Source organism: Mesocricetus auratus, unplaced genomic scaffold (genome assembly GCF_017639785.1).
Source record: "Mesocricetus auratus isolate SY011 unplaced genomic scaffold, BCM_Maur_2.0 Super-Scaffold_100020, whole genome shotgun sequence".
NCBI classification, from domain to species: Eukaryota; Metazoa; Chordata; class Mammalia; order Rodentia; family Cricetidae; genus Mesocricetus; species Mesocricetus auratus.
In genome coordinates, this window is record NW_024429201.1 from 22,783,824 (window position 1) to 23,072,181 (window position 288,358).

General features: G+C 43.8%; 2 protein-coding genes and 1 non-coding gene across 4 annotated transcripts in view; all 3 read left to right on the plus strand.

Annotated features, from left to right (window-relative positions):
* Nucleotides 1–11,757: 11,757 nt before the first annotated feature.
* Sv2c (synaptic vesicle glycoprotein 2C) lies at nucleotides 11,758–190,177 on the plus strand. Of its 2 annotated transcripts, XM_040728894.1 has the most exons (13): nucleotides 11,758–12,187; nucleotides 53,673–54,329; nucleotides 92,764–92,944; nucleotides 108,878–109,029; nucleotides 153,627–153,760; nucleotides 154,216–154,305; nucleotides 157,711–157,821; nucleotides 158,551–158,639; nucleotides 161,818–161,982; nucleotides 165,361–165,494; nucleotides 167,378–167,581; nucleotides 168,037–168,196; nucleotides 182,740–190,177. In XM_040728894.1, exons 2-13 carry the CDS (start codon nucleotides 53,750–53,752, stop codon nucleotides 182,921–182,923), a joined length of 2,184 nt encoding a protein of 727 aa, XP_040584828.1. In that variant the 5' UTR covers nucleotides 11,758–12,187; nucleotides 53,673–53,749; the 3' UTR covers nucleotides 182,924–190,177. The 2 variants fall into 2 exon arrangements, with proteins under 2 accessions (XP_040584828.1, XP_040584829.1); XM_040728895.1 differs by lacking the exons at nucleotides 11,758–12,187; nucleotides 92,764–92,944 and having other exon boundaries at nucleotides 54,224–54,329.
* A 47,438-nt stretch (nucleotides 190,178–237,615) lies between these two features.
* On the plus strand, nucleotides 237,616–237,774 carry LOC121133216. The gene has a single exon (XR_005870011.1). It is a non-coding gene; the product is annotated as a U1 spliceosomal RNA (small nuclear RNA).
* Nucleotides 237,775–242,944: 5,170 nt separating this feature from the next.
* Nucleotides 242,945–288,358, plus strand: part of Iqgap2 (IQ motif containing GTPase activating protein 2) — a 272,297-nt gene continuing 226,883 nt past the window's right edge. The window contains exon 1 of the mRNA XM_040728871.1: nucleotides 242,945–243,266. Coding sequence (XP_040584805.1) covers nucleotides 243,221–243,266 — 46 coding nt within the window. The 5' untranslated portion in view covers nucleotides 242,945–243,220. The remainder of the gene's footprint in view (nucleotides 243,267–288,358) is intronic.

Consider the following 288,358-nt stretch of genomic DNA (forward strand, 5'->3'; position numbering starts at 1 on the left):
ACAAAAGCAAACAAACAACAACAAAAAAAAAAAACCAGATGCTGTCTCTAACAAAAGTAAATTGAAAGGAGTAAAAACAACAAAATAAAAGAATGGAGATTTGGAGACCTATCAACCAGTTGCAGTGTATGGGGTCTTGTTTGAGTCTTGGTTCTAACAAAATGAGTTTTGAAACATTATAATCCAGTAAGAGAAAAGTGGAACATTCCATTAGAAAGATGCAGAAGAGCAGATTGAATCAGTCATTTATATGTGAGAAGACACAACTAAAGAGCTTTAGGGGCTGGATAGGGAGGAAGGGAGTGGGGGTCAAAGTGTAGCTGTGAACCGCACTTGAGATTCTGGGGCTGCTGTGGTGATGGATCTGAATGGCCATTAAGGGTCTGAGGACACAGCAATTGGTAAGCAGCCTGGGGAAGAATGCCAAGCAGAAGATGATGTGTCTGTGTTAAGAGAAGCTTTCCTTGAGAGGAGCCTTCCCGCCCGCCTGGTTCCAGATCCGCATCAGTCCCAAATAAACACACAAGACGCTGTATTAATTATGAAGCTGTTGGCCTTGCTTGTTTCTTACTGGCTAGCTCTGACTTAAGTAATTACCCCGTAATTGTTAATCTAAGTATGTCTCTTACCGGAGAGGTTTCCGGGCTTCCTACCCCAATGGCGTTACATCTCGACTCTCTTGTGTTTCTCCTTCCCAGAATCCTCCTGGACTCCTAGTCCCTCCCATCTAGATTCCTATTGGCTCAACAGTACTTTATTGACAAATAGCAGGCAAATAACAGGACTTCCCCAACATGTCTGTAGGTAGATATAGACTCCTGATGGCAGAGAAAAGATCTGGGGCTGTGTAGGTTTCTGGTTCAAAACTAAGGGGCTCTCTCTAGAGCCCTGTCGTAGCAGCTGGGTGCTCTTCTGAGCTTTCAGGAAGCAGCTTGCCTTTGGGAAACTTTCCTCTGTTTAATGGATAATACTTGTTCTGTGGCCACTGTACCCTAGGTCCCCACCGTGGTTCTTGTACTTACTCAAAACAAAACCATAGCACCTGCACATCTGTAAAAAACAAAAAAGCGAAACCAGTTTGCAGATGCAGAGACAGATCCTCCACGATCCTCTGGAAGGGTTGCTTTTTAATATCACAAAGAGATGCCATGTTGAAGAATGGAATTCCTGTTTGGCAGGAAGGTAGTGACTTTAAGAGCACTGCGTTGGTTTTGTGGATACAGGGGGTATACATCTTTACCTGTACCAGCTCCTATGAAACAAATGTTTTTAGAAGAGAGAAAACATGGAAAATACTAGTGAGAGTGTTGGCTCCTGGGATTGACATGTGAAGCAAGCTTGTCTCTAATTTAAATTTAAAAAAATTTTTAAACAACAACAAAAAAAGAGTGTTGGCTCCAGGAGGTGTGCCAGGCAGGAATCAGAGCTGCTTTCCCAACAAGTTCATCAGGACATCCTTGTCACGACTGCTGCGCGGCCTGTGTCCGAGAACGTGCGGAGGGTGTCGGGTATTGATAACACAGAGACTCGTTCAATGATATAAAGAGAACTTTAAACAGGCTCCAAAAAGGTTCAAGAAAAACTTCCTAAGAAAGGCTCCCACCAGAGAAGCCTCTGCTCTCTCCTCTCCCCTGGCTGGTTCTGCTCTGACACCAGAGGTGGATGTGTGTGGGTTTTTGAAGGTGCGGTTAGTCTCTGGACAAGGTCGAGGTCAGGGCGGTTTCCGTGGGAAGGCCTTTCCCAGGAACTTATTGTATCATTTTTAGTAAACAGGTTTTTACTAAACATTGTCTTACAGCTGCCTACTCCCAGGCAGAAGGGGAAGTGGCCAGGAACTTATTGTATCGTTTTTAGTAAACATGTTTTTACTAAACATTGTCTTATAGCTGCCTACTCCCAGGCAGAAGGGGAAGTGGGTCTCTGCTCAAGGTCTGGTGTTCCCACAATTCACCCCTTTTTATTTTCAAATGAGGCACTCCTGGCTTAGGTCAAGTAGGGTCACCCTCCCTTTCCCGTCTTTGGGGGACCTTGAACCCCTGTTTTAGGTGGGAGGGGTCTTCCCCACAGGTTGCCCGTCATCGGAGATACCCCAACCTTAAATCATCTGTAACCAACCTTCATGGCTATCGGGATTGCCATGGGCTAAGCTAAGCAATACTTGGTTACGGATCTCTTGTCTCTGGAACAAGGCACGTTTGAGCTTGGCATAAAGCCAGAATGCCTACCGCCACTGCCACCATTTCCAGGACCCCCATTGACATAGCGCCTCTCCATCACCATACCCATCACCAGATCTGGGCCATAACATTCTACCAGCCTTCATCTGTTACAAGGGTAACCCGCATGTGATTTACATTTACAATTTGATAAAGTTTCCAATCGTTTTAAGATCTGCTCAGGAAAGCATTTAGAGAGTGCACTTGCACAGATACATTGGGCACAATCATTGATGTTACACATGTAGCATTATGAAAAATATGAACAATAGTTGTCACATTAGGACAAGTTGCATTTCTCCAGAAAAATACATTGGCCTAGTCGTGATTCCAGAAACAGGAACCATCAAGTCTGGTATTTCAAGTGACCATGTCCTGTTCAAATACTGAAAAGAGGCTTTTGCCACTCATAGTCCATATCAATGTCCAAATATTTTAAATGGGTCCTTTTTTCCCCTAAAGGGAAAACTGGCAAAATGAATTCTGTTGTTTCAAGGTGTGTCAAGGGCAGACAGTTAGTCTTTCCAGTTCTTTGTTGGCTTCGGGATGAAAACTCACGGGTCCGGAAGGTTAATGCAGCAGGTCTGTTGAGAAACTGGAAATCTCGAACTGACTGTTTTCTTTCTTTCTTGGGCTGTAGATTCGATGACATCAAGGGTCAGGAACACTGATTTAGGAGATCTCACTCAAACTGGCTTAGGTAGGCTCCCATGGTCTCAGGTCCAGTTTTTCTCTGCTCCATGCATCTCACTAATTGGTCTGACAGCTGCCGAAGCTTTATTCTTTTCCTACAAGAAAACACAAACATGCCCTCGACCCCAAATTAGGGTCTTCTCCACTGTCTAGTGCATGGATGTCTCCATTTGACCTGAGCAATGGTTGCTCAAGTTCCATCATGCCAGAATCTGTCTGAAGCTCACTGGCATTCACATTATAAAATTTTTAAATGAGGAGTGTATTATTTGATGAGTCATGTGGGGACTGGGGGCATTATTCCCCCTTTTTTATTTTCTAAAAAAGTTTTCTTTTTGAACTGTTGAAGCTGGACCATAACAGTAGAAGGATTTGTCTACCCTCCTTGGTTAACTATCTAGGTAAATTGGGCTTACTAAATAACTTTTGAAAATTATTTGAAGTCTGTGAGCAGTCTTTCCCAATCTAACCTGTAGAACTCTCACTAGCTGACAAGGCCTCATTTGTATCTTAAATTTTTCTGTTAAAACATTAACAGACTGGCTGGATGTTCCTTTTGGCTATATTTAACGCAATCTAGGTAGCTTCTTAACTATTTTTGAAGGGATTTAAGTATCCTTTTAATCATATAAGCAGTTCACACTCACACATTCGCAATCACATTTCATACATACCGGTGTGGCCATACCATACATTCAGAACATACATGCATCTTTCAGTCATCCTTTTTCCCTAGGTCATGATTAGTCTGTTGCAATGAAGCTTCCTTAATTGAAATCTATGTAAAAGAACAACTCCAGCCAATCCTTGAACTAAAAAGGTTAAAAAGTCCTATATGTTTTTATCATTCCTCCATTTGAGCTACAGTCATGGGGTACAGCCGTACCTACTCCTTGTAACTCTGTAGATGCAAGGTAGAGAGGCCAGGCTTTTGGCCAAAAGTTTTTAGAGATGACTCACAAAATAGAACTTAAATGTAAACAAAATTTTCCATTCCATATACCTTTGTCTTTTTCTTTTTCTTTACTTAATACCAGTACCTCTTTTACTGTTACCAAAAAAAAAATTTTTTTTGAGTCAGGGTTTCTCTGTATTGTTTGGAGGCTGTCCTGGAACTTGCATAAAGGTGTGTTGGGATTAAAGGCGTATGCCGCTGGGAATCTCTTGGATTCCCCTACTTCCTGACCCTGGTATCAGGCTTAGGAGGGGGAAACTCAGAATGTCTAGTTTCTGACTTTTTAATCTCATTGGCAGCAGCCACTTCCAATGTATTATTGGTGTTATAAAAATTGATGAACAGGGAGCTGGAATGACTAACTGGCATCAACATGGGGGGGAATCCTCACCAACGCCCATATTTCCCTTACCTGAGTGTTCAGCAATGGTTGGATCATCTTTAGCATGGTGAGCATTACTAGTATCCGGAGTAGTATTGGGGTCGACATGCCTGATGCACCGTTCGGGGACCCAAATGGGCTTCTCACTTCCTGGAGGGAAAACACAAACAGCCCCTCGGACCCTAGCTAGTAGGGGAGTGGGTGGCTGCCATTTTCCTGTAATCAAATCCTTCCATCTGACCCATCCCAAGGACTGGGAGGGTTTGTTCCAATGTCTCTCCATAGCAGACAAATTATTATGATCTATGGTCAAAAAATTTAAAATGTAAAGTATGGTGGATAACTGAATATTGGGGGAGGTAACATACTCCCCCTTTTTTATTTTCTTAAAATACTGTTTGAGAGTGGCATGGGTGCGCTCCACAATAGCCTGTCCCGTGGGGTTGTGAGGAATACCAAATGAATGGACAATGTGATGTTCCCTGCAAAAGGCAGCAAAGCGATTGCTGGCATAGGCAGGGCCATTGTCCGTTTTTAGGGCATCGGGTACGCCCATGTAGGCAAAGGCCTGTAGGCAATGAGAAATAACATCTTTAATCTTCTCTCCTGAGTGGAGAGAGGCAAAAATCAGTTTAGAATACGTATCCACAGAGACATGCATATATTTTAATTTCCCTGCCTGCGGCAGGTGAGTGACATCCATTTGCCAGAGATGGTTGGCCCTGAGGCCCCGGGGATTTACCCCTCATTGGGAGAATTATGATAAGGGGCACAATCAGGGCACTGAGAGGTAATCTGTGTAGCTATGGATAAGGGGCACCCAGTGTGAAATTTAATGGAGCGGGCATTTAGATGATACCTCTCATGGAGCTGGTGGGCCAGCTGCTCCTGAGTAAATAAGACCCTAGGGCGGGTCAAGGAGTCAGCAATTTCATTGCCCTGGGCAAGGGGTCCTGGAAGGTTAGTATGTGCACGAATAAATCCCACATAAGCAGGGTGGATGCGCTGCCAAATAAGATGTTGGAGCTGAACTAATAAGGAACGAACCTGGGAGGTTGGAAGAACATATGGAGAAGTTTCTAAAGGTCTAACAATGTTGGCAACATAAACACTATCCGTATATAAATTAAAGGGCTCTCCCTCAAACATTTGGAAAGCCATCAAGCATGCAAACAACTCGGCGGCTTGTGCTGACATCTGCCCTATGGGTACCCTCTTCTGCACCTGAGAAGAAACCACCACTGCGAAACCCTTGGAGGAGCCGTCTGTAAAGACTGAGCGAGCTCCAACTAGAGGGTTCTCCTTTAAAATCTTGGGAAAGATCACAGGGTGTTGTTTGAAAAAAGACATCAAGGGGCTGTTGGGATATTGGTTATCAAACTGTGCGCCTGTAGATGTAATAAACAGGGTCCACCCATCATGGAAGATCTGTAGATGTTCCACCTCCTCCTTACCATAAGGAAGGATAATTTTATCAGGACTCTTTCCAAAGGTTTGAATGCTAAACTTGTGTGCCTTCCACAACAATTGTAAAATGAGATCATAGTAAGGGGTCACTACCTTCTTAGGGGAGGCTGACAAATGTACCCAATAAATAGGACCAGTCTGCCAAAACACGGCAGTGGGCGAAAAGCTAGATGAAAGTACAACCAGAACAAGGGGCTGCCCATAATCTATACGCCGAAGGTGGGCTTGCTCTATACTTCTTAACAACAATTGTAGGGCTTCCCTGGCCTCTGGGGTAATCTGTCTAGGGAAGTTGGAGCAGGGTCCCCAGGAAGAATATCATAAAGCGCTTTAAGAGCCCCTGTTTTAATAGAAAGAGAAGGGCAAAACCATTGCACCTCTCCCAAGAATCTCTGCCAATCATGAAGTGTTTTTAAATTTGAACAATCGATTTGGAGTCTTTGTGGCCGGAGGCCAGTTTGTTGAATTTGATGACCCAAATAAGTATAAGGGGGTCTCTTTTGGATCTTTTCAGGAGCCAAAATAAATCCTCGGGCTTCCAGAAGCTCCTGTAGCTCTGCAAAGGCTATGTAACATTGTCTTTCTTCGGCGCGGCCAAAAGAATATCATCCATGTAGTGGATAATGTAAAGATCAGGGAACTTACGTCTGAGGGGATCTAAACAGGCAGCTACATAAATCTGGCATATAGTTGGACTATTAGCCATCCCTTGGGGAGCACCACCCATTGGAAGCGAAGGGCAGGCTCCCTAAAGTTAATCGCAGGAAGGCTAAACGCAAACCGAGGACTATCTTGAGAATGCAAGGGAATAGAAAAGAAGCAATCCTTCAAATCAATGACAATCAAATGCCAGTCTTTAGGAATGGCCACAGGCACGGGCAAGCCAGGCTGCAGAGCCCCCATAGGCTGCATGGTCGCATTCACGGCCCTCAAGTCTTGTAGTAACCTCCATTTCCCTGAAGATTTTTTTATTACAAATATAGGGGTATTCCAAGGGGACGTGGAAGGAACCAAATGACCTGCCTCCAATTGTTCTTGAACTAGCTGGTGAGCCGCCCTTAGTTTCTCCGCTGGTAAGGGCCACTGTTCCACCCATACCGGATCATCTGATAGCCATGTGATGGGTATGGGGGCTGGCGGCGCAACAGTGACCCTCATCAAAAATGGCCAAAACCCTTCCTATCCCCTGGGGCCCTGGTCTCCAAAGGGAGGGATGCCACAGGGCAAACCTCTCCCTGTTCTAGTTTACCTAGTTCCCTCCCCGGGCTCCAGCCCCTCCCTTGCATCATCTGGGGGCCCCTGCTTTTGGACTTGGGTGCCTGAGTGGTGAGGACCACTCCCATTTCTTGCATGAGGTCCCGTCCCCAGAGGTTAATAGGGAGGCCAGGCAAAACATATGGCTGGAAAAGCCCTGTGTGGCCTTCAGAGTCTTGCCACTTTAAGATTCTGAGGCTTTTTGGGGCACAGCCTGTCCTATTCCCTGGAGGGTCACTGTCCCTTCCTCTTTCGGCCAGGTGGGGGGCCAGAATTTATCTGAGAGGACAGAGAAATCTGCCCCAGAATCTAAGACGCCCCTAAAGGACTTGCCTTCTATCTTTAATGTAAGCTGGGGCGGTTCTCCATAGTGGCTACCCAAAATGCTGCCGGGCCGGTACTTCCAAAACCTTGGTTGCCCCTTTTCTCTTTAATTTTTCTAGCCTCACAAGGAGCTGTAGGGAGAAGGAGTATCTGAGCAATCCGTTCTCCTGCAGGGATGGCAACAACCCCACTGCCCACTGATGTCATTATTTTAATCTCCCCCTCACTATCCTGGTCTATAACACCGGGGTGTACCTGGATGCCTCGAAGAATAGTACTGGACCGTCCCAAAAGTAGTCCGACCGTGCCTGGGGGCAATGGCCCATGCACCCCAGTAGGGAGGGCCTGGATCCCCATTTCCGGTGTTAGGATTGCCCGGGCAGAGGGAGCGAGGTCCAATCCTGCACTCCCGAGGTGGCTCTAAGGAGGTCTGAGATATGAAGGGGTTGCTCTGGGGGAGAAAATGAGTCCTGCCACTGCCCAGAGCAGGGGTCATTGCCCCGTACACATTGGTTTTGGGGCCCTGGGGCGGGGCCCTCCTCCCGTTTCCCTGATTATTATTAGCAGAAAGGAAATTTCCCTCCCAGTCAGTTTTAGAGTAGCAGTCTTTGGCCCAATGATATCCCCTTCGGCAACGGGGGCATAAACCAGGTCTCTTGAGACCCGTAGTACTATTTTGAGGGCACTCTCTACGGAAGTGTCCCTCCCTACCGCAGCTAAAACATGTTTTTCTCCCTCCCAGAGTAGGTCTTTCTTTCCCCACTTGGGGCCGAATAGCAGCAGCTAACACTTGGCCCTGGATGAAGTTCCCATCAATGTCCCTACAGATCCGGATATAGTCATTTAGACTTTTATTGCGATAGGGGCGAAGGGCTTCCTTACAATATTTATTTGCATTTTCAAATGCCATCTGCTTTATGACTGGCATCGCAGGCCCAATGCCCCCAAATATTCTTTCTGCTACCTGACTGAGACGGTCTACGAAGTCTTGAAAAGGTTCGGAAGGTCCTTGAAGGACTTTGGACAGATGATCTCCTCCTTCCTTGGAAGGCAATGCTTTCCAAGCTCCTTGGGCCGCTGCTGCCACTTGGGCATAGACTGCGATGTCATATTGCATTTGCTGCTGAATGGTGGCGTATTGACCACTTCCGGTAAGCATCTCCACATTTCTCTGGGGCTGTCCGGCCTGTGCATTCCTTTGGGCTGTCTGGCTGCATCTTTCCTGAAACTCACCTCTCCAAATCAAATAATCTCCCCCCGACAGAGCTGCTCTGCAAAGCTGCTGCCAATCGCCAGGTGTCAAATTAAGAGACGCAAAAGATTCCATTAAGGAAAGTGTAAAGGGAGCCTGTGCGCCATAATTTAAAGTTGCCTCTTTAAGTTGTTTTATATCCTTAAAATTTAAAGGGTTATGACGCCTAATGACCTGTCCAGAATTGTTCGGATCTGGAACTTCCATTACTGGGGCCACCACCTGGCAGCATTGGACCCCTCCTCTGGGTCTTCCCTCCAGGTCCAAGAAGGACTGGGTTATCTCATAGGAGGAGTCCCTTTTTTCAGAGTATGGGGAAGGGTTTCTCTCCCTGTCCTGTCTTTCCTTAATTAGAATCTTTTTTAGTTCTTTTTTAAAGGCCGCGATCTCAGCAAGTAACCGTTCCTTTTCAGACTGTGACGAGTCTGAGTCTGAGCTACTTCCATTTTCTAGGTCTGATAGAGAAGGATATAACCGATTCTGACCGGAGTCCTTCTTTTGGGTCGCGCCCGGAGATGTCTACCCGTTTTTTTGTTGTTACTAAGAGACTCCTCCTCATCCTCACTAACAATGGAGCCTCTAGTTTCAATCACGGTCTCTTCATCATCACTCTCTGCCCCTGAACTCAAGGAGGCTTGAGTCTCAGTCTCTTGTAACTCTAAAAAGCCTCTTTTGTGTCCTGAACTACCTGGCGGTGACGAACCTTATCTGTCAAAAGTGCTCCCCTCACTAATCTCCATAAGGAGAATGTCGTAGGGGGCAAGGACTCAGATCCCTCTTTTCGTAAAAGTCTATGAAGATCACGGCGAACCTCCTCCCAATCTGGAATATTTAAGCTTCCCCCAGTAATGAACCATGGACTGGCTCGTTCGATCGATTTTAGAAAGCCTTCTAGGGTTTTAGACTTGACTGCAGTCCCATGTTCTTTAAGTAACTTTTTAGTTGATACTGCAATGATTCTAGCTTCCCGGAACTATTCCCCATAGTTTCTTAACCCCGTCCACTTACCTCGCTTTCACGATCTCAGTGGGACCTCCAATTGTCACGACTGCTGCGCGGCCTGTGTCCGAGAACGTGCGGAGGGTGTCGGGTATTGATAACACAGAGACTCGTTCAATGATATAAAGAGAACTTTAAACAGGCTCCAAAAAGGTTCAAGAAAAACTTCCTAAGAAAGGCTCCCACCAGAGAAGCCTCTGCTCTCTCCTCTCCCCTGGCTGGTTCTGCTCTGACACCAGAGGTGGATGTGTGTGGGTTTTTGAAGGTGCGGTTAGTCTCTGGACAAGGTCGAGGTCAGGGCGGTTTCCGTGGGAAGGCCTTTCCCAGGAACTTATTGTATCATTTTTAGTAAACAGGTTTTTACTAAACATTGTCTTACAGCTGCCTACTCCCAGGCAGAAGGGGAAGTGGCCAGGAACTTATTGTATCGTTTTTAGTAAACATGTTTTTACTAAACATTGTCTTATAGCTGCCTACTCCCAGGCAGAAGGGGAAGTGGGTCTCTGCTCAAGGTCTGGTGTTCCCACACATCCTCCCCTGCATTTCAGAGACAATAATCTTTAAATGCCGTTTCCAACTCCTATCTATGGTAGGGACTACAGGATCTGTTATCTTTATCTTCAAACATGAAAATCCAGGGCTAGATCCATAGACCTCACAGGGATTGACTTAAGTAAGAGATCGATAATAATGAAGCATGTTGACCTTCTTCTAAGATTTGTTTCATAGTTTTCTATACTTCTATCACCTGGAGAAATAATGAATTACTCTGCAACAACAACTAGGGGCAAGTTCTAAAAGTGGTATCCATCAGGGCACTTTGCCAGAACACATGTGGGATTCAGATAAGATTAACATTTTTAAAATTTCACAGTCCTCTCCACACTGGTGCTGGCGCACTCCTGCAGGGGGCATATATATCCTTACACGGCAGCATCACAAACATTTTAGCTCACGTAGTTATTTAATTTATTAAGTAAGAATGCACAGGAAGGGACGTCCAAGTGAGTGCGTTGTTTCTGCCCTCCAGTCTTCTCACAGCACCACGGGAAGTGGAGGCAAACCAAACAAGAGCTAGGCGGGTTTTCAAAGACCACCCAGAAAGTGTAGGCTCAACAGGGCCCGAGAATCCCAGTCTCAGAACACCAGAGCTGCAAGGAGGGACAGCCAGAGGCTGGGGGCTAGCTACATTTCTCTTCTCTTCATTGCATCCTGAACGGTGGCACACATGTAGCCCAGCAAGCTGGAGTTACCTCACTGTCACTGACGGCCACGTGGTGCCCACCAGCTTCACTGGCTCTCGGCAAAGCCTGACTGCTCTTCTCCAGCACATTTACACGCCATGTTTACATGTGTATCTGCACGGCCGGCCAAGCCTTTATCCACCCATTCAATCGTACAGGCTATTTACTCTCACGGAGCACATTGCAGGAGAGATTGAGCATGTGAGTTCCACCCACTGCAGCCTCCACTGGTGCCGCGCTTTGTCTCGCTCCGAGTCACCATTACAAGAGTAATGACTGTGTGCTGGGCACCTGCCTGTGGGGATCTTCTAAACCACATGAGTTCCATATGAGCGCCGGCCATGGCAGGCTCTACTATGTGGGGATGCTGGACTTTCCACTGTGTCCCTTCCTGGTGGGTGGCAGGAGGGCCACGCCCTGCCCTGCTAAGGCAGAGAAGGTGTTTGGGTGTGGCCTCGAGGGTGAATTTCAGTTGGTAATCCAGCCCCACAGCTTAGGTGAGCCTGAGGTTGGGGTTTCTCAGCCTCCACAGGAAAAAGGAGTTCCTGGGAACACAGCAATATTCTCACGGCTTTCTCTTTTCTTTATTTTTAAAATGTTAAGCAGTTCCCTCAGTCCAGCCTGCTGCCTGTCCCTCCCTGGTTTGGGGACACACAGGCACACATTCTGCGCGCGAAGTTGTTTCCACTGCGCCCCAAGTTTTCAGCACAGAGACTGAGGAAGGGAATGATCAGCTAGCTACTCCTGCTTGCTGACTTACAGAAAGCCACGTCAAAATTAACCAGTTCCAAGCCCAGAAACCGACCACAAATCTTCCCTCCCCGAACACTGGCCTCCAGCAATCAACAATTTCCTTGTGCTTTGCGGGAAGCGGCCCAAAGGGCGGCCAAGTGAGCAAGGCACAGTCACGCATGGTGACTAATTCAGCACTGGCGCCTTTCTCTTTTCCTTGGCTACAAACTGAGCCCTGACTTCTCCAAAAAGCACCTGCCACTTGGTGGTAGGAGCCAGCCCTACCACCGCACCCACTTCCCGGGACCCGCACCTCAGCAGCGCCTCCGCATCACACCCCCAGAGCTCGCCCAGCCTTGCACAGCGCCCTCCTCCCCCGCACGCCGTAACTCCCTCCCTGCGCATCGCTTGTACTCTCGCCACGCCGCCGCCCGCCACTGCAGCACCAAGGGGAGAAGGAGGCGGAGGAGGACCGCAGCGTGGCAGCCCGGAGCCACTTTCCTGCCCCTCCTCTCGCCGCCGACTCGCTCAAAGGAGTCACCACTGCGCGTGCTGCAAGAGAGAGTGGCAGAGCGAGGCGGCCCCGGGCAGCCAGCAGAGGGGTGCCCGCGCGCGGCGAAGGCTGCAGTGCAGACACCGCTCAGGGCAGGGGTCCCCGCGGCTGGAACGGTGAGTAAGGAGTGCCCCGCAATCTTGCCAAGAGATCTCTCTCTACTAGATTCCCCTTCTGAACCGGGAGACTGAGCGTTGCAGCCAGGGAACTTTTTGCAGCCTTGAAGAAGCGCACTAGCTCAACTTTGCCGGCTCTGGCCCCGGGAAAGCGGCTGCAGGTGTGGAAGGCTGTCCACTGGGCTACTGTTTTGGGGAGGGAAGGAGGAAATCCCACGGAGGCAGTGGGATGACTCCCGGTTCACTGGACTGAGCCAAGTCAAAGGCGCCCTATGTTAGGGATTCCGGGGCAGGTGGATGGGCGACAGCAAGCATTCAGGGCTGCTCCTGCAGGCATTTCCAGGCTTCTTTACTTGGGGTGGGGGGTGCTTCAGGAAGGCCGGGAGAGAATATTCAGAACAGGCTATCAGGAGCGCCTGCCGTCACCATGCCATCACTGCAGCCTCTGGCTCAACTTTTCTGCGGGGATCCCTCTGCAGATGTGCTGGTGGTGGAGAAGCATAGGGAACCGCAGGCAACTCTATGGGAGGCTAACAGAAACCCCGTGAATTTTCAAACTCTTCCATAATCCCCCACCCCGACCCCAAACCCCCGAGTAGCCTCTGTGTGTCCTCGCCAAAAGGTTGCGATCAGGGAAGCGGGCTGTGGCCCTTTGTAAGAATTCACGCTTCTCTTACACTGCACCTCCATTCAGCAAAACCCTATTGAGCGTCCACTATGCGCCTGGCGCAGCGAAGCGCATCTCAGAGTGCAGGGTTCTTGGGAGAGAGACCTTCCCCAGTAACAATGATGATGATTGATGGTGGTGATGATGATGATGATGATGATGATGATGATGATGGCATCTACTACTACTACCGAGATCTCTAATTTAAGGCCAAGAGAAGAAATGGGGCCACAGCCCACCATCTTCTCTTGGTGGACTTTTCTCCACCGAACCGGCTCTAGAATTGGAGTACTTTCTCCCGCGTGGCTGGGACTCCTCTGATCCACCCGGGAAGATTACAGAATACCGGGATGAACTTGACTGGGGCAGCCAGCCCCCCACCGCAGATGCAAGAAACGTCTCCGTGGGCGTGCGGGAACCTCAGGCGCCACGCGCGGGGGCGGAGAGGGGGGAGCTGAGTCACCAGCTCTGGAGGTGCCGCCTGGACCACGGGAGCGTAGGTGGGGGGCGCTCGCGTCACCCTCTACGTGTGGGCGTGATGTCAATGCTGCCCCGCGATGGGGCGGGCGCGGCGGGAGGGAGAACTAGGAGACCCAGCCTGTCTGGGAGCGCGCCTGTGTACGTCAAAGGCTCCCGAGTGATGGATGCCCCGCGGCGCGCCCATACAGACAGCAGCAGACTGGGGGCACTGGGGTGGGAGGATAGACTGCATCAGGGGCAGCAGGGAAAGCCAGGCAGGACAGAGGTTGCTGGAAGGCTAACGGCTCCGCAGTGAGCCGCAGTGGCAGCGCTGGGAAGGCGTGGCAGCCATCAAGGCTCTCCTGGGTACCCAGAGATGAGGTGTCTTTTAAGTCTCTGAGGGATGCCCTGACATTCCTTTCTCCCGCCAGACTCCCTTCCTTCCTGCTTAGTTGACTACGGAAATTTTTTGTTTTAACTCGTTCCAGTCTAGTTCTTGTCCTTAGCTTGAGTGAGAGAAAGTACTCTCAGAGCCTACTCATTTTACCTTAGTGAGTTTCAAAAGGCCTAGGGCTCACCACAAGTTTTCAAGCGGAAAGCTTTCGTGGGTGGTTGAGCTCATCAGGTTCTCTAAGGCCAATATGTTCCTTGGGGCTTTAGGCACCGGCCCGATGTCTAAGTGGGATTTGAAAATGACTTAGAAAACAACGTGGAGGTCTTGTGGGTTATTTTCCCATGAAAATGCGTGTTAAAATCACTGCCTATCTTCCTGGTGGAAAACTAAACATCCTGTCTATCTAATTTTTTTTCTTTTTTTAAAAAACACATTCTGGGAAGCCAATAGCAAAGCCTTGACTGAATGAACCCAAATCTGTAGTGTATGACAAAAGAAAAAAAAAAAAAAAGGACGGCAGACCACCAAGGAAGAAAGGGGAGAGGGGGAGGAAGAAGAAAAATTGTTATCAAGAAACCTAGACAAAAAAAAACCTAGGCAAAGATCTGACTTCCCATGTCTCCGGAGATGATGCGTGACCTCCTAGTACCCTTCTGCTGCCATCCATTGCACAGCTAAAGCAAAGAATGGTGAAAAGCAGCCTCCAGCAGACTTTCCCCCCACAGAGCTGTGTTCAGACAGCCTTGGAAGCACAAAGTATGTATGAACACAAAATAGGAAATATACCCCTTTCCGCATAAAAGGAAACGGTTTTCTTAAAAAGAAAAGACGCAGAACCTTTCCCAGCATTGTTTGGTGTTCAGTGCCAACATATGCAGACAATGGTCTTTTTCTTGACACTAAACTAAAAGCTAATGTCATTAGCTGCTGTCTGGAGAAGGTGGGAGGGGAAGGAAGGGTCGAAGGACATCTGGCTGCTTTGGGTGATGTCGTGAAGAAATAAATGTACTTGCCGTGCCTCCGTGGCAGGGAAAGTCTCTTATCTGGCCTGACCAATAGATTCACCTAAGAGCTTCTAGGTAAAAATTGTGCTTATTCTGTCATGTTCCTTAAATGTGGATGATGCTTTAAAGAGCAAGATGCAGTTCCTAGCCTCAGGGAGATTACCGGAAAGATGTCATAATGTGCTGCATGTCACATGGTCACCAAGAAAACCCATTTTCTTATGCTTAGGAATGTGAGCTCTTATTCTGAATAAATTGGTTGGTGAGATTTTTTTTTAGTAGAAACATCCGATTTGTCATTAAGTCATCTTGGCCAACTCACTCTTGCTGTTCATCCAATGGTAGATTTCCTGGGATGGTGAAAGTGCTCTTTAGACTCTATGCTGTTGCATTATGGGAGGAGCTGCAATCCACCCATGTGTTGTCCTGGTTCCTGATGGCTGGGGTTTCTGTCTGACACAGGCTCACTGAGCATGGTCTGTTTAATCTCATCCTTTAGTTCAAGTCTTTTTACTAGCATATGAAAAGCAGATCTTCCCCCCTCCCTCCTTCCCTCTTTCCCCAACTATATACAGTTTTCATACTTCACTACATTGTCTGCATATTTTCTTTGCTTTTTAAAAATCTCTTTACAATTGAGAATCCAATGTAAAATTTTGCAGCAGATTGAGGGACTTTCTTGAAGCAGTTAGAGATAACAGCAGGATGAGGTTAACATGTTAACTCTTGGTAGAAATATCTTAATGGTACAAGAAGATGCCTTTTTTTAAAATCACAAACACTCCCTCCACTGTGAAGGCCAGTTAGTGATCACTGAACATCACGGCAGCTTACCCTGTGGAGCAAGTGGAATGGCAGGAAGTGAATAAGCAGACTGGGTGAATTGGGTAGTTTGATCTTTTCTAGTCCTAAAAACGGTCATGCTAGGAAACAGAAGAACATTGAGTTATACCCTTGAATCTTGTTTATGTGTAGACTATGAGACTTTTTTATTTGCTTATTGAATTTTACATGGGGCTCTGTTCTTTTAGAGAAAGTGGTCCATTCAATTCTGTGTTGTGCCCTTTAGAAATGAGGGGATATTGGAGGGATTGGTGGGAGGACGTGGGAGGAGAGGAGGGAAAGGGAGAGGGACCTGGAATTGACATGCGAAGCAACCTTGTTTCTAATTTAAATTTAAAAATAAAAACAAAAAAAGAGAAAAAAGAAGCCCCTTTTCTCATGTAACGTTTGTAAGAAGGAAGAGCGTTCCTTTTTAATGAATGACCCTCCTCTCTGCATTAAAATTGCCCTCCCAGAAGCAACCAATATTACCTGAGATTCTAAAGGAGTCATTAGCTGGGTAGTTACAGTCACTCTGCTCTCAAGGAGAGACCATTCCTGGAATAGTCACACCCTGGGCCTGCGTCATGAACGCTCCACGGAGGCAGAGACACACAGCCCTCACATTAGAAGGGCTCTGTGCACTTCAGTTAGGACTTTGCTGCCCTCTCGCCTCTTGAAACTATGTGGGCAAGGGGCTCCGTGCTTTCTTTGGTTGTGGGCCTTCCTAACTATATGATGCCTGTGCATATGAAGAGTATGTCCACCCGCCTGACTGTGCGTGCATAGTTTTTATTATGATGCAGGCCTCTGGTTGCTGAGGGATATGGTGGTTTTCCTCAGACTGAAGCATGTCAGTTGACACCTAACTCCAGGGTTCACCCTAGGCACTGTGCCTGCTTTCACCTGGCCTGAGCAACCCGTGTGCCAGAGCCAGAGGAGCACTGGGAGCTTGTGAGGCGCTGGTCTCCTTGGGAAACTTCAGGTGATCTCCCTTCCCTGGCATTGCCCCTGTGACTGGGCAGGAAGAGGGGGGGGGTTCAGGCTCCAGTGATACTTCCATAGGGACATGGTAGCATGTTGCTAAGGTTCTGTCTTCTCCAATATTCAGGTTTGAACATCTACACTTGCAGGGTTGAAATGTTCCTAAGAAAAGTATCCTAGATACTTTGTTTTTCTGTTTTAAATGAATTGGTGGAGTCATGTAGCCTCTGCTGCAGGGAACAGCCAAATGCTTCTGCAGTTCATAGATACGGTCACCTCATTTGTCACTTTGAGCTCTGTCTAGCCTCTTTAAAAGAATTTTTTCTCTCCATACTGAGAATTGAACCTAGGGCCTCACACACACTAAGCAAGCACTCTGGCACTGCTATACTTCCAAATGCCAAGTTATTCCTTTTAATAGTTATGAGCAGGCCATTATGCCTGTTTTTTTCTTTACTTCTGAGTGTATGCACTTAGATGTTCTAGCGACTCTGGCATTCTTCTCCTGAGTTTTCAGCACATCACTCCATGCTCTAGTTAATGCACATTAAACACATCACTGGCTGCACTGAACACCAAAGTAATTTAAGCATAAAGATTACTAACTTTCAAATAGTCAGTTTTAATGTGCAACTTGGGTTTCCTGTTGGCCACAGCAGGGGGAAGGAAAAATGGAGACCTACAATAATACCCGGAGCCATTCTCTGCTTCTCTTCCAACTTCACTTGTAGAGCATCGGTCCTGTCAAAGACTCCTCACTACTCCTTGTAATCCTCCACCTCCCTCCCTGTAGCTCGTGTTCCCTGTAGTCACAATGATGTATTACCTCCCAGCCTGCCTTCACTGCCTACAATGTCTTGGCCTCTGTGTGGTATTAATAGAACCTGCTGATGTTACCGTGAGCTCTTACCGTCCTTGGGGAGTCTAGAGAATGAGTGAGAGCTTGGGGGCTGGTGAGAGGACACTTCAAGGGACACAGTGTTCTGAACTTGCAGTCAATTGTCCCTTCTGATGCAGCCCTATTGTCTTAGGGTCATAGAGAGTGTGGCACAAGTTTCCTTAGTGTTAGGAAGAGCTGGTTTCTGGGAGACCTCTCCATCTCCTCATTCTAGACACGCTCAGAGTTATCAGAAAATCGAGATGAATCATTAGCAGTCAATTATTTGTGGCAGTGAAAATTATAAATAGCATAAATGGCCATCAGAGGCTGACCAGGTCAATTGGATCATCCAAATCATGAAGTGATGTACAGCCACTGAATGAATGAGGGGCAGTAATTAACAGGAAACATTAAAACATTGCTAACATTAAAAATTTACCAAGTTTTGACCAGAAGATACGGTATGCTTTTATTTAAGAGAAACTGAGATACATTTAAAAGTATGGAAGAATAAAGTCCACCCTGGCATTTGGGAGGGGGATAAGTTGGAAAAGATCTTGGGCAGGAGTGGACTTATTTTTGCCCCACTTTGAGCTAAAAGTCAGGGGTTGTCCAAGAGACTCCCAAAGCATTATAGGCTATTGCCCTTTTTTCTCCATGGGGGAGGTGGGAGGTTAAGTCCCCATTGCTGAAGACACCACGCATATCAGACACAGGATTCAGAGGACCTGAGCTAGACCCAAATGACCCCTCCCTGAAGACTCATGGTGCCAGAAGGCTTGATGCAAGCTGCCAAAGGAGGGAAGCAACTGATAGTCCAGCCCAGCTATGATGTCTAAGAACCACGATGACCAGCATGTCACAATAACCCTAAGGGTGCGGTAGTGGCACTCATACCTTGGCAGTAACCAACAGCTCTCTAAATAGGCTTAAGACCCATTCAACAAGAGGGAAATCATGCTTAGTATCGGAAAGCTAGCCAACTACTCAGAATTAGCAAGGTCATGGATCTTAGAGGAGAGCCACTTTACTAAACCAGCCATAATCCCTAATAACTATGTTCTAAACATTTGTCCTTAGACCCACATAAAAGTGTACACTTCTCACCAAGGAAATGTCTTTTAGCAACAGATGGAGACCATTATAGAAAACCACAACTGATCAAGATGTAGAGTTGAGGACAGCACCAACTGCAGCCCAGAGCCTCAGCCTGCTAATTGAGAACATCTGAATGGAGGAAGCAGGGTTATTATTTACGGCTGAATAAGGAGGTGGGCTTATGGTATGCAGGGTCATCAAGGAGCAGCAGGTTCAACTCATCTCAGTAGGAAGTCTCTGTAGCAGAGCAGTCTCAGGTGCAGTGTGGTTGACAGTTTGTACAAACACTGTGGACTTTCATACTCTGGCCAGGAGGCTTCTCTGTGCCTCTGAGTTACCTGGGCAAGTTTTTGTTGTTTGTTTGTCACGCCCACGGGTCTGAGGCATTAGGGTTCTTGACACCACACATTTACTCGAGCTTCCTCAGCTCTCACACGGGTGTCTTAGTTCTCTGTTAATTTACAGGTTACCTATGGCATAGGACACTGAGCATATTTTCATACTCTTGTCTGTTATCTGTATACCTTCTGGTTTGGTGTCTGCTCAGAGCTTTTGACCATTTTTCAATTGAATTTTTTCTTGCTGTTGAGCTTTCAGAGTTCATGATTATCTTTGGGTACCAGTCCTTTTTGTTCTCTCAACTGTCTTTTGCAAAGCACAAGGCATGCTCTTTAGAATAGCAAACAAGCACTTGCTGAAACCTTGGGCTTTATAAAAGTTCCCAGATAAGTTGTGTGTGTGGAATGATCACAAGCTGTTTTGAAAGGGACGAGCCTACACCTGATGGCAAAGGCACAAATACAGTTTGTGAGGGCTGTGGTGTTTGTTTAATACTCCCATTTTCAAATAGTGCAGAGCTTGTCTGTCTAAGCGCATCCAAGCCTCTTTCTTAGTCAGAGTATATTCTAAAGAACAAGCCAACAGCTTTAATAAATGCAGTAAGAACACCAGAAAAATGGGAAAGGGGCCCTTAAAATGAAGATAAAACTACTTCTTCCCGCACTATAAAATGAAATTGACAACTGCCCTCCCTCACAGAGCCTTAAGTAGCCATGCTAAGGGAAATGAATAAAATCAAAGAAAATTTTCAATATTCTTAAAGAGCCCTTAAACCTTTCTTTCCAACTCAAATACTTCTAGCCTCCCCTTGCTCTTTGCCAATGCACGGGAAGAAGGCATACATTTCTCAGGTGCACTTAATCACCAAAGATCTGCCAATGCTGGTATTTTCTTCTGATATATGCATACACACACACACACACACACACACACACACACACACACACACACACACACACACAGAATCTGTTTTTCATGGTATCCAGCAAGCATAACTCACAACTTTCCTAGGGCTTGGACTCTGTTGGTCTCTGCTGTAACATCAGTTGCTAATGCATCATCTGGGTTAAGAGCCCTTAGAGGCCACACCAACACAACAGATCTGCAGTGCTGTGTGACCTCTGACCTTCAGACATTTCCCAGCATTGCCCTCCAAGACCAACTGCATTAGGATGACAAATCTTGGTAATGGAATGTTCCTTAGGTGATGCTACTGGGTTATCTTCCAGAAGAGATCTTTGAAGTATTAAAGCTCCTCCTTCAAAGGGAACCCTTTCCTGGGGCTAGTAACAGCCACACGAGGCCAGCAGGTGTTTCATATAGTTCTATTTCGATACCCAGGACTGTTTCGGCCAGGGAGTGCTGGGCTTCCTTGAGGATCCGTACGCAGCCTTATCAGACCCCATACCCAGCGTCCCTTCTCCACTATGTGACTCTAAGTCACAAACAGCATCTGCAATTATTTTTTTAGATTTAGTTATTTAATTGTATGTGTATGAGTGTTTTGTCTGCATGTATGTGCACCATGTGTGTACCTGGTGCCTGTTGAGGTCAGAAGAAGGTGTCAGGTCCCCTGAATCTACAGTTACAGATGATTGCTACCTCCCATCTGGCACTGGGAACCAAACTTAGTATGTCCTTAAGAGCAAGAGCTTTTTGACCCCAGCTAGTGAGAGATCACTGACTTCAGTCTAACAAATGGGGAACCTGCATAAGACCAATCTAGACTCCCTTAATATAGGTGACAATGATGTGACTGGGACAATATATGAGGCCACTGGCAGTGGATCCAAGATCTAACACTAATGTACAAACTGACTTAGTGGAGCCCGTTCTATATGGAGAGACACCTTGCCCAGCCTAGACACAGGGGTGTGATGGGTGGAGAGGTGCCTTGGTCCTGCCTCAATGAGATGATGGGACAGACTTAGTAGACTTCCTGAAGGAGGTGTTACCCTCTCTGAGGAGCAGATGGGAGGTGGGGGAGAAAGTGGAGGAATTGGGAGGAGAGGAAGGGGGGGAACTGAAATTGGAATGTAAACAATAAATTAATAAAAAAAGTAAAAAAAAAGGAGAAGGAGAAGGAGAAAACGAAGAAGTGCTCTTAACCATTGAGCCATCACTCCAGCTCCAAGCACAAGCACTTTCAATTTTAATGAAGTTCAACTTGTCAATTTGCTTTCATGGATCATGCTTCTACTGTTGTATCTAAAAAGTCATTGCCAAGATCAAGGTCAGTTAGATTTTATCCTGTGCTTCTTTGAGAAGTTTTGTAGCTTTGTGGTTTATATTTATGTCTATGGTGTATTTCAGTCGATTGTTTTTTGTTTTCGAGGCAGGTTTCTCTGTATTGTCCTGGAACTTACTCTGCAGTTGAGGCCGGCCTCAAACTCACAGAGGTCTGCCTGCTTCTGCCTCCCGAGTGCTGGGATTAAAGGCGTGTTGTGTTTTGTTTTGTTTTTGCTTCAGTCGATTTTTGTTAAGACATGTAATGCCTGTATCTAGTTTTTGTTGTCGTTACTGTTGTTTTATGGTTCTGCAAGATAATGTCTAACTGTTTAGTATCACTGACTAAAAAGACTATCTCTGGACTCTCTTGTTTATTCTCTCTATCTCGGTATCCAGATCCTTTTCTGACACTCTAATATCTTGATTATTATAGGTTTTTATAATAAGTCCTGAAGTCAAATAGAAGGTACTCTCTGATTTTGCTGTTTTAAAATTTTATTTTATTTTTTGACATAATATATTTGCATATTCTCCCTTCACTTTACTCCCTTCAAACTTTCCCATGTACCCATCCATGTTCCTTGTCAAACTCATGGCCTCTGGGCTCAGGGATCATGGCTGAAGACGGAGTAGAAAGACTCTAAGGCTCCAGGAGCTTGTTGTGAGAATGTGTCTCCTATCAATGGCAGAAGCTACACCTGCCAAGTCTCACCAACATGGCTGCCCAGACCTGAGCTGATCAAGAGCAGCAATTGACACAAGTTTGTTCTTTAATACTGACTGTTGATGTTGGCTTCCTGTGAGACTTCAGAAACAGTTTGTTGATGTCTGCAGAAGAGTTGCCTGTGTATTGACTAGGTCACACTGACTACATAAAGTTAGAAGGAATTGATACCTGAGACTCCTGAATCTTCTCGTTTATGAAAAGGATTAGTAATATTTTTAAACTCTATTTTTCTACTTTTTAGTTTTGGTGTAAAGAAACAAGTCTCCTATTGGCCTTGTGTCTTACAACCTTATAAATTCATTTATTAGTTCTGATAGGTCCTCCCTCATAGATTCTTCATTGTTACATGTATGGTAATAATTACTTGTATTTAGAGTTAATTGGCTTCATCTCTTTGTTTTTTGTTTTGTTTTGGTTTTTGGTTTTTGGGGGTTTTTTTTTTGGTTTTTCGAGACAGGGTTTCTCTGTATTGTTTTGGAGACTGTCCTGGAACTTGCTCTGTAGACCAAGCTGGCCTCAAACTCACAGAGATCACCTGACTCTGCCTCCTGAGTGCTGGGATTAAAGGCATGCGCCACCAACGCTCACGCTCGGCTTTGGCTTCATCTCTTTCCATCTGCTGGTTTTTATTTCCTTTTCTTATTTTATAATCTAGGGTGTTCAGTATAATGCTGACTAGGAATGAGAAGAGAAAATGTTGTTTTGTTGCTTTTGATCTTAGGGAAGGACATTCACTATTCACTTTGAGTATGATGTGAGACAGGGGGATGTATATGCTTTTAGTGTTATCAGAGCTGATAAACCCTTTTAGTTTTCTAAATTGCTGAAAGTTTTTAATGAATGTGTGTATAATTTATCCTTTTTAGCCTCTTTTATTGGTATACCAATATCGTTAGAGATATAGACTATTGCAGTTTTTAGTTTCTTCTCATTTAGCTTTGGTGTGTGGCACTTTAAAAAAGAAATCTCCCAGTGTTATCCAGGTGTTAGTGGACTTCCTGAATAGTTATTTGTCATTACAGGTTTTTTGCTTGTTTGTTTTAAGATTTCCTAGTTCTTATATTTAATTGCATTTCCTTCATTTCATTTATTTTTATAGAGATTCTGAAAACTTTGCCAAGTCAAGTGAAATTTTCCAGAGACCTTAAAAAATACAAAGATTGTCTAGCAACTATTCCTGTTGCTACAATATGAGGGCTAGGTGCCCATCGTCACACACAAGTCTTTCAAAGCTGATCCTTCCTTCTTATTGTCAACTGAGCAGAATCCTAATAATCAGAACATTTGTGACCAGACAGGATGATAGATATGTCTAATTAATTTTCAAACCTGCTGAGTTTATAGAAATCAATTCCATTGAAAGCAAAAATCCTGATGAAAATGAATTAGGATAGTTTTATCTTTCCAGATTATTAAATGCTGTATGTCATTATAATAAAAAATAAACACATTGTTATTTGCCATTTGAGGGCCACTGTCTTATTTTTTCAAACTCATGGGATTTATTCCATCTCCATTACATATTTGTTTGCCTTAATTTAATTTTTCAAGATATAGGAAACATAGCCTATTTGAGTCCTCAGAATGATTTTAGTTAGGGAAGCAGTTTCATGACACAGACACCAGCATGGTTTGCTGAAGGACTTCTCTAACACCCCAAGGTTAAGGCTGGAGCCTTACACCCTCCTAATGATAGACACCCAGGTAGTGGTTGAGTTCTCTCCCACGTGCACATAGGTCATAACTATGTGAAGTATGCAGGATCACATAATGCATTATGATGGTAACCTGTGTGAAAACTTGACAAGGCCTTGGGATGCTAAGATATTTGTTTAAACATTATTTGGGGGCATATCTTTAAGATATTTCTATATTCAGTCACCATTTGAATACAGCAGGTTGTAATCCCTAATGAGGACAGAGCTTACTAGAAAGATTGGGTAAAAGACTGAATAGAAAACGCTTTTTGGTGTGACTGTCCTATGGCGAGGCCACTGACCTTCTGCCTTTGGATTCAGACTTGGATAAGAATTACAACATTCTATACCATGGGTAGTCTAGAGTTCTCAGCCTCCATAATTGTGCAAACTAATTAATTACACTAAATCACCTTAATGTCCCTATCCATATCTGCATACTTCCTATTAGCTCTGTTTCTCTGGCCAGTACTTACTTCTTGAGCATAGGATCAGAACTGGGACCTGTAACTTGGCCCACAGTCCTGTAAGATCTATGGTACATGTGACAATTCTGCATAAAATATTGTGCAACTTTCTGGGATCCTGTCACACCTCTGTTCATTCAAAATTAGATTCTATCTTAGAACTGAAATATGTTTCATATGTGAACGTCTTTTTGATACATAATGTTTTCTAGGAGTGAAACTACTTTTAAAGAAAGAGAAGACTACATTAGCTTTGAAAGTCAACATTGCAAGTGGAGACAAACTTTACCTGTGACACTAAGTTGCTGAAAAGAAACCCACCCTTGTCTAGTTGGTGTTTGTGGAACTCATGATCTCCTGCAGTTACATACAGACATCTCAGAGCTTGATTTGCCTTAAAGAACTTTTACACCACAATGTGTATAGATTTGAAGTAGTTTGGAGCCAGGATTGGCAGCACATCCCTGCAACTCCAGTATTTGGGAGGCTGAGTCAGGATCATCTGTTTGAGGCCAGCCTGAGCTGCTGCGTGGATGGTAACACCCTGTCCTAGTATCTCAAGAGGTGGAGGAGAAGGAGAATGGAAAAGGAGAAAGGAGAGGAAGTCTGAGGATGTCGTTCAGTGGTGGAGTACATCCTCAGCCGTGTGCAAAGCTCTGGTCTCCATTCCCCTCTCAGCCAAAATGTTGTTTATCGATATTCAAGTAGTATCGTAATATTTAAACCTATATGTGTAGGAAGGTTACTTTATCCATAAACGTTTTATATTGCTATGGGATTTTGGATAGTTTTTAATTATTTGTGTTTTGCTGCTGGGTAGTAAGATGATGCACACAGTTGGGAATGGGGAAGGAATGACTTACTGCTCAGGGAGCTTTTCCAGGTCAGCACTGAGTCTGAAGGGAGCAGGCTCCCCCTTGATGAGTGTCACCTTATCCTCTCCCCACAGTGCTTGCAACACTGTGGTGTGGGAACTGGGCCTGCCTGAGGAAAGTGTTTGCAGAAAATGTGCAAGCCTTTGTCATGAGTCTAGTGTGAGCCCCACCTGAAACTGAAGGTGGACTTTAGCTGTAAAGGCCTTGAGCTTTTCAGAGTGTCTCTGATTGTTTCTAAGCATTTAAGTAAGAATTGGTAAGTTTCAAGGAGAGAAAAGCAAAATGATATGTTCCAGACAATCCATTGTGACCTCAAACCTCTTGTGTAACTGAAGGCTGGCTTTGAACTTTTGATCCTTCTGTCTCTACCTCCCAAGTACTTGGATTACAGGCATGTGCAATGACACCCAGCTTTTATCTTTATTCTTAATTTTAAATATAATTAAATTAGGGTCCTAGAGTATGATGACCTCCATGCTTATCCTAGATCTACCAGTAACTAAGAGCTGGAGCACATTTTCCTCTGTAAAATGGGGGTGGGTAGGGAGGTAGAAACTTACAAGCTTTTCTCGGGAGAAAGGCATTGATGACTGTACTGAAGGGTTCTCTAGCAGGCCCAAACATTGCCAACAAGTTTTGTCCTTTTTCCTTCTATCTCCCTTGCTAAAAACCGTTATATTACATTACAAGGTCCATTCCCTTATTTGGACACCGACTCGTTCCTGACAAGGTCCAACAACTGAAGTTCATTATTTGACTAACACGTTCAACCAGGATTTACCACCTCACCCTAGCACAGACTCCCCCTTTTCTCCTTAAAAACCCACTCGAGAAAACAAAACAAAATCCACACCTGCTTGCTTGCTGCTTGCTGTCTGCCTTTATCCAATCCAGGGAGCACCAGCCACCCCCACCACTTGTCTCCCCCCCAGGTAATAAATCTCCTGGATGAGTTCTATGCTGACTTGAGAGGCTGCCAACCCCTTACATGTACCTTATTGAAATGTGTAAAAAGTAAGATAGACTAATAAATGAATAAAGGGATGTATTATACATAATAAAGGTTGGTTGGGTTCTGCTGGCTTCTTCCTAACATGATCTTTTAAATCCTATTCTGCTGGGCAGTGGTGGCACACGCCTTTAATCCAAGCACTCAGTAGGCAGAGACAGGTGGATCTCTGTGAGTTCGAGGCTGGGCTGGACAACAGCCTCCAAAACAATACAAAGAAACCCTGTCTCGTAAAACAAACAAAAAAATCCTCCTATTCTTAGAGATTATTGTCAGGTAATGTTTCTCATGGGATTTCCTGCCTGGGTTTTCTGAGGATGGTGCTTGGTGGGGTGGCAATGATTCTGAATTGATTCCAGAAGAGACTCTAGTGCAGTGCTTCTCAAACTTCCTAACTCTGGGACTCTACAGTTCCTTATGTTGTAGTGACCCCCAAACATACATTTATTTTTGCTACTGTTATGAATCGTCACGTAAATATCTGGTATGCAGGATATCTGATAGGTGACTCCTGTGAAAGGGTCAGGAGACTCCTTGAGAACCCCTGCTCTAGGATGAAAGCTTAGTTACCTACCGTGATCCATGAGCTTGGGGAGATGATTACTTTCCTGTCAACTGAAACGGATTTATGGGTGATCCAGAAGGAAGAATCTAGAAGGCTTTGAGAGAATGGTGTGGGACTGAGGAGCTGATGCCTTGCTGGGAGTCTGTTTATCTACATGTGGAGTATCGGTAAGAACCGTCCCATCTTTATGAATGCAGGCGGTGTTACTGCTGGTGTAGAGTCCTCCTCTCTTATTGATAAATTCGTTACAGCTAATTGTGTTCCTAAATATTCATTCTTGTGAATCTGAAGGCATAATGATGGTGGAGCCGTTGGGGTATGGATGTGTGTGCAGAAGAAGCTTGTATTCAGTGACAGTGACTGAGAAAAAATGAAATCAAACAAAGTCATATAAAGGTTAATATCAGTGTCCCAGCAGGCCCGAGGAGGAAAGCTTATGATTAATGTAATTGTGAGCCTTGGATATCTAAGCGAAGACTAAAGGAATGTTTTGCAATATATAAATAATTTATTTGATCCTAATTTTTGATGGGGGAGACATTCTGCACCTTCTTGTTATTGCCATATTATATATAATTATCTTACTATTACTTCATTGATTGGTTGACTATTATGCCAGATGTTTGGTGTAACATAAAATCTGTTTAGTGAGACTCCCAAATAAAATGGAAAATTACTGTTCATATCATACCTCATCTGATGCCTTAGGAAAAATTAGTTTCTACATGATTTTGAAATTAGATATCATGAAGTTTAGAAATCTAAGCATAAAACTATCTTTGTCTAAAATTAAAGTTGTTAACATACCTGAATTATTGAAAATTTTGAAGATGCTTTAAAGTTATTTCTATTGTGTTTGTAGCTACTGTATAGGACGTGTGTGTGTGTTCTTTATTTATTCTTGCTATTTATTGATGAGTTATAACATCCTCACTTCTAAAAGCCATGGCATAGCTTACTGCCTTTCCCAGGGTCTCCTGGTCACACGACTTCTCTGCTTGGAAGGGTGGCTTCCTGCATTCATAAGAGAGCGAGCCACTGATTTTCAAATCTGGCTGACATATGACAACACAAAACTCTCTTTATAACATTTTTTCCTGTCTCTTTGACTGACAGTGTTGGGAATCGAGATGTCTGCCTTTCGAAGTGTCAGCTTCTCAGGGCAACCATTATGCTGATATTTGACCCAAAGTCTATTTGGGTTCATCATCCAGGCAGCTCAGCTTCCCATCCAGTGATGTGAGAGGGATTTGTATCAGCTTCTAGCTGTTTGTGTTTGTCCTCTATACCACAAACAAAACTTCTCATAGTCCCCCTGCCCCACGCCAACATGTGTGTATTCCTTAGGCAGACTGATTTCTTTCACCTCAGAAGCAATGAAATTGGGAGTTAGTGATCAATGTACATTTCACTTAAATTCCAGACTTGTCATTGTGGTCACAAGAAGCATATGGATTTCAGTGAGTGCTCAAATCCAGTGTTTGCCGGTACTATAATTCAGAGTGAGACTCAGTACAAACCATCCACAATCCCATGGTGATTTGAAGACTGCCATTGAACACTTTCTTGAGGCAACATTTTTCAGCCTCAGTTCTACTGACATTTGGGACCAGGTCATTCTTTGTGAGGACTGCTCTATGCATTGCTGGATGGGTAAGCACATCCCTTACTCTACCCACTAGATGAGTATCCCTCTTTTACTTGTTACCACCAAAAATGAGAACAAACACTGCCACCTTTGAATTTATGAACACTTCTTTTGCTTTTGTTAGTGCTGACTCTGTACTGGATAGATACCTGATGTCTGCCAAGCCATCTTCACTTTATTAGCATCTCTTCTTTGCTTACTAGGGACCACCACTGGACATACTTAGCATCACAGTCTGTAGGTGGGCAGGTTCCCTCACCCTTCAGAGATTCCTCAGATCATACATTGTGGGGTGGCTGGTGCTCAGGCTTGTTAGTGTCTCCCAAAAGTATGAAGCAGTCACAGCACTGAGATCTGAAGGGTGGAGAGCCCATCTACATCCTTTGATGCTCTTGGCATCCAAGCACAAGACTACTTACTCTCCACTGCCTGAGCCAAGCATGCTGCGGCCCGCACTTTCCAACTTGGTCCTGTCACTTTCTAAAAATGCCAGGGTCTTCTCTCCTCCTGGGACTTTTGGAAAGTGAAATTCAAGGTCCCTGAATTGTGGCTGTTCTCAATCTCCTAAGGTAGCTCAGTTTTAAACAGTTTGAAGGTCTTCTGTCAAGAGGGTGCCTGGCCACAGCCTAGAGTACCAAGAACTGGCATATTCCTCTCTACTGCTGAACTGACCTTCAGAGAAATCGCTATCTCCGGCAAACCTGTGACTGTATTCCAAGCCTGTGAGGGCTGTGGTCTTATCCCGAGGGCTGAACTGCTAGTGTCTTGTTCACCAGGGCCACGAGGCTCCTGCAGGAGCACAATTCCAGAAGCTGTATCCATTTTGGTTTTTCAGTTGATAGCTCACTTATCTTTTTTCTCTGCATTTTTTGTATTGAAGCAAAATCTTAATAATTTTTTAAAATTCTCCCCCAGTACATATGTGTTCATCTCATTATTTTGTTTCAGAGAGATTTTTTTCAATTTTTAGATCATAATATAATTTCACCCTTCTCTTTCCTCCCTCCAAACCCTTGCACAAACCCTTCCTTGCCCTCTTTCAAATTCATAGGCTCTTTTTTCATTAATTACGTTACATTCACACACACACAAACACACACACACACACACACACACACACACACACACACACACACACACACACCGCCTGTCTAGTGTTACTTGTATATATGTTTCCAGGGCTGGGAAAAGACGGCCATTCTAGCATGGCCTCCACAAAGTTCTGAAGCTTTTTCTCATTCTTGAGTAGACCCCATTTATGCTCGAACCCACTCTTCTCCTGGACCTAATCACAAGCCAGTAGACTCTACTCCACCATTTTACCTGGAGCCTCTTCTAAGATAAGTTATAAAACTCATTACTGTAAACTTGAACATATTAAATCAAAACAAAAATGCATTTGTATCAACATTTATTAGAAATAACATCCTTGGGTAACAACAAAAGGTGCATAATAGAATGACTATTTCCCCTGTGGACATAATGAAAGAATACTTCTTTGTAATTTGTCTATTGTAGAGAGAGGTTTTTTCCCAGTCAGTCACTGGGGCATGTGGAGTTTCTTTTTCAATGCTGTGGGGCTTAATAGAAAGAGAAGAAATGTAACATGCTAGACACTTGTTACTCCATTTTCTCAGAGCCTCAGCCTAGGCCTCCATCACTTCTCACTTGAATTAATACAACAGTTTCCAGGCTAACACATCTGGTTAGCTTTGTGATCCATTTCTCTCCTGCGTTATCTTGTAAAATATAAAATGCCTTATCTCTTTCGATAAAGATCACTAATGGCTCCATCCTCAATGAAGAACTACACCACCGAACTTCCTGGGGTTCTGCTGGTCCCATGCTCTTCTTTGGTCCTTCTTGCCTTCCTGAACAGGTCCTACTTGTCCTTACAGTAGCTCCCTTAGCTGATTCCCGTTATCTTTCCTGACCTACTAAAAGGACGTTTCCCTGTCTTTCCAGGTCCGACTCAAAATGCTCCCAATGCATAACTGAGGCACTGTGTCCTCAGCCTGTTCATGAATGTCCTTTTCTTTTGCTGGAGTTCTTGAAGGTCCCCTGTAGACACAGGAGGCTATGCTGAGTCTGGCACAAGTGGTGCATATTGCAAAATCGAAGAGACTGAATCCGGAGAGTAAATGCTCTGAGATAAGGCCACAGTGCTTCAACGAGTGGGTGTGTGTCTCTTTTAAATCAGGCTCTGTCTGTAAGCCAAAGGGCTCTCAGTGTTCTGTGCTGCTCTGTCAGCACTGTAGACATCAATTTGGCTTGGACAGTTTACTTGTAAGCTTATCAACAGACGTTCAATAAATATTCTTTATTAATCAAACAGGAAACATGACCTTGACTTTATTTGGTCCTCGTTGATGTGCAACTGTGATCCTCACTGACTTAGGATTGTGAAGGCTTGAGTTATCCTCTGCCCGTAGCCATCAGAAGCCTTAACATTTGGAAGAGCTAGAGTGTTTCCCATCAGTTTGGTTCATTAATTTTCTGTTAGACATTTACACAAATGCTTTTTGTTATAGCACCTGTTTTGCTTCACTGCTCCATTACCCATTCTGTTATAATGTCAAAATCTGCAAAACCATACAGGGATGTCTGAAAAGGTAATGGAGTGTGTAATGATGCATAATTAAAACTGCTAAAATATTCAGCCTGTTGTTTAACAGATTTCCAAAATGACAGTACTTTGATCCATTATTTAACATTCTTCATTTGGTCCTTGTGCCTTTTTGTAGCCGCTGAATTGAAAGATCGAAACAGGAAAAAGGAATCTTGTTATATTATTCATCTACATCTGAGCTTATTCCCATTGTAACAACTCTAGGAAATGTCATTTTTCCTGTGCATACAGAAATTTAAAGAATATTTATGAAACAATATTTCAAGTAGTAGAATAGCGTAATTTCCTTAAAATATTAGTGATTCTTAACTATGTATTAATTGGGTGAATAATTATTGTTACGAAAAAATCTAATTTCTTTTTGTTCTGGTCTTGTTTAATCTCTGGGAGCTGTCACTAGAATTACTTCAAGACAACGTAATGGGTTTGCATTTCAGCTTATGGCATATAAAGACAGTTTGTGACTACTATTAATATGCTAATTTCCTATACAAGATTAGATTAATAGGTCAACTGTAATAGCAAATATATATTGAATTCTCATTTAATCTATGATTCTTTGTGAAATGTGCAATTAAAAATTTAATGTATATTCTACTAAACACTTGGGAATAAAGTAATATCTATTTTATGGAAGTATTTTTTGAGTTTAGCAGAGGAGGACTGTTACCTACTCATTTTTGAGACCAATATTATTATGACTTAAAACAAGACAAAGATATTACAAGAGAGCAATGCTCCAGACCCAAATCCCTCTGTGCTTTGACACACATTTCCTCAAACTTGTTTGTCATTTGAGGCAGGATCTCACTATATGTCTCAAGCTCTCTTGAATTTGCTGTGTAAACTAAGCCTGGCCTTGAACTCTCAACGTTTCCTGCTTTCTGGGTACTGGGATTACAGGCATGGGGTACCACACCTATCCAGTACTAGTGAACTGCCTATTGAAATTTATGAGAAAGGTTGGGGATATGGATGAGTCAGTAAAGTTCTCACTACACAAGCATATGGAACTTGGTTTGGCTTCCTAGATCTCATATAAAAGCAGAATGTGGTGACATGAATTTGTAATCTCAATGCTGGCAAGGCAGATGCTGGTGGGTCACTGGGGTTAACTGGGTAGCTAGTCTAGTCAATCAGTGGTCTTCAGTTTCAGAGTGAGATCCTGTCTCAAAAAATAGAGCAAAGAGGTGTAGTGGGATATCCACCCTGCCCACACCTGTAGCAATGACGATGCCTGTTTGGGTGTAGTCACAGGTGTGGACGTGACAGAGGGTAGGACTAGATCTGGGGTCCCCGACCCCAGCTCTCTCTCTTGCTTCTGGTTGGGTCACAGGGAACAGCCTGGGTGGATCCTTGGAGCTAGAACCTGTGGCTGTCACCCACCTCTCGTGTAAGTGCATTCTCCCTGAATAAACTTCACTCAACCTGTACTGAGTCTAGTAAACCAGGAGCTAACATTGTACCAAAATAAGATGGCGCACGCCTTTAATCCCAGCACTCGGGAGGCAGAGGCAGGCGGATCTCTGTGAGTTCGAGACCAGCCTGGACTACCAAGTGAGTTCCAGGACAGCCTCCAAAGCCACAGAGAAACCCTGTCTCGAAAAACCAAAAAAAAAAAAGATAAATAATGCATAGTTAATGCTTCCCTCAGTTTTGCTTAAGCAGATATGTATCCTGTGGAATGCCAGTAAGATTAATTTTCCACAGCATGTGTGTTTAGCAAAATATAGAAGCTTCTCTAGTGGGTTTGAGGCTCTGGGGGCTGAAGCACAAATGTAAAATTGAAATTTTGAGTCTCACTCGGCACAAAGAAGTCAAGACTATAGCTCACAGCAGAGCTTGCTTAGTTAATCAACTCTTCTGCATCAATTCGTGAGTGTCATTCTTCATGTTGCTTCCTCTCTTGGGAGTTTTACAATCCTGTTTTACTATTTATTTTAGATGCACCAAACTAATTCTACGAAGTAAGAGAATGCCACAAATTTCAAATATTAACTAACAGTGAGGGACAGTTTAGGCATTTTTCTTTCCAATTTGATTTTCAGTATTTTAACTTCCCATTAGCTTAGGAATGTGTTGTTGCTTTTCTATGAAAAGTGAAATTGCTTTTATAGATCACAACATAGAAATTTAGGCATTATCCTCAACTAATTTACATAATTAAGATTCACAGAAGTACCTAATGACAAATGCAGTTTTTCAGTATTTCTGTTTTTATTCTGTATTCTGTGATTTTTAATATTCAAAGCATCAGCTTGCTTTATAAATTTCTATTTAAAAGCAAACAGAAAGCTCAGTGAGTTCTCACAGATGTGTCTAGGTCTCTAAAATCTGGATTGACTTTGTTCTAGATTTATTGAATTTCTCTCTACTGTTTTGATTTGTTCCTCTTTTACCTCCAGAGAAACAAGACTAAAATTAGCCACCTGGTTTTATTCATTCATGGGCATCTTACTGGAATACAGTTACATTCATTTCCAAGACTGCTTCAATTCACTTGCTGTTATCATATTAACAGTCTGCAAAGGGACGATGGGATAAATACTATCTGCAGGCAGCAGTGCTTGCATTGTACATGGTTGCAAGTTTGTGAAGTAAGAATTAATTATGAGCATTATTTAACTGCTCTGATAGCTGTCAGAAGTGACCAGGAGCTGACCAGAGTGCTGAAATGTTTGGCCAGTTTGGCAAACAGCAAGGCATTTCCTTAGCGTGTTTATTTGGTTGTGGAACTGAAGCTAAATCCAGAGAATGATTCCCAGTACTCATCTTTCTTCTCCAGCCAGCAACGGTACTAATTATTAAGACATTGTCTCTCTGCTCCAAACCTTACCTTTGCACATTCTGTTTGTCACAGCCTGGATTCCTGAGCTGGCTCTACAGCATGCTTGTCCAAGAGGAGACAGGAGTCAGAGAGTCTGGGTGAGGGAGAAGGGCTTCACTTTCTCATTTGCTTCCCATGGGCTTCTGCTCTGTGAGGCTCTTGGGAGTGGCATGCCTTAGACAAATCTCTACTTGCAATGTTGGTATCCTCTTGCTTTAGTACATCATTTCAGTTCCCACTTTTCAAGATGGTTGAGAAACTACCTTTGTGCATTTAATAGTGTCCCCTCTCATAAAATCCATGTCTTCCCATGACCCCAGAATATGCCTTGGTTTGGAAGTAGGGTTTTTGCAAACAGAATAGTTATGATGTGGCTGTACTGGGGGTAGGGTAGGCCCTAAATCCAGTGACTCGTGTCCTTGCAAGAAGGTTGTGGGAAGGAGAGACAGATATTGGGGAAACAGATCATTAGCCAAGAAATGCCAAAGATTACAAGCAACCACAAGGGAAGGCACGGGAGAAATTCCCCCTGAGGGCCTCCAGGAGGGCATACCTGCTAACACCTAACTTCTGATTTCTAGTTTTTGGACTATGCAAGGATAAAGTTCTGTTATTTTAAACCATGGCATTTGTGGTAATTTGTATGGTTTCCTTCAAAAATAAAAATATTGCCTTATATAGAAACACCACAGCCTCAAGCAGGGATGTAATACCCCTCTCAGGATCTTTTTGGTCCATCAGAAGAGTGAAAAGCAACTTCTTTTTGAAAGTCTGGTTTTCAGATCTATGGGTCCTTCCTCTAAACCCAAAATTCCTCACCTTTACTCACCCACCTCCCCATCCTGAAGCCAGGAGGTGGTATAGTTACTTTTCTGGCAGCTGCCACCTTCATGAGACCTTTCATTTTTGTTAGCTGCTAAGTTGACCACCATTTATGTTAAATTTTCTCCTTTTGGACTCCTGCCGAGAGCCTTCCTACTGTGTACCTCTTTGTTAGGTCTTCATGTCAATGTCCAGTGATGTCACACTCTTCGCCTCACCCCTTCTCATTTGACTTTGGTGGCATATCCTATTCCGCCTGATCTCTTAGCCTTCAGGAGCAGGCTGTAACCCTCTGCTCTCCTCTGCTCTCCTCTGCTCTCCTCTGCTCTCCTCTGCTCTCCTCTCCTTTCTCCCACAGTGCTCTCTTTTCTTCCCACCCCTTTTATTCTGGCGATTTCAACCACCGTTATGTCTTTAAACTCCAGTCGTATGCATTGTCTCCCAATTGCTTACCTGGTGCACAGAATCCTGTCTGCTGGCTTCCATCCTGGTACCCACTTCGCTCTTGGCTATCTGATAGATACAGAAGCCAAACCCCGTTCTCTACACTTCACAGCAATTCCTGATGTTTCTTTATCCTTCATCTACTCAGTGGGTGGAAAGTACGCACTCCGCTTTCTCACCTTCTTCTCAGCCTGCATCAGGAACTCCTTGTGCCTTTAGCTTCAAACTGTAGCCAGAATCTGACCACTTCTCACCGTGTCTACTGCTGTCCCCCAACAGTTGTCTGAAAGCTTGAGGTACCAAAATCACCTCTCTTTGGGGTCTCTATTCCTGTCCTTGTCCTTCTAGGATCCAGCAGTGTAGTCAGAGCAGTGCCTGGAGTGAAGTCACATCTGTGTTCAGGACTCTGTGAAAGCCCAAGCCCTTACCTGAATCGCTGCCTCTGTGGGCTCATCCTCTGCTATCCCTTTTGTTACTCCACTCCAGCCTCAGTGTTGAAACACTCCTATTCCTCTGATACACTCCTCACTTAGGGATTCTGCTCTCTCCTTTCTGCTTTAGAGGTTATTGCTCCATATATCCATTCAAGTGACTCTTACCTCCTATAATTCTCATCTCAATAACTGAATTATTAGATTACAGCTACAGCCAGACCACTCCCTCAGTCTCCTTGATTTATTCCATTTTTTCATTATAGATCATCTTCAGTAAGCTATCTGCTTTGTTTTCATGTACCTATTATCCTTTCTTTCTACTGCTATCTTGTAAGCTCCATGAAACACAGACCTTCCTTGTTGTACCTGGAAGCATATATGACAATAAGCATAAATCTATGAGTACACACCCAACACACAAATAATGAAGACATTTAGAGATTAACAAGAGCTCAAGAGATACACTGTACCCTTGAAGTAATGCAGGTTCCCCAAAATGAAGACACAGCGGGATTAAACGCTAACAGAAGAGACTAAACAGATTAATGGAAAAATAAACAGCCCTAAAACTTAACCTCTTAGGTAAATCAATGAACATTTTATAAATAAAATGACTAGAGTGTTTGAAATCTTCTTCAAGAATAATATGGGATACAAAATGCAAGAATTAAACTTTTGCTTAATTCTAACATTGGACAATGGTGCAATCTTGTTTCTCTTGTAAATCTAATGTTTAATATACAGTTACCTCTGTGTGTATAATGCTGACCTTTAGGCCACTAAACACAGTTTAGCAAACATCAGTGAGCTGACCCAGAGTCAGATTTTACAAAAGTCACAATCTAAATATAACAAGTAAATGATAGCTTCCAAACGACACATTCATTCAGCAATGTGTTGAGTGGGGAAGAGCTGATTTCATAAGTGCTGTCTTGAAGCACTTGTACTAACTCTGAATGGCACAGAGAAGATTGACATGGTCCCACACATGGGAGACATCCAAACCAGAGATGCATCCCATATTTTAAAATGATTGTAGTTAAATAAGAAAAAAGGAATTGAGAATTGCTTGCATAAAACATATGAAAAGTACTTAAGGAGTCCTTTAAGGGAATCCATTTTCTTAGCAGAATTAATTTTTATAGTGCTCTGCTAAGATTGGTCATCTTTAAAAAGTCTTTATTCTTTTTTTGTATAAAGTGTCACATTGTGAAATTCTAGCTGGCCTGGAACTCATCATGTAGAGCAGAGTGGTCTCAAACTTGCAGTAATCCTCCTGCCTCTGCCTCCTGAATGCTGGAATAATATGCATGTGACACCACCCATAGCTAAAATATGTTGATTTTGAAGTCAGTAAAACATCTACAAATCCTTTTAAACTTTACAGAATACCAAAGTATGCAAAAGTCACACCTTAGGAAAAGGTCATTCACACTTAGTTTATACAACAAAGTAGGGAAATGTTAAAGTTATTTGTTTTTCATATGTTTTTTTGCAAGTGTTTGGCTCTATGGAGCACAAGAAATCTTTCTGGGGTGGGCTTTGGCCCATTTGATTGACAGAATGGGGAGTCAGCAAATAATCATAAAATGAGAAAGCAACATTAGGATATTTCAAAACTGTTTTTAAAATTCTTGGTTTTTTGAAATAGTGACAAAGATATATGATGGAAGTAACTTACTTTACAGAGGTGAAATGGGAATGATGTCTTCCCTGTGAAGACAAAAGAGGAATGATGCCGTGATAAGAATATGGGAATGGAGAAATGGGGGGGGTGTGGAGACACGACCAGATTACACATGGTCAGCCAAGTTTTCTCTCAAGAAATGTACCTCAGTGTCTGTGTTTATGTGAAGTTCCTGAGAACAGTGGCTCCTCACATTCTGTTCTTCACCATATTTTGTGCTAGATGGTTTTATGTCACCTTGACGCAGGCTAGAGTCTTCTGAGAGGAGAGAACCTCAATTGAGAAAACGCCTCCATAAGATCAGTTCTAATCAAGTCTGTAGGGCACTTTCTTAATCAGTGATTAATGGGGAGGGCCTCCTGCCCATGGTGGGTGGTGCCATCCCTGGGCTGGTGGTCCTGTCTGCTATAAGAAAGCAGGCTGAGAAAGCTATGGAGAGCAAGCCAGTAAGCAGCGCCCTTCCACGACCTCGGTGTCAGCTCCTGCCTCCAGGTTCCTGCCCTGCTTGGGTTCCTGTTCAATTTGCTTTTGGTCATGGTGTTCCATCATCGCAATAGAATCCCTGACTAGGACACTAGTCTCTTCTGCAGAGTGAAATGTTCACGTTCTGTGGAGACTAGATCAGTTTTCCTTGGGTTGCCTTGTTAGCACTTAACCCTTCAGGGTGAGAAAGACTGTTTTTGGTTTCTAGCCGAAGCCTCACATTATGTTTTACTATTTGACCTAGGGGTCCTGTGGTTATAAAATCTGAGTCAAGCATTTCTCCCCTAGAGCAAATGCCAATAAATTGTTAGTTTGGTTAATTGTAGGGTTTTTTAGTATATTTAGTTGTTTAGTATAAAGAGGAATTGACTGACTATCTGCTGGTATTTTCCACTAGCTCAACATCATCCTGTTTGACTCAGTGGCATGATTAGCTGAGGGTTCCCTGCTAACTGCAAACAAGGGATGTGAGTGAAGGCAGTCATACCCTTTATCCTTTTCATGGTCTTTGTGAACTTATGATTATGGTATCAACTAGTTTTTGTTCTCATGAGTAGAATATCCAAAATGGCAATCTGTATTGGAGAATTAGTTTCCAAAGTGTAATTGTTTATGGTGTTACTGCATATGACTGATCCATGAGCTTTCAGTGTGGGAGACAAAGAAGGAAGTCAGACAAGGTGCTGGGATTCTTTTAATTTGTTTTCATAGTCTGTTCTCTCCTCTTTAAAAAAATAAATGTTTGTGTGAGAGAAAGAGAGATCTATGTCCGTGTATACATAAGTCATGCATGGGCAGGTGTCTCCAGATGCCAGAAGAGGGTATCAGGATAGTTGGAGCTGGAGCTGAAATTACAGGTAGTTGTAATTCAGGTCCTCTGAGATAGCAGCAATTGTCTCTGAGACCAGGGGGACCTGTAAGTCTCGTTTTGGAGATGTGTGGGGAGGTGAGCACAGGATAAACACCAATGATATATATTACAAATTTGATCAAATATGAGTTAATTTCATGAATAATTGGTTCTCTATAAGATGGCTATGGGTTGAATTGTGTCTCCTCAATATGTGTATTGAGACCTAGACCCCAATATCTATGTTATCTCGTTTAGAAATATGATCTTTGTATGTGTAGTCAGATGAAGATAAAGCCATTAAGATAAAGTACTAGCATGGCTGGTAGACTTATGGGAAGAGGGAAACTTGGGCACAGACACAAGTCAAATGACAACTGTGGTGTCACAGAGACAGAAAGACAAGAAGTACAGGGGACCCATGAACACTATAAAATTCTGGGAAATGGTAAGGCTAGAGGCTCTGTGGGTTTCAGAAGGATCTAGGCCACAACAAAACAGTGATTTTCAACATTCAGAACTGTGAGACCATTGGCTTGTGGCTTGAACACACCAGGTGTTCTGCCTGTACTAAGTATTTATGAGGGCCAAAGGTGATGGTGTTTGTGAAATATTTTATAAACGCTATATGTCATGCAGATGACACATCATACATGCCTGTTCCCACGCATCCAGTGGCTGACAGTTGAATCCTGGGCCAAACTGCAATATCAGTGTCATTCTACGTGAGGAAACATTTTAGGAAATGAGGTCTGCTAGGTTCTACTTACCTTTAGAGAGAGTTGGGTGGGAGGTGGTCTCTGAAAGAATTAGTACCAAAAGCATTTTAAGCAGATGTAGCCATTTCCACCCAGTGAGTGAATAGCCTACTCCTTGTGTCTTTGTTGCTTTGTTATGTTTTTCTGTGTTCTACTAGCTAATAAGCAGGGCAGCACTAAAAAAACTCCTATGTCTTGAATGTTCTGTTGAAGCTTAAGTCACTGATTATTTTTGTAACATTAGGTATTTTCATGTCTGGCGACAACTCTAATATAGTGTCCACTTCCAGCATACAGTCTCTTCTGCTGTCTAACCAAAGAGGACAATGGGCGTGTTCCCCTGCCTATGCCCCAGCTCCCTGTGTGCATAGTCCACCAAGTAATGTGATGTGGTTTCTGGTGAGGTGTGATGGCAGTGGTATCTTACTTGAGAGTGGTTGTTTAGAACATGGACTATACCTCCTCACTGGTCCCCTTGCCCACCCTCCCCTGCTGCCATTCAGCAGGAACTGCTGACCCCAGGGATCACAAAATTTGTAACAGAGTGAATGTCATTGTGACCTGGGCTTGGGGGTTGTACATTTTTCTGACAGATTTGGTGATAATTTCCTTCACCACTGTTGTTTTAAAATCTGCACGCGTCTTTCTCAGAGAATCACACAATTTCCGTACGACTGCAGCCAAGGAGGGCTGTTCACGATGAGTGTGTGAAGTCATTCCATGTGAACTGTGTGAGAGCCTGTTGGAAAGTAAAGCAAGGTTCCCCTGCAGGGAGATGCATTTTTGTCCCCTCCACTTTACTATTCACATGGTACATTTTCCCGTAGAGCTGACCTTGGGGTTGGGTGGCTAGTTTCTGCTGCTGGATCTAGAGACAAAAGCTGACAGCAACTCCCTTCCTCCAGCAGCGTGGCCATGAAGCTGCTTTTGCTCTCCCAAGATGGGATCAAGGAAAATCCAAATAAATGTTCCCTTCTGGTGTCTTACTGGCATGTGTGTTACTCTGTGGTGTGCAAATAACATTGATCACAAGAGGAAGCCTCAGTCGTTGTCCAGGGAGCTTTCTTCTCATTGGCAGGACCAGAATCATGTTTTAGTCCTAATGTGTCTCACCACAGAGTCCCCCAGCACTGATGCCAATAATTCCTCTGGAGGATGCCTTGTTGGCAATGAGCCCTGAGGTCTGAGTTTGGTGATGCCAAAAGACCCTTTCTTGGAGGCTCATGATCCGTGTTAGGATTTCAAAGTTTCTGAGAAGGCTAGAAAAGAGGACTTAGCTTTGTCTGAGCGTGTCAGTCAGTCATCTGTTTAACACATAGTTTTATAATGTGTTCATATTCTTTTAGATATTAGAATTTAGATGAAAATTACACAGGGAAAATCTTGCTTGTTATGGGGTTTATCTTGTGGAGTGTCAAACAGGAGTTAATTCCTATGTACTATGTTTTCAGATGGAGATATGATCAAAGGTGCTGCTCAGGGAGTAGTGATGTAGGGACACTATGGTCTAGGGCTCTATGTGGTGCCACTTTTTAGGTTATTTATTTATTTTTGGAAAGTGTACTTAATATGTAGCTGAGGGTGATCTTTTGATTCCTGACCCTCTTATGTCTGCCTCCCAGAAGAAAGTTGGGGGAGGCATCCAGCAATTACCTAGATGAAGAACCTTCCAGAAAGATAGAATAGCAAGCACAAAGACTCTGAAGGGGGTTCTTCTTGTTAGAGGTCAGTACGGCTGGGTGGAGAAAGCCAATGGTGGACAATGAATCTGAGGAACGGAATCAGGTCATGTGGGGCCAAGGGCATAGGAAGGAAGCCCCTGGGAGTAATGTCTTCTGTCCTATGTCTAGAATGGATTTCTGTGACTGTTGTGTGCAGAAGAGACGCCACAGAGACAAAGAGCCAGAGCCAGGAAAGCGGGGAGGAGGCTCTCAGAGTATCCAGGTGACACGTGATGTCACTTGAAACAAATAGTGTCAGATGGGGAGAAGATGACAGAAGTGATGTACTTGGCCACACCTCCTCACTGTTCTTTAAGGAAAACTTTTAAATTATTTCTTGTGATGGATTTTGGGGAGATTTTGTTGCATATGATCAGTTGCCAGCTGTGCCTTTATATTGGTCAGAAATGAACTTTCCTGTGGTGTCAATTTGTAGTGAGCTTGGAGCCCACAAACTAAACATTTGACTTTTGGTGCATGTGATCAAAGTTGAATGACCCTTGGCTCTAGAAATAGGGGCATTGGGTAGTCCCAGAGAGCACTGGAAGTCTTTTTGTTTTACCTGCATCTAGCACAGGTGTGCGTAAAAGACTCAGCCTGTGCTTGACTTGTGGGCCTTGTTGCTTATTTTATTGCGTGCTTTCACTAGCCACTGAACATCTCTACTTGTGTTCCTTTGGGCTAATTAGCTCAACTTAGGGCCTATCTTATCCCATTGTATCAGCATATAGATCATATCATGTTGTATGATACTTGTCTGTTGCATGTTCCCACAGGAATGAAAATCTCTAGATAGAGGGTGGGTGCCTAGAGGCCTTCATTTGACTTCTTCGTGCTTACATTTGGGTGTGGTCTATGCCACAGGTTACAGAGCTGCATGCAGTGAACACTAAGAATCCAAGATAAACCAAAACATGGTCCCTGCCCTTATAGAACTTGGAACCTGTCTGTTTGGATGGATAGCTTCTGACTTTTCTTGTGACTATTGCTTTGGGAGCAGATCTGTTTTTATACACTAATGTAATATTCAGTATCCCAGGTACAAGACCCTAAACTCAGAAGTCACTCCTGTCCTCCAAAATATACTTTCATAGCCAACCACTGAGCTTAAACATTCACAACTTAGACATTTGGTTGAATTGTACAATTAAACTCAGAGGAGGGAAAAGCACTCCATCATTTATATTCTGTGAGTGGATTAGTTTAGTAGCTCTTTTCTCCTATGACAGTAAAGACTTTAATGGAAAGATAGAAAGGAAAGCACTCTTTTCAGTGGTTTCCTTAACATCTTACATTGTTCTTCCTAGTATGCTGGTGCATGTGTTTATGTACACTCACACACACACACACACACACACACACACACACACACACACACACACAGAGAGAGAGAGAGAGAGAGAGAGAGAGAGAGAGAGAATTCCCTGAAGTAAAGATCTCCTTCAAGCCTGTTTCTTACCACACAGAGCTACTATGCACCAGCTGAACCCTTGCTGGGACACAGAGCATCAAGTACCACGATGCTCCAGTATTCTTGCCTTTTCCATGCTCTGTGGAGAACTTGTGCACCAATAAACTCCCTGGTATCAAAGCTGCTTATCCCCAGAGCCATAGAGTACCTGTGGGGGTGTTCAAGGAGGCCCTGACACCTCCTTTCCAGAAGCCACAAGCAAGGGAAACAATGACTTGGGTATTCCATAGGGACAGCACCCTGGGGATTTTGTCTCTGTGCTCAGGTGGTGCCAAAGTAAACACAGGCAGCTGCTTTCATTGCCACCTCCAGAAACCTGGCAAAATAAAATATTTACCAAGTAAAACTTAAACAAAGAGGAAAGAGAAACGTGCCATTTCCAGGCAGTAAGGGGGAAACACCCACAGCCCTAGGGAGCTCTGTTTCTACATCTTGTTGACATTCTCAGGTCCGGGACTTAACTGAGGTCTAGGGCAAAGTCTTTGCTCTCATCAGGGTAATAGGAAGGAAGCATATTTGATACACTGGTTGGGCTTTACATTGCACCAAAGCTCTACAAATATGCTCCTCACATTTCCCTCATTCCTGCAACAGGATGAACAGACAAACAGACATGCATATTAGAGTTTTACTTTATAGGCTTAGTCTTAGGGGACAAGGCAATAATAGTCCCTGGGGAGACTGAGTCTCAGCTCCTTGACCCCAAGGTATGCTCTCAGGGTGGAGCAGAACACAGTCAACCTAGCCAGTCATCATCTTTCCATTCTAGAAAGGAAATCCCAGCATCACTCCTGTGAACAATGAATTCTGACTATACAGTTACATTTGTCCACTCTTCAATTTCAAGTAAACTGGCACTCACTGGGCAGATACTGTTGACCAAGTGTGGCCTTTCATCTTTTAATCTTTACAAAAACTTGCACATTCTGAGCTGTAAGGGTGGTAAGAGCAGCAGCAGCACTGGAATCCATGTATGTGTGACTCATAAGCAAGGTCACCGTTTATGTCTAAAACTTAAGTCATTTCTGTATTGTGAGCCACCTGTTTCTCAAGGGATGCTGACTTCCTATAAGGATTTGGGAGCATCTGTGTGCCTGTTACACTGAGGTAAGAGTCGGGAGGCATGACTACTTTTTTTTCATTTTGGGGTTAAAGTAATTCTTCAATGAGTATTTGACTGACTCTATACCTGCCTTTAAACACACAAGAGACATGTCTAATTTATAGATGGTGCTCATTTCTTTTCTGCTATTTCCACTGATAGGCAAACAAGAGGGAATAAATGACTACAATTGTGTCACAGTATTCACAGGGTAGCTACCAGGCACAGGCGGGTTTCTCTTTGATTGCTTTGACTTTTCATCTGATTGTCATCCTCCCTCTAGCCCACCTCTAAGGACACTAAACACCTGGAAGTTATTGACTCATTATGAGATGGCTGTAGTCACAATAAACACGTCCACAAATGTCAAAGGGCAGAGCTAATGAAATCAGGGAACAGAGATTCTGTCACCAGTGATCGGTGAATCAGGTGCTAAGGGAAATCCTTGTTTTGCACCATGGAGCTGCATTCTTCTAGATCCTGGCACTTCCTGCTAAGGCTTAAATGTGGTTCATGGCTTAAGAGCTTGAACCAAGACCGCCTTTCTTTTTCTTGGGCCCATGGCACTGGAAAGATGGGTAAGTATGGTGGTCTTGTATGGCCAGGAAGCTCTGCAGTCACCAATGGGACCAGAGTGGCATGATAAACAATACAAAAAAGCCTACTTGGGTACAACCCTGGAGACCAGTCCTTTTGGTGGTGCGTCTCATGTGAAGGGAATTGTCCTGGAAAAAGTAGGGGTTGAAGCCAAACAGCCAAATTCTGCTATCTGGAAGTGTCTCAGGATGCAGCCCATCAAGAATGCAAGATCACAGTTTTCATGCCTACTGATGGCTGCTTGAACTTCATTGAGGAAGAAGATGAAGTTCTGATTGCTGGATTTGGCCGAAAAGGCCAAGCTGTAGGTGATATTCCTGGAGGATGCTTTAAGGTTGTTGAAGTAGCCAGTGTGTCCCTTTTGGCCCTGTACAAAGACAAGAAGGAAAGACCAAGATACTAAATTTTGACAATGGGAACACAGCAATAAGTTTTCATATTCTGATAAAAACAAAGAGCTTGACCCCAGAGTGCTGGCCAGGAAGTAGTGGAATATGGAAGGAATTACATCACTGTGGCACTACCTCAGTGGCTTGATGTTGGTCTCCTGGAGGGAGTTTGCACTCACAACAGTGAGTTATTATTTAAAAAGCAAGTCTGGCTCCTCCTTGGTCTTTGGCTTACTGTCTCTTCCTTGTACAGCAATTTTCCTCCCTGCTTCTCTGCCATGTTGTGATATGGCTAAGGGGGCCCTTGCCAGAGGTTGAACGAATGGAACCATATATTCTGGGGTTTTCAGCTTCTGTAACTCTAAGCTAAATACATTTCTTCACTCTATTAAGTATGTAGATTATGGTACTTTGTTATAGCAATGGCAAATGAACTAATGCATCTCCCTACTCTATGCTCAACTCACACTCAAACACAAGGCTCTTTCCATAACCTTCAGAGTCCCAATGATCTGTCCCTAGCCACTTTTCTTGATTCTCTCCCTCTGACTCTGTCTAGCTACCCATCTTCCCTGTCTTTCTCCACTAAGGGCCATGGCTCTTGCATGCTGTTCTCTGTGTCTGAGTCACTGGGTAACAGGATGACTTACATCCTGGTCATAGTCAGCTCTTATTCAAGCTTCATCTTCCACTCAACACTCTCTGGACCACTTGAATACTTCCTACACTGGGTCATGCTGCATCATCATGTTGATCAGTCATTAGCTAAGTGTAGTCATTGCAATACAAAGTGTTCCTTTCCTGTTTTGACAGCACCGATATAAGAAATCAGCATGAATTGCTCCACAGAACTGCTCTGCATCCCTACCCTGCCTTGTTTTTTATTTCTAGGACTCAATGCTGCATGGAAGTATGTTCCTTTTTTTCATTATGATGGCAGAGGAGGAAGTTTTATACAACCGGGGACTTAATATCTTATTTAGTCTCTGATTTAGAACTCCTAAAAATAATGTCTGATGTATCACAGGCTCTTAATAAATATTGAATGATTGATCTTTTAATCCCTGGGGAAATAAACAATAGTCCTGGGGCAGGGGAGCATGCTGGTGTTCCTACCCCCATCGACATGTCTTCCAGGCCAGGCTTGCTAGAAGAAACTGGGCTCCAGGCTTTGCCCATTGAGTTCCCCTCACATGATTCCCAAGTCCCAGTGGAAGGGGCACATTCACAGATGGCCCTTTTGCTCAGTGCTGGGGAAACATCTGCCAGAATGTCATTGGTCAATCATTTGAAATGAAGGAATGCCTCTCTGCATGTGTTAGGTTTATTTTTTCAGTGAGTGTTCTTCATAATGGGGATTTTTTTTATTGTTCTGGGGCAAAGGGTTATAGGATGACTTGGGGACAGAATCTAGGAGTACTAAATTCTTTTCAGGATCAACTGAAGCTGTCCCGTGTCTGCTTACCCCTTCTTCCTGCGGAGCAGTGTCTATGAACATGGTGGCAGAGAGGGGCCCAGGTAGCCAGGATGATCTAAGATGAGAAGCTCAGCTGAGACTATCTGTTCTCAATTTACCTTCCTGAATTGTCTTCTAGTAAGTCTGACACAGTCTTTGCATCCCAGGTCATCTGCTCCACAATGGATGCTCCCACAGGTGCCGATGAAATGCACGAGACAGCTTCCAGACCCACAGATGCTCTGGTGGGAACAAGAGCTTGTGGCCAGATTTATGGTTCTGAGAAACCAATAAACAAACATACAAAGCAATATAAGTATGTTTAAAATGCATGTATGTACCTTGTTATTAAATAATTGGCACAATGAGGAACTATGTAAACTTCACTGAGTAGCATTAAGGAAGGCTTGGGCAACATATTTATCTTGTATCGAGTGAGATGTCTATCATTAGCCTTTTTTAGTTCTGGAATTAATTTTTAAATTTAGTGCAATATTAATGGAAATTTCTTTGAAAAAAATGACCAAGCAACTCTAAAGTTTGTTTGGAAGAGAAACCTGATTAAAATAATAAAAATATACTTGAAAAGGATGAGACATGAAAGGAACATGCATTGGTGCAAGATATAGCAAGGCGGTAAAAAGTCAGCCTAGTGAAGCTAAGCGTGGATGCGCATTCCTGAATCAGAAGGGGAAGTGGAAGAGGCATTAGCACATGTAAGAACTTTGATTCTTGCCAAAGGGATATCTTAATACTGTTTCTGAAATATTTGGGGGCTAGCCCTATCTCATACAATGTACAAAATAAGTTACAGAACTAAACATTAAACAATTAAACTAAGACTAATGGCAGAATATATGAACATAAAGTAGGTTACATAAAAATGATTTAATAGCTAATTGTTGCAAAAAATTTCACTATAGATAAGACCATTTTAGAAAAGTATTTACAGTGCACACCAAAGATTCTGTTCCTCTTAAAATTCAATAAGCACAAGACTGTTAGTGTCTTGTGTCTGCCTTCCAAACCACTACAAATTGAGTGTTTTGAAATGTGTCTTCTCTCTGCTATAGAGGCCAGAATCCCAGCATGGAGGGATTAACAGAGCCACTGTTTCTCCAACAGCAACCTCTTCCTTGGCCTCTCAGGGTGGGTGGGTCTAGGACCCCTTGGCTTCTGCTGTTGCTGTAATCACTACTGCTTCCCTTCCATGTCTTTCTGTCCTCTTTCACAAGGACAGTTGTCCCTGTATCTACAGCATAACCATAGTCCAGGAAGGCTTCATCTCTATATTTTAACACAATTACCTATTTTTCCAGCTAAGGTACCATTTATAGATTCTGGTGGCTTAAAACACAGACGTGCCATTCTGGAGGGGATCACTAACCATACTGTCAATCCCAAATGAAAATGGCACAGGATGAATATTTTCATAAGAAAGTTCAATGAAAAAACATGGTTTTCATTTATCCCAACAGCCAATTTCTGGTATAGAAGAGAATACAGGAAAATAGAGCACCTTTTTAATCTTTCTGTATGACAGTATAGTGGTCTTAAAATTGCCAAAATTAGTTTTCCTTTTGACCTCAGGAATTCTCAGTACGCATTGCTAAGATTAAAATAAAAAACAGCCTAATTGTCCAATGGCAGGAGACAGGTCAGGTGAATAATAGCCCAGTGCAAATTAAAGATGTAGAATAATATTTAAAAGCAAGAGAAAATTTCAATATCAAAGCAGGTTATGAACACCTCCGTGGACCTAGATGGTGAACTGAGTGCATTTCTAGTTCCCTCTCAGCCCTATACCCTAGTCCTTGCCCTAGGTCATATTTCAAAATGCCACTTAAATAATAAATGGGTGATCCCAAAGGACAAAGAAATCCCTGGGAGCTAGAAATGAAAAAAGAAGACAAAGATAAGTGGGGACTGAGACCATGCTGCAAGTTATGATTCGTGTGCGGTTAGCAGGCGAGCTAGGAGCTACGAACACACTGCCCCCCCACCTGGTAGAAAGGACAGCCTGTGGTGGTCTGCCATAGGCAGAGGTTAGAAAATGCCACCCAGCCAAAATGCAAACCTCAGGCCTTGCAGTATCTGTGCACAGTTGGGGATCCAGAACTACAAGGCTAGGCAAGCTAGTTCAGCAGTTTGTCAGCCCTTCGGAACTGTAACAGAGGCAATCACAAAGTCCTATAAGAATAGCAGAAAACACACAGGAAGCTTCATAGGGCTCCACATCCTAGCTTGAAAGTAATGTGTAAGAGTACTCTGGTTTTATTTGGGGGGGGGCAGATTTTTAGACCTACGTTCACTTTTAAAACTTATTAATGATGCCAGGCAGTGGTGGTGCACGCCTTTAATCCCAGCACTCGGGATGCAGAGGCCGGGGTAGACCGATAGCCTCCAAAACAATACAGAGAAACCCTGTCTCGTAAAAACCAAAAAAACTTATCAATGACGAAGAAGATTTCATTTGTATCTTGACCAAATAGTAGAAACTAAACCGGAGAATATTACTCTTTAACACAAGAATATGCAAGGCCACATGCCATTAGCCATCTGAGTAGCAATGTCATACTTGCCATAAGGCCACTATCGAGTTATGAACTTGTGAGAATGAAGTCAACCAACAGCTTTCTGCTCTTGTACACTTCATGGCATCCTTGAATATCTTGGAGGGGTTTTTTTGGAGATCTCCGGGTGTCATTCTGAGAACTACTACTCTAGAAGGTGTGCTGACAGCCAAAACTTAGTGTACATTGGGATTGTATGGCTTGAGATAACCATTGACATTGTTTGAACAAGTTGAAAACTTCACAGTGGAAGAGTTGCAGATGAGTGATCTCTAGCTATAGTTACAGTGATGTGAGCAGGCCTTCAAATACTTGTGTTCATTGTGATCTGACTAGCTCAATGCTCAGACCTCCGCACAGTCTAAATGCTGGAAGTAGAACAGCTGATTGTTAAGAATGACTATCCCTGGGATTAATAAACATGTGTGGATGTGCACACATGTACACGCATGTGTGTTTGTGTGTGTTTCTGAATTTTCAAATTCTTTTCCTAGGATGTCTGCTATGAGGTAATAACTTCTTTTTCAAAAAAGGACTTTAGTGGACGATGGATTTAGAAAGAGTTGGGGGGTGGAATGGAGAGTGCATATGATCAAAATACAAAGTATAAGATTTTTGAGAATTTAAGAAAATATATTTAAAACTATTTTCTCCACTATTTTTATTGTTATAGAAAAGTTTTAACATAGCTGGACATTGGTGACACATGCCTTTAATCCCAGCACTCAGGAGGCAGAGGCAGGCAGATCTCTGTGAGTTCGAGGCTAGCCTGGTCTACAGAGCAAGTTCCAGGACAGCCTCCAAAACAATACAGAGAAACCCTGTCTCGAAAAACCAAAAAAAAGTTTTAACATCAAATTTCCATTTAATCATCCTTAACTGTATACCCATAATATTCTACAACCATCATCATGTCCTTCTTCATAACCCTTTGTTTTGGAAAAGCTGAAACTTTCTATGCTTCAGTAACAGCTTTCTGTTCCTTCATTTTTCCCTGCCTCAGGGAATTGAGTTCTTGTTGGAGCCTAGCCCCCACAGGGTCTCTGAGCTGTTTGATAGCGATAGGTGCATCCTGTTTTCTAGTCCTGGCTTACTGCCCCTACGTTGCCCCACTGACATCATCATCTAGCTCTCTTCCACCTGGGGTTTTTCTACTGTGTTGTAAGACTATATAGAAGACTGCTCCCTCCTACAAGAAAGAGACCTCTTAGCACTTGCAAGATAAAGATACTTCTTAGTACAAACAGCTGCACATCTGGTCTTTCTTTTCCTGATACCTCAGAGTTGCTTGTGGCATGGGTGCCCCAAGTTCTTTCATAATAAGTTATTCTGCACAATCCCTTTATACCAGGCGTCTCTGAAAAGTCTAGATGACTCCCAAGCTAGTATGGTGACACTATCATTTACCAAACATTCATTTCCACCACCGGCTCGCAGTTTCACTAAAAAGTAGTGGATATGGTGCTTTGCAGGGTGAGCTCTGGAGTGGGCCTGCCCAAACTGGTATTATTCTCTCTTGAGACAAAGGCTTGCTGTGTAACCCATTCTGGCCTGACAGTCACTGTGGAGAGAATACATTAGCTGCTGTTATGGGTACCAATATGCAGCGAGAGCACAGTGTTTTTAAACCTATGGAAAGATACATTTGAGAAAGATACCCTGTGGAGCATCTGAAAAACACGTACAAGTTTTAGGGAAGAGGGGCATCCCAAGAAGTGGATATGGTAGTGGTGACGAGGAAAAGAAGAAAGGAAGAGATTGAAGGTGGGGGCTCTGTGGAGAAACAGAAATGTGTGTGTGTGTGTGTGTGTGTGTGTGTGTTTACATGCATGTGGGCTGTAGTTTGTATGAAGCAACTTTAAAATAATATGTGGCATTACTAGATATATGCTATTTTGTGAGCCACCAAAAGAGAAACACACACACACACAATACTTCTTGTCAGAATAACTCTCATCAATATGTAGAGGTTACACTTTCTATATTTGTGTAAAATGTGCATGTCATTGAATATAGCATATGTCATCTGATATAAAGTTATTTGTTTTAAATATTGCCTTTCAAGATATAGTATCAATCAGACATGGGTTCTATGGCTCAGCACTATGATCCGGGCATTTACACAAGGATGTGATGACTGTTTGCCCAGCACATTCAGGGCCCTGAGTTTGTGGCCCTGTCCTGCCAATAGAAGACAGATGATGGCTTCCTGGGGGAGGTGCTTCCAGACGCTGCCTACACACCCTTGGAGCGCTCTCACTATGCTCTTTGGCTTTTCTTTGTGCCTTTGTTTCCCCCATCCGGCACCTGCTCCTCTTTTCTGAGCACTGAGCACAGAGCTGAGAGCACCTGTATTTCAGGGTCACCCTAGGTGCCCTTAGCTGATGCTTGGCAGGTATGGAGGCGTGATTGGGTAGAACCTTGTGCTTGAGTGAGAACAGCCCTGAGGCCTTGCTTCTGTCTGAAGTCCTCTGGAAGACCATGCTGAGGTCTTCCCTTACATTTTAGGTCTTCTACTCAGCAGGTCCCTGCCTGCCTTTTTCTACCCTCTACTCTTTCTGAAGAGGTGTGCATCTGATTCCCCATGCGAGGCTGTACTTCCTGATCTCATAGATGTCGAATTCCGTCCTAAGGTGGTGTGAGCTGGATGTCTTTTAAACCCTCACAGGAGCACAGGAAAATTACCACCTTTGTCTCACAGAGCAGGAGTCCTGTTTGAATAATAAAGGATGTCATTATGTGTCTTTTGGAGATTGTGGAAGTTTCCAGGCTTTGCTTAATTTCCTGCCCTCTTGATCACTGTATCTTATTTAGCATCATCATTTTATCTTTGGAAAGACAGCCACCATATTGTGATCATTTCCATGAATAAACAAGACTGAAATTGGGAAATGCTATATCAAAGCTATCACTGATAAAAAGATATCATTAACAACTCCAACTCCCTTTATTTTAGAGCCCATGATATGATTTAGAGAAGATATAGTGAAATAATTTTCATACAGGGAGGAAAAGAATGGAAATCAGACCGGAGCACTCACACCCCAATGGGAGCACTCAATGATGTGGATGAGGTGAAGGACCCATCTGATTAGTATTCTCATCTGAAAGATGGAGATCATAATTTTTATTTTATAGGATTGAAAGAATTTGGAAAACATATAAGGGTGAACATCAAATGCTTCATACATACCTGGTATGGTATTCACTAAAACCAAACTGAACTTGTTTTTGTTTTCTTTTCATTTGTATATTTGTGTGTGTGTGTGTGTGTGTGTGTGTGTGCTCACAAGCATGTGTGCATGTGCACCTATACATGTGGGAGCTTGAGGTTGATGCTGGGAATCTTCCTTGAGGAATCCTCCACATTCTTCTTTGAAACAGGGTCTCTTACTCAAACCCAGAGCTGACCAATATGGCTCATTGTCTAGCCAACACTGTCTAGGGACTCGCTGTCCTCCACCATTGAAGACCCAGCATTTCAATGGGTTCTGGGAATCTCACACCTGTCCTTTGCTCATGCAGAAAATGCATTAACTGCCGAGGCATCTCCCTAGCCCATTGGATTTCAACAAATTTGATTTTCAATTGAATCAGACAGGGTCCTGATGCACAGTATGTGTTATACTCTATAGATACAAAAGAGTGCTCCCTGCAGACGTTAATGATGTTTTAAGATGATTGTGAGCCTTGCTATTGGCCATACCTGTTGAGTAAACTTCACTCTGAGAACTACTGCTTTCAATCCACGCATGGGTTTTTTTTGTATTAGTTAGCATTGCATCACCACAACAAATATCTTAGAGAATTTTAAAGGAAGGATTTCTTTTAGCTGTGTTCCAGATGTTGTAATCTGTGGTCAACTGACTCTGTTGTTTGTAAGTCTGATCAAACAGAGAGAGCATCTTGGCAGAAGTGTGTGGTAGAGTAGAACTGCTCATCTCATGAGGACTGGAAAGCAGATAATGAGAAGGAAAGAGAGGAACCCGGTACAAGGTTGCCCCCAAGGAAGTAGTGACCTACTTCCTCCAGATAGGATGTGCATGTGAAAGAAACATCACTTCCAACATGCCGTCAAATTATGCATCCCCCAGTGTCTACATTCAAGGACAATAGAGATAAAGCTTGAAGGACTTGTAGGTGGAGGTGTGAAGGCACATCACACTGGGCTTTCCCCTTGCTGTTGGACTGGGGCAAGCTCTGAAAGGGAAGACCTCCACAAACAAGATATGTGTTCTAATTCTGTGAATGCCACATAAAGTCACTTGATTAATTGCCAATTCTCTACAGATACAGCTCTGTGGAAAAGGAAATACTTGTGCCTATCCAACAGCAGATGTAGGGTAGAGAACATGCAGTTTGACAAGTGGAATGGCAGTCTGAGAATTGAACAATGAGTTTTTCAATGCAAGGAAAGAGAGACCATGGGGCTCTTCTAGTCCTCATCCAGCCATGCTGTCACTGTGTATAGATGTATGACTGTGTGTCTTGTGAGTCAAGATATATATTCTTATAGCTTTAAAAAATATTCAATTCTTGAAGACTTTCTTACAGTGTGTTTTGACCACAATCATTTCCTTTCTTTTAAATCCTCCCAGATCCACTCCTTCCTCTCCCTACCCCTCCCTCCCTAATCCAATTTTGTGCCCTCCTCATAAAACAAAACAAAACAAAACAAGACAAAACTCACCCAGTCTGAGTCCAGTTCTTGCTGCCCAAATACCCAGGTGTAGGCCTATTCTAGAGCATGGTTGTCCCCGGTGGAGGTCATAATCTTAAAGGAAACTGACCCTGCTTCTCCCAGCAGCTATCAATCCCCAATAATAGTCCTCAGCTAGGAGTAGGACTCCCTGCCCACTCCCCCACACCCCCTCCTGTCTCCCTGCTGAGACTTTTTATAGCTGGAGCTTGGCCAGGTCTTATGTGTGTGGTCACCACCACAGTGACTTCACTTGTGTAGCTGTCCTGTTGTCGCCGGAAAACAGTTTTTTATAGTCACCCACCACTTCTGGCTCTTACATCTTTCTACTCTCTGTTCTTTGATGGTCTTTGAGTCTTGGGGGAGCCTTCTGAGACGCGACGTTTGTGTTTTAAAAGCTGGAAGGTAGTTAGCTTCATTCTCAGTAGAATTCCTGAGTACAAAATTCTTTAAAACAAAAAACTACAATAACAACCTTGCTAGCTACTCCAGGTGCTGCGCTTGAGCAAAGGAGCAACATAGTGTGCGCACGTGTGTGAGCAGTCAAAAGCAGGAAAAGTGCATTCTGTGTCTTTTTTGATGTCTTCTGCCATCTGGGGTAGTGAAAGGGCCCCGGAGCTGGGTGGTGAAAGATCTAGGGAAAGGAATAATATGCATCTCTCCTACTTCTTCTGTGCAGCTCTGTTCTGAGCCAAAGGTGAACTAGCGAACACCCCGTGGACACTTCCCTGTACCTCGGCCATCAGCTGAGACAAGATGGAAGACTCCTACAAGGACAGGACTTCACTGGTGAAGGGTGCCAAGGACATTGCCAAAGAGGTGAAGAAGCAAACAGTGAAGAAGGTGAACCAGGCAGTGGATCGGGCCCAGGATGGATACACCCAGCGGTCCTACAGTCGGTTCCAGGATGAAGATGACGATGAGGACTACTACCCGCCTGGAGAAACCTACAGTGGGGAGGCCAATGATGATGAAGGCTCAAGCGAAGCCACTGAGGGTCATGATGAAGAGGATGAGATCTATGAAGGGGAGTATCAGGGCATCCCCAGCATGAACCAAGGGAAGGACAGCATAGTGTCTGTGGGCCAGCCCAAACGAGATGAGTACAAGGACCGCAGAGAGCTGGAGTCAGAGAGGAGGGCTGATGAGGAAGAGCTGGCTCAGCAGTATGAGCTGATAATCCAGGAGTGTGGCCATGGGCGTTTCCAGTGGGCCCTTTTCTTCGTCCTGGGCATGGCTCTCATGGCGGATGGTGTGGAGGTGTTCGTGGTGGGCTTCGTGCTACCCAGTGCAGAGACAGACCTCTGCATACCAAATTCAGGATCCGGATGGCTAGGTGAGTGCTGTATGTCAGAGAGACCTCTCTGAAAATGCTTTAGAAGCATTTATAAATATATTTATGGAGTACAGAATGAATAACTCTCATCTAGAGCATAGCATTTCTCCAGCAATTTTTAATGAAAAATCTTATAAGTACAAAAAAAAACCAGAAAAAAATGTGTAGTGAGTACCTGTAGAGAATCTTACCTGGGTTCTGTAGCTACCTTTTCTGATGATTTCTTCATGATCTTATGTATCCATTAATACAACTTATCTGTGTGCATTTTAAAGCAAGTTAGAGAAATTGATTTCAGCCCACTCAAGGAAAAGTCATGTGCCATTTACTTGATATGCAAGTGTTACATAATCTATGCATAGCTATGACATCACTAGTAATACGATCTTGTAGGCCACCATTATGAATACAGCCTTTTGTTAACCAACATACTAATATATGTCAAATGGGTGCTGAGCAGTATAGACTTGCATTGGTGCCTCCTTTACTGATTCAAAGGTAGCTGGGGATGTAGCTCAGGGGTAGAGTACTTGCCAAGCACATGCAGAACCCTGGTTTAGATCCCCAGGATCTTTATAGGAAACTCAGTTGATACTTTTCTAATAGAAGTTAATTCTGTGAAAGTCATGAATGTTGATTCCAGATACTACATCTGATACTGTCACTTATTTCTAGAACACTGATACTTTTTCCCTATGATCTGTGAGAATGTTTGCTTATTTTTTCCAAGTAGCTTTATACATAGAATTTTCTGTAGGTGAATTTAATTTTGTTTTCAGGGTTTGTACCTCCATACCTAAAGGGCAAAACTGCATTCTCTAATATGATTTTAAAATCATCTCCAAATCTTATTAATAATTCAATTCTATGTGTTGAAATATGATTTCTGTAAGGTATCTAGACAACAGATTAGATTTTTATATTCAGTTCACCATACACTCAAGGTTCTTATTATTATGGGGCTGTAGTGAATACTCTTGAGGTAAGTTGGAGAGACAGACACACACAGTTTAAGGGTCCATTTCAACTACTTAATACACTAACTCAGAAGGATTTTAAGCTCCTTTTAGAAATTTTGCCTGGGGGTTGGAGAGATGACTCATTGGTTAAGAACATTGACTGCTCTTCCAGATGTCCTGAGTTCAATTCTCAGCAACCACATGGTGGTTGACAACCATCTCTAGTGGGATCTGATGCTATCTTCTGGCATAAACTCATACGCGCAGATAGAGCACCATATACATAAAATAAATAAATCTTTAGAATAAAAAATCTGCCTCAAAGAATATGTTTCTATGAATGAAAATCTTTACATAATTCAGAATCTATAAAAGAGATCAGAAGACTACTGTCTGTATTTCCAAGAGCCTTCTATAAACTAGAAACTGAGAACATATAATTTTTATTATGAAAAATGATTAGTTTATTAAATAATGTCATAATCATTCATGCAAAGAAATTATGTGTATCTAGATGTCACTTCTCAGCTTTCTCTCCAGCACCACAAGAGATAATCACAAAGGAGAGGACTGGCAGTGTTTAATTCCTTTAAAGTATTTCATTTTTTAAATTAGCTCCTGTGTGTATGTGTGTGTGTGTGTGTGTGTGTATTTCTTTCTATATAAATGAAAGAACTGAATCCATAAAACCAGATTGTGAGGGGCCACAGGTGGTGGGAGTTGTTGAATAACTTACATAGTTTTTGCTGATAGACTCATGTGTGTGTCCAACTATCAAAATGCAGACCTTACCATGCTTCACAGGAGAAAGCTTAGCTATTCATCAAATTGCTTTTTTTTTCAGCAGATCCATTGTATCTGACACTGTGTTTTGCTTTGCTGGTTTTCTTTTCCTTTGGTGGCAAGTGTATCAGTATAACCCTGGTTGTCCAGAAACTTTCAAGATTTTGCCAAAGGGATGTATCGGTAGAATGTTTCAAGTCAGAGCCTTAGAGCTGTACCCACATGGGTCCTTAATCATTGCAGGCTTAAAGAAACCCTCTTCAAGCTATGAGACTGGATTTTATATCGGAGACACTACAGGAAAGCCCAGACTGGACTTGCCTTTCTCCTTTGTCTTCATGGTGCTGAATGGAAGCACAGCTTTGCTTAGCTTCATGGTGCTGAATGGAAGCACAGCATTGCTTAGGGTTCCCGCATCAGTCTGTCACAGAAGCCAGCACCAAATGAGGAGACACATCTGCAGGTGGCGTTGACAAGTGTGGGTAACACTGCAGAAGAGGCACCTGGGTGGTTTCACCCGCCTATGAGTGGTGCCCACTCTAGTGCATTGGAGCTGTGTCCTCAGGAGGGCTTGTTTTCACTCAAGGGTGTGAGTCCCTAACAGAAGCATTTTTATGGTTCCATGACTCTGCCTTCCAGACTTGCATTTCAATTATTTTGTCATTGTAATTTCACTCATAATTGCATTCTAACAGAGTCTCTTTAGACAAGCATTTAAATTGTTTTGCCATTTTCATTTCATCAGATAATGGCTTTGTAATATAATTACCACACTGAGTCAGTGCAATGGGATCAAAATCAGAAAAGAAAGATGCATGACCCATGATTGGTGGCATTTTGTGTCTATGGATTTGCAAAATAAATTTTCATTTGCTACTAAGCATCATGTCAGTTTTCTCAAGGAAAACCAGAAACATAATATGACCCAGTTTATGTTTTAATTATTCGTGGGGTTGATCCTCTTTTTGTGTTTGCCCAAAGACTGACTTAGGGTAACTAGGGCATACTGTGTGTACATTTGTCTGTGTGCACAGATAACATTGTTAATTAGAGTGGAAGAAGTGAGAGTAAATATTTAATTATCTAATGAGCTATTTCTTGAGGAAATAAATGTCTTTTTAAGGTAATTCGCCCCCTGTTGCTATAGTCGATTTATTAAGCATTTATGGTATGCAAAGCATAGTGACACCTCTAGAAATATAGGAGAAAGTAGAAAGACAGAGAGATGGGGAGAGAGGGAGGAGGTTTACCTACCCTCAGACACTGGAGTCCATGAAGGAGAAATGGACATGTCTGCAGATTCCCAGGACAAGGGAGCAAGTGTCAGTGGCCAAATGGGAAACAAGGCAAGCTCATTAAGGGGCAGGATCCTGAGTAAGTAGAAAAGAGAAGATGGGCGGTAGTCCAGAGGGGTAGCAAGGATTAGATTGCTGATTCATTTGGAAGAGAGTGGTCTGTCAAACCAGGAAATGCAGAGAGCAGCTTTTAGCAGGAAGGAAATTCCCATTTTACTCAGTCTCACTCTGGGGACTTTAGGGAGGATTGAAATGTCCTTGGGTTATTGTTGCGAATGAAATGTCAAGGAGTTAGGAGCCATTGTGTTTAAGGCGACAGTTCCAGTGGCCTTCACCGGGGTGACGGTGGTTCTCTAAAATTAATGCTTAGTCTTACAGAGAAGACAGAGTCTGCAAATTTATTTGTTGGCTGCTGCAGATGACTTTGTGCACACACAGAGAACAGGGTTACAGATTTCTTAAGTTGACGTTTAGGGACATGACCACAGAGCTTAGATTTCCTGCCTTTGGTTACAGGGCAGTGTACTCTCAGACAGCAGTCATCCTTCTTGCCCTCTGAGTAGACGCTGCTGAGGTGTCCTGTGCGGCCACAAGTGGCTTAGTCCCTATCCCAAGGCTAGTGAATAAGCACACTGTGTTCCAAAGCTGTAACGAGATGCGGCCATTTTAGGTGCAGCCTTGCCCTGCACCAACCCAGGATGACAGGACAGCACCTGGCTGACTGCCCATCCTTCCCCTTAGCAACAGTGGGGCTGGCCTCTTGCTCATAGACTTACTTCTTCTTACACCCTCATAGTGGATCAGAGGACTTCACGTGATTAATTCTACTGCTCCCTTGTTTAGGGCTCCAAAAATAAGTACTAGGAATCAAACCATTATCTTGGCCAGCAGTGATTGATACAAACTTGTTGGAAAGCTCAAAAATACTCTTGATAACTGATATGGAATCATTTAATACATAAGCATTCTGTGTGTGCTCCTTTGTCCTTTTCAAGGCAAACTGTAACTACAACCTATAATTCTCACATGCAGTGATAATTTTAGGACGTGAGTTTTTAAAAGCGTAATTGGGAAAGAACCAGGCAACTGGATAAAAAGAGAGAGAAGTAAATGGTGTTAATGAAAATGGAAACACCCTCCCCCTCAAGGCTCAGGTGACATCAGAGCAGAGGGAAAGGGAGGAATTCAAGGACTGGAAGCTGAGACAGCGCCATGGGACGCCATCATTCAGATATGGCATTACAATCATGAACATGCAGCAGCTATGGATACCTACACAAGATAGGCCCTTCGTGCTTCCATCATGGATAACATGAGGCCACACCTCTTCTTGAGGCAGTGTTGACTACTAAGGGTTGATAGAGGAGGAGGAAACCAGAGGGAAGCTAACTGGGAAGGGGGGAGTTCACAGGGAAAGAAAGGGAGATAAAAGGAGCCAATGAGGGCTAATAGAACTGTTGTATCTTGTGCATATGTATGAGTCTATCAAAAACAAAGAAAAATTCAAGATTAAAAGCATATTATGTGTATATGGGAGGGGGTTGTGTGTATATGGGTGGGGGTACAGTGAGTGCATTGCCCAAAGAGTCCAGGAGAGGGCGTCAGGCTCCCTGGAGCTGAAGTTAGCAGATGGTTGTAAGGCACCCTATGTGGGGGCTTGGAACCGAACTTGGGTCCTTTAGAAGAGCAGCCAGTGTTTTCAACCACTGAGTCATCTCTCCAACCCAAAAAAGTAATTTTAAAAAATGGGAGTAGCAAGGACATTTAATTCACTAGGCATCAATGGAGACTACTGTGAGCAGGGAGCTTAGCAAGGTACATTGGGAAGTATGTTGGGGAGTGTTTTCTAATCTTTTCCAGATCAGAAATGTGACAAATTTGTAATGAGATGAATTTTGGTACAGTGCCTTTTCTCTGGTGAGCACAGCCATTGTCTCTCAGAGCACAGAATCACTAGGTTTGCCTTTGAGAAATTATGGAAACTCATCTAGGATGTGGCATTTAAGCAGGCATTTGGAGGATAATGAAGAGCTCAATGGTCAGATAAGACGGGTGGAACTCTTGGAAAATGTTGTAGCCATCGAAGGGTAGGGACTCTGTGAGGTGTTTGCCAGGAGCTTGTTTTGACTGTGGTGTGGTGGCAGTCTTTCACACAATTAACTCAGTTTTTCATACTGCCATGTGTTTTGCACAAGCTGTTGCATTATCCTCCCAAGTGACCTTCACACTTGTGGCAATGACTGCCATGGTGAACATTTATCAACATTTGTGATGTACCTGATGGTTTGTGAACAATTACGTATAGACTTATATCATTTAATACACCCAGTCAAATATAGTGTTCTTACTCCTGACATGAAGACATAGATACTGAGGAACAGAATTGTTTAACTTATTTGTGAATCATTATACAGCAATAAAATAGATTTTTCCATGTCCATCTGACTTTTTGTCTCCCATCTAACTCACTTCTCACACTGCTGTCAGAGTGGCTTCCCCAAACACTGATCTAATAGTGCTGTTCTTGCTTCTGGATAAAATCAATCCCACTCTCTTGACATTAAGTCTTTCACAATATACCTACAGCTTGACTTCAGTCAGCTCCAAGTCTGCCACCACACCCCAGGCCGTGTTGACTCCTAAGGGTTGCTAGAGGAGGAGGAAACCAGAGGGAAGCTAATTGAGAAGAAAAGTTGCAAATAAGAAAGATGGTTGCCTTGTAGAATCAACCTGTAAAATTAGCCCTTGTCCCAAAGCCATCTTCAGGAGGCAGAGTAACAAATATTGAAGAGAGGGAGAATGCAAGGCCCTGAAACAAGACTCGGTTCATGTGCAACTCAATACAGAAATCTCCTTGCCTTGATCGGTCTTTATTTATATGAGGATTTCAACAAATTTCCACTGAATGCATGAATGGCCATCTCTGAGAACTCTGTCACTTTGAGACTTCTTTGTAGGCTTGATGTATTTAAAGTAGGACTATATTTTCTTTAACTGGAACTCATCAATAGAGGCAACATCCTAAAGACATAGTCACAGTTGTAAATAATGGCTGTTCTCTTCCAAAGTCTGCTTCAGTAGAGGTGACCTGATGTAAAAATTCATCATATCTGATTTCAGGGCAATCTGTATCTCTACAGAGGGTTACACATAGAAGACATTCTTACCCAAGTCTCTGAGCACTGTGGCTAGCATTTCTCATGCTAAGACTGTGCTCCAAGCCAACATGAAAATGTTAAGAGCTCTAGAATCTGTTCATCAGCAATGTGGTTGCCATCATACCATCATCGATGCTAGTCTTCTCAGCCATTTTGTTTTTCATTTTAAGTGACCATTTAGCATTGTGGATTTCTTTTCCATCTGTCTTTGTGAGGTTGGACATTGGGACCGACCTCCTCAGAATGTTGATATGTGTGGTTTCTGAGCATTGTTGGATTGGGGGAAGACTCCATTCAGAAAGTAGGTCACATCCTGGGTCACAGTTTGCAGGGTCCCCTGCATTTCCTGGATAAGTATCCTATTTTAACTACATATTAATTTTTATTTACAACATCTACAATATTACCTAGAGTTCATTGATATATTTATTTTAAAAATGGAGATTGACCAAAAACATCAGATCAAGAAAGAGTTGATATTTATACCTATGAATGAAATTTTACCTAACATCTTATTTTTATCTTTAGTTGCTCTTAAAAATGTTTAATTCCTAAATGATTCTAGACTAAGTAAATGTTTTTTTTACAAATTTACTGTTTATTTTAAAATAGAAATGGGGCAGTGTTTTTCATTTTGCTTGACACTGTACTCTCAACTATATCAAATCAGATATGCATTCCTGTATCTTCTGCTAATGGCTAGAATATTCATTCAGTAAAACATGCTGAGCATCTAGCATTCACAAGAATGATCAGACTCAGGAGACACAGTGGGAAATAAGACAGAATTATGCCGAGGAGACTTTATGAATATCTTTCAACCACTCTGGTTTCTATAGTTTTCACTTGGATGATGGAATTTCTCTTTCTTGTTTGCTCCCTTGCTTGCCAAGTGCAGAAAAGATAGTTTCCCTACATGCAGGCTAAAGAGCTCTGACCTGAACCTCCTACCCTAATTTCTCTGCATCCCTCCATATATTCCCTTATTCCATTAGGTGTCAACAAATATCACATTGGAGATTGCTGCGTCTGATATTCTGGAAATAACCAGCTCTGAGTTTTTGAGATTTCCTTCCAGAAACTGTTTTCTGCTGTTAGACTGTGAGCAGAGTACAGTGACTGTGCACTGTGTTTTGAACCATTGTCAGAACATGTCAAATTCCACTATTGCTGTGGAGACTGGTGTGTGCAAGCCAATAATAAAATATGATGTATATTTTTCTCTTTTAAGTTTATTCCAATTTTTTGTTATTTAGCATCTCGGATGTGTTCTGAAATTTAAGACATTTAATTTGTCTCCTAAAACAGTTTACTGTATTTGGGGATCCACAGCTGTGTTCCCTAGGGGGTGGTCTCTTTGTCCTCCAGGTCTACCTCAGTGTCTTTGATGAAGCTTTGATAGGTGCAGTGGGTGTCCCCTCTGGCTATATTTGGCCTCCTGGCTGTCACTTTAAACTTATTTGAATTTTAAAATTATTAGCCATGAAGTATAACCTATACACCTATACTAACAAAATCTTATTTGGATTCATTATTGCCAAATAAGAAAATAAGATTAAACAATCCACTGCCATTATAGTCCTGGGTCTTACGTCCTCCAGTCCTTTGGATTCTTCCAAGGAAAAATGTTTCTGACATGAGAAAAGCTGGACCAACGGAGCATGCAAAGCACTCATCCATTCGGGAGGTCTCAGTAGCCTGCAAAGCATTTATCTGACCATCCAGAAGGCCTGATTCATTGTCATAGAACAGGAAGTAGACAGAAGTTTCATATCATGTTCCTGAGACATCTAGTGATGTACAGTTGATTTGATGCAAAGGTTCAAGAAAGGGGAGTGGCATTGGTCACACATAACTGGGGATGTCCTCCATCCCACAATAGGTCCACTAGGATGTCCTCCATTGCACAGTAGGTCCACTGGGATGACCTACATCCCACAGTAGGTCTACTTGGATGTCCTCCATTACAGAGTAGGTCCACTGGGATGTCCTCTATCCCACAGTAGGTCTACTGGGATGACCTCCATCCCATTGTGCAACACTGGGAATATACACCATTTCATGGTAGGCCTGCCTTTAGGTAAGTATGCTGGGCATAGTTTGCATTTGGGAGACTGAAACAGAAGAATCCAAGTTAAAGGCAGGCTGAGCTACATAGACTCTGTCTCAAAAACAAAAACCAAAGCAAGCAAACAAACAAACAACAAAACATAAACAGGAGAACAGGGTAGATGTATAGTTTGCTACTAAAGCCCATGGTTAGCATTCTTGAGCAATTGGCTTTGCGTCCCAGCAGCATTCCACAAAAATAAATAAAGTGAGACATTTTAGTTTTCTTAATTATAACACATCACAGACAGAAAACACATACAAACACAGGCATGCACACACACCACACACACACACACATACACACACCACACCACACACATACACAGAGGGAGGGAGAGAGAGAGAGACAGAGACAGAGACAGAGAGACAGAGAGAGAAAGAGAGAGAGAGAGAGACAGAGAGACAGAGAGACAGAAGTCTTGCCTAGAGTCATCCCTTTACTGATTCAACGGGTTGCTGGAATTGAGCAGCCCTGCACAGATAAGGAAGGAGAGTAGTTACTTTCTCTGCCTGTTGCCGGAAGCTTTCTGGAATTCAGTGTCCAGATGAGCTCAGCTCTTAGTCAATATTGGCTCCTTTTGCAGATCCCCCTATGCAGTTCCAGGATAATCCAGTGCCCCAGGCAACATTTGAATAGATGGGTACACTTGAGTGGGATGAAATATGCTTTTCAAGAACCAGAGGGGGCCAACATTTGACTTCAAATATCCTGGGGTAATTAGTTTACTCGGAATCAGATAAGTAACCATGAAGTGTCACTTGAGGATGGAAGTTTTTGCTGAGTGAGGAATTTATGTTTTTAATAAATTAAGCTCACCTCTGTCAGTGCCAATATTCTTTATGCTAGAACTAAGGTTTTTTATGGAAATTAGGGTGACTTATGTAATTTCTAAATGTCTCAGAAATGCAAAAGTAGAAACAAATGAACAGAACCATAAACAAAAACCTCTTAGGGTGCAGTATGGCTTAGTGGGAGAGATCGGAACCATTAGCATGGTAAGTCTTAGTTTCCAGCAACATTAACGCAATACAAAAAGACCCTAAGTAAAGACCACACATCATCAGTGCAGCCGCTGTGATGTGCTTTCCCTCTGTGTTCCTTTCTCTGCTGTCTCGACTGCCATTTGCCCTGACTCATCCCTTGATGCTCTGCGCTGGTGTAGAAGCTAAATGGCTAGGTTTGTTGATCAGTGCCAACAGATAGTGAAAGTGAGCGCAGCTCTCCAACCAGGGCCTCATGACACAAGTCTGAGATGAACAAAAATCAAGTCCAGACATGTGGCCCAGTGGGCTAAGGACGTTGGCTGTTTGGCTTTTGGTCCGTTACTGTAAATCTTTTTCTCTAATCTCTAATAAGACTGGTGGCTGTGTGCCAGCTAAAACCCTCAAGTCGTCAGCAGCTTCAATTTATTTTCTACGGTCAGAACAAATGACTTAAGAGTTTGGAATTGGTCCGAAGTCAATTCCTACTCATTCACTTTCCTACTCATTGGGGTGTGGTTCCTGCCTATGACTGTTCTTTATCCTCCGAGCTTCCCTTCCTGAAGGGCCCCTGGGATGGAGACTCTTGTCCCTACAGCCCACTTGCCATTTCTGTTCTGATATTCCTGGGAAGCACAGGGAAAATGGTCCATATTTTGTCGTACCCTATTGGTGACTTGTTAGTGTACAGGCTAGTGTGAACTCTTCGGAGTAGCCTCAAGCTATGTAACTCAGCCCACTATCTTCCCCTCTATTTGCCATTCACTGCCCCTCCAGATTTCCCAATAGGAGTTACTTAGAGTTCAGACACCCTGTTAAATCTGAAGGACAGAAATAATAGAATGATGTTTTCATAAGAATGTCATGTGTGATATTTGGGACATAGTTATACTAAAGAAAATTTATCACTTATTGACCATCTGAAATTCTAATTTAGCTGGGTGACTCTATGACTAGCTGTGTTGGCAGTGGGAGATTAGAGTTTGTTTTAGCCTTATTGATTTCCTTATTTCACTTTATTGAGTCATAACCAATGCTAGAGTGTGGGAGCTGGTTCTACGCTAGAGCTGGGAAGCTGAATGTGTGTCTTGCTGCATCTCATTGGGATGCCCTTATTCAAAGGTGAATTTTAAAATTCCATCTCCTGGACTAGTATATCTAAAATAAGAGCATACACAAGACCTGGGGGATAATGTGATCTAGAGTCAGCTTGTGACATTTAACACTAAGGCTGTGATTTCACTTTGAGTGGTACTTTGATACTCACATTAAACCCTGCTACTCCTGTCATGTTTAGGCTTCCCAACCAACATCCTCAACAGCTATGGTAAAGATATAAATGATATTTTGATTTTTAAACAGTTGCCAGGGTAAGGACTTGGGGTCCAGCAGTGCTGGGTAGATGAACAGAGGGTACTACAAGCCAATTCAGGTGTTTTTCTTTGTTTTTTTTTTTTCTAACAGCCAGTATCAACAGCTACAGGATGTACAGTGTCTCTGCACTAGTGGACAGTGGTTATGTAGTCTGTGCTTCTTCATTCACAGTGGGGGAAATCTCACGTCTCTAAGCATATTCGCAGCCACAGATCCCTGTGTGGACTCCATGTTGCAAGGCACAGTGTGATTTTGCTTTGCGGAAATAACTTCTAGGTATCAGTGTTGTGGTGATACAACTATAATATGATTCCTTCAGCTGTTGCCCTTCCTGTCCAGCCACATGAAATTAAATAAATTTTCTGTAAGTAACTTTGTTTGCTCAGAAGAGCATAGTTAGGCCAGAAACATGAAAGGTACAATTATGTTAGACTAGCTGTTTGAAAGCTAAATGAATCAAGATTCTACAGGAACAAAAATTAGTCCTGCTGTGGGTGTCAACTTTACATAAACACTCATGCCCACCTCTGTAGAGGGAGACCTTTCTGTCTATCTTGGTCTTACTGGACCAGTTTCTCTCTGCCCACCAGGTCCCTGCAGCTTCTATAAAACAGCCACTCAAAGACTCAATATATATTCAATATATAATTGTTTGGCCAATGACTTAAGCTTCTTACTGGCTAGCTCTCTCTTAATTATTAACCCATTTCTATTAATCTATGTATCACCATGTGGCCTTGGCTTACTGGCGATGCCCAGATCTCTTGATTCCCTGACAGCTACATGCCATCTCTCCCCTGTCTTCCTTCTCCCTTCCTCTTTGTTCGGAATTCCCACCTAGCTAAATTCTGCCTGTCCATTGGCCAAAACAGCTTTATGCATCAACCAATAAGAGAAGCACATGGTCACAGCATACAGAGGACATCCTCTATCACACCTGGAAGTAGATCACACAGGTGAGAAGTAGGTGACCCCACCCAGTGCTCTCTGTCTGTTTTTATTATGTTTATTTTCTACTTAATAGTTGAGAAAGAGGATGTGGACATGAAGTCCCACTCCCTAGCTGAGGCAATGTTGGTAACTGATAGTTTCAGGAAGATAGGGTGTCTTTTTGCCACTGGTAGGTCTACCACACTCCAGTTGAAGGCCACACATCCCTGAATACATGATAAACACAATTTGAACTTAATGGGTAAAATAAAAAGGAAATGAGCTGGGGTGAGGGGAAAGGTATGTGGATCTGGGAGGTGTTGCAGGAGGGAGTAATATGGTCAAAACTCAACTCACTGTGCAAAATTCCTCAAAGAACTAATATTAAAATTTTAAAAAAGATTTTAAAAAATAGAGCATTTCTCACACAGAAAGGACACCAGCAGGGGGCCAGTCCATCATATATCACCACATCCTTCATAAATCTGTGCAAGACATTATGGCCTATCGCGCGGCATACGAAGATCAACCAGATGCAAGTACCGGCACACAAGATGCTTTGTTTTCCAAACAGTGCAGGAACCAGGGTAGAGATTTATTCTATCTGAGACCAGGAATTGGTTAAAGAAGGGCCTCAGAGAAGCATAGTATCTGAACTTGGCTTGGAATTGTGGGTAGAATTTGGAGTATGGAAATGGGACTAGAGAGAGTAGACTAAGCAAGGGCACAAATGCTTGGTGATCCTGGGCCCAAGTTCAGCTTAGTTGAATGCTCAAAGGAGAGTAACTGGAAAGGCCCGCGGTACCTGGAGAGCCTGGAATGGATTTATTCTGATGCTAGTGGGGAGTGGCTGGAGTGTTGGTAGGGGACTGGTGGGCTGAGAATTCTTGATTGGGAGACCACTGTTCGTGGAACGGCTTGAGGAGGAGTGAACTCAAGACAGTGAATCAGCCACAACACCCAAGGCCAAAGCAGCCCTGACAAGCCGTGACAAGGGCCTGGCAGCTGCAAAAGAGAAGTGTTCATCCATGGCCTCCTCAACAGATGAGCTCCAAGGCCCAGGGGAGACCCCAATCCCCCGTGTGTGACCTTAGCAAAGGCTGATGTATTAGGACTGACAGGAGGAGGGGGACTCATGTGCATGGAAACATGCTCCGTACCCTGGGCTGGAAGAGCAGGAACTGAGATTTTCTCCCTGCAGGTGACCCTTAGCATGTAATCGAGCCTGACTGGTGTGTGGTGGCCAGTAAATTCCCATTGAATTTGAGATGCCAGCCTAGCTGCTCGAGACAAACAGTCCAGGAAGGCACTGGGAAGTCAGCACTGGGCCTGCCGAGGAAACTAACCCCTGGGCCTGCCGAGGAAACTAACCCCAGAGACGGGCATCAGGGAGACCTCAGAACAGAGGTAAAACTGAACCTGCAGTGGTGATTGGTGTACTGAAGGCAAGACAGCAGAGGATGTCGTGAGCTAGGCATGGGTTTTTAGTGGCGGTTTTTGGGGGAGGGGGAAAGTGGTTGAAGGTAGGGAAAGCCTCGGCTGCCTGGAGATAGAGAGAGGAAGAGTAATGGAAGAGGGATGTAGTTAGGACTGCTGTGGACTTCTGGAACAAAACTGAGAGCAGTGCTCTGGCAGTGTGGTGAGAGCCCTGTCCCCGAGTCAGGAAAGCACTGACGTCAGATTAAATGCTAAATTCCATTAGAATGTATATCTCTTGTTTTGACGTTATAATAGAATCACATCATTCTCCCTTCCTTTCCCCCCTCCAAGCCCTTCCATATAACTGTCCTTGCTCTTTCAAACTCATGGCCTTTTTTCATTAATTGCTAGTGTGTGTGTGTGTGTGTGTGTGTGTGTGTGTGTGTGTGTTCCTAAATATAGCCTGTATAAATATAGTGTTACTCATATGTATGTCTTCGGGGCAAGAGAAGGAAACATCTGTTTTTAAATTTCGTTATAAGGAACTTTGGTATATATTTGTTGTGGTTACAACCTCTAATATTGTAATTATACAATGGACAGGAATAGCTGAAAAAATAAATCAGTTATCTTCTGCAAAGGAAAACTTTTGTATTTGTATTCATTATCTAGTACTTCTATGCCATTATGTGGCAATAATCACATCTAGAATATAAAAAGGAGATAAAAATGGCCAAACACAAGTGGCCTTAGTCATATGTTACTCTTGCTTTATTGGTTTTTTTCCCAGATTGGAAGGCCATGTCTGTTAAAGGTACACGGTATTTCATAAAACTGACTTTGTTGAAACGTTACCATTTATGTAATCAAGTAGCATTGCAATGGGACAGGCTTGCCCAAGACAGGCGTGTGGAGGAGGAGGTGTGACATGATTTTGTTTATAGAAAATCTTCAGGATTCTACTATAAAACTATTAAAACCAATGAACAAGTTTAACAGCATCTTGGCTTCCTGAAGTTACTGTAACAAAGTCCCACCCCTTGGGTGGTTAAAGCAATAGGAAATGTTTTCTCCTAAGTGTGTCTGTGTGTGTGTTTGTGCGTGTGTGTGTGTGTGTGTGTGTGTATGTGTGGTGTGTGTGTGTGTGTGTGTGTGTGTGTGTAAGTCCAACATTAAGGGGCAGGTGTCTACTAGCTTCTAATGTCTATTGACATTTCTCAGTGTCTTGGTATGTCCAATCTCTACTCTCATGTGACCATCTTCCCACTTTGTGTCACCCTTCTTGTCATGACAGCAGTAATAATCTAATAGGACCTTCGTTCATTACATCTACAATGAGACCTTCAGTACATGTTTAAACTTATATAACCTAATCAAAATTAATTACTAAAATTAATTGTCTGGCCATTATTTTAACCACCTAAAAATGAAATTAAATTAAGAAAAATTAAGTCATTTTTTTCATAACAGTATCAAAAAGAATAAAATTCTTAGTAAAAATGACAAATGAAAAGCTTGCATTCTGAGAACTGAAAATGGCTATTGAAATTGAAGTCATAAATAAATAGAAAAAGCATTATGTTCATGAAAGATAATGTTGTAAAATTGGCAGTAGTTCAGAAATTCATCTACAGATTATAATTCATTTTAATAATTATGACAACTCCGACTGGATTCTTTATAGAAAGTAACATGCTAACTTTAAAATTCATACAGAATTACTACTCCAAAAGTAATATGGAATTCTAAAATTAATATTTTGTCCTTGTTCAAGATTTCAGCAAACTAATCCAACAGCATCAATCTAAAAACCATAAGAAACCCTAGTAAAGGGCTGGAGAGATGGTTTAGAGGTAAAGAATGCTGACTGCTCTTCCAGAGGTCCTGAGTTCAATTCCCAGCAACCCCATGGTGGCTCACAACCACCTGTAATGAGATATGGTGCCTTCTTCTGGCCTGCAGGCATGCATGCAGCCAGAACACTGTATACATAATAAGTAAGTAAGTAAATAAATAAATAAATAAATAAATAAATAAATTTTAAAAAAAAGAAAGAAAGAAACCCAAGTAAAATGATCAGTGGTTCATAGGGGAGGTCCTAGGCCCTGCCCCGGATGATATGAGTCTCACCATCCCTGGAGTGGGGATTGGATGCGGGGGTTGGAGGGAGAGCTGGGATTGACATGTGAAGCAAGCTTGTTTCTGATTTAAATAAATAATTCAAAATAGTGATTAGTGGTGTTTTAAGATTTATTTGTGTGTGTGTGTGTGCACGCGCACGCTTATGTTGCACCACATGTGTTTAGACACCCTCAGAGACCAGTAGAGAGCTTTGGCTCCCCTGAGTTGGACTTACAAGTGATTGTCAGTCACCCAGCATGGGTGCTGGGAACTGAAGAGTCCTCCAGAAGTGCATCAAGTGCTCTTAACTGCTGAGCCATCTCTTCTGTCTAGTGTAGTGACATTTTAATGACGACATAAAATCCAGAGTCGAAACAAGAAGTGTTGGGCTCTCATCACAAGTTCTCCAACTTGAAATTCAACATGTTTCTCAGTTCAGTTAGATGCAGCCTATGTTTCTTGTCTTCAGAGTCAAATGTTCTCTGAGAAAGTAGGTTAACAAGATTATTGTAATACCAGAGATACCAAAACAAAAACAAACAAAACAAACAAACAAAAAGAAAACCGTATTGCCATGGTGAAGGTGACAGGAGAGGACACTGTCAGATAAGGATGTTCTTGCAGTTGAGGCAATGCTCATGCTTTAGCCCTGGTGTAAATTTCTCTTCAATGCTGTGTTTTTAAATTATTATTCTAATTGTTATGTAGTGACGTCACAAGTAACTGACTTTCGTGACTGGTGGTTGTCATATAGCACCCTTACTATGCTAACTACTATATGGAGTGTAGAATGAACAGGCTCTCATTTCTCTAAGTGTTTGAGCCAGGAACTAGGGCCTCCTCAAGGAGCACAAGGCTGCTCCTTGACATAGAGAAAAGGGTGCTGGGATGCTGGTGTTCATCAGGTGTCTCTTTTTCCCCCTTTTATTCACTCTTGGTCATTGGCCCATGGGCTAGTGCTTGCCATACTGAGGGTGTGTCTTCCTTCTCCTACCTACCTACTCTGGAAACATGAGCCTAGAAGTGTCTCTTGTTACGCTGTGTGTCTCCCATGTGTGCCCTCCTTTTCTCAAAGACAGTGAGAGTCTGGGCCCATTTCAGTCACTAAGTCAAAGTGAAGACAGTTTCTTCCTTAAAACATTCAAGTCACAGGAAAATGACTTCTTAAAGTGCCACACTGTCTTTAAATAATGTCTAGAGGTATTAAGGGTCATTTTATTCTGAATCCTTAATTTTTTTTATAAACTCATTAGGGAATTGCCCTGCTCTTTTCAAATGATCTCCAGATCACGTTCCACCCAAGAGTAAGGATGATAGGGATGGCTGTTCAAGTGGGGAAGAATTACAATACACACAATAGAAAATGAATTATACGTCAAAGGAAAGGAGGAAAAGTGAGCCAGATTTGAGTGATATGACATATTGGGGTGTCATCTCTGTTTTATGTACCATAGTTTGTGTTCTTCCAGATAATGATATAACACTGTTTCTTTTTTTTAACCAGGTCTTTTCTTTTTGAACTCAAAATTAATTACATATAGCATTCTCATTAAAAAGAGCATGCAAATGAGTTATCATTTTGACACTTTGTCATTTATTGTCCTTTGTTGGGGTGTGCTAAGGAAAGGACTCAGGAACTTACTCTTGAGGTCACATATAGCTTAGGACTCAAAGTAGTTGACTATTAGCACAGAAAGTTTCTGTTTACCTGTCTTCCAGCCACCCCACAGCTAACACAGCACCTCATTTAATAGTGGTTCATTGTCAATGCCAGGAAATGGACATTGTTGAAATGCTGTCAATTCAAATATAGACCTAGTTTGGATTTGGCCATGATTGTTTTTATGCCCATTGTTTCTGGGGAAGCTAACAGTATGATATAGTTCTCATAGACTCGGATAACTCAGATCATCAGGGTACAAACCCTTCTAGCACACAGAGAAACAAGTTCATGTTGAAATCCTATCCTCACTCTTGGTGATCATTGAACTGTTTTCCCTCTGAGGATACATGAATTTTTAAGATTGACTCCCCATCCCTCAGTAGAATGTCCTTGAGACCCATAAGTTATGTGTATCAACTGTATGTTCCTGTTTATTTCTGAGTTATATGGGCACTTTCCACTGAATTGGACCCTTTTGTTCATTGCTGGGTTAATACTAAAGTAAAATTCAGGAACTGGGGAGATTTGGAAACTCAATGTAAATGAGACCATGTGGGGGGAGCAACAGGCAGAGGAGAACAGAGAAAGATTATGGGGAGGTGTGGTATGAAGGCCTTGCTTCCCCCTCCTGTCCCCGGCTTATTCCAGAGGAGATTTCTGTCTCCTATTGTTTCCGCTCTGTGGAATCTGGTGTTCATGCCATGCCTAGAACTGACACGAAGGGAGGGGTCTGGTGTGGAAATAAGAATTTTAGGTCGTTTTCAAAGTAGAGGCAATTCCTCCCCATTTCCTAACACTGTGTGGCACCCAGCCTTCCATTGCCCCGACCCCACCCACAACCCTAACCCCACAATATGGCAATGTGTCTCAAATTCCAAAACCTTTAAATGGGTAGAAAGTAAAAGAAGTAGCAACACACCTTCCTAAGTGTGGAGTTAGAAGCTCGCTAACCCCCATGTGAGCAGCTCAGTATTTTTGTTCAGCTCATGTGTGATTATAAAGTGACCAAAGGGAGAAGACTCTCAACAAATGACAATGAAAGCCATCTTCTGTGGAGGCTGCAGAACTTGCTTTTCTTGTTACTGTGACCCAACAAGCAGCTGCTGGCAGAAGCAGGGGTTTATCTTGGCACACAGTTGGAGGGTACAGTTCATCATGGTGGGGAAGGCAAAGTGGCATGTGGCTTTGTGACAGCAGGAGTGTATGATAACTGTGTGTTCATGTCTCCCCAGACCAGGAAACAGAAATAGGGCAGGAAGTAGGGCTAGACCTCAAGTCTCCCTCCCCTAGACACTCCCACTTTCTCTGGCTAAGCCCCACCTCCCAAAGGCTCCACAGCTTTCCAAAACAGTGCCACCAGCTAGGAACCAAGAATTCAAGTTAACGAACCTGTGCAGAACCACAGCATGCTGTCCCTGGCCTCCATTAAGTTTAGAGCCATTTCATAATGAAAAATACATTCCATCTAATTTCAAAAGTGCCCATGTTTACAGCTTCAACCCAGTTTAAAATCTAACTCCAAAGTCTGTGACTGCAAGCTCTTGTAAAATCAGAAAGCAGACTGTATACCCTTGATATAGAGTGGTACAGAGTGAGCATTCCCATCCCAAAAGGAAGGAGGAGGGCATGGACTCCGTGACCGCGCTGGAGGTCTCCTCTACACTTGGCGTGTGTAGAGCAGAATTAGAGTTCAGAAAAGATGGCAGATGAGGCCGGTTCCGTCTGGGTGACATTTATGTCATGGCTGTGTCCTGCATGTATCCAAGCCTAGCCTCGTGGTAGAGTGGCCATCTTGTGCATCCCCCAGGAGGCTTCACATCGGAGCCTGCTACTGAAAAGAACACACAAGCAAAAGTGATGCTGACATGACAGAGTCCTGATCTTAGTGTGTGACCCTATCTTCAGACACTGGGAAACTCACTGTAGTGAATTAAGTTCTTGGCTCCGTAATATTCTTCACGCCCTCTGTGGCCATAACAAGTGTTTCTATTGCTGCAATAAGACACCACAGCAAAAGGCAAACTGGAGAAGAAAGGGTTTATTTGACTTACACTTCAGCATTACTGTTCATCATCAAAGGAAGTCAGGGCAGGAATTCAAACAGAGCAGAAACCTGAAGGCAGGAGCTGAGGCAGAGGCCATGGACATGCTTATTGGCTTGATCTTCATGGCTTACTTAACCCATTTTTCCCTATAGAACCCTGGACCACCAGCCCAGGGATGGCACCACCACAGTGGATGGGGTCCTCCCACATCAATCACTACTTAAGAAAATGCCCTATGCACTTGTCTACAGCCTGATCTTATGGATGTATTTTCTTAATTGAGGTTCCCTCTTTTATGTCAAACTGACACGAAACTATCAGCACAGCAGGTTTTAGCTTTGATTTCCTCATCTACAAAATGAGTAGTTTCCCTGTTTCACATGTCCCTTCCATCTCCGTGTTTTCCTTGGCTCCGGGTCTTGATGGCCTTGGGGACACCTGGGTTAATAATAGCGACAAATGTTCGTCTAAGTTTTACTGTTTGCCAGATAAAGGTCTACACATAGTATAGCTCATTATTAAGGCACATATTATTCCCCAGAATATTCCTGTATTAGTTACTTTCTATTCCTGTGTTAAGACACCAGGACCACAGCAACTCATAGAAGGAAGAACTTATTTGAGGCTTATGGTTGCAGAGGGTTAGAATCCGTGATGGCAGTGGGCAGCAGGTGAATGGAGCAGCGGCTGAGAGCTCATATCTCAGATAGCAAGCAGGAAACAGTGAAATGGGCCCGGTGTGTACACTTTCAAGCCCTGTCCCCAGTACACACCTTCTCCAGTAAGGCCGTAATAGCTCCAGTCTTTCCCACACAGTCCTACCAACTGAGGACCAAGTGTTCAAATGCCTGAGGCTTATGGGAGACCACAAACACTAGGAGGAAGCCACTATTGTGATCCTTGTTTTAAGGATAATGAGGCCAGAGAAGACACTTTGCCTGAAGTCACATGCTACTAAGTCCAAAGCCTGATAAAGAGCTGAACCATGTGGGTGACGATGAAGGACTTTTAGACCCAGGAACTGACGTTTGCACTTGTTTTGTTTGCTTGTTCTTACGGCTCTGAGGGTTGAATCCAGAGCTTTGCATGGGCTAGCAAACATTCTACCACTAAACTACAGCCCAGGCCTCCTGATGCCCGTTGTTTGAATCAGACTTCTTTTTCTAAACTGCTCAACTGTTCTCAAACTTATTGTGCAGCCCAAGAGAGCCTTTAACTTGCAATCCCCTGCCTCAGCCTCCAGAGTAGCTGGGATTATAAACCTGTACTACTATTCCCAACTCCTAGGTCTGCATAGGCTTTTGCGCCTCAGATTTTTTTTGCAGGCACTGTGGTGGACACTGTGGACAGTAGGATGGACCCTGGGGGCTGTGAGTTGCTCACTGGGGACAATAGGTTGGACCCAGCAAACAGTGGCTGCACACTGGGGACACTGGGTTGAACACTGGGGACATTTTGGTGGACACTAGGGACAGTGGGGTGGACACTGTTGAGAGTGGGTTGTTATAGTGCCAACCTGGAGGAGACACTTAATCCCACAGAGAAAGCAAGAACTCAGTTTGTGAGGCATAGAAATGACTTCCACCTGAGGCTGTATTCATGGTGGGGTCACATTCAGGGCAGCAGGACTCTCACGGGCTGGGTGTATAGGTAGTCTCTCACTGCTTTCTCCTTACAAAGAATACCCATCATCTATAAAGCTTGGTTAGGATATGGTAGAAGTTCCCGAGATTCCTAAATACACAGCTGTGCTAATACTGTTGGGCTTTTTAACTGTGCATGTAAATCACTGACCTCTTCCAGATTAGAATCAAAATTCAAGAGCTACTGGCTCCTATCCCTGGATGGGAAGCCTTCGTTCATTGTCTTCTGCCTGATGGCTCCTCCTTCCACTGACCCTCCACCCCTATCTTATCTTCAGGATGCTACCTCTTGTGGCACTCTGAGCTTGAATTGACTCAGTCTCTGCCAGCACAACTCCAGTAACTGCCCAACCCCTCCTAGCCTATCACCCTCTTTCTGTCTTGGGTATAGGTTAGACAAGGATGGAGCTTCTCTGGCATCCTGGCTACAAACAAAAGCAGGCTGAGAAAGAGTATTTCTATGAAATTCTAGAAACATTCACATTAGATCCACTGAGGGGTAATCAAGTGGGTAATCTAATGGGAGCCTCTGTGATAAAGAGCAGTGTTTATCTTTGACGGATACTCAGGAACCTCATCCAGAGGGCTATGAAGGGGGCAGTAAATTCAGTGCCTGTGCTTTCCTCTGGCTTTCTCGCCCAAATTAGATCTTCCTTTCTTTGTGAGTTCTTACCCCTCTCACTCTTAAATTACATTCTGATGTGTGTGGACTAGAAGGTTCAGAGAACAAATGTTCTCACGTGCTATAAAAACAAACTCGCTTTTCTTTACTAATGAACTGCTTATAAAGTATCGCTGACCTAACTTGTTTCCTAGGTCAGGCATTTCCACTAAGAATGAAAGAAAATAGAACAAAACAAAGGCATAGGTACAATGGAAGAAAGCTCTGAATGTGTACTGGAAATTAATTAATTCGAGAGCATTAGATGGTTAGCAGTTGAGGGATGCTGGCTGGTGAACCATTTAGAAGCATCCCAATTCCCAGAATCACCCATGGCAAAATGGCGGTCTTCCAGTTTACTGATGGGACAAGACTGGCTCAGACCTGTGTGACTAGCGCCCTGAGTTAGCATCTGAGCATGACATCATAGTCACAAGAACTTGTAGGAAGATATGGTAGTGAAATCCCAGGAATCAAGGGTGTTAGAAAGGTTTATAAAGGCATATTCTTATCTTAGGCTTGTCAGTTAGGATTTTGTTTCTGAAACTGAGAGAATATCTGGATCAGAGAAGATAGAATAAAACTGAAATATTAGTACCACACGATTCCACTCACCGCACCAAGCCATTTTCAGATTAAACAAAGGCTTGGGTAAATCCCATGTCAACTGAACATTGACAGACATCAGGGAAGACATGAGCAAAACAGTGTCTTGTAGACATGGCAGGACCACTGTGTTCGTGAGTTTGTGGCACCTATGGCTGCCCGCATAAGACCTGCAAGATCAAGCCAGTCAACTCTTCAGTATGGAGTAGGAAGATTTTATGAACCCTCATTGCTAACTGAGAAGTTATGGACAGTTGATGGCTTGGGAAAAATTTCTTTAACAGTGTGATCTCTGGTGGGTTGACCATGCTCCAGTAGTTACCTTCACACAAATTAGACCTGATTGGTTATTGAAAAAAAGAGGATATGAATATGGGGGTTAAGGAGGTAGGGTGTCAATCTAGCAGAAGGTAATTGGAAGAGTTGGAATGAATATTATCAAAATAAATTGTATGTAATCCTCAAAGATAAAATTTCAATACAGTATAAAATATATCATATAAAATATTATATATAAAATATTAATGTTAAAAATGTAAAACATTGTTGTTAGCTCATGAGCTATACCTACACATAGTTTGAAGGCCCCTCTTACAGACCTGCTCACTCCTCTTTACTAACTAAAATAGTTCTTCCAATATTGACATGGTCTTCTGCCTAATAAGCTATAGTCCTCTTAATCATCTGATGTAACTTAAAGGCTAGAGGTAAACATAAGCTGCCTGCTTTATCCCTTCTTGGTCAGCCCACAAAATGATGATACCCTGGTTACTGCTATGTGCATGAAAGACTTTTGTCTCCGTGTCAACAGTTTTGCTATCATCCACAGAAGAAGCAGGCTGTCTCAGATCCCTTGAAGTTCTTAGGGTAGGGAGAGAAGGCCAGGAGGTGCAGTGGGAAATGGGAGGACAAAAAGCTTCCTTGGCAGGTGAATGATCTGAAAGAAGATCATTCTCCAGCATAGTGACACTGCCTCATTTTAAAGTCTCCAGGTTTCAAGTTTGCCCTTGTAGGTGCAAGGGGCAGGGCAGATCTTTGATGCCTTCTGAAGGTGAGAATTTGACAGCCACAGCAGGAAAGAACCCAAAACATAAGATACAAATTTCATATTGTCAAATGGCCCAGATTAAGCCTGATTCAACTAAAAAAGGAACTTAGAGTCCTTTGTGGCTGCTCACACCTCTAATCCAAGCACTAGGAGGCAGAGGCAGGAGGATGGAGAATGGGAGGCTGTCTCAGCCTGCCTAGCCAAACCCTGTGTTGAAAATTTAGTAAGTAAGTAGGGAATGTATCCTTTAGAGTTGGACTATAATACAGTTTTAACTAAAAGGTAAATTTGATGCTGCATGCAACAGTGAATGTTTAAACACTAGTGACCATCACCATTCTTTAATGGCTCGAATACAGTAGAGTGACAGCAAGCTCAAAAGTTTCCCACATCATAGACAACTTGTTTTCTAATGGGATGCTGTCAGCCCCCCACTGAGGGTGTAGAACTGTAGGAAAATTAATTAAAATGACTAAAGAATTAAAATGTAAAAGATAAAAAAATCTTAAAATTCACTGTTTCCAACAGCTGAAAGTAAGGTTTGAAATGAGGCAGCCCTGGCAGCTGAAGCTGCCAACTCCATGGCCTTCCATGAGGCATTGTTCCCTGTGGACACATCAGGTTGTGGTGGGGCTTCCCAAGAGAGAACTTATTGGTAAACATCTACATGGCAGACTTGAGCTATTCAGGCTCACAAACAGATGCAAACCTCCAAAAGCATGTTTCCAACTCACCAAGGTGGAGGTTACATGATGTTTTATGACCTTCTTCAGGAAGTTCCAGGGCACAACTTCTGCCAGGCTTCCTTGACTCAAGAACTTATCAGTCATGATCAAAGAGAGAAGTATCATAGACTGCACTTCTAGACACAGATGTCACAAAATTCCATGTTATGTAGTCACTGACATACATGAGGGAGGCATTTCTACTCTGTTCCATTATACAGCAATTTTTTTCTTTGACCCTTTTTCAGAGTACAGTGTTTTCAAAATATTATTCCTATCTGTTGATGAAAGTTTTTCTTGTCCCGCCAGGTCCTGCTGCCTTTCTCAACCCCAAATAAGCACACAGACATCATATTAGTTATTACACTGTGGGTTGATAGCTAGAGATTCTTATTGATTAGCTCTGTCATAATTATTAACCCATAACTATTAATCTATGTATTTCTACATGATCTTATCTTACTGGAGAGCACCCAGTGCATCCTAATCTCCCAACCTCCACATGGCCTCCCCTCGGCAGGCTCCCTCTGCCTATCTTTCCCAGAATTTTTCTCATCTCCTCGCCCTGCCTATCTTCTGCCTCTATTTGCCAAACACTGTTTTATTCATCAACCAATAAGAGAAACATATCTACAGAAGGACATCACCTACCATTGCAAATTTTATACTAGTGGTTCCAAGATTTTTGGATTTTATAGTCTATTTTTTTAAATGAGGATTTGATATATGGAAGACATCCAGTTGACTAAAGAAAGAATTGAAAATTAACAATAGTTACTTCAGCACAAACTACTCTTTCCATTTCTGTCAATGCTTAACATAAGACAGAAGCCAGGTTTATACAGAGCAAGAGAGAGAATAGGCCCATGGGATGAAAGACATCTTTCAAGCGGAGTGGCTTCCTCTCTGACAGAACCACAGCATTGTTTTTGTCTTTCTCATTTCCCTGTGGGCTGCTGGGAACTTTCTCACAATGTCTGTTGTATAAGTGTACATTTGGGAATCACACCTCCTGGCAAAAAGTCTTAATTATGTAATGCATAACAGTCTCTTGGGACACTCAGGATTTTATAGTCCAAATTTGATTTTTCACATTATCCCTGCCAATTGCTTAGTTACATATATGAAGGATTTAAGTTTGAGCCAAAACTCCGGTGATGCTCTTGTCCTTGGTTGCCTCCCACAGGTGGGAGCTAAGTTGCTATCGATAAAGACACCATGTAGCTCGGACACAGGCCCTGGAGGATCCAAGCTGCATCTGTTATGAAAGCTCCAGCCCCCCAGGACTCGCCTTCATGGTATCAGAAAGCATCGTCTGAGCTTCCAAAGGAGGGAAATAATCAATAGTCCTACCCAGCTATGACACCTATGAACCACAACAAAACCCTTGTGGTACCGTTACCCTATCAGTGTAATAGTGGTACACACACCTTGGCAGTAACCAACAGCCTGGATGGTTTGGGATGGAGGAGCCCTTGTTTGATGTTTCAGCACTAATGACAAAATAAATCGCGGGTGTCAGGAAATGCTGCCCTGAATTCACCTCATCTTCATCTGTCGGAAGTGGGGGATGTGCTGGGCATCCACAAATTCACTGCCCTGGACTGACAGCCTAGCAATCTGCCTATTAGAGGGGAGTTAGGGGAGGGTTGTTGGTGAACATGACCAAAGCACATTGTATAAAGAACTAATTTTTCAGAGCATCACAGTGGTGATGTATTTCTCCTAATGCATAAAATCTACTGTGAGCGCTTCTGGTTACTTTGATGCCTGCCACGTAAACTTCAAAACAATGGCAAAATGAACAAAAGGCCTTTGTAGATAATTCTCAGGAATGGGTCCCAAGATGACTCTTGGATGACTTGTGTAATTTATTTCCAAATAATTTTTTGATCTAGCACTGTGCTAACCTTTGAGTTCACTCTGGAACCTACTTCCCTGGCTAGCACAGCCATGTCCCCAGGATTTGAAATGCTCAGACTTAAGTGGCAAGTACCCTAGCTCACCCCTGCCCTCTGTTGCTGTAGAATACCAAGAGATTTGGCACACATACAGATGAAAACTTGTTTTCTTGTTCTGCTCCTCTAAGACACCAGATCCTTTTAAAATTTAAGTCTTTGTTTCCTCACTGTGAAGGCATAACAGCATAACAGAGACTTCTCTTGGAAAAGCCCTTTCACTGCTTCTCTTATTCTTAGGCTTGAGGGGATTAATACTTTCTCAGACTGTGTGTGTGTGTGTGTGTGTGTGTGTGTGTGTGTGTGTGTTAGAAACAAGGCCCACTCTCAGCTAAACACTGAGCCATACTCCTGGAATCCAGTTGCAGAGAGGGAGGAGGGATGAGCAAAGGAGCCAAGACGGTGCTGGAGAACCCGCAGAAACAGTTGATCTGACCTAATGAGAGCACCCAGACCTTAGTCATAAAACTGAGGAACCAGCATTGGACCAAACCAAGCCCTCTGAATGTGGGTGCCAGCTAGGAGGCCATGGCAGTCTATGGGACCTCTAACAGTGGAGCCAGTGTTTATCCCTAGAGAACAAATGCACTTTGGGAGCCCATTCCCTATGGAGGAATGCTATTGCAGCCCAGATATGGGAAGGAGGGCCTGGGCGGTCCCCCAAGTGATGTGACAAACTTGGATGGTGTCGTTCCCCCCACTCCCATCGGAGGACCTCACTATCCCTGGGGAGTGGGTGGGGTGGGTGGAGGGGTCAATGGGGAACATGGGAGGATGGGAACGCGAGGAAAATGGGGGTATTGATATGTAAATAAGAATGCTTCTAAGATAAGAATATATATATTAAAACAGAACAAAGGCTTGAGGCTCCCTTTTCAGAACTCACCAGGGACTTTGGGGACAAACTCAGCAGTCTTCTTGAGTTCTTAGTCTCTGAGCACCATCACGAGGCACTGCCTTTCCCCCACTCTCCTCCACCTATAGCCTCTTCTCTTCTTGACACCCATTTTTAATTCCTATTTTCCCTCTTGCCCTCTAAATATGGCCATTTTTCCTTGGGGTTTAGTTCTCTTTCATTTATTCTTGCAGGGAAATCACATGTTTTCCAGTGTACAAACTTCCCTGTTGTGCTGTGTCTCTCAAACAAATTCCACTCCCCCCCCCAACACACTCCTGATTTGGTAGTAAGATTTCCATGACCTCTCTGAAACTCAACTCTAACCCTCAGTCATTATATAGCGGTTACAGGTAAGTATTTGCTTGATCTGCAAACTATAGCCTGGAGATCAGACTCAGCACACACACACACACACACACACACACACACACACACACACACACACACATATCTTTACTGGAACACAATAATGACCTTTTGTTTATGTGTTATCTGTCACTGGTTCCATGATGCAACAGCGTATTTGAATAGTTTCCACAGAGTCTGTGTGATTCACAAAGGGTAAAATATTGACCCCTAACTCTTTTTTATTAAATTTTTTATTTTATATACCAACCACAGTTTCCCCTCATCCCTCTCCTCCCATTCCCTCCCCCCACCTCCTTTCTACCTCCCCCCACCCACAACTCAGAAAGGACAAGGGCTCCCATGGCAGTCAACAAAGCAAGGCACATCAAGTTGAGGTGGGACCAAGCCCCTGCCACCTGCATCAAGGTTGAGCAGGGCATCCCACCATAGGGAATAGGTTCTAAAAAGCCAGTTCATGCACCAGGGATCAATTCTGGTCCCACTGCTTGGGGCCCACAAACAGACCAACCTACACAACTGTCACCCACATGCAGAGGGCCTAGTTCAGTCCCATGCAGGCTCCCTAGCTGTTGATCTATAGTCTGTGAGCTCCTACAAGCTCAGGCCATCTGTCTCTGTGGGTTTCCCTGTCATGATCTTGGCCCCATGGTTCATATGATCCCTCCTCCCTCTCTTGAACTGAGCTTGGCCCAGTGCTTAGCTGTAGATCTCTGCATCTGTTTCCACTTGTTACTGGATGAAGATTCTATGATGACAATTAGGGTGGTCACCAATCTGACTACAGATAAAGGCCAGTTCAATCACCCTCTCCATTATGGCAAGGAGTCTTAGCTGAACCTCCAAGTCTTTATAGAAAGTTTGTGATTCTCACACAAGGGCTTTGATTTCATCAGTTTCCCACTGAGGAAACCATAAATGATTCCTAGTGTCTTTGTTAGTAATTGTGGTGGTTTAAATAGGCATGACCTCTATGGACTCATGTGTTTGAATATTTGGCCTATAGAGAGTAGCACTATAGGAGATGTGGCCTTGTTAGAGGAAGTGTGCCACTGTGGAGATCTTATATGTTCAAGCTAGGCCCAGTGTGGTACACAATTCACTGTTGCCTGGAGATCCATATGTAGAACACTCAGCTCCTTTACCTGCCCCATGTCTGCCTGAATGCTGTTTCCTGCAATGATAATAACAAACTATATCTCTGAAACTGTAAGCCAGCTTCAAATAAATGTTTTTCTTTGTAAGAGTTGCCAGGGCTATGGTGTCTCTTAACAGCAATAAAACCCTAAGACAATTAACTTTCTTGTTTGCTATTTAAAGATTTTTCTCCTATCATAATATTAGACTCATTCATGCTGTGGCAACGTATTTAAGTCTGAATAATATTACATTGTGTGTGAATTTTTCACACACACACACATGCACAGCAGCACACACCTAGAGCAACATGGAGTTCTTGTATACTCTGTTCTGTGCACCTTCAAGCTGTGCTCACTGTCTTCTTCTCTTAATTCAGAACTTCCCTGGGAGGGATCTTTTTAGTGTGAGACCTCTGATTCATGACTCAAACCCCAGCACCACCACCACCTTCCATGTGGAGTTTAGAAGTCCCTAGACCTAATTAAGCTGATCCTTCTTTTTCCCCTTAAGCACAATGTCCTCACTTTAATTACAACATGTGTTTGATTTTGTAATAATTACTTTGAACATGCTTTCAATCTCCCAAGAAAAGAAAGGTTCAAAGACTCATCTCCACGTTAGAATTGCATGGGAAAGTTTTTAAAGATGTAGTTTGTCTAGGCCTTGTATGGGCACAGAACCCCTAGGTGAAGCCTTGCTTGTTTCTGAAGTGAGTCTGTTCTGCAATTCAGGCCTTCTCTGATCAGGATCCTCCTGATTCTATCTCCAGAAGCTGGGAGTACACGTGTGGCACCATCTCTGTTCTCCTTAGAAGGTATTGTGTAACAGTTTCCTCAGAGACAGAAACCTACCATCTTATAGGAAAGCTCCTTAATTGTGAAGATAAACAACTCAAAAAAGCTTCAGGAAGTCCCTGAAACTGACAAGATTCACTAGGCCCCTCCCTACTGGGGTAAACAATAAGAGCTGAGAATCCCTCTCAGAAGAGCAAAGCTAAGCTGCAAAGAAGACTCTGAGACGCAAAACCAGCTGAGCTGCCTAGAAGAGGTGTAGACCAGAGTCACTTAGATAAGATTCCCTCCAGCCTGTCGCACAGTCTGCTGCTGTGCGGTGTGCTCTTTTTTGCGAGCTGTCACTCATGTTGGTGTGGACCTTGGTGACACAGCTGTCTTTGAGTCACTTCTGCTCCTGTGAATAACTCCAATAAAACTCATTGGTTCACCGAGTTATGCTTTGGTGATATCTGTACTTGGCATGTCATGGGATCCCTATCTGGGGTGAGTAGACTTGTGTGTTCCATCTCTCCAGGAAAAGTTTTGTCACATAATGGATAGTTATAGTGTACAGCTAGATACAAAGCTGTCTTGAATTTGGCTGTGAACTGCTGAGGAGAAAAACCCATATCCTGTTCACATTTGGCAGCTTCTCTTCCTTCTCTGTCCCTCACATTTAGCAGGCTCTCTAGCCTGCAGCAGAAATTCAAACAGACCTGGTAATTATCTATCACTGGCACCCTTTGTTGGATCAGGATTGGGAATAGTGCATTCAGTCACCACTTTCCTCTTGGAATAGGGTAAGCTTGAAAGCAAGGATCCCATTGGGGTAGTACAAATGTGTGATGTCCATCATATACCAAGAACTGACTTGCATTAATCTTCTTCTTCCTTAATACCTGTTACTGTTATTATAATTGTCACTGTTATTATTGTTGCTTCAAATACCAAGTGAATTCCAATTGCCTGCTTCAAGGGTGAGACTGAAGACTATGCCTTTACTGCCTTTCCTGTCCAACAGGTATGCTTTTCTTAGCCATTTGACCAGTGACATCAGAGAGTAAATTGGGCTTCCTTATTAGGACTCCCATCTAGTCTCCCTACTCACTAGATTTGGCAAAATGCCTCTGACCTTCATACGCTGCTTAGAGCCTAAGTGGACTTAGGTAAACTGGCAGTGTTGCCCGTATGAGCAGCCATCTTCTGCCTCTGCCTGGATGAGACACTGAAATGTCAGGCTTTCCGAATGTGAGTCAGATAACATGCAGTAGATGGCATCTGATATTTACCGTTCTTTCTAGCTAAGGTGAGCTGACTTTGGTTGTAAATATTCTCCAGTGCAAATTCAAAAGTTTTCCTCGCTTCATTCATATGTCTGTGGTTTATCTTCCTTGGTTTTATTTGATTTTATGAAAGTCTAAAGATGTAAGCCCATAATGGCCCCTCCCAGTGGCTACTGTCAATAATAATTAAAAACCAGGGATGGGGGGGCGCAGCTCAGGGAATTTAAGTAGTATGTATGTGGCCCTGAGTTCAATACCCAGCACTGTAATGAGTACACAAAAAATGTGAATAAATGAATAATAAGAAAGAAAGAGGAAACAAAGTGAGTGGTTACAGTTAGGTAAAGCTTATTAAGGATGAATTCTATAAAGTTTCTGTCTGTAAAAATAGCTGGCATGGGTGGTGCACTTGAGTGTGTTTGTGTATACCTGCCCACGCACATCTGGGATGTTATAAGCTAGAGTATTTCTCCAGAGCTGGTGCACATGGCTTCTTCTCAGTCCTTGAGCTGCAAGAGGTTCGATACTTCCATTCCATGTTCATCTCCTCTTCCTGTCAGCCCTTCCCGTCTTCTCCCGTGCTTTCCCTTTCCCGCCTACCTCTCACCAACAGAAATGTTAAAAATTGCTGCTTACTGAGCAACCGTGTGTCACCCAGTTAAAAAACTGATTTATCCCATTTGGTCCCTCAGAAACCGTGTGAGATAGGAACTATTATTAGCCCCATTATACTGAGGAGAAAACTGGGGCACAAAGAAATTAAGGAACGTACCCAGGACCACAGGTCCAGGAATGGGAGAGACAGATCTAGGCTACCTGTTTCTAGGCCTGAGTGCTTAACTCATTGTTGCCTGCTGCGATATTCAGAGTTGTAAATGATGGGGAGGGGACTATTGCATTTAATACAAAAAAAATTTAAGAAGTTTTCCTTCTTCCTCCTTCTCAATGCCCATTGCCTTGGTAATTGGGTCCCTCCTAATTATTTTTTTTGAGACAAGACTTTGCTGCCTAGCCAGGCTGTCCTTGAACATGTGATCCTGTCGTCTCCACCTATCCAGTGTTGAGATGACAGATATGTACCACCATGCTTGGTACTTGTCAGCATTTTCGATGACAGGGTCTAATAAAGTAAGTGCTAAGCTTGACTGACATTTTTGTGTTAACGCTACTTCAAGCACAGAATTCTAATAGAGAAGTGGTAAGAAATTGAAAATTGTAGATAAGGAGGAAACCTGTACCCTTTTAAGCACTGAGTTGTGGCAGAGACTGTGGCAGCTGACAGGAGGGAGGGCATTGCAATCAGATCTTTATGAACTGTGGTGGTGTTTGGTCAAGGGAAGACAAATAATTCAGATAGCATGTTGGAGGTCTGGGGACTCTGTTCACAGGGCAGAAAATATAGACACTTCCATGGCAGTGGATGGATTAGGAAGACATGTAAGAAACCAGCAAGGAGAAATCTCTTCCCCAAGACTAAAGCACAAGGCTAAGCCATCTTTGTAGGGTCAGCCAACCATACACCCAGCCCAGCCCAAGCATTTGGCACAGGAAGACTCTGAGAGACTGGCCTAAGACCTTACAACCAGTTATTAAAGACAGACTCAAACTAGGCTTGAGCACTTCAACTTAACTCCAAGGCTTTTTCCAGTTTGAACTGAAAAATCCAAAGCAGAATCTTTCCTAAAGGAAACTGGAACAGGGAGGCTGTGAGCTGTGGAGTTGACTTTAGCTTCTGATTGTCCTTAATGAGACATAATTCTTAGTGATTGGTGGCTGTCCCAGTGACTTGTGCAAGCCTGGCTTCTTTTCACCCAAAGCATGTCTTCATGAAGCATTGCCTTATTTAACCAAATCATGGCTGATATTTGTTCATGGAAAAGTTGCCACAAAGCGTACTATGCACAGGTCCTTCAATGAAGTGCTTAGCATGTCGGCTTACATTCATTTGAGTGTCTTGCATGCAGAGAAGACTTTGCTCTAGAAAGGCTCTTCAGACTGGAGTTCACGGTTGTTTTTCCTGCGTCCTCCCAGCTGTCAGTAGCTTTGATTTTTCAAGTTCACAATTCTCTAGTGTACAGTGAGAACTTTAAGACATAACCCCATCTGAACACAGACTCTTCCAATAGACCTTGGTCTCTTTCAGTTATGTGGCTCACATATGTTTGCTAGAAGCGATTCTTTCTGTCTTCTTTCCAAACTCCTAAGTTCGTTTTCATAGTAATAGCTTCTGTTCTTTCACGCTCACTTCACTAGTTGTGTGATTGATTTGTAAGCAGATGTATAATTAACAACAAGCAGAACTGGAACAAGCAGGTCAGGTGCATGTTCCACCAGCCTTCGGTAATCACAAAGTACCACCAGTGGGAGCAGAAGAAAGAACGATGAGTCCAGTGATGGGCCTCAATGTGCTTGTTGGGGGTGGGGTGGGTGAGGCTATTCAATTCAGTGAGTTAGATAAAGTAAACTTTGGCTAAATAGTATGAAATGAAAGGTTCTTTACCACTGTTAAAAGACAGTACACAAGCTCCATTCAAGACCATCACAGTAGGCACAGCAATCACTTCAGTGGGGAAGCTGAACTTATTAACTACTAAAAGGAAAAGTAAGAATTTACAGCCAAAGAGAAAAGTTCCAAGGAGGTGGGTGGGAAATTATTAAGAGAACACATCACGGGGCAAGAGGAATTCTCAGCATATTAGCCCAGCTGAACTGTTGCTGAAGGCAAACTAGGACACTTGGACATCTACTGAGGGATGGTAGAGGGTAAGGAACCTGATTGGGTATAAAGGGATGTCACTCATGGTTATGTGGGCTCAGGGTGAGGGGACCCTGGCTTATCAGGAGTCTTGCTGAAACTGAACAATGCAGAGAGGAACACAGGTAGCCAACAGTCAGAAGCTGAGATGACAGGAGTCCAGCTGATAAGTTAGGTCCAGGAGAGAGCTTCTACTGGAGGCACACCCTGGGTTTGTGGGAGAAAACTCTACCTTTGGGGAGGTGAGTGTATCTGCTACTTATGAAAGGAGTAAATATCTAGAAATATTGAGCACAATAATGGTATTTTCTTTATTTTTTTACTACAACAGACTACATTATAGTAATCTTTCCAAACATTCCCAGAAATGTTGTTTTTATTCAAAGGGATTCATTGCACTTTGACTTAGAAGTTTTAATGTAAGAAACACCTCTTCCCCCATGGAACAGGTGAACAGGATCATTATTGACTCATGGAGATTCCCCACCCCCACCCCTGGGAAATTTAGCATGCCACCATAGAAAATTTTTCCTTGAAATTCAATTTCCAAATTCATGGTGCAATGAATTCTAAAGTCATCCATTAGTCATAGATAACCAAAATGTTTAAAACCATTTTGAATAACCACTTAGCAATTACTATGAGGAAAACAAAATGGTAGCTGGTTTCCTAAATTGTTCTGTTTTGTTTAAATGTGGTATAAAATGATGTTAAGAGAAAAGATGTGACCCTCCTTCAGGGAATGTCAGGAGGAATCAAAAGTAGCTTGGCAGAGACAAAAATGGAAATGTGACATTTATCAGGGGAAACAAGGATATGGTTAAATCAACTTGAACCAGCCTCCACATTAGAAAATGTCTTATTGACAAAGTCATACTCAAAGCCTTGGGGTTTTTCTCTAAAGACTAAGACACTGGTCTTGCCAAAAGAAAAAGGGGGGGGAGGCTTTACCAGAGCTGTGGAAAGGGTGTCAAGACCTTATGTCTCAGGCCAGGTTCAACCTCCTTATAGCTTCACTGGGTTAAATAATTTAAGAAAGAACTCGAGTCCCAGTCCAGGATTTTTTATATTGCGCTCTCAGAATTAGACTAGATTGGACTAGGACTCACCTGCAGTCGTAGGAAGAAAGGTCACTGGGAAGGAGCCCTTTCTTTTGTGGAGGAAGGAGGGGTTTCAAGACAGGGCTTCTCTATGCAGCCTTGTCTGTCCTGATAATTGCTCTGCAGACCAGGTTGGCCTCGAGCTCCGGGAGTGTTGGGATCAAAGGTGTGGGAATCCACTCCCAGCATAGGAGCCCTTTCTAAGCCTCGTGTTTACCCTTTTACGATCTCCAGCTCCTTCAGGGAGCTCTGACTACTCTGTGTCTTCAGAGTTAGAGCATCCTATAACCAATGCCCCCCATGCACACATATTAGATGATATTAGGTGATATGTCAAATGGTGTTTAGGTGGACGATCAGACTCACAAGAGCATACAGATCATTAGGGATCAGGTACAAGTGAGCTGCCCAGAAAGTCCAGGAACCTGTGTTCCTACCAAAGTCTTGGCCCAGAGGTCATAGTTTGAAGAGCCAAGGCCTAAAAGGTGAAATTTCAAAATCTGCCTTCTCACAGCCTCTAGTCCTCTCACTTCTAAAATGAGGGGCTCTGGCTGAAGAAGGTTCTGCCTAGCCCTGGCCAGCAGAGCATCAGGAAGAATGGAGAGCAGAGAAGGCAGGGGGACATCCAGAATGAATAGCTACTCCAGGTTCTCAAGGACTCCCTGCGCAATGTCGTGAATATAAAGTGGCAAGCTGGGCACAAGTGGGAAGTACAGTATGTATCCTCCACTCACAGTTTTACTCGCACCAAGCCTTTGCAAACGTTCGAATGCTTGACTTTAATTAGATTACATGATCAACAAATGAAAACTCTGATTTCTATGTTCTCTCAAATAAGTTGTTTGTTAGGTTTAATCCTTTTCATAGCTTGCCCAGTGGAATAGTCTAATTGCCAACATTAAACAAACATAATCCACAAAAGATGCTACCTTTATAGCTTAAGCATTTTTAACCAGAGTGAGAACAGAAGGAAGATACAGCTTGGTATTCCACTCTATATCCTGATAGAGTGTAATGAGCACATGGAGATCCAGCACCTCCCAAGATGCCTTACCTGCTTCAGCATTGTTCTGGTCTGACCATTTGTCCCCAGGAGGCCATGGAAAGTCTAGCGTGGATGTTCCACTCTGGCTTGATTTTTGATAAACCACTCAGTCCAGATTACAAACTATGTGCTCTCAAGAGGCTCAATATTCAAATATCTTCATAAGCAGGGGAATTGTGGGTGATTAGCATCTAGGGGGTAAGGAGGAGATAGATCTTGCTCCGGTGCTCAGATTCACTTCCCTTACGTGGAACAAGGTTGAGGGCAACCAGAAACTCAATAGCTAGAGTGCCTACTTTATGCCATCTGGTTCTTTATTTGAGCATAATAAGGATTTCCAAAGTGAATTTGGCAGAAATAACACAGGTTGTATTCAAACTGGTATCAGGAATATCCTGGGAATCAGAATAGTTATTTTGTTATTTTTTATTTAAATTAGGAATAAGCTTGCTTCACATGTCAATCCCAGCTCCCTCTCCCTTCCCTCCTCCCCAGCCCTCCCCAGTCCCCCACCCAATCTCCACTTTGTTCCCCAGGGAGGGTGAGAGCCTCCATGGGGGATCTCCAGAGCCTTTCATAGGAAGGTTGAGTCAGGGGAAGGATAGAGGGGAGCAGGATAAGAGATACCATAATAGAGGGAGTCATTATAGGTTTGAGGAGAGATTTGGCACTAGTGAGATTTCCAGAGATCTGTAAGGATGACACCAACTGGCAAACTAAGCAGATTAGTTCTTCCATAGCACTAGGCATTGTCCTATAGCACCAAGCTTTAACCCTTAAGTTCCCAGATCAAGGGAAGTCCCAAGGGCCCCACAAGGCCTGGTGTTTTCAACACACCATGAATCCTGAGAACAGCTCCAGGCTTTAGCCTGAGAAACATGAAATCACTACTGTGAGATGTGCTATTTTTCTGTCTGTTAGATCATACTAAATAGTCTATCAGCTCCCTCTTCTACGGCACAGGTTAATAACACCTGCTTTTCAAGATTGTAGTGAGATTTAAGTGAACCAAAGTATGCCATGTTCTTCAAAAACCCAAAAGATGCAGAATCAGTGCGAGCAACAGCAGAGGCTGTTACTTTCATGGAAAGAGTAAATGGAGTCTAAGTGCAGTGTCACCTGCTTGTAACCCCTAGGACTTGGGAGGCCAAGGCATGAGGATAATGAGTTCAAGACCTGCATGGGCTACATAGTGAGACCTCTTCAAAAGAAAGGAAAACGGAGGAAAAGAAGGAGGGTGGAAGGAAGGGAATGAAGGGAGTCGCTGGTCAGTGGTTGTGGACTGAATGCAGGCAGCCCACTTCTGCTGTGCCCTCAAACCTGCAGCAGAGTGAAGGAGGGAACCACAGACAGAGGGGATTAGTATTGCTGTTATGAAGCTTTCTCTTGGGATGGAAGGAAAGTGAAGGACCTGGTTGGGGGGGGGGGGTGAGGGCCTTTTTCTCTGGACCTATAACTATAAGCAGGATTTCCAAGTGTTTAAGTCTCAGGAGCTACAGGCCACTCACTCCTGACCATTAGACACCTGCCTTCTGATGTGTAGGCATTTTTAAAGACACAGACACCAACACAAAGTAACATAGCCTCCAGATCCTGATAGGTGTGACTGACAAGCATGTGCCTCTTATTGTATGCTATCCGTGAGGACGAGGCTACATACACATTCCTCAGACATGTCTGTCTGCTTTGTGTGGATGCATTCTCTAAACCATCTTCTGGGACCCTGCGGATCTCATGGGTAGTAATCTCTATGGAGAAGGAGGAAGTGTGAAGCCAGCCCTGTGGTAAAGAGAAAATGATGTCTGCCATACATAGTCCACTTCATGGCAGTCGAATTGGAAACTGGTTTTGGTAAGGAAAGAGTCTGGTTGACGCTTGTTCCAACACTTCCCATTCACCATGGCTGTGTGAACAGTCTTCATGTGATGGTTGGAAGGCCTTGCCAAGTGGTTTCCTCTAAGCCTCCTACTGACTCGTTATGTGGTCACTAATGACTGTTTCTTAAACTAGTCTCCATCAATAAATTAACCGCTCCCATTTGCATTCTTATGCCAATGTCAGACTACCTGGAATGTGCATTTAACAATAGCGCTTGGACAACTGATTCATGCCTAGAAATCTAACAGCCAGGAGGCTAAGGCAGGAAGGAGGGTCATGGCAAGCTTGGTCTATACAGTGAGCTCTACGCCAGCCAGGAGTGTACAATCGGATCTTGAGATAGGGGATAAAAGGGAAAAGAAATGGATGAAAAACTGAATTAATCCTCTTTAGTGCCCATCTAGACATAAGAAACCTTCATGTGTCTTTTCTCTTAGACATTTCATTGTTTCAGAAAGGGCTCTGAACAAACTCTCGTCACACCTAGGTCCCTCACCAAGGTTTGCACAGTGCTTGTCCGAGGTTTATTTCTCTTAGAGGACAGTGAGTTAGAAAAATCAAGTGAGGGGCTACAGAGGTTAAGAGCTCAGCGGTTAAGAGCACTGGTTGCTCTTCCAGAGGGCCTGAGTTCAATTCCCAGCACCCACACGGCAGCCCATAACAATCTATAACTAATCTGATACTTCATACAGACATACATGCAGGTAAAACACCAATGTATACAAATAAAAATAAATAATTTTTAAAAAGTGCTGGAGAGATGGGTCAGTGGTTAAGAGCACTGGCCGTTCTTCCAGGTGACCCAGGTTCAATTCCCAGCACTCACATGGCAGCTCACAGTTCTCTGTAACTCAAGTTCCAGGGGATCCAACAAGTTCACACAGACATACACACACGCAAAACATCAATGCACAGAAAAATAAAAATAAATAAACCATGAGAAAAAATTCAAGTGTCCACTCACACCAAGGGGAAAGTCTAACTCCTACTTTTCTATTTGTTTTCCTTAGAGGCGGAAGCCTACATTAACATTTCTTGACATACTAAAACTATCCCTTGTCTCACTGAACTCTTGGCTCTAGGAGTCTTCTCCAATGAGAAAAGTGAAAGAGCTAGAAACAATCTCATCCTTGTATTCGCTAAGTCCACTTACCTCAACTCGGCAGAAAGGGCCAGAGTCTTCAAGTGAGACTAGAAAGAAGGAAGACACAGAATCATCTAGAAAGGTTAAGGTCTGGCATTAGCACAGGTCATTGGTGTAAGCAGAGTTTGAAACAGTTTGAGGTCCACTTTGACCTTGGGGGGGGGATGGCGGGTCCTTGACTTGATTTCTCATCTTGTCATTGTCATGGTGATACACTTTTGAACCAAAAGTGGGAAGCCTGCAGTCGAACCCCAGGATTCCTCTGTGAGATTTCTCGTGCCTTCACAGGGAACACCCATCCTCACAAGGCTGGGGCGGGCTGTGACAGGCTAGTCTTCTACATGTGATGGCAAAGGAAATAGCTTCCCACGGTGCTCCTGTGGGGGTCAGGGCTGTCAAAGACCTGGCAGAGCTAACTTCCAACCTACCAACCAATCACAGTATCCCTAATGATGCACTTTAGAGCTATTTTTCCTCTGCAAAATGATGGAGTGTCTTTTGTGCCTTGTTTGCTGTTACATGTATTTGTTGCCAATCTCTGACCTGTTTTTTCGTTTTCTGTGTGTTGCAGGCAGCATAGTGTACCTCGGGATGATGGTGGGGGCGTTCTTCTGGGGAGGACTGGCAGACAAAGTGGGAAGGAAACAGTCTCTCCTGATTTGCATGTCTGTCAACGGATTCTTTGCCTTCCTTTCTTCATTTGTCCAAGGCTATGGCTTCTTTCTCCTCTGTCGCCTGCTTTCTGGATTCGGGTAAGGCTTTCTCCATCGTATTTTATAGCAATGTGTTTACTCGCCATTGTACAATTCCACTCTATCAAATCTCAGCACCAAGAGAGAAACTTGTAGCACATTTCTTCTATTTTTGTGTCAGCCTAAGAAGTGTTGATATCTTAGAAATGTAATTATAGATGTTTAAATCCAAGAAGGTACTGAAATACCCATGCTCCAAGGCGGGTGGTGTGGTAAATTACCTCTGGGGGACTGTTTTTTTTCATGCTGGAATTCTGTTTGTACAACAAAACATATTCAGAAACACACATCTCTTTTGAAGATTTAAAAGAATGAGCTAGAGGCAGAGGCAGGCGGATCTCTGTGAGTTTGAGGCCGGACTGGACCGACAGCCTCCAAAACAATACAGTCTCGTAAAACCAAAAAAATAAAAAATAAAAAATAAAAATAAAAATAAAAGAACGAGCTATACTTACTACAATGGTTCACATTATAGGGACTGCTCTTAAATCCAGGATTAGGTTGCCTCAAATACTGGGCTTTACTGGTCTAAGTTGCCTGTGTGTGTTTAACTAGGTGGGAGAGCCTGCTTTGGGAAAAATAGTAAATTTTGTCTGTAAGTTCCTGATTTGGGCAGAGTTAACTAGAGTCACTCTACTACCCATGTGCAGGAATGCAGTAGCATCAACGATATAGCTGTTTTCTTAAAAGAGACTGAAGCACACACACTTACTCACAAACCCAATGGCCTGGCTATGAGAGTATGAAAAACTCCACTTGAATAAGGAAAAAAATGTAGAAATATACATTTATGCCTCCTGATTGACAACTGAGAGATAGTTTTTTCCAAGATGTTGTTAGGAACTGTGGTTACCTTTTTAATGAAATAAGGGAGGCAGGTTTGAGGAGTTACAACCAGTAGCTGTTGATGGCATCCTACAGAGCTGAACACAGTTCCGCAGAACAAAATCAGAGAACCCCAGCATACCTTTCTCTTACATACATGTTCAACTACAGCCAATGTTTTTCAGAATATTGTCAATACATGCTGAGCAGACTCCAAGGGCTGGAGCCTGCAGATACAGGACAGTTGTGCAACATGCTAACTGCCTGAGGGTAGGTCCTATACAGGACAGTAGAGCAAGCTGAGATCACAATGGCCTGACCCTGTAGACTGAAGTCTGTAAGTCCTGTGGTTCCCAAAAGTGAAGCAGAGAGCTGTTAAATTCTTATTATTCTGTACAAACAGAGATGTTCCATACGGAGTGAAGAGATCTCTAACTCAAATCATTGAACACTCATGACGCCTCAGTCAGCTTCCAAGTAGGCACCACTTTACAGACCCAGAACTTGCATAAGGGAAAAGTCAAGTTCCTGTGAGGAAAGATGTCACTACATCAGCGAAAATCAATTAATTGTGACTATTTCTCACAATCTTTGCCCAAAGGGAAAGACTATACTTAATTAATTAATTAAATAAATAGATGCTTCTCAAATCTTACTAGACACTGACTGGATTCCAGTAGACCAAAGTTACATTGTAGTCTATCAGTCAGCATGGGGGCTTTGAGAAGTAAGGTGATCAGTGACATTTTAGCTCAGGTTTGGATCACAGTTGACCAGGAAGTCACTAGCTCTGTCTTGTGCTTGCTTCATTCTAAGGTTCCAAAACACGCTGTTGGGAACGATATGATTATCAGTACCAGAGTCTAATCTGGCAGAGCATCTGCCCACCGGGTTCATTTATTTCAAAGATTAGAATATGAAGAGAAGCCCTAGGTCATCGAGCCCACACCCTGAATATTGCAGATTTATATCTGGAATGACTATACTTAGTCCTGTTAACTTGCAACATCATAATTAAGTCACCTGGACATTCCAAATCCAAGACTTGGATGTCTTCCTGTCATCCTTGTTGTGAATGTAGAAGGGATGGGGGGGAGGGTGTTGATTTTAGGCTGAGACCTGCTTGGGGGTATGGTTTCACTGTCTCTAAATAGCTAGATATGTTCCTGGAGTGTTCTCTTCTCCCTCCCTCACCCCCCTGAATGGGGTTACACTCTGAGACTCGGAGTGAGTGGCCTCCAGCCCATGATGCTCCTGTCTCAGCATCTCAAGTGCTGGCATTACAAGTATGTGCTACCATGCTCAGATTTCTGCTTTTTTTTTCCTTTCTTTTTACCAAGCCAAGTCTTCAGTGTTTCCTCTTAGAAAATAAATGTATCCGGCTGGCATAATCCTTGTGACTTTAAATTCTTATCCTGTACAAAGAAAGATTTTCCTGCTGGGTACATCAGCATTTGTTGGGGTGATGAACAGGATCTCACTAATTGTCCATCTGTCTTTTATTTTCGCAAATGAATCTCACACCAGGGCAACACACGTCCCTCTTATCCTTTGTTACCGACAATTAGAAAGCTGGGAAATGGAGTTGGCACCGTTAATTCATTTTCATTTGCCCCAGAATTAAATTATTTGTTTCCAGTCACTGTTAATTAAGGGAGTGATAACGTGTTAGATGCCAGGCAGTGTCAGAATTGGGAGTTGCTCACTTAGGGCCTGGCACTGGTGAGCATGGTGGCCAGGAGGAAAACAGAATAGCAACAGTAATGAAAGCAAAAGTTCTTTGTTTCTGTGTATTGGGAATGAAAGAAGACTCGTGTCTCCTGGTGCGAGTGGAGCTAAGCCTCGCATACTTCACAGCTGTGCCCAGTGCTCATTAGCTGATTGGGTGATCAGGATTCTCCCATGAGCTTTATTTTCACAACTGCTTTTTAACAATTAGACATTGAAAAATGTTTTCCCTTAATTAAAACATCAAAACATAGATAGGTTGTTATTTCCAAATGGTCCACAGCCCCTGGGTTTTCTGATTTTGTAATTTTTATTTTTATTTTTGGGGTTTTTTTTCAAGACAGGGTTTCTCTGTATTGTTTTGGAGCCTGTCCTGGAACTTGCTCTGTGGACCTGGCTGGCCTCAAACTCACAGATTCGCCTGCCTCTGCCCCCTGAGTGCTGGGATTAAAGGTGTGCGCCACCAATGCCTGGCGGGTTTTCTGATTTTTAGTCTGATTCAGAACCATACAGCTTTCCATTCAAAAGTGTTTTCTCCAAAGAAATAATTACTGACCACATTGAGAAAGTGAAAATTAGTTTTTAAAAATTCTAAGGTTTTTTAAAAAAAATAGTTCTTATCAAATACCTGAATAGTGCTTGCTTTGTGAGAGGTGATGGGTTCAGCATTTTAATCAAATTGACTAACCAAAGCCTCATTGGTCCCCATGAGGAAATACTATCATTCGCATGTGATTATCTGTATATTGCAGGTGAGGAGGGTGAGGCCCATGGAAGTGTGGTAACTATGGCAGGGTACACAGTGACTGATCTAGCCAGGTTTCAGACCTAGGGTGTCTTGTTCCAAAGCTGGTAGTCATAACCAAACTTGCTGTGTCTGAGACTCAACCAGTAATGACTCTGACTGTGTGTGGCACCAAACCCCAAACACAATGGGGATTTCTAAGTGTTTTAACAGATCTGTCCAGGAAGCTCTCTGACCTCATAAAACTGAATGGGAAGACCTTTTCTGGAATGTGCTTGGAATATCTTCAGTTGAAAGATAATATCAAACCAAGCTATACACAGGGGAATAATGTTTTCTTAGAAGATTTGTTGTTCAATATGGAAACTAACTGGCCACAAGTAGCTACCAAATGCCTTAAATGTGATTTGCCCACCTGAAATGTACTTATTATAAGTGCAAAAAATCTATTACTCTAAAATTTGAAGACTTTGGAGCATGTAAAAATATGTCTCATGGATAATTTTACAGATAATATGTGCTACATGATAATACTTGTAAATGAGCATATATTAAAATTAAACTTGATTTGCTTCCTTGTTTTAGTATCTCTTCTAAAAAACACATAATTATGCATGTGGCTCTGCTCATGCTGTTTTTCTTGGAAGGCACTATCTTAGACAGTGCCTTTTACAAGGCTGTCTGATGCAAAGGTTGACCTTTTTTCTAGCAAACCTTATCTCTCAGTCTGTCCTGTGATAAAGGCAATGTTGATCCCACTGAGAAAGGAATGAAGCAAAACAGCTTTCACAACCAGAACATCTGTGATCACACATTCCCTATATGCACCCTTTAGAATTCATCCTTAGAGACCCTTGAGGGTGGAAGATTGTTATTTTGTCTACAGAACCTGCAAGTGGTGGTCTGCTTTGTGCAGAGCTTAAGGAGGGACGGGGGATGTGGAGGAACAATAGGGAGATACATAGGTAAGTAGAAATCTAGAGGGAGGGTAAACAGAAGATTTTCAACAAATGACTAATTGGTTGTATCTATGTGCTTTTATAATTTCTCGCAGATAATTGTAATAATCACCTCTGTCTTTATTTGTGGAGTCATTTAGGTGTTGAGGGTATACATGCTTCCAACTTTCTCAAGAGCTACAAGAGCTTCTGTATCCAAGACAGCTCCACATCATGACCTATGCCCTATCATTTCTCCCCAAGGCACCAGGTTGCGTTTTCAAGGGCATGTGTATCCAAAGACTTCAGGGCTTAGGGGAACCAATCTGACTGTAAACAAATTAGGAGAAATGGACTGATATTTTTGTTACCATTTTTTGTTAGCAATGCACAGATTTGCCCAAATTGTTTACCAATCAATGTTTTCAAATGACCAAGTTTCCTATAAAATGTTGTCTTTATAGTTTACACAGTATTGAGGAAATAACTTTCTATGTATAAAATATTATTTTTTATATTATGGTTTTGGAGATTGGAGAACTAAAGCTCTCCACTGACTGAGGAGATCCTTTACCCGTAAGTGTGCCTGTTCCAATTACTTCTATCTTGATTGATTTTTTTTCAAGACAGGGTTTCTCTGTGTAGCCCTGGATGTCACGAAACTCTGTAGACCAGGCTGACCTCAAACTCACAAAGAACTGCCTGCCTCTGCCTCCAGTGCTGGAATACTGGGATGAAAGGCATGAGCCACCACCACCTGGCTCTAACTTGATTTATTATAACAAACATGTGCTTTCTAATCAACATAGAACCCTTGTCTTCTGTATCAACCTGGTCTTCTCAGAGAGTTTGCAGTTTGTGCTCTCCCAGTGAGCTAGAGCAGCTATAAGCATGGATGCTCAAGTGTCTCTGTGGTAGGATATGGGGTCCTCTTGGTATGTCCAAGGGCAGCATAGCTGCATCATATGGAAGTGTGAACCAATAAAGCCATTGTGGAAGTCAGTGTGGAGGCTCCTCAAGACATTAAAAGTTAAAAATAAACACTAATACCTTGGTGTTTTTTCTTACTGGGTGCAATTTAAAGCATGACCAATTGCCTCTAGTTTGTTGTGTGATCTGACTGGCAGCACAACATCTTCCCTCTTTTTTTAATTCTAAGCAAGGATTAAAATGTCACTGTCCAAGTGAGTCATTTGTGGCTATGTGGCGTGGCATAGACTAGACCTTCCACTGTTCTTTGTATTTATATGCCCCTAATACTCATCTTAATAAAAGCTGCCAGGTCTGCCCACTCCCAGTGGGCTTTGGACCCTGCTTTACATCTGTGTGGGACATGTGGCTTTACAGTAGTTCCTCAACCTCCTCCTTAAGTGCGTCCTCACCTGATTTCCCACTTCCTAGCAAAAATGAAGGTAGAAGTAAAAGATTATTTGAAAAGTTGCATTGTGAAAAGCTAGAATTAAAGTATTATTCATATGTGTGTGTGTTTTATGTTATATACACATATGTGCTTGTGTTTGTGGGTATGTTCACTCATTGGGTTCCTGTGTGGAGGTAGGAGATTGAAGTCTGAATGTTTTCCTCTATTGCTTCTCTGCCTTATGTTTTTGAGGCAGGATCTCTCACTAAACCTGGAGCTTACAATTTCCACTAAACTGTCTGGCCAACTCTTTGCCCACAATCCGCCTGTCTCTGTCCCTCAGTGTTAGAATTACAGGTGTAAGCTGCCAAGCCTGGCTTATTTACATGGGTGCTGAGGATGCAAGCTCAGTTCATCATGAGTTCACTGAACCATTGCCTGAGCTCCTAGAGTGAAATTACCCCATCACTTGTTTGCTGAAGAATTGAAAGAGGAGCAAAATTACTCAGTAGAATCCTGTGGTAGCTTAAATGAGAATGGCTCCCATAATCATGTATCTGAATGTTTGATCCCTAGAACTATATGGGAAGGATTAGGAGGTGTACTCTTATTGGTATGCCTACTGGGGGCTTACTGTTTGATTGAGTGAGACTGTTATTTTTTTTTGCCTATGGCAAGGCAGTACATCTAAAAGCAGGTAGCCTGTGGTAGAGTGAACTGCTCACCTCATGGACGCTAGGAAGTAAAAAGGATAGATTTTGGAGGAAAACCTACAACCACCACTTTATTAAACCAGCACAATCCCTAACCACATTCTAAATATTTGTCCCTATGTCCACAGGTAAGTGTAGTCCTCACCCTTCATCAAAGAAACCTCTCTTTGCCACAGACAGAGACCATTACAGAAAACCACAGCCAATCAACATGCAGAGTTGTGGAGCCCAGTACCAGTGGATTAATCTACAACACAGCTCCCATAAGTAAAGCTCAGGGGAAATTATAGAAGAAGGAGCAGAAAGATTGTAAGAGTCAGAGGATCAGGGAGTTTGCTGTGAGATTGTATCTCCTAGTAATGTCAGAAACTACACCCATAACATCTCACCAACCTAAATACCTAAACATGAGCTGAACAATGACAACAACAATAGACATCCCAAAGTGAATGGGGGGGAAAACAGGAGGCTCAACCAAACACAAAGAATACAAGCAACTAAGGAAACTAAGAGCAGGAGTTTTTACTAGGGAAGAATGCACCAATTGGCCACCCAATATCAAATAGTCAGCCCTCAAGACATACATACAAGCAACAGTATACAGATAGGGCAGGTTATAATTAGGAATATACATATGTACAACCACATACATACATATATATACATATATATCTGCATGTAAGAACAATTCTTGAAAAAATAGGCCATGGATTTAAAAGAGGGCAAGGAGGGGTTTATGAGAGAGTTTGGAGGGAGTAAAGGGAAAGGATGTATCAAACAGAAGAAACATTTTTAAAAGATTGGAGGATGTTGGTTCAAATACTTCCAAAGCACATGACACCTCCAACTAGATTCCACCTCATAAGTTCTGCGCCCTGTCAAAACAGGGTAGGCTGGATATAAAGAGTGGAGTGCATGGGCCTTTGAACAAAACTCATCAAGTCATAGCAGTCAGTATAACTCAATATGGCACAGCGTCAGGAAGAATGTACCCACCCACCCCCCCCCCACAATCTGGACTGGAGCATTGAGAGGGTCAAGACAATCAAGCTTGTGCAGAAAGTAATTTGATATCTTTGATCACCTGCTATGCTAATCTGATTCAACTTACCTAACTGCTTCACATTTGTCAAAAGAGGGGGAACCTCATCTGCAATGCTTGTATGTTCTTCATCTTGCAGTGTCCCTCTCATGACTTCGTCTTGGGTTATTGAGAAAAATAAGTAAATATGTCCTATGATAAGCACCAAATTAACACGCACACACACACTCACATGCGCACTCACACGTGCACACACACACACCTGATATCTGCGTACTGGGAGAAGCTACAACTTACTCTAGGAATGTGTTTGAATCTGTAATTTCTTTTCTTATAGTTTTATATATATATATATATGTATATATATATACTGTTGTTAAAACCTAAAGTCAGTGTTACTTACTAAAATTAATATTATTAATTATTTAAAATTTTATTTTCCCAACTCCAAACTGCCAGTTATCAATATTCATGTTCATTTGTGCAAATTTATATGAATGTATTGCTAGATAATTTTCTTCCTGTATAATGTGGATTTTAATGGTTATTCCTTCTATGCCTCCTACTACCAAAGATAATTAAGATTTGACATTTTGAAAGCTAATAAGAGAGACTTAATGTCTGATATTGAGGAAGTTTCTTATGAACCCTCTGCTCTGGTTGCTCACTTATGTAAACACTCCATCACAGATTAGCTTCAAAGAAAGGACCTTGAACAGCTTTTAATAGCTAGATATCATGATATAACAAACAATAAGGTTTCCATGGAATTTAAGGATTTCTCACCCATGGAAGAGTATAAAAGATAATTATTTAATCCTTGCAGTGTGGATTTTTAAACTATGAAACCAATTATGTTTTTCACATCAAATCCCCATTCACTATGATCGTTTCTCATCCTTAGCACTGTTAATATTTTGGACTGCATAATTCTTTCTTCCTGGGGGCCTGTCCTATTCATTGAGAGATACCAAGCCTCCTCCCCGACCTCTACCTCCTTGTTGCCCAAAGCACCCCTGGAATTGTAACAATTCACATTGCCTCTAGATAGCTCTAGACATTTGTAGCCATCCACAGCCTTGGGTCAAAGGAGAAAAAATGAAACAAAACAAAACCACTTTAAAGAGCTACTGATACATGAACTGTGAGAATTTCCATTAAAATATTTATCTCTGATGTGTTCTCAGACACCATATCCTAATGTGGTAAACACCATCATAAAAACAAATAATTAGACTCTGGTATCTCCTGACCTGGGGACTGCAGGCAAGTCAACTGCCCCCTGGCTCACCAAGCAACTGTGAGCCTGCTGAGATAACTGGGCTACTCCTGCCTCCACTCAGGGCAGAGGTGAGCTACAGTCCTGCCTTGGGCCCCACTTTCGCTTGCCCATTCTGGAATCTCCTGGCCTGGAGACTGCAGGCAGGTTGACTCGCCCCCAGATCACCAAGCAGTCTGCTGACTGCACTGTCCTAATCCAGCTCCCACCTACTGGGAAGAGTGCTGAGACATACATGAACCCACCATGAGACCCATTAGAGTATTGGACTTGCTTGCACCCACCAGAAGAGAACCTTGGACTCATACCCACCAGGAAAGGAAGAGACCCCACCTGTACCCACTGGAAGAAGAGATGGAAAGACGACAATATAACAACACATTCAACAACAGAAAAAACAATATGATGCCACCAGAGTTTAGGAACTCTACACCAACAAGACCTGAACATCCCAACACAGATAAAGCAGAAGAGAATGTCCTTAAAAACAACTTCATGAAGGTGATAGAGTCCCTAAAAGAAGGAATGAGAAAACCTTTTAAAGAAATGGAAAAAAAGACAAACCAAAAATTGCAAGAAAAAATTCAAACAGTTTGAGATTTGAAAGATGAAATAGAGACAATAAAAAAAACAGTCTGAAGGAATGCTGGAATTAGAAAAGGTGGGTAAACGATCAGGAACTACAGATGTAAGCATAACCAATAGAATTCAAGAATTGGAAGAGAGAACCTCAGGCACTGAAGATATACTAGGAGAAATAGGTTAATGGACCAAAGAAAAGTTTAAGTTCAACAAATCCCTAACAAAAAAATATGGGACACCATGAAAAGGTCAAACCTAAGAATAATAGTTATCAAAGGAGGCAAAGAAACCCAACTCAAAATTGCAGAAAACATATTCAACAAAATCATAGAAAAAAACTTTCCCAACATAAAGAAAGACATGCCAATGAAAGTACAAGAAGCCTACAGAACACCAAATAGAGTGGACTGCAAAAAAATCACCTTGGCATAAAATAATTAAAACCCCAAACATACAGAATAAGGAAAGAATATTAAGAGCAGCAAAGGAAAAAGGCCAAGTAATATATAAAGGAAAACCTAACAGAATCACACATGATTTCTCCATGGAAACTCTGAAAGCCAGAAGGTCCTGGATAGATATTCTACCAATACTAGGAGACCACGGACACCAGCCCAGACTACCATACCCAGCAAAACTTTCAATCACTATAGATGAAGAAACAAGATATTCCACGACAAAACCACTATAGAATTCTACCAGAAATGCAAAGAACAGCTAATACCAATACTCCTCAAAGTGTTCCACACAAAAGAAACAGAAGGTCCATTGCCAAACTTTTTTTACAAGGCTACAATTACCTGTGTACCCAAGCCACACAAAGACACAACTAAGAACGAGAACTACAGACCAATATCGCTCATGAACACTGATGCAAAAATACTCAATAAAGTACTGCCAAATTGAATCCAAGAACACATCAGAAAAATCATACACCATGATTAAGCAGGCTTCATCCCAGGGGTGCAGAGATGGTTCAGCATACGAAAATCTATCAATGTAATCCACCATATAAACAAACTGCAAAAGAAAAATCACATGATCATCTCACTTGATACTGAAAAAGCCTTTGACAAAATCAAACACCCCTTCATGATAAAGGTCCTGGAAAGATCAGGAATAACAGGAACATACCTGAACATAATAAAAGCAATATATAGTAAACCAACAGCCAACATCAAACTAAATGGAGATAAGCTCAACATGATTCCTCTAAAATGAGGAACAAGACAAGGCTGTTAGTGCTCTCCATAGCATTTCAATATTGTGCTTGAAGTTCTAGCTAGACCAATAAGACAACAAAAGGATATCAAGGGGATACAAATTGGAAAGGAAAATGCCCAAACTTTCACTATTTGCAGATGATATGATAGTTTACATAAGTGACCCGAAAAACTCTACCAGGGAACTCCTACAGTTGATAAACAAATTCAGCAAAGTGGCAGGATACAAGATTAACTGAAAAAAACTCAGTAGCCCTACTATATACAGATGATAAAAGGGCTGAGAAAGAAATCAGAGAAACATCACCCTTTACAATAGCCACAAACAGTGTAAAATATCTTCCTTTTGCTTTTGCGTTAATGTACTGCTTTGTTCATTTATTTCTATATTTGAGGAAAAGCATACCTTATTTATCATTGTGAGTCTTATTTGTTTTGCTAATGGAATGATCTTGTCATCCACAAATTACACAACCTCATTCTTCATGGCTGGAGACAGCGCCATGGTGAATTTGTGCCACACTTTCGTTATTCATTCCCAAATAAAACAGCTCCCCGAGAAAAGATCATCCAACCCACTATATTAATAGTTTATAGACAGCTGTTTCCATATCTTGTCTGTTGTGAGCAGTGTCACTGCAGACAGGATGTGCAGGTGTCACTGTGGTACGCCAGCTTAGATTCCTTTGGTATAACACCAAGAAGTAGTACAGTTGGGTTGTATAAGTAGTTTTATTTTCAGATTTTTGAGGAATCCTAGAATACTGATTCCTATAATGACTGACTAACTTACATTATCACCAACAGTGACTGAGGATTCCATTTCCACCTTCTCTTGGTTCATATTTGTCATTGTTTATTATTGTTGTTTTTTTCTGTATGGTAGATTCTGTTTTGACCCTCACTGAAAATGCTGAATTTAAACACCAATGGAAAACCTTTTTTAGATTTGCAAACATTTGAGGCTGGGCTGTAAGAGGCTTTATCTTGCCATCATCAGTTTTTGTAGGAACTAAATTATATTTACAGGACATAAATGTACCTGCTTTGTATCTTATCAAAAATTTTTTATTGATGGTAATTATTGCAACTATAACATTTTTATGAAAGACATCCAAGTGTTTTAGAAGCTCCTAGAATGTCTGTCCATCAGGATTGTCCAGCATCTTCTGGTCAGCCCCAAGTGAACTCTTCTTGTGATATGGACCACCAGGGCTTTTGAGGAAAGGGTGGTCACAGTGACTAAGGCACGCGGTAACTCAGGGACACTGGGAAATATGCTGGCCCAGCCCTTACATCGCAGTGTCTTCAGCTTCTTCTGTGGTGAGACTGATTTAGGAAGGTGTGTGTGCCTTGTTTTCCAGAATATTTAAGTCATCAGAACAGCACCATCCAGGGTGGCTGGTGAACCTACTTCAACATGGAAAAGGGGTATGGTTTCACAGTCTCTAAATAGCTAGATATGTTCTGGGCAGTTTCCCCATTCACCTTGAATGGAGTATGAAAGATCAGAGACAGGCAACATGGCAGCACAAAGGCGTGGTTTTCCTCTGCATAGAGCAGGCTACAGAAGATGGTAATATTTTCCCTAAAATAAATGACCACCACACAATAAGAGAGTGAGTGTTTGGATCATGTTATAGATCATAGAGAACAGAGAATGTTGCAAAGGATCTACTATCATCCCACACTAACTGCTCAGATTCATTTAGCCTTCATGAGAGATCTTTGCAGCCTGGTGAACAAACAGACTGAGAATCACCCATGCAAAAAGGACCACCTTAGAAAAAAAAGCAATGCATCAAGACGAACTTGATTACTGAATACAGTATTTTTCTCCTCTTAACTCTGACTTACTGAAAACTAACAGGCAGTCTTAAAATTGTAGCCATGTCGGAGTACATTTATCTCAGTTTCAAGGTGCCTGACATATCTTGGCATGTAATTTTGCTTTCACAAAGTATGAGTTATAGCTGTTCCTTTCAGAGTGTCTAGAATCCTAATGAACTATTAATTAGGATGTGAAGAGTCAGTCAAAACTAGAGCTTATTTTATGCCCTGAAAAGTGATGCTAGGGCTAGAGATATGGCCCAGTGGGCAATACTTTTACCATGCGTGCAAGCATAAGGATCTGAGTTTGAATCCCCCAAAGCCCTGTGAAATCCAGATATACAGTGCAAACATAGAGAAAGGTGAGAACTGAGGGAAGCTTGCAGGAGAGCTACCCTGGCATATGCAATGGAAAGTCAACCAATAAAGAGATTCTGTCTCAAACTAGGTGGAAGGCAAGGACCAATACCAGGTATTGTCTTCAGACCTTCAAATTCACACCCATATTCACACACACTAATGTACGTACACACACACACACACACACACACACACACGCAGCTGGGGATGATGCTACACAACAGGGACTTTGCAAGAAATGATTTGTGGAGGACACATTCTATTTCCCCCTGAAATTGAGTGTTGCAATGAAATCATTCGAAACCTGTTCAGACATTGTTGAATTGTAAAAGAGACCTAGCATGAGCTTTTCAAAAAAGCCAAGTGGAATTAGGAGTCCACTGTGTTATGGAACCATCAGTTCTCACTGCCTACCATGATGTGTGTTTCTTGTTTGAGAATTTGGTTGGTGGACTGGGACCTAGGTGCTGCCCATGTTAATCACCATGTTTCATCAGAATACTTTTGCAGGTATTTCACTAGGAATTTTAGGTAGTCACGGTATTCATAGCCTAGAGAAAAAGAAAGAAGCCTTTAAGCAAGGGACTTACTGCTGACTCTTACCAGGAAATGCACTGTGGGACTGGAGGATACTGTTTAGTGGTGTACGGCTTGCAAAGCATGCACAAGGCCTGGGGATTGATCCCTGGCACTAGAAAAGCAAGCAAGGAAGGAAAGGAGAGAGGGGGTTAGAGGGAGAGAGGGAAATAAAAGAAAGACAGATACTATGTATATGGTACATGATTATATATATTTAATGTACACCACAAATGCTTATAGAAATAAAGGTTTCATGAAATGAACGTATGCTTTTCCTATTGCTTGAATTGTGATTAAATATTTTCATTTCTACCAAATTTTCCAAGATGCTGTATATATTGCTAAATTGATTTCACAGCTCATAGACTGAGTACACTAACTGAGAAGTCTGCCCATGTCCACTAGCAGATGATTACAGCATCGCTGTCAGTGGGGCCAGATACTTAAAATGGTGCCATATTTTGACCTCTCAGTTAACTTGAAGAATTATACACTCTATGGTTCATTTGGTCAGGCCAATTTGCTGCGAAATGACCTTTCCTTAAATTGCATTTGCTGAAGGCATGACTAATAGTCCTTTATTGTATTAAAGGCTCAACAGAAATCAGTTGTCAGATGGGTGGACATGTTTTACTCTTTGACATTACATTGTTTGAAATGTCAATAGCAATTTACCTTGTGGGACCATAAATGAAGGGATGCACACGTTTAAGCTATATCTCTAGGTGCTGGCCTTACACCCTAGTCATATTGTTTCGTGTGTGTGTAGTGAAATGTAATAGTAAGTCCTTTGTGTCTGGCTTTGAGAGAAATGTTTCAGCAAAGCCTTTGCTGTGTTTGAGTTGATCAGTAAAGGCTTAGAAATAGTTTTGAGACTGCTTGAACCTTGAAAACATGTTCTTCCTCTGGAGAGTCTCTACTAGGTGCTACGTGAGAGCTTGCAGCTGTACCAACCTTGATTCTAAGACAGTCCTGGCAGACATGGCTAAACACTCCTGGCTAGCCATAATCAAAAGGAACTGGGATTTGTGTGGGTTGTCTGTTCTCACAGGAAGAAAGAGCAAGATAACTTGGTTAGCTAGGACCTTTCCCGGCCTCATTTACCCTTGTATGTGTTTAAATAAAGAACTGGAGTGAGCTAGCTGGGGGTCAGTCTTTTTCAAGAAAGCTGAACCCCTCTGCTGCTTTGGAAAATGAAGGCTTAGCATCTAGGTGACCTTCTCTTTCTATTGTAGCATCTATGACCCAACATCTATACATATGTAAGATTCATGTATTTGTATTAGGTTTTTCTGTGCAGCCTTGTCACTCTGTAAACCAGGCTGAGAGGGATCCACCTGCCTCTGCCTCCCAAGTGCTGGCATTAAAGGCATGCGCCACCACCACCTGGATTAAAACAATATATTTAAGATAATAATTTGAAGCAAATATAAGTAATATTTTCTGAGACAGTTGTTCCAAAATTTTGGGTCAAGACTTTTTTGAAATTAGGATGAAATCTGATTCATCTACAAAACTAGACCAACTTTTAATTGTGTAGACTCTTACCTGAGAGTCTTTCACGTGAGTAGTTTACCCGCTAGTCATACAGTATCTTCAAGTCAGCCAGCAGCTCTTATAACTACCCTTTCTAGGGGGATGGAAAAATTCTCCCCAGTGATTCCTGGCCCACTACTCTCTAACCAGCCTGTCCCATGACAAACTCCTGTCCCATCTTTTAGTGAACAGATATCCTATAGAAGGTTCCAGGGCTCTGGGCTACTTTGTCCCAGTTACGAAAGGTACCCCTATGGCAGGCAAATTCAAGAAATGTATCTGTCCCCCTCCAAGCAATTCTGCCCCTACAGGGAGCGTGTGTGGTATGTACCACAGAATTGGTCACTGCCTGAGCACAGAGTGATTCAGGCAAGTCTTCTGGTGGCTCATCATCTGTTAAGAATGCCTGCTACTCTTCTAGAAAACCTGAGTTCAATTTGAAGGACCTATATGGGTGACTTACAACCACCTACATGTAACTCCAGTTCCAGGAGACCTGACACTCTCTTCCTGGTCTCCATGGATTCTCACAAACACACATATGCACACAGGCACACAAATAAATAGATATAGTAAAATCTTTTTTTGTTTAAGTCAGAGGAATAAGCAAAGGATCATATTTGGTATATATATGGTGCAAACCCTTTTGTTTGTACTCACTCAGCTGTCCTATCTCCTGGATAAAAGTTAGAACCAATCGAGGGGGTGAGTTTGTCAATATGCCAGCACATCAGCCCATCAGGCTGTAAGACCCACTGCTCTAGGGTAGTGGCAAGGGACTAAAGATGGCGGACAGCCCCCCTAGAGGTATTTACAGGTTCCCTACAGTCACATGGATGCGACACATCACAATGATTCTCTTTGTTTTAATGAATCAATTAAGATGCTTATTTAAAAAGCACCAGAATGTTGTAATTTTAGTAACTATCATGTAGACTACCCAACACTGAGCACAAACCCCATCTGAATTGCAAGTGACCCTGTAAGCCACATAAGTGAGGTACCGCTTCCACCTTCTGCCAAGTTCAAGTTGGATGGGGCAGTATTTGTGTTCATTGTGGTCAGTATAAAATGATAGAGTATGCACGCTGCTTGCTATGCCAGTGGTGGGAGAGACTGTGTTGTTAGAGTCAGCTTTACATTAGCTGTCCAGGCCCCGTCTTATGTGTTCTCTGCACTTCACTTCTTGGCAGGATTGGAGGCGCCATTCCGACCGTGTTCTCCTACTTTGCTGAAGTCCTAGCCCGGGAGAAGCGGGGTGAGCACCTCAGTTGGCTCTGCATGTTCTGGATGATTGGCGGAATCTACGCTTCGGCCATGGCCTGGGCCATCATCCCGCACTATGGTAAGGAGCTGGCCATGTGTCAGCTTCCCTCTCCATCTGCTTCCTCTCTGTCCTGCGCTCTGGCTTGGGGACAGTAATGTCCTCATCAGGTGTCTGCCATTCATAATGCTCAGGAGGCGTTGCTCTCCATGGAAAAGTCTGTATAACTTAAGACTGTGTCAAATGGTCCTTTGGGCAAATGGATAAAAGGCAAGACTCCTATGCTACTCTTGCACAGTGCTTCTGGTCACTTCAGCCACCACTGTCCCCACAGTTGGGACTCCTTCAGTCTAACCCACCTCTGACACTGTCTATCTAGGTTCAGAGTCAGGTCCCACAGGTTGAGGACTCAACCCTGCATGACTGCCACTTTCGTTTCCAATGCTTCAGATGCCGGCTCTAAGTCCAGGCCTCCTCTGATTGGCCAGTCAGAAATCCTCCTCATGTTCCATTGGTTTCTATAATGGTCCACAGATCTCGGGAAAATGCCTACCTTGAACTCCCCAGTTTATTATCAAGGATGTCACAGAGATACGGGTGAGCTGCCAGGTGAAGACGTATGGGGAGGGTAAAGAGCCCCCATGCCTCCTCCAGGTTCACCATACCCCCTGCACTCCATGAGTTCAGCAGTGGGGAGCTTTCAAATCTCATAGTCCGTGGGCATGGTCTAGTAGTCCACCAAGCCTTTAGCCAGAGGACAGGGTGCATAATTGTGGTATGTCTTTCAGGTGACCTGCTCTATGCAAGAACCCAAATTTAGATTCCAGTTGTTTCTGGGCCAAAGGTGCCTTTGTGCGGCCAGTTCCTCCATGAGAATTGTCTTCTGCCACCATCCAAGGAAGTAGAGATGTCTCCTTTACCTGGACCTTGAGGACCTCAGCCACCCTTAGTACCTTAGGTTGTAGAGCAGCATTGAGTCCAGGCCCCTCTCAGTTCAGATTAGCAAGGAGAGACTTGAGAGAATGGTTTGTGGGAACAAGAGAAGGAAAAGGAAATGCAGACCTTTTGCAAAGTCCAGCCTTATTGTCCATGGTTCTCAGAGCTATTGCTGGTCCACCCACATACAGCCTTTGTGGCAATTAAAGTAAGGTACTTGTGGCTAGTGAAATGGTTCATTGCTTTTGTAGAGGACTTGAGTTCAGTTCCAAGCACCCACATCAGACAGATCACAACTGTCTATAACTCCAGCTCCATGGGTACCCAACATCTCTGGCCTCTGTGGGCACATGTGGCACTCATATGCACATACCGTCACCACAAAAAACACATAAAAGTAATTAAAAGTATTCAAATAAATCCTTAAAAAGTAAGGCACCTTCTGGGCAGGCAAAAGTATAGCTCCATTCATCATTTTTGCATGGGTTCCAGGGAGATAGCTCTCTCTCTGTCTCTCTCTGTCTCTCTGTCTCTCTGTCTCTCTGTCTCTCTCTCTGTCTCTGTCTCTGTCTCTCTCTCTCCTTCCCTCCCTCCAATCTCCCCCCCCCATTTAGCCCTATCTAAGCCAGCCTTTGTCTTTGTCCCATCCTCTCAGGACACCTCCATTCCTTGGCTGTAGCCAAACCTCTCTCTGGAGCTCCTTGACTCCTTGGGTTGACTGCAGATCCCTTCCTGGCTTCCCTTCCCATCATATCACTCAGAGTCTCATCTGCTGGCCTCGAAAATGAGGCCATATATGAGCTCCTGCAAGCTGCTCATATAATTGCTTTTCTTTTGCTTTCCATGCTAAGGATTCAGCTCTTCTGACTCCCCTTATACTTTCCCGTCTTGCAACCGTGCATGTCCTGAGAACATCCCGCCATCAGTGGCTACCCCACAGGAATCAGCATATGTAAGCTCTTTCATTTTAATATCAAAAGAGCAAGCTACTTCAACTGTAACTAACCCATCTATTAAGATGAATCCATCTCTAACTAATCTGTCTCTAGCTGGAATGGTACAAGAGGTCACAAATCACAAAGCTACTTGTGAAAAGTGAGAATACAACAAAATGAAATGCCTGGGACTGACTTTAATTTTGATGTGAGTGGAACCTTGAGAAATAATGACATGGATAGTAAATCAGTCACAGGGTATTAAAATTTTAAGGCCATACTTTCTTGAAGTCTTCCCATGGCCATAAGGGTGGAACCGACAACAAATTATCGCAATCAGTCCTGTCTGCAGATTAGAACCAGCAGGGAGATCCTTGTAAAATACATTTGCTAGACTCACTGTTGCGCTCTTGGATTTGAAGAGTTTTGTTTGCTTTTTAAAAGTTAAAATTCAAAAATAAAAAGCTCCTATGTTGAGGTATCTGCAGATGAGGCTGCTGTCCCATGGGTGGCCTTTTTCAGGTGCCTTCAAAGAATCCCTTAGCCACATGGTTAAGAATTGTGCACATCGTTCTATGGAAAGCACACTTTTATGTAAATGTTCTCAGTAAATTTTCCACTTCCCACAATCAAATCAGATTCTCTAGGCTGAGGACTCAGTGCTGTTTTTATTCTTACTCTTCCTAGCATGAAGTAAGCATGACTGACAAATACAAGTTATATATAGTTAATGTTCACAACCTAACTTTGTGTACATGCAAGACGGCTCAGCCAGTAAAAGCTCTTGTCATGCCCTGAGTTAGACACATGGAACTCACATGGTGAAAGTAGAAAACTGACTGCACAGGCTGTTCTCTGACCTCAACATGGAATGGATGGACACCAAGGTGAGCGCGTGTGCACGCGCACACACACACATACACCATAAAATAAATGCACAGATATTTTTAAAGAAATTAGAGAATTCAATGTTTAGGGGAAAGCTTTGTATTTTCCCTGGAAATTCGGCTTTGTATGAATGATCCAGAAGCCCATAGAAACAGTAGCAGGTCATGTGTTCCTCCTCTGCTACTCCATCCTCTCTCACTGATGAGAACTTTGAGGACCACTATGCTTGGAGGGAGCTGTATGAAGGCATTTGAGAGCACAGTGCAGGGACCTGAAGTTAGATATTGATTTTCTCAAACCAACGACAAGGTTTGGTCTGGAGGGAACGTGTGGATCATCCACATCCATGTGGAAAATGTGGTTCGGTGATGAGTGAGCACATTTGGGTGGCTCACGCACACAAGGCTCTCATGACTGCCCTGATTCAGGATGCTTCTTTCCTGCCTATGGGGCACCCATCAGCAGGGAGCCTGAGCCTGATTTCACTGAGATACACTGACTCCACACAAGCCTCCAAGGCAAAGCAGATATTAAGTTTGGTCCAAGGGTTCTGAAAGGATTCTTGAGCAGTTAGATCCACCACCCGGGGGGTTTTGATGGCTTCATGGCCTGGTGAGTTAAGACAGGAGCTGCTAATGCTAGGAGCTAATGTTAGATAATGGGATCGGCCTTGTTTTTTATACCAGCATCAGATAATGATGCCACTTTCCATCACATTATCAGTCTTTGGCAAAGCTGAAGCTTTACCCAGAGCCAGGTAGTTGCTAATATCTGAAGGCTTCCAGCGTAAATTCGCTCACCTAGAATCCTAGCACTAAGCAGGGCAGAGACAGAAGAATTGCCATTAAGTTCAAATCCCTCTGGGCTGCACAGTACATTTCAACACAGCTTGGCCTGCACAATGAAACCCTGCCTTAGTCTCCATCTCCTCCCCATCCCCTACCCCTGCCCTTGCCCCTCCCCCACCAGCTAACTAGGTCTCAGGAAGCATCAGGCTTTTCTGTCATGTTCTCAGGCATCTCCCTTACTCACCCCTGCACTCAGGAGCTGCTGGGCTATCCAACTGGCTGGGGGGAGGGGGAACAGTAAAGCCAGGGAGCATGTCCTGGTCTCAAACACTAGGTGTTCACAACAGCTGCAGCTAGATGTGGGGAATGTGCTATCCTGGGCACACATTCTCACTCCCAGGCTTCTGATCCCAGTGGAAACTGGCTATCAGCACATAAAGAAACAGGCCAGGCTTTCCTCTGTTTCCAAAGTTGTTATTGCCATAGTTGTATTTATCTGTGGAGTACAATATTTATGTTGATATTGTTCATAATGAGCACATCACTTCTCTCTTTCTACCATGTGAGTTCTGAGAACCAAACTCCAGAGTCCACAGCAAGCATCTTTACCCACTAAGCCATCCCACCAGCCCCAGGCTGATTCTCTGTCAGCACCTGTGAATCACACAGTGACAAATGGGAACTTGCAGGTGGCTTCGTTATGCTGCTACCATTTTCTTGGATGTAAACCCAGTAGAGGCTGGACCCTGTGTGCACTTAGTTTTACACTCTTGAGGCATATTTTTTGAGATAATCCATATGTTTATTCATTCATTTATGTATTGTTATATGTGTGCGCATGTGTGTACGCACATGTGTAGAGCGCAGATGATAACTTACAAGAGTCCGTTCTCTGTTTGCACCGTGTGGGTCGTGGAGATGGAAATCAGGTCAACAAGCTTGGTGGCAGGCATCTTTACCATCTGAGCCAGGGCCAAGCCTCTTGAGGCTTCTCCACGCTGTTGGCTGTGGTAGCTGCGCATGCCCATTCCCAACAGCAACGCTCCAGAGCTCCTTTTCCTCTCCTCCCTCCGCCTCATGGGCTCTCTGTTCTAGGACAGCTGTTCTAGCTGAGGTGATGGTCTCCCACTGAATGTGGGTGGAAACAAGCAGTGCTTTCAGCAGCAGGGACGGACGGCTCTGATGGAAAAGTCCTCCCCACATTCCACTTCTCCCCTCTGCACACGCTCCGGTAATGAGAACACATCAGCCTTTAATGGAAACCCAATTACCTTCAGCAGAAAATGGGAACGGGGCTGACTCATCACCCTGGTCCTCTCTGAAGCTTTCAGGGAGGCCCCTGATGCAGGGGCTGCTGCTTCCCCGCAGTGCTGTCTGCTCCGTTACACTCCCTGTCATTCTGCTTGGATGAGGTGTTCTCTCTTCTGCTGTGTACATCCCAGAGCGGAACAAGATCGCTCAATCAACTAAGGGAGGGGATTTTGAGTATGAGGAGCCCTGGTCCTAAATGCTCACTCACACTGTAGTCAGCACCAAATAGCCCCCTAGGCTGTGTCTGGCTAACCCTTCACTGCAAACATCACAGAACCAAACAGTACATCTGCACAGCCCAAGTCCATTCGGTACACCCTTTCCCTGCCTTTAGCCACAGAGAGATGGTGGGCTGGAATATACACATCTTCCCAAGTTGTCCAAATCACGCTGTGCTTGAATGAGATTGGTGCCTCTCTTTCATACTCAGGAGGAAGGGAGAGAAGACTGTTTTGGGGAGGAATACAGAGGCATCCCTTGGATTACAGAAGAAAGGAATTGTGACAAATGCTACTCTGGTACTCCTGGCCGATGCCAGTCAGCATTCCAGCAAGGAGTCATCCTGGTAACCATGGCAATCCCCAGTAAATATCCTCAAAATCAGCAACCACTTCCAGGCCTAATGGTGGAAGTCTGTAATCCTGGCTGTTTGGATGCTGAGGCATGAGGGTTGCAAGTTCAAGACTTCCCCAAGCTACAGAGTGAATTCAAAGCTATCCTGGGCTTAATGAAAGCTTGTCCCAAAAATACTTAAGCAAAAGGGGGCTCAGGATACAGCTCAGAGATTGTGCTCCTACCCTCTATGAGCAAAGCCCCAGGGCCCATCCTCAGCACCACAAGAAAACAAGCCAAGCAGCAGTGCCGACGTTGGCTGTGGGATTCTCTTCCTACCATAGAGGCCTTGAATGTCTATGCTTAGTGTGAGGACAGAAACTACAGGGAAAGGTCAAGAATGAGACAAGGCATGTGACACTGCCCAAAAGATGGGGAGTAGGTGAGGGAGCTAACAGTTAAGACAAAGAAAGGGAATCCAGAGAACATAACATTGTAGAACCCCAGTGGCCTGGAACCCAGTGGCTTATAGGATAAGTTCATTTTCAGTGGGCACACAGAAGGCAAGGTTATAAAATACAGTGATTTCCTGCTTTGATGTTGACATGCAGAACTGTGTGCCCCTGTGCTACCATCACTGCTTGGTGGCACTACAGTTTTGTGACCAGGATGCCATCCTTCCCTCAGACAGTTGAAGTCTACAGACTTCTTTCCAGTATAGTGTCTTTGTATGCAAAAGTAGAATTATACATGAAACAACTATTGTCAAGTATAGTTAGTAAAATGTATGAACATCTGGCAGCAGGTGACAGGGATAATCACTGCCATAAAGTTTAAATGGGTATGAGGACATAAGCTAGAAATCATATGGTATTTTCTTCAGAACCCAAAGAAGCCTCTGGACCTTGGGTCCAAATTCCTACATTTTATTTCTTCACGTCAGTTAAAATTAGACTTGTCTAGATATAAAGAAAAATCAACTAGAAAGAGGCATAAACAAACTTGTTTTCTATTGCATAAGATTGTCTACAGGCAATCCAGAGTCAGTGTCATAGCTCAATAGTCATCACCAAAGACTCCAGTTTCTTCTAAGTGTCTCACCATTTCTAGCATAGTTTTGTTAGTCGATGAATATTATGGGCAGCACAAAACAGGAAATACATAGACGGATATGATATGCCTGTGCTCCTGTCAAAAATGACCACACCTAGCTGCAAGAGAGTCTTGGCAATGTAGTCTCCAAGCAGCAAGGATAGTACAGTGAAATGTGAGGGGACAGTGACCATCTCTGCTGTTTGTTTCATTTTTCTCTGTAAAATATTGGATGTTTCTACATTTACAATCTAATATGAAAATATTGTCCTTCTGGATTGCATCTTTCTTCATACATCTTGAAGTGTGTCAGGAAGGAACCAGGTACTATTTGAAGGGTGTGTATCATTTGAGTAAACAAGAACTTTGTATGTTGGTTTTAGAGTAGATATTAGGCTCTCCAGATCCCCAGACAATGGTCCTTCTGCAGCATTTCAGACTTACCTGGTCCTCAGATCATAGGTGACTAGACAGCTAAGTCTTCTTCAAAGTAAATGTGAGCCTGAACCCAACCAGTAGACTAGATCCCCCAAGAATCCTGGAGAACTTGATCCCCAGTAAGAAAAAGTAGGCACTTGCTTCTATTGTGAGTATTCAGATGTTGGGTTTTGCCTTAAGAAAAAGCACTTCATTCTGTAGCATTAAAGCTTGTTTTGAAAGTGAACAGCAATACCAAGTGCTGGGGGCACATGAAGGATATTTTACAATAATAAGATATTCTAGCGTCTTGATTTCTGTAGTGGTTATATAAATCTACACATGATATGATGATACAGACCTGTGTATATTCAGTCCTTTACATGTGTAGGTTCCATTCCTGTGTAATCAACCAACCCTAAAATAAAAATATCCAGGAAGGAGTGAATCTATAAGGGTTGTCTACAGATTTTTTCTTGATGTTATTCCCAAGCAATACAGCATAACAAGTAGTTCCATGGCATTTGTGGTATTATGCATATTTAAAGTAATCTATAAAGATTTTTAAAGTACTCAGGGAGATTTGTGCGGGTCAGGTGCAAAAGCTATGCCATCTTTATTCAAGGAATTTGAGCATCCACAGATTTTGGTGTCCACATAGTCCTGGAAACCATCCTCTACAGATACAAAGGGATGGCTGAACATCCTGCTAGATTCCTGTCTGAGCTATCTTACTCAAGTCGTGTAAGTTTAGCCACTGTGAGGATTTGGATGAAGGTTATGTGTGATTTCCCTGTGCTACTTTCATAACTTTATGTGAGTTTACAATTGCTTAAAATAAAAGAAAAAATAAGTACTACCCTTTTCACATATATTATTAAATCTATATAGGTTATCTTATTCTTTTTGATCTTGGTAGGAAAGGAATTCATGTCTTTATCTTTTTGTTTTAAGAGACAACCTATGGCATAGAAATGATTTCCAAAGTGACACATACCATGGAAGATTAGAAACAATATTTTGATCCTCATTTCTTCAATATGATACCCCAAATGGAACACAGTTAAGAGACTGTCCCAAAAGATGGCACAGAGGGTATGTGGAATCATTGTACCTGTAATATATCTGGCTGATGGCATCTGTTCCCTGGTTCAAGCGATGCTGTCATAGCTCTGTGCAAAGCCTTCATTCTGCATGAGAAAAATCTAGACACTTGCAGGATTCTTTGTTATTTTAAATAGCATCATACTGAAGAGTTCATAAGAAACACAGAGGCTTCTGTATCACACACTTCACAGCCCAGAGTGTGGGAAACCCTTGTGTGACCTGGTATTTCCTTCAAAAGCATCATGGGTCTTTCTGGTCCCCTCCATGCACAGCATGGAATGGAGAACTGCTTGCTCCTTTCTTTAGGACCCTGACCCCACTCTCACACTGCTCTCCTTATTATGCAAAGAAATCCAGCTTTAGCAAGCCTCTGAGTGTGGGTTGCATGTCCAATCTTTATTAGTCTGCTCAGCCTCCGATTTTTCTTGGGGGTGGAGGCTACTGACTGGAAGGCTTATACAACAAATCTTCTCTCAAGTTATGAAGGCTAAAAGTCCAAGGCAGGGTTCCAGGGAGGGCTGGTTCTGATGAAAGCTATCATCTGGCTGGCAGACAGGCATCTTCCTGCTGCACCTTCACATGGCAAGAGTAGGCAAGATCTGGCTCTTTTTTCCTCTTCTTACAAAACCACAATCCTACTGGGCAAGGGCACCACCATTAGGATCTCAGTAAGCCTTAAGGGCCTTATCTTCAGATACAGTCATACTACAATACAGCATTCAAGCTATGAATTTTGGAAAACACAATTCAATCCACAACACCATTAACTGATCTTAGCAAAAAAAGAAAAGAAGAAAGAAAGAAGGAATAAAGGAAGGAAGGAGAAAGAAAAAGAGTGTTCAGAAAAAGCCACCCAGCCATTAGAGAACAGCTCTATCCTTTGATTAGCACTGGGCAATATATATATATATGTGTATATATATATATATATATATATATATATATATATATATATATTGGTTTTTCAAGACAGGGTTTCTCAATGGCTTTGGAGGCTGTCCTGGAATTAGCTCTTGTAGACAAGGCTGGTCTCAAACTCAAAGATCCTCCTGCTTCTGCCTCCCGAGTGCTAGGATTAAAAGTGTGCACTACCACTGCCCAGCACAATAATCATTTTTTCTAGTATTTTTTATTGTCTGATACAAACTGCTAAGCCTAACTTGATAATCCTCTCTCTAAAGTTTTGCCTTAATTGTGTGATCTGCAGGAACTTCCTGTGCGTATTTCCATATTTTGAAGTAGACAAAACACATGTGAGGTTGGGGCAGTGTTCTCTGAGAACTGTTCTAAAAATACCCTTGCTAGGTTGAGTTCAGCATTAACCTAATTAGATCCCTCACCCAAGGCTTACAATTAGTGTCATTATCAAGTCCTGGTGAACTAACTGCTTTATTTCTAAGTCTACTTTCACCTGGAGGAACATAAAGAGCCAGCCCATCCCAAGATGCCCTTTTTTGCATGTTGTGATCATTCCTCAGACTCCCCTGAATGTTGCTGAACTGTCTTGGGAAGCAAGAAATGGAGTTTTGCAGAAGAGCAGAGAATTCTTCCTTTGTGTCTTACAGTACAAGTTGATGAACTTGGTTATCATTCTTCTTCCATGTGTATGGTGGGGTCCTCAGAAATTCTAATTATCTTTTAACTATTCCAGATTGTTAAAGTAAAAAGTTGTAGAGTTACCCTTCTCTGGCAGTTGGGGACACATAATATTGTTTCATTTACACAACTTAAGCCAAACCTAATTTTTTCACGTAACTTAAGAGGCATTGGTGTGAGTTACTCTCTTACCATCTGATTTGATGATTATATTGTGTGAATCTGATTTGGTGATTATGTTGTGAGAAGCTGTCTGTCAAAATCAAAGTACCTTAGTTTTGTCCAGAGTTGCCTTTAGAGGGTGTCAAGATAATCCAAGACTATCTTAGCAAATGTGTCATTTGTCACACATGCACTCCTAAGGTTCTTATATGACTGCTTACCTGAGATACACAGTTAGCCACACAGAATAGAGCCTTACTTGAAGAGGTCTTTTAAAAGAGACGATGTTTAAGTTTAAAAGCATGGCGGGGGACCTAATTGTTCTAGTTTGGAAGGTACTTCTTCCTTAGGGGTTTTCTGGTCTTTTCTGAAACACCACACAGGTCCCTTGAGGACAGATTGAAGTTCGTCTCCCATTTACTGTTCCTTCTTCTCTATAGCCTTCAAGTGTCTCTCCAGATATGCAGCTCATCTTGCTGTAGAATGTGTAAGAAACACAGGAGTTGGTTGAGGTTCTGATAGTACATTTGCCAAAACCTGGCAGTAAGTCTGAGCAGTAAAAAGTGGCAGAGGTTGGGCTTAAAATCCAGCAAAAATCAAGGAGAGAGAATATTACAAGAGGAAAATATGGTCAAAGCAGAGCAGAATGGCTATACCAGATCTTAAACAGTGCTCTTGTGCAATCTTGTGGTAGTAGAAGGAATTGAATAATTAAACCACATGTGTATTCATTCATTGCCTAGGCTTCCCTGTAACTAATGGGGTATCTTAACCAAATGACTGACATAAGTTTGGGAATTGGTTGAGAGCAGTAGAATGAATACACACACACATATGTGCTTGCATGTATGCATACATACATATATGAGTGTGTGTATAATATATATATGCATATATATATTCCTTTGTCTATTATCCAATGGGAGTTGAACCGATGGATCAGCAGCTGAGTGCATACAGTTCTTGTTGAGGACCTAAATTGGAGCCTCACATTGAAGTGGCTTGGTTCCAGGACATCCGATGCCTTCTTCTGACCTCCATGAACACTTGAACTCAAGTGCAGCAACACCGACACAGACACATCCGTACACAAAATGTAAAAAATTAATCTTCAAATTATCCAGTGAAGAAGTGGGTTCTAGGACTGTCTCCCTGGACAGTAATGGGGTGAGGTCTTCACTTAAGTTATTTGGTAAAGGTATAATGCTGTGCTTTGTGCCTGAAAATATTTACCTAGCCACCCCTTTGGTCAGCAGAGCTTCTGGGCTAAGATAGCTACACAGAGAAACATCTCATCTGGGGTAACAGCAATGAGTCAAGACCTGATTGCAGATCATCCCTGCTGTACCCCATAGCTACACAGCACCCCTTCATCAAAGACTTTGATGAATTAGGAAGCCCACCTCGCTGGAGCCACTGTGGATCCCTCTGTCCTTTGCCCTAACAGTGAAGATACTAAGTGTATGCAGGTTCACGTCACCTGTAGGTCACATAAGAAATGGAGGAATGGGGAAGGAAGAGGGACTGGAGGATGAGGGGTTGGAGGAGTCCTGACTTCACTTTGCTCAACAGTTTAATAGCTAGCCAACTTGAAAGGGTGATGACACCTCGCATGATAATGGCCCTGGTGACATGTGAAGGTTTCCAGAACCCTTATCTCCTGATGCTGAGGAAAGTCAAACTCACGACCACAGGCGGTCCTCGGGGGCTAGCCAGGCAGAGGACAGCTGCAGGAAGCAGTGGTCGGGCCAGCTCTTCACAGAACCGTGTCCCCTCTCTGCCTCTGCTGTGTATGGTTTGTACTCAAGGCTGCCCCTGGCTAGGACAAGAGTGGAGAAAATACAAAGAAAGACTGTGGGAGCAGCATGCCACATCTCTAACTCCAAGGTAGTGTCGATGGACCCCAAAAGAAGGAGCTATATACCCAAAGCCTTGCTGGGGTTTCCTTCCATCCTTTCCTGTGTCCAATGTACACAGTCCTCTGCCTCAGAGTTTTCTTTGTAATCTTAATAAAAGATGAACATGTGTCTTTATGTGCCTTTGGTCCTCTTAGAAATTGCTCAACTCTGAAGCCAGAAGTCAAGTGTTATTGTGACCTCCATGGCATTGAATGCAGTGTCTGATCTAGTCTGGTCTCAGAATTTTGTTTATCAAAATGCTAGAAAAGCCCTTTGCTCTCAGTTGGTTCATTTAATTACGTGAGCTTGTGCTGCTGAGAGCTGAATTTTGCCCTGTGACTCACCATGTTTGGGAGTGGGTTCCCACCCTGGGGGTTGTTGTGGCAAATGAGGCTTGCTGATGTGAAAGAACTCCCCTCCAGAAGAGTGTGGTCCTGCAGAAGCAATCCCCTAGCCTGGCAGAATCATAAGGAGCCCTGCTGCTATACCCATCATGCACCGGGGTCTTGTCATGGCTATGCAGCTGCTGAGGATTTGTTATTGAACAGAGTCTCAAGCTTCATGTATCTCTTGCTCCTGCCTCATCTTCCAGCCTGTGCCTCACATTTGAGTTTCAAAGTGAATCTGTGGCCTTGCTCCAGGTAGGGTGTGGGGCATTCTTGGGCACTCTGTTGTATCAGAAGGCGTGTCCCTATGAACTTGGGCGTTTCTAGAAGAAAAGGCTCTGAACATGGCTGTAATTTAAATAACACTGAGATGTCCTGAATAAGGCTGAGGTGACCAGACAGGTTGCAGAGGGGTTCTGTGAAATCTAAGGGTACTTGTCACCCATGGTGGGAAAGCCATTCTCAAAAAAACAAAAAGTGAAGGGAAGCATAAAGCTGTTTGAATTGATAGATAGATAGATAGATAGATAGATAGATAGATAGATAGATAGATACTAATTTATTATGTATACAGTATTGTGTCTGCATGTATCCCTACAGGCCAGAAGAGGGCACCAGATCTCATTGCACCATGGGTTGCTTGGAATTGAATTTAGGACCTCTGGAAGAGCAGTTAGTGCCCTTACCCTCTGAGCCATCTCTCCAGTCTCCTGAGATTTTTCTTTTTCAGAACAACAACAAAAAGTGAGAGGAATCATAAAGCGGTTGGGGGAGGAGAGTTTGAATTAAGATTGTTTTATGTGGAGGACTATTATGTGGTATACTCATTCAAGAGAAAAATATGACGATACTTATAAAAATATATACATGCTGATCAAGTACACACCACTCCTCAAATATGCCCAGAGAAATGCATATATAGACCCACAGAGGCCATGCAGAATGGTATATTCATACTAATATTGCTTGTGGGGAAAAAAAGATCATCGCCAATCCAGCTGCCCATCACTAGGTGATGACTATGTAGTAAGTGTGGAATCCCTGTATCAGTTAAGAACATTGTGGCAGCAGGGTCTAAAAGCATAAAAGCACAGAGTGGAGAGAAAAAAGAAGCAAGGACTAGACCATGTTGCTATTATATTAAGAGAAGACATGCAGCCTACTTGAGGAGTTTTTCACATCCTAATCTCTGATTGAAAAAACACATTGACTGTAGGTGGGGTGATGGGAAGGGGTGGTGGTGAATGTTGATGCAAAAGATAAATGATAAGCCTTATTTACACAGTGCTTTGCAAAAAAGAAGAAGAAGAACAAGAAGGATATGTTAGAAGATAGAAGATACAGCTTCCTGTACCTAAGGTTTAAAAAAAAGGGGGAAACCAGTGTTAAGGGTTCCATTAGAGTTCATAGTAAGTATTCATATGGATTGCCCAAGCATAAGATGTATAAATGCCAGAAATACAGAAGCACTGTGAGTCCCCAACTAAGAATCCACAGTCTGTCCTCATTCCTGCACCCTGGGGATCTCCAAGCCTTGATATCTAACCCTCCGTCATTGGAAAGTATTCACCATGCCCTCAGCAGCATTCTGAGGCCCAATACTAAATCCTTTATGAAAGTTAAGGGGTGGCTTAGGAGCCCTCTGAATTTTCTTGCTGGGTGCTGGAATCTGTAGTTAACAAGCAGCTGTGAACACAGGATAGTCGTTTCCAAGGTCACCAAAGGCCTGTGTCAGCTCAGCTGTGCAATAGGTCCCCGAAGCTTGTCTCTCCCATCTATGTGAAACTTCATACCACTTGACAAGTATGTGGAATAAGTGGTTTCTAAGGAGCTTGATTTAGTCTTTCCACAGTTTAAGCATCCTGTGTATCAAAATATCATGTTACACACGGGCACTGTAGCTCAGTGGGAGAACTCATGTATCAGGAAGTGGGTCTCTCATCTGTGGCATGAAAAAGACATAGGCATAGCACACACACACACACACACACATACAGATCATAAAATGTTCCTGCCCCCTAAATATAATGTATAGCATTGTCAGTTCTCAAAAGATGACAGTATTAATGTAGCAATGGTACTCCAGCCAAGGTTGAGGGTTTCCTCTGAACTTGGGAAGTTTGCTTTTGAAATCTTTATTTCACAATAGTGAAGCTGCATTGATTCCCAGCAAGAACCAAGCTCTGTTAGAGAGGCGTATGTAATTCTTTTAAATAAATGCTTCATTTCTTTAGCTTACCTTACATTGTTATAATCCAGGGTGCATATGGGCATATTGGTTGGATTTTTATGACTGTGATGCATTATTCAATAGATATTTAAATGTAATGGAACCTATTATTTAGAAGTACCCCTGGTATGTTTCTAAAACCACCCAGCCACAGCAATTTAATATTTGCCCTTTCTACTCCGACGAAATTAAGCCTATGTATCAAACATTCACACTGAGTAACGCAGCCATTATTACTCCAGTCTCTGCATGCTTCTGAGGGGAATCATAGCTCAGATGCTAAAGAACACCTCCACATAGCCTGGCCCTTACCAAAGGCAGCACAACACATTCAAGGTTTGCCTGCAGTGGTTTTAGACACAAGATCTGGAAAACGCCCGGAGCAAAGGTGTTTGTTAGAGCCTTTAGTTTCCAAGAGACAGATGTTTTATGCCTTTGCTGCTGTGACTTCCAAATGGAGGGCTCCACAGAGGGAGGCTCCTTCCTGTTTGCTGGCCTGCCCTGCCGTAGAGCAGAAATGGGAGTAGCAGCTTCCAGCCTGGCTCAGCCTTTGTTCCATTGATCGCCCTCAGCATCTCCGCCACTGTCCTGAGAAACAAGCTTCCTTGTCTCCTAAGAGCAACATAAATCATGGTTTCCTTTTAGGGAAAAGCTATTGATTTGTTCATTTGTGTTCCCTCTTCTCTCTGGTGCACACTTTAGTGGGAAATTGCAGCTTCCTTTATGTAGTCTATTATGGCCAATCAGAAGGGCGCGGCCTGTGCTTACCGGATGTACAATGAGAGGTGACACGAGTGAGGAATTTCACACCGCTCATCATGCTGCGGGTGTAATCAACAGATAAAAGCTTGGACACCTGGCTGCACACGTGCTGGCCGGCCCTCAACAGAATTATTTACTGCCTTCCCTGAGGCAGGGACAACCAATCAGTTCAGATGGAAAAACCAGCATAGGGGAAGGCGGTGAATTTGTGTTCCACTGTGTACTTAAGGTCAGTCAACATTCAAATTTTGTTACACTGATTTGGGCTTTGAGGCCAAAATTAAACTATAGCCCCATATCCTAAAAATGTTGGCGTAAACCCTTCGTGTACTAATTAATTCTCTGGCCTTTGTTATTATCCGCCTCACCATTTTTTTTCAGGTCCCATGGTCACAATACTTAGCTCCAGTCTCCTTCTAGTATGAATTGGATTAGAAATAGCTTGCTAGCCATTACCTCACTACTTGATACATCAAACCCATGATACAAAGGCAGTAACAAAATGCTTTGTAACACAAGCAGCAGCCTCAATAATTTTTCTTCTCTCTAGCATACTAAATTATTCACTAGGTAACTATTACATTTATAAGTAACTTAGGTATAATTTGACTTAATTAATACTATTCCACAAAAGATCTAAAAGCAGACAAGACAGAAGGAGACTTATAGAGAGAAATGGACAAAAAAAGGAGAGTAAAGATATATAATGAGCAAACTTAAAAGACACGAAGCCAAGGGATAAATGAATATCCTCAGGGAATGTGGAGATCCATGTCATGTCCTGGCAGCAAGATGAACAAGGCTGCATAGGGTGTCTTTGCTGTTATCATATAGATTTTTCTAAGGCAGGGTATAGCTCGATTGGCAAAGCTTTCTGCACAATGGTGATAAGAGAACACATTCTCAAGCTGAGACATTTGTGGTCCGGTGGTGAATATATTTATGGGGAGCTGTTGAGCTTATAAAGAAAACTAACAAAATTAAATCAATGCGAACAATTAAATGCAAGAGCATTTACTGTAATGTGGATCGTATTTGCAGTGTGCTTTACACTCAGGGGGAATTCTGCCCTTGAAGTGCTCTGTGTGGCTCATGTTGCAAACCTCAGACTGCCAGTTTTACTAGACATTTGCTCAGTGCAAATGATTATTAGGGTAAAATATGCAAGCAGAATAAAAGAATAATGAGTCTGAAGATGTATTTTAAGATCCAGAGAAAAACACTATCTCTTTACAAATCTACATTTGTTTCTTTTCGTTTAGCTTCAGACACACTTGGCGTATTTCATTGTGTCTTCCACATCTGAGGACAATTCCTTTTGCATCTCAGATGATTAAATTGGAGGAGACGGTTGAACTGCCTCCATTCCCCATCAATCCTGTGTGAAACTGAAGAGCGTGTGTTTTAGAAGACAAAATGTTCTTAACCTAGGAACTAGAGCTCATTGCTGCCCTTGAGCAAAGGAGACTGCATTTTCTTAGGGGGATAAAGCCCTTGCCTCTGCCAACGAGGTTCAGTTCTCTGGGATAAATGAGATGAACCATGTCAACAGCAGTCTCATGAGCCTCCATCCTCCTGCCTCAGCCTCTCAAGTCATAATTAAACGTCTATACCACCTGACCCTGCTTCACGATTCTCAATACAGCTTCTTAATTACTGAACAGAGCTGGCTTTGTGGCCCAAGGGAAAATGAAAACTATCTCACATCTTCAGGTACATTTTATCTTTTTTAGTTAATTTTTAAAAATCAAAGTAAAGATGTTCATAGTCCTAAAAGCCCAATAACTCATTGAGCTCATAACGAAAAGGAGCAGGTTTCTGTCCTTTCCCCCCCATCCTCAAGAAAGTGACAACTTTCATCTCAGACTTGTTGCCTCTGTGTTTGTCTCGTTGTTTCAATAAACTATGTAGGGCGGGCGAGATAGCTGAGTGGGAAAAGACACAAACTTGGCAACCTGACTTCAGTCCCCATGTAAACAAAGGTGGAAGGAGACAACTGATTCTGCAAGATTGTCCTCTTACCTTCATACATGTGCTTGGTACACATGCACACACACATGTACACACACATTCACACTAATAATAACAAAGCAGTAAGTAATTTCTGTAAACAGGTTCTTATTGTTCTACCCTCTCAGTAGCTACATCACAGCATTCAAGAGAAGACTGGAAAACATAATCAGAATTTGCATTATTCTTACTTCAGTTGAGATAAGTAGTGTTTTTATATGTTTATTTTTGACGTTCCTGAAGTCAGTGACTGTTTTCAATCGTCCCTGTTCCTCTGTGCCTGTCAATGGTCCCCACCTGTCAATGCTGTTGACAAAACGATGAAATTCCTTAGGTGACCTGTTTTCCTACCACATTTTCCCAAGGATGTTTCTCCTGGAATTCCTGGTTCTGTCATCATCAATTGACTCCTTATTCATGGAACAGCCAGAGCTTTGATGTATGCCTCTCTGACAATTTCCTTTGAAAGGATTCACTGCCTGTGCCTTTACCAGAAAGTATGCTAGGTAAGAAATTAGGAGCCACAGTCATCTTGCTCCAGAATAGTTGGAGATAATCCTCCACTATCATCTAGATAACTTACCCTTTGTTCATTTTCTGTGGTGTACACCCTTAGATGCTCAGTAAAACACTACTGACTTGTGCCAAAGCTTCTAATGGTCTCTATGTTCCGCTTGTTCCCTATGCTCTTTGTTCCCTATAGCCATTTTCAACAAGGAAACTAGAGTGGTCCTTCAAAAGTGCAGGTCTGTCCTGCTGTTTCTGGCTCTGCACCTCCAGTGTTTCCTAATTACCCTTAGCAGGAAACATCAAGTCATGATATTGGGCTTCTTAACCCTACTTGATCTGGTTCATGTCTGACCTCTCATCTGTTACTCTCACATACATGTGGTGATGCAGCCTAGATGGCCTTATTCTGCAGTGGGCATACCAAGCACATTCCCCTCTGGAATGTTCTTCTCTTAGACATCCCCAGGGACTGTCTTCTGTAGTCCTTGAAGAGACCATTTCTAACCACCAATATAGAGCAGTAAACCCACCCCAGCCCATGCCCCCATGACTTATAATATGAATTCAGGGTGTACCCAGTTAGAATAAAACCCTATGACATCAGGAATTTAGTCTCATTGATTACATGACCCTTGGATATAAAATGGGTCCTGGAGTAATGGGTTTCTGAAGAACACTTAAGGAATTAACATCAAACAAAAACCTTGTCCACACATAGTCTCAATTCATTTGAGGCACATAAAACAAAATGTCAAACAGAACATAAGGTTCAGTTTCTGCTGTCAAAGAGCCACAGTCCAGACCAATGGGAATGTGTGTGAGCCACAAAGATGGTTTACAGTTTCTTAACTACCATGGTAAAAATAAAAAGAAGTGAGCTGGAAAAACAGTTCAGGTGGTAAAGGCACTTGCCAAGCCCAATGACCTGAGTTTGAGCCCAAAAACCCGCATCATAGAACAAGAGCTGTTCTCTGATGTATACACATGTTTATGCACACTCACACTCACACTCACAAACACACTAAAATATGTTTAAAAGTAAAATGGCTATACAAATAATTATATTTTATTTAACCCACTGGTTATCTAGACTATAACCACTTTTACATACATTTAACATACAAAATTAGTCATTTACATATTTTTATACCACTAAATCTTCAAACCTGGCAAGTTTACTGAACTTGTCCCAAATTGGAATCAAACCTTCCTTTGTATTTTGAGGTTATAATTCTCATTTGAAAATGTCAGCTCCAGGTTTCACTGTAACCCTGTCACCCTGGGATAGCTCTCCACTGCTCTCTGGGTTGATTATTTGTTTGGGGGATCTCAAGCCTTGGACGTACACACCCTTTTCGGTGGGAGACAGTCTCTGGCAACCATTCTCAATAATTTTTGAACAACTGAATTCATACCATTTTCTAAACATTAATTCACTAAAATTATCCAAAACTCCTCATTCAGTGCTTTAGTTATACTGGTCATATTTCAAGGGCTTAGTAGCCATGGACAGCTAGTAGAGGACATATTGGACAACACAGGTCTATTGGACAGTCTAAGTGCTGAAATACTCGGTAGTGAGCTCGTGAAAAGATGATGCAAAAAGGAGAGCCATGTTCTGAATGCTGCTTTTCCCCTCATTCTCTTCATCTCGCTCTTCACATGTCAGCTCTTCCCATAGGTTTCCCAGCTGGGTTAGCTCCCCTCGACTGTGAGCTGGGAGGACACTCTCTAGCACCCATCTTTCAATTGTTGTGCTATGCTCTAATTATTTATCTATCTCAATTTTCATTTCTCATTAGTTTATAAATGCTGAATGGCTAGGAAACCGCCATTGGTGGTCCCCAGTGTTGAGTCCTCCATAAGAGTTTGTGAATTAAACGAATGAAATAAATGGCCAAACTTAGATGAAGAAGGACTAACCTTGTTAGAACGGAGAAGCAAGGTGTAAAGGGAAACCAGGACACAACAAAGACCAGAGCTCCATTTGTGCAAGCTATCAGGTCAGATGCTCCTGAAGGCCCCTGGGGGTAAAAGCTAAGATAAAAACCTATCATAGCCGGGCAGTGGTGGCACAGGCCTTTAATCCCAGCACTCGGGAGGCAGAGGCAGGCGGATCTCTGTGAGTTCGAGGATGGGCTGGACCGATAGCCTCCAAAACAACACAGAGAAACCCTGTCTCGTAAAAACCAAAAATAAAAAATAAAAAACCTATCATGAATTAACCAGGGGCTGCTTTGACAGCAGTCATCAGATACATTCGGGCATACCTTAGAAGCTCAACAGTGTTCTCAGACACTCATAAGTTCTTTAAAAGGCTGGTTTCCAAGTTTTAGGCATTGTAAATGTGAGCCTGGCTTGCTCTGAATGTTTGGTCAGCTATGATCCTTCTGTTACTGCAGTCCCCTAAAGGGACTGTGTCTGCATACTAACTGAAACAGGGAACGACTTGGAGCTCTTGGGGTTGTGTGTGATTTATGGGCATTTGATCTAAAGATACTTAAAGGATGGAGTTATTGGAGCCAGGAGGAGGGAAAGATGTGATGAATCACACAGGACAGTTTACTAAGTGGCTCACTAAAACACTGCAGTAAATGCTAAGACCGAGACTCTTGTTTCAGCCATGGAGGCAGGCAAGGGTGTGTGCATGTGTGTGAATGGAGTAGAACAAGAGACGACATGAACACATAGGGCTCAAAAGGATGCTTTTCCAGCATGTAGAGATGACTGTGAATGTGTGATTCTCTGGGGCATATATTTGTCTTTTAATTTTTCTTACACTCTACCTAAAGCTGTCTGTCATGCAATGGCTAACCTCCTAACTCTTTTTCATCATGAGACATCACAATTTTACAAATTCATATTTTACAACTCTATGTGAGCTTTAATTTTTTCATTTCTCTAAATATTCTCTCACTTCGTTCATGTTATACAACCTATAAATGTAGAGTTCCTTTTGCAAAAATTAATGGCAATAAGCAACCTGGATATATGTCAGAATTTCCTAGTATCTAATTATCAATAATATGTAAGTAGTCTTGTTGAGTAATTTGTATTAGCCATGTGCTTCTTCTGCCTAGGGCACTCCTGTAGCTCACTCTGCCAAGCACCCATACCTGTTTCTCTAACTCTGGAATGTCCAAATAGCTGGCCAGCTACGTTCTTAATAGGCTTCCACAGGAAAGGTCTTCCTGACTCACAGTCATCCTGGAATCATGATAAATTCTGTGAGTCTAAACAGCAGTGTGCTGGGAGTCAGAAAGAGCCACATGGGGACCTGGTGTAGACTCAGCTTGTGCTCAGTAAAGCAAGATATCCCAGTGCCATGCTGATTTCCCTGCTTGAGGACACTAAGACTCAAACCTTTGTTACTCTTCCCTACACACACACACACACACACACACACACACACACACACACATACACACACACACACACACACACACACAATGCATGGGCTAGGGATGTGTCACAGTGGAAGAGCACTTGCCTAGCATGTGCGAGGCCCCAGGTACAGTCCCCAGCATCACCAAAAAAAGGTAAGAACTACTTATATTCCCCTCACCCAATGACAACTTCTACTTGTGTCAACTCTACGGGAGAAAAAAAAAAACAAAAACTAAGGTTTCAGTTAGTGAAGTATCCTCAAAATAGTCAGAGACGAGTGAGATGGATGGGCTACAAGGAGACTAAAGTTGGCATCCTTAGTTTTCTTTTGAGACCAACTACTGAGGAAACAATTACAAATGATTTAGTCACCAAAATGTGCATTGGTGGCCTCTGCAGAATGGAAATAAAGAAACAAAGATTTAAAAATCAGGAACACCCAACAGTGGTAGTGAACACCTTTAATCCCAGCATTCAGGAGGCAGAGGTAGGCGGATCTCAGTGAGTTGGAAGCCAGCCTGGTCTACAAAGCAGGTTCTAGGCAGCCAGGGCTACACAGAGAAACCCTATTTTGAAATAAATAAATAAGTAAATAAATAAATAAATAAATAAATAAATAAATAACTTAGACTCTTTTGCTCCAGGGTGTCCCAGTTTCCCCACTGGTAAGAGCCAGGGCAGTGGAGCTCACACAACTTTCAGGATTAACTGGCAGTCAGAGTGATGAGGTAACAAAACCCAGTAACAAAACCCATTTCTAGGGATCAAGAGAAAATCACAGCCACACCATGACTGTCTCATGACATGGAGTGACAGATGTGATCCTAACAATGCTGCAGGTAAATGTTTTAACTAAATGATATTTTCCATACTATAACTATTGGTGTGATTCCCAAACACTCCTTGGTCTATTGCTCACCACTCTCCCTAGTGGACTTTGGGAGCCCGGAAGCACACCCCTCCCTGTCAGGGGGTTGTTTCTTGTCTGTGGTCACTGTGTGAGGTTAGCTAGCACTGCTACTGATGTCTTCTCCTTCCTACTGCTCTTATCCCCAGCACAGAGACTGAAGAGAGGTGATAAGGAGAGGAATGGCAATATCCAGAAAGTGTGATTCTAAGTCTGCTAAAAGAGTAGTCAATCTGTGCTATTGAATTTCGAATTTAAGTCAATTAAAAAAAAAAGCAAAACTGTGAACCAAAAGTAGCTTAATCCTTTGTATTAAAACTCAAGACCTGGGCTGGAGAGATGAGTCGGCAGTTAAGAGCACTGGCTGCTCTTCCAGAAGTCCTGAAGACAATTGCCAGCAACCACATGGTGGTTCACAACCATCTATAATAGGAAATGATGACTTCTTCTGGCATGAGGTATACATGCAGAACATTCATACATAAAATATAAATAAAAATTTAAAAACCTCAAGACCATTAAACCACCCCCAAACATTAGCTTCTAACCACGCCACAATACCATTACCATTGGCTTCTAAGATTAAATATGCAAATGAGAGACTACATGAATGCTAGTATTTTATAAATAAACAAATCAGGTGTGAAATTCAAGGTGGGTCTCAGCTATCGTCCCCACGTGTTGCATCACTTTTACATTTTTTCACATGTGTATGTATGTATGGTGTTAGGTGTGGTCACATGTCTGTGGGCACCTGTATTGCAGGTGCACTGTGCACACCTGTGCATACAAGCCCAAGTTGACATTGGAAGTCTTCCTTGACCATTCTATACCTTAGTCACTGAGGCAGGATCTCTCAGTTGAACATGGTTCTCATCAATACTGGCTAGTCTAGCTGACCACCTTGCTCCAAGGATGCCCATCTCAGACTTCGGGGTATCAGAATTGAAAGCAGTCACCCAGTGTTTATGTGGGAGCTGGAGATCTGAACTCTGGTCCTTACTCTTGGCAAGTGCTTTGTCCAGCAAGCCATCTCCCTAGTGAGCATGTTTGATTGGCAGTTACTATTAGGTTCCCTGGAAAGAAAGGGGAAAGGCTATATGGAAGGAAAAGGTAATTTTCCAAAATCTTCTGTGGGGATGGATACTGGAGTCAGTTTGTCTGCCTGTCCATTTGCCTTCAGATGCTACAGAACTGAGGGTGATACAAGTCTAGGATCTATTTGTTACCTTCGATTCACAAACAGATGCCAAATAGCTTGAAAAGGATGAATAGACTCAGAATCGAATTGGTTGGAGTACTCTGCTACAGTCAATGTGTGTTTTCCCATCTAAGTATGAAATTCGTTTTTGTGGTCTTTTGTTTTTGTTGATTTTATAAATAGGGTCTTGTGTGACCAGACTAAGTAGCCAAGAATGACCTTGAACTCCTGATCCTTCCTGCTACCACATACCACCAAGTGCTGGGACTAGAGGCATATCCCACCACACTCAGCTATGTCAGAGTTAGACAGATGGCTCAGTTGGAAAATGGCTTGCCTCACAAGCCTGATGACCCTGAGCTTGGATTCCTAAAACACATATGAAAGTCTGACCCAGTGGTACACATCTGTAATCCTGGTGATAATGAGATAGAAGGCAAAAACTGGTGGATTCTTAGGAGCTGTGGAAGAGGAAAGTAGTATGGCCTACATGGCCAGAAACGTTCCAGACCAATGAGAGACCCTGGCTCAAACACTGAGGCCTGGCACTAGGGTTGCCCTCTGACTTTTACATGCATGCACGAACCTACACACAAACATGTACACAGATAAATGGTTAAGTCATTAGTAAACATAAAAAGTAAGTTCTGTAACAGAGGAGCTTAGTCCTCTCTGAGATACGCACATGAAAGTACGTGTCATTGTTCTCCAAGACGGCTCCCATCATGCTTTGATTCAAGGCTAATGGCATGCAGTCTATGCCTGTTCCGTGTTTATGGAAATGTTAGGTCAGCTGCTTCCATAGATTTTGACTCTAGAGTCCATTGTTGTTTTTGAAGTATTCACACAAATGAGATAAGCCTTAACACCCAGATGTAAAATATTTATCCTCCTACTGCGATAAAGTTAGTTCAAAGAAAGAGGGAGGAGGGCATGGGAAATAAAAACTTGGGAAAATGAGTGGTGCAGCTACGTTAGCTATTAAATATTCAAGATTGGGTTTGAACTATTGTGACACTGTGATATCGAGCCAGTTTGAGAGGCATCTAATCAGATGTGAGGCCCAGATAATCACGCTGGTCCCAGCAGCTGCTCTTATTTGGTTGGTAAGATGACTAATTTTACCACTAATGTCCACAACAAAGGTGGGCTGGATGCGGATTCCTCCTGCTGTGAAGATGGTCGTGTGGAGCGTTCTCTGTACAAGTCTCCACTGCCTGGTTCTGCTGGCCCAAGTGCTAGTGGCCTGTGAGAGGCTGCACAGGGCTGTGTTTTTTGCAGCTTCTGAAGCAGCAGTGAGCTAGGTCTAGTCAAAGACTCTGCAGAGCCGTGGGGTACATAAATCTTCCGAGTCGCAGCCGACTCAGTCAGCCATTCAGCAGCTCAATTTTGTGCCACGATCCTGGTAATGAGATTTTTTTCTGTGGTAGTAGTTTAATATTAACACTTGGTGGCTTATGGTGGCATTTGCTGCACAATTGGGAGGTTTTATTCTGAACGCTGGATTTGTGGGATGTTCTTCTAGTTCTCTTTCAAAGTCACTTCCTCCAAAATAAAGAAGTCAGGCATGAAAGTCGAATAGGGTTGCCTCCTTCGTAGTGAACAAGCGACGCATGCCCAGCCTGTCCCCTCCCTTGTCCATATTGTTCCATTGTCCTTTTGCCTCACACCCTGTCTTTCTTTAAATATGATCCAGAAGGGCCCAAACCTAATAAATACCTACAGTGTGTTAGCACATGATTTCCATTTCTTACATGTGTTGACATCAAAAGTGTAATGACTGAAAGCTTGCTTGGTTTCATCAAGGACACCGTGACTTACTGACGCTGCTGTCAATCTGCCTGGCTGCAGTCATTTCATGTTTACTAATTTCCACAGGATTCACTGTTTCTGAACCACCTCCTCCCTCCCATTTTCTAGATGACTTGAACAGATGGTTCTAGAAGAAAAAGGCACTGGGTGAGAACTTAGAGAAACATCTACAGACATTCTTCCTGTGGGCCACATGAGCAGGAGTTCAATATCATTAGAGTTGAATTGCGAGTCATGTAAGGAGCCTGGAGTAAAGGAGGGAGAGATGCTATTGGCTATGCTGGCATAGCACAAAACAGAAAACTAGATGATCAGGACTAGAGCCTGTGCAGCCAAGCTGGCACCCCTTCATCTCCTTCAGCATCTCAACAGGTTCTTCCTTCTTTTTCTGTTTCCTTTTTTGAAAATGAAGAAACAAAAAGCACTTCTGGCAGCTACTTCTCAAGGCTTGTGCCTTCATCCCTGAAGCCTTCCCTGTCTTGATCCACTTCAGTTACTGCTAGCAGATGTGTCACTTGAGAACTGAGAGAGGGACATCTGGCAGCACACTGATGCATATTTACCCACAATTCCTCACCGGGACTCTCCCTGCTCCACCTCCACAACTTCACGTCCTTTTGATTTAAAAAAAAAAGATTTATTTGTTTTATTTGATATGTGTTAGTGTATTGCCTGTATGTTTGTTATTTCCATTGTATACACGTCTGGTTCCCCTAGTAGTCAGAGGAGGGTGTCAGATCCCCTGGGGCTGGAAGTATAGATGGTTGGGAGTCACCTCGTAGGTGCTAGGAATTGAACCTAGGTCCTCTGTTCTGCAACAGCAGCAAGTGTCCTTAACCACTGAGCCATCTCTCTCGTCCCCTTTTATCTTTTTAATAACCCATTGAGTCCAATGTAAATTTTTTTAGCTCTTTGTATAGCCTATGCACTAATCCTCTGTCAGCAAAGGTTCTCTTCCCCAGAATCTAATTTCTTATTGAACCAATCTGTGTAGTTCCCAGCCAGTGTTTTTGCTGGTGGTTCTGGAACCAGCACTGTGCAGTATTAGAGCCCGATTCAGGTCTATTCAGTATTTTACCACAGGATCTTCAGATCTCTTGATCTTATTAGCAAGGATTTTCTGTCCCAGTGACAGCCATTCCTCATGGGCCTGACTCTTGACCTTCAATTTTGTGATGTTTTTTATGTTGTTTTCTGTGTGTGTTTTGCCTGAGTGTATCTCTGTGAACTACGTGCTTGCAGTGCTTGAAGAAACGAACACAGAGGCAGAAGAGAGGGGATCTCATGAAGATGGAGTTTCAGAGGTCATGAGTCATCACATGGGTGCTGGGACACAGACTCAGCCTCTCTGGAAGAGCAGCCAGTGCTCTTAGCCACTGGACCATCTCCCAGGCCCCAGAGCATTTTGTTTTAAAGATGGGATTGACTAAGTACTCTAGACTGGCCCCAAACTCACAATTCCCCTGCCTCAGCATCCTAAGTTCTGGGAGTACAGACATGAACCACCATTCACAGCTTCTAAACATATTTACTCCCATATCCTTATTGAGGCCTCCAGACAAAAAGGTCATTATTATCACTTCTATATACAGATTATAAAACAGGTTCAGAAGAAGGAGATTCTTTTCTTGCTTAAGGACATGAGGTACCAGAGTTAGGACTGTTAATCAGGTTAACTCCAGCAGCTTTAGGTCCTTAAAACAGTGACCAAACTCACTGGCCAAAAAATATACAGTAACCAAAAGCCAAGTCTGGCTCAGTGCATGGAAAGCTGAGGCAGGAGGACTGTAGTTTGAGGACAACAGACTACAGATAGGATTATTGGCTAGCATGAGCTACACAATAAGACTCCCCATCTCAAAAAAAAGTTTTTAATACTGGCACTCAAGGGAAGAGGACTGTGTATTGAAGTCAAGCCAGTGCCACCAAGTCAGATTATCTCAAGCAAGCAAGCAAACAAACAAATGGAAACCAGAAGGAGATATGTTGTTTAGTCCTGCTGCCGTGTGCACACTCCTTAGTGGATCTCCCTGAAGCACAGATGCCCATCATCAGGCTAACAACCGCTGGGCTCTGAACCAGGATGGAACAAAGAGTGAGGACTGGCCACCTCTAATAAGCAGGAAAGTTCTCTTCAACAGGCAGTTTCTAGACTTTGCTTTTAAGAAAGTGTCACAGTGAAGTCAGCTGGTACATCATGTCATTAAAGACCGTCATAACAGAACAAATGAAGTAGCTGTTCGTCAAGCGCCTTCCATTGCGCTTACTTATTCCAGTAAGAGTTTAAGTGCTCACCCCAGACTCTGAAGATCCCCCATGGAAGGCCTCACCCTCCCTGGGGAGCAGAAAGGGGATGGAATAGGAGGATTAGTAGGGGCAGGGGAGGAGGGGAGGGAGAGGGAACTGGGATTGACATGTAAAACAAGCTTGTTTCTAATTTAAATTTTTAAAAATCTGAAAGAAAAAACAAGATAAGTGCTCATTCTAACAGTAAATAATATTTACCCCTGGATATATAGACCAATTGCAAAACATCCTCCATCTCATGGTATAAAAAGGAACACACTTTCATAGAACTTAATTTCAAAAATTATCACAAATCATGTCATGTATTTTTGATATATTGATTAATTGGGGAATGGTTATAACATCCAAGTTGATATAACTTTTATCATTAGAAAGCCTGTCGTCATAAGACACAGTTGCATGGTAAAGTCTTTGAAGCCTGGTTTCGCCTATAAATGTACCTTAGGTTAGATTCTGTGGGGTGGAAGTCTGAACTCAGGGAGAAAAGGGAATTGTGTAAATTTCTTTTGAGTCAAGAACTAATCCCCATGGCTTTTAAATGGCTGATGACTGGTTCAGAATGGCTGATTTTTAGATGCCACTGACCCATCTCCAAAAGTAGCACCATGGATTTATCTGAGAATGTCTTTTAGCTACAAATAGACTCAGAGTTATGGTGGGAATGTTCAGTTTCTGTCTAGAAATGTGGAATGGGGAGTTTCTTTCAAATCTTGGGGACTTACAGCATAAAACTGGGCTCCATTCCGTACAACCTGAGTCCCTGGTGGAGGGGTGCTGCAGCCCCCAGGGAAGAGTGATGGAGAGATGGAGAGATGGAGGGGTGCTGCGGCCCCCCAGGGAAGAGTGATGGAGGGATGGAGGGGTGCTGAGGCCCCAGGGAAGAGTGATGGAGGGATGGAGAGATGGAGGGGTGCTGCGGCCCCAGGGAAGAGTGATGGAGGGGTGCTGAGGCCCCAGGGAAGAGTGATGGAGGGGTGCTGAGGCCCCTGGGAAGAGTGATGGAGAGATGGAGAGATGGAGGGGTGCTGCGCCCCCAGGGAAGAGTGATGGAGAAATGGAGAGAAGGAGGGGTGCTGCGCCCCCAGGGAAGAGTGATGGAGAAATGGAGGGGTGCTGCGGCCCCCCAGGGAAGAGTGATGGAGAAATGGAGGGGTGCTGCGGCCCCCCAGGGAAGAGTGATGGAGAGATGGAGGGGTGCTGCGGCCCCCCAGGGAAGAGTGATGGAGGGATGGAGGGGTGCTGCGGCCCCAGGGAAGAGTGATAGAGGGATGGAGAGATGGAGGGGTGCTGTGGCCCCCCAGGGAAGAGTGATGGAGGGGTGCTGAGGCCCCTGGGAAGAGCTGCTTCTCGGGTAGTTTTTTCCCACCTTAACTTTCACCCCAGAAATCAGAATTCTTTCTGTGAGGATTTTGTCTTTGTGAAATCACTGTTTCTTCCTGGTTTACTAACACTAAGTGAGAGCCTTTGGCCTCTCCCACAGGTGTAATATAGTGTAATGCCAGCTATCGAGAGGTGCTAAAAAATAAGAAGTAATAAAATTCCAGGTACATTAAGGTTTCTTTCTGCCAGGGATTAGCAAAACCACAATACTTTCTCTGAGATATTCTCTCCTGAAGTATTTTCTGAGCTGTGATTAGAATCTTTCTAGTCACTTGCAGTCAAAATTAATAGTGATGTGACTATCTCTTCATGTTATTTATTTCTCATGGCTTGGAACCCTCCCCCTCTGCCCTCGCATGTGGGTGGGGTTCCTTTTCATCAACCCTAGTATGGGGCCTTTTTATAGTCCTCCTATCCCATATCAGATTGAGTTCCATATTTATATACATGAGAGAGAGAGAGTTAGTTTACCTCAAACCAGATAAGGGAGAGGAACTCAGACGTGTGGTTGTTTTATGATATGATGAGCAGAAATTTCCATTGAAAAACTTGGTGTCTGCATCCATTGTTCCCGACAGTATATGCGTGGCCTTTAGATTCTGAGAAGTAAGGTGGATCCGAGGCCTCAGTGTGGAAAGACAGGACCTGAGGTTCCAGAAAGAAGGAATGTAAGAAGGTGACAACTGACTGAGCACACAGACTAGGGAAATGATGGATAACCAAAGAGGAAAGGAGAAAACACACACACACACACACACACACACACACACACACACACACACACACACACACACACCAGCTTTCACTCACTACCTTTGATTTTTCCCACATAGATCCACAAAGCCTGAGCTACTTTGAAGGGCCCTCAGGCTTAGGTGTAAAAGCTATCAAGAGGAGCCTTTTAAAGAGCCTTGGGGGGGGGAAGGGGCGGGGCGTGTCTTCTGAGCGCAGGGCGCCCTCCAGTGTTGGCTAGCGCTCATCACCATTCACTGTTCCTTAGAATGCCCTACAGGGACACAACACCTTGCAGCCTTGTGGTTTTCGTCTCATAGGTAGCTTTGTGAAGAGCTTTCTCAGTTTGTTGCTTCTGAATATTCTGGCCACCGAGGGCTCATGGGTACTTTTTAAACACATTTGGATTGGCTTCTGTGTAGACTTGAGCTCTTAGGGAGAGGAAACCAGTTTCCAGGAAATTTATTTCCCAGCATGAATCCCTTTGATTTGTTAGCTGCTTTTTCTTTTATTTCCTTTCTTCCTTCTTCCCTTCCTTTTACTGTCTTCTCTCTCTCTCTCTCTCTCTCTCTCTCTCTCTCTCTCTCTCTCTCTCTCTCTCTCTCTCTCTCTCTCTCTCTCTCTCTCTCTCTCTCTCTCTCTCTCTCTCCCTCTCTCTCTCTCCCCCCTTTGCCCCCATTTGTGACACAGTCTCAGAACTTAACCCAAACTTGTCTGGAATACGCTATGACACACAAGCTGATCTCAAAACTGATGGAAATCCTTCAGTTTCATCTTCCTAAACTCTGAGATGACAGACCTCAGCCACCATGCCTAGCTTGCCCAGCATGAATCCTAGCTCTTCCCAAAGTTTCCCAGATACACACCCCCTCCCTCCCAGTATCAAAGTGCTCTTGCTTTTTAGACCTTCCTACAAACAACAACAAACAGTGAGACTTGCTGCTCCCAAAAATTACATTTGAACTTCTGCCTACCTCCAGCCGCAGAATGGCACCCAAAACCTTCCCTTTTTTCTGTTCTCCAGTCTCCTTCCATCTATGTCTATATCAAAGCATGCCTCCTACTTGTTTACTTGGGCTAGTTGTCAAACTATGCATTTGAAATACTCAGAAACCTATACAAGTTCTTATGTGCATCAAACTTAAGGAGGCACAAGATTAAGGAAAGAAGTTCCTTGCTGTTCTTGCTTACTGGTTAATCTTCTCAAATAACACTTGATCTAGTTACTTAATCTTCACACTCAGAGCTGCTGCTGGAGTGAAGTAGTCTCTGTGGTTCATGTGGCATATGTGTGTACCATGTGTGATATATTGTGTATTGTACCTGGTGTGTGCATGTATTGTGTGTCAAATGTATTTTTCAGTATACATGTGGTATGTGTGGCATATTGTACAATGTGTGTGTTGAGTATGAGTAGTTCACACATGATATGTGTTTGATGTCAAGTGTGGAGTATGTATTTAATATGTGTGTGGTATGAATGTTGGTATGCAGTGTGCCCTGTTTTTATAATATGTGTGAAGAGCATATGCAGACTGTGTGGTATACACTATGTGTGATATGTATGGTTATATATTGTATGTGTATAATATATATATATGTTGTGTAAAAGGAGTTCTTAATTGGTCTAAATAATAAATGCTGGAGCCAGATATAGAGGGAAATGCTGAGAGATCAGAGAGAAGGAACAAGGCACTGCACACCTTACCTCCTAAGTGTCTCAGCAGAGATGAAGAAATTCCCTGTTTCTCCCTGCTTATATCTTGTTTCTGCCCAGCTACGTCACTTCCTGTCTGTCTTACAGACCTCCAAACCTCTATGGTTAGCTAGTGACAAGCCCCATTCTCTGAGCCCCATACAGGCTTTATTTGTGCAAGAAAGATATCACCACGTGTGTGTTTCTATGTATAGTGTGCCCTGTATGTATGTAAATGTGGAATGTATGGCGTATGTGGTATGTTACATGTAGTATGTATAGTGCATATGCTGGATATATAGTGTTCCCTGTGTATGTATAATATGTGTATAGAGTATGTGTGTGCCATGTGCTGTGAGTTTAGTGTGTGTGTGACTGTGTGGCATATGTGTGGAAGGGACATGTGTGGGTATAGTGTGGAGTGTGTACCAGGCTTATGTGTGCTGTGTTGTGGAGTGTGGCATATGTATATTGTATGTACTGTGCATATACAATGTGGTGTGTGTGTAGTCTAGGGAATATGCTTGTGAGATGGTGTCAGGCGAGTGGTTGAAGGTGGAGCACTAACTGAACTCCCAAAGGCCAGAAGGGTCAGAACAGCCTGCCTGAGCTTGAAGAAGCCCTGAGGAGGAACACTTCTCACACCCTCTCCAGATGGCTCTGGAGACACCGGAACCCTGTGATTCAACCGTATCTACAAGCTGCTGCAGCCAGTTCCAATTAGAATGACCTGGTGAGAGAGCCCAAAGAGGGAGAGCCAGCCCAACTTTGTCCTTCAGGGTTGGTCTCAGTCTGACTCAGCCATAGGAAGCTTAATGATGGCCAGTGGGTCCTGAGAGATGCTGTGAAAATCAGGTCTAAGCAAAATCACTGCCAACTAAATAGGGCTAAACCCAAAGAGATAACGTGTATGACGTTTCAAATGAGAGTAGCATGTGCAGTGTGGAGTCCTGTTCCTGCGGCCTGGCAGACTTCTGGGAACATAGGCTTTCTACTACATTCTCATCACTACTCTCTGATGTTGGGTAACTCATACACAAAAAGTACAAAGATCCCAAGTGTGAGGCTAATGGTTATTGATGGTTGTGTACATCCATGTGACCACCACTGAAATCAGGATGTGGAACATTCTCACTTCCCCCAAATTCTCTGACTCCCTTTTCAACTCCTTTTCCTCTTCCACCTGAGACAAACCACTGTTTGGTTTCTGTAACCAAAGCTGAGCTCTGCCTGCTCCAGAACTTCACTCAGGTAAACATTATAACCTTTTGACTACTCTCATTCAACATAATGCTTTAAAAATAATATATTCTTGTTATCAGCAATTCTTTTCTTTCATTGTTCTTTTCATTCATTATCCTGGTGTGGAGATAAGTCACCATTTATTTCTCCGTGATCCTACCAATGGACATTCTGGTTGTTGCCAGCTTTTGTTTGTTTGTTTTTCATTCTTTTGCTGGAAGCACCTATTTCTTAGGGTTTGCTCACTGAACATTCTCCCAGGGGTCTTCCAAAGGCTGCTTATGTACTCACTTCTCTTAGATACCCCCGATGGGGATTGCCAAGTCATAAGTGGGTTCACAAACAACTGTCGGTTCTGTACTGTTGCACCGCAGGCCCCCATGCATTATGTAGGAGAGTGCCATTTGCCCCTGTCCTTAGCAATGCTTGGTGGGCATGCAATTGACTTTGCTGTAGTCTTACCTCACGTTTCTCTGAAGACAGATGGCATGAAACAATGGACGTTCACTAATGAGTTACTGTCTTCAATCTTACTGTAGACAGTCTACAGCACAATTCTGGCTAGCAGGGCAGCCTCAGCCCTGCTGGGACTCATTAAAACCCTTTTAGACCCATGCTTATCAACAACCCTGTTGTAGAGAAGAGAAAACAGGCATAAAATGGTGAGCTCAGTATGGCAGTTTCCTCAATTAAAATAAACATAGAAAGAACCCACATAGACCAACCATTCCATTTCTGGATAGACACAAAAGAAATGAAAGCAGGGACCCAAACAGAACACTTAAAGCACCATTCACCATAGCCAGAAGGAAGATGAGATTCAAATGTCTGCCTATCTCCAGCCTGGAAGAGGCTCAGAGTGCTCATATTCACAGGATGCCACATTATTTGCCATAAAGGAAGGTTGCTCTGAGATACACCGCAGCATGGATGAATCTTAACACTGTGCTAAGTGAAGCTAATTTAGGCTTGCATGGTCCCTCTTCTACAAAGCACCTTCATTAGGCAAATCCGTGCAGACAGGAAGGGGAAAGGAGTCTGCCAAGGGCTGGAGGATGGCAAAGTAGACAGTTCCAGGTAGAAGAAAAAGTTCTGGAGATGGGTGGTGGAGATACCAGATAATCCTATGTGAAGGGACTTACAACGACACTGAATTTCACACTGAAAGATTGTTTAAATGGGAAGCAGATCCAGTCTACAGATCCACAGTGAAAATAAAACACATCAGTGGTTAAGTTCCTTGCCCAGGATCACACAGCTATTCTATCACACAGTCCTACTGAGGGCAAAACCATGCATCCTTCCCAGAACTGCTTCCAAGCTGACAGGTAGCACCAGCTACCACGGCATCTTTTGAAAGCTATCTATCTGGCAGCAGACATCCCACTGGGGCAGGTACAGGTTTAGGGACTGTTTTTAGTGTGTGCTACCTTTGCTTGTTCTTCAAGGGGCATTTTAAAGTGTGTTTGAAAGATTGGTAACCCTTTCAGATAAATTTTATAGCAAATGGGAAAAGAAATCAAAGGAACATGTAACAAACCAAACATCAACAAAGGCTAATGTACAAACATGTTCTTATAGGAATGAGGTGCAACATCCCCTAAGAGTCTTTCCCCTGGCTTCTGAAAAGAAAGCATCCTCAGGCCCTATCTCTATTAACTTGGTATGGAGCACCCCACCTGTGTAATGAGTAGGCCTAGGACTGTTGACAGCAAGTTTTTTCAGCCTGGGACTATTAACATCTTGGACTGGACATTCTGAGTTGGGATGATGGTAGACATACCATGCATTGACTGTTTTATAGAACCCCAGACCCTACCCATTAGATGCCAAAAGTCACCCTTCTTCAAGGTAATGGCTATTGAAAAATGTCTCCAGACATTGCCAGATGTTTCCTGGGGTACAGTTAGCAGATTTAGCAAATGTAGGATGCTTGGTTAAATTTGAATTTCAGATAAATAACATTTTTTTAGTATAAGCATATCCCAAGTATTACATTACAAATACCCATGCCTCCTTTCTCCACTTAAAAAATTGTCTTAAAAAATAAAAATAAAAAATAGGGACTGGAGAATTGTCTCCACAATTAAGAGTACATACTTCCCTTGCTGTTGCAGTGGAACAGAACTTGGTTTCAAGCACCCATGTCAGGAATCTCATAAGTATCTGGAACTCCACTCCAGGGGATCTGATTCCTCTGTGGGTACCTATATTCAAGTGCACAGACATACAGAAAGGGGAGGGAGCTGTGTACTTTTTAAAATTTAAACAATGTCCCGGACTTTATCTGCCCAACCTATAAGGATTTTTGAAGTATGAAATAAATGGCATAAGAGTGTCTAGCACATGATGGGTGTACTATTAATGTTCTAAGAGCCTAAGGTGGCTCCACCTATATCTTTACTCAGATTTCTCGTTCTTTCCCGACACCATGGCCAGTCTGGTGGCCTGGCCTTAAAACAAAGGAGCACACGTGTACTGGGAATTAGCATTCCAGCAAAGCGAGCTTCAGTGACCCCTGCCAAAGCATCAGTCTGCTTGGACCACTAGAGTGCTTTGTCACTGAAGGCTCTCTGCGTTATTAGACCATTTCTCATAAACAGCAGCCAGCGATGCTGGATGAAAAATGGCTGCATTAATCCCAGACTATGTCACTCTGGGTTTGATTTTGCTGGTGCCATAGCCCTAGAAACCCATTCCTCAGGATGCACCAGAACCAATCATTTCCACAGTCAGTGGCAGCCAGGAATGTATTTGAGGGCCAAGATTAACAGCTCACATAGTCAACCTTTCCAGAGAGCAGAGGTGAAACTCTACTCTGGGTAGATGCCAACATGTCAAAACAAAAGGAAGAGGGGTGGAAAGTGTAGGAAGAGCACTTGAATGTCTATCGCAAGGTCATAAATCAGGGATGGGCAAAGTGAATCTGTCTCTGCCCGCCATTTAATTGATTTACTAAGGTTTTACTTCAGACAATCTGAAGGAATCATGCTTTATAGGTGTATTGGAAGACACACTCCTTGAAGTTCAGTATTGCCTTGCTGACATGGGAATTCTTTATTTTTCTAAAAGGAAAACTAATATGTGCTTGAGGAGGTGTTAACTATGTCCATGAGGAAAGAAACTCATTAATACATAGTCAAGTCCATTTTGCACACAGATCACACACTGAGACAGGACAAGCTCTGGTGAGGAGGCAAGAAGGAAGAGGGGCAGGGCAGCCTCCAGTCACCAACAGCTAAGAAGCCTTCCCGCCTTGCTCAGTCCTGTTAGTAAGTTTTCATTGACTACATCCAATTTATATGCCTTCTAAAATATTGCAAATTTGTAGAAAAGTTCTTTGAAACAAAGTTACAACAAATGCAAGTTCTATAGTTGCATTAGGGGCGGGCCTTGAAGAATTTTGCATCAATGTGTAAATGGGTATAGTGAGACTTTTTTGTGGCTGTGCTGTAGCACTCCGGAGAAAGGTTCTCATATTTTTTAAAGATCTATTAGTTTAAAAAGTTACACTATCCCATGTTGTGTCTTCAGTGACAACTCAAGTAAGCATAGTTTTCTAGGTTGCTTCCCTTTCCCTGCCATTTGTATGGGCTGTCAATGACCTATGCCAGCCTTAAGGTATGAGGAAGTTTGCTGGCAGAGGCAGGAAATGGGTCTTGATTTCATCCCAGGTATGTTGTTCCACTTCTAGTGATTGACTGTTTGTGCTATTGAACCAGATGTCCCACAGAAAGCAAAAAGAATTTAACCCAACAAATGGGGGAAATCCAGTAAGAATGTAGAAGGTATAAACAGACTTGACCTTGGATATCCATAGACTCTGAACCCAGTAGCTACAGAGCAAACATTCTTTTTGATCACTCATAGAATGGTTTTTTAAATTGGACTGCATACTATGCTATAAAGCAGGTTCCAAATATTTAAAACCTATCAAGCATATATTCTTATCACATTGAAATTAAACTACAAATAAGGTTTTAACCACTGAGCCATTTCTCCAATCCCTGTTTCTTATTTTTATTACCCAGAATGCTCTTGATTATATATTAAAGCTAGAACAAGCCAACTGGAAGTTGGGATTCCATTAGAGAGAAGCAACATTCAAATAACTTAATACAGGACCTGGTCGGTCATAAGAGATGGAAGGCACAGTTCTGGAACCCAGCTGCCCCTTTCCAGGTCAGGTGTTACCTCAGCTAAGGACTCTGGACTGATCCAAGGCACAAGGTCTCATAATATGCATAAGTAAATATGGCATCAGCAGGTACAGCCATGCAGAGCTGAGCCAATTATGCCTTTGTCTGTTAAGGTGGCCCAGGAAAGCTATGAGCGGAAAGGGAGATAAAGGAACAGGTGTTGGAAAAATGCAGAAAATAGAATTGCATTGCTCAGTAACTGACACCATCAGGAAGGAAAAGAATGGAGGCCACCACCACATTTCAAGGCAAGTCACCTATTCTCAGCACCTCAACCAATCATGAATCTTAGCATTAACTGCTTCCCACAGCAAAAAGCAACTTCTCTGGCCAAGGTTGACCGTAGCAGTAATCTATGGTATGAACACAATACTTAGAAGCAGTTTGAAAATAAATATGCCTATTTAGCAAAACAACAATAATAGGTACCCCTATTGTTGGCTTTTTTGCTCCTTTTACTCTTTTGGCTCTTTGGGGGGGGCCTGCCACAAAGCTACCAAATAAATCACACACAGAGGTGTATTATTAAGTATAAATGCCCAACTTAGCTTAGCCTGTTTCTAACCAGCTCTTCTTAAATTATCCCATCTACCTTTTGCCTCTGGGATTTTTCCTTTTCTTGCTCTGTAATCTTGCTTTCACTCTTACTCCATGGCTGGCTGTGTGGCTGGATGGCTGGCCCCTGGTGTCCTCTTCTGGTCCTTTTCTCATTCCTTGATCTCTTCTTCTCCTCCTTCCTGCTCTTTATTAGACAAATCCGATGTTTTAGGCAGGCAAAGTAACAACACAGCTTCACAGAGTTAAACAAATGCAACATAAAAGAATGCAACACATCTTTGCATCATGGAAACAAATGTTCCACAGCATAAACAAATGTAACACACTCCTACCTCCACCTCTGGGATCTGTAACTTCCTGGACCATGGGCTTTGGATCAGTTTACAATACCAGGCTTGTATTGTTTCCTGACAAGCACACCTCAAAGACAATTAGCAAGTATCTGGCTACCCCCACAACAGGATGATACTGTTGCACCAGTGAGCACACCTTGCCTGACAGATCAGTGTTGTAGCACTGAGAGTTCAACACTGGGTAAGCACATTCGTGATCTTCCTCCCCAAAGGCCTGCATAGCACTTCGCAGACCCAGAACTACAAAAGCTATCCTGCAGGGAGGAAGTTTTAAGGTCAGTTCCAGTTTTAACTTCTCTTTAATTTTTTTCATTTTATCTAAATTTTTTTAATGTGTAGGTATATTTTGTCTTGTGTGTGTGCCGGTGCACTACATGATTGCAGTGCTTGGGAAGGCCAGAAGAGGGCATCAGAGTGCCTGGGACTGGAGTTACAGATGGTTGTTAGCCTCCATGTGGGGCCTGAAAATTGAACCCTGTCCTGTATAACAGTACATAGTGCCCCTGTTTAGTAATTTCTCCAGCCCTTCCCCAAAGACACCACAGGTTGATTACTTTACATCCTAAAACCAAAGTCTGCTGTGTTGAGTATTTCTGGGGCCTTACTGACCAGTAAGTAACTTCTTGGAAATTGTCCCAAGCCCCATACTGAGATTTTATTTATTTTGGGACAGCACTAGAGAGGCTGAATCGGGTAGATTTCTGTGAGTTGAAGCCAGGCAGAGATACATAATGAAAACCAGTAGTAATAGGAATAACTCATGTCTTCTGAGCATCCACCCATGCAGGGTGTGTGTGTGCTGAAACTCCTTTTTTAAATGTTTTTATTATATTTTAAATGACCTTACCATCCAGGTTTCTCATACATCCTTAGCTTTGGTTAAATCACACCCACCTCTCTTCTCTTGTGCCCCCCATCCTTAACTCCCCAAGACCAAAAGGTCAATGAAAACAGTTCTCTTTCATACGCAGACACAGGGTTGTCTCTGGTGCGTTCTTGTGGGTACCCATAGGTCTGAACCATATTCTCAGTGTTCATGTTGATCACATTCAGGATCCTTGCCATTTCCTGAGAAAATGCCAGTGTTGAATAATGGCAGGGCTGCAATCCCAGTCAGTTTCCCTTCCCCTCTTCCCAGCACCTGAGTACGCAAATGTCAAAGGCTTGCAACTGTGGTTTGCTTTTCCTTTCTAAGTGAAAAGTGACCTAAGGTTATGTAGAGTTTACAAATTAAAAGAAATAATGTCAGAAAAGAGAGTGCCCATGAGCAACCTCCTGCCTTGAGTAAATATCCAAAAGAGCTTAGTACATTTCCAGCCCACGGCTTTTTTAGATTGGATATGTTTTATGTGCCTATAAAAATGAAATCATTTATATTCACACTGTTGGGGAGGAGTTTCTCTCTTTGCACTTGGATATTTTCCATGTTACATCAGAAAGACCTGCCTCGTTATTGCCCAGAGCTCATATGATTCTTATCAGGTGGCTACACCACAGTTTATCTCCCTGTTTGCCCACCAGCATCATTATTTATTCATCTATCTGTCTTTAATTTTACAAGTAAGAGATGAACGTCGCTGCAGGACTGTCCAGCTGCAAGCTGTTAAACCTTAGCATCCCGGATGGTACTGACTGCCTGACAACCCGAGTTGCTAGCCAGACATTCATATTTCACGCTGATTATGTAGTTTTTCTATTTTAAGCCAGTGACTTGTTAAGGGCATAGATTTTTCTTTCTGTAGCAATGATATCAGAAACTCGCCTGGCTATTGCTCATATGCATACATTTTTCTCACTGGAGAGAAATTTAATAGAGAATTTAGCCAGTCTGTTCCTGGAGAGAATACCAAGGTGAAGATACACAGATGATTTACCTCTTAGTTATTCAGACTTGACTTCCCCATACAATACAGAAGGTTTTCTTTAGTGCATTGGAGCTGAGTCTTGAACCTGAAATCTCCCTCCCTGACAAAGACAATTTTGTTGATAATATCGCATAACTGGTAACCAGAAAGCAGGTCAGTAAGTGGGTACCAACATACCAGAGATCCCAGGACAAAGCCTAGAAAAGAATGAAGGATCCAGTGTTTTGTGTGTGTGTGTGTGTGTGTGTGTGTGTGTGTGTGTGTGTGTGACATACTTTGCCTGTATTCCTTGAACAACAGGCAGCTGAGGAGGCAGTCACAGGACCCTCCAGGGGCAGCAGGGTGAGGCTGGCAAGGGCCTGGATTATTATGCAAGATGCATCCTGCTTTTATTAGCACCACCCTGATTAAAGCCAGACTATAACAGCCTTCTGTAACACCCTAATTGAGGTCCTCCCTTGCATGGAATTTACATTATCTGTAGATAAATCCCACAGTGTGACATGTTAATGAGTATTTCAGCAAAATCCAAAGGACAATTAGAAACATCAAGTTGACAGGAGTCATTTTTAAAGACACACACACCACACACATAATAAAGGGCACAGTGCCAATGGTAAGGATTCATTTGAAAGACACAACCCACTTTCCTGGTAGAGTGGGTTTGACTCCACTGCCCTCCACTTCGCCCTCCTTTGAGAGGGTTGTGTAGAGTGCAGAGCTGGAATCCGGATTAAGGCTTCTTGAAATGGCACTCAGCGGAGCTGAGGACTCAAGGCTGCATGGTGATGGGGCTCAGGGACCCTGTCCTGCGTACTTTTTTCCTCTTCAATGCACGGAACGGTCTTCTAGTTTGTAAGACATCCGCATCATTTCTCAAGTCCCCTGTGTGCCTGTCTTCCTCTCAGGCCCCAGGGTATTGCTATGAGTCTTTGACTCTAGTAGGCATGTCATGGGAGGTGGGGTGCCCATTTCCCTTGCCAGGACTCCTCTCACTGCCCAAGGACCCACCCCCTCTCTCCAAGTCAGTCTGTTATAGAACAATAAGTAAAGGCCAATCAGTCTTGGATGACCTCGCCTGTTTCATAAGCACAGACTTTAATTTGCTCTAACTTTGACATTAGAAACTCCCAAATTTGCTTTGTGCTGAGTTCAAAATGAGGAAGGGAATTTGGTCAGAGCTCTTGAGAAAAAAGACTCTGAGAACACATGGCTCCATCCATCTGGTCTATACTCTATACTTTCTTCCTAATGTGGTCCAGCATGAGTCATATGCTATTGTGTTCCCTAACAAATCCCCTGGACTCTACCTCCCCTGGAGAAAGAACTCAAGCTCATAATCTCCATGCCACGTGTTGTGATTGGCACAAATATGTATCATGTGTAAGGTGTGTAAGTGATAGGCCATGGGCCATGTCCTTCTGTATGCTGTGAATATATGTTTCTCTTATTGGTTGATGGATAAATGCTGATTGGCCAATATGGCCAGTAGCAGAATGCTGGGAAGAGGAAGGCAGAGAGGAGCTGCGGGGGGGGGGGTGTGAAGAGGACAAGGCATCACCAGTAAGCCAAGACAAAGTGGAGACATACAGATTAATAGAAATGGGTTAATAACTAAAAGAGCTAGCCAAATAAGAAACCTGACCCATCATCCAAACAGTTTATAAATAACATAAGCCTCTGTATATTTATTTGGGACCAAACGACTATGGGACTGGGCAGAACAGAAACCCAGTCTTCATGTAAGTGTGGAAATGACTGAAAAGGAAACAAAGAGATCAGCAGATCTGAGTAAAAATGAATTAAAGCCATGACAATGCTTCCTTAGGTATCTACCAGGAAAAATAAATGTACTTTTAACAGGCAAACAACAATGGGAAGGCTATGCATCAACCAAAGCTGCAGCACAGTGTGCATGGAAATGCAGACAATGCAGTCACTGTGCAGAGGAAGTCAAGTCTTCCTGTAAAATTATCTGGATACCGGGAGGGCAGTGAGGTGAGTCAGCCAATAAAGGTGCTTGCCACTGAGCCTAACAACCTGAGTTCAGTTCCCAGGGGCCACAGGTAAAGGGAGAGTGTAAGTGAGTGCTCATAGGCACACGCAATAAACAAACAAACCAATAAATATAAATTCTAATAAAAATTTACAAATAAATCCAAACAGAAGCTTAGCATATTGTTCAAGTGTCTAACCTTATATTTTCAAAAACAAAGCTTTGATGTGCACAAAAATATTTATAGCATCTTTATTAATAAGTACCCTAAAATGGGGACAATCCAACAGTACATAACCCACAAACATATGTGACAATTTGTATGAGTCTCCAGTGAAACATGCTAAGTATGAGAACCACATTCACAAAGTTACATACCAGCCAAGTGTGGTGACATGTGCCTGTAATTGCTAATGGGACCTCTGCAGCCTCCTAGGAGACAACTGTAGTGCTTGTGAGTCCCAGCTTCTACTAGTCTCCAATATACCTTGGCTAGTGGCCCCTTCCAAGTCAGCAGTGCCAACCTTCAGATGTAAACGGAGTTCTTAATTGGCCTAGGTAATAAACATCTGAAGTCAGATATAGAGGACAATGCTAAGAGATCAGAGAATAGAAGGAGCAAACCACCACCGCATGTTACCTCCTTGGAGTCTCAGCAGACAACAGAGTGAGTTCCTGTTTCTCCCTGCTTATATCCTGTTTCTGCCCAGCTATCTCACTTCCTGTCTGTCTGTACAGACCTCCAGACCTCTATGGCTAGCTAGCAGCAAGCTCCTCTGACCTTCAGACAGGCTTTGTTTTTTTGTTTGTTTGTTTGTTTGTTTTTTGATTGTTTGTGTTTTTGTTGGGTTTTTTTGTTTGTTTGTTTTGTTTTGTTTCGAGACAGGGTTTCTCTGTATTGTTTTGGAGGCTGTCCTGGAGCTAGCTCTGTAGGCCAGGCTGTCCTGGAACTCACAGAGATCCGCCTGCCTCTGCCTCCCGAGTGCTGGGATTAAAGGTGTTGTGACAGGTTTTATTTGTACAAGCAAGATATCACCACATTCAGATCTCTCGCGTGTGCCTGGTCTCACTTCCCTCATATCTTTTCCTCTCTTAGTCTCATTCTACATACTGCTTGCTTGTTTTTTGTCAACATGACACAAGTTAGAATCATCAGAGTCATATGAGAAGAGGAAGCCTCAACCAAGACAATTCCTCACTCAGACTGGACTGATTGTAGGGGAGCCTGTAGGGCATTTTCTTTATTAATGATTGATTGGGGATGGCGGGGCTCACCATGGGCAGTGCCACTCCTGGTCAGGTAGCCCTGGATTATATTAAGAAAGCAAGCTAAGCAAGCCATGAGAGCAAACCAGTAAGCAGCATTCCTCCATGGCCTCAGTTCCTGCCTCCAGGTTCCTGCCCTGACTTCCCTTCCTAATGGACTGTAAGTGCTAAGATGAAATAAACCCTTTCTTTCCCAAATTGTGGTAGGTCATAATTTTTAACAGATAGCAATGGAAAGCAAACTTGAAAACTGTCTCCCCTGCCTGTCTGTCTTTCTAAGGATGCTTACTTACATTTACATTTACAATACTGGACAAGCTTTTTCTTTTGGGATCTTTGACTTAATAACACTCATGACTTCCTTTACCTATAACATCTGCATTATTGGGTCCTGGAGGTCGGAGTGAGAGCCTCTGGTCAGGGTGGGGTCACTTTGCTAGCTACATACAGTGTAGTGACATGGTTAAATCACTTTGGCCTATTTCTGTTGAAAGGGTCACCTTGTGACCTCTCATTTTGAACTGTGACACCAGAGTTCTCTGTCTCTTGTCTTTCTTCTTCTTCCCTCTATTCAGTGGAAAGTGTTTTACCTGCAGTTTAACTCAATCACTGAAGGGTTTTTTTCCCCTAGTGTTGAAAATAATAAGGTTTAGAGATCTTTAAAGAGAGTCTTTATATGAAGCTTTGAGATCACATGAAATGTACACAGTATGGTCCCTTTGTTCTGTCTTGGTTTCCTTTGCATTTTGGACAAGTGAGACTTGAATCTAGGCTATATGAGACATTGGAAGTAATCATGCTTCCTGAACACTAATGGCATAATTAACTTAGCAACCCACATAGTCTTCCAATATTAAATTCTTGGAACAAAACTAATGCAAGATTAATATTGGATGCCACTGGTGTTGATGGCACTTGTCAACAGCACAGTAGATGGGTTGTCACGTGCATAATTCTGGGTACTGGTGTGCAATTCCATCTTGAATCCTGGCAGTAAAGATTCTGCAACTTCAACTGTAGCTCTCAGGATTATGTCACTTCCAGTGTCTCCTAGGATTCCCACAAAAGACAACCCACAGCTCTGTTGGGGAGGGGACATAGACTTTGGCTCACAGAAGCCTTATACTGCCCAGGCTTTGCTGAAGTGTCCCAACGCACACAGTTCCTCTGTCCCTCTGTAAATCTCGCTCTGTCTTCCGTTCGATTCAATGACCTCGTTCTTTCTTATTTGGAACCCTGTTTGAGTTCTACTTTCAGTTATTATATTAATTTACATACCAATTCCTGGAGGGATTTCTATTTGTCCTATCTATCCCATTGTAACTGTTCTTATTATATTCTAATAAAACTTCCATTAGAAGCATTTATGATAGCACTTAAGATGTCAGCTTAGAAGGTGGGATTCACCTTGCTAGTCCCTGTGCTGTCTATCAACAGAGATATAAGTCCTTGTTTCTGATAAGGGCACTGTAAAGTCAGCTTTCCCCCCACATGGCCAGTAAAGGTGTTGTAATGACAGGACTGTTTGCAGAGCTGTAGAGACTGTAAAGAGAAACTGTAGAACATGTTAGAGCACCTGGAGTCCCCAAACCTCAAAGGCCAAAAGTGGGAGGACTGGCCATGAAGAACTGGGGAGGCCACAGGAGGACACTCCTCTGCCTGGCCAGGGCAGGAGAAGGGTGGAGAGGACAAGGAAATTATGTCCTACTCAAACCTAGTTGGGAATCAGGTGTGGTAACAGATGCATATAATCACACTGGTCAGGGCAGAGGCAGAAAGTATTAGTTCAAGGCCAGCCTGGGCTAGATAGAGAAGCATGTCTAAATTACACCCCCAAAACCTGGTTGGGAACTGCATGATGTAGTCCACAGTGGGCCGTTTCCTGATAGAAGATGGGACAGAGAGGAACATGGTCTGGAAGAGTACAAAGAAGACATCCAGCATGGTGGCCTGTTGAAAGGCGCATTCTCCCACATTGGCCTTTGGGGTTTTGTTTTAGGGAATCCCACATGTTCCCACGGCTTAAATCCTGATCCTTTTGACTTGGGGCACCTCTGTCCTCATCTATGTCTGTGGGGGATCTAAAGTTGAGCCTACTACTGTGACCGATTCGCATCTCACCCCTCTGTGGACAGTAAGACGACCTGCCCAGCTGCAGTGTGCAGGGGCTCTCCTTGACTCTTCTGTCCCTTTCCAGGGTGGAGCTTCAGCATGGGCTCAGCCTACCAGTTCCACAGCTGGCGCGTCTTCGTCATCGTCTGTGCGCTCCCCTGCGTCTGCTCTGTGGTTGCACTCACCTTCATGCCGGAAAGCCCTCGGTTCTTGCTGGAGGTAATGCCTGTTGTTACAGAAGTGCAAGTGGCCCGTGCACACTGGGAAGGTTTCTTTGCTGTTTCCAGGAAAGCATGCCTGCCTCTATAAGAGGTGCATTTCCCCTTCCTACTATGGGATTTTGCAGGGTTTGATTTCGTGGAATCGTGCTTTTAGCAAAGAGGGTGTGTAAAAGCCATCGGACAGCCAAAACTGTGCATGCTGTTCCCTAAGCAAATAGCTTTTACTCCATGATGGGGATACTGCTCACTGTTTAAAAAATGAAGCCTTACTGTCCATAGGTGCTATTTCTTCCAACTGCTGCTTTATACTGGTATCCTCAGCCTGTGTGCTTCAGTGGAGAAGAACTGTACACATTTGCATGAAGACCTTCCATGGGCTCTGAAAACCCAGTTGCTGAAAGGCAAGAGTAAGAATGTCTGGCTTCTAGCTCTGACTGCCTGTGTATTTCTTAGGTGGGAAAGCATGATGAAGCCTGGATGATTCTGAAGCTTATTCATGACACCAACATGAGAGCTCGGGGCCAGCCAGAGAAGGTCTTCACGGTGAGTCTGCTCCTTAGACAACCCTTGAGTTCCCAACACATTTTCTGTGAGGGGCCAGACTTTTAAGGTCTTGCCAGTCATAGAGTATTGTGTGTATGTATGATGAGTGTGTGCCCATGTGTGTAGAGACCAGAGGACACCTCAGTGTCAGCTTCAGGAATTTCATCCTCATCCTTTGACATGGTGGTTTGTTGAAGAACCAGTTAAGCTACATGACCTGGCCTAGATCCCAAGTCTGATCCCCATCTCTCCAGCAATGATATCACATGTGTGTATCAGCATGCCCATCACATGTATATGGGTTCTGGAGTTGGAACTCAGGTCCTCACACTTGAAAAGCAAGCTCTCTACAAACTGAGCTATCTCCTTTCTTCCCCAAAGCAGAATTGTTCTTAAAATAAAGAACCACAAGGAGTTATAGAGGTGGCTTCATGGCTAAGAGCACTTACTGCTCATCCAGGGAACCCAGGCTTGACTCTTAACACTGACTTGGTGGCTCACAACCCTCTGTGACCTGGTTCCAGGGATCTGATACCCTTTTGTGGCCTCCAAAGGCACCAAACATACTTGTAGTTCACAGACATTTGTGTAGGCAAAATACTCATCCACATAAAATTAAAAAATGTCTTGAAATCCCCCTCCCAAAAAGAGAATAATAAAAACTAAAGGACTGCAAGACCAAAGAAGTCTTGAGATGTCACTGAGGTACCAGATGTCGCTCAACCCTTCTTGGCCAGGTGACCACCAACCCTTTAACAAAGACCTTCTGAGAAGTTGTTTCTGCAGGCACTTGCTGCCCTGCTCACCTATTTTGCTTATAGAAGATCTGAGTAGTCAAGCCTACTCATGGCCGCCCTGGTCAGTGTGACCACTTAAAAGTTAGCGGGGGATAAGGTGAGAGCATTCCAAGAGCGTTGGGAAACTCAGAAGCACCTGTAAAAGGCCGCTGCAGGATTCTACCAGGACAAGTTTACCTTTTCCTCTTGTTCTGTGTACAGACAGGCTCTTGTTTTGAAGCAATATACACTAGCATGTACTTTAAAAGATGATTCTCTTTTGATTCCTGGGGCTTGCATCTCTTCGCGCCCTATCTTTACTGTTGATGTTGCTTTCCACGGCCTTGTTTTCAGCTGACTTGTGGAGTATGTGTATCTGTATGTGTTACTGCGTGGTGCATGTACATTGTGTGTACATGCCTGACGATACACAGAGGCCACTAAGCGTTCTGTTCTACCAGCCTCTGCTTCTTGGCTTTATTCCTTTGAGAAAACAAGCCTGGAAATTCTCTTTTTCTTCAGTCGCCATAGCACGGGCATGGTTCAGGCCCAGCCCAGATACAGCTTTTTACATAAGTGCTAGGGATTTGAACCCAGGCCCTCATGCTTTGAGCAGCAAGCTGTCTGATCTGTGTACCATCCCCCCAGGTCTCAGTTGACATCTCTTTAGACTCCATCCACTCTCCTTGGCTGGCCTCAGCTGCTCCCTGCATCTCTGGCCCATGCTGCTTGGATGTCCCAAGATCCAGATACATGAATAAAAGGTCTCTGTGGGCATCCTATGTGTCCAGTGGTCCGTCAAAAGCTACCTTCTAAATCAGAATTTCCCATTCTTAAAGTCCCCAACCTCTTCCTTATCCCACATGCCACCAGCAAGTATCAGCAGCACCATCCAAACTTAAACCTGCAGGCCATCTTCTTTAAATTATGAGACACTGGCTCTCCCACAAGAGCCAACAAAATAAAATATATTTCAAAAAATTATGAAAAACAAATATTGAAGACTGGACAAGTAGAAGCTCTCAAAAGTTAAATAGTCGGGCCGGGCATTGGTGGTGCACGCCTTTAATCCCAGCACTCGGGAGGCAGAGGCAGGTGGATCTCTGTGAGTTCGAGGCCAGGCTGGTCTACAGAGCGAGTTCCAGGACAGCCTCCAAAACAATACAGAGAAACCCTGTCTCGAAAAAAAAAAAAAAAGTTAAATAGTCGGGTTTTTTTTAAAGAACTAAAAAATTCAAAGACTGCATTGCTTACACACTCTTGTAAGCCCAGCATTTAAAAGTCTGAGACAGGAGGATCTCAAGTTTAAGATTCACATGGGCAACATAGTAAGACACTGCCTCAAAAGAAAGCATAGTTATCCATTTACTCTATTTGGAAACCCATAGTTAACTCAAAAGTGGTTTTTCTTAACTAGAGACAGTGTCTTTCCAATATTCAAAAGGAGACTACTACTCACCTAGCACAATATGAAAGATACCAAGAGACCCAGCCTCCAAACAGTATCTCCAATAGAATTGCCATTTGGGATATTGGCAGGCTGAAAAAAAGAAAATAAAAATTAAAAAAGAAAAAGAAAAGAAAAGCCCACTCAGTGCCTAAGGAAAATAATATACACACTATTGTGTCCTCTTTATTCAAAAACAGGGATTACCTCCCTCCCTCCCTCTCCCTGCCTCCCCCTCCATGTCCCTCCCTCCCTCCCTCTCCCTGCCTCCCCCTCCATGTCCCTCCCTCCCTCCCTCCATGCCACCCTTCATTCTTTTCCTGTATTGAAATCCTTTCTCACCTGTGTTGTGTCCCTTTTCCTTAGCTCCAAGAGGCTACAGATGTACATTGTCACAAATGTACATTGTCACATATGCACACTGTCACACTGATCCTTCATCTTCTCTTTCTCTTATGTAACCGAGGAGTCAGGGTTGATGCTTGCAGTGGAAACATCTTCCGTTGTAGCCATCTGTGAGTGTCTGCTGGCCAGCCACCGGGTTACCCTACGGGTGAAGGAAAAACAGGTCATAGTGACACTCTATGGATAAATGTTGAATGGGCAAGTGTTAACAACTACAGTTAAAAGCCAATAAATAGCCGGGCGGTGGTGGCGCACGCCTTTAATCCCAGCACTCGGGAGGCAGAGGCAGGCGGATCTCTGTGAGTTCGAGGCCAGGCTGGACCGACAGCCTCGAAAACAATACAGAGAAACCCTGTCTCGAAAAACCAAAAAAAAAAAAAAAAAGCCAATAAATAGTCCCCCCTTCCCCCGCCAAAATAAAAACCTCCAGGAAAAGTACCTCTACATGCAGAAGTTCATGTCTCTGGTGTTTAATCTGCTGGCATGGGTCTTTGAAGTGGCGATGAAAAGGGAGGCATTTTTGCCTTAGGTCGTTCCATCCCCATTGCTCCCCCTCCCTATTTCTCTATGGAATTCCCCATCATTAAGTCATATTCAGTTCCTTCAGGTGTCCTCTGGATCTGTAGATCTCTGCCAGTGTTCTCATGTGTATGCAGAGTTCTTACCAAATACCCCTTTCCGTTCAGAGTTGTGTTTTGCTCATTTAAAATAAATAGCTTAAAATTAGCAACTTCAGGGAGGGGAATTCAACCCTTTGCACTCTGTTGCTGTCCACAGGTGAATAAAATCAAAACTCCCAAACAAATAGATGAGCTGATTGAGATTGAGAGTGATACGGGGACGTGGTATAGGAGGTGTTTTGTTCGCATCCGCACAGAACTGTACGGAGTAAGTATAAGATTCACGACAATCCACAGGCCAATTTCTGACATTTGGGGGTAGTCACAAGAGGGAAAGGCTATGCCTGTCCCACAAAGAGGATGTGTCCCCTCTGTCTAAGGCACCTGTCTCTTGCACTAGGAGCAGGTAACTGGACCCCTTTCAGCTCAGTAGCTAACCAGTATGCTCCATCCTGAAGTAGGAAAGGGGCAGGCTAGGAGTTAGGGCAATGAAAGTCTGCCTTGGTGTCCATTGGCCTCCAGGAAACTGAAAAGTGAGCATTGCTAGGTATGCCTGGTAGTTAGAGCCCATAATTCCATGAACTGAACATTCAAGCTGGGAAGCTTGATGAAAACTTGTCTCAAAAGTAAAAAGTAAAAAGAAGGTTTGGGGATGTAGCTCAATGGTAAGAGCTCTTGTCCAGCACTCATGAAGGCCCAGGTCCAGTCACTGGTACTGCAGGAAAAAAAAGAGAGGGAGGGAGGGAGGGAAGGAGGGAGAGAGGGAGGGAGGGAAGGAGAAAATTTGCGCCTTTGCTTCTATATTGATGTTAAGACTTTATATTGTAGTTGAAATTAATTCAGCTCTGCAAAAACCTGGCTCTTTTATAATTTGTTGGGAAGGAATAGGGAGTGGGGTTCCATGTGTTATGATAGATAGATAGATAGATAGATAGATAGATAGATAGATAGATAGACAGACAGACCAACCGATCACTAACCATCTGGTATTTCACAGATTTGGTTGACTTTTATGAGATGCTTCAACTATCCAGTCAGGGAAAACACAATAAAGCTCACGATTGTTTGGTTCACCCTGTCCTTTGGGTAAGTGGTATTTAAATTCTCAGTGGACAAAATCAACTGTCACATTGTGACTCCCAGTGGTTTCTTTGTCTTAGTTTTGTCCTTCCTTCCTCCTTTTCTCCTTCCTTTTTTCCTTCTTCCTTTCTTAATTTTCACATGGCTCAATTCTGCTAACTTGCCAAAAAAAGGATGTTTCTACCATTTCCACACTCCCTGTTCTCTTCTCAGCTTTATTCTCCCTTATGGCACTTCCTAATTTCTACCATACAAAATGTTTTTTAAAGATTTGCTTTACTTGAACTGGGTAGTAGTGGCCGCACGCCTTTAGTCCCAGCTTTTGAGAGGCAGAAGCAGGTTGATTTCAATGAGTTCAAGGCCAGCTTCATCTACAGAGTGAGTTCCAGGACAATCAAGACCGAGAAACCCTGTCTTGAAAAAAGCAAAAAAAAATGCTTTACTTATTTACATGTGTGTGAGCATATGCACATGTGTTACAGATGCCAGAAAAAAGCACTGGAGATATATCCCTGATATATAATAGGACCTCAGTAAATAGTTGTTGCCATATGAATAAGACTTCTATATGCATGTTCTAAGAATGGTAAGGGTAAATGGTTTTATTTACTGATGCTCAATATCTCTACCACAGAATGTGTGTGTGAAACCCTGTTACCTCATAATAACCTTGCACTGCCAGGTCCAAAGGATCTGGGTGCCTGGTAGAGCCCAGTATCAACCATACAGGTTCCATCTCTCAGCATCTGTAAACTAAGCAAGCATTCCCCAAAGCATCCCCCTTTCCTACTGTTGGCAAGGGGAATGCTTTGGGGTAGGGTCCTGGGAGCTCCTTCTGCTATTCAGCTTGGTCAATCATGAAATTTCATTCCACATTTCTATGTTCAGAGGTTTAGAGTTGGAGGCATGACTCAATAGTATAGCACTTGCCAGGTGTGTGTGAGGTCGTGGGTCCTATCCCTTGTTCTGGAGGGTGGGGGGAAGGCAGGTATGTTAAGTAATCTCTCCCAACTTCTACTATATGATTTTAGAAGAGAGTGGTAGAAATGAATAGTATTGACTTCCTACCATTAGCTCAGCACAGAGTTGGGTATGAAAAAGACAAAGATAAACAAAAAGAAAGTTCTCAATGTAGCCAATACCCAGTGGATTATCTGGGTAACTTACTCATTGCTGACTAGAGTTTAAGTTTTATTGCTTCTTTCCTAAAATCTCAGCACTACCTACTATTGAAAGGACATTCAGCAAATGTTTGCTGAATAAGTAAAACATGAGCTAAAACTCCACATCATTGATGGTGGATTTCCCAAGGTAATGTGTTTTCCTTGTCATTTTCAAGCTTAGCCTTGTGACTAGAGAGCAACCCACTGGTGTTGTAGCCCTGAGTCATTGCTTGGTCAGTGACTACTCTCACCCTCCCACTGCACTGATGCACAGCCTGTGAGGGGCATGGGGTTGGAAATTACTGAGAAGTAAATGTTTGAGGAGTCCTGGTGACAATGATGATGATTACAATGACTCATTTGATCTTTGGGGTACCCTTGATGTGGTAGGCATTTTGCATCCCATTATATCTGAGCAACAGCCTATGAAAGGTGGTTAGTCCTACGTCTGTACAGTCATCACAAGTGTGATAAGCCAATACTGAGCTGAGGGGCCCAAGTTGATGCTGCAGGCAAATGACAAGGGCAGGACATAAAGACAGTCTTTGCAAGCCACTTCCTCTCCTGAGCATCTGAGCCTCGCTGGGATAAACTAGAAAAAAATTGGAGCATACAACATAACAGTTCCCTGGTGCACTCCACCCAGATTCATAGCGTCCTGGATCAGGCCAGATTCATGAACATGGTCCAGGGGTCACAATTTGGAAACTACTACATTAGAGTGACACTATTCCATGCAAATACATTTTTTCTGGTAGTGACACCCACAAAAGAAAAAGAATGGGAAAACTTAATTTTAATACTGCTTTATTCAACTCACTATGTCCAAAGTAGCATCTATGGTCAATATAACATTATTAACATATGATTTTACATTATTTTTTCATAACTCTTGAAAAGTCTGTGCTACCAACACACCGCCAGTTGGACTGGCCACCTTTTGGGGGCTTAGTGGCTGCGTGGGGCCAGTGGCTACCGGACTGAACAACCCCACACATGCCACAGCTTTTAGAGTCACACGTGAGCGATCATGAGACAGGGTGGGAGCAGCCTGGCTGTCCAGGATGTTTGACTAGTAGAGTGCTTGCCTGGTAGGCATGGAGCCCTGGGTCTGACCACCCAGCACCCGTAAAGCATGGATGGTGGCATCTGCCTATAATCCCACCAGTGGTGAAGTGGGGTCAGGGAGAGTGGAAGTTCAAGGCCTTCCTCAGCTACATAGTAAAGTGTTAATCTAATTAATCTTTATCAATAAAAAATCAAGAGTAAGAACCTGAAGATCAGAGATGCAGGGAGCAGCCACCAGTCTCCTCCTACCTCTACTATCTCTCTGCCCCACCTTACTACTTCCTGTCTCCTCTCCGTCTACAGTCCTCCAAACCTCTATGGTTAATTCAGGTCTGCTAGTAGCTAGCTCTGCCCTCTGGCTCCAAGTAAGTTTTGTTTGTCAGAACACAATCAAAATATCACATAGCAACATAGAACATCTGAGGCCATCTGGGCGACATGAGACCTGGTCTCAGAATGAAAGACAAGTGTGAGGGGGAGAAGGCTGGGGGGGGAGGAGGGGAGAAGAAGAATGGAGCAGAGGAGTTAAGAGGGAAGGAAAGAAACCCCAAATGTCCCTTTCTGCTGCCTTGAACACCACTGGGAAGCATGGCTCCTAGTCTAGACTAACAGTGTCACCGTCATGTAGGAAGCAAGAACGACGCTCCATTAGTAAAAGAGGCCATCCTGTGGACTCATGCTGGATCTCAGGACTCTGCTCTACGAGGCTAGCAGACAGGCTTTCTCAGTGGAGCCCCTGTTAGTATGAATGACATTAGGCCAGCATGCCACGTGCTGGGAGAGAGAGGGCAGCCTACCAATTATTGTGTGATGATTTGTTCAAATGTTTCAAGGCACCAGTTGTAACTGGAAGTGCTTCTAAGAGCCACTGTCACCCTGAGTATGTCAGGCAGGCCCAGGCCCTTGTGGCCTTGTGTGCGCTGTTACAAACACATGTCTCTTTGTCTCTGCAGGTACTATGGATTGTCTGTTTGGTTCCCTGATGTCATCAAACATCTGCAGTCAGACCAGTATGCCCTGCTAACGAAAAATGTGCAAAAAGATAAATACACAAACTTCAGTATTAACTTTACCATGGAAAACCAGATCCACACTGGGATGGAGTACGACAATGGCAGGTCTAGAAACTTTGATATAACTTAACTTGCTTCGTGAGGGTGTACAATAAATAAAAACCAAAGCCTGACAGGGGAGGGGTTCCAACCGTGTTCTTAGTTATTTGGGGATGGACTTTGATAATTTAGAATCCACTTTAAGGATATACACAATCTTCAGAAATTGGCAGAGAATCGATCATGTGCCTCTTGGAATTTAAGCAAAAAACAACAGCAAAACCACTTGTGAAACAATGTGCTCTCATGCGTACTGAGCAGCAGAACTAACTCTCCAGGATGACGAGAGAGCTTGGAGGCCCTTGAAGGTTGATAAAGAAGTTAGGAAGGAGAGGAGGGGGTGATTTGAAGAAGCAGGAAGGGCAAGAGAGTTGTGTGACTCTACGTGGGAGACTCCCATTTCTGGAAGGCCACCTCTCTGCATAGCACAAATCAAGGGCTGGATTTCAGTGTGTCGGGCAGCCTGTGGGTTAGAGAGCAGAAATGGTCTCCCCAAGGGAAAGGCTACGAAATCAGCACAGGGGGAGCAAGGATGCGACAGGACCAGACTGCTTAGGTGAACCAGGGTCTCAGGGAGGTGGGTCTGCTTTACCTTTTCAGAGAGAAAACCGGATAGACAAGGAAACCGTGTCCATGTACATATCATCTGAACTGAATCGCTGATATGGACTCACAGTAGCTCATTTTTCCTAAAAACTGTCTTAGTTTTTAAAATGATGAAAGCCTTTAGAATTCCAAGATAATCAAAATTGCTCAAGGCAAAAACCTGTTCGTTAAGATGGAAAAGACTTGTGGAATACTTGTGACCTGGATAATGGATACTTGCCAGTATTTGGGGGGGCGGTCATTATTCTAGTTAGCAATCTAATAAGAGCTCTAATCATCTTTTGGGGGAATGTGTGATGGTTTTGTTTATTAGCAAGCTTTTCAATAATACAATTTATGAAATTTAAAAAAAAGCATAGCATTCGATAGAAACTGAAGATAGGAGGCCATGTTACAAGGAGAGACCTAATCACAACCCAGGCCTGATAGCATCCCTCACTCACCTTAACCATTGATGTCTGCATGTGTGTTTCAAAGAAGCTTGAGCATCAAATCCTGCAACTGTGGGATGAATATTTGTTGTAAAAGTAGTGTTCTTCCATTAGAAATTTCTAAGATAACAGCAGGTGTGACGGTGCATACCTGTATCCCAACCCCAGGAATGGGGAGCCAGGAGGTGGCACACTTGAGTCCAGCACCATACATAGTATATACCACATAGCAAATACGCATTTGAGAACAAACAAAAAGAACGTTTTTAAATGTCATTTGTGCCTGATACAGTCATAATTTTAGAAATATTTATTAGCATTCTAAACTGGATGTCTCATTTATTAACCAGTGTTTGGTGTACTAATAATACAATAATTAGTAATTTTAACAATTCTACCATAAAATCCTTGAGCCGGATGTGATGGCACACACCTGTCATCCAGCACTTGGGAGGCATAGGCAGAAAGACTGTGGGGTTGAGGCCATCCTTGGCTCCATCGCCAAAATCTGCCTAAAAAGTCCAAACACCAACGGGGGAGAGGTCTCACTGTGTAAAGTGCTTGCCGTGAAAGCCTCATGAATCCACACAAAAGTCAGACCTGATTGCATGCACATTTACAGTGCCAGCACTCCTGTGGAGAGATGGGGGTGGAGACAGAAGAATCGCTGGACGCTCACTGGCCAGCTAGCCGGGGCTGTGTGCAGTGAAAAACCAGGAGACCTTACTGCAACAAGGTGGAAGAGTTAGAATAGCATTGGAGTTTTCCTCTATGCTCCACGCATATGCCATGGCACCTACATGCTCACACTCCCTCATGCACACAAAGGTGCGCACACCCATGGGGATATTTTTAGGACCCCAGACAAAGAAAGACCTTGTAAACACAGATTTTTCATTTGAAACACTCAGTTTAGATGATAGAAGAAGGGTTTTGTCTTTCAGAGAACTGTGAAATACTGCTGCTGATTCACCTTTAAATAGCAGATTCCCTGTGTGGTGCTCCCTAGTGGATACCCTTTACACTCTTACCTGGACACTGTGGACTGCACAGATAACTAGGGAGTCCTTCCTTGTCTGTGTGCAGAGCGTTCTGGGAGAACCCAGAGACTTCTTCGCCAAGGTTCTAGACAGCAGGAAGTAGGAGGGAGAGGTTTATCATTTCCTTCTTCAACCATTAGAATTTTACACCAGGAATGCCCTGTGTGTATCACACATTAAAATTGCTTCCCTTTCCCAAATTAAGGTTTATTTTAAAATTTTCAGTCTTCACAACCTTCTTCCCTCTCCATTGGTACATTTAACTGCTTTTACTGCGGGCTCCTGGAGTGGAGAATTTGAAGCTGGTTGGTCTGTGAGTCCCCAGTACATTTTCTGTTGGTAAATGCTGTTGGACGTAGGATGGAATAAACTTGAGAGTGCCGAGTGAATTGTTCTCAATCAACTCATGTGCCTCCTCTCTTTGACTTGCTAAGGATTCACCGAGTCTCTACTAAAAAAACAAGACTCACTGGTGCACACTTACCCATGGCTTCAGTGAGTCCAGATCAATGACTCGTGGGCTCTTTTAAACCCACTATCATCTCCACTACCAAGAACTCCCCATCACAGTACCTTAAAAATGTGTCTCACCCCCATTTCATCATTCTGCGTGTCTCCAAAGGTCAACAGGGCCCTCGTATTTTGATTTGGCTCAAGGAAAATCTTTGACTGTGAGAAGGAAAAGACTCCTGGAAATAAGTGTGCATTTTCTCACCCTTGTCAGTCACCCCTCCCACCACGAAGCAGATCTCCCCTGCTCTGCCATATAAGGTTCTAAACTAAGAAATTAGACTTTATGAAAAACTCAGAGGACTAGGGGTACAGCTCAGTGTAGAGCACTTGTCTAGCATGTGCTAGTCCTAGGTTCAATCACCATTGCTGTAATATATAAATATAGGTAAAAACACAATGTTCAAATATTAACACTTCCTCAAGTGAGATTTGCAAGTCTCTATGGAGACTTTTCCAAGAACGGAACTCTGGGGAAAGGCTTGAGGATCGCGATGAAAGCCCAACAATCCAGAGCCACAGTTCTAGGTCTCAAGACTTTTGCCATCATCTCAAAAACTCAACTAGACCTGAGTGCCATTGCTTCTCCTGACGGGAAATAATATTGAACAATGCTACAGCCCAAAAGCCTTATGCCCAAGGTCAAAGGGGTAAAAACAAAATGCCTAGAAAACCAAAAGTACCCTTTATAACTTAAGGATGGTTATAGCAGGGTGCCATAACTCTAAATGCATTTGACTTAGCTTTGAACCCAAATAGGTAAAAGTCAATTCATTTGTGTGTATATGTTTCTACAGATTCCTCGGAGTCAAGTTCAAGTCTGTAACTTTCAAAGATTCAGTTTTTAAGTCGTGCACCTTTGACGATGTGACCTCAGTCAACACCTACTTCAAGAACTGCACATTCATTGATACCCTTTTTGAGAACACAGGTAAGGTATGACTTACACTACTAACAGTGGCAGCAGGGAACCTTCAAAGAGCCTCCATCTTAGCAGACACGTCGTAATCATGTGACAACGGCCCAGAAGCTGGTGTGGCGAGTGGACATTAAAGTGCGAATGAATGATTTCCCCATCTCCATAGAATCAAAAGCAAGCTGGTCTTGTTTTGCTTTCTTGGATTGAATATAGAGGCCTACCCAAGCTCAAAGGTGGCTAAATAAATAAATAGCCTTTGGGGGAACACTTCTTAAAGCAAAGAATTGACCTGTGGATTTATTTGTTTTTGTAATCTCGATTTCACAATCTGGCTCTTGTTTAAGAAAGCCTGTCTAACTCTCCAGTCCACAGTATGTGGCTCTGCTCAGTAGCTTCGAATGCCTTAGCCCCAAGTGCGCAATGGAGTTTCAGAAACCTCCCAGAGAAATAAAGGAAGTGGACAAAAGTGTGTAATGAAGCTTCAGAAATCCCCCAGAGAAATAAAGGAACTGAACAACCCAGTCTGGGTCATCGGACTCTTGCAATCTCAGACAGCTTTCACAATATCTGAGGGTTAGAAAAGTTAACGGATTTTGACACAATAAATGACCTAGTAACCTTAGTAACAACTGACCTTGGAGCCTGGTCTAAGCGACTGTAGTGCCCATGCTTTCCCATTCCCACATATTTGTCTAGAATCACATCCCAGCATGCAGGTAGATGAGCGTCTGCCCTGTTAGCACCCTGGCATTTTGGTGCTCAGTTGGGAGCCAATTCTGCCCCACTCCAGTGAGAACGAGGGCAAGTGTTGTCTTCTGACCCATCTGACCCAGAAGACTAGCTGTTCTGAGGGAGTGGAGGTAAACTTTTGATCAGCAAGGATGATGATGGGTTTCACCTAAGCTCCTTTAGCAGAACCTAGCACCATGTAAAATCCTTCCTGGAGTGAAAAGTTCAACAATAACAAGATGCATAGAATGGCTGCTGTTGACCTTCATAGGAGACTGGCTTTCATTCTTATGTGACTTTATCTACATCGACCTTAAATTATGAATGATGCTTTAAGGACCCAAAGAGAGTCCTGTTCCTTCAGTGTTCCTCAGAGCTTCTAAACATGAGCTCAACATGAGGTCAACCCAGGTATAATTTAAAACAAAAATTTTTATGCTTGTATTAAATAGAATGTATTTCTATTAAAGACAATGGTCTTTATGTAATGTGATAAATATGAAGTAATATTGTAAAGGTATAAGCAATAATATAATTATCAAAGGAAAACCATGGGTTATCAGGGTAACTGGAAACTTTAGCTAATTTAGTCCCTTATCCAACAAAGGCAGCACTCCACGCTGCTAGTTTGTAATGTGAGGTTCCAGACCAGTTCTCATGCTGCAGCAAAGTGACACAAAAAGTCAAGCCAGCTCCAGCCGTGGTATCATCAGGGAATTGGCATTACCACTATTCTTTGCTGAACATGGGGGGGGGGGGGCGGGTAGCAGTATATCCAGGCAATGTGTCTGCTGACAAAGGGCAGAAATCAGGCAACACCCTGGGCTTTGGCACCAAATTAGAGGGTCTCCAGTTAGCTGGGACTCCATTAATCTCTGAGCCATCTCTCCAGTACCCACCTCTTTAAAAAAAAAGTTGCTACTGTAATACTTACTCATACAATCCCCAAGAGACATGGACAGTTTGGGCATCATATCAGAGAGGGCTGCATAGAACCTTGGCAGTTGAATAATTCTGTTAAAACATAGAAGTCCTGTTTCACCATCTGACATGAGCCAAAACCTATGCCCCGTGCCATCTTTTATCTCACGTATGCCCAGTTACCACCCATATCTGTCATTAGCACCGGACAAGACCTTGATGGGTTTTATCTGTTGTTTCTACAGATTTTGAGCCATATAAATTCATCGACAGTGAATTTCAAAACTGCTCGTTTCTTCACAACAAGACAGGATGCCAAATTACTTTTGACGATGACTATAGTGCCTACTGGATATATTTTGTCAACTTTCTCGGGACATTGGCAGTGTTGCCAGGAAATATTGTGTCTGCTCTCCTGATGGACAGAATCGGGCGCTTGACAATGCTAGGTGTGTGCTTACATTCCTGAAAAGAAAGGGAGCTGTCCCTGTGTCATAGAGAGAACCTGTTTCCTACCTTGTTCCCTGTCCCTTAGAAATGCATGCCCATAAGAAATCCCTTAGACCTTTCATTATGACTGAACTGAAGTTAAAATTGTGTCTAACTACATTTCATATGAGCAATCCCCATGAGTTACAAACTGAAAAACTAATTATGTATAACTAATGTGTATTTTTTCCACGTAAGTAGATGAGTAGGGGGATGATGTACATTTCCACACGTCACATTCAAAAGGCATTTAGACTGCTTTTCAAACAAGTGGATACACTTGAACTTAAGTTCTATAGAGCCCAGTCTGCAGCTTCCTCATGGAGCTGTCTTCTTGAGAGACCTTCAAGACCCAAAGATCCTCACTCTTCTGGGACAACAGATCCTCACTCGATCTTCTGTCCTCTGTTGGCAGGTGGCTCCATGGTGCTCTCAGGGATAAGCTGCTTCTTCCTGTGGTTTGGCACCAGTGAGTCCATGATGATAGGTATGCTGTGTCTATACAATGGACTGACCATCTCAGCGTGGAATTCCCTTGATGTAGTCACGGTGGAACTGTACCCTACAGACCGGAGGTAGGCTGGTATGGGACCACTGAAAGGCCATTGCAGAACTAAGCAAACTGTCACACCCAAGGCAGTGAAAATTCACAAAATATCTAGCCTATGAACTTGTTGGTTTTGCTTATATCTTTCAGAAAGATTCCTAGCAGGAGTTAACAGGACAGTGTAGAAATGTAATTACAGCCATGATTTAACATGTTGGCCAACAATTACAGGGAACTGTAATGTCACAGTGAACATCAGGATTTAATAGCCGATCTTAACCTCCATTTCGGGAACTTCTCAGTCTTGTGAGAGTCATTGCCTTACATTCACAGGTACCTGTACTAGCAACTATAAAGAGGTAGCAGGTGTCTCTTGATCTTTCTAGGCTGTTGGAAGAAAGCCTAATATACGGATAATTATTTACAAGGAGGCTAGAGAGATGGCTCCATGGGTAAAACACTTGCCATATCAAGTGTGAAGACCTAGAACCCACGTAAATCTGAACACAGTAGCAGCAGCCAGTTCTGCCCCAAATCCAATGCTTGTAGTGAGAGGTAAGGACAGGAGAACCCCCAGAAACTTGCAGACCAGCCAGAATGGGGCATACTTCTGCCAACAAACCAAGATATTCTTTCTCAAACCAAGTGGAAAGAGGGAGCACCCCCTGAGGTTGTCCTCTGTGAGGTTTTATTCTCCCTCTTACAGTGAGACACAGTCACAAGTTTCCCTGAAAACAGACTCTGAAGACCAGCATGTAGGTGCAAATCTGTGTATGTTCACATGTGTGTATGTTAACTGTCATATATGCATATTCAATCAGCTAAGGTCATATTCAATTACTATCTAATGAGTCTGAATGGCACAAAACCCATATTATGTAAGGGTGTACGGGCAGTGGGGGTGTGACAATCTGTCCAGGCAGTGTATCTGCTGACAAAGGGCAGGAATCAGGCAACACCCTGGGCTTTGGCACCAAATTAGAGGGTCTCCAGTTAGCTGGGACTCCATTATGAGTCATCTAGTGTTCCAGAGACTCAGGTCTGCTCAAACAGCCACAGGAGGTGTTGGCACTTCTCATTTCTTTTAGTGACACCACCTGAACAGAGAGTGACCCCTCAGTCTTCCGACCTCCACAGTGTACTGTGGCTTGAAAATATTTGTGTGTTTACACACACACACACACACACACACACACACTTTTCTGAAGATTTATTTACATATGCATTTGTGTTTTGCCTGCATGCAAGTCTGTGTGAGCATGCCAGGTCCCCTGGAACTGGAGTTACACACAATTGTGAGCTGCCATGTGTGTGCTGAGAGCTGAATGTAGGTCCTCTGGAAGAATAGAGGGTGTTAAATCTCTCCAGTACCCCCCTCTTTAAAAAAAAAAGGTTGCTACTGTAATACTTACTCATACAATCCCCCAAGAGACATGGACGATTTGGGCATCATATCAGAGAGGGCTGCATAGAACCTTGGCAGTTGAATAATTCTGTTAAAACATAGAAGTCCTGTTTCACCATCTAACATGAGCTGAAACACATACCCTGTGCCATCTTTTATCTCATGCAAAATTCCCATGTTTTATTGCTTTGGATGTCCTCTGCACTGAAATAGTCTGTAGTCCTTGAAAAGAAAGAGAACACTCCCCACAAACAGACCTACACTGAAACATTTGAGCACTTGATTTGCTACTGATTCATTTTCATAATTTATTGACCACCCTTAGGTATATCCTGTACAGGGCAGACTCCCATATTTATTTCTCAGGAACATCTTAACATCTTTGCCTGGCTTATAAGGCCTGTATTGGTACCTATATGCCTAACTTCTTATCAAGCATCCAAAACACAATAACCCAAGATACCTGCTTATCAAACACTCTCATTCACATTCTTAGTAAACTCTCTGTCTTGTTCTTGGGCATTGAGAAGAATCATACAATCTGCATACAGCATCCCCTTGACCCAGCCAACCTAAGTTCACTCTCTATGTGTAGTAAATACAATGAGTTTTCCTTCGTCAGCATCTCATTTTGAAAACTGCACCCACAAAACTGGGCATTGATGGATACATTATCTCTGTGTTAAAGCAAAGCTGTAAGAGCCTCCTTCCCATTTTCTTTACATTGTGAGTTTGATGGAATTTTAGGTTAAATCATCTGGTCACATAACTCATAGGAGGATAAGTGATCAGTATTCTCTTGAGGAGGGGCGCTGGCTTTGAAAAGGAAGAAAAGAAAACTCAGTAATTGGGTAGGCCATTAGCTACCCAGATTCTGTGCTTGGAAAGGTGCAACACCAAGGAAAGGAAAAGTAAGCTTGCTGTGAGCGTTCACTTGGGTCTTCCAAGAATTGCATGTACAAGAACTGGGTAAGCTCTGCATGCTCTTTCCTCTCAACGGAGGGCAGGCCCATGTTGGTTCTGTGTACAGTCCCGTGTACATATAGTTGCAGCGTGGTCTGGTTGGGTCACTGGCAGGAAGGGACATAGTGGTTGCTGGGTCAGGTTTCTTTGAATAGTAGTGTCTGAACTTGGACTTGGGTTGCAAGCACACAAGGAGGCAGGAAGAGCAGGGTAGTCTGAGAAGTGACACCTGAAAAGGCCTGGAAGAGGCCAACCCATTGATCGTCCCATGAGGACCAGAAGAGGGGGCTCATATAGAGATAGACAAAATCAGACATAGGTTGGGAGTTCACTCTAATGCCCAGAGAGGAGGCAGAAATCTTACTTGCATTGCGCCCCGAGGAAGATGTAACCAGAGAAAATTTGGATGGGGAAAGGAGAGGTCAGAATCCCACATGTTTATGGATACTCGGGAAAAAAATTAAGCAAACTGCATGGTTGGTTATATATTGGAATGAGGGAAAGGGGTTCTCAAAGGAGGGAATCTTTGTTGAGAACATGGTTGGGCCATGTTGAAGCAGGGACTTTGGGGCAGCAGAGCATTTAGGCTGGAGTCAGGGAGATAATGAGTTCCATTTAGAGGAGGTTGAATTGTCATGTCTTCACAGAGCTGCCCAGTGGGCATTTGAATATTTATGTCAGAAGCAAAATGATGCCTCATGTGGGGATAGAACCCACTGACTAATTGATCCAACAGATACTTTGGGAATGCATATCCCGTGCCAGAGTGGTTTCAGTCACTGGGGTCCAGGAGTGCTCAGACAGCAAGTCTGGGTTTAATGGAACCTATGCTCAGGTTGTGAGAAGACAGTCAATAAACGACTAGATAACGGAAGTGGACATAGCATATCAGTTGGTGCTTATAGAGAAAAACAAAACTACCCAGGGGCATAGAGAATGCTGGCGTGGAGGAGGGCCGTAGTTGCAATAGCAGGGTCCAAGAGATATAGATCCCATAAGGTGACATTTGAGTAGATGCTTTGGAAGAGAGCTTTCACAGCATAGGTAACAATAAGTGGCAAGGCCCCAAGAGTATGAGGGGAAGGGATCAGTTAGAGGAGGGGCTGGACTGGGCATGTCCTCATTTCAATGTCCCCCTCCTCACCTTCTCTTTTTAGTCTCTTTTATTGTCAAAACTGTAAACTTCTCTCAAATCCCATGTGTCACGTTTTGCTTTTTTTGACCAACATGGCTTTCATCTAGCCAGTGGCTTTCTGCTGCCACCATGTGGCCGTGGTGGAGTTTTTTTTTTTTTTCCTTAACACGTCTATGTCCTTCAACCTTTCCCTCCCTGGAGCCCAGGCCAGGACCCACACCTGGGAGGTGATGGAATCCTGTGCAGGCCTCGGACTGGAGTATAAATCCTCCCTGCAGTGAGTTCCTGCCTTTCCCTGGCCACCGGCCTCCTCCTTCCTGTGCTCTCAAGTGTGCACAGTTCAGATATGACCCCGAGAGAGGTTTGAAAGCAAAACCCTGGCAGCTCACACCTGCTACCCCCTGCTAGTCTTGATGGTCGCTGCTGTCAGCCAAGTCTGTAGGATTTTTCTCCTTCTCAGTGAGGTAACATCAAACCACTGGCCAGAGTTAACCCCCTAACTCTCTCCCCTCAGGACTGTTCCAGTTCAGACAGATATTTACATTTCCTCCCCACAACCGACCAGTAACAGTAACCCTGACCCTTACTGACCATGGGTGCCTGTAGGGAGATCACTCAGGCATCCTGTGCCTTGGTGGGTCCTTCTACTGCCAGAATTCCCCTTGCCACCACCTTCGTCTGCTGCTCTATAATAACCTCCTTTTTAGATTTTGATATGAAGGACTCTTTGAACTACCTACCGAACCTATGTATTCCTGGTTTACTTTTCTCTGTGTGCCACATCGTCACATTTCTATCTGTCTGCATTTTTCCATGTTTACATTTTGGCCGTTGAGCAGAGTCAGATTCTTTCTCTCTCTGACAGAAATGAAGAGTGAGAGCTGAGCATGACGGCCTGTGTCTGTAATCCCAGCACTGGAGAGACTGAGGCAGGAGGATTAGGATTCACATTTTAGGCCAATCTGAGCTCCATAGAAAATTCCAGGCCAGCCTGAGCTATGCAGCAAAACCCTGTCTCTGAAAAAAGAAGGGGAGCGTGAAGGAAGTATACACAGTTTTTACCACAGCCCCACTACTACAGTGTGGTGCGAGCATTTCTGGCTGCGTGTAAAAACAGGATGGATGAGAAACAGATGAGGGAAATAGTCATCCAGCCGTTCTTGAGCTGGAAAGTCACCTCCCTCTATTCTGGGTACCGAACAAGTCCTTGCATGAAAGGGCCACAGGCATCATGATGTAGAAACAGCACAACCACCAGCTTGTAGCTCATCAGGCGTCGGGCGTCCTTGTTAAGATACAGTGTTCAGGCTTGTGTGCTCTAGGACCTGGATCCATACCAAGAGTCCCATACCACTAGTTTGAGTCTGCTGGGCTCAGAGGATGTCTGGTTTCCTACTGTGCTAATGGCAGGGCATTCTTTCCAATCAACTGCATGCCCTAAACCCTGCTCATATCACCAATGAAAACCCATCCTCCACCCTTGCCAGCTTCTAGAATGGTACATCTACTGCAATCATTGCCTGCCTGCTGACTCCTGATGTACTTACTGCCTTTAAATCATGTGCTATAGTTATTGAACCATGCCACTGAGCACATGACAATGGGACATTAGTTTATTACTTACTGTTTAAAATGTGACACTGACTAAAGAATTGGTTTCTTAAGAATAGGACTTGGTCTTCCTCATTTGCTGGATGAATGAGATACACATCTTACGCTATATGGTGGCCCATATAGCAGAGCTTAGAGTCAAAGGGGGAGGAGCACAAGTCAAAGGGGGAGGAGCACAAGTCAAGGGGGAGGAGTTCAAATCAAAAGGGGGAAAGAAGCAGAAGTTCATGACCAGCCTAGCTTACATAGACTCTGTCTCAGAAGAAAAAACAAAACAAAACAACAACAAAAGCAAAAACTCATACAAAAACAGAAGGAAATGCGATCTGTAAAATTTACCTGGAAATGGACTATAGTGTTCCTTCATGCCTGAGGTCAAGCTTCCTCACTTCTGAAACAAGTCACTTAGACCAGCTTTGTGGGCTTTCTCCACTGACCCCTCCGTGTCCCTGCTCCACTTTGCCACTGTAGTCCTTCGTCTCGGGACCCGTGCTGTCAGCTTCCTCCGCCACACAGCAGTGCCTGCTGGAGACCTGCTTCTGCTCCCTCTGCTGCACCAGACACGGTGCCTTAGCTAGGTTGCTGTTGCTGTGAAGAGACACCATGACCACAGGACTCTTACAATGGGAAACATTTCATTGGGAAGGCTCGCTTACAGTTCAGAGGTTTAGCCATTATCCACATGGTGGGAAACAAGGCAGCATGCAATGGCCTCTCTAGGCCTCCATTCAGGGACACCCGTGACGCATGCCTGGCTTCAGCAGCTTTCCTTAATTACAGAAGCAAATTCCATAACTCCTTTCTTCTATCTTTAACTCTCATACCCAAACCATGTGACTGAAAGTGCCAAGTTCTCCTGCCCAAGGACAAATTCCTTGTCCAATTACTTCTCCACCAGCTATTGTTTTCAATAGTTTCCTTCACTGATTGAGCCTGGCTATCCTGAAACTTGCTCTGTAGACCAGGTTGGCCTTGAACTCAGAGGTCTTTCAATTACATCTTCACCAGCTTTCTGTTTTAGATGACTTCCTTCACTGCCTAAGCTTGGCTGTTCTGGAACTTGCTCCGTAGACCAGGCTGGCCTCAGACTCAGAGAGCTGCCAGCCTGTGTCTTCTGTGTGCTGGGATTAAGGGCATACACCACCACACCTGGGTCTAAACTTTTCTTTCATTCCTTTTCACATGTTGTAAACTTGGCTGGGTAGGATCTTGCCCCAAGATGACCACTCCCTTTATTCCATTGTTAATCTGTTTACCTCCTTGAACACTAGATTTAGTTCCATTCCACTTTCTGGTGCTCCGCTTCTCCTCAAATTTTGCAGTTTCTTGTTCCTTTCCATTATAAATCCTCTTTAAAGTTACTACTAATAACCACACAACAGAGTCTATACTAAGATGTTTTGAGGATTCCTCTGCTAATGGAATTAGTCCAAAACTCTTCAGACAGAGGCAAAAGGCAGCCACATTCTTCACCAAATATCACAGGAATGATCTGGAGACCACATACTCTTCTCCTCCAAAGCCTCTTGAGCCAGGCCTTTACAGTTCAAATCACACTCAGAGAGTTGCAAGTTAGAGAGCTGCCTAGGCTACAGAGTGAGTTCAAGGTCAGTCTTGATGATTTTGTGATCCAAACAACAGCAGCAGCAGCAACAGCAACAATAAGACCTCAAATTCAAAAGAAAGGAAAAAATAAAAGACCAGAAATCCATGGGTTGCTGGGCTACACAGCAGCATGAATGGTTCTTGGCCTCAGATGAACTTCCATTTGCTACCCATCATTCTTAGTCATTCTATTCTTCTTCACCCTGGCCCAGGCCCACACTTTCTAGCCAGGGTTATCAGATTCAGTGATAAGACACAAAGGATCTCATTGTTACCTTGGTTTCGTGGTAATATTTTATTTTGGCAGGTGCAAGCAACAGGAAGCACTTAGAGTACAGAGGGACTTTGAGGAGGAGATGGACAACCACCTTGAGCCTAGGAGTCTGCTCAGTCCACAGCTCATGGGAAACTTTCTTTTCCACCTGAGGGGGTGAGGAAAGCAGGTTGGTGGGGGTTCAGGCTGACACTGAGGAAGACGCTACCCTTTTCAATAAGACAATGTTTTCCATTAACTATCAGAAATCAGTGCAGGGACAAGTATGTAGTTCCACAGTAGACTCACATGTACCAGAGTTCGGGTTCAGTCCCCACCACTCATTGAGAAACAAAGAACAAGCACCTGAACCCAGCCTTCTGACAAGACTGATAATTTTCTCTGAAAGAAACAAAACGGTAATTTGGCATCAATAAACAAATATCACCCAATTAATACCCATGAAAATGCCCAAAATTGCCAATTTAAATGCTTCAAAAATCTACTTCTAACATACTTGGAAGCATTCGGGAAATCGTTCATTCACCAAGTATCACAGGCATCCTCAAGCCTTTGAGAAGGATTCTCTGTAAGCCTCTGCAAGGACTCTGCAGCCCTGAGCTGGCCTAGGGGTCTCACTCTGCATCAGAAAATGCCCGGGGTTACAGCAGGCAGTGTGTAGAGCAGTGGGTGAGCTATGGCAAAGGCCGCTGAGGACCTAGGAGAGAGGAGACACTGAGTTGGAGAGAAGCTGGCAGTGTCTGCAGAGATAACCCAGCTGTGAAGTGTAGAAGCAGACCAACCAGGAACAGGGGCCAGCGAGGGGGCTCATGGCTGGGAGGCCTTGAACTCTGAAACTGTGGCAGGTTTGCTGCAGGACAACCTGGGCTAGAGAGACCCTGTCTCAAAATAAAAACAAAACAAACAGAGTGGGAAAGTTGGAAGGATCTCATGGGGGGGGGGGATGATCACAATGCATTGTAGCACAGGTTGCCCAAGCCAGGAGGAGCCCTTTCCTCTTGGTTCTCCTCTGTCTCTCTCCTCTCACCCATCTCACAGGCTCAAGCTCCCAGTCTCCACTAAGCAGCATCCTCGTTCTTTGTGTTTTTGTTTTCGTTTTTTTTCCCGGGCTGCTCTACACTGCCTGACGCTCCCTAGCAAACACAAAGTCTGCTGTGTATTTGAGTGTCAATTGCAGGATCACCGATGTTACCCCACATTTGGAAGCCTCACTAGACAAAGGCGCAGTGAGAGAAATGGTGGTTACATGCTAAATGAAACGTTCAAACACAAACAAACGAGACAAAACCTCATAAGAGTGATTTTTTAAAAGAGAGCAAAATTGTATAAAAGCTCTGCTTGGGATCATTTGCATGACTGGAAACAGGCTGAAAGGGATTCGGAGAGGAAAATGATTTGTTGGTGGAGGGGAAATGCATGTTTTCTTTTGTAGTTTCCTTTATTGTTTAACAGTACATCCAAGTCCATTTTAAAATGCAAACATCCCTGGGAAAGTAACAGTGTTCTCAGTCCTGGACACACCTTGTGGTCATAGAATTTCTGAAAACACCAATGCCTAACCCCAAAAGAGCAATAAATTCAGACCCTGTGGGTGTAGAGCCTCTGCCAGTGTTGTGGAGCGTTGCTGCTTGTGTTCGGCTTTTGTGGCTTTTCTTTTAGACAGGATGTCTCTTACATAGCTTAGTCTGGTCCTATATTTGCTATGTAGCCCAGGCTGCCCTAATCTTGTAGTTCTCCTGCCTCTTCTTCCCATGTGCTATACTTATAGGCATGTGCCATCATATCCAGGTGGCATTGCTGTTTGAAAAGCTCCCAAGTACACTCAAGTAGAGTGTTTATACCTGCCCACATACCCTGCATCAGTCAGCCAGCCATCCTAACCCTAGGTTGGCAACAGCTGTGTACAAAGGCTTAGGGCTGGAGAGAGATAGCCCATTTGGTATTAAAGAAGCCTATGGGGTGTGGTAAGGGAGACTGAGTAGGTATCATGACTAGTGTGAGAGAGAGTGCCTGTCCACATGTTATCCTTCACCAGATGACCTCCAACTGTCCCAGTGAGGGTGGTCTGGTTCTCATGCCCCCCTTCTGGGGCATCTCCCCCATTTGCACCCACCCCAGGTCAGATTGGCCTGGGCCCTCATGCTCGTAGCATTCTTCAACATTTGCACCTGGCGAGTGTGTTGTCACTGTCTGTCCTCACCTGCTTCAGTGAGAAGAGAGCCTTCAATTCAGTGCCACATAGGGAAGTGCTTGGCACGGAAGAGATGCTCGACGGCTCGATACCGGGCTTGATGGTGCATACCTGTAATCTCAGCACTCAAAGGTGGAAGCAGGAAGATGGCGAGTTCAAGGCTAGCCTGGCACATAAGCAAACAAAATGGAAAAGCACTTAATGAGTCAATACTAAATTAATACAAATAAATGCATAGGAGAATATATACATAGATGTGTGTGCACTTAAGATAAATTTGCCCAACAAATACTCAAGGGGGTTTAGGCCAGTTAGCATTATAGTTTGTGCAATCAAACAGATTCATTGGCAGAATAGCTCTTGCATTGACCTGGGAAAGTATCCTTTGTTCAGATTATTGTTTCTGAGACAAATGAAACCCGTGTGTGTTTTAAATAACCCATTTCCAGATGAATGTTTACGTCGAAATATAGCCTTGATTTAAGCACAGCCTGTACTTTTCCAGATGCCCCATGCCGAGACTTGAGTATTCTTTTTATAACCTCTATGGATCACTTGACTAAGCGGAGGGAAAAAGTTCCTTCCAGAAGCTCAGCCTAGCGGGGCTCCCTTTAACAGGCAACATCTATGAACAGAGCCTGCACTCTACTATTCCAGGCCTTCGCAAAGTACATCAATTACTTTTTCCCTAGTAATTTCATCAGGAGGTGTGGCATGATAAAGCCAGGGCTAATCATGGGGCTTGACACAAGCTAGGCATGGCCCTGAGTCCTACAGATCTTCACTTTCTCCTTTCATTGGAAACATAAGCAGCCCTACATGACAGTATGAAGAAAGGAGCTGGCGGTTAGGACAGTGCCAGCCTCCCTCCATCCACATGGAGCCAGCAGTTAGCCTTACCCAACCTCCATTAAACGTAGAATGGGGCGGGAGAGAATACTCAGTGGTAAGGGCACCAACTGCCCTTCCAGAGGTCCTAGGTTTGATTCCTTGTGTCCAGCGTGGGGATTACACTGGTCTTAACTCTACTTACAAAGGATTAGATGCCCTCTTCTAGCTTCCTTGGACACTGCACCCAAGTGTCCATACATATAAAATGATACAATGAAATTTAACTAAATGAACCATAAAACAATATAAACTAGAACCCACTACATTGTGAAATCCTCCAAAGAACCAGCCAAGCTTCACCTTGGGGGAGATAGGATGGGGAATGTGGTTAGTGTACGGGAGGGATTTATGTGTTAAAGATGTGTGTGAGCAATAATAGAGAATGAAATCTGGCAGGAGAGACGTGCAGAGGGCAGGACTTAGAGAGAGAGAGATTTCTCTCTCCCCTTTTAATGATTGATGGGTAAGAGGAGGCAGAAAAATGTCTTGGTCTGAAAAAGAATACAGAGCCCCGCCTTCTGCCGAGAAGTCAAGTGGCGCTCCTCACTCTCCATGTCCCTTGCCCTCAAGGGACTTTGTGAGCATGCGATGGCATGCAGAAGCAATGCCCTTGCTTTGAGGGAAAGCGGAGATGACATGAATGAAAGCTTGCTGTAGAGAAAGCAGAGAGCCCCTAGGAAGACTTGCTTTGGGAGTGGTTTCTCTAACACAGCTGGGCCTTGGATGTGCCGAGCATCACACTCTCCAGCTGCAGATATTTGAAGGAATAATTTATGCACTCAGAAAAGGGCAGGCATGATTTCTTGAATGCTGACACTAAATTTTCATCTGAAGCACTGCCTCAGCTTGGGAAATGAGGATGGAGATTGTTAGGAAACAAGGATTTGTTCACCTCCCTTAGAGCTCCCAACGCCAAAGTCATCCATGCCACCCTGACATCTCCAGAAGTCATCGGGTCCCCAGCTCCAGTTCCAGTGATGTGAGAGGATAGCCCTCCACATTTTATAATCTGTTCTGGATCATAGCAGAGGGTCATGGCTTAGAGACATATGGGTGCTGTAGCCTAGATGTAAATCCTACATGGGTCATTCTGAAGCCTCAGAGTCCTAGACTTCATCGCGGCAGGGGAATGTTTTCCTTTTTCTTATCAGCAACACACACACTCTAGTCATTTTCCCCCAGCAGGATGTACTTTATCTTAACACCAGAAGATGAAGGTGACAGCACATGACAGTTTGTCAAACAAAGGACCAAGGGGAGCCTGGGCTTAGGATGGGACAGGATGAACAGGTGGCACCCAGTAGAATAATAGCAATGGAGCTGTTATTCGGAGTGCTGCCATATTGTGTGGCAAATGTCATCATCTGTTTGTCGGTCCCTATAGGAGGACCAACACATAGAGTGAGCCTAGTGTTGATGTAATGATGGTGTTAGTTAGTGCTAGCCCTTCAAGACACATGGATAGAATGGGGTCCTGGCTCTGAAGGGATAAGGTTGACATATTAAGGATGTGTCTAAGCAATACCTGAGAACAAGGTCTGGCTGGAGAGAAGTACAGAGGTCAGGGTTAGCAGAGAGGCAGCAGACCATACTGTTCTTCCCTTTGGGTAATTACTGGGTAATCTTTGTAATTTTGGTCAGGGGGAATTGAGCATGAAGGAGTTCTCTCTATTTATTTTGGGCTTGTTTTGTTGTTTGCTGCTCCTTTTTAGATGTGTGTAAGCAAGCAAACTCATTGGTAGAGGGCGTTAGCACCCAGCCTGGGCTCCTGAGCTCAGGGGTGAATGGTTTAGAAATGTGGGTTCCTTTTCATTATAGTAGCAAGTGGCTGGCTGCTCAGGAACCACAATATATTTAGGGGGGTCCTGGAAACACACAGTGCAGAAAATAATGCTACTGTATGTTGTCAAAGGAAACCCCACACCCATAGATTGACAGACCAGTCACAGACACAAAGTGTGTGCTAATGGCTTTATTCTGCAACACAGAAGGGTTAGTTTCTTTTGTGAGTTCAAAGAAAAACTATCCTGAAACTGCTGTACATTTTTTCTGCCTTTAATCCCCACTGACTCAGTGAGGGGCCAACACTCACCAAACTAGTAGAATGTCAGAGAAAAGCTCACATGCTCTCATGATGTCAGTGGAGGATGTACAATTATGAGCAAAATTCAAATTTCCTGCCCAGGACACAGAAAACCACCCAATACATGAATACTAAATAGACGAAGATTTTTGTTTGCCAAAGAACGTGCATGTGGGGGCTGAGGGTGGAGCAATGTGATTGATGGGACTAGCTCAGTGAGTCTGAGGCACTGGGTTCAATTGCCAGAGGGAGAAAACAGGGAGAGAAGTGAGAAAAGTGGGGAAGGGAAAGGAACAGGATGAAAAGACAGAAGAGGAAGAACCTCACGAGCCTGAGTATGTTAGATGCTAACAGGAAACAGGCAAGATCTTCAGGCCCATGATCTGACCCTTAGGTCTGTCTCCCGCAGAGAATTCTGATGAGGATGGGATAGTGTGTGTGTGTGTGTGTGTGTGTGTGTGTGTGTGTGTGTGTTTGACATGTAGGAAATGTGCATTGCTACATGTGCTATGCTCAAGTGCACATACATGTGGAGGACACCTTCTCTCCCCTTCTTTCGTTCCTTTCTTTCCTTTTTTTTTTTTTTTTGACTTTTGGACACAGGGTCTATCATTGTACATTTTGTCTAGGCTGTCTGGCTCTCTGACTATGGGGTTCCCAGGAACTTCCTTCCTTTCTCTAGCCCCCATCCCCTCCCCAGTGCTACAGGAATGCAAAGCCATGCTATTGTTACATGCTCTGGGGGTTGGAGTTCAGACCGTCTTGCCATCTCCCAGCTGGTGGGGACACTGCTTTAGCTGACCACGGACTACCATGCTCATCCCTAATGCTGAACACTGCCAATCTGTGAAAGCCAGTGTGCGTGGAGGTTTCAGATTATAAAGCACTTTGGATTTCAAACTTCTGGATGAAAGGGGTTCTAACTCTAATCTGAAACAGTTAAGTGTAGTTTTGTTTGCTTTTTATTCTTTGGGGGCCTGTCACTCAGCTCCCAAATAAATACATGGGGATTCTTTTTTCCTCTTTATGAATGCCCAGCCTTAGCTTGGTTTGTTTCTAGCCAGCTTTTCTTAACTTAAATTATCCCATCTACCTTTTTCCTCTGGGCTTTTTACCTTTCTCTATTCTATATACCTTTCTTTCCTTCTTACTTTGTGGCTTGTTATGTAGCTGGGTGGCTGAGCCCTGGCATCCTTCTCTCCTTCCCCCTCACCCCCCCACCCCCTCACCCCCTTAACCCCACCCCTGCCCCCAATCCTCCTCTTCTCTCTCTTTTTCCTTTTATTCTCTCTGCCTGCCAGACCCACCTATTTCTCTCTCCTGCCTAGCTATTGGCTGCTCAGCTCTTTATTAGACCAATCAGGTATTTTAGGCAGGCAAAGCAACACAACTTCACAGAGTTGAACAAATGCAACACAACTTTTTGCATCATTGACAAATATTTCACAGCATAAAAGAATGTAGCATATCTTTAGCTAATATTCCAGAACAGTTAAAGCCCCAATATTCCACATTAAGAATGTTTAGTCTGTATTTGTTTTCTTCCTGCTGTCAAAAACATTAGGGATGTTGTCGAGCAGTTCACCTTCTTGGTACCTCAAAGAGGAGGATACCTCTCCTTTATCCCTGAAACTGCAATTGACTTTAACTGTTTAAAAATCTAGCACATTATACTGACATGGCAGCAAATTCAACAGGCTGATAAAGTTCAATGTGAACTGAGTCCCACAAGGTCTCTGATCTCCACATATATTTCACAGTAAGCCTGCCCACCTTAACACACATGAACATATACAATACATGAATACATGAAAAATGAATATAAAAAATAAAATCTAGAATATAAGATGAAATTGAAAATAAAATGTTTAAAGAACCCCATTGCCATATCATTGTATTTCATTCTGAAACAAAATTTGAATTTCCTTCTAAATACACCGAACTTATGAACACTCAATAAAACAAAATAACAAGTCACTTTCGTAAAGAGATGAGGACTTGCTAGATTACCCAGTATCCCTCACTCCCTGGGTCCTTTGCCGAGATAGAGGAGGTGGCCCACACTGGGGAGAGGCAAACCAGGTCCTATCCTGAGAGCATTTATATAGAGTGACGCTGACTTTTATTTAGTAGAACCTTCCTTCCAACCCCACTGGGCCAAGACAGACCTTTTTTCTTCTGTTCCCGAGTAAGAGTCAGTAGATCAAGAAAGTCCACAGGAGACTGGAGGCACCACATACAGCTGGCTACTCTGCCTCCACATTTGCTGGTTGGCATTTAAGTATCTGCTCCACCGACATGCAACCCAATCTACTTAAAGACCACGGAAAAGCACTGCACGGGACATGTGGGTCTAACGCTGGACTCCTGAGTGACGTTTTCTAAACCTTGTCCGTGTTTCTTTCTCTTGCAGAGCAACAGGCTTCGGCTTCTTGAATGCACTCTGTAAAGCTGCGACCGTGCTGGGGAACCTAATATTTGGCTCCTTGGTCAGCATTACCAAAGCAATCCCCATCCTGCTGGCTTCCACCGTACTCGTGTGTGGAGGACTCGTGGGGCTGCGCCTGCCGGACACACGAACCCAGGTTCTGATGTGACAGAACAAAAGCCATCTCCTTCTCCCACTGTGGGTCGGTCCTCCTGACTCGAGACTGCAGAGGTTCTTGTGTGTGTGTGTGTGTGTGTGTGTGTGTGTGTGTGTGTGTGTGTGTGCGTGTGCGTGTGCATGTGCGTGTGTGTGTGGAAAGGCGGCCGAGCATCAGAACACAAACTTTTGCCGTGACTTAAAGTGTAGCTGCATATCGTTTTACCCCTCCAACGTGACTTTGTGCCGTTTTGGTTTTCCGGGCATTGTTATCTTTTTCTAACCGTGATACTCCTGCCTCCCTGTACCCCGTGGAAGTGTTTCTAAAATGTCCCAGTCAGCCAGGCTTTCCTGGGGATTCTGTTCACCGACACTGAGCAGCTAAAAAAGCCTGTGCTGGTGTAAGAAATAGACCCCGCCCCTGATGCGTCATTAACAGGAAGTTTAAGTTGGCATAATTGAGTTTGTGCTGAGGAAAGGGATTTCTTTCTTTCTTTTTTTTTTTCATAGAGTGATATTTCCTGTTTACTTAGAAAAAAAAGGACTCCCAGCCACTCTAGCTGTTACAGCAGGGTGTTTCAAGAAAATTGTGTGACACCAAGCACGTTTGGCAGAAGCCAGATTTTAGACGGAAAACCGAATACATGAGAGGGCAGCCGTCACAGTGTCTGGGACTGTGACAGGTGGATAGCAGTGTTTGAAGATCAGAGATCCTCTGCCTCTCCTTGCATTCCCTCGCAAGCTGCCCCGGAATTGGCCAGATAGCAGATTCAGGGAAAGAAAGCCACTTCTTAAAAAGCAGCATCTGCCTCTTCAATTCTGCTACACTTTTCCCTTCTCCGGTCTAGCAATTGGCAGTGGAAATTAGAAACTGGTAAGAAAATCACAACCAAAGCCATTTACAAATGCAAAAGGATGTTTCTCTCAATAACTGTTTCTTGAGGGTCAAAGCCATGCACCCTCATTTGGTCAACTCTGTACTGTCACTTTTTAGCTCCCATCTCCACAGCCTGTCTTGTCCCTCCAGGTTCCTCCAGCTATGGGCACCCAGCCTTGTTTCTGGTTTGCCTCTGAGCCCACCTTCTCTCCCAAGCAAGCATCTGGCAGGCTGGACAGCATCTCCTGGTGTGTGTCTGTCTGTTTTACCTCTGGAATCTCCATGATCGTGGAAGGAGAGGTCAGCAGGACATTCCCACGGGCCAGCTGTCAGCTAAATGACCTTCTGGTCTCTCCCTGACTGCCCCTCCCCCAAGCCCGTCCTTTTACACATCTTTGAAATCTGAAGCCTCTTTGTAGATTTGCAGCCTGTGATAACAGCCAGCATAAGTTCCATATTTAAACAACATTCTTTTTTTAACTTCCCCTGTCTTGTTGGAGGGTGACCCTTATTGCTTATTTTTTGCTGTTTCTGCATGATCACAGCCCTGGGGCTTCCAGAAAAAGGAAACTTTTGTTTCCACTAACCATTCTGTTCAAAGATGTAACTGCTCCCTGGAGCCCCGCCCCCTCCTCTACCACATTCCCCATCCCTCCTGGAGCTCAAATTCTGTGAAAAGCTCTTTGATTAACATAAACCATTAATCCACTGCTCCAGCAAGTAATTCAGGCTTGGTAGAGGGGACAACCTAGAGTTAAGTCGGGAATCGGCAGAGAGTAGTTCCCTAGAGATAATATAGATACTCAGAGCCAGGACATCGAGGCTATCAGAGCAAAATCTGCAGACAGAGGTGACTGGAGAAAGGAAAATCTTTAAGACTAGGCATGATTAACTTGAAAGATGCCAACAAAGCAGGGACCAGAGCAGAACTCACTTCTGTTTCCTTTCACCTCCCTGGGAAACAAACCCGTATTTAAAATAACTAAGAGAGAATCTTTCACGTTATTCATTTTCCATGTGGGTTCGTTTCCACCTCCTATTTACCCGTGATTTGTCTTCTTTTTAAAAATAAAGAAGGCATGTGGGGCCCAGAGCAGATCTTTTGGTTGAATGTGGTGTGTAAAGAAAATGCTGCAAAAATAAGGTATGAATCGCTATCTCCCCATACAAAGGGAAACCCGACATAGTCAAGGACATTGTTTTCTCTGCTCTTGAGTGGTAGTGAGCTTACTGGATAATCTTTAGTCTCAAATTGTCTGTTCTCTGTCTCATAGTCGGACTGCACCAATTACATTCCAAACTGCAAGACATAGCTATTCAGAATTTTATCTGGATGCTGGGTTGGGTTGGCAGGGATAACTCAACAGAACCCTACTTTGTAAGATCATCTGCCATCTAGCCCCTTCATCTACCCCAGGCTTCCCAGGTGCCCAAGGGGGATCTCTTCTAACCTCCTAGACAATCAGCGGTCACAAACCTTCTTGGCCACCACCTTTCCCACCTCCCATGATTTTCCCTCAGCCTTTTCATTGGGCATCACCTTCATTGCCCATGGCAATGTCCCAGTTGCTTCCCAAGTATGTGGTGCGGCCTGCTTGGGTTAATTAGAGATTAAGATATAACCATGAGATTCAACAGAAGCCCCAGTTGCTTGAGTGTTAAAGGCCTTGGCACCTGGGCAGTCATCTATTCCATTCCATATACAGCAAAAGGAAATTAAAAGCTGATTCAAAAATTAAAGAAAACAGCCCCATTTGCACCTGTATCTGGGACTCTGTTTCTAACGAAGATTTCCCCCGTTGCTCTTCAGTATCAGTCCAGAATGCTCCCAAGTTTTACTATCTTCTCAATAGGAAAGGAAACAAAACAAATGATGGCAAAGTAGCTTCTCTCAACTGTGACTTCTATAAGATGCCCCACTCTACATAATTGGGTCTGAAAGGCTCACCTTCCTGATCCATCTTACACCAAGACAGATCACCAATGGGTTCTCAGAGGCACAAGCTCCACAACCAGGCAGAGATCTTTCTGGGGCAAATGCACTTGGTCTTAGCCCAAAGGCCAAGAATTAAGTCACTGGTCATATCGGCCCTCAGTTTTCCCATCTGTAGAGAAAAAGGATGACACTATTTTATTCTCCAAGATACCTTGGGACTACAATGAGAGTTGCTTCATCTTCTCTGTCTTCCGCTGATGGGAAGCCTACCTTCATGACATATTGAAAATGAGACAATAACCAAGTCTATAAGCAGATCAGGAGGTGGCTTGGGAAGACCTCATACAATGAGCTAGAAGAGTTTTCATGTTGCCTGTGCTGCCCATGCCTAGGGATTTTAAGTATATCTCAGTTCAGAACCACTGGGGCTGCCATTGCTCTACCCCTGGAAGACACTGCTGTTAGAAGACAGTCTGGTGGAGGCAGACCCACAAAGGCTGTATCCTCTACACCCCTGCCCATCTAATTCATTGTTTTCTTGAAATTACCTTTAATGGGTCTAGGCCATGGGAAACAACGTTCCTCAGTGACTTCACATAAATTGGTAGATGGATCCTCATTTACAAATCTCACCAATCAGAACTCAAGTTTGCACCAAAAACTTATTTGCTTTCAGAATATCTTGGGACACCGAGAGAGGGGTAGTGGAAGAGATGTGGTGGTGAAGAGAGAGTCCAGTGTTCCATTGATAATGTTCCAGCAATGGGATTAGTGCACCTGGGAGACATTCTAAACTCTAGAATCAATTCCAGATCATTCCGTGGGAACACTTCCTGACATCTTCTGCCAACCAAAATAGAATATGATATTCCCCAGTTTGTTTCTATCTTATATCAGGAGGCTTGTGCCTATTTCTTCATCAAGATGCCTTATTTGTTCATATACAAAAGGCTCCAAAGCCAGGAATGCCTGGATTTATCCTTCATCTGGAATTGTCGACAACTGACATATTGTTTGGAGCCTAATGGCTACATATCAGGTTTCTTTTAAATCCCATGTTGTGCCAAACTTAGACTAGTTACCAACCACCCTCCCCCCAATAAAAAAGGTCATGCTGAGACAACAAAAGGGCATTGACACAGTAGAGTGTTCTGGAGGTGGCCCATGTGTTTCTTGGTGTTTTTCTTCTGCTGAGCAAAGTGTCTATTTTAGGTAAAATGTCTCTTGTAATCTAACAAAAGGAAGTTGTCAGGCTCTTAGATGCATTGTGTGTCCTTCACCGTTTCAGGAAACTGGCGATTCTCCATGTACTGTTCTGTCGCTTTCACTGTTGACCATTCCCCTGTCAACAACCTCTCACCAACCACACGCAAAGCATTTGCTGGGGCTTCCTTTCATTTACTCAGCGCCCAGATGCAGTTTAGTCATCCCAGCATTTGGAGTCACAGGGTACCCAGTCCGTGGGTCTGCTCAGGTCAGTGGAGCTGGGTAGAGGAGGGAGTTGGGTAGATAAGCCAGTCTCTCCTTTCATGAAATTGGAGGCTAAGTACTGGCCTACGATTGTGCTAGGTATTCAGGCACTGGGCTCCATGCAGAAACTTAACCCTCTGCAGTATTTCTTTGAGAACAGGGAGAGCCAGGGGAATGAATGAGAGGACAATCTTATAATCCTCTCATGGTGCCTGTTAGGCCTGTCAATGTCTTTAGTCTCCAAGTTTTAAACAAGTTGTGACCTACAATAGGTAGTACAAGAACTATGCAGTGACGGGGCAACCTGTGACAGAAGTTAATCTTCTTAGTCAGGCTGTCTTTGTGGGAGGGGGTACTGAACAGTCCTTGAATCAAGACACATTCAAGCACATGTTTCTTCACATGGTCTCAACAGGAAATTGCACTAAGATGCTGTTACAAAGAGAGCCGACAGCAGAGAGAGCCCATGCCTTTCTAGAGATGCTCATTTCTCCATAGCTGTTCCTTACAGGGCGCTAGGAAGTATGTTCCCCACTGGGCATGCTAGAGCTCCCTCTCCAGGCCCTCAGCAAGCCCTGGAACCTGACAGCTGATCTCTGGCCTCTCCTCCAACCCTCCCAGGAGGCGTTTCCTTTCTAATGTCAGTCGCACTTCCCCTTTTCTAGCCTCAGCAGATAAGTCACCCAGAAAACAGGTTGTGACAACAGGAGGCCAGGGAGGCTGCAGGTTACATTTTGAAATGGAGTGTGGCATTGTTCTGAAGCTTCTAGAGCCTTCTAGGAGTCAGGGCAAAGAGAGAGTGTAGTCACTGGACCTCTGAGCACCGTGGTACCTTTTCCCCTCACCAACTCTGTCCATGTCCTCCAGGCAGCTCAGATTCACTTCCTTCCTTCATTAATGTCCTCCTTCCTTCTTCTTGTCCCCTCTTGACTGTAGCAGTTAACGAAAGTAAAGGCAAAAGCTGGGCACATCTTTAATGCCAGCACTCGGGAGGCAGAGGCAGGTGGATCTCAGAGTTGCACAGGGCTACACAGAGAAACCCTGTCTCAAAAAAACAAAAAAGAGGCACCAGAATTCAGGAATGGATGTGTTCTTGAGCAAGCAATGTACACATCCTTACCTTTATGGAGCACAGAGGATGGAGAACCTAGGGGAATGTGAATTAAGTGACCTGGTGCCCTGTGGGTCCCTGTAAAGATTCGGGTTTGTGATGTCCTCCTAGCCCCACACCCTGATAAGGTTAGCATAGAATCAGAGTGGCCTGTTCCTGAACAGAACACATGCTTGGCTTTCAAAAGGAGCACTCCTCACCAGGAACATGGCATTTTTGAGATATAGACGGCACATGGCCATCTGTGTGAGTCCTACTCAGCACCGAAGGTCAGATGCTTAAACTACAAAGGTTGCCCGTCCTCTGCACCCGAACATAGTTGCATGTCCCCTAGAGCCAAGAACATTGAGAACTAAAAAGAGGCAACAGCCTTCAGCCTTTGGTTCAAACTCAGATAAGTTTTTATGCTATACTAAAAGCCTTCCTGTAGTGCCCTAAGCAGCTTCCAGGAGCTCTGAGAAGGACTAGCCAGCCAGAACATAAGGGATGGTGTCATCTAAATGCAGCTATGGCTGGGAACAGGCCCAACCCAGTTCTATAGAGGCAGTTGTTTAGTTGTTTAAGCTTCAGAAATTTCAGGAAAGCCATCAAGAAACATAGCCATCATTAAAAGTTAAATACAATGAAATCAGTTACATTTTAAAACAATATATATATATATATTCAGAACTCATCACTTTCTACTTATTTTGCTAGATTTTTGTATTAGTCATGCCCTTGAGGTAATATATACCTAGCATATCTCTCTTATGGAAATACTGTGTAATGGTTTCCTATTGGACACATATTTTCAATGACAAGGTCAATGCCATTTTACTGAGCTCCTCCACAGTGGTAACATTTATAGTAAGAAAGTAACAAATGCCACAGATTAGACTCCTCCCACCTCTACATTTACCAGCATATCACTATCTGAAGCTCTGAAGAATATTTGGCTCCTTGTCACTCAGCAGTAGCATGCTTTGCACAGGGCAAGGAGGTTGGGCATTCCAACATTCAGACCCAGACCAGGTGAAATTGAATGTCCCCTTGGGCTTGTGAGTCAGCATTCCATTACCCATAAGTCCACAGGAAGGCAAGATTTAGCAAGTACTCATGTCAGTACTCAAAGGTGTCCTTCCACATTCTTATTGGCTCAGAACAGGACCGACCATGCAGAGAACCCCCGGGCCTCTGGGTGTTGTTCTTTCAGGAAAAATTGCAGTAAATTAGCTGTTTCACGCACCTTCCAAAATGTGGTCATGTATTCTCTGCCTGACCCAGGAACACACTGAACAGACGTCTAAAAAGGAAGTCCCTACAAGAGGTTTTTCCAGGTACTCATCCACCCTGGCTGCCCGCTCAGCCTACAACTCCACCCTGCCTTCGGCAATGAGATCCTGGCAGTGGTCCTGTCCTTGGTTTGAGTGTATGAGTGTTTTGGCTTTCTATTCTTTCCCTTTTCTCTTTTCAGTACTGTGTCTGCTGTCCCGCTGTTTGGTCCAGCCCCCCCCCCCCCCCGTTGTACTGTATATATGTGCTGCATGTGTGAAACCTCAGTAACTCCTATTTCAGGTTTCTGGAGTCCCCTTCTCCAGTTCAGCTGATCCTGCTATGAACTCATCTTTCTGGTATGCTCCTCTGTGTCTCATTTCCGATTGCCAAGATGTTGGGCCAAGTGTATTTTCACAAATGTTCCAAGACAGCCATGTGTGTGTATCCTTGTGAAAGGGCATGCTCTGTGCGGGATGGCTCGTGTACAGTGTAAATCTATCACATGTGGAAGTGTGTATACATTTATATGCCAGATAGCTATCATTCATGTAACAGCTACAAAGATATTTAATGTACATCAGATTAATAAAAGAGCATTTTTTGCTCCATTATATTCAAATAAAGTTTGCTGTGTGACTGCTTCCCTTCCAAACAAACAACCTTCAAGGCACAAGCATCTTTTGCTGGGTGTGGTGGGTCAAGCCTGTAATCCCAGCATTCAAGGGGCTGAAGGAAAGAAAAGGGTTGTGAGTTTGAGGCCAACCTAGGCAACATAGAGAGACCCTGTCCTAGGGAGGGGGAAGGAGAAAAACAAATGAACAAATATGAGACACATTTTTATGTCCTCGGCTCTTGAGAAAGCCGGTTCCTCTGGTGTGAGCCAGTTTTAGTTGCTTTTTGTAGACTGGTTCCATGGGTACTGATGTGTTGTTGATTTTACAGGAACACTTTCCAATGGTTACCTAGGGCCACTGTGAAGAAAATGCTTGGGGGGGGGGTGGAACAGATGCTTGTGTTATTTTGCCCTAAAGCAAGAACAGTTAACAGATTTCTATCCACACATCGCCTCTAATTAATTGATATTGATTGTTAGAACATTCATTTGAGAACAATGAGATACTATATTTGATGATGTTCAAATTAGAGGCAGACACAAAGACTACATATTTGCTGTTCCCCAAAGAAGACTTTTTACTGTGTTTAACAGAAGGTCCATGTATCCCCTTGCTCTTCTTTAGTAAAGAGTCTTGCTGAGTTTGCAGGATACACTCCAGGGATCCTCCTACCTCTGCTTGCTATGACAACCAGCTCATATCATGGCATCCCATCAACAATTTGGATTTCTAATTTTGTATTGTCTATGTGAATATATACCATTTGTATTCAAGTACCAAAGAGAACTACAGAAAGAGTTGGATCCTCTGCAACTGGAGTTACAGACCATCATAAGCCTCCATTGTGAGTATTGGGAAATGAACTTGGATCCTCTGGAAGAACCCAAGCATTCTTAACCTTCTTCCTAACCCCAAGAATGTCTTATAGACAATGAAGTTCTTACAGCATGAGTTGACAACATTAATGATGGCCCAGGTTCTTTCCCTCTTTTAGACCAGCTCTCCTTATTGTGCTAGTTTTCATCCCCATAGAAACTCAAATTAGTGGCAGGAATTCTAAATAATCTAAGGGCCAGAAATAGCCATTCCTTCTTCCTGAGGTTTTTTCGCATAGAGGAGAAAATTATGAGTTCTTCAGTAGACTTCTCTGACTCATTGGCTGGATTTGCATCATCTGCATACTTCTAAACCAGCCACAGAGAATGGGCTCATGAGTACCATATTGCTTAGAGTAGACAAGGGCTTGAGAAGAGCAGGCCTCCCTTGAAGCTAGTGACTCTGACACCTTTGGGGTTTCATGAGCAAGGAGTAGGAAAAATCACTAGAGAGGAAACTATGAGCACTGGAGGCAGGCTGTCGAATACCAGTAGCCACATGCATCATTTATATTTAAACTTAACTACAGTCTAAAATTCAGTTGCTCAGTCACCCATAGTCATTTTTTTGGGCATTCAACTGTCACCTGTCACTCTGGTGGTTGCCATGTTCTATAGTACAAATAGAGAACATACACCATCATGAAGGTTCTATTGGCAGCCCTCCTTCTTCAGGCTTCCTTCTCTTGGTACCTATCTTCACTTCTTACAGGTATTCTTCCCCCAAGGTCCTCTCTTATTGCCATAGCAACCACATCACTCTACTAATCTTCAGCCCAACCATCTCTCCATGGAGGTCTTAACCTTTCAGATCTGGGCACTTTAAAAGCCAAAACCAAAGTCAAGGTCTTCTTAAGTAGCACAAGCTCATCTTGACTCACATTTCTCTCATCTTTCACCTTCCTGAGTCCTGGGATGTCAGACCTGAGTCACTACAACTGGTCTTAGTCCATATTTTTAGAAGGCTATAGTCGACATCCCCAAGGTCTTAGGTTTGATTAAGAATAGAAGGCTCTATCCACTCATTTTCCTTTCTTTTCTGTCCCTTGATGAGACTTTCATGAGAAAGAGAGCACAGGACTCTGCAAGTTTCAGGGATGATGGGAGCATAGTATGCTAGCATACAAGATGAGTTAAGCAAGGAATAGTATGAGTTCTTTCATTTTCTTTTTTTCCTTTGCAACAATGTGAATATGTGTGCATGCATACTTACTGTGTGTGAATTTGAGTGAATGCAGGTGCATGTACACGTGTGTGCACATGTGTAAACATGTGGAGGCTGAAGTTGATGCTAAGTGTCTTCCTCAATTGCCCTTTTCTTTATTTATCGAGGCATAGTCTCTTGTTGAACCCAGAGCTCACCAGTTCTGGCTAGTCTATCTAGTCAGCTTGCCCCCAGATCCTGTTTCTACTTCTTACTGGGATAATAGACAACTGCTCCTGACTGAGCTTTTACATTTGCACAGTATGATGGTTTGAAAGCAAATGGCCCCCAAAGGAAGTGACATTATTAGGAGGTGTGGCTTTGTTGGGGTAGATATGGCCTTGCTGGAGGAAGTGTGTTTGTAAGGATTCAGGCACTACGCTAACCTGCCCCTGTCACCTGGCAGGATGCACTCAGGCAGTATCCTGGTCAGCCCCCTTTAAAAAGGACCCCTTTAAAAGAAAGACCTCCGCCCACTTATGCTCTTTTTCCACTCCTCTCTTTCCTGTGATTCCCCTGGGGCAGACAGGACTTTTCCTGTCTCCCTCTTCTCTTTTGTCCTCTCGCTTTCGGTCTCTGGGTCTCTGTCTCTTTATCTCTTTTCACTTTCCTTCCCTCCTACTCCCCTTCCTAATAAAACTTGTCACTTAAGATCTGTCTGCCTGGCATGTTTGTCCCTCCGCCTCATTCACCCTCGCCTGCCATGGAATCTGCCAAGGTCCCCCATGCAAGGTTCCCCACGTGCTTTTCACAACAGTGTGCCACTGTGGAAGCTGGCTTTGAGGTCTCTTTTACTCAAGATACTGCCCAGTGTTTCAGACCATTTCCTGTTGCCTGTGAGATGTAGGCTCTCAACTATTCTCCAGCACCATGTCTGCCTGCATGCCGCCACATTCGACCATGATGATAATGGACTGGACCTCTGAACTATAAGCCTGCCACCCCAATTCAATGTTTTCCTTTATAAGAGTTGCCATGGTCATGGTGTCTCTTCACAGCAATAGAAACCATAACTAAGACACAGTGAGTGTGTTATCTATTGATCTCTCAGCTCCTCATTCCTCAGGTAGCCCAAGTGAGCCTCGAATTTCTGATCATCTTGCTTCTAACTCCCAAGTGCTGGGATTACAAGTATGTGCCGTCATGGCCTGACTTCCTTATTTTTCCATCATTACAAGTGACTGAAGCCACAGCCTCATGTACACTAGGCAGGTGCTATATCTATGAGTTAGATCCTCACTGAGAATTCTAAAAGCAACATCTGTAAGCCTGGCTCTGTCTAGTGTCAGAACCATTCTCACTGTGCGTGTCTAAGCAATCTGGGTTACAACAAGGTAACATCGTCTTGAAAGTGTGCCCTTTCATGATTATTGATATCTATTAAATGAAGTCACCAGATTATGTGCATTCATACATTAGTCGGTTATGTCTGCCATAACCAATCACCACAGCCTGAAAAGCTTGAGTAACCGAAGTGTATTTCTTGCAGTTCTGAAGAGTTGAAGTAAGAGATCAAGGTACGAGGCTGTCAGTTTCTTCTAGGGCCTTCTCTTTTTAGTTGTCAGTGGCCACCTTGTTCAGATGTTTTCATATATTCTTCTTTCAGTCTATTTCTGCGTCTTTTTTAAAAAAAGATTTATTCATTTATTATGTATACAGTGTTCCGCCTGCATGTATGCCTACACACCAGAACCAGAGGGCACAAGATCTCACTACAGATGGTTGTGAGCCACCATGTGGTTGCTGGGAATTGAACTCAGGACCTCTGGGAGAGCAGCCAGTGCTCTTAACCACTCCAGCCCTATTTCTGGGTCTTAAAATCTTATAGGGACATTGGTCTGCATTGGGCAAGGACCACCCAAATTATCTCATTGTAGTTAACTTAAAGATGCTATCTCCAAATGTAATTACCTTCTGAGACCCTGAGGTTTAGAAGATGAACCTATGAATTCAAAAAGAACACACTTTCAACCCATCTCACTATCCCAAGTGCTACTGTGTTCACTGTACTTGCAGACGGTCACAGTTTTCCATGTGTGAATAGAGTGTGATTCAATATGCCTCTGGTCACATAAAAGATAGTATGGGCTCTGTGCATGTATTTGTACTTGTAATGAGCTGTTCATACACAGAGGGAGGTCAAGAGAGATCAATCCAGGACTGACCTTGGGTCCTGCACTTATAAGCCCAGAGAGAGACAACACTAGGGCAGACTCCAAGGCAGGATGGCCAGTCTGTGAAACCTGTGTCTGGCTGTTCTTAGCCATGGCTGTTTGTCTCCTTCTGCCTCTCTCCTCTTTAGAATTCCACAGGAAACCATGCTTTCATACTAGAATAATTTTCTTTGCTCCAGACATTAGTGATGCATCAGCATACAATCTCTGAACAAAAGAGCCCACAGACCTCCCGCATCACCCCGGTCCTGGAAAACTTCCTCCAAGACAGTGACCTGGTTGAGCCCTGGTGGCGACAAGAAGAGCTAGGAAAAGGAGGGGTCCTGGAGCATGGGTAGGGAAGACCATGTTACCAACCACTGATACAATTCCTTTGTTGGTGGGCTCAAGGCATGCAGCATCTCCTCCTGTAATTCGAAGACCAAACACCAGGTGGAGAAGTGAACCCCACAAGAAGTTCCTGAACAAAGCCAGGCTCCTGCCACCACACCACAGGGACTCCTTAGAGCCAGAAGGAAGTAAAGGAGGTAGGGCAGCCTGGGGTCAAAGTCCAATGCTCCACCCATACCTGCAGCCCCCTGCTCCAGAACCAATGCAAGGCAGAAGAGGCAACTGTGTCTACCAAGTCATCACTCTTGTATACTCACTCAGTTGCATCCTCTCAAGCCAGGTAGCACTTTGGACGGAAGTGCCCTTTGGACTGAGGTTTCCAAGGAAAGTCCATCAGCAAATTCAGGCTCAGGTGGGGCTGTAGAGAAACCTATCATGCTTACAAGAGAAGTTTAGTGATCAAAGCTGCCCCAGCTCCTCCCTTAGGTCTCAAAAACTGTAGCCATGCACAGTCCAACTACAGACTGTCCATTGTCCACTCTTGATACCTGCAACATTTTTCAGACTTCTGAAAGCTTAGACTTTTATCAACATCAATGCTCTGCCCACACCTATGGCTCTGAACCTCAGAAGTGGAGGCCGGGAGTCTGCATTTCAAAGAACAGCAATTTGGGCAGTGCTAGTTCCAGGAGATGGTTTTATTTGGTTGGTTGTGGGTAGGGTTTGGTAACTGGGGTGTGGGGGGTGTGAATTTTTAAGAAAAATGGCAGAAGGATTGGGAATACAGGTCAGTGGGTGAGCACTTGCCTAGCATGCACTAAGCCTGGGCTCAACCCCTGGTACTGAAAAAAAAAATAGGGGTGGGGACTCCCAGGAAGGAAGAAAACTACAAACATAGCTGTGTAAAATGTGGAAAGAAATGCCCATAGTTTACAAATTCTAAAAAACTGATGAATATAACAAACCATAATAAAATCCAGAAAAATAATAATAGTTTTATTAACTTCCTAACACACCTCTATAATTACTTTCCATAGTTTTGGGCTGCATATTCTTTGCATAACTTTATGTAGTGATAACTGTTACCCATGTTGGATAGGCAAAATAGAAAAATAAAAGTTTGATTTTGCTTCCTACTAGGTTTTTGTTGTTGTGTTTTTTTTTTTTTTTGGTTTTGTTTGATTTTGGCACCAAATCTTGCTATGTAGCTCAGGCTGACTTTGAACTTGCAATCTTTCTGTCTCAACCTCCTGAGTGCTGGAGTTACAAAGTGTGTGCCACTGTGCTTGGGCAGGTTTTGTGACAGCCTAAGTTACATTTTAAGTCTTAATTACTATGCTAAGAGATTATGAAACAAAAATGCCTCTCACCTGCAAGCCCCTTGCCCAAGGACAGTTTCTGAAATTCTAGAGGCTATTGTTTATGGGAGATAACAAGTCACATGTTTTTCATTCCCTAAACAGGTTTGTTTGACCCATCTGCCTGATCACATGTGGTTCACGGGCAGGAAATATGTCAGGATGTATGCTTGCCCCTGATTGGACCTGATGGGAAATGTTCTAAGCCCCTGTAAACTGTGACCTGGGGCCATTTCCTGGGAACCCAGTTATGGACCTGGCTAGAGCCCATCACTTGGTCAGTATTAAAGTTTTCTCAAATTTGGCTTTAAACAGTGGTAGTGATATTAACAATTTCTATTAATCTTTAATGTTCTCCTGTTTCTCCCCCACTTCCCAAATACTTTCTAGGCCCAAGACACGGGCCACATTCATGTTTGTCATGCAGTCTCTAACACTGTACCTTTGGGTCAGGACCCAGGCAAGTAAGCAGTGACAGCCTTGTACTCCTCCAGTGGGCCAGTGAGGAAAAACCTTTCAGCCACCAAAGAGACTTTGAGCAACACAAACATATGTGCTAAACCCAAACTGAATATATCCCCAACTCACTCCTCAGTGTTTATCCCCAAACAACGTTCGGGTCTACCCAACACTGGGTCAAGAGTGAAGGAGCAAAGACAGAGTAAGACCACGCAGCAGTTTTAATGGATTATGGAAACAATTTGTTATTGTGATTTCCCAGTTGTGCAAAACAGTCAAAGGCCTCTGGCCACGTGAGCTGCTAGACCCCTCGAAGCCCCTCAGAAGGGACCTTCATCAGTCGGGGAGTAGAAGACTTAAGCTTCATTTCCTTCCCGGTAAACATTCCTTTGAGTCTGGAAGGCAAGCAGGCAGATGTTGGTCTGAATCCTGACCTTGCTACTTAGTAGCTATGTGGGGAGGAAGTGAAAATTAGTGCTTTTGAACATTCATTTCTGCAACTCTATGTTAGAAATGATGACGGTTTGTGTTTCTCTGGAGTCTGTGAGGATTGAGAAAATGTACAGAAAAAGCCTAGCAAAGTGCCTGATGCACACCCATGCAGCAAAGGGCAGCCTGTAATTGTCAGCACTGGTTCAAATCTGCTTTAGGAGGTAGGTTGTTGTCTATACCCCCTACCCAGCCCCAGGTTCTATTACAGGGCACCAAGGCTCCTTAGAGTGCTCAAGCAGGGTGGCAAGGTTGCAATGGAATCCTGGTATTGCCCAATGCTCCCAAAACCGTGGTAAGCCAGGTGTGGTGGCACGTGTCCATTGTTTCAGCACTTGGGAGTCTGAGTCAGGAGGATAGGCAACTGTGGGGGCGTGGCTCTGACAGGTAAGTGGAGGGGGAAAGGGGTACCTAACATATATGGGGGCCTTACCATCTCCAGCCATCCTGGAGTTCAGCACAAGGCATGGTAGACCTGCCCCTCCCCCTGTTAACCAAGGCTTTCATCCTATGAGTTCAAAGGTGTTTGAGATACAGCATTTGACCGATACTCCAGGTCTTCCCGGATCATCACTGCATGAGTCTAACCTGGAGAAAATGTCCCAAGAAAAGGACCAAAGATCAACTGCTCACAATAGGCAAAGCTAACAAGGTAGTAGTGGAAGAAATGAATAATTGACAGACAGGAACCGAATCCAAGGCAGTGTTACACGATCTGCTCGGATGGGAAGGCAACCCAGGGAGCCATTGGTGAATCGCCCGGAGCCCACTGTGCTCAGAAGCTGCGGAGCACCTGGGAGACAGCAAAGGAAGAACAGTGTCACCAAGAGATAGGATCTTGGTCTCTAGATTAAAACTGATTCAAGCCAGTTCAAATCAAAGTTCAATGCAGTTCCCAGCTAAACAGGAAGATTTCTGCCTGTAATCTCAGTATTTGCAAATGGCTAAAGCAGAAGGATTGATACAAATTTAGCCTGAGCTAAACTGAGAGACCACGTATAAAGAAATAAATCATACCTCCTCACCCTAACCCAACCCATTTCCCAAAATGAGAATACATATTTCCTTGTTTGAAAGCTTTGACTAATAAAATTCAAGTGCACAACACACTCCTCTCATTGTGTATGACATGCTGTGGGTGTGTGTATACACAAATGGGGGTGTACCTGTGTAAGTGTGAGTGTGGGTGTGTCCATGTTAGAAGCTAGATGTCAGTGTTGCACATTGGGTTTTTTATGTCAAACTTCCATCTATATTTTGCTAGAATTTATTTTGTGCATCTTTGCTATTCATCAACAAGTCAAAAGACAGCATTTCCTGAGTAAAGGGGTGCTCCTCAAAGTTACAAAGACAGTGACAATTTGAATCAACAACAACAACAAAAAGATTTTTATCAAGAGAAACTAACTCCTACCAGCCAATAAAAGTAATCCAAGTTGAGCATATTGAACTCAAGTTCAAAAGGCTCCCGTTTCGGATTGAATTAGGAATTGAAAGTGAAGTGTAACCCACAAGCTCATGTTTTGAACACTTAGTCCCCAGCTGGTGCCTGCTATCTGGGGAGGTGGTGGGAGCTTTGGGAGGAGGGGTCTAGCTGGAGGAAGTGCTTTGGACGGTTACAGTCCTGTCCTCTTTTTCTGTTTCCTGTTGGCCATGACGCAAAGATTCTTTGCCACCATAGGTTCCTCACCCCAAGCTCAGAATCAAGGACTATGGACTGAAATCTCTGACAGTGTGACATAAAATAAGTCCTTTATCAGTAAATTATTTGGGTCACAGCTATTCTACAAGGAAATAGCCAGTACAGTTCCAAAATTTCGTTTTGGGGGTGTTAACATGATGTCACAAGTGGAAAATTTCATTGTGGAACTTTGTTTAGTGCGCAAAATTATTTAAAATACTGTGTAAGAGTAGAAGTTAGGCAGGATGGAGCACAATTTCGATTGCAGCCTGTGCACTCAAGAGGCTGAAGCAGGAGGATCACAAGTTCGAGGTCAGCCTGAGCTACCAAGGGAGAATTTTGTCAGCTTGGCTATATAATGAAACTTCGTCTTGAGTAAAGATAACATAAGGGTAGAAATGTAGCTCAGTGGAACAGCCTTTTCTAGATGCACAAAGTCCTTGGTTCATTCCACAGCACTGGAAAGAGAAAAGAAGAAACAGAAAGGTTGTATATGAAATCATCTTCAGGCCATACAGTGGGGAGGCACACGCCTTTAATCTCAGCCCTCGGGAGGCAGAGGCAGGTGGATCTCTGAGTTTGAGGCCAGCCTGGTCTACAGAACAAGTTCCAGGACAGATAGGACTACACAGAGCAACCCTATCTTGAAAAACCAAATAATAAATAAATAAATAAATATAAATCATCTTCAGACTGTGTGTATAAGAGATATGTGTAATTGAAATGAATTTTATAGCTAGACTTGGACACTACACCCAAGGTATCTCATTACATATATGCAGATATTCCAGAACCCAAAGAAAAATCTGAAAAACATCTGGCCATAAGCATTTCAGATAAGGGTATGGCACCTCTATAACTAAATAGAAAAGGAAATGAGGTGAATAAAAGCTCAACATAAATATCCAAAGAAAATGCCCTTTCCCCACCCCCACCCCAGCTTTTTTTATGGTGGTTTTGTTTTTTTGTTTTGTTTTGAGGCAAGCCTCTAGCCTCTGCCTCCCATGTGGTAGGCTTAGGATGCATCTTCATGCCAGGCTTGGACTCAAAGCTCCTATTTCTGAGCATGTTGGCTCTGCTCACAAATGTCAGTCATGTGGCTCCAACTCTGAGCTCTGGGGCAGCTGTCAATCTGAGCAGTGATGTCATTCGGTTCATAATTAATTTTACTTACATAAATGGGGCTGGAGCCAGACATGTACTAGTAGATACTTGACAGCCTAGGGTCTGTGCACTCCTTGGTGTGACTCCTGCCGGGTGTGATTTCAAACCAGCAGTGTGAAGCCTCTGAACGTGGAGATGAGAAGCACCTTTACGGAGTATTTCTACGGGGCAGAGAGATACGACAGTTAGATACAACTGCAAGAGTGTTAGTAACAGTAAATGTAGTAAAAATAACCCGGGTATGGTAAGTTGTGAGGATTCACTACCTTCTCTTGTTAACATTTAGCTCACTTCATTGTAACTTTCCATAATCTAACTTTTGGCAGCTGGCAGTGATGAAACAGCATTGCAAAAATCTTGGTGCTTTAGCACTCTGCTCTAGAGCCAGCACTCCGGCAGCCCGTGGGCAGTAACCCCTGGGACTTGTTCGGTTGGATGCTATGATTAAATGTGCCCTATGCCCCTTCAGTTCCCTCTAGGATACCATCAGAGGGGAAGAGAGAAGGGAGAGGAAGTCGGCATCCCCTGTGTGACGCTCAGTGTGGCCCACAGTTTAGTAGTGGTTATTATCTCACTCCCCCTCACACTCATCCTAGAGGAAGGATATTAATCCACAATCCACTGTCTGCACTTGCCACCATCGCATCATTGGGAGGCACCCTGGGCCATGCCCTAGACACGGCAGACACGCGAGTAGTATCTGTAGCATGAATAGATGAAAGAACAGGCTGAGGCGAGATTTGACTCCTCAGTACATGTTCAGGGCCATCTAGGATCTGATCCCACAACCTCTTTCTGCCTCCTTTTCCTCCACACCCAGGTACACAGACATCAACTCGACAAAGCGTGCTGCCAGGCAACAATCTTGCTGTCCTTTTACCTACAAGGCCCTTCCGCCATGCTTCCTTCTTAGGTCAGGTTTCCCTAGAAACAGATTAAGAGAGAGATTTTAGCACAGGCAGTCTGTTGATACGTGCTCTTGGGAATGGCTGCCTACAAAGAGGACATGCACAGAGAAATCTCTAGTGTGCTGCAATAGGCAGCTCTGTTGGGGTGGAGAGACTTAGAATTGTCCCAAGAGGGGAGTCTTTCTTTGTACCCCCATTGTCTCTCATCATTGGATGAGAGTCTGAAAGTAGGGATTTGACTTTCTGTGAAGCAGCTGCTGTCCTAGAGGGACTCAACTGTGAGACCTTAGTTTTAACGCTCCAGTCTACCAGGAAACAGAATGCATGCCTCTGGCTGTAAGATTGGGACTGCCAACCTTGATGTCCCCTCTGTCTGCTCTGTGGCTGCCTTACTATGGCATCCAAAACGGGGGTCACTGGATTAAAAATGCATGAGAATATCTCCTCTACCTGACACCAACTCACCTTGTCTCTCTGAAACACTCAAGTCAGCTCCTAGCTGCACCAGAGGAGGATGAACATAAAGAGTTTGACTCTGTGTACCGTTAAATTTTCAAAGCCAGGCATAACGGCTCACACATAATTCCAGCACTTGGGAGGTTAAGGAAGAAGGACTATCTAAAATTGAAGGCTATCTTGAGCACTCATAGTAAACACTAGGTTAGCCTAGACTATAAAGTGAGTGAGAACCCTTTCTAGACAAACAAATCCTTCAAAGACTTCCAATAAGAACACATAGAAATAGATATACGTTTTTTAGCCTTCTCTTTGGTAATTACTCTACCCCTTAATGCTGGGGGGTTGAATTTGGGGCTTACAAGGCAAGCTGGCTTACATCCCCAATCATTGGTTTTTGAGACAAGCTACAATGTTACCAAAGCCAGCTTTAGAGTCCTTCTGCTTTAGCTTCCTTAGTGTTGGGACTACAGACAAGTGCTACCACCCTCACACCACAATAACCTCATGTGTTCTATTGGAGATTTACTGTAATAGGCAAGCAAGAGAGTTTCAGCACAGACCCAACAGAAACCAACTTTCCACTGATGGCTTTGTGAGAGCCTTAACTGCTGCTGCTGTTCAGACACTGGGCTCCAATGTTGAGAAGCCCCTCCTCTTGTGATCTGTCTGTTTAAAATGGTACAAGAATTGAACAACCACAAATCTATATGTCCTGAGTTACCACTTCCCCTATTCCATTCTCCGTGGGTGTGATTTTCTTCTCCTGGGGCCCTGCAGCTTCCAGAGAAAACATAGACACATTCAACAAGATGTCCTGCCTGCTGTATTGTTACTGGATTGGTCTCACACAGAGTATCCATATCTGAAATGATGAACTTCCAAACAGCTGCCAGTGTTATGGAGACAGGAGAGCTGGCCTCAGACTGCAACACAGAGACTCTGTGGGATAAAGAAACAGCCTGATGTGACAGGGAAAGGTGACTCGAGGTAAGATAAAGGACTAGTAGCCTACACATGCATGCTGTGCAGCTCTCTGTAGCAAATGGCTCTGAGCATGTTGTTTGGGTCCTCTGGTATCAAAAGGTCACCATCAGACATTTGTCAGGAGCATGAAGGATCTGTGGTTTCCATTTGGTCTAAGCTCCTTACTAGTAAAAGTAGCTTAAGCAACATTTACCATCATGACCTAAAAGGCAGAGTGTTATCCGCAGCAAAACTAGCAGGGGTACCCTGCTCGGTTATGAGACCTCCACACCTGGGACAGAAAGCAAGCAAAGGCATGGAAGTGACTCGAGGGTGGAACATTGGCTCAGCATGAGAAAGGCCTTGGGTTCAATTCCCACAGCTACAAACAAAAGTTCAAATTATAATGCCAGTGAAAGTCGGAGAAGTTTCTCCATGGCTTTATAAACTGCAGGCCTTCATTCCCCATAGAAAACAGAGAGAAGAAGCAGGAAGGTGGGATTATGAGAATTCCCAAGGATGCAAGACAAAATAACCTCCCTTTCTTCCCCAGGGCCACATGTAAAATTCCTGTTGAGCTTCGTGTGTGTGTGTGTGTGTGTGTGTGTGTGTATGTGTGTGACTGGGAACTGAGCATGCTGGGAAAGTGTTTTATCACTGAGCTCCACCCGAAGCCCTCCTGCTGAGAGTCTCATTTGTGTGGCAGCCAGGTTTTTGTCTTCTCATTTTTCCAGTGTGAAATCTGTGTTCAGGGAAGCTGAGTAATAACACCCAGCTGATCTGTAGAGGGCTAGATGCAGACTGAGGATGGCTGTCTTCCAAGGTTGTTTACTCATTTACTGAAAACGTAAATATCAAGCCAGAGATGGTAGCAAATGCCTGTAGGAGGATTGACAGTTCCAGGCGAGCCTGGCCTGCTTAGCAAGCACCTGTCTCAAAAATAAAACAAACAGGAAAAAGAAGACTTAGCAACCAAAAAAAAAAAAAAAAAAAAAGAAAAGAAAAGAAAGAAATAGATTTCGGACCGTCTCCTCAAGAAGTCTACATGATAGTGGAGAAAAACAGATAATAAACAATTTAAAAGCAAGATTACACAAGATGGTACCCAAGCACAAACCAGGGAGAACTTGGTGGGTGACCACAGACATGTAAGTGTCTCGATGCTCAATCTGCAGTATTTTGCTTTGGGTTGCCCCTCCTCCCACAAAGAGATGACTATGAAATCGGATGCTGGGTTGTATCCAAGCAGTATAACAACTGTCCCAAGGAGACGCTTCAGATCTTCTGCTCTGCCACAGTGGATACCTGAATGGACACAATTACAACAAATTTATTTAAAGATCTTTGCTGGCTTTACTTACTTGTTTTGTTTTTTAAGATTGTGTGGCCAGGCTAGCATCAAATTCAAGGGGTCATGTGATCCTCCTGCCTTAGTCTCCTGAGTAGCTGGGACTACAGCTGGGTAGCATATCTGTCTATTCGATTTTACATTGTACTTAATGCTAGAATTGGGCAAAGTGTCATCCTCTTAAACAGAAGCAGTGCCCCATTAGCCCAAGTAAAAAAGACTGAGTGTTTTGGTGGCTGGGGTTTGTGGGCTCGCTTGCTCGTGGCTCTTTGAGATGCTGCCTCCCTATGTGGCTCAGGCTAATGCGCCTGGAACTGGCTGTACAGTCCGTACCTGCATTACTCCTAAGCCTTCCTGCCGCTTCCTTCCAAGAGTTAGGATTATGGATGTGCACAGTCACACTGAATATGAGTTAGTTTTATAGACTAAACGACTTGAAGAAAAACGGAACAAACTCATGAAAAGGTAAGCCTGCAGTGTTGGTGCATGCCGTTTATACAGAGCCTAAAGCAGAGGAAACTTCACTGACGTTGCTATAGAAAGTGGCCCGTTTTGAGACAGTTGGCCCTATACCTCTCACTCCTTACCTCTGAGAAAGTCAGATAAACTGCTTAATTTCTTTTTGTTTGTTTTGGGTTTTTTTTTGTTTTGGTTGCTTGTGTTCTTGTTTGTTCTGTCTTTTGAGACAGGGTTTCCCTGTGCAGCCCTGGCTGTTCTGGCACTTGCTCTGCAGGTGAGGCTGGCCTCGAACTCACAGAAATCTGCCTGCTTCTGCCTCCAGAGTGCTGGCATTAAAAGCATGCGCCTACTATACCCATCATTGTTTCTGCTTGTTGGATAGATAGAATTTCTGTGTATTAGAAATAAGGAACTTTTGTGTAATTCCATTTTTAACCTGTAGTTTACTCTATGGGGGTCCTGCTCCCCCCAAAACTGGCAGTCTGTAGGTTTCCATTAGCTAAGGCTTAGCTGCCTCTCCACTACAGCCACTGTTGGTTTGCTGTCCTAGCCTGTGGATCTATGCTATAGCTCCAGTCCCAAAATCACAAGAAGCAACACCTTGCTGGGCCCAGCCACTGCGCAAGCCACACCTTGTCCTTCAAGATCCCCTGGGCAAATTTCTCACCACTGCAGGGTGAGCTCAGTGCCTGTGGAACACTCCTGTTCCTTTAAGCAGCATTTCCAAAAAACTGCAATGTGCAGATGCTGAAAACTCAGTTTAACCAAGAAAAACAATCTGCACAGGTGTGGTGCTATACATCTGCAGTCACAGAAGTCTGAGGCAGAAGAATTGCAAGTCAGAGGCAAACGTAGGCTACATAACAAGATGCTGCCTGAGAAGAACAAGAATAGAACAATTGCTGAGCTGGCAGTGGTGGTGTACACCTTTAATTCCAGCATTTGGCAGGTGGGTCTCTGCGCGTTTGAGGCCAGCCTGGTCTACAGAGTGAGTCCAGGACAGCCAAGGCTACACAGAGAAACCCTGTCTCTAAAACAAAACAAAACAAAACAAAGCAAAAACAAATGCTGACTTGTGTAGCTCACCAGAGGAAAACAAGATCAAATATGAATTTATAGTCTACCTAAACAGAGAGCTGGTTGCATATTTAATGCTCTCCTAATTATTTTTTGGTCATTTTAATATATATATACATATATATATATCTTTTTCAAAATCTTAATCAGCATAAATATTTAAGCTTATGTCTTTTAGTCCCCGATCCACACAATAAGTTTCTACTTATTTTCCACTGTTTCCACATGTCATTCTTACAGACTTATAGACTCTGAGTGGTATTAACATTCATTATTTATTTTGATTATTCCTTTTCATTGTGGGGAAATAAAATTGCTCTAAAATGTTCACACATACTATATAAAGCCTTGAAAAGAGCTATGGTAAAGTTTTTCCTTACTTCTTCCCTCTTTTTGCCTTGTAGAAACATTCCATGAAGTAAAATACCAAGCCACTGGGCACAAACAATTTTATAGCTTTTATTAAATGCATTAGACCAAGGCAGCTGTGCCGATATAGTCATATAATCCCAGAATGTGGGAGGCTGAGGCAGGAGGATTAATGCAAGTTTGAAGTCAGCCTGTGCAACATAGCAAGACTCTTATCTAAAATAATAATAAAATAATAATAACAACGGCAAAAGTTCCTAATGCTGTGACCTTTTAATACAATTCCTCATGTTGTGATGACCCCTAAGCATAAAATTATTTTTATTGCTACTTTATAATGTAATCTTGCAAGTTATGAATCTTATTTTTGGAAGTAGAGGTTTGCCAGGGGGTTATAACCCGCAAGTTGATAACCATTGGTCTAGATAAATATAGTTATTAGAAAACTTCCCGGAAAGATGGAGCCAGTTCACAACACTGGAAATTGGGTGTTGACTTATCTTTTTAGATCGACTTCTGAACTTCACCTTACCAGTGTGAAAGAGATAAAAATCATTGCAAACAATTTGGAGGGTTTTTGGGGGGGGGATGTCTTATTTTGAGGTTTTTTGTTTGTTTGTTTTTTGAGACAGAGTTACTCTGTGTGTAGCCCTGTCTGTCCTGGAACTCACTATGTAGACCAAGCTGGTCACGAACTCACACACCTCTTCCTGCCTCTGACTCCAGAGTGCTGGGATTAAAGGTGTGTGCCACTGCTGCCCTGCTTAAGACCAGTCCTGACCGCTGCTCTTCGATACTCCTGATAGGCACAGTACATTTAACTCTGCCATTCATAACCACATTATGGTCCTGCATGAGCCTGGCTTCTCCTGAGCACCTCTGCAGTGCTCTCTCCAAAGAACTATAAGGCTTGCTCCATTCCTTCAGCCAGACGTCTGCTCAGCTAAGATCATTACAGAGCTTTACAGTTCAGCCTATCTAGAATGCCCTTCTGCTCTGCTCATCCTGCCCCCTCAACCAGCTTAGGCAGCTCTTACCATCACCTGGCACAAGATGCCCGTTTGCACTTTGGGATCCCATGCCCCTTCAGTAGAAAGTTCACTTCATGAGAACAAAGACTTCTGTTTCTTTCATTTGCTTCTATATTCCCAGGGCCTTGAAGACACCTGGCACATTATAGATGTTCAGTGACTATTGTAGGATGGTTCAGTGAGTGAGTGTCAGACTTAGGTCATCTATCATTTCACTTGCAGAAAAGCTGTGTGAGGATCACTGTTGGATCCTAAAGGTCTGGTGACCAGGGTCTTGGCCTGTTTTTAGATTCTAGCAGAACCAGAGTAGAGTTCAGTGCTAAAGCCATTGCCTGGCATGCACAAAGCTCTAGATCTGGTCCTCGGCAGCACAAGAGAATGAGAAAGGTTTCTGTGGAACCAGTACCTGCGATTTCATTTGATTTGAAAACATTGCAGCCTCCATTAAATTCCCCACAGCTCAAATTTCAAGTCATCCAACCTCATGATTTGGCCTGATTCCAAAAGATAATAAACAGGTGACCTGAGCAGCTACTGCTGGGAAAAGTCACTAAGGACATTGTGTTTCTTCTGTCTGACCATCAGCCAGCCAGACTCTGCTCTGAAATCCAGTCCTCAGTGCCAAGTGTCACTACTGCTCCCTTGCGATGACTTGTCTCTTTTGGGAAAGTTACCCATCACTGTGGCCAATAAAAATGCTATCCTCCTACTGTACTTCTTAAAAAACCTGTGAGTCATGACCCTCAAAGGGGTTGCATAACTGAATGTGGTAGGTCATGGAAGTTGTAGCAAAATAGTACAAAGTTTCTGAATGCACAAAGGCCCAATATTAGCTCACAATCAGATATATAGCAAACTGGAAGCAGTTCCTGGTATCATTCACCTGTGTGGCAGCCTGAGACTCCATTGAAGCCTGGGTTCTGAACTCATGATGTGTGTACTCTGCTCTACGCACATTACAGCCATTGTCCTCCCACACAAGCCAAGGAACACTGCCCGAAAAGCCAAGGCTCTGTTCTAGGCTCCTGTACGCTATGAATTGCAGCGTGTTTACTGTTCATACAAGTTTTCTGCTCTTACAGAAGCAATGGTTTGATTATAGAAAAAGGTCTTTGCCTTTTCTTCTTATTTTCATTGTGTATTAGATTAGTTTATCGTTGGAATGGATAGTGCTAGAATATTTTATTTTAAGACTGCTACTTGAATTGCTGCTCTGAGTTTCAAAACCAACCACTAAGCGAATTTTGGTTTGGGATTAGGTTGAAAGTCCTAATCATTTCTGAAATGGCCCAAACACACGTCTGCCATTTTATGCTACATATGTATGTGAGGCAGCATCTTTAGCATTGATAATTACAGAATCAAAATAGGTATGGATGAACTGAAAGATGTGAAAGGTACTTTACATAGTACAGTGTCAGACACTCACCCAAGATCTATTTGTGTGTATGGGAGTGTACATAATGTGCATGTGAGTGTGTGTATGTGTGTGAGTATACATGTATGTGTGAGTGTGTGTATGTATGTGAGTGTACATGTATGTGTGAGTGTGTATATGTATGTGAGTGTACATGTATGTGTGTGCATGTGTGTGGGTGTACATGTGTGTGTGTATGTGTGTGAGTGTACATAATGTGCATGTGAGTGTGTATGTATGTGAGTGTACATGTATGTGTGAGTGTGTGTATGTATGTGAGTGTACATACATATATGAGTGATGTTGCAATGATAAATGGCACACTTATTGAAAGTATAAGTAAGTATTTATTGTAGAAATTACTCACAAGAGAAAAACAAGCAACCCAGATGAGCCGAGTATTTTTCCACCGCCAAACTGGAAGCCGAAAAAAGAGCAAGACGTTCTGCTGCTCAGTCTTTTGTTCCTTCCTCCATACATGCCCCTAGCCATGCCCAAAAGTGGGCCTGGCTAGTGACGTAGTTCACCGCCTATGTCCGTATACCACGCCTAAAGTGGGTGTGGTTAGCGGGCCCTTTTATTATCTCATCTGTATGAGCCTCTAATAAGTCACATGGCTAATGGTGGAGTACTGTTTCTTCCTACATATGAGTGTGTATGTGCGAGTATGTGTATGTGTGTGAGTGTGGAGACCAGAAGTTGATGCTGGTTATCTTCCTCAGTGGCTCTCTACCTTTTGTTTTTAAGGTTTTTTTTTTTAAGATTTATTTTTATTTATTTATTTATTATGTATACAGTGTTCTGTCTGCATGTATGCCTGCAGGCCAGAAGAGGGCACCAGATCTCATTACAGATGGTTGTGAGCCACCATGTGGTTGCTGGGAATTGAACTCAGGACCCCTGGAAGAGCAGTCGGTGCTCTTAACCTCTGAGCCGTCTCTCTCCAGCCCTGTCTACCTTCTTTATTGAGACAAAGATCTTCACTAAACCCAGCACTTACCAATTTGGCTACACTGGCTGGACAGCAAGCCCAGAGACCCTCTCATCTCTTCCTCCCAGTGCCGGAAGTACGGGTACACGCTACCACCCCCAGTTTTTACACAGAAGCTAAGGACTGAACTCAAGTCCCCATGCCAAGTTCCAAGCACTTTGCCAACTAAGCTTCCTTCCTAGCCCCAAGATTTGATTTTTATGTAAAAACGTACAAGCACATCCATCTCATTCGCATACCAATTTGCTTTGGTCTCTAAAAAATGATAAAATTCCATGCATTCTAAAGAGTTATTTTAAAGTAAATGGTTTATATGCTTAATATATATAATAAATTTATATTGCACATAATATGCATCCCTGGAATCTTGTAAAAAATCTCCACAAAAGGAGAAAGTTAAAGAAGGCCTGCCCCAGAGTAAGCAACAACCAGAGGGTTTTTATTTCTCCATTTTTCCTTTCATGGATATGTGTGTGTGGTGTGCATGCATGCATGTATGTTCACATGTGTGTGTGTGTGTGCATGTGTGTTTATAGATGTGGAGGTCTGAGGTTGGCATCAGATGTCTTCTCATTTGCTCTCTACTTTCTGTGTGGAACCTAGAGCTCATCACTATGGTCAGTTTACCTAGTTTACCTGGTTTACATAGTTCAGTTTACCTAGCCAGCCCGCTCTGAGGGTCCTGTCTCTGCCTTCTCAGTGCTGCCATCTCAGCCTTGCCTCTTGATCTTTCCAGGAAAGTTACGATCATTCTCTTAATTTGAAAAGCATTTCCTCCTGAATATGTATATCATCCGCCCCACCCCACCCCCAGGACACTTTTCACTAACCCAAGTGGTCCTTCTGTTTTCTCTTATTCCCCCCCTTGTCCTCCTTCCTCCTCCTCTCTCCTCCTTATCAGGTGCATAGCCACAGAGCAAACATATTTCTAGTCACTCATCAAGACTCAGGCATCCCAATGGCTAAATTCAAGCAAAGGAGAAATGTCGTATATAACATCCAGAAAGATCAGACCACCCAGAATGTAGAAACTGTAGCAGGTTCTGGAGCCATCTTCCCAGCAAAGAGAACAGAAAGCCATCGTGATAAATCATCGGTGAGATTATATTTACGTGAAAATTAGTACCAGAAGCTAGATGCGGAAGCTCACACCTGTAATTCCGACACTTGTAAGGCTGAGAAAGGAGAATTTCAGCATGTTTAATGGCAACCATGTCTACATAGTAAATTCTCAAATAGCTACATAGGAAGACTTCAGTCGGTTTTTTTTTGTTTTGTTTTGTTTTGTTTTGTTTTTTTAAAGACAGGCTTTGTGTAGCCCTGGTTGTCCTAGAACTTACTCAGTAGACCAGGCTGGTCTTCAGTCTTTTTTTTTTAATATTAAAAATTTTTATTTTTAAATTTAAATTCAAATTAGAAACAAGGTTTCTTCACATGTCAATCTCACGTCCCTCTCCCTTTCCCTCCTCTCCTCCCACCCCCCTTCCACCACCCACCCAATACCCCCTACTTTCCCCAGGGAGGGTGAGTTCTTCCATGGGGGTGTCCATAGTCTGTCATTTCATCCAGGACAGGGCCTAGAACCTCCTCCAAGAATCCAGGGTGAGAGTGCATCTCTCATTGTGGGATGGGCACCCAATGTCCATTTGTATGCCAGGAATAACTACTGGTCAACTACCAAAGGCCCCATAGATTCTTCAGTCTTTTAAAAATAAGAAAAGAGAGAAGGAGGGAAAGATGGTGGTCCCAGGCTTTGTGAGTACACCTCTAGCCCTAAACACTCAAAGAACATTTACTAGTTGAAAGTCTAGATAAACAGTAAGACTGTGTGAAAACAAAACAACACAACTGGTCCACAACACCATTTTTCAACATTTGCAGCCCAAGCCACTCCTGAAGATGGGTAGGAGAATCACTTGAGTCTAGAAATTAAGACCAGCCTAGTCAACATAGCAGGACACAATCTTGAAAATAAATATGCTCTCTATTTCCAAGGAGACAGTCTCATTTCTGTACTGTGCAGATATAAAAATGATACTCTTCTTTCCTTACATAGAAATAAACAAACGCTTAAAATGCCTTATGGTGATTTTCTTGTTTAAGGTAAGGTCTCAGTGTTAACCAGGCTGTTGTTAAAATCCTGGGATCTTGTAAACTGTGACCCTGCAATATTTTTTACTTGATTCTTCATAATCACCTTCTGTCAGAAAATGCAATTACTGACCCTGAGAAACTCCAAACTGCAGATGCTGAAAATAAAGCTTAATTCCATTAGGGCAGTTTCAGCTTTCCAACAGTATCATCATATACTCATACTCATTCACAGAAGGAACTCACAGTGTAAGTGTGACCTTAGAAGCTGGGCATGGTGGCACACACCCTTTGTCCCAGCACTTCAGAGGCAGAGGTAGGAGGATCACTACGAGTTTGAAATTTGAGACCAGCCTGATCTACACAATGAGTGCCAGGTCAGCCAGGGCTGCATGGTGAGACCAAGTTGTCCCCTGCCCCACCCCCCAAAAAAACAAATATATATATATATATATATATATATATATATATATATATATATATATATATATAGTTAGATGTGGTAGCTCAAACCTGCAATCCCAACACTCCAAAGGTTGAGGCAGGAGGATTTCAGCATATTTTATGTCAACCCTGTCTATACAGTGAGTTCTGGAACAACTACATGGAAAGACTTCAGTGCGTTTGTATTTTAGAATTATATATTCAATATTTTAAGTGTGTGTATGCATGTGCATGCACATGTGCACGTGTGTGCTCTCGTGCACATGAGGACAAGTGCCTGCAGAGACCAGGGCTGTTGGATGCCCTGGAGCTAGAGTTAGAGTTCAGTCCTCACATGGGTGCTGGGGACTGAACCCTGGTCCTCTGGAAGAGCAGTAAGTGCCCTTAACTTCTGAGTCATCCCTTCAGCCCTGTAAATACCAATTTAAAATAAACAAGTAAGGCAGCAAGATGCAGCGAAACTGAGCAGGATGATGGCAGAAGAGCCTGGGTTTCCATGTTGACTCTCTTCCACCAGCTGGTGAAGCTCAGCCATACAGATAACCGCTCATGATATGCCTGCACACAGTGGGCATGCAGCAGACTTCAGGCCCTCCCTCCCTCCCTCCCTCTTCCTCCTTCCCTCCCTCCCTCCCTTTTCCTCCTTCCCTCCCTCCTTCCCTCCCTCCCTCCCTTTTCCTCCTTCCCTCCCTCCTTCCCTCCCTCCCTCCCTTTCTCCCTCCTCCTGGGGGGATATTATTAAAGGACATACAGCCAGTATTTGTAGGGTAGCTTGAGGCCACATTTCCAGATATAACCACAGCCAACTTTCCCGGCTTAGGACTGTGGAATGCTGGCAGGACCCAAAACCAGGGTCAGGCAAGAAAGTGAGCTTCATGCCAGGGATCCACTGGGAAACAGGAAGACCAGATCCTCTGTCTCATGTCCTTGTCTCCGGGTCCAGAACTGTGTGTGCGTGACCTGAAGGTGTCCTGGTGTCCTGTAGCAGGCTTTGGGGACTTCCTACTGTAAGGTTTCGCAGCTGCATTGAGTCAACAACCTCAGCCTGATTTGCCTGCAAGGGCTGCTGACCGATGCTGTACTATAGGACACCTGTGACTCAAAGTCACACGGAGAGATGTTGCTCTTCTCTCACTAATATGTTGGCATGAGCTGCCTCCATTCTCACAAAGCTTTTACAGGAAGCCAGTTCAAAGGGGGTTTGCTGGGGTCACATGCTTCACTTAGTACCGGTTGTCCTGGCCCCAGTGACAGTTCTCTGAAAGCACTACAAAGGCTGGAGTGTAGCCCAATGGGAGAGCCTTGTTTGGCACACATCAGGTGCTGGGCTCCATCTCTGTCACTGCCAAATGAATGAGTACACTTTGAACAGCAAAGACAGCACGGCAGAGACTAGTCGGACTGTTTGTAACCGGTAAAGAGGTTTGTCGTGAGAAGTTGGGAGAGAAATGGCCATCGGTCCTTCAGAGAGTGTGTGGAATCAAGCCTGCTTTGTGTCCTCACAAAACATACTGCTCGTCGTCTCTGGTCCCAGCTTGCTTCCTACAGTTTCACCACGTGACACCTGCAGGGTTCTGGCATTTCTTTCCTTGTCTCTATGTCTGTCTCCTCCCCACCCCCCATCTTGGACGTATACTTGAGTAATTTCATCTAACGATCCCAACCTAGCTGAAACACCAACTCATTCTCCGGGAGCTTTTCTGGATGCTAAGACTGAGTCTAGTGCCCTATTAAAAGTTCCATGGGTGCCCTGGACTTCCTCCTCTACAGCCCTCTTGCTCATAATTATTGATTTAATATCAGTCTTGACTGTTGAGCTTATTGAGAGGAGATGCCTCTGTGTAGTCACTGCTGTTTCTCCCAGGATCTGATCTAGGCCCTGACACTTGACGGACCAGGATCAATAGTCATGCAGTGACGGCCAGGCATGGTGGCACTGAGGAAGCAGAGGCAGGGGGATTCTATGAGTTTGAGGCCAGCCTGGTCTACATAATGAGATTCTGTCTCAAAAAAAATTATTAAAAGAGTCAGCTTGCTTACCATGCTATGTGGACAATGTATTTTTCATTTAAGAAGGTTGTGTGGCCTCTACGCCTTCGACGTCAGGTAGTGCTACAATGAAATGTTGTAGAGTTATTCTAGTTACTCTGGAAAAATTGGCCTTGCATCTGGATAGGTAGGAAACATTCCAGGAAAAGACTCAGGCCAATAAATGACCGAGGGACCAGCGGGAGGGGCCAAGGCCCCCTGCATCAAGTAACAAAGAGGTTCCGGGAGAGCACGGTGTGGGGCACAGTCCTCCTCCCAGACACACTGTGACTTCTGACTCCCCCACTTCACTCCAGCCTGCCTCAAAAGAGCCGCCCAGGGCCATGCTAGAACAGTAAATACGGGATTATGTTTGCTGACTTGGCTTAGCAACAAGGTTTCACTCTGACCTTTTACCACACTGTAATAAAGAGAAAGGACAAACTCAAAGTGAATCACACAGGTTTCCCACCAGGAAACCACACTTTAATGAGAAACAATGCAACTGAGCATTGCTGCCTAAATGGGCAAGACCATGTGCCTTACCCACCCTAAGAGCTCCCCGGGCACAGAGCCGTCTTGATGGCAGAGAAGACCCAGTGTAGCCTGCTCTGATCCCAGGGGCTACAGCTGGGGCAGGTAACTCCTCAAACTTGTATCGTCAGGTGACTCTGTTTCAGGAGTTGGAGACCCCCTCGAGCTATCTTGCTCATGGTGTTCTGCTTTTAGCATGTGCAGCCATTAGGGGAAAGGGCACTGTCCCGATGGCCAGACTTCTTGGACACCCAGGACATTATCTAGGAGAGGGGGACAGCAGAGTAACCTGCAGCAACTCTTTCACCCCGGCCACAGTTTCTGAGTCACTTTCTGGAATTATGAGGCTGGTGCTTCCCTGTCATTAGGAGGGCTCCTCTCTTCCATACCATTTCCACCGTGTCTGTGTCTTCTCACCGGTCCCTCTGAAATCCTCCTCTCTGTCTCTTGATTCTTCTGCGTTCTTTCAGAGCTGCCTTTCTCTAATCCCATCCAATGTCAGCCTCCCCCTAGTGAACTCCCAATGTGTGGGATTTAATAGGTTTAGCTAGGCAAATAGATGGTGAACTGTCTGAATTAGGGGCTAAATTCTGGCTTGGCGGATTAATTTAACTGAAGCCACGTATGAAGGTTTGTTGTGTGATCCTTTCTGTGCAAGTATGGGGAAGATGCCAGTGGAACAAAACCACAGGGCTTTGTCTTTGTAAACTTCACCTTGTGCTGGGGCTGGAGGGACTGCCAAGAGACAAAACAGAAGGTAAAACATGGATTGAGGTTGAGCGTTGCAACGTGATGGAAGGAAACAGGCCAACCGGGGTGTAGGAAGTAGCTGGAACACGCGTGCATGTCAACCTCTCTCCCTCCCACCCTTCATTTCCCCACCATCTCTCTCAACAGGGTCTCACTATGTAGTACTGGCTGACTTAGGACTCACTATGTCCACCAGACGGGTTCAGAGTTACAGTGATCCTTCTGCCTGTGCTTCCCTGGTCCCGGGATGACAGGCGGACTCCACCGCCAGGAAGAAATTGGGAAGTGTGATTTGAGAGTGTGATTATGACTCGCAGAGGGGACACAGAGGGGGTAGAAGGCCTGGCAGAGCACTAAGAACAGTAGAAGTAACAGAGCAGTGGCACTTGCTGGCACGGTCAGCAGCAAGGCTCACAGAAATACATTGCCCTCCAGGATCTCAATGACTAGAAAAAAGTAAGTGTCCAACAGACACCAAAACATGACAGGTCTTCCAGACCACTCCGCAGGGTCTTAAAGTATAAGACCCTTTGGGATCACTTGGAGACCTTGTAAAAATATATAGTACCAGACTCATCTCCACTGGTGTAGCGTATAACACCCAGATCTGCGAGTCTAACCCTTTCCCAGTGAGGCTGATGTGGTTATTATCATTATTACCATCATCATCATCATCATCATTATTATTATTTTGGTTTTTCGAGACAGGGTTTCTCTGTATTGTTTTGGAGGCTGTCCTGGCACTCACTCTGTAGACCAGGCTGGCCTCGAACTCACAGAGATCTGCCTGCCTCTGCCTCCCGAGTGCTGGGATTAAAGGCCCAGCTTGATGTGGTTATTCTAGGTACCACATTCTGAGAATTATCCCCTTGGTACCTGGCCCTCCAACTTCCTCCTGGATCTTCCTTCCTCCTGGAATGGCTTACTTCCCATTCTCCAACTTTTCCTTCAGAAGCCAAGCCAGGGCTCCACTTCCTCTGTGAAACTTTTCCATATTTTCCCAACCCGAATCTTCACAACCTGCTGAGTATTCCCAGGGCTTTGCTTGCTTGTTTGAGACTGAATCTCACACTGTCCCATGGGTTGGCCTTGAGCTTATGATCCTGATCCCGCTGCCTCTGCTGTCTGAGGTCTGGTATTATACCCATTGGTCATCACACCCAGGTCCTCCTTTTAGGTTTTTCATCCCATCTGGGGACAGTGTTCAAAGTCAGGGGATTACAAACACCTGTGGTGATTTCTCCCTTCCTGAGGTTGAGAGTTAAACAGGACCTTCTATCCCTAACAGCCTAGGGCCTTGGGCCTTGGGGAGGGGCTAGACTATACCGGCTAGGGAATTTAGGGCAGGGATCTCCTTCTCTGTGGCTATGAGAAAATCTCCATCCCTGTTGGGCAAACGCCTTCCAGCACAGTCACTCAGATTTCTTGCAACAGAAGTCATCACACTTCAGTAACCCCTCACCTATGCTCTGTAAGGAAGCCCAATAAACTCATCAGTTCTCCATGATGGTAAATCATGCCTCCTCTGTAAGTCATTGGGACCTTAGGAGAGGGACACAGTGTTTACATCTTCCCTAGGGAAAGAATTTTAGCACATGGGCCTAATCACACAGGAGAAATCCGAAATGACCTCTGAGTCAGAGGTCACAAAATTGGTTATATAAGGAGAAGGACTGACCTAGCAGAGTAGTAGCAGAGGAGTCTGGAAATGATGTTGTTAAGATGAATATCATATGCACAAAGCGCTTGTCTCTTAAAATACAGAGTGTAGCCTTGAACTTCACAGCAATGAAGAGCCAGGGTGAGCCTATGAGGAGAGTTGTCAGGCAAGCAGTAGGGAATGCCAACAAGACCAGGACAGAAGACAGCGTTTCACAGACCCAGGAGAGAAGGGTGCTGGCAGTTTCTGCTTGTTTGAGTAAGAATGGCCCCCATAGGCTTGGATATTCTAGCGTTTGGTTCCCAATTGTTGAGGAAGGGTTAGTGGCTTTCTTAGAGGAAGTGTGTCACTGAGGGTGGGCTTTGAGATTTCAGTCTCGACATCTGTCTGCCTCCTGCCGTCGGATCAGGATGTAAGCTCTTAGCTACTGCCCCTGGTGCCATGATTGCATGCCTGATGTCGTATTCCCATCATAACAGAAATGGACTAACCATCTGAAACTGTAAGCAAGCTCTCAATTAAATGCTTCCACTTATAAGTTGCTTTGGTCATGCTTTTAGTCACAACAACAGAACAGTAACTAAGACAAAGAGACAGAAGTAGAGATGCTAGAAAAGTATTTATGCATTGGCACCCCAAGACCACTGAGTCATGGATAAACTGCTCCTGTGTGTTTGAGGGAGACGGCCAGCCTCAGGGAGTCGTGAGGATGAAGGAAAGTATGTGTGCACATGCACAGAATAGAGCCTCGTGTCTAGAGAATGCCTTGAAGTGCTCACTGGTGTTCACAGCAGACTGTGAGAGTCTGGCCAGAAATGCTGCGTTTACCTGTAATTTCCCATTGCACTCTTGGCCAGAACCGGGTTTCCTGTATCTGTCTGCCTCTTTCAAAGCCATAAAATGTATTATTCTGACTGTTTATTCAATTCCTGTTTCTAATTTGCTCTTCATTTGGCTAAATCAAAGATAATAAATGGACTATGCAGTCTGTACATGGATTTCTCAAACTATCTAGTGCCTGAAAAATAAATTCTGACCCTATGGTCCCAGAAGCTCTAGGTCATCTGGGGCTGCGGAGGAACCTGTACTACTAACCCTGGGCTACTGAGGAAGACACTGAATGTGTGGACAATAGAATGAGAGTTTAATCCTGGTGACTTTGGGCACCAATATGAACCTTCTTTCATTTCTTCTCCCATAAAGACCAGGCCATGGGGTTACTATGAAAATCAAATAAGCCAGCCAGGCGGTGGTGATGCACACCTCTAATCCCAGCACTCAGAAGGCAAAAGCAGGCGGATCCCAGTGAGTTCCAGGTCTTCCTGGTCTATAGAGCTACACAAAGAAACCCTGTCTCAAAATAAGCCAAATCCTGGTGGCATAAACCTGCAATCCCAGGTCCCCTGGGAGGTGGGGCAGGAGGGTTGTTAAATTCAAGGCCTGTGGGGCTACAGAATTAAAGCCCAGCTAGGGTTGCTAGTGAGACCCTGTCTCAAAAGAAAAAGTAGATAGAGGGCTGGAGGAGTCAGCCCAGTGGCAGGATACTTGCTTAACACCCACTTTCCTAGGTTCCATCCCTAGCTCTGAAAAAATGACGTCAGCCGCCACAGGGCCAGGCTCTGTGGAAAAAGCACAACGGTAACACAGACAAAATATTTTATGGGGTTTTCAGCTGGTTACTCAGGTTTTATATGATGAGTGAGCTCCAGAAGTTTTTCTAGAATCTTCTTGCCATGACAGTTACACATGGCTAAGAACTTCCTAACACACATTACTACTTTATTATGTGTCCTCCCCAGAGAGGAAGGGAGCGCGTGTTAGTTAAACATGCATGTTCACCATTGATGTGTGTGGGGAGCAGGGTAGTGGCAGGGGTGTCCTGTCAGTTTCTGTCTGCACAGGCCCTTCAAGACCTTCCCTCAGCCTCAAAGAAAAAGCCAAGGCAGCCAGTGTCTGAGGAACTGGAGTCCAGAATCCGACCACTCTTGGTGAGCTTTCTTAGCCTCCTGCTGGGCTGTTGCTCTCAGACACCCTCATAACATAGCTGACCACAGAGCACCCCTGACCCAGGAGCCTGCCCATGTCCGCCTCTGCATACCTCACCCCCTCCCCAGGGGACTTTGTGAAGCAGGCTGGGTGGGCTGCTTCTCCCTACTCCTCCACACGTGAGGATTTTAAATCCAGGATATAGTAGCTGGGCTGCCTCTCACAGGTTCTCAACCACTGCAGGCCTGGGAGTCAGAGAGGAATTTGTAGTCAGTGGCCCAGAGCATCTGCCCTTGGGTTTGGTTCACCTAAGATCAGCGCAGGAGACAGCAGGCAGCTCAGGTGCAGCCTGGTTGCCCTCACTGGGCCCGTGGGCTTCCCGCTGTGAACGATCCTCCATGGGGGCCTCTGAGAACTTCAGTCCTAGCATTCCCTCACATGTTCTCGTCTTACTGTGGACTGTTTTATTGTCTTTACAGAGCTAAAAGGAGTGGCTCCTCCAGATGTGCTCCTCCCTGAGTTCTCCGCAGCCTCTCTTCTGTTGGAGTCCTCATGTCTCCTCCATACCTGCTCTCGTATTTGCTTCCCAAGGCCTTTCAGAGGCATCTGAGGAGGAGTGGAATGATGATCCCCATTTAAACCAACTAGACTCTCAGGATTCAACTCTGTAGCCATCTTTACTTATTTCATATGTATATGTCCTTAAATTAACAGTCTTTTTATTTTTATGTTAGTGACAAGGTCTCACTATGTGCCTAGGGTATATCTAAATGATCTCACTCCACCTCCTTTTTACTTGGCTTTGGGTTTTTTTTTTAATGGGGTCTCTCTCTATATTGCAGCCCCGGCTGTCCTGGACCTCACTAAGTAGGCCAGGCTGGTCTTGAACTCAAAGATAAATACCTGCCTCTGCCTCCTGAGTACTGAAATTAAAAGTGTGCCTGTGGTGATATCTTGCTTGTACAAACAAAGTCTGTCTGAAGGTAAGAGAATGGAGCTTGCCATTAGCTAACCATAGAGGTCTGGAGGTCTGTACAGACAAGAAGTGAGCTAGCTGGGTAGAAACAGGATATAAGCAGGGAGAAACAGGAACTCTCTCTCTTGTCTGCTGAGATGCTAAGAAGGTAAAGTGAGGCGGTGGCTTGTTCCTTCCCTCTGATCTCTCAGAATTGTCCTCTATATCTGACTCTGGGTTTTATTAGACCAATTAAGAACTCCATTTACATGTGCCCGAACACTCTCAGCTGACCTCAACTGTTGACGCTCCTGACTTCACCTCCTGAATGCTGGGGATGGCTGGACATGTGCCACCAAGCCCACTTTGAACCGACAGCATCCATCTTGACTCTGAGGCTCTCTTCCAGGAGAAGGACCAGCCATCTCTCTTGCACATGTGCCATTTGCTCTGGACCAACAGAGTTCTTGGTTAATATGATACCCAGCAGCCAATGACAGCCCCCAGGAGGTGTGGGCAACAGAGACCTGAAGAGTTTCCTAGGGGTCCTCAGCTTTCAAATGCCAGTGAGAAGCAAACAGCAGAAGAATGAAGACCGTTTCACAGGCAGAGGTTTTCTCATTTAATATTTAGATGTAAAGCTTAATAACGTTTAAAGCATTCACTTGAGAAGAACATGCTTTCAAATCCCAGGAAGATGCTACAAACCTGCATCTTTGACAAATGATGGCACCCAAGGGGACTAGCTGCTGTCTTTTGAGAATGGAAACCAGGATCCAGGCGTGCCCGGCCAGTTCTCTGTCACTAGGCTACGCTCCAAGTTCACTTCTTATCTCCTTAAGGAAATCAAAGTCCGGAATAAGCTGCCCTGCCTCTAGTGCCAGCCTCCTCAGCCCCAGCTTTTATGTACTCTGATGCTAATCACATTCGAACTAAGGATAGTTGCAGGGTGCACAAAGTAATCATAGCATTTGGGAAGCTGAGGTGGGAGGTCCCTGAGGCCAACCTGGGCTTTATTTGTGAGACCCTGTCTCAAAAACCCAAATGTAAATAAATAAATCAATAAAAATTAAAAAATAGGGCTAATCACTTCTAAAATGTTGGTTAATTTCATGTGTTAACTTGGCTGGGCCTCAGTGCCCAGAAATACTGTCAAACATTATTCTGGATGTTTCTATGAGGTTTTTAGTTGAAACTCACATTTAAATTGGTAAGCTGCAAGCCAGGAGTCATGGTATACGCCTATCACCTAGCTTCTAGGAAGGCTGAGGTGGAAGGATTACTTACAACTAGGAATTTAAGATTAATCTGCCCAACACAGAGATACTATCTCGAGAACAACAAATAAAGAAGATAAATAAACATTCACTACTACAGAAAAAAGTCAGTAAACTTGAGAAAATTCCTGTCAGTGATGGACCTCATTCAATCATTTGAAAGCTTAAATAGAACAAATGTTTGATAACCCCCATCCAAGTTAGCTTTAACTGTCAACTTGACACAGACTGTAGAGTCACCTGAGAAGGGAACTTCCATTAAGAGGGGTTCCCCAGATTAATCTGTGTGTGGGATGCTCAACCCACTGTGGGTAGCACCATTCCCTGGGCCACTGGTCCTAGGTTGTATAGTAAGCTAGCCAAGTAGTAATTTGTGAGTGAGGAGCAAACAGTGCCAATTTACAGTTTCTGCCTCAAATTCTTGCTCCAGTTTCTTCCATGATTTCCTTGGACAATGGACTATAACCTGCAAGCTGAGATAAATCCATTCCTTCCTGTGTTGCTTTGGCCATGGTATTTATCACAACAAAGGAATCAAACTAGAATGTCCCTGCTGTCACCACCAACAAGGAGTCTGTAGCTGATTGTTATGGGGCTTGAACTGCAATACTGGTTGCTCCCTGGGTCTCCATCCAGTTGGTTTTAAACATGCTCATGAGAGTCAACTCTATAAATTCTCCTCCCCTTCTGTGCCTTTACACACACACACACACACACAGACACACACACACACACATACACACACACACACACACAGAGCAGCACATCTCCCTGTCTACCTTGCAGGAGTCTGACTTGCTACCCATAGCTAGTAATTGAGTGCTTATATTGCGCTTCCCATCTCGCTAAGGATTTACCATGAAATCTTCACCGAAACCTCAAGAGCGGGCTGCGCTGCTTGTCCCCTGTACACAGTGAGACAGCCAGGGCTTGGGGAGATCTGAGTCACTGATGGACAGTGAAGGGTAGAACTATGATCTCAGTTTTAACCAGCACACGCAGTGCCTCTCGCGGAGCTCCCAACTCCCAGATGCTCCTCTTGCCCACTGAATGTTCTAATCCACCCCCACTTGGAAAGTTGAAACATTTTATTCCTGGATTTGATTTCTAAAGACATTTGTTTTTCATCCTCTGATTTCATGTTGCCCAGGATCTGTCAGGAAACAGACCAGGCAGGAAGTTCTGACTACACTTCCCAACCACCCCATTAAGAGCCTCTCTGGACCCAGAAACATCCCATTGCCCTCCTGTCTCCATCTGCAAGGCTGGAAGGTAGCCTTGTCACTCAAGTCAGAGCAGCTTCCTGGAAATCATGCCTTTTTCCTCCTTTCTAGTGAGCAGTGTCCTCTTGTTCTGACACGTTCTAAGTGTCCTGGATTCAAGGAGGAGCAACCTGACTTGATAGTGAAGTGACTGGGGATTCACTTCAACACTGTTCAACTAAACCTCTTAGCACTAATCAGCACAAAACCAAGACACTCTGATGGCTGATGTCCAGGGGAGCAGACGGTGGAGAGAATTGCAGCTTGCAGGGTGCTGGGACTTGTCATACTACTGCCAGAGAAGTGCTGCTCAAATCCATCAGGCCTGATATCACAGTGTGACCAGGAGAAAAGGCACCTGCCATGTTCTGGGGAGAAAAACCGTTCTACATCTTCCTGTGAGGGCTCTCCTGGATTGCCTTCCTGGCAGGTGTTTCCTTGGCACCAGCACAAGGACCTGAGTTTGATGCCTAGAATGCATGTAAGAATGGCCGTGGTGGTGATGTGCGTTTGTAATTCCAGTGCTGGGGAAATGGAGACAGTGAATCCTGGGGCCTGATGGCCAGCCAGCGTAGTGTACTCACTGAGTTCCAGGCCATCTCTCAAAAAGTAAGGGACACATGGCATTTGAGGAGCAACACTTGAGGTTGACTTCTGCTCTCTACATACATATGTACATACATGTAGGAGCACCCACACCTACACACATCCACACCAATACACACACACACACATAAGTCTCTTGGGAAATTTATTTCATGTGCAATCTCCAGCTACCATGCTCCTCTTGGCACTTGGCTGTGAGCTTGTTTTGTTGTTGTTAGATTTGTTCGTTTGCTTACTTTGCTGGGGTTTGAACTGGTGCCATGCTTGTGCTGGCAAATGCTTCCCCACTGAGCCCCTGTAGCCCATAAGACTTTTGTCTATGCCATGTCCCTTAATGTTTTCATAACTGGTTATGACCTGACAGATGGAATTTCAGTGGCTTGATGGGGTCTGGAACTTGTTCAGGGTCACAGAGGCAAAACCGCTGTGCCCAGCTGGCCCAGCACAGCAGTACCAGCAAGATGGACAGCCAGTGCAAGAGGATGTCAGTCCCGCAGTCACCCTTTTGTTTGAAACTGCACAGGATGTGTGGAAATGGTAGAGCCTGTTTGCCTGCTCGCCTGAGTCTGTCACCATTCCGTCACCATCCGTTCCACAAGCATGAATCCAGTTCTTCCGCCACGCATCAGGCCTGGTTCAAGGTGCTAGAAACCCAGCACAGCCCTGTCTGGACAAAGGCAGAGTGGGCTGCCATTATGCAAAAGACAAACCGTTTTAGATGACAAATTCAGAAAACCTTTCCTGATGATTATAATTTGTCTTTTTGGAAAAACAAACAAACAAACAAACAAACAAAACTCCCAGCAGTAGTTTTTGCAAGAAATAACCTCCTTCTGCAGTCCTCTGACCCTTCTTTGACAAACATTTGTGTAGGATTAATCCTTCCCCAAGGCCTTCAAGAACCCACAGGCTGTGACTCTGTGACACCATATGCCCTTAACTGACACGTGGCAGGCACACCATGCTCTGTGAAAACCATTGCTGTTATGTAATTTCCCTATAGAATCAAAGTCTTCACACTTACACAAATCATCAATTTTATTTTTGAGCATTGAACTGCATGCTCTGTTTTCCTGTCTCTGCTCCCTTCCACCCTGTTTCTAAATCTGGACTGTGAATCTGTGCATGTAGGGTAGTAGAATATAGACGGTATAATTTGAATTCGGCTGGTCAATCTCATGCTCCCAGAAACCCGGGCAACCTGGAAATGTTAGAGTTTCAACAGCTCTAAAGGACCAATTTCTAGTCTCTCCCTGCCACTGTCCCTCCCTCCCCACTCTCCTCTTCTCTTTTCTCTCTCTCCTCTTTCTCAGCTCTCTCTTCCTTGCTTTCCTCTTCTCCCCCTCCCTCCTCCTTCTCTGCCCCTGCCCTGTTAGAGATGATAGCATAACTTTTCAACATCCATACAGTAACTTCTGAATAAACAAAACTTAGATGATTCTGAGGGAGGTTTGTTGAGCAGCACTATTGTTTCTCGGGCTCCCTGGGTTCTCACATAAAAATGAGACCTATCTACAAGTCTTGAAGAGAACAGAAGCTGTAGGAAGTAGGTAGTTGCCAGTCTGACACTCAGAAGAAGACTACAGCGCCAGTCCTGGGGGAAGTAAGGTGACAGAGGCAAAGCTGGCAGCTGACAGGTCCCAGGGTTGTGAGATCTCATGTCTCTGGCCCTTGCTTGGTCACCCTCCAACTTTATTTGACCTTGATGCTGTACCTGCAGGGCAAAGGAGGAGCCTGGTGTTTCCCTAAGCAGTGCCAGGCACGTTGCCAGCATGGAGCCCTGTTGATATCCCAGGTGGCTCTAGTGACCTCCTCACACATTAGAGTACCAGTCACGGTTGGCCTGGACCTGGAAGGAGACCTAGAAGGAACTACCTGAGGGCAGTTTATCAGAAGTGACTGTCAGGTGGGAAAGTCTCCCTTTTCCTAAAATGACTCCTGATATTGGGGTGTGAACCCTCTCGTCCCACCGACAATTACAGGTTGAAATCTGGGGCTTGTCTGTCCTTCAAGAAGTGATGGGGTTTCCCTACACGGACTGAACTTACTGGCACACACAAGTTCAGTGAAAGCAAAATCTCTTTCCATCTGATTCTTCCTCATTTTCCCCTTCCTTTTTCCTTCCTTCCTTCCTTCCTTCCTTGCCTTAAAGTTTAATCCTCCTGCTCCAGCTTCCTGAGTGCTGGAATTACAAATGTGCACCACTATGTCCAGCCCCACATAACCTAAAAGCTCTTTCTAAGTCAGCCCAGAAAACCCTGAGAAAATGGACACACCACCCCAGAGTTGTCGCCAGCACTGGATCAGGTAGGTGGGGAAGACAGCTGAATTAGTTAGAGGCCACCTAGGAGAAACAGGACTATGACAGACAGATTGGGGTTCAGAGAGATGTGAACAGTAACAGAGGAAGTTATGAAGATCCCCAGCACTGGGCTCCACGATTTCAGGGCAGGAAAATGGAGGCTTGTCCACTCTACACAGACAGGATGCCTGGTCCAGGGCAGCAGGCAGCCCCCAGCTCCCCCACCCGACTGCTGTTGAAGATGGGTGTCCACTTCACCGGCCAGGCTTTTGTTTTTGTTTGAAGAGAGGGTAAAAACTAAATTTTTAACACATTGGCAACGACTTTAGTTATTTTTAAGTACTGTGTGGGCCTAAACAGTATAAGCTAAAAGAAATGTCTGCACATTCCGCTTGGCTACCAGGAAAATCCTTCACAGGGCCATATGTGCTTCCAAGGGCAGCTGAAACCTCCTATTACCAACTTTAGTGACCAAAATGGCCTATTCAACCAGTCTGTTCAACCAACTTGTTCAAAGTAAGAGCCAAGTTCAATATGGTCTTCCACCTCCTCACATCTTAGAACACTGTCTTTTTCTCTCTTTTTTCTTTCTTGTTTATTTATAAAGTAAAGAGGATATTCAATGCTATAAGGAAAACAATATATTTATTTACCAGAGAGAGAGTCGCATTAGCTAGGAGTTAGAAGCATGGCTGGCTTCCAGGAGAAAAGGGAGGTTCCTTTTCCTTTCACTTCCTTTTATATCTACCTGCGTCAGTTTACATATCCCCACCCTCATGGGCGGATAGCTTTGTGGGGTTCACTCCTACAATAACGTATTCTTATTTTTGAGGCACAGTCTCACTCTATAGCCCAGTCCCCTGTTAAATAGGCACCTTAGCCATTTGTCCCAGAGTTTGAGACTTAACCTCCCTCAAGTGCGGAGACTCTAGACATGAGTCACCACACCCAGCACCAGGTCCCCGTCTTCACTCTGAAGACAATTCTATTATTTCTTTCTTTGTCCTACACCAGGGAAGCTACCCCAGGACAATTTCTCAGCAGAGGCAGCACTCGGCTCTCCAGGAGAAAACTTGGTCACCTGGTCACTTTGTCTGGCATGTTCCAGGTAGAATCTGAGATTCGAATGTTTTAAACATGCACAAACGCCCTTGGACGAACTTCTTGTTTTCTCTGATTCTCTCCTTTAGTTCACTACAGAAGACTTTCATAGCAAAATAAAAGCCCAAAGTGCCTGACCATTCCTCTTCAAACATCTCATGCACCAATTTCTTCCTCTGCCAAATCACTTGGGCACCACCTCTGTGGGACTGAGAGGCTCTCCAGCCAAAGTGCCAAGTGGTCCCCAGATGTGTTTGCTCTCCATCCCATCTCTAGACACTTAATGCGCTCTAGCTGAACTTTAGATTCCCCAGGGACACATAACTGAGCAAAAAATGTGGATCATTTCACTAAGTGACACAAGAGATATGTATGTATATCTCCCAAACAAGGAATATGGCAACATATGAATACCATGGTACCAAACCCACACTATTGATTCATTCACTTTTTCCTCTTTAATGTTCAGAATGCTGTAACTGAGGATCCCGGAGGTCACATCCAGGACTCTTCTGTTGAATGCCATTTAGTGTCCAGTGTTGGGACTCTCTGCTGGTGCTGACTTGGAAGCAAATGTATTCATTCAGCATAAAAGGAAATATTTGAAGGCACAGAGTGTCATTCTTTGTGAGTTTTAAAAGCAGCAGGACTGGATAGACAACTTTCTGGAGTAAGAAGACATCTTTCACTCGACTACTGTGACCAGAGAATCAGGGATACATAGGAGATTCGTACTCAAAAGTACATGGTGGGAGTTAGAGGGGCAAAAGATTTAATGCCACAAGTGGGTCTTTTCCCCTCTCACATTCCCTCCTGTGTTCTTCATGTGCTTCTTCGGGCGTTTTGTGACAAGGCCTCCCTTTGTAGCCACAAATGGTTCCTAAATAACGATCTTCCTGCTCCTGTTTCCAGAGTGTTAGAATTACAGGAGTATGCTAACACGCCTGGTTGATTATTTGCTTAATAATTTTTTATTTTATTTTATTGCAGTGTTGGGAATCAAGCCCAGAGCCCTACACATACTAAGCAAGCTCTCTATCACCAAGCGTCCTCTCCAGCCCTTGGTTATTTGGGGTTATTTGTTTATTTATTTGCTTTGTCATGCTAGGGACTGAACACATAGCCTGTCACAAGCTGTTCAAGCCCTCCACAGCTAGGCCACATCCCAAATCCAGTCATTTAATTTTGAAACTACTTTTAAAAAATGAAACTAAAGATGGAAACAATGTTTTCATGAGTATTTACAATATTGTCAAAGAGTATAAAATACGTTTCACCACCCACTCATTAACTTCCCTAAGTTGTTTAGACCCAGCTGTCCTTCAGAAACACAGATTTGCATAAATATTAGACAAAAAGCAAAGGAAGATGGTAAGCTGCTACAGACACAAGCTCTTAGTTTATACTTTTATTTTATTTTATCTTTGAGACAAGGTCTCTCTTTTATGTAGCTCTGGCTGTCATGGAACTTGTTAGGTAGAAGAGGTTGACCTCAAACTCCCAGAGATCCACCTGCTTCTTCTGGGTACTGGGATTAAAGTTGTGTGCCACTACTCCTAGCTTATACTTTTCTTTCTAACCTTTCTCAACCCTGGGTGGAGTGTTGTCCATGAAAGAATAATCAAGTAAATCATTGAATGTACAGAATTGCACAATAGAAAAATCCAGTAAACACTTAAGGACCTGAGGGCTGAGATGAGAGTCAACAGGAAGGCTGAAAGGCTATCTGTAGACTGAAACCCCCCTGCCCACTGTCTTGGTCAAACTTTGCACAGAGTTGTAGCACAGTCTTTCCCAGGCTCAAGCTTCCTGTACAATTACTGGAGCTCCTTCTAGAAGACTCTCTCTAGAGAATCCTTGCAGCCAATTCATCTTCTCATTCTAGCAGTTTCCTCCAAGATTGGAACATTCCATCCTGAAGGAAAACGGATTAAGACAGGAAGTAAATGACTCAAAATAGCTTCAGGAAGTCCCTACAACTGAGCAGATTCACTAGGCTCCTCCTTCTCCAAGAGTATGCCAACAGTGAAGACTGATCAGCCTCATTCTTAGATGAGCTGAGCTGCAAAGAAGACTCTCAGATGAACTGAGTTGCCTGGAAGGGGCTCAGTCCACACTTGGAAGAAGCAGTGATAACTCAAAGAGTCTAAGAGAAGAGACCACCACAACTGTGTAGAGGAAACAGGCAAAGCTGCCAAAAGGGGCTCAGACCAACTTAGTTGTTGGAAAAGACACTCTCAAATCTGCTGAGCTGTCTGCAAGTGTGCTCCATGTGCACCAGCTTTCATGGGCTGGTGCTTATGCTGGGGTAAGCTTTTGTACTACAGCCATCTTTGAGTCATGTCTGCTCCTGCAAGTAACCCCTCACAGACAGACAGACACACACACACACACACACACACACACACACACACTATCATGGACCTTTTAACTCTGATACCTCCTTAAAAAGAAGACAATGACACTCTTTACTTCAATCTCAGCCTCTTCCTTTCTCCCAAGAAAGTAATCATTTTGACAACTTCCCATTTATTAATTTAGAAGCCACTAATAAAAGAAGGACATGCGCAGTGGCTTCTACTCAGATCTTCTCTTGCAATACTGAGGATTGGCCCTGGGGTGTCTTCAGTGCTCAGCAAGTGTCCTACCACTTAGCTGTGTCCCCAGCCCAAGCTTTCTTCTTCTAAATGACTAAACAGAAGTCAGCCACATGTTGCACCCTATGCCATATTTTGTTGAAGATATATTAAGCTCAACAACACCTGGAACCACTAGAATTTTCCCTCACCTCTTCTTAGTAGCAGCTTGTCAGTCAGTATCCCTTTATTCATGCAGCTTGTGTTTCCCCTGACCCTCTCTCCTTTGCCCAGCTATAAGAACATTATCCATCATAGCTCCTGGAACTGGAACTCTGAAGTATGACCTACTGATATAACAGGGCTTGGCATTGACTGGATCCATCCTCACCATGTGGGCACGCCTGTTTGCAAAGGGAACTCCTGGGAAAGTCACTCCAAATTTCATTTTGTTTCCTAAGACAGTTTCTGGAAGTTGATTTGATTAGAGTAACGATCTTAAATTGAAGGCATATAAGTGACTTCCCAAGAGGCTACATGATGTGTTCTACCAATCCCACCTCAGAGATGTCATAGTAGATTCTCTTTCTAGACTCCAAATGATGTTCCATAAAGTGGGAGTCATGGCAGTGCAGGTACTGATTAATTTATACATGTATACCAATAGATTCCTGTTGAAACCAGATGCTGTTTGAAGGGATGCTCATCTATCCCGAGTGGGATATTGCTATTATCTTACTGTTATCAAGAACTTGGAAAAGGCAAGAAATCAGTGTGAGAACTCCAGTTTGAGGCAAGCAGTTGAAGATTGTCTTAGTTGAGATTACTATTGCTGGGAAGAGACATCATGACCACAGCAACTCTTGTAATGGAAAACATTTAATTGGGGCTGACAGTTGAGAGGTGTAGTCCATTATCACCATGGCAAAACATGATGGCATGTAGGCAGATGTGGTACTGGAGAAGGAGCTGAAAGTTCTACATCTCATATGCAGGCAACAGGAAATAAACTGAGTACCACACTGGGTGTAGCTTGAGCATATGAGACATCAAAGCCAACCTGCACAGTGACATACTTCCTCCAACAAGGTCACATCTCCTAATAGTGCCACTCTGTATAGGCCAAGCACTCAAACCATAGGGACCATACTTATTCAAACCACCACAAATATGGACTAAGAAATTAATTTTGGAAACACAAGTTATTGTTCATTGATTTGACAAACACATATTGGATATTGACTATAATCAATGAAAGAAACTAGAGCGCTGCTCAACCAAGGCAACATGAGTTATTAGGAGTACAAGTCATGGGGACTCAAGAACCCTCTGGAGGAAAATGAAAATGATAGGGACTTTATGTGTAGGTCAAGCTTGAATATTTTATAATTTATTAAGTAAATTCCCATACCTAAGTTTTGAAAATTTATTCTTTGACATGTTTATAATACATTCTGGTCATATTCATCCTTTTACCTTCTCTTACCTTTCTCCTAAAGCCCAGCAAAACCCCACCTTCCTCCTACCAAGTTCCCATCCCACTTATACCTTTTGTTTTGTTTCATTTTTCACTTTATGACTCAACTGGGTTTAACCTGGGCCACTTGTGTGACTCTATCCACTAAAAAATGAGTGCCTATATCATTAGTGCCTATATCACTAAAGACAATGACTTCATCTCCTACAGCATCTCTCAAGAACATTAGCTCCCATAGTTGAAACAGGACCCCATAGCCCCTTCCTTCATCTATAACTTAGTATTTACTTGGTTTAGTTTTATGAGCCCTATGCAGGCAACCACAGTTGTGAGTTGATGAATAACACAGCCATGTCATGTTCATAAGACAGCATTTAATGGTCTTTATCTGTATCATTTAACCTTTATGTTCTTTCTGCCTCCCCCCTTTGTGATGTTCCCTAAACCTTGGTAGGAGTTATTTGAGTGTCATTACTGTTCAGCACACAATAGCCAATAATTTTCAGCACCAAGACCAGCCATGAGCTTCTGCATTAACTACCATTCACTGCAAAGATAAGATTCTTTGGTTAAGGCATTAACCCATAGGTGTAAACATTACTATTCAAGAGGCATTTTGAAAACATGTCCAATTAACAAGATAAAATTAGTAAGGTGGCCTTAGTGACTACAACTTCCCCAGTCACGAGCTTTGACCCCGTACTAGGTATAAGCTCTCTTCTTAAGCAAATAAGAAATCAGTAGGTTTCCCCCATAACAGTCATTCCTGGTCCAGTATCTAACTTTCTATTGTTTGTTGGTTTTGTTTTTGCCACAGGAACTCACTATGTAGCCTTGGTTGGCCTTGAACTAATACACATCTGCATGCTCTGCCTTGTGAGTATGGGACTTAAAGTATATGCCACCACAGGGGGCTCCAACACCTAGCTTTTGAGACCAAGGGCTATAAAATTGACCTAGACCCTGAAACACTGGATATTGAATGTGAGTTGAATTCTACTAAAAATTATCACAGAGAAACACTAACTAAAGTAGGACTAGAAAAAAGTTAAAGTATTGCTATGTCCTATTTTGCTGTGATGAAACATCATGACAAATACCAGTGGGGGAGGAAAGGGTTTATTTGACTCACACTTCCACATCACTGTTCATCATGGAAGGAAGTCAGGACAGGAACTCAAGCAGGGTAGGAACCTGGAGGCAGGAGCTGAAGCAGAGACCATAGATGGGTGTTGCTCACTGGCTTGTTCATCATGACTTGCTTTCTTTTCACACCAAGAACCCCTAGTCCAGGGAGGGCACCACCCACAGTGGGCTGGGTCCTTCCTCACTGACCACGTATTAAGGAAATGCCTTACAGTCAGATCATATGGAGGCATTTTCTCAGTTGAGGCTCCCTCTTTTCAGGTAATACTGACTTGTGTCAAGTCGACATAAAACTAGTCAGCACATTCTAAAAACAGATTAAAGCAAGAAATTTTAAGTGTAAAAATTTTAAAGTATTATTTGTAAATTTGTTTACAGATAAATTAGTGTAAAATCACAAGAAGCTTGGCTCTTCTGGCCTGAGGGGAGGTATGGAATGACATTGCAAATGAATTGCATATGAACAGGGACCAGGTTTCCAAAAATGTCATCTGAGGTTTTGCTGCTTGTTAGACAGGACCTCCCACCCAGTGCACAGTCCTTTTATAGCATTTCTAGTAGAATGCTTTTTGAAGGGGCACCTCATACAATTTCAATGAAGCCCTGTTTGAGGCCTCAAGTTTATACAAATTAACAGATGTCCAAGATTACATAAATACTAAAAAACTCAGAACTCAATTCAATTCACCACTGCATATGCAAGAGAGGGTTGGGGAGGAGGAAGAGAGGCAACGAGAGAGAGAGAGAGAGAGAGAGAGAGAGAGAGAGAGAGAGAGAGAGAGAGAGAGAGAGAGAGAGAGAGAGAGAGAGAGAGAGAGAGCCTAGGGAGCATAGCACAGACCGTAAGCACAGGCTGCACCATTGGCTCCAATTCACATCGTTGTAGTTTGCTAATAAATTACTAATTTTATTTTGCTTAATTTTCCTCCCCACATGTCTCCCATTTTTTCAAGAGTTTGTAGAACTCACTCTCAAAGTGAAAACACTTTACCCTTACTTTTAAATAATGTACACACAATGAGGCAACATGTAACACTTTGAGTGAGAAGTGGGGATATTTGTGAACTCTGAACAGATATGGAGGGTTTAAAATGCAGGGCCTGGATCGATTTCTTCTGATAACTGAGGTTGTCCTACCCTTCCTCAGCCTTGGGGGTCATCAGGAGAGTCTATTCTTACAGCGGTGCTTGGGTTGTATGGTATCATTCATGTTAAATTCTCATGAAAATATTGAACATGCAACACAGTAAAACAAAAACTCTAACATTCCTCTAATATGTTTGAAAAGCAGAAATCTGAACAAAAATGAAAACAGTCTTCTCAGGCCAGCTGGTTTTACTGACATGACTAGGAAACAGTAGAACTCAAAGGACAATCTTGCTAAGTAGTAGGCAGACACTTCCTGTTGATGCTGTCACTTGCCAAGACCTAACAATATCTCTACCGTGATAATAAAACTTTATTGAACACCTACTAAGTGCTGGATGAAGTTCAAATTCCAAGTTCGTGAAAGCTCTGTTTTTAGTCTTTGAAAATCTCTAGGAAAAGCAGGACTTGGTGGTTCACATACCTATCCCAGTGTTTGGAAGGCAGAGGCTAGGAGATGTTGGGAGTTTGAAGCCTGGGCTACAGTGTGACACTCTATCTCAAAACAGAAAAACAAAGCTAAGACATCCCCAGGATGGAAATGCCAGCATTGGAGGTCTATCTGTGGAAAATCAGGTTTTAAAATAGTGATGGCCTCCTTGTTGCTGTGTTTAAACCCTTGGAGGCTCCTCTTTTAGTTTACTATTATGGGAAATAAAAACAAAGGAGGCTACTGAAGGTATCAACATTTTTTTCCCCTGAGCAAGGGGAACAATGAAAACAACAGTAACTAAGGTGGCGTTTGCTGAAGGGGCAAAGAAGAATACCAATGAAAATATTTGGTATAGGAATTCGGAGAAGGAAACAAAGTAAAACAAATTGGAAAAAGGAAAAATAACACAGGTTTGGCTATTGGATCTGTCCTCGTCGGCACAACAGTCAGAACTTACAGCAGAATGGCAGTGATTCCACACAGGACAGCAACATTCACAAAGGCATATGCTGGGGCTTAGGGACCAACTAGACACTAAAAGACAATCCTGAGGAATGTAACACGGTGGAGGTTTTGAACCTAAGTGGCTAGAAATGTTTGTATTAATGGCATCTGCAACCCAGAGGAAATAGTTGAAGGGAGAGTGGGGTGAACCTGGATGACTCTGACTTGCTCTAAGCACTGTGAGGTGACACTTGTAGTTACACCTGACAAAAGCCAGTCGCTGGTACAAGGCCTTTCTTGCTGGGATGTGCCTTGGTGCACCATTGGCTTTCACAAATGGCCACAGGCTGGCCAGATCCACATGTGAGTTTACACCTAAACAGCCACTGTGAATTATCAGCCTATTAGCTATAAAAATGCCTGAGAAGGCTTTGCAATGAAAGGGGCTGTGTGATAGTGTGCCCAGTTCTGCTTTGACAATAGACCAGCCAGTCATGCGACCCATCTCCCACCCTTCAGTAAGCGAAAAGCTAATCTCTTGCTGAGTCCTAAGAGGCTATGCAGGCTCACTAACCATCCCCCAAAATGGAGAAGTTGGTCATCAGGAATGGGCCCAGCAGTCCCTGAAGAAATAGCTGAGTTTGGGGTATAAGCCACAACTTCCATCAACAGTAGGCACCTCCAAAGATATTTGTGTCTGCATATTTCTACTGCTAATATGTCACTGTTGTTTGTTGCAGTGGGGTTTCATTTTTAAAGAATAAGGATTTGCCTTACTGAGGAAATGAAACAAGTATGAATCAAAAAAATGATAAATCAAGCTATGACATAATTTCTATTTTAAAGACAGTCACAAAATGCTTATTACTTTGTATTTATAATTTAAATTTTATTGAAAATTGATTTTTTACACTATATTCTGATCATAGTTTCCCCTCTCCAATTCTCCCCCATCCTCTCCACCTTCCCCCCCCAACCCAAATTCACACCCTTTCTTTCTCCCTTTCAGTAGAAAACAGACAACTAAAGAACAAGCAAAACAAACAAATATACTTGGTGCAGGGAGAGTCAAAGAAAAGCACAAGATGATGCTTTAAAATACATGCCAAACAGAGGAAAATATCCAGGAGAAATCATCAAATGCCTATGTGCATTAATTACTTTGTTGTGACAAGATATCTAACAGAAGCAACTTAAGGAGGGAAGGGCTTGCTCTGGCTCACAGTTTGGGGGTGCAGTCCATCATGGCAGAAGGAGAATGAGGAGGCTGACTGCATTGCTTCCACAATCAGGAAGCAGAGAGAGGCAGTCAACAGTGCCTGCCCCTTCTCTTATTTTCCTTTTTATTTATCTTGGGGCCCCAGCCCATGGAATGGCACAGCTCCCATTCAGGGTGGATCCTTCCTCCTTAATTAAATTTCTCTTTGTGAAAATGCCTTCACAAACTGTAGAAATATGTGTGAGGGCTAATGTTCTGTCTTAAGTTTAAATTACTGTGATTCAGAGATCTGCAGAACACAAATGCCTCTAACTTTAAGCTTTGCTTGCCCAAGAACAGATAGCTTCTGGGAATGCTGGGGGGCTGTGGTTCATGTGACAAGCCGTGTACTTTTACTTCTATAAACAAGGCTGCTTGTCCCAACTGCACAGGACCTGCTTGATCACACATAGGTGTGAGGTACCTAGGCAAGAAGTATGTCAGGATGTATGCTTGACCCTGATTGGATGAAGTCTGGAAGTCCATAGCCTTGTGGGTTTTGCCTTTATAAGCTCCTGACATAATTTAGAGTCATTTTCTGGGAATCCCATGTATGGACCTGGTCAGTGTCCACCATCCTGGTCAGTTTTTAAATAAAGCTTGCTTCAAATTTGACTCAAAAATTGTGGTAGTCGTCTTATTCTTGTTCAATGGAATTAACATAGGTCTCCTAGGTGATTCCAAGTTCAGTCAAATAGTAATGAAGATTAACATCACCCTATGTTTGTGCAGCCTGAATACAACGGTGTATGTGCTTCAGTTTTTATTGTGTTGTTGTTTCTGTTCTTATTTTTAATTTAAAAGGATCAGGATGGTGCTCAATGATACTTAGGAGGTTGAGTTCAAACCACATTACCTAAGACAGAGACAGAGACAGCCAGAGAGAGAGAGAGAGAGAGAGAGAGAGAGAGAGAGAGAGAGAGAGAGAGACAACAGAAAATGGGATAGGGGTGGGGAGAACAAGAGGGAGGAGTCATGTGAGCAAGCAAACAAGCAACTCTAAAGAAAATAAAAGCTAGGAACAGTGATTTATATTTGATCGTCTTGTGTTTGAAGGCAGCCTGGCCTACAAAGGGAGAACTTGACTCAAGAAAAGAAAGAAGGAAACAAAATGCTATATATTTGATGCTCACGGTCTACCTTTGCATTTTCTATCTTCTTCCCTAACTTCTCAGAGGTAATTGCCACTCTGAAATGGTGTATCCTTTCTGTTTGTCTTTTATACTTTTACTATGTGCCTAATCCCAATTTATAGTATGTAATATCACTTTGTGTGTTTATTGCACACAAATGATGTCACGTTTTATCTACCAATGCTGTATACCACAATATATTTATCCACTCTGCCACAGCATGACACTGGCTGTTTCCAGTTTTCCCATGGGATGAACATTCTTGCATGTGTGCCCTTGTATGTGGCTGCGTCACAGGAGGCCCTAGGAGACATGGGATTATTTAGCATCAGAAAAGTACATCTTTACCTTAGCAATGGCCAACCTGAAATGCTTGCTCTAAATGTTCCTCCCCAGCATCCCTGACTGTTATGAACACTGCTCAAGGTGGGACCTTTGCCAATCCAATGCCTAGTGAAGAAACAAAAGGTGGGTGAGAGACAGACCCTGTAGATAAAACTTATGTGGAAAGTTTACTGGATTACAATGCTGACTCCTCACACTTGCTAAATATTAACCATTTTGCCAAACTGGTGCATGTATTGATTTTTGTTCCTTGGTAACTGTTACTGCTCTAGTTGATAGTGTGAACCTATGAGAATGGAGCCTAAAAATGAGGTGGACCAAAGTCTCATACAATAGCCAACTTTATTCAGGGTATCAGGCAATTTATATCCTGAAGGTATTCTGAAGGTTAAGCAAGGACTTGAGCAAAGTTCACATGAGGTTAGGATCTATACAGTCACAGTCATCAGGACATCCTGTGCTAGGAACATTTTTGATCATGGGTAATCTGAAGCAAACCCACTCCTATTCACAACACCTGGGTGGGGCATGAAATCACATTCCAGAAGCAACCCATGTTATGGAGAAAGAGAGGTAACAAGACTTGCCTTGTTTCTTTGGAGTTATCTCACAAGTTCTAAGACTTCATTCATGGACCATGTTCCAATATAACTGGTGAAGCTTTTTTCAAAATATACAAGCTCTCATCAGTCAGCTGGAAATCTGTTCCCCATCAGTTAGTGAAGACAGTCTTTTGCAGGGGGATGGGGTGGTGATATTGAGAGTCAGGCTGGGGAAATTAACGCTAAGGCCACCTGCTCCTGCCGAAGCCCAAGCAATCAGGATAGCTTGGCATTATAGTCAACAGGAAGGTACAGATGGTTTGGAAAGTTTGCTTCAGAACTTTATAGATATCTGGAGGCACACCCCCTAAGCACCTTTCAGATGACACCCCAGTCACACATAGAAGACAACATGATTCTTAAAGGGTTAGCCCTGAAATTATAATGGGAACGAGAGCTTGGACCCAGAGTGAGATTCCAGTTCCTAGTTCTTTGTAATGACAGATAAAGGGTGACTTCAGGGAGGGAGTCTGTGCTTGGCAGAAGTGAACTTGTTACAATCTAGAGTCCACATTATCGATCTAAGGAGCAAGAGATGGGCTTCTATGCTGGGAAAGAATGCCCTGGGCAAACCCAGTCCTACCATTTACTTCCTTTGAGACTCATAGGATAGAAAGTGGCAGTTATTCCTAGAGGGGGAAAGGGTACATGTAAGAATTTAATACATTTGATTTTGCAACAAAATAACTAAGTAGGTACTATACTCCCAGAAGTACTAGGCTCAGCAGTAAAGAATTAGGCCAAGTCACAGCTGTCCAGAAGTTTATATTCATATCTACTGTTATAATAAAGTAGGGGACCTTGGCGGATTTCATGGCATGCGAGGGACAAACATGCCAGGAAGAAGATCGTACGTAAGTAGTTTTATTAGAAAGGGAAGGAAGGCGAGAAGGAAAGAGAAAAGAGGTAAGGAGACACAGAGACAGAGAGAGGACAGAAGAGAAGAGGGAAACAGGAAAAGTCCTGTCTGCCCAAGGAGAACAGCAGGAAAGAGAGTGTAAGTGGGCGCAGGTTTTTCTTTTAAAGGGTCCTTTGTACCGGCATGCAACCATGGGACCCTGGGCTGACCAGAAAACTGCCTGAGTGCTTTCTGCTAGGTGACAGGCAGGCCAGCATAGTGCCTAAGTCCTTACATCTACCTGGCAGGAGAGATACCAGGATCAAGAAGATGGTTTTCCGAAAGTGAGGCTTGTCCATTGCACTCCAGATGTGCTGACCTCTTCAATTTCCCCAAATTCGAGAAATAGCATAATTTGTGGTAGTAGGGGGCTGCATTTGTGTTCTCTTCTGGGGGGGTTCTCATTCTAGGGGCTAGGGATGCAGCTCATTAGATAGAGTGCTTGCCTAGCATGCAAAACATCCAGGATTTGATCCCCACACCTCAACACTAATGAGTGCAGTATCCCAGCTTTGTAATTTCAGTGGTCAGGAGGTGGAGGCAGGAGGGCCAGAAGTTCAAGCTCATCCTCAGCTATATAGAGTAGGAGGGCAGTCTGCAATCGTAAGACCCTGTGTAGATAATAAAAGAAAATAAAAATAAAGATGCTCACGTTCTAAAGGAAGGTGGCCAAGAATCAACAAGTAATCCAACCTACACCGGGTAGTGACCGCAAGTGGGGAAATCGACTCAAGGTCATGGGGATGAGCGACCAAGGGGTAGAGCTGGCAACCAGCGCTTCTCTCTGCCTCTTCATTTACAGGCTACCCTGAGAATTCATTTCTCAGAGTCACTGGGGCTCTGACAGTCTTAAACTATGAAATGGGGGGGGGTAATCATCAGGCTGTGGATGGTTTTATTTAATTCATTCAAGTTCAAGTTTAGACATTCTTTCCAACTTTGATTTGCTTGCAACTTTATCCTCGAAGCAAAAGGGGGAGGGATGAAAGATTGAAAGATTGCTGGAAGGCTTTACTGATTTAACATTTACAAAAATTTTGAAAGTTGTCCAAAATTATAGGCTTTAGTGAAGGGGGAAAGGATTTCATCAAAAACCATATTGTATATATAGACAAACAAACGTGTATAATAAGAAAAGCAATAGGCAGAGACCCCACGAAGCAGGAAGCATAATTAGGCCCTGTTCTTGCACTGAGACTGTGGCTAAGTTTCCCTGTCTGTAAAACAATACTAAGGGAATCCAGCTCTGCCATTTTCTTTCTCCCAATACTTCAACTCCTACTTTTGTTTCATAGTACAGAAATACCAACAGTTTCCTTCATTTCTGATTCTGTTTTCTCTTAATCTGATGTTGAGCTGTAACATGTTCCCAGTTTAGATATAGAGGTCTCCATTGCAGTAAAGTTTAGCTCTGGTTTCCTCTTACGATCCTTCTTTTTCTGGAATGGGGGGCAAATTAGAAAACTATAACAACACCAAGTCTTCCCAACCCTTGAAAAAGCCTTGGTTGTCTTTTAAGGTTTCTTCATGCCTCACGCTTAAATATATCAATAAGCCACTGTTTTGGATAGGCTTGTTAAAATGACCAATAATGCTGTCTTAGTGGAAAATCAAATCATTTCTTTAAAAGTTTTGTTTATGTTTATTTTATGTGTATGGGTGTTTAGCCTGCTTGTAAATCTGTACACCACATGTGTGTAGTGCCTGTGGAGGTCAGAAGAGAGCGTCAGATCCCTCGGAAATGGAGTTCAGAATGTTAAAATTTGATGCAAGCATACTTCTGTCTCCTTTTGATATAAACAATCTCTAATGGTTACCTTTTAAGTTGCAGGTTTTCCTATTCTGAAGAAGAGGGATGGAGAGTCTAAGGCTAGCCCCAGCCTATAGCCAGATCCTGTGCAGGAAAATCAAACAAAAGGCTAGCCCTGGTAGGAGATTAGGGAGAGCATTACAAGGACGAGGGCTGCCTGAGGAGGGCAAGGCACGGCTTAACTACTAGACAGAGCAACGAGACCCCATCTCAAAGTGAAAAATTAAGAAGGGGGCTGGGCTATAGTTCTGTGGTAGGAACTTCTCTGGCTTAGAGGAGGGCTTAGTTTCAAGCTCCAGTATCATAATAAAAAAAATTGTAAAGCGTTCCAAGCATTTTCATTCTCATTTCAACTTTTTAACTAAAGAGGTTTTAAAACGGAATATCAACAAAAATTCAGCCACCTCAGAACAACATTACTTAGAGTTGGCCATAGTGGCACATACCTATAATCCCAGCCTTTGGGAGAATGAGGCAAGAGGAGCAAAAGCCCCAAACTGACCTGAGTTACAGAGCAAGGTCATGTCTCAAATAATCATAATCATAACATGATGATGGTAATGGTTAGCAGTTCTTCAGTGTTATTTTTAATAGTGCACCAAAGAAAGAGTGCTCTTGCCTTGTTATAAAAAGTGTCTTGGAGCCTAGTGGGTAAAGACACTGGCTGCCGAGCCTGACAATCTTAGCTCATCCCCAGTACCCACATGGTGCTCAGAGAGAACCAATGTCACCAAATTGTTCTTTGACCGCCGCCGCACCTGCACCATGGTACACAAGTGTCCGTGCACACACATGTGGGCTAAATAGACACATGTTTTCAGAAAAGGAAACCTAAAACAAAACCAAACAAAAGCCAGGAAGCATTTCTCCCCACGATCTAGTCTCTTTGTTTATTTGGTTTTTGTTTTGTTTTCACTATTCTCACAATGAACGATGAAGAAAGATGACATGTTGTCGTGTATTTACCTGACTCTGAGATCAGAGCCTAGAAACAAATAGCCCAGCGTTCTGCAGGCGAGTTTCTTTCCTGAGAGGTTTGTGTGGCGATCTGTGACACGGCACAATGCAGACACACACATGGCAAAGATTGGCTTCGGCCACTTGCAAGACAGGAGCACTGCCTCAGAACTGCTTCTTAGCATTCAGTTCTCATTGGCATCAGCTGTCACAGAGCCCCAGAGCCCCCAGAGAGCTCATCAGCCAGCAGCCAGTGAACTTAGAACTATAATCTTCCCACTTACATCCTGGTGTTTACGATCTACCAGCAGTGGATTTCACTCTATCCGACCTATGTGTTGTTGCTGTTTTACTCTTTTATTCTTTTGGGGCCTGCCACCCAGCTTCCAAATAAATATACAGAGACTTGGTCTTACTTATGAATTCCTGGCCTTAGCTTGGCTTGTTTCTATCCAGCTTTTCTTAATTTAAATTATCCCATCTATCTTTTGCCTCTGGGCTTTTACCTTTCTGTAGACCTTTCTTTACTTCATGCCCCGTGGCTTGCTGTGTAGCGTGGTGGTTGGCCCCTGGAGTCCTCCTCTCCTTCTGCTTTCACTCTCTGATCTCTCTTCTTCTCTCTTGCTTGTTTTCTCTGCCTGCCAACTCCACGTATGCTTTCTCCTGCCTAGCTATTGACTTTTCAGCTCTTTATTAGACCAACCAGGTGTTTTAGACAAAGTAGCACACCTTCACAGAGTTGAACAAAGGAATGCAACACATCTCTCCATCATTAAACAAATGTTTCACAGCATAAATGAATGTAACACATCTTCAACTAATATTCTACAACACCTTTGAGCATGTGTGATTGTTCTGTGAGTGTTGAAGGCCCTGGGCCTGTCTGTATGAAAGCAGCCCCTTGGCATGCTTACTGAGGTTGACCTCACAGAGACTCCTCTTTCATAACTTCGGCTCTAGCCCCTCTGTCCAACATCGGTATCTCCACCTTGCTTACTCTAATACATTTTACAACCTGCTCCAGAATTCACTTTTCCTCACCTCTAGAACATCCTGCATTTCTCATGCTCAAAATCAAGAAACACTGGGTGGTTGTGATGACCCTCATAAGTAACCCCAGAACTTGGGAGGTTGATGCTGTGGGGTCTGGAGTTGGAGGACTAGCTTAGGGTCAGGGCAAGATACTGTCTGAAATAAACAAACACCAATTCCACCCCGGAAAACCTTTATGAACTCTCAAGGGTTCTTCAAAGGCCATATTCAGTGTTCTTGCTCTGACATTCAGAGAGTGCTCTACAGTCTATTTACAGCTTCCCAGCTCCTCCCCTCCCTCGGGTTCCAGCCCATTGTCTCCTGCCCGCCCTTGTCTGTCTCCTAGGAAAGGATATTCTCCACCCAGCTCTTGCCTATTCTTCAAACTCAGCCTGACGGACGCCACGCTTTATCATCTTCTCAGGCCATGGTGGTGTACAGTGATTTCGTCCCACCTCTAGAAACAAGCACTCTGTACTTCTTGAGGCCCTAAATCCTGTGCTCATACACAAAACTGGTGATGAGTTCCTTTTCGACACACAGAGAAGACTGCATTTTAGAGATCAACATGGCGTCTCTTGAGACATGAAAGAACCCGGCGTAACAGGCTGACCTCGGGATTAGCATCGCTGCTTCAAACTGTGGCCATTTCTCTCTCTGAGTTGCCTCATAGCATTAGAGGCATCTCTACTTTTTGAAAGAGGAAAATCCTTTTCATCACATTCCAACCAGGTGAGAATTCAATGACTCCAGGAAGAAGAAAAATCCAATGAGATCCAAGTCCAATCTAAACTCTTCGTGCCCATCTAACCCATAAGCTGACTCAGCCTTAGCCTTACTGGTGGCTTGTGAGAAATGCAAGTTCAGGAGCTTCAACCCAGACCAACCGAACTGGAAACTGAGGGAGTGGCCCATGACTCTGAATTTCAAGTTTCAAGAGTTCACTGTAACTCCCAGAAAACAGCTGGCCTCTCTTTGTGGCTTGCTCAATTAAAGGTGACTAGTATCGCTAGACCACCGTTCTTCAGCTAAATTATACTTTTCCATTATTTTTCCAGTCACGTGATCACGCACCGCCCCAAATTTGTGAAAAAGCGAGAGCCCAGGTTTAGAGGGGCTCCACATTCCTCCAGGCTCCAAGCGATCGCATGAAACCCCGGCTTTTAAAACAGCCACTTGTGGTTTCTGTCTCAAACGCTGAGCCTGAAAGGTTTGTGGTTGTGCGACCCCGATTGGGTCCGAGTGACAGTTTTGCACTGGCAGAGGGGATGGGCGGATGATTGGCAGTTGTGTTCTGAGTGTTGTTTGGAGACTGTTTTATCTTGCCGCTCCAGTATGCGCACGAGCTCACCCTTACCGTTAAAAAAAAAAAAAAGGGCAATCCTATGCCTCATAGACCAAAAGTCACAAGCTGGCGGGGGAGGTGGTGTCTCCGTGCAACCTCCCTGGAGGAAAAGGAACTGCAGTGTTTGTCCCCCAGTCACTGAGCAACACCCAGGCGAACAGGGTGCCTGTGGTCTTGTGTGGTTTTTCTTGCTCTTCCCTGCGTTGGCTCACTTCCACCCTCCCAACGCTCCAAGGCGCCCTCCAGCTGTGCGTTGGGCCCCAGTTGTGGGGGTCTGGACTGCCTTGCCTCGCAGCCCCTTCCTCTCCCGGGAGGCGGATCCTCGCTCCCCTGCGCTTCGCTGGGAGTCCAGTAGGGGTCGCTGCTCGGCGGCGCGCTCCCACCGCGGTGAATAACGGGGCCGGGCGGGAGGAGAAAGGAAACCTGCTGGAGGAGGCGGCGCGGGCCCGCGGGCGGGCGGACGAGCGAGCGAGGGAGGAGAGAGTTCACTTTTGCCCCGGTGTCAGCAAGACGCGTCCGCCGCGGGCACGGGCGAAGGAGCATCGAAGGAGCCGGTCGGCCAGCTCGGGAAAGCCGGGCGAGGGCAGCCGGAGGCGGGATCGGAGAGCGCCCGCGGGGCGCGGAGCCGGCGAGCCTGGCCAGCGAGGGGAGCCACGGGGGGCGCGCCCCGGGAGGGCCCCCGGAGCAGCGCAGGATGCCGCACGAAGAGTTGCCGTCGCTGCAACGGCCCCGCTATGGCTGTGAGTGCGCGGGCTCTCGCTGATCTTGGGCACCCCTCTCCCTGGGACGGCGTTGGGGAGGCCGAGGGGGGCCGAGTGCACGCCGCGGAGGGGCAGCGGCTGGCAAAGTTGGGAAGTGGGATTGCAAAGGAGCAGAGCGCCTATTTCCGCCCCTGTGCTTCGAATTCCTAACCGCGGCTTCCAGGCACGTCCCTCCACCCCGCAAGCCTCAGCGGCGCGGGCGCAGACCAGATTGTGGTTTAGGGGTGTCAGGTGAGGAGCCCGCCTAGCTCCTGGCACTGCCTGCTAGGGCCGGCGGGTGGCGTAGGGCCTGAAGCTTCCCACCCGTAAGGGGCGGAAAGTTTGTTTGCTTGGCTACAGGTGGGCCCGGCAAGTACTGTGCCCGCGCGCTCTGCAGAGGTGAAGACACTTCCCTGAAGGGCAGGCTTCTCCTCCTCCTAGCCTCTTATGGGCCTCAACCTGAGCAGCTAGAGCCACTTTGGGCCCCTCAGGTGTGAGGCCCTTCCAGCCAAAGCCCACAGGAACATGTCCTGTCCCCGGCTACACTCTTGGCGGCTCTCCCCGCCCCCGATCTCGCGCGCGGGAGGATTTCTGTGAGGATGAACTGGGAGCCTGTTTGACTTGAAGGTGGTGGTGTCGGTTACCCGGGCTGCCGGCAGAAAGAGGTGGCTTTGCCTAACAAGAGGGAGCCAGATTATCAACAACCACGTGGTCCCGTGTACAGAGTTCAGAGTCCTAAATATGTGCTAGGGAGTATTTCCTTTAAAACAAACAGAAAGCTGGCTTTTTCTCCAGGGTTGGCCCTGTCAGCAAACCCATGGCTGAGAACCATGGGTTAATCTTTTGCTTAGATTGGCCTTGGTAGCAGAAGTACTAGGCTTAGGTTAAGGTGGTGATTTCTTCAGCAGAGTTAGTGTGTTCATGTGGTTTGGAGTGTTTGGTAGGGACACAGATGAAATTTTTGGAAGAGGGTCCCAACTTCCTAAATCATTCATTTACACACACACACACACACACACACACACACACACACACACACACACACATTCCAGTCTTGGAGTGGACTGTCAGGGGTGGGAGGTTCTTTTTTTCTCCTTGTGACGGCAAGAAGGAGCAGCTGCAGCTTCTGTAAAGTGAGAAAATGCATTCAGTGAGACCCAGCGTTTTGTAGCCTGGGCCCTTTTGCTGTTGGTAAACCACACAGAGAGCTCCCAGGGCTGGAGGAGGAGCCCTGCGCTCATCTGGTGGTGCAGTGGCAACCTCAGGCCTTTGGAAGTCCTCTCACGTGACAAGCTCTCGAACATAAGGTGGTTTCTGTGTGGAGCAGTAAGATGACTATGAAGTCTGCACACTAGGTGAGCACACATTTAACCTGGTTGGGCATCACATGGTCTGCGTTATCCCTTGCTAGTGATGCCTGGTGCAGAGGTGATGAATGTGGCCCAGGAATGCAGCCTTTCCATTCGTTCCTGCATGGGTATCTGAGGTGGTGCCTGGTTTTTTTTTTTTTTTTATTGAATCAGCCTGTTGCTTCAGCGTGTCTTAAAAGACCAATCAAGGCAGCATAGATCTGGCAAGCCTGAAGCTGCTCTCTGGAGTCTCTTCCCTTGGAAATCTTCCTCCAACTTTTTGTGCTAATCTGGCGTTGCAGGGTAGAGTGCCATTGTTGGAGCGATTTACCTTCCCTGGGCTTGTCAAGTGCTGTCCTCCTATGTCTCAACATGGTCAAAATGGGGAGGGACTATGTGCTTATGTGTTAACCACACTATGATGAAATATGAAGGCTTTAATACAGTAGCCAGTTATACCGTTTAAATAGTACTTATGATAGCATGTTCCTGTTTAGAATATGTTTACAGTATACTTTAAAAAAATGATATCTAGAGCTGATGATTTGATGGCTCAGCCAGTAAGGGTACTTGATGACCTGTGTCCAATTCCCAGGACCCACATGGTGGAAGGAGAGAACCAACTCCTCCAAGTTGTTATCTGACCACAGATAAACACACACACACACACACACACACACACACACACACACACACACACAGGAAATCTAGCAGAATATACCTTGGTGTTAAGGAACTCTTTGACTATTTATCTAGAAGGGCCTGGTTTGGTATATGAGTTGTTGGTTTTCTGGGCCCCTTGTCAAGGCTGAACACCGTGTTAGGAAGGGCAGCAGAGTTGTCCTCACGTTGTGTTATAGGGCATGCCTTTTCTTGCTTACTGGTTTGATAAGCAGGTAAGTTTATTTAGGAGGCTTCCAGCTCTACAACACAGGTTGTATCCCAAGACTTAAAAGAAATAAGCATAAATAGTTTGTTCTGATGTCAGTTTGGTGCTGAAAATTCTGTCTTTGTGAGTATTATATAATTGAAAAGCAACCTTTAGGTTGTTTGAATTAAGCTGTTTTCCTTGTTTCAAGTGTGGGCTTTTCTGCCCTCTATCTCCCGAACTGTTTCTACAGTCAGTAATTCTTAACTCCTCCCCTCCAGGTACATGTCTGTAAAATACCACATCCTAAGTTGTACTTGAGGGATTTGTCAGTAGACTCTACATGGTAGCTGCAAACCATCTCAGATTTCTGACAGACTGCTGAGGGCATCCTAATTTGGACACAGGTGTGCACTGAATTAGAATGATATAGACGATTTCCATTTAATTCCTGTTATCTCTAGTCGTGTTCTCCCGAAGGCTGCAAAGCCATGTGATGTGACACAAACAGGACAATGCTGAACCGTCACTGCAGTAATGCAATACTGAGGAGCAATCAGAGAGGAGAGAGAGAGCAGCCGTATGTTTGCAAACATAGACACAGATATAGACACACGTTTAAACAACACAGATGCTTAGGCACAATTTACAATACGTTTTCTGCTATTGTAATGGATTATAATATATCTGCTGAGTACTTCCAAAATCCACTGGCCACCATGATCTGTCCAAAGTTTTACTCTGGGTAATTACTTGAGAGTTAAAAAGGCCAGTGAAAGCAAAAGATGCCCCCTGTCACCTACAGCAATCTAATCAACATTGAAGTGGCATTCTGGGCCACTACTACTGATTGTATTTATGGCAAGAATGATGGATTTCTACTCTGAAAAACACAGGTCCTTCTCGTGAGTTACATTGTAAAAATAATAGTGACCAATGTGTCCATGTTTGCTGCCTTTAGAAAAGTGGAGCATCAATCAAGTGTAGTGAGTGATACAAGCTTGTCATTCCAATACTCAAGGCCAAGGCAGGATGATTATGATTTTGAGGTCAACGTGGACTGTGTGAAGATCTCAAGGCTAGTCTGAGCTACATAGCAAGATCTTTTTTTTTTTTTTTTTTTTTTTTTGGTTTTTACGAGACAGGGTTTCTCTGTATTGTTTTGGAGGCTATCCGTCCAGCCCAGCCTCCAACTCACAGAGATCCTCCTGCCTCTGCCTCCCGAGTACTGGGATTAAAGGGGTGTGCCACCACCGCCTGGCCATAGCAAGATCTTAAAAAGAAAAAAGTTCAGCATAAAGGTCAGAGAGATAGCTACATAACTACGTCAGTGAAGGACCTGTCTGACTACGTCAGTGAAGGACCTGTCTGACTAGCATGAAGGTCTGATATCTATCCCTGTAGCCTTGTCAGATAAAGAAGACACTATCCGGATGTGGTGGCAGTGCACCCTTATAGTCACGGTGCTGGGGAGGCGGAAAGTCCTTGAGGCTCACTGCTGAGCCAGCCTATCCTAGTCAGAGAGCCCCAGGTCCCAGGGAGATACCCATCTCAAAAAGAAGGTGGATGGCTTCTAAGAGCAACACCCGAGGTTGACGTGTGCAGGCAACCCATGAACAAACACACACAAGGACATTATAACCCCCCCCCCCCCGTTGGAAAGCTTTAGCTGATAATGTTGAATTTTTGAGCAATGCTCTTGTCATGAGTCTGGTTGGCATGTGTGGCTTCTAAGTCACCTGGGAACTGAACTGTTGAGGGGGTTAAAGCAGCTAATGCTTTACATTTACCCATCTGACATGGAGAAATGTAAGTCCTCAAGTAGCCAATACCGCTGTGCGAGAGGGCGGTGACTCTGCCTCTGTTGCTGGTAGCTCTAACTCACTGTGCTTTCATCTGGGAGGCAGGAGAATGTGTGCGATGCTGCCCTGTGATGCTGTCTCCACAGACAGAAAGTCAAGCTACTTACTCCTTTATGTTCTCGTGTTTTGGTTGATCTCCCGAAGGTCAGCAGCTAAAGTGTTATTTTAGTGTGCTTTTAACTTTAATTACACATGCTGAATGACTTGTTTGGGAGAGTTTAAGTTTGTAAGGCCAAGTTTGCTTTCAAAGTTCATGTTATTTGGAGTGTTAGCTAACCTTCTTTTCTCTAGGGAGGTGTCGCTTTGCCTTACTCACCTACTCTAGAAGCTTCTTTTGTGTGCATGGTGCTGGGAACCAAACCCCAGGCATTGTCTGTGCTCTTCCACTGATCTATACCCTAGCCCTCCATAACCTTTACAGCAGCTCCCTTTGGTTCAAGGCTCCTATGCAAGCAGCACTAACGCTTGCTCAGTCTCCAGGGTAACCAGTGGAGAAGCAAAGGTCACTCATTTCCAGAGCAGGCAATTTCCATGGCCTATGGAATTAAGGCTTGTGACCTAACTAAAACTTGGGTGCCTTTTAAAAATGTGTAAGTTCCTATCTGCTCAGTATTACCTTTTCTGGGATTGAATTCTCACAGAAGCTAGTTGGTGACAGGGGCAACTTGAAGCAACATGGCTAAACTCTGGAGTCTTTCCTCACCATTTGCCAAGATGCCACACCTGAGTTGTGTGTGTGGGTGTGTGGGTGTGTGTGGGGGAGGTCGGTCACTCCTTTCTGCCTCTCTCAGCTGTTGGTCATGATTGGGGTGCTATTAAAAATAGATGTGCTGTATTCTTTAATGTCGATTTCAGTGCTTCCTCTTTCCTATGAAAAAGCACAGGCAATTTGTGGACGTACATTCGTAGAGTACATTAAGGCTTGTCAAAGGATTCTGGGTATAGATAAAGACATTCCATCAGGCTCTGAGGCCCTGATGTGAAAAGAAGGCTTTTCCATAATAATCTAGTGGCACGCACCAGTGGCTCTAAATAGGATAATTTGTGAAATGCTTTTTATTACATATACCACCCACCCCTTGAAGTCTGGATTTGATGAGAAAAACTTGCAGAAGGGTGGCTGGCTGACCGGCAAGCTGCCACTCTCACTTTATTCCTCTGTTTTATCTGTCCCTCTTCGGAGGCAGCCTAGTATGACAGGAATGGCAAGAGCTGCAAAGAATAGATTTGGGTCCGAATGCTGACTTCCACCCCTGATTGAGTGGCCTTGGGGTGTCCTCCAGCACCTTGAACTGTAGACCTGATTCATGTATGGTTCCTGGATCACAGGGCTAAGCAAATTGTAGGTTTTTTTTCAATTACTTGAGCATCTATCTCATATGCACAAAACATTGTGGGTGAAGAGGACATATCTAGTTATAACTTATAAGAAAATCCGAGGACTGGGGATATAGCTCGGTCAATAGAATGAATGCCAAGCATGTGTGATGCCTCGAGTTCGGTCCCCAGCACTGCATAAAGCAGGTCCCTGTAATCTCAGCTCTTGAAAAGTGAGGCAGAAACATCAGAAGTTCAAGGCCATCCTCAGCTACTTAGGAGTGTGAGGCCAGCCTGAGCTACATAAGACCCCGTCAGAAGGAAGGAAGGCTTAGAGATAAGGAATAGCCCTTTCTAGTGCATTTTCAAGTTCTGTGGAAGTGATAGTATGTGAGCAGTGGGGCGGAGCAATAAAAGGGCTTTCCTGATGATTCTGAATTTGAAAAAGACCTTCAGGTAGGTCACGGGCAAAGCTGAAAGGTATTCAGGTGTATTTGTTGTGAGAATACTTTGCCGGGATTTATGATTATTGTGGATATATGCTGAAGAGTCAAGAAGTACCTGGAAGAGGACACATCATGGAGTCTTTTATAGGCAGTTAAGGTCTGTTTGTGCTATCCCTTTTCTTAGTATAATTCATTTATTTTTACTTTATGTGCATTGGTGTTTTGTCTGCATGTATGTCTGTGTGAGGGTGTCAGATCTGGAGTTACAGGCAGTTGTTAGTTGCCATGCGGGCACTGGGAATTGAACCCAGGTCCTCTGGAAGAGCAGTCAGTACTCTTAACTGCTGAACCATCTCTCCAGTCCCCCAGTTTGTGGTTAAGATGTATCTTTCTGAACTTCGAGATACTCTTTTTTTGGTTTTTCAAGACAGGGTTTCCTCTGTGGCTTTGGAGGCTATCCTGAACTAGCTCTTGTAGACTAGGCTGGCTTTGAACTCACAGAGATCCACCTGCCTCTCCCTCCCGAGTGCTAGGATAAGGGTGTGTGCCACCACCACCCGACTAGATACTCATTTTTTTTTAAACAAAATGTTCGTGAGCGAGTAGTGCAGTAAACAGGGAGTTGGTATGGGGTTAATTGTGAGTGTGTGCACGAGGTACGCACTGTCCAAGGTCCTCTAGTTTGGGAGTACCTTTAGGATGGGCAGCATTGCTAGATGGCTTTGCTGAAGGTAAGTGAATTCTCTGAGAACAGGTAAGGAAAACATGCCTAGTTAGAGTGGGCATGGATCTTGATAGCTAGGTTATCAGGGGATAAGGTTTCTTCCTCTTCTTGTTTCCTCATTCTCAGCATTACCTGGGGGCAATTTTCACCTCTCACATTCCACGGGTGGTCATTGCCTCCTCATGATCAACGTCCTGGTTTGATTGAAGAATGACTGAGGCCATGTATGTAGCTTGCTTATTGGCGGTTGACTGGGGAACTTGTCAATAGTTACACTTTCTTTGTCAAGAGACCCACAGATTGTACCAGATTTAGCAGCATTCTCCTTTGACTTGATAACCATGTATTGCTTCTTGGTCATTTGGCTAGGTTAAAGTGTCATTTTTACAATCATGTATTGCACATGGCCTGTCTTTGTCATGGGAGCATCTCCATCAGTGCAGTGGTTTCCCAAAGCACTTGGCTGGAGTAGCAGTAGTAGAATATTATTTGGGAACTTGGTGAAAAGGCAGGTGCCTGTCCTTCCCTAGCCTATAGAAGTTCTGGGCTTACACCCCCGACTCTCCAAGTTTTAATAATCTTTCCAGGTGATACCGATGCCCTGGAACATTAGAAGAGTGAAAAGCTATTTCCAGTATTCTATTACTCTCTTCACTGTGTTTGCAGGTTTTTGCCAAGTAAGTGTAAACGTGGGTCCCCTACATAATACTTTGTTTATACCGTCTGTTTTACTTGAGCACACAGATGTACGGTGTCCCATCCTAAGCATTGACTTCCATACAGGTTTGTGGTTATTGTACAGCATTTGTTTCAGTGTGGCTTTAAGGTTGCTTTGCTCTCTTCTGAGGAATGTGACACAGAGGGGAAAATATCTGTCTTTGTGGACTGGCTGCCCAGTGATTTGCCAGGGAAGAGGTACTGCTGGAGACAGTGTGTGGTGGTTTGAATGAGAACATTCCCCATAGGCTCACGTATTTGAACACTTGGTCCCCAGTTGGGGCTGCTGTTTGAGGGGTTTAGTGGATGGGCCTTGCTGGAGGAAGGCATTGAACTGGAGGGTAGACCATGGACAATAAGTATTAGGATGTGTTTGCTTTTTCCTCTAGATAACTCAGACTGTTTTCATTCATTTGCTCACAGTTTTAAGAATTTTTTAATATGCTAGCAGAGATAACTTGGACAGATATAAGGATACAAGTGTACCTAGGCCCCACACCTTGAAGGAAAATGACAGATAGTGTTCATTTTTTGCTATTGATGAAATATAGAGGGTATTCTTATGACTTTAGCTTGAGATTCCCAAAGGAGATAAACTAGCTCTTTCTTTCTTTATTTCTTTAAAGACAAGGTTTTACTATGCAGGATGGGCAGAGAGGAAAGTGTATTTTGTTTTGTTTATTTTTCTGGGGGAGAGGCAGAGTCTTGCTATGCAGTTCAAGTTGACATGGACCTTATATTTCTACTTTGTCAGTCTCCTGAGTGCTGGGTTACAGATATGAACTCCTTAATTAGGGTGAGAAAGCTTCTAACTGTTTTCATTTTTCTGTTCCTACTGAAGGAAGACATTTTTGTATATTTTTTTAAAAATTGGAGTAATGGGAACTGGAGAGATGGCTCATGGGTTCAGAGCACTGGCTTCCAGAAGATCAGAGTTCAATTCCCAGCACCCACAGAGTGGCTCACGATTGTCTGTAATTCCTATCCCAGAGGATCTGACACCCTGTATGTGTGTTTGAAACAGACATACATGTAAATAAAACACCAATGTATGTAAAATACAAAAAAATAAATTATTAACAATAATGGAGTTGGATGCAGTGGCTTACAAAGGCAATCTCATACTGAAGCTGAAGGACTGCCAAGGTTCTGAGGGCAGTCTGGCTCTCTCGCTGATTGTGACCACCTCCAAAATATGAAAACAAATAAACAACAACAAAAAGCCCAACAACCGAAATCTAGATGCTTGTGGTCATGTGCATTTGCAGGCAAGCTATGCAGGAAGCTAAAGTAGAAGATCAGTTGAGCCCAGGAGTTCAGAACTAGCTTGGTCAAGGTAGGAGGACTTTGCCCCAAACTGAACCTAAATCAATGGGGCTAGAAGGATCAGACTGTAGCTCAGTAGGAGGGACTGGCTTGGCATATGTATGAGGGGCCACAGTTCAACTAAAGTAGCTTAGTTCTTGATGATTTTGTCCAGCTCTCATATTTGATTGGCAATATAAGTTCAATTTTTAAGTAATGTTAATAATATATTTCCTGCTGTTGACTCATGCTACACTGATTTGATTTGCATTTGATAATATATTTTAATTACTTAGGAATCTAGCCAGTACCCTGCCCTTTGGAATCTGGAAGATACTCAATGAATTCATTTGTTATAGGTTTAGCTCAGTATGTCTTTTTTCTACTTTTTATCTAAAGGGGGCACTCATTTCCATGACCAATCAGTGAGTTTTAAAGTAAAGAGTGGACATTTCATCTTGAGTTTAGGTTTGCTTTCTCCTGTGGATCCCAAGCAAGTTATTTCAATTTTTGTGTGCTCTCATTTGCAACATGTGGTTGGGAAAGTGCATTCTCAAATGGTTAAATAATTTTATATGGACCTGTGTGTACCCAGAATGGAGCTCATGGTCATGCCTCTAGTGGTGGGTAGCATTGGTGGAATCCCCTTCATGCATCATTGCTTCATTTGTCTTTCTATCCCCCTCCCCCCCAGCTCTCTTTCCCCTTCAATGCAAAGAGTATCTATACTCCTATCTCTTTCTCCTTTGAGGATATGAAAATTTTTTAGTCTTTTCTGAGGACATCGAGTTCTGTCTATTGATTTGGTTAGGGATCAAATTAATCCTTGTAGATGTTCCCTTAACTCTTGTATTCTTATTAGTGTTTCCAAATAAGGCTGGAGAGGGTTTGGGTTTCTGTGTTGTATGTTTTGTCCTTACAGTGATCTTGCAGTTGTCATCAGCATATCCGAGCCATCATTCTATAGCTAGCGAGTCTTCTCCTGCCTCATTTAGTCTTCCAGGGTTAACTTGGTCATTGCCATTGCTGCTGCTCTGAAGGGTTTAGTGCCAGGTAAATGGGAAGGAACCACTGGAAATGTCTTGATATGTTATGCCTGGCTTCAACTGTAGTGTACTGCCTGGGTCAGTTGACTGTCCTGTGGGAGGCTGGCGGGGAGGTGAGGAGGAGGAAGTACATTGGGTTTGTTAGGCATCAGACCTCACTTCTTCCAGAACATTTGCCAGGTTTGAAGTTCACAGATCCAGGGAAGCTGAGTTGTGTGGTAACTAGGATGTTGGAGAACCTTGGGGGCTGGGGCTGGGGCTTGACTTGAATGCTTGAGGTCCTTCCTGGACTTGGTCCCCAGCACTGCCCACTGAGAAATAAAAATCCTTGGCTATCCACTTTCAGATGATTTATTTGTTCTTTTACCTTCTCCTTTCTACCTTTCCCTTTTACTTATTATAATTATTTATTCCAGTGAGTTCCTGTACTACTTTTACATTATTGTTACCATGATGCCTGACAAAGATAACCTACAGGAGGAAAATGGCTTCAGAGAACTTCAGCCCATCCTGGCAGAGAGGGCAAGATGGAGCAACATGGCTTGTGGTAGCTGGACCAGTGTCACGGACTGTTCACATCAAAGCAGGCCATGAAACAGAGAGGCAGGCACTAGATGACTATAACCTTCAACCCAGGGACCCACTTTTTGCAGACACATCTCATCTTTTAAAGGGTCCACAGTCTCCCAAAATAGCACCACTGTCTAGGGAACAAGAGTTTGAGATGCGTACTGGTATCTCAATGGGAAACACTTCAGGTTCAAACCATACATTTCATAATCATTTATCGGTCCCTACTCCCCACCTCTCCAAAAGGAGTCACTGCCATCAGCCAGACTTGGCAGATTCCATAGTGGGAACCTGAGTAGATCACATTCTCATTCTTTGCCTCAGCTGTGGGCTCACTGAGCAGGCTTTGCAGGACTTGGCAAGATGTCAGTCACACAGCATCATGGAATGAACCCCCCCCCCACTGTGCTTCCCATGTGAGTTCTAATAAGGCAGCTCTCCGGAGCCTTGCTGCCTATTAAACCCTTAGTAAGTTTGTCCAAGAAATGATCATTACAGCACTAATACAAATATGTGCTTACTTTGTTCTTCATTTACTAATGACTTTATTCTGCAAATGGAAAACATTCATTTTTTTTAAAAAGGCATATATAAAGATGCTTTTCCTCTCCATGCAAACCAGGTCCATCCTTTGGCATTGATTCTGGGGATAATCTCAAAGCTTTTCTCCTCATGTCTCCTGAAAAGTGTTTGCTATTGTTAGTCTGAACTGGGGAGTAGTTTGTGCTTATACATTCCTCCCCAGTGTGAGCTGTGGTTGTAACTTTGCATATTTAATGAGGTGAACTCTGAGAAAGAAGCAAACTTTCTGATGTGCTTTTATGTGGTAGTTTTGGAACCTCTGCACATGTACCTTTGGTTTGTTAAATAAGACAGACAAACAAGTCACCAAACAAGGAATGCTTTGTTTAACCTGTGTTCGTGTGATATTTCTAGAATGTTCTGTAGGATTGTTTTTGAGATTGCCTTTAGGAGAGGGACTCAAAGAGAGGATAGGTACACTATTTGAAATATTCTTTAACTATGTATAACTTTCCAAAAAACAAAGCAAATGTGTTATTTTAAAAAATTGTGCCACACTGATTTCTCTGAGAATAGTGTGAATAAAATAGACCATAATAAAATTGATGAACACCAGAAGTGTTCTTTTTGTAAATACTATATCCCAAGCACTTGGTACATAGGTTGTGTCACCTGTTGCTACACTTAGTTTTAGTCAAAAGGCAGAGAAATTATCATGACAGCTGTTTCTTTGTACTGAGATAATAATGGAGGGATTAAATATTTTCCCCTCTTCAAATTTTCTCTGATATGCACTTCTAATTTTTTTTTTTTTGGTTTTTACGAGACAGGGTTTCTCTGTATTGTTTTGGAGGCTATCGGTCCAGCCCGGCCTCGAACTCACAGAGATCCGCCTGCCTCTGCCTCCCGAGTGCTGGGATTAAAGGTTTGCGCCACCAACGCCCGGCTACTGATATGCACTTCTATAGTTAGAAAAGCTAAAATACTTAACTTTTTGCTTCTCAAGTCGCAGGGTTCTTTGTAGCCATGGACTCTATTCTGAGAAAAATCAGAGCCTATAGAATGTGTTTATTATTTTTGGAAGGATTTATGATAGTTCAGTTTCCAGGTATGCTTGTGTATGTATATGTGTGTGTGTACATAAGCATGTGTGTATATGTGTGCATGTGAGAAAGTGTATGTATATATACACATATATATCTGCATATGCATATGAAAATATGTGTTTATATGTGTGTGTATGTGTATGTATATGAGGATGTGTATGTGCACATATATGTGTATGTGTGTGTATGTATATGCATATGAGGATGTGTATGTATTTATATGTGTGTATATGTGGGTGTATATTGTATGTGAGAGGCTGACTGACAGGAGTGTTGAGAGGTCCCAGGACTCTGTTGAGATGTTGTAGTTGAAATAGAGATAATGGAAGTTTGAATCAAAGGCTTAAGGATCAGCAAAGCAAACATAGCAACGGGAAAAAAAAGTAGGCAGTAGCTATTCAGCAGTTTTAAATTTCTAAAGAAGTGTATAGGGAGTTCATCTGCAAAAGATAATAATGAATCACGTAGTATCTCCAGTGAATGAAGATTGCTTACATAAATGCAGGGGGCTGCTCTTTTTTTAAAAGGAGAACTCTTTACAACCTGGAGAGAGGTGGACAACTTGTGACCATCCCCTCAGTCAACAAGAGATGAGAAGTGTCTTTGTGCCATGGACTTTACTCAGAGCTTGCAGATTAGGTATCTTTATGGGTCACATGTGACCAAGACCTAACATCAAACGACAGGAAGCTTTTCAGTGCCTCCTAACCAGACGGCGCCTTTGCCCCTTGAAAGGAGAGGCAAACATTTGTGAACAGTGTACAGGTAAAACAAGGTAGGTCGGTCCTGCTTGACCTTTTGGAAGCACTGTTGTGTGCACTGCTGTATGTTGCAAAACTGAGACACTATTGGAAGTGCTACCAACCTCGAATGGTGAGGCATGTGAGGCCAAGAGCAGAGGGATTAAGTGAGATTGGGCATGACTTCTCTGAGCCTTCGTCTACATCTGGAAGATGGGTTCATGTTGACTTCACCTGCAAAGTGCCGTGAATCAAGGGAGAGGGCTCTGGGAGCAGTTTACATATATATGTATATGGTGGAGTGAGGAGACAAGTTAGCCCTTCCTTGAACAGCTCATTCCTTGGTCTTCACAGTGTTGACAAGGGTACATCCTCTAGCCATCGGCCTCAGACAGAGTGCCACTCTAGTTTGGTGACACACACTCTTTTGGGAGACTCTGGTTTGAAATCAGCTCTTTCCTTTTTCCTCTAGCTTGAAAGGTGTAAGTTTCGTGTTCTAAGTTTAAACCTTTTAGCCAGAGTCACCTTTGCCCATCTGACCATTTCTCTAATAGGAAATGTAAAAATGAATCTGCCGATTAATGCTAGAAGCCTTTCCCAGAGGAGTTTCTTCAATCTGGAGTAGTTGAAACATGTTTGCTTAAGGAAAGGACGCTGTATGAGACAGGGGCCACCTCTGGTTCTCACAGGAGGGGAGGGGTAATTTAGTCTCCTTTTCTGTTGGTAGAGAACATTTTTTAACAAGATGAGATGCTGTGACTTTTTTGGAAAGTAGTGGCAGTGTTGGTGGATCCTTGGGCAGATGGAGGTTGAGCTCTTCCAGGGCTGAGCACATATATCATTAGCTGGCTAAAGCCATGGGTTGGAGGCACATCATTGACTATTGTCCATGCTGTCACGATATCACATTTGACTTAGAGACCTAATTCATTATGGTCAACTTGTATCCTGGCTAGTTTTTCATCAACTTGACTCAAGCTAAAGTCACTTGGGAAGAGGGACTTCCAATTGAGGAAATGCCCCCATAAGATTTGCCTGTAGGCAAGTCTATAGTATCTTTTCTTGATTAATGATTGATGACGGTGGACCCAGCTCCCCAGGGGTGGCGCCACCTCTGGGGAGATGTCTGGATAGTTTAGGAAAATAAGATGTGAGGAGCAAGTCGGGAAACAGCACTCCTCTGTGGCCTCTACATCTCTCTGCCTCCAGGTTCCTGCCTCAGCTCCTGCCCTGGCTTCCCTCAGTGAGGCCACAGTGTCAGTGAACTCAAAGGCCACAGTGACAGTGACAGTGAACATTCATTTCTTTTTCTTAGCTTCTCTGGTGCTGATACAGTACCACCCACCAATCTACAGGGTTTGGGACAGCTCACCTTTGAACCCTTTAGCGTACATCTCAGCTACCAAGAATGAGGACACTCCCTTCCATAGACACATCTTTGGGACCACAGTTTTTTTTCCAGTTCTCTTGGACAGTGTCAATTCTATGTGGAGATTCCCTCCAGCTGTACTTTAGAACCGTCCAGTCAATTTTCTCAGTTCCCTTTGATTGCTAGGTTCCTTTTCCTGGATGGGGCAGCTCCTGCTTCCCCATCAGTTCAATGACACTGGGTCCCTGAGGAACTAATCTCCTGATGTGGGTGCCTCATGAATGTCTGTTTCCTTGTGCTCCTGTCAGGGCAGTGTCCTACCTCCTGTGCCCAGTGAGGAGTAGATACTTGTTAAAAACCTCCCTGGAGATTGCAGTGTACAGCCAAGGCTTGAAACGTCACAGAAGTTAAAACCTGGCATATAATGTAACATTAGCATGGCCCAGCAGCAGCAGGAAGACATTCAAAGGGAGGAGAAGGGGAACAAGAGAGGATAAGGGTGTTGGAAGAAACAAAACATTGCATATTTTCTCATGTTCAAAATCTAGATTTAAATATACATATAAGGCCAGGCATACTGGCACACACCTTTAATCCCAGCACTTGGAAGGCAGAGACAGGCAGGTTTCTGAGCTTGAGGCCAGCCTGGTCTACATAGTGAGTTCCAGGGCATCCAAGAGCTACACAGTGAGACCCTATCTTAAAGAACAAAGAGAAATAAATATATATCATAAATGTATATGATATGAAAGCAAGGAAGGGAATTATCTGGGGATAGGAATGATGTCAGTGGTGGAGAATGTGTGGGGCAAATATGAGCAATATACAATGATATGTATATATTAAAACATAATAATTATTATTTTTTGTTTTTCTTTTTTGTTTTGTTTTGTTTTTTTTCGAGACAGGGTTTCTTTGTGTAACTTTGGAGCCTAACCTGGCACTTGCTCTGCATACCAGGCTGGCCTTGAACTCACAGAGATCTGCCTCCCTAGAGCTGGGATTAAAGGTGTGTGCCCAACGCCCGGCTAAAACTTAAGTATTTTATGGTAAAATTAATCTTAAAGAATTACGAGAACTGTCCTTGTCCATCTGCAGAACTTTTCATCTTCTGGAGCCAAAACTCTGGACTCGTGAAATGGCAATTCCTCATTCTTTCGTCTGTCCATAACCATGTTCCCACTATTACACCTCTATAATGGCTGCTGTAGACACCTCATGTAGGTGACATCGTATAGCTATTGTTATGCCTTCCGGACCAGGCGTGTCTTCAGAGTTCATCCCAGTCACAGTGTCAGTGTTTCCTTCCTTGTAAATAAACCCAAACACTACTCCAATTGTGGACACTGCATATGCACACCATGCTGTCGTTAGTTTGTTGATGGCCACTTGGCTGTTGTGGAAAAGTTCTGTGAACAGAGCGTACACCTCTTTTGGCTATGTACCACGAAGTGGGATTGCTGAACTACATTGACAATTCTGTGTTTAATCACTTAAGAAGCCACTGTGTACCTCTCACTTTAAATGGAGTAAATTGAACAGTTGGAGGAATGAGCTACCTTTGCATTTAAATATGCTCTTGTTAGCATTGCAGACCTTCAGCCTCCTGTTCCCATGACCTCTGAGGAGACTGTGTGTGGACCTCTCTTATCTTCATAGGCAATTAAATGGGATGGGCTTAAATTATCTATGGCAAATTTATTTCTTGGCATTCTGAGGAGACACACAGGACAGAGTTAGAATGTGGCTTTCACTTGCTTTTCGTGACTTTTAAGAGCGTTTCTTTGGGCTTTGATTGGTAAACTGGAATAGTGCGTGGAAAGGGAGTTGCCTGTGATCTCTGTAAGTAGTGTAAAGTGAAGCAAAGGTTGCTTTCCCAGAGCACACGGGATTTAAAAACACAATATTGTTCGAGTGTATTAACCCAGCTCCTTCAAATGCTGGCGGTGTGACCTAAGCAAGATGCTAAGTTCACCTGTAAAATAGGGATAATAATTATAATTGCATTTGGACTAATTAATCTATGTGAAGCATTTGCTGCTTGGAAGGTGCTCATTCAGCATAGACTATTAAGAATAACATAATATGCTTAAAAGATGCTTAGGTGATCCCGACTGTCCCCAGAAGCTGATATTTTCAAATGTCTCATTACTGTTTGGTTGGACGCAGCCTCTCTATCCAGCTGTCTTGGGACTGGCAACTCGAGGCCTCTAGCATGGTGGTTCTTAGGGAGCATGAGGGTCGTAAGGTAGGTGAAAGCTGGCGCTCAAAGTAACTGAACTGCACGTAAGGGAAAACAGCTTCCTGGGGTGCATGAGAAAGTTTCTATGTATTGCTGAGGCGGTGGAGTGTAGATAAAGCACATATATTTGGGTGGTTCAGGCTTCTTTCCGCTTTTGCTAGAGTGAATGCGGGACTAGCCAGACTATGGAATTTGAAGGCAACTTATTCTTCCATTCCCCGACTGTCCATGAGCCAAGAACTCTATGTGAACCACAGTCTAATTCCACATCACCAAGTTGTCAGTTTAATAGGTTTGTTTGAGGCAGGGTCTCATATGATCCGGGCTGGTCTAGAGTAAGCTCAGTTTATGACAACGTTGAACTCTTGATGCCTCTTCCTCTACCTCCCAAGTTCTGGGATTACAAGCATGTACCACCACGCCCTGCTTCCCAGTTGTTGCCTCTTAATGATTAGTTTAGAGATTGTGCTAAGTACACTGTGTGGAGTTCCCAGGGTTATTTAACAAGAAAAATGTTGGCTCTGCAGAAGAACTTAGTGTGTTTTGAAACTCAAGACATCCTACTTCAGCAGAAAACTCAGAGCCTGTGTCTAGGCCTCTAGTCTGTCCTGGCTTCCTGGGGCAGTTTGAGAAGTGTATTTGTCTCATTTGGTCAGAGGTGACAGGATGAGATGTGACATTATAGACTCAGTTTAAGAAAGGGGGATTGGCTTTATTCTTCTCTGGCAATTTATTCTAATAGTACCAGTAGCCACAAATATATCCAAATGCTTATATGTGCCGGGTGCTATTTTAGGCACTTATTTATTTATGAGGCAGGAGTAACTTCAAACTCTGTATCTAACAATGAACTTGAACTCTTGATCCTCCTGCCTCTACTTCCCAAAGTGCTGGGATTACAGGCATGATACCCTCACTCCCGGTTTCTAAGCACATAAAGGGAAACGAGTTATCCAGTGTAATCCTTAAAATAGTCCTCTGAGGTTTGTGATATTAGCCCCATTTTACTCAAGAGAAAACAGATTCAGACAGATCAAGTACTTGCATAAGATACACTCATCAGTAGTGGAATGAAGGTTTGAACTCAGGTAGTGTGACTCCTGACTTTGGGCCCACTATGTCTGTTGAATTCAAATTTAAAGTCAACTTTGGTTCCTTTGTACTGTGTATTCTGGGGAAAGTATTTAACCAGTATATCATCTTCCTTTATGTTCTTGCTATGACAAATTGTCACTCTTCCATCCAGGATAGCCATTAAGTTTGGGGCAAGGAAGACTTCTAGATATCCTAGCATGGTGTCTGGCTAATCTTAAACAATGACATGCACTTCCAAGGGGGTAGGATTAGCTGGTGTTCGGGTATATTAATCATCATCATCATCATCACCACCACCATCACCATCATCCTTCAAATGTAGAATCTTTCATATGTTAGGCAGGCATTCCACGACTGGAGCTACATTCCTAGCCCTGGTGTCTGCTATTACATCAGGGTTTGGTCTTCACCAGTGTTAAACAGCCATTGCATAAAAGAAAGAAGAGAGCAGAGGGACTCAGGAGTGGCAGGTGTCACAGTAAGGATGTGGAAGGATCCGCAGACAAATGAAGCTTGGTGGGCCCCAACCTCATGAGAGAGAAGACAGGGAGTGCACGCCTACATGAACTCATGGAAGCAGCATTGCAGTGGCGCAGCAAGTAACTCACACGTCTTCAACTCTCTCCTAGTGCCTTTAGCACATTCCGAGGATGAGGGCTGGGGAAGTATGTGGTCCCTTTTTAGAACAGTTTCTGTCAGGTTTACACTGCAGTGACTGTAGGGTTTAGCCAACAGTTCAGCAGAAAATAGACTCATTTGGAAGCCCTTTGATCAGAGTGGATGGCGGAGACAGATAATGTTTCCAAGAGAATTTCTATAGCAACAGGACTTTCTGAAATAAATCCATAACTTATGTTTATGAATATCCACTTTCTGTATTTTGCTTTGACTGATAGGAAGCACAGCCAAATTTGGAATGTAGCTATAGAATTTGTGAAGGCTTGAGCATGGTTTCCAGTGTATTTATAGTCCCTCTGCTTTCATTGATCTTCTTTTATTTTTCCTCTACCTGATTTCTTTACCTCCCTAGACAGGCCCAGTTTTGTAAACCTCAAAGCACTGCAGGAAAAGGGAGATATTAGTGTTCCCTGAACAGACCTGTGCTTGGGCTGCCCTCTGCCCCCTGGGAGCTGATGTTCCCGTGGGGCCACAGTGGCGTGGCTTAGAACCGTGTGACTCTCTCATTTACTACCACTCAGCCCTGCCTTTCTCTGTGTGATCTGAAGTGGTAGGGTCACAGTGTTACTGGAGTTGTTAGGATCAAAGCTAGGGACCTGGCTGCCCCCAATAAGCTAGGTTCGGCCACCTGTACTCATGCTAATGAAAGAGACCGGTAATAGTGAAAAGCAGAGAGGAGATCTGTTCAATGTGACTACGTCAGGAAGAACAGCAAATAAAGAGGTCTAGTGGTCCTGTCCTAAAAATAATATTCAGAGGTCTTAAAATACACTTGTTTACTTATTTATTCATGGTGGGAACATGCACACCAGGCACGTGTCTGTAGGTCAGAGGACAACCTGGAAGTGTCAGAGGATACCTGGGAAGTCAGTTTTCTACACGGTGTGGATTGGAGGGGTAAATCTCAGGTCGTTAGGCTTCTGAGTCACCTCACGGCCCTTGTGGTTTAAATTGCGGGTAAGAGGAACATAATGGCGCAGTCCTGATCAAGGTGTAGTCCCACCCATCACTGACCCATCATTGTCTTGGTCCTGTCCTGTCCTCTAAGTGGTTCCAGTCCTGTGTGAAATCCTTTCCTTGGAAACAAGTTCCTCTTCTGGCAGGCATCAGGACTTCAGCCTTTCCTATCCCCCAGCGTGGGATTCATGGAGAAATGACAATCGCATAGTGCTCATTGGTCTCAACAGTCTGATACCGGAAGGGAGGGCCATGCATCTCTTTAGGGTGTCTCTTCGGACAGGATGGCTACTGTGGTCCCTGCCCGATGACATCATGAGGACAAGCAGTGAAGCACTGAGCCTTTGCTGGGCAGGGAGAGTGCTCAGTGAGTGGAGAGGGGGAGGGGGAGCGCTCTGTGAAGATTGTATGAGTAAGGTTTGGTTGAGAGTTCACGGGGTATGTGAGAGGATGGATGAGAGGAAGAGCATCCAGAGATGAGACCATGATGCCCCAGTGGTTGAGGATTCTCGAAACCTCCCAAACATATTTTCTTGCTCCCCCTTCTTGGCCTTCTCACTTAGTGATGGAGCCTGATCTTCTGTGCCTTTTCCTTCCCTGGTTTGCATGACCTGCTAGAGCCTGAGTGTGCTCCTCCATGTCAGGAGGCTGGTGTCTTTATAACTGTCCAGAAGGGTGGAAAGAAGGCTTCAAAACTTGCTGTGGACTGAGACTATTTGGGAGATGGCGTCTTCATTAACCTTTTATTGTTTGCTTTCCTTTCTCAGCCTCCTCATTTACTTCCTTCTGTTGTGCATAAACTTCTGAAGTCTGAATAGCAAACAGCTGTTCATGTTGCCATTGGAGAGCCCCAGACACAGCTTAAATAAATAGTGTATCATGATATGGAGAAACGCTTATGGAAGAAAGTGGAAAAGCAGGACACGCTAGGGGAGTTAGAACCTGGATCGTATGAGGGAAGCCTGGGAGGATCTGGGTCAAATTGTTAGCAGTTGTTTTAAACAGAATGACGTTTCCTGTTCTGCAGGCTTCCTTTTTCCCCAGAGAGACCTGTAATCACATTAAAAGAAGAAATCACATTGGTTTTTATGTGACTCCTTCCGACGATGAGAGATGCTCTCCCCTGTCTGCACTTGTGCTGCCCAGGCTCACAGTCTTCGTGGAAACCAGCAGTGGGATGCAGTGACTGACCAGTGATCAGTTTGCTGACCCCACGTGTCCACCATCCTCCCCTGTACCCATGAGACCCATGACATCATTTGGCCTCCTGGCTTAGCTCACACACACCAACCAGGAATGGGAGTTCTCATGCAATGCTGGGTTCAGCAGATGGAATTTGACTGAGTTTGAGTGGAAACTCTTGGGTAACTTCATGGGTCTGGTTTAGAGCAGGTTTTCTCATAACTTGTGCCAATATCCTCCTTTCTTGATGCCCTCAAGTCACAATATTAGAGTTTGCTCAGCCCTAGGTTTCCCTTCATCAGAGTCCAGTCATTTTCCTGCAAGCAGAATCTCGGTCAGTGGGCACATCACCAGCAAGGGCCAAATTAGACATAATTGCACATGAGTTTAACTTTAAGGGTCTGTGGTTTAAAGTGCTCTGCGAAAGCATGCCAAGCCAGCAGCTTTGTTCTCTCTGGGAACAGCATGCCCCGGAAGAAAGGTTATAACCCATTGTCCAAACGGAGATACCTGGGAAAGGGGGCCATGAATAATGATGCTGGCCAAACCAGGATGAAATGCTTTTCCTGCCTTTTAGGACCAGTCTTTCTCTGGTCAGTGAAATGAAATTGACTACAGCATCTTTACAGTAGTCTTGGATTAGAAGTCAGAAGCTAAAACAGTGGGAAAGGACACGAGAGGGAGTGTTACAGGACAGGAGTGAGTCGGGTTCCTTTTCAGCCACATCGAGCTAAAGCTAGGGGCACCATTCAACAGTTGTCTGCACTTTCAAAAGCTGGGGCTTGCGCTATTATTCCTTTGCTCGGTTTCCTTGTGAGCCCTGCTCCGCTCCTTTTCCCCTGTCACAAAGGAGAGGGTCTGTGCGTGAGTCTGCCAGGATGGTGGCCCCTTTCAGACCATAGGGCTCCTCCCAGCTTTCACAGCACATGCAGGATTCTATACTAGGTACTCCAGGGCCTGAGCTGCATGAATAATGAGGACAGGACAGGCAGGTCCTTCCTGCTGAAAGGACGGGACCTGCTTGCTCTCTGTCCCCAGGCTGCCACATACTCAAAGGCGGGCTCTTCTGAGAGCCAGTGGGGGAAGCTGCAGAGGAAGAGGCATGCAGGCCACTTCTAAGCTGCCTGTTGCCGTGACAAGTGTGTGATGGCAGTGTCTGGAGGTAGGTGAGAAAATAACATGCTAGTGAATCCCGAGGTCAGACTTTCACCTTGCATTCTGGATGTTCCACAAGAGACAGTTCTATGCTGGTTTTTTTTTTTCCTTGGGGGGTGAGGATGGGTGGGAGGCCTGTACTTTGCAATTGTACATTGTCATTTATGCAACTTGAGATGTCTCCAGACACTGCTGGATATCCCCAGTGGAGAATAATTACTATTAGTAAAGAAACAATTCAGTTACTGAATGCTTTGCTTGGTGTGGCTGTGTTTCCTCTGGCCTGGCTCCCACCTGAAGCTTTTATAATGCCGTGTACTAGACCAATTAGTGCTTGTGATGGTGCATGATGATTTCTGGCGAAGTGCCCCCTCCTTCATGCCCTTGGATTTGGCTTTGAGATACAGTGATCTGGGCTCCCTTCCCCCACATCAAGAGTGCTTGAGTAATGAAATCTTTCTGTAAGAAAGGGGATTATGCTTTTTCCCACCGTTTAAAAGCCTTTCTTCATAGCCTGGCGGTGGTGGCACACGCCTTTAATCCCAGCACTCGGGAGGCAGAGGCAGGCGGATCTCTGTGAGTTCGAGGCCGGGCTGGACCGATAGCCTCTGAAACAATACAGAGAAACCCTGTCTCATAAAAACCAAAAAAAAAAAAAACCCAAAAAACAAAAAAACAAAACCTTTCTTCATAATGTCTGTTATGACTAGTGTCTTGGGCGTTATTGGGACAGAAATGTCTAATACCAAATGAGGGTTCTCCAATGAAATGCTACCTACTCTTAGATATATGCATGTGTCCTAGCCCTAACCCTAACCTTAACTCTAACCCAGGGAGGCTGGGCTCAGGGCAGGGTTAGCTCCTGGGTTTTCAGGCTGCATATGCAGTAATGGGGCTCCAGTAAGTACCAACTCTTAACAACTAAAGAAAAACTGGCACATGTATCCAAGGGGATGACATAATGCTCAGAGTGGGGTCAGCCTAAGACTTTGTGCTGTCTGCTTTGTACAAGACTGATCACAAAGCCTCCTGTGGCCATGGGTTGCTCTAGCCTTGAGAACGGTCAGACAGTGGGAAGACTGATGCCTGCACAGGCTTCCCTGGGGTTGGACAGATGGCTGCACTGTCTGGATGGATAGGGAAGGAGCAGGACAGGCCCAGAAAGGCAGTAGGCTGGACTGCTTTAGACCGGAGGTGTTTGCTGACTCCCTGCATTTACTCTAGCAGAGATCACGTAGGGGACGTTCTCAGTCTACCTTTCACGGTTTCGGTTCCTGGGGGTGATGGGTACCCAGGTACTTGCCTTCTTAGATCAGTATGCATCCCAGAGTTTGGGGAGGCATGAAGAGCTGTTGTGATGCTATATGACGCCAAGCCTTTGTCTCTGTTGGCTGTTGGGTACCTGCAAAATGAGAAGGGAGGAGATGTGACATGAAGCGTTGTGTGAGATGAGGGACATTTAACTTGGGATGCAGAGGGAGGCTGGAGCCCAGGGTACCCACATCTCTGTACTAGGAGCTGACTTTGGCCATGAACTAACAGATATAATGTTGTCTTTCCTGTTTCTCAGTACGGCAACTTCTTATTTTTTAAGAAAAAAAATACCCTGAAAGTAATAAGCTGTCATCCTGGGGGGAAACAACATGAGATAGAATATTATAAATTAAGCTTTACTCTTACTAACTATAATCATTATGAGCCCTGAGGCATATTTCTTTTTTGTTATGAATCACACTTTGTTTAAATTAGAAGGCTGTCAATCTATGAAAGTCATTGTGGGAGATTCAGGTCCAGAACATCTGACTAGACCCCTAAGTTCACTATCAATGTGTTTAGTACACTTCTGAGTTTTCTCAAAATGCCTCCCTGCTCCAGGTAGAGAGAACAGATGTCTCTTGTTGGTTAACAAGGACAGAAGAGTTGCCATAGTTTAACTGGGGCTTCTAGTCCAAATCTCAAAGTCTTGGACTTGTCTTTCTATCCAGAAGTAAGAGAATTTCAGATGAGAGAACAAGTGACAGCCTGAACAAGGCAGGTGGACCTATGCATGCACTGTTTGGCTCTATGGTGTTGTGTAATAACCAGTCATTCCAAAACTTATGCTCACTGACTCTCCAAGCTGAGAATTCAGACAGGACTTGGTGGGGGGTAGCTTGTTTCTGCTCTGTTTCCTGGACAAATTAATGAGCCTTGGCTGGAAAGACTAGAACTGCAGCTGGGTGCTGGAATCTACACTTATGTACCTGGTACCCGAGACGGGGATGACTTGAAGGCTGGTTCCAGCTAGTCTGTTCACCAGGGTATCTCCCAGCATGGTGGCTGCCCCCCAAGAGGACTGTAGTCAAGGAGAGCTAATGTCTCGAGAGCCTGTGTGGAAGAGGCGTGGGTCTTTTAATAACCCTGCTCTGGAAGTCACAGAGTATCACTTCTGCCATGCTCAAGTGGTTGGAACCATTGTAAGTCTGCCCAGATTCAAGAGGTATGGACCCACTTCTCTTTGAAAAAAAATACAGAGTTTTTAACAATTTACACACACACACACACACACACACACACACACACACACACCAATTCCTAAACCTATACTGTATCATGGCACTGATCCAGTTGAAAATTAGCTTGAGTAGAAGTCTGCCATATACTGTATCAAGAATGAATTCAGTGTAAGTAGGAAAAAAGAACTGTGACTATTGTAGAGAATTAACGAAAACTTAAAGTGTATAGAAAATTAGTGTTAGTTGAGATGCCTAGTAGTTAGGGAATGGTTTAAAATATTTATGTAAGTTACAATATGCAGTCTTGAAAAACTGAAATTGCTATATCATATAAGAAAGCTGCCTAAAAATCTATTTCATAAAAAAGATTATCTGCAGAAAGCATGTATGCAACGATTATTAGCATTTTATAACACACACACACATATATATATGTAAGCATTAGCAAAAAGTTCCATAAGATTATTATTGTTATTTAATATTATTAAAGCATGTCTGTGTCTAGGTATGTGTGAGCGTGGATGTTCGTGTGCTGTGGCGTGCACGCAGAGAGTAGAGGGCAACTTCCGGAAGTCATTTCTCTTCTGCCTCGTTGAAGGTCTCCTTTAGTGTTTCTGCTGTACTGTGTACACGCTTCTGACAACCCCTTCTGTCTCTTTCACCTGGTGAGCTAGTCGCCCCACCTTATGCAGTTGGAAAGGCTCCGCATTAGACTGTTAGTGGTGGTTTCTAATGGAGACAAGAATAGAATTTAGATACATGGTAGATAGGCAGGAAAAGTCACATTTTATTTTTCATAGTTTTGTGGTGGCTCAAGTCTTCAACAAATTAGATGTTCCTATGCTGCTTTTATGTTGGGTTGCCCGATGTGATTTTAACTTTTAAAATTTGGTTACTTTATAAACATACAAACAAAATCTCTCATATTTTAGGGCTGGGGATATGGCATGGGGTAAAAGCACTTGCAGAGGACTCAAATTTGGTTTCCAGCACCCACATCAGGTATTTCCATTTCCAGGGGATCAAACTCCTTTTTCTGGTCTGCAGGCACTGACATGCATGTGGCATACAAGAACACACACACACACACACACACACACACACACACACACTCACACTCACACTCACACACTCACATAAATAAAAACTCCATATCTCAATCAGCTATTGGGGCGGTAGGAATAGAATGTGCAGGAGCAGGGACCAGTCTGTTAGGCAAGCATAGTAGCTGGAAGACAGATTTTAGGAAATGGTTTTGGTCTTGTTTTCAAATGGGATCTCCCAGGCTGACATTGAACTCACTATTGTTCAGGCTGGTCTTGAACTTGTGACCCTCCTGCCTCAGCCTGCCATGTGTTGAGATTATACGTGTAGTACTGTGCCCTGTGGTTTTGCTTCTTTCTCTCCCTTAAGGCTAGGCAGTCTCCTCAGGGACAGCACCGTGACTATAGTTTTCTTAGAATGACTTCAGTAGAAGTGAAGAATAGACATACTTATGTTGGGTTGAAACATTTAAACTTAAATGATCCCCCAAATGAAATTAACTGTACTCACATAATCAAATCAGGAAAATTCAGTGCCATTAGAGAAGATGTATGGCTTTAATCAAACCAGAGTATTTCCAAGCTAATATTCTGGGGTGGGTTGGGGGGAGCATCACGTACCCCTCCAGCTAATGAAACTAATGGAAGCAGAAATGAGATCCCACTCTGGTTTTAAGGGTGCTAGTCCATACATCTTCTCTGAGTTGTATAACAATTCGGTCATATCTCATTTTTAAATAATTGCATTTTTTAAAATAGTATCATAATGAGCTTGTGAGATTGGCTTCCTACATACAAGGGCTTGAGATATGTTCTGGCCCAGTAGTGAATTAGCTGATACTTCCTGACCTTATGGCATTTTCCACTTATTAAAATGGACAGAAACTTAAAATATTGATAATGAGAAGATTGGCTCACGACAACCTCAAGAGAGACACCAGGCTGGGTTATTTTGTTGTCTCCTCTGACCTGTGCTCTGACACAGGTCAGATACAGCTAGGATTCAGATGGGCTCTGCCACTCTTGCTTTGAGAGATGTTAACAATATGTGTGTGTGTCCCCAGGTTCTGTGTGTGTGTATGCATGTGGGGGAAGTAGGGAGGGGGCATCTGTGCTCCTCTGGTGAAAGTCACAGCTCCTGTAGGGTAGCCTTTTCCTGTAGCTGCTGTCACAGCTAAGTTCTGACTGGATGCTGGCTACTCCATCCCTCTTCCTGCCCCTTCAAACCTGGGGAGGAGATGGCTGTCTACTGTTGCTTTTCTCTGCATCGACAGTCCTTGGTACATAACTTGTTCTCTCGTTTTTTCAATAGTTCTTTTGTTAACTCTGTTCAGCTGGCTGTGGTGGAATCCATCTATAACCAAGCCCTTGGGAGGCCCCTGCCAGGATTGCAAATTCAAGACTAGCCTAGGATACCTGGGCTATTTCAGCAAAACTGAAGCCAAAACAAACAAACAAAATTTCTTTCCTTCCTGGACATTACCTGGATAGATGACAGTCCCATTTTACAAATGAGTATGTTGAGGATTATGGTGCCCAAGCCAGGGTATTTTTACATCAAAGTTCAATTCATAGCCTCAGTACTTTACTATCTGCCTGTGGTGACCAACAGATTCTCATGGTCATTTTCAAACTGAGACGAAGCTTGAAAACAATTTTGTTTTGACCTAATTTTTGATCTATGACATTATGAGGTTAACAAAACACCAACACCCTTCCCATCAACTTGGTAGTTTTGAAGGACTGGTTACTTATCTTGCTTGTTTATTCATTTTGAGACATGGTCTCCCTAGTCCAAGCTGGCCTCAAACCTGTGATTCTCCAGCTGCAGCCTTCTGGATGTTGGGATGACAGGCCTGTGCCACCATGCTTGGTTTTTTGTTTGTTTGTTTGTTTCTTTGAAATTGTCGTGGAAATGATTTGAAGTCAAGAAGGGTAAGATAAAAGCCATCAGTTTACTCCTTATTTTATAGAGTCAGACTGGCACTGGTTGTTTGTAAGCATCTAATCTATCTTTGATCACCCAATTTAAGGACACTGAAAAGACACACAGCTGAGCTGGTTCTGTCTAGAAGGTTTGCTCCATAATGGATGCCAAGCTGCCAAGGCAGAATGTTTCTTTCTGTATGTGCCCTCTCGAGATATAAATACCAGGACTTCATGTTACCTGTTACACCTTAGTACACCTCGGCTTGTATCCATTTCCTTGACCTGCAAAGAAACTCACAGAGGCACCCCAGCTACTCACTTCACAGTCCAGAGCTGAGGCCCTCCTTGTTGTGGGATACTCCAGGTTCCACAAATTATCACATAGAGTCTGTGGCCCCGGGTGTCTTGGTTCCATCATTTGACAAGTAGTAATAATCGTACCTCCCACACACAGGTTTTGTCAGGATTAAATTAGTCTCATAAAGGGCTTAAGAGAGCATCTAGTCCAGCTGTAAGTGCTCTGTAGCAGTTAGCATCTGGTTTTCATTGCTGTCCTCATCAGCGCCCTCGTAGGCTGGGAATCCTGGTGACCCTTCCACCGGCTGGGTAATTCCTTGTGCTGTAGCTCTTTTCTATCGTGTTTCAGTGCACAGTTTCTCATTTTGTCCTGGAAAGAATATAGAAATTCCCCCAGAGTGTCTACCATTTATTTATTTATTTATTTGTTCATTTATTTTTGGGACTGGATATAGAAACAATGGCCTTTCTTGTGTTAGGCAAATTATCTACCACTGAGCTAGAATTCTCTGCTAGGCAGACGATCTGCCACTGAGCTGCATTGCTATATACCCAGACCTGTAGTCCCTGAAGAGAGAGAGAGGGAGAGGAGGGAAAGAGAGGGGAGATAGGGGAGAGAGAGAGAGAGAGAGAGAGAGAGAGAGAGAGAGAGAGAGAGAGAGAGAGAGAGAGAGAATTGTCTCCATCTCCCCACTGCTAAGAGTACAGGCATGTACTCCCAGCTTTTTTGCATGGATGCTGGGGATAAACTCAGGCACTCATGCTTGCCCAGCAAGTTCTTCACTGGCTGAGCCTCCTCCTCAACCTTAAACTACATACCTTTGAAGATGTTGTGCTAGTCATGAACTAGGAGAGCAGGAGTCAAAGAAGGAGGGGTTTAAGTGCCTGGAGTGAAAGTGAGAGGGTTGTTTGGTGATGATAAGTTCTAAGAGAGCCAGAAGTTATGATTCTGTGAGGCGCAGACAGGTGTTTGGGTTGGACTCTACTTTTGGTTCAGTTGGGGACAGCTGTGCCCTTTGCCATTTAGTTTTCATAGTACGTGTCTCTCTGCCTTTAGCTGTAACTTCCCTGTCTCCCATTAGCTTGTGGATTGACAAACCTCAGTCATCTCCTGCATCAGATGTGTAAGGAGACCAACTTGGAAGAAATCGTGCCTTGCTTAAGAGACCTGGAGACCCCTTTGTGCCATCAGTTTAAGAGGGTAGGCGTGAGGGTAAGCTGCCCGAGGTAGTGGCAACAGGAGACGTGGGTGGGACTTGTAAGGCACAGGCGATGGTGGCAAGCTCTCTCATGTTTGTACCACAAGCCAGGAGGGGGCTGCTCTGTCCTCTGAGGGAGGCAGCAAAGGAAAGCCTACCCGCTGGATGAAGAAATAGGCACGACGGGGAAACAGCTACAGCCCAAAGTCTGAAGAATCTCTGTGGGCGAGGTAGTTTCTCCCTATGGGGGAGGCATTAACAGTCATTTAAAGCTCATGGAGGAGGGCGAGGGGCTGTACAAATGGGCTGGGCTAAGTGGCTTTTATTGACAATATGCCTACTCTGTTTATTAACAGTGGATTTGCGTGTTTGTGTGTGTGTGCTTGTGTGTGTGTGTGCGTGTTGGGGGGCAGTGGCGGTGGTGGGTTATAAGTCCCTTATTGCTAGCCTTTACATTAAAAGGCAAGTATATGGCATCATTTACTAAAAGACTTTTTAAACTTCCAGTTCATATCCTTGAATGGAAATTCCATTACAGTAATAAAACTTGGTTGTAACATTTATAGTCGTTGCCATACTGCAGATCTATGGTTTGACTGCCCTGCTGTGCACTAGTTACAGTGTGTAAGGAAGCTACATCTGTCGTAGTGAGGGGAAGGCAAGGATCCCTGTATCACACCAGATGAACCACCCACAAGCTGTGCTTTCAGAGTCACAGAGCAGATGTGAGAACACACTTGGCCCCTTATGCTATGCCCAGGATTTAAACAAAAAAACAAACAAACAAACCAAAAACATCACCTTGCCTACCTGAGGATTCTACATAGCCTCTCTTCCTTGTTTTCTTCTTTCTTAACTAAAAATCATCAAACAAATGATACCAGGAATGATGACCAAATTCATCCTGCTGGACTCTGAAGAGATACAGGATGAAAATCTGTACAACCCATATCTTGGATTTAAAAAAAGCCTCCTGGAAGGGGTTTAGCAATGGAAGTGCCCGTTGTTCCCTAGAGATGAAAGTCCTGTGAGTTACTGTGAGAGCACACACACATTAATGATTTCCATGCTTTTAGGTCATGCCCTCATAATAGAACCTCATTTTGATATAGCTGTCATCTGGCCTATGAAATGGATGGAAGCAAAGGTTATGATAGATTTACAAACTGTAAAGTTCAACTTTGTCCCACTGTATGCTAATGGGAGGGCGGGACTGGTAGGAAAAAGGCACAGGCTGTAGAAGCCTCACCCTGGTCTTGACTGCCTGACAGCCAAGCCTCAGACATGTCCTCAGCTGTGAGGAGAGCTGTTTTCAGTAGAGACCGAGTGTCAGCTTAGCAGGGCTGCTGGGAGGATGGGTAACTGGGTATCAGAGCATGAACACAGAGCCCAGAGAACCCAGGACTGGGGCTTCCTGGGACATGGAGACTGTCACCACAGAGTTGAAGGTTTGTGGTGGAAGCCCATCAAACACCCAGTTAGATTCTAGGCCAACTTTATGAGCTATTTATCTTTAATTTTAATCCTTTCTTGATAGTCTTTCTACTTTAAAGCCATTTGGAAGTATTCACTCTTTTTTGTTTGTTTTTCAAGACAGGGTTTCTTTATGTAACAGTCCTAGCTGTCCTGGAACTTGCATTGTAGGTCAGGTTGGCCTTGAACTCACAGAGATCTGCCTGCCTCTTCCTCCCAAGTGCCACCACACCTGGCGTACTTGCTGTTCATGATTAGAAACCTGAGGTAGATTGAATATAAAATCCCCAGATGTAAACTGATAAATAAGTCAGAGAGAAGGGGAGGCCCTTCCTTACAATAGTGGGAGGAATGTTGACATTAGAAATTCAATAAACACATTGATGAATGTGAGGATTCTGAGTAACAGAATGTTCAGACCATTTTAAGGAGTCTTCCCACAGGTGTGGAAAAACAGTTCATATCCCTGGAATCAGGTGATTGAAGTTAGCCTCACCCATAGGGTGACAACCACAAATCATATGATATATGTGAGCCAAACAGAGTCTTCGTTTTGTTTTGTTTTTTGTTTTTTTTTTTTGCATGTGTGCCTAAGTGCAGAAGATGCTTACTTGCTTACAAAGAGATCACTGATGGATTGAGATGAACAGATGTTCTATGATAAAAAAAAACACTGGCTGGAAATCTCCAAGAACAAAAGATGGGGAAAAAAGACAAAAGCTGACAGCCTTCTAGGTCGGAAAAGCTGGAGACCCATGACAGCCAAAGTCAAAGGACAGAAAGAAAGGTCTACGGGGCCAAGGATGTAGCTCAGCGGTGGAGAGCTTGCCCGGCATAGCATGCTGGAGCGCCTGGGTTCAGTACCAGCGCTTTAAAAACAAGCAAGCAAAAGGAAGGGAAGAAGCACAGAGCAGCAGCACAGGGCATTTCTCAGGAAGGCTTAGCTCTCGGGTACAGATCATACTATTGTCTCAATATTACATTTCCTGATCTGGGTAATTGCACTGAGGTTATATGATAGAATGTTCTTATTAAATAATATGATGAAGTGAAACATACCGTAAAAGACAGAGAGCTTGCTGCCCCCACCTACAGTGGTTTACACCGCCAGTGACATGGCTGTATCTGATAGGCTGTATTCTTGTGCCAGTGTGATGTGGGGACGGGAGTCACAGCATGCTGACAGTAAGAGAAAGGTATTCAATTTGAGCAGAAGGGAAATGCTGTCTGTATTGTGACCGTGTCCTCACTGCCTTTTAGACAGCTGAGTGACAGTGTATGACGGGATGTGTAGAACTCCAGGAGCAATGCTTGAGAGCTACCTGTAATCATTATTTGTCAACTGTCTGTCTGTCTATCTATCTATCTATCTATCTATCTATCTATCTATCTATTGTGTATGTGTGTGTGTAGTTGAACACAGAGGCCAGAGCTCGGACGTATAGACTTAGTTGTTTTCTTAAGTTGCTCTCTCTCTCTCTCTGTCTCTCTCTCTGTCTCTCTGTCTCTCTGTCTCTGTCTCTCTCTCTCTCTCTCTCTCTCGATATCACTCTCTGAACTCAACTGGCTGGCTAGACAGTCTAGTCATCAATCCCTAGGGATCTGCCTCTGCTCTGAACAGTAGGATTACAAGTGCACTCTATAATACCCAGTGTCTTCCTGGTCCTTCCTTGCCTGGTGGTTGGAATTGTGAGAACATCATTTTACATTTGAAAAGTATTTCTGTGCGTGAGACGCTCATCTTAAGTTATGAGAACTTGGTAAGAGAATACAGAATACACTTATGTTTGTCAGTGTGGTTCCTATCAGATGTAACACCCTCATCCTGTAGCCTCCTGGGCTCTTTCAAAGACTGTCCCTTCTGTGAACTTATTCAACATACATGCTAATATATGAAATAAAAGAAAGCAAGCAATGTCATGTGGCAGTCCTTTGTTTTAAAAAAAGAATTAGACCAGGGTTCTTCTCTTCTAATTTGAAGTCCTGGTCTTGTGAAATTACTTAAAGCAACTGAATCCATTGTTCTGAGAGTTGAGTGGTCTACTGTCTAGGACCTCCAGATAGTGTGGGAGTAGTGGGCTCTCCTGTTCTGATCCTATGTGACATAGTTGGTGCCCCCCAGGCCTGGTGGTCTCTGTCATGAAGAGCTGCTCAGAATTTGAAGACACAGTGTTGGAGCTGAGTGTCAGCCGTCTGGCTCCAGGCAAGGTGGTAAGGGAGAGGATGAGGGTAATACTACATGCTCCCTTGCAGCTGAGATGATCAAATGAGTTGGCATTTGTGGAGAAGTTGGAGTTTGACATATAAGAACTGCCATTTAGACATTTAAAATTGTGGTACCAGTCTAGCCATGTTTAAGTGTCACTAAGTTGACATAGTACGACCACCACTGATCCTGATGTCTCCCTTCCCCTGCCCTTTTGAAACATCTCTTCTAATTACAGTCTCTGAATTTGCCCTAAGTACCTCATGTAAGTTGGTCATGCAGCAGTTGGCTTTTATGACTGTCCTATTGCTCTCAGGATGACCTCCTCAAGGCTTTACTCATGGGCTAGTGTGGCTCAGGGTTTCTTCCATCACCTGGACGCACACACGGTGCTTATCTGCTTGTTTGTGGGCTTCTATTGCTTCCTGGATATCACCACTGTGGCCATGAGTGTTCAAATACCTGTTGGAGCATGAGCTTTCAATTTTGGGGCATCTGTACATAGAGTTAGGGTCATTAAATCCTATGACAATTTTATGTTGATGCTTATGAAGAGTGTACAGGCTTTCCCCACCCCACAGGCTACACCATTTTATAACACACACACACACACACACACACACACACACACACGGCTCCGGTTTCTCTATACTTGTTATTGCCTGGTTTTCTTCTTACGCGTGTAATTTTATGTATAGAAACAGGGTCTGCTGATTTGTTGTCTTAATCTTTTTAAAGAGAGAAGAGGAGTAAAATAAAATGTAGAAAATCCAAGTCTGGCTAATCGCATGCTAGGGCATCAATGTTTCCAGCACAGTGTGTACCAGAGGCTTTTTCTATGGTTTGCTTAGCCTCTCCCAGGTCTGAGAGCTCCTCACCCCCATTCCACACCCAGTGCTCCTTGCTTTGAAGGAGAAAGGCAAGTTACAGGTAATACGTTCATGATAAGAACATAGGTGGATCAAAAAGGACTTTTTGGTTTGGGTGCTGGTGTGTGAAGAATGGTCTTGTTCACTTTTATCTGTAACTAGGAATGAATTTACACTGCAGATCACTTGGTAAAACTCAAGGCAGAATAAGCCCCCACCACCCAGCTTGAAGGGATTCTATCCCTGAGAAACAGTGTGGTAAAGTCCAATGACCTCAGCAAGTTCTGGTTCTTTCTTGGCCCATCCATTCTCTTCTTGGTGTGCTTCCTTCCTCTGTGAACTCTGGGTACCCAGGGCACTGGTGTGTGAAGGGGTCAGGTCGTTGCTAATCAGGTTCTGGAGAGCCCTGCAGATGGCTCAGGACACTGGAGTAAGAGCTTGCCGGGAATGCCACCTTCTAGCTGAGCTTGCTAGTCTCCTGCACTTGTATAGCCTGGTGTGAACTGAGAATTTGGAACCTGGTTGGCTGGGTGTGAGAACCTCAGAGCCAGGCACCAAGGGCGTGTGGGTCCACGTAGCTCACAGGTATATCAGGCACACTGACAATGCTGGCTTGTCTGGGTTTGCAGGCAGGGAGCCCTTATTAATAAATACTGAAACATCGATTGGTGATGTCAACAAGAAGTATTCATACCAGCTGGGCTCTGAGCTGTGCCCTCAGATAATCTTCATCCCTGGTTCCTCCCAGTTCTCGGTCTGTTGTTAGGACAGCTATTTAATTCACAGTTCAGGAAGCCTGGGCTTGTGTGGAGGGCAGGAAGGTGTTCAGAATGGCTGCTTTGCGTCTCCCGCAAGAATCACTGATAGGCTGGGCCCAGTATATGTCAGCCCTGACCTTGGAGAAATGATTGAGCTCTCTCAAATCTGGGTCTATATCTAACATAGGAACAAACCAGTGTGCAGAGAGGACAGGCAGGAGCAGGTGGGGGAGGGGAGGGGGTGTGGGTGTGCCCTCACGTGTGTGCGCTGACTGACGCTGGTTTTGTCTGTGCCTGTGTGAGCATCAAGGAAATAGAACCTGCTTTAGTCAGTGTCCTATTGCTGTGAAGAGACACCATGGCCAAGGCAATTTTTAATAATGGAAAACATTTAATTGGGGCTCGATTATAGGTTCAGAGGTTTTTAGTTCATTTTCAGCATGGCGAGAAGCATGGCCATATGCAGGCAAGCAGGGTGCTGGAGAAGGAGCCGAGAGTTCTACATCAAGATCTATAGGCAGCATGGAGAGAGAGAGAGAGAGAGAGAGAGAGAGAGAGAGAGAGAGAGAGGGAGGGAGGGAGGGAGGGAGGGAGGGAGGGAGGGAGGGAGGGAGGGAGGGAGGGAGGGAGGGAGGGAGGGAGGGAGGGGAGAGGGGCTAGGCCTGGCTTGAGCATTGGGAACCCCAAAGCCCGTCCCCAGTGACACACTTTCTCCAACAAGGTCACATTTACTCCAGCAAGGTCACACCTCCTAATCTCTGTCAAGTAGTGACACTCCTTAATGGTCAAATATTGAAATATGTGAGCCTATGGGGGCCACTCCTATTCAAGCTACCAGAGAACCTCATGGGCTATTTTCTGAACCTCCCTGGCCATTCTCTCCCCTCAGCCCTGCAGCAAGGCTATCCTGGGATTCACAGCCTTTCTTTAGCTTGTTGTTCTACTCTCTGTCCTTCAGCTTTCACAGAACAGCTCTCATTCCTGCTGGCCTCATAGCAGGAGGGAAGGATGGTTGATCAGAGGGCGGCTGACAACGACCCAGAGGATCATTGAGCATGATTCAGAAGAACGGAGCTCAGAACATGAAAGGCTGCACACAGATGGAGGCATCGAGGTGGTAGAAGAGGGCGTGCTAGGGTAGGGAATGAGGAGCAAGATTTTAAGACCAGATCAAGGGCCATTTCCCTCAACCTCCTTCAGCCCCGCTTCCCATGGGTGCAGCACTCAACATGTTGCTGGGGAAAACTGATGGAGTGCACTGTGAATACTAGTGAGCTGGCCAATGAGGCGTTTGTTGTATTATGTATGTATGTATGTATGTATACATGTGTGCATGCATGTGTGTATGCATGTATGCATGTGTGTGTATGCAAATATTGTGTGTGTGTGTTTTCCTGTGTGACTTCATGCCTGCACTAGTGCATGCACACATGGAGGCCAGGTTTCTTCCTCTATTGCTCTCCATCCTACTTTTTGAGACAGGGTCTCTCCCTGAACCTGGAGCTCCCCATTTCAGGTAGACTGACTATACAATGAGCTTCTGGAATCGGCCTGTCTCTGCCCCCCAGCACTTAGATTCCAGGTGTGCACCTGGCTTTGCTGTGGGTGCTGGGAATCCGAACTCAGATCCCCTCTCTTGCACAGCAAGTGCAGGACCCACTGAGCCATGTCCCCAGCCCTGAGTGTTTAAATTAATAGTGGCTGTGGTAATTGCGTCTGTGAGTTAACAGTTGCTGTTCCAGGAACGACACATGGTACTGTTAGAGAGACACGAGTTAGTAAGGGAGGTGAGGTGTGTGTGTTGGAGGAGCACGTATCAGTGAGGTGGAGCCATGCTTGGCTCCTTGGTTAGCAGAAGTCTGTTGATCTTCATCTCACTGTTGCCTTGTCATCTCACAGCTGGAGCCCTCACGCTTGCATGCTGGAAACATCTGTAAAGAGTCTTGGATAGTTCCCTGCCCCTGCCCCGGGAAGCTCAGAGACTTTGGGGAGGGCTGGGAAGGTAGGGACTGCTTTAGGAGTTTTCGTTAAAAAAGTCCTGAAAACGGAGAAACAGCTCAGAAGCCTGGGAACCCAGGGACAAAAACACATCTTGAAGTTTTTTTTTCCCCATTTCTTAATTCTTTTTCTTTTCTTTCTCTCCGCTTCCTTCCCTCTTCCTCTTTCTTTTGAGACAAGGTCTCAACTATGTATCCCAGGCTAGACCTAGATGTGTGATGCTCCTGCCTCTTGTCTCCCAAGTGTTGGCATTACACCTGTACCCCCACGTCCAACTACACTTCAGAGCATGGCTTCCCATTCTTGTCACCACGTCTCCATTTTTCATTTCTTTTTTTGTTTTTCTTTTTTGGTTAGGTCTTGCTGGACAGCCCTGGTTCTATGTAACCTACTGACCTTGAACTTCTGTCACGTCTCCTGAGTGTTGGGATTATAGGCAAGAGCCACCCTGCCTGATTTCCAAGCGTATCTCCCACCCAATTCCTTTTCCTCCCTCCTTCAAGCCTGACTTCACTCCATTCATCAAGAGAACCCACTCCGATTAATCCTATCATTGAGCAGTCTCTGGTTCCGTTGGCTTTCCTCTTTTTCTGTGCTGTAATTCTTTTGTGCCTTTTCCAAAGGAGCCACGTAACTTTCCTCCGCTGTGAAATGTTGTGCCTTCCCCTGCTGGATTAGAAACCAGTTCCTGCCAGACTCTTCCCGCCCCATTCCTTTCCACTCCCCACTGAAGCACATTCCTGCTTACTTCTCGGCAGAAGAGAAGAAACCCATCGCGCTGCATCCATCAGCCTTAATTATAAGGCATTTGGAATGAGTCTGAACAGTCCAAGTCTCTGTGATTCTCTTCCAACATTTTGCACCTCAGAGACTGACAATAAGAAGAAATTTCCATCCCTGCTTGGCTCCATAATGTGGATACTTCTGCTTCACACATGCTGCCAGGGCTCTAATGTCTGGAGTAGGAACAATGACTTAATTCTGAAATTGTGTTCAAATCCTCTGAGGGACGTGTGGCTGATACACAGAGAAAGCTTGATGCTTGGCTGTCTCCCCTGGGCTGCAGTGGACACATGGTGAGGACAAATTTACATACAGTCCTGTGGTCCGTTCCTCAGCCAAGAAAGCAGCGCCTGGGGAAGATGGGGCGATCTTCAGGCTGCATCTGGGGCAGAACAGCTGTGTATTATATTTAAGGTGGTGGTATTCTCCAGCATGCTGGATTTTGAGGAAGCCCTCGGACTACCTGAAATATGGACTTTGCAAAACCTGGGACCATCCACTTTCTGAGTACTGAGTGGTGGACTTCCTGTTAGAATAAGCCAAGCCCAAATTGTCTGCAGGTTTGTCGTCCTTGTGGGGCGGTGCCTTCCCAGTATTCTCCGTTTTCCAAGGTGTTTGCACAGTCACGGGTTGTGTGTATTCTCTTGAGCTGACAAACTGCACATGAGCCTCACCCATTCTTAGCAGTTCACCTAACGCCCCACATCGGCCATTCCATTTCTTCCTCTAGCTCCCTGTGCTCATGACTGAAAGCAATAAAAATGCTTGCCCTGCTACAGTGTTGTACCACTGGAAACACAAAGGACGTTGGAAAGTAAACAGAAGACCCAGGAGGGCAAGGCATTGGTGGCGCATGCCTTTAATCCCAGCACTCGGGAGGCAGAGGCAGGCGGATCTCTGTGAGTTTGAGGCGAGCCTGGTCTACAGAGCGAGTTCCAGGACAGTCTCCAAAACAATACAGAGAAACCCTATCTCAAAACAAACAAACAAACAAAGACCCAGGAGAGGTTCAAAAACACAAGCCACCTTTGTAATCAACTAACTCTGGCCCTGGAGCAAAATACCAAACCCATTTTTGTCTTAGGCAAGTGGAGGCCCCTTGCTCTCCTGTCTGAAGGCTGGTCTAGTCATATGAGCTCATGTATAGTGTAGCACTTTAAAGGTACGACCACAGAGAAGTAAAGAGGTCTGAATATTAGGTCCAAGACCTGCTGCTTGAGTCTGGCCATATCTGCCTTGTGTATGATTGCTCATAAGCCGGTCTCCTGAAAACTCTACACATGTGCTGACTCGTGCTGCCTTTCTTGGCTTCCTTGAAGCCAGAGAGGCTCTTGGGTCTTGAGAATGAGCTCCATCTGCATTGGTCGAGGATATACTTATACTGAAGTGTATTTTTGCTCCATGACTGTCAACACATCCCATTTGCATAGTATGGCCCATTTGAGGACTGGGTTTTTTGGCAATATTTTAAGAGTTGATTGCCCTAGATTAGGTGCTAATTTGTTCGCTAACAAACAGCATATGCTCGCGTTAATAGAGCCCCTTAGTGTCCAGCAGTCTCCTCACTGCCTGCTAGACTCAACTTCTCTTGCAAATGGAAGTTTCAATGCTTGGCTCTTTAGTATGTCCTTAAAACAGTGGGGTGCACCCATATTTCTTTTCCTTAATTATACAAGCTTGTCTTTATGCAAATTGGCACACTGGGTGACTTTCTGGTGCCAAACCATGTGTAGTTTCCACCTCCACCATCCGAAGTCACAAAGTGAGTTGGCTGCTTCTTGCTGACATCTTGTTTCTTCTCCCAGGGACCTACCTAGGTGATTTCTTCATCCTGTCCCTCCCCTTGCCAGATCCTGCCCATTCACAGACCACCATGTTTTCTTTCTGCTGGAATTTAGACTCCCAGGGTTTCCTGTAGCATAGGCTTGTTGCAGCCTTCTCTTGAGTCTCCTCCAGCCATTTCACTCCCTTGTCCCTCCACCACCTGCTTTCTGTCTTAGGCTCACCACCCAGGCCTTTCTCCAGGCAGCTGGGCCTTCTAATAGAACAGCAAAAGAACATCCTGGTGTTAGTCATCTTCTGATCATGACTTCTCTACTGCCTGGAACTTCCGTCATTGCCTTTCTTTGCACAGTAAAGCTGATAAATTATTCATTGTGTATTCTGAGTGACTGAAATCTTTTTCTAGTTCAGGTGGGTCGGTGAGATATGGAAAAGTCATTGTTTTGGACCACTCTTGTCATTAGGACTTCCTCCTCATCTTATTTTTCTGAAGTCGAACATTTTAACAATAGATTTTTTTTTCTAATATTGGCATCCTAAAAGGCTATATGCCAATGGTATAGAGTTTCTTGGAGCTGTCTTTTTGGAAATATTCTACTTATATTTTGGCATTTCCTTATTGGCTTTCAACTTAATTACAATGCATGTAATATAACATTATATACTTCTAATTAAAATATGCACAGAATATATGTATTTAATATGTGTATAAGTGTGTGGAATTAAATGTGTGTGTTTTAACTTAATATACTTCTAAATGCTGTCTTAGTTACTTTTTTGTCATAACTAAACACCATGACTGAGGCAACTTACAAAGAAAATGTTTCATTTGGGGCTCACAGTTCTGGGAGGTTAGAGTCCATGATGATCATGGTGGGGAGCATGGCAGCAGCCAGGCAGGCATGGTGCTGGAGCAGTAGCTGAGAGCTCACATCCCTTAGTTCAAATAGGAACAGAGAGAGATAATCAGGAATGTCACCGGCTTTTGAAACCTCAAAGCCCTTCCTCAGAGACACACTTCCTCCAACAAGGCCACACCTCCCAAACCTTCCTAAACAGTCCACTAACTGGGAACCAAGTATTCAGGCCTATAGGGGCCGTTGTCATTCAAGCCACCACAAGTATATTGTTTGCAAGTTATGTGGAAGATAGATGTTAAGGTCACCAAGTAAGAGCATTGGATATAATTGTAATTGCTCTTGAAGAATTAGTTCATAGAATCATCTGTTGCTAGCTATAGATCATTTTGTGTTTATAAATTGTGTACTTAATGACTACCTATGTAATAATGTGGCTATTAATTTAAAAGTAACCATTACTGCTGTGAGATCATGGGTGAAACAGCTCTGTCATGTTCAGAAATCAGCCGTTCACAGCATTCCTCCCCATCCCTTGACTCTTTCTGTCTTCACTTTCTGAAAAAATATGCATTTTAATTCCAGCACTTGGGAGGTGGAAGCAGGTGCATCACTGTGAGTGCAAGACCAGCCTGGTTGACACAGTGAGACCCACACATATATAGTGTGTATACATGTGTGCATGGGTGTGTGTGTGTGTGTGTGATATTTATACAATAGTTCATAAGATAGCTAGCATCATTCTTGTTTTATAGATGAGGAACTGTGTGTCCAGTATTAGTCTCTGACTGAGTGTGACATTCTTGCAGATATATTCAACCCCCAAATCATTACCCTCTCTTCTGAGACACACCCCATTTTGATCAGCAATTTTTACTGGGTGAGGCAGATTTACACCTTTGAAGAGAGATGGGCATAGCATGGAAAAGGATGCCTAAGATTTTAAAAGTTACATTCTCTCAAATGTATTAAATCTTCTACAGATGTAAGGGTTACATGAATGACCTTGCTTTGTTGATGTGGCCTGCCATGTCTTTTCATAGTTCCTGCATTCCTATTGTTTGGCTTGAATCCTGAGTATTATCTTCACTGTTTTTTCTTTGTTGAACTACGTTGGAGGTTTTTGTATCTTTGAGAAAGTAACCTTTGATCTTTCTTTCTGAAAACAGTATAGCACTGATTTTATAAGGTTTCCAGTAGGAACAATAAAGTCACATACATCTATCTGCTGATTAGCCAGATAGCAGTAACTATGAGTGACAGGCGCCAGTGCTCCATGCTGGGAGGTAGCAGCTCTACAGAGGTCAAGAACTTCGGAGTCAGAGTTGTTCCAGTTCCAGCTCTATCATCGACCTCTTTATAATCTTGAATGGTCCAAGCCCACATACCTGGCCTCTTTATAGTTCTGAATGCTCCAAGCCCACAGTATCTGACCTCTCTTCAGTTTATTTCCCACCAGGATATCAGAGAATGGGATTCCTATTTAAAGAAGGATGTAGAGACAAAGAGATAACAAACATGAAGTATTTCCTCACTAAGTGTGCTTTTTTTCCTGTATGTATAAAAAAGGACTAATAGAGAAGAAACCCAACCTTCAGACTGTCACACACACAGGGAAAGAAATAACACAACCTTCAGACTGTCACACACACAGGGAAAGAAATAACACAACCTTCAGACTGTCTCACACACACAGGGAAAGAAAGAATACAACCTTTAGACCGTCACACATACAAGGAAAGAAAGAATACAACCTTTAGACTGTCACACACACAAGGAAAGAAAGAAAACAACCTTCAGACTCATACACACAGGGAAAGAAATAACACAACCTTCAGACTGTCACATACACAGGGAAAGAAATAACACAACCTTCAGACTGTCACACACACAAGGAAAGAAATAACACAACCTTTAGACTGTCACACACACAAGGAAAGAAAGAATACAACCTTTAGACTGTCACACACACAAGTAAAGAAAGAATACAACCTTTAGACTGTCACACACACAAGGAAAGAAAGAAAACAACCTTCAGACTCATACACACAGAGAAAGAAATAACACAACCTTCAGACTGTCACAAACACAAGGAAAGAAATAACCCAACCTTCAGACTGTCACACACACAAGGAAAGAAATCCATTCAGAACCAAGAAGTTGTTTTTCTTCCTTTTGTGCTTTATTTGTTTATTTTCTCCCATGAATCAAGAGAACAGGCCACGACTCATTACCCTATTGTCCTGTAAGTCTTTCAGCTTTGTAGAAATACCCTATGATATTTTACTATGTGGGATAACTATCAGTTTTCTTGTTTTTTAGACAGGGTCTTACCATCTATCCTACTCTAGTGTGAAACTAGCTGTGTAGCCCAGGATGGTATTAAACTCAGAACCCTCCTATCTCTAACTCCCCAATGTGTAGTCTATGTTAGATAGCTTTTGAGGGAACAGGAACAAGATGTTAGCAGTGGCTTCTTGTGACCAGCTCAGGAGACCATTGATGTTTAACTTGCTAAGTTTGTTTAGTGGTTCTAACTTAGCCTCATTCTCATGGGGCATTTAAGTTGAGTCGACCTTCAGGCCTTTACTCATTATTTGTAGAGAGCCGAAAGAATCGGTCTTCCAACTGGAGCTAAATAATTTGAGACCTTTTGTCGTGAACCCCATAAGCACAGGGCTCATACTGAGCAGAGGTGAGCTAAACTCCTTCCCATTGTTTAGATATGAGAATTGCCCTCTGCCATTGGGGTCTCAACACTTAGCTAGCTCCTGGAAACTCAAACCCTCCTCTTCATCACTGAGGTCTGTGAGAGATGTGGGCGATGAGGTGTGGCAAGGAGGGAGTATCCAGATAGCTTATTCCTAAAGTATTTCTTGAAAATTACCATTATGCAAATACAAATTACAAGTAAACAATCCAAATCAAGGGATCATTGGCTTTTGTTCTCCCAAACTGAGCAGAGTCCTAGACTGGACATCTTGTACAGTGTGAGCATATTTCCAGAAAAGGATCAATTAATTTCCTAAGACCTTAACTATTTCCTCTTCCCTTTTTCTGTTTAGATGTGATATAGGCACTAGGCACTAGGCACTTCTTTTTTTTGGGTTTTTTTTTTTTTTACGAGACAGGGTTTCTCTGTATTGTTTTGGAGGCTATCGGTCCAGCCCGGCCTCGAACTCACAGAGATCCGCCTGCCTCTGCCTCCCGAGTGCTGGGATCAAAGGCGTGCACCACCACCACCCGGCTCACTAGGCACTTCTTAATACCTCTGGACACCAGTGACATTAGAATGAGAAGGGATTATTATACTTGTTGGTAAGCCTTGGTGTTGGTAGCTTACTTACCATCATTGCCTGGTCATGTCCTGTCTCAGAAATTCTTCCAATGCTAAATTTGAAGATTTAGGAGTTTTCCTATTAAAATATGGGCCTAGAGTCCTTTACAGCTTTGCCTAACCTGAATGGCCCAGGGTTGGCATTGATTTTCAGCCTCTTAGAAATGTGTGATAGGAAAGAAATTCCAGGAATGGTGTACCAGCCAGGTTTCAAATAAAGTTCACCTTCCCTCGGATGTACTTTCTCTTAGTGGGAGACTCTAGCATGAGGACTTGAAGGACCTGATTCCTGTGCCTTCAAGTCCAAGGTCCAACACACCTCCCAGCAGCTCTCACTGAGTCCCTGCTGTTCCCTTGGCCCTGGGTAGAGAGACGGAAGGGCCTGGGGCTGGCAGCATATGCCAAGCATCCCTGTGACTTGATGCAGCCTCCAGGCTTCCAAACACCTGGATTGTCCACTGCATTATCTCCTCGGACTCTAATTAGGATTTCTAGCAACCTCAAACTCAGTCTTGTCTGTGTTTCAAAAGGAAATCCAGTGAAGGGAAGTTTCATCATGGGGTCCTTTAGAATTTAAGTAGCCATGGAAGGCTTCAGGAAGCTGGCAAGAGACCACAATTTTCCACAGATCACATCTCTTTAATGTTTCAGCTTTCTTAAAGTCTTGACCTTTTGGTTCTGGTGTCTTTTCAGCCCATCCTCCTACCTCTGTCCCCAGTGTCTTAAAATGAACTCCTTAACCTGGGTCATATCCATTTAGGCCAGTGGTTCTCAACCTTCCCAGTGATGCAACACATCTTCATGTTGTATTGACCCTCAACCATAAAATTATTTTCATTTATACATCATAACTGTAATTTTGCTACTGCTGTGAATTATAATGTAAATAACTGATATGCAAAATATCTGGTATGCAACCACTGTGAAAGGGTCTTTCCATCCCTTCAAATGAATTGCCCCCCACATGTTGAGAACTGCTGAGTTAGGTATTCTCTTTAAGGCAATACAGTTCTAAAGTCATAGATTATGGTTCCACGCCCAACTGAATTACATACCTGAGGATATTTAGGATTCTTTGTAGAGAAATTGAGTCACACAGAATAACAATGTGTACTTAAAGTACTAAATGATGGGGCTGGAGAAATGGCTCAGTGGTTAAGAGCACTGGCTTTTCTTCCTTGGAACCCAAGTTCAATCCCCAGCACCCACATGGCTGCTCATACCTGTCTGTAACTCCAAGATATGACACCCTCACACAGATATACCTGCAGGCAAAATACCAATGCAAATGAATATAAAAGTCAATTTAAAAAATACTAAACCTAAATGGTGCGTGTATTTCTTGGAATTGATTATTCCTATCATACTTCTAATCTGCTTTTCCTTAAAGGAGTACACCCTGAGTAATACCATTTTATGAAGCCAGCCAGGGCTTTAGTTACTCTTGCCAACCCTCCCTCGAGTATATTTCCCAAACCGAAGTACCTTGTCATTATGCCAAAACTCAATTGTGTAACTGTAATAAAAATTCCAGAAGAGACCTTGTGAGTCATACTTTGTGTCCGAACAGGCTGGCACCAAACAGCCATTCAAATATTTGCGAACAGATGAATGGGTTGAACACCGAGGATATGGTGGCCTTGGTATCTGCGTGAAGGAAGCAGGCAGTGGGGAGGGGTATTGAAACAGTGACCACACCTTACCAAAGGGTAGGTCTTGCACTAGCTTTACCTTGGATTGTGTGAGTGTTCTTGGCACTTGACTAGGTTCCCTTCCCTTTCTTATACTTCTATTCCCATGTCTTGCCTTGCAGTTCTTTTTTTTTTCTTCTTGCTTCTTAAGCCTCCTCATAAGCTCTATCATGTGATTGCTGTAGAATGTGATCATTTCTGTCTCTTAGCCAGTATCAGCTCATTTTATTAATGGCATTTTGTTCTCATTAGCACCACTCTCTAGCCAACTGAGCTAACTAGTTGACATTAATGGCATTTGTGAATTGTTTGAGACTTGAGAAAACTCTCCTCCACAAAGTCATGTTTCTAAGGGAGTTCAGGGCTGCAAATGAAGATGTATCTCAGAGGAGGTCATGGATATTCAAATTGGTTTCAAGCTAAAGGAACCCCAGAACTCCTAGAATGACTGGTTCCTTGGGTTTGGTAGTAACTGTGTTTGTTTATTTGGTGATGATGTGATCCCAAAAGATGTCAGTTCCAGCTCTGGGTGTGTCACTGACCCCAAGAATAGCCATGGGCAGTCCCTTCACTGACCTTGGCTTCCTAATTTGTAAGAGATAGGGCCTATCTCTCGGCTGATTGTGAGAACCTCACAGTAACATGTGGGAAAGTGCTTTGTTGGCAGTAAAGTCATGTCCACCATGAATTATTAGCTTCGGGATGGCCCTTTAAATGGCAGGGCTGTTATTCATGCCAAGAGCTCTTATCAGAAGTCACCAAGTGAACAGTGAGTAGAGCAAAGGTCTTCGAGGCACCCTGTGGGGTGCAGAAACATCTGCTTCGACTGGGAAGACTTTCTCAGTCTCGTGACCTTGGCTTGCCCTTGGGTGGCAGGTCATCACAGGCCTTCTCCACCCTGAAGGGAGGCAGGTGAGGCTGAAGAGTGTGATGGGAAGGACAGTGGGCCAGGTATGTGGAAGGAAGAGACTTGCGTATAGGGGTGCCCTGTTCACAGGGTGCCCGAGGGAAGCACTGTCTGCCTGGTGTTTTGACTTAAGCAGGCTAATTAAACATCACTGCAAATAGGCAAAAGTCAAACGGCTTTATATAGATATTTGGGACCCTTGCGTTAGCCTTCCCGAT

What these genes read in the sequence shown, in the direction of transcription:
- Sv2c (XM_040728894.1), top strand. Translation starts at nt 53,750, where the DNA reads ATGGAAGACTCCTACAAGGACAGGACTTCACTGGTGAAGGGTGCCAAG. An exon ending in ATGGAGTACGACAATGGCAG is followed by an intron (nt 161,983 to 165,360) that starts GTCTAGAAACTT and finishes ATGTTTCTACAG; the next exon opens with ATTCCTCGGAGTCAAGTTCA. An exon ending in TACCCTTTTTGAGAACACAG is followed by an intron (nt 165,495 to 167,377) that starts GTAAGGTATGAC and finishes TTGTTTCTACAG; the next exon opens with ATTTTGAGCCATATAAATTC.